This window comes from Sphaerodactylus townsendi, linkage group LG13, assembly GCF_021028975.2.
Source record: "Sphaerodactylus townsendi isolate TG3544 linkage group LG13, MPM_Stown_v2.3, whole genome shotgun sequence".
Classification (NCBI taxonomy): domain Eukaryota; kingdom Metazoa; phylum Chordata; class Lepidosauria; order Squamata; family Sphaerodactylidae; genus Sphaerodactylus; species Sphaerodactylus townsendi.
Genome location: NC_059437.1, coordinates 48,583,485 through 48,847,600, shown reverse-complemented (window position 1 = coordinate 48,847,600; position 264,116 = coordinate 48,583,485). Strand labels below are relative to the sequence as shown.

Sequence of the window (264,116 nt, the reverse complement as noted above, 5' to 3'; positions counted from 1 at the left end):
TCCCAATGTTTACAATAGCTATGCCCCCCAAATTACAATATCCCCATCTCAAATTACAATATCCCCATCCCTGTGAGATGCAAACAACTGACTTTTTAACATTTTCAGGCCGGTTTCTCTTTCCTTGTGCTAAACAATTCTTTTCCCCTTCCAATTAACACATTTGCCCGACTTATTTTTGCACCGGTTGCAATATAAATGGTGTATATAGAACTTAAAAATGGGATGTACGTATGTATAAATAACGCAACAGAATCATTGACCTTAACAAAAACGAGGCAAACAAGGACGATGAATGCATACTCAAATTAGATAGGAACTGGTTGAATTCATCTGGGATTAACTGCTGGCTGGAAACTTGCTTCTGATGCGGAGTCTGAAGCCGCTCTCCTGTCAGATTTTTTCCTTTTCACTCCTCCACCCTTTCCACATCTGATTGTGAACTGGGGAACGGAGCCTGTTATCTTTCTAGTCACTTAGTCACAACTATTTAAAGAGCTCGGCTAATTGCCCTGCTCTAAAAATAAGACCAAAATGGCACCCGGATAGCGTGGATTTATAAATTGCACATTAATGCACCATCAAAAAGACATAAAAACGGCAGAACAGAAGCACAGGAAGCAAAGAAAACGAGGCTAATAAAAGCCAATAACAACATCTAAAATAAAGAAGAGATTGCAACGGTCATATCTGTGTTTGAAGAGGACCGGCGCCACTTCCTGAAGGTAAATTTTCTTCAGACTTCAGAAGGTGGAATTTAAGTTCCTGGTAACAATACATCAAAAAATATCCTGTGCCACTGGCTAACTGTATGATAAATGATACCCAGTGGGCATTCTCTGGGAAGCTGTGATGTATTTGCAACAGAAAGAAGATGGGTTGGTATTTTCTATGAATGCAGATTGGGCTCAGCAGTCACATAGCTATTTTTATTATTTATTTATTATTTATATTTATATACCGCCCTCCCCGAAGGCTCAGGGCGGTGTCCATCAACACTAAAACAATTAAAACATCAAATACATAATTTACAATAAAATAATATATAAAATACTAAAACTACAGATGGCTTCAGCCCCTCCTTCCCCCTTTATGTACCCACGGGAGGCCAGATGTTCTTATGGCGGAGTTGACATCATCCCGGCTGGCCAAACGCCTGGCGGAACAGGTCCGTTTTACAGGCCCTGCGGAAACTTTGTAAGTCCCGCAGGGCCCTGATCTCACCTGGAAGCCTGTTCCACCAGGTAGGGGGCAGAGCCGTAAAAGTCCTGGCCCTTGTAGAGGCCAGCCGGATTGCCTTGGGGCCAGGGATCACCAGTAGGTCCGCCTCCAACAAGCAGAGGGGCCTATAATGGGGACATCTGGGAACAAATGCCCTGGGCGCCCCCGGTGAGTCAAGGAGGGGGCGGGAGTGGGTGCGAGGGGGCACAGCTACCATCAGAGCATGGGGGCGGGGAGGGGAGGGGCTGCGTAGCTACCATGGGATACGCGGGGAGGGATGTAGCTACTGGAGGCACAGGGGTGCCATTTTGCCCCACTACACCTCCGGCTCCGTGCTAGTGATTTTGTGTCTTAAGACTCAAGTGGAATGAGTAACCTCTGAGATCACGGCTCATTCTCTTAGCTGCTATGCTGCCGTAGAGATCTCAGTGACATGCACTAATTCTGTAAAGGGAAACATAGGTGGATTCTGCACTGGCAAATCTAACAGGTGCAGGATGCAGTACAAACCATTGAGGGAGGGAGAAATTTGCACAGGTCCTGTCCCCAAAATGAGTCTGTCCCATTTTATTTCCCTCAACCTGGAATTTTCGAAAATCGCTAAACCAGCTACCCTTTAGCAAAATCCCGAGTTGGAGCCGCTCCCATGCGAACGGCCAGGAAGGAGGCACTTTATTTCCTTCCCTTCCACCGTGCCATCCACAGTTAGGGAGAATTTTTGCTGTTCCACACAGCAAAATCCAGCTGCAAAGTACATTGAAAGTGGATTGAAAGTGCATTATTCTGCATGTGCAAAAGTGCCTCCAGAGAATTAGCTCTGGGCGAAACAAACCAGTAGTTGACTCTGTATCAGGTAACATTTGTCCATAAGCTATACTCTAGCCATAGAGTTAGTTTAATGGTCCTAAAATCTTGCAAAATTAATCCATTAAAAGTGCATTTGAACTCACATTACGAATTTATCCAACACTCCTCCAGTGGGTAGCAAAACATTTCGATCCAGTCTTTGTGAATTCTGTTTCTGCCCCAGATGTACTCATTAAATCCTTTCCCACTGGGCCCCCTCCTGTTTCGACCTGCAATCATTTGAAGATAAACAGTGGTGCTTAGTCAAAGGGCACTTGGGGGAAAAAATAAATACCTGGACTCTCCAAAGAAACTCCAAATTCTTTTCTCCCAGCGAGGTCAAAAGTGTAAGAAACGGATCTAATTAAGAGGTGCAGGGGAGTCGAGCAGATTTCCTGGGTCTCTTCATGCAAACAATTACAGATGGAATTATTCAGAAGGTTAATTTCATGGCAGGAACGGTGCATTCCATTGGTGTCAGCGTGGTGTAGTGGTTAAGAGCAGGTGGGTTCTAATCTGGAGAACCGGGTTTGATTCCCCACTCCTCCACCTGAACGGCAGAGGCTTATCTGGTGAATCAGATGTGTTTCCACGCTCCTACATTCCTGCTGGTTGACCTTGGGCTAGTCACAGCTTCTCGGAGCTCTCTCAGCTCCACCTACCTCACAAGGTGTCTGTTGTGGGGGAGTGGAAGGGAAAGGAGCTCCCATGCTATTTAGCTCTGCAGAATAGCCTGGAGGGTTTTTTTTTCAGTAAATAAAAACGTGAGGTTTTTTCAGGTGATTCGGGTTTACCGAATTGCCACCCCTAGCTCTGACATGGGAAATTCCTAGACATTTGGGAGTAGACTATCAGGGGGACAGGGACCCCAGTAGGGTATAATGTCGTGGAGTGTATCTTTCAAAGCAACCATTTCCTGAAAGGGAACCAATCTATGTAGTTTGGAGATCAGCTGTAATTCTCGGATATCTCCAGTTTCCACCCAGATGTTAGCAAGACTACCTAGCAGCAGTGTACATTTAAATACCACCTCAGGGGAGGGAGAAGTAACCGGAAGATGTGTGAGCGTCTGTGCTTTGCCTTTCACCTTCCTGAAGCTACCTCATTGGCCCACGGCTGCGGGTCTAGAAAGATCTTTGATCCAACCCATTAGGGCTGCTCTGATATCTTCTTTTCCTATAGTTCAATAATTGCACAATTTCTCAGGCGTTCCGTTTATCACAACTGCGCCGAGCAGCTACTTAGTTGCTTCTCAGAGTTCGTATATGTGACTCATGCCTGTTTTTTTTTCAGTCCTCTGGTGCATCTTTAGCAAAACACGCCGGAGTATTAGCTCCGAGATAATGTCACATTTAACTGCATTTTCACACCACGTTCTTGGAGGCTGGCGCGTGGTGTTTACATTCCCAGAGGAGGCTGTTTTTCCACCCTCTTCCCACCCCCCCTCCTAAAAGCCTTGCTTTGAACATTCCAAAAGATATGTTTAATGGCACCATTTTTCAAAAAGTGTTCCTTTTAGGGGAAAAAAGGGGGGGATGCTGGCAATGTCGTTATTATTATTTTTTTAACTTTCATTGCAGACATTTTACAGTATTTGACACGTACTAAATGCTTTAGGGAAAAAAAAGAACTGCGGAATGCTGCTTTTGTGCCTCTGGCGTTCGTAAGCTGATTTCCGAACTTTTTTTTTACGTTACTAGGAGCTTGCTTATAGAAATGTTTTCCAGGCAAACAAGCTGTTCGTCAAGGAATGCATGATATATAAATGAAGTTTGCTGAATTTTGGCGGGTTCTAATCACTAGCACTGCTGGATCGAATTAATGGTCAAATTCCAGAGGCCTCCAAAAGGCTACCGTAAGCAGGGAGTGCGGGCCAAAGCCTCCCACCAACTGGTTTTTAAAACCCAGTCACTGGGAGCCAACTTGGTGTAGTGGTTGAGAGCAGTGGAGTCTAATGTGGAGCACCGGGTTTGATTCCCCGCTCCTCCACATGAAAGGCAGGATCTTATCTGGTGAACCAGATTTGTTTCTCCCACTCCTATATTCCTGCTGGGTGACCTTGCTCTCAGAACTCTCTCTGCCCCACGTACAGTGGTGGGATTCAGCAGGTTCGCACCACTTCGGCAGAACCGGTTGTTAAAATGGTGCTTGTAAACAACCAGTTGTTACATTATTTGAATCCCACCACCGGAACCGGTTGTTAAATTATTTGAATCCCACCACTGCCCACGCACCTCATAAGGTGTCTGTTGTGGGGCGAGGGAGGGAAGGTGATTGTTAGCTGCTTTGAGACTTCTTAAAGGTAGAAAAATGAGGTAGAAAAATGGGGTAGAAAAAGGTAGAAAAATGGGGTAGAAAAAGGTAGAAAAACTCTTCTTCTTTGGGAAATAGTTCAGCCACAGTTCTGACACCCATGACTTTAGGCATGGCCCAAGCTGTTTTGATCCTCGGTACATTCCCAAGAACTAGTAACTCGTGTTTTCAAAAACTAGGCACACTGTGCCCTTAGGAATTGCAGTTTACCCAAAGCTTTGGTGAACAGGCAAGTCTGACACTCCTTCCGCACATGCAGAATAATACACTTTCAATCCACTTTGCAGCTGTGCAGAATAACAAAATCCACTTTCAAACCATTGTGAAAGTGGATTGAAAGTGCATTATTCTGCTTGTGTGGAAGGGCTGGAGAGAAGCACCAGAAGGTTACTGACTCCTCGAATTTGTGACTTCGGTTTTAACTTCATGCTTCGCACTCTGGCCTTGAGGATTGCAAACTGAATCCTGGAAGTTTTCACCTGGGATTTAAATACCAACCTGTTGCTGTTCTGCTTAGCTCTGGCTGTCCTCTTCCTGTTAATGGCTGCCTGCAATCTCTTGCCATTACGTACAACTTTGTCCTTTGCTCTTGCGAATCAACCTTCCCTGCTTCACTTTGCGTGAAATGGAAGAGCTTTGCCCCCCCGCCCGCCCCCCCCCCCCAAACCTCGGCTCCTTGGCAGGCTCCATTTACTTTCCGGCATTGTCGGCTTTCCGCATTGTCGGTATCACCTTGTCATAAAACTGGCAATCAGAGCTCCATAACAAAAGAAAAGCCACATGGGGCCAAAAGAAATGCCTTGTTCATTTTGGCCTCAATTGGGCCGATGAAAGGATGCCCTGGTATAGTACAGGGGGGGTCACCCCTTTGACCTCCAGATTACATCTTGTTCTGCTTTTTAAAAAAGCAATTGAACCTCTTTCAGAATTTGGACTCTGCCTAGTTTCATATCCACAAAGATTTGGGATCTGACTTTTTGTCTGTTTTCAGTCTAAGGTCGACACTGTGTGGTAGTTAGAGCACCAGACTAAGATCTGGGAGGCTGGCGTTCGAATTATCCAAGCGTGGTGTAATGGTCAAGACTCAAGAGCAAGTGCACTCTAATCTGGAGAACCGGGTTTGATTCCCTGCTCTGCCACTTCAGCTGTGGAGACTTAACTGGTGAACCAGATTAGCTTGTGCACTCCAGCACATGCCAGCTGGGTGACTTTGGGCTAGTCACAGTACTTCAGAGCTCTCTCAGCCCCACTCACCTCACAGGGTGTTTGTTGGGGAAAGGGGGAGGGAAGGGAGATTGTAAGCCCCTTTGAGTCTCCTTACAGGAGATGAGAAAGGATATAAATCCAAACTCCTCCTCCTCCTCCTCCTCCTCCTCCTCTTCTTCTTCTTCTTCTTCTTCTTCTTCTTCTTCTTCTTCTTTAGTGGTTTGCTAAGTAAGATAGCCAACCTCCAGGTGGGGCCTGGAAATTTCCAGGAATCACAACTGATTTCCAGACACAGAGGAAATGTCTCCCCTTCCCAAACCCTACCTTACCCAGGATACATCCTACATCTCCCAGAATTTTCCAACCTGGACTTATCAAAACTCTTCCCAAGTGACCTGGGGCCAGTCACACACACTCAGCATAACCAACTCACACGGATGGTTTGAGGAGAATATGGAGGAGAGAGGAGTAAGACGGAACTGTTCCGCCGGGCCTTTGGTGGTACCGGCCGCTGATGGTGCCCCCCCTTTTTTGGCCCCTACATTTGGGCCGTTTGTCACCTAATGGGACTCGCCATTCCTCCCTCTTGGGGAGAGGACTTTGAAAATGGAGCTGCCGGACACCACTTATATTTCTATTTGTATTTATTATATCTATCATGTTTAGCTCTTATTGCTTTTATCGCTGCTTTTAAAGGTTTTTAGCCATCTTATGATTGTACCATGTTTACATGTTGTACACCGCCCGGAGCCCCTTGGAGATAGGGCGGTATAATTTTTTTAAAAAAAAATAATGTAAACCACTATGGGTCCCTGTCAGAGGCGTATCTAGGGGAAATGTAGCCTGGTGCAAAATCTGAGTCTCCCTCCCCTCGTATGGGTGGCTGCCCTCCCCCAAAATGACCAACAATGTATTTTTGCACCAGGTCTTGAAATCCGTGTATGGACCAGGGTGGGAGGAGGAGGGGAATGGGGGCGATTTTCCACCCACCATGTGACTAAATGGCCGCAGCCCAGGGACATTTCACTCCATATGTTCCCCTGGGCGTTACACCCCTGGTCCCCGCTGGGGAGAAAGGGGGGAGAGTATAAGCAAAGTAAAAAAAAACCACAGAGACATGCTATTTCTCTCTTTCCCTCTCAACCTTTTATTCCTTGAACAATCTTGCAGATCCCCCATCACCCTTGCTATTTGGGTACAGAGTTCCCAGACCCATCATAGTTTTCTAATTGGTAGATTCATTTGGTTGGTGGTCCCACTTAGAGTCTCAAAGTGGGACAGCCAACCAAATGAATCTACCAATTAGAAAACTATGATGGAGTGAGGCTTCACTTTTGGTATGCTTTCTCCCGAAGAGAAAATCCTTTGCCTTCATTTAGAAAAGAAGTTCTGCAAGGAAACAGCCATGGTAGAATTTATTCTCTCTGTTATTCTTTTCCCATCCCTAGTTTGGAATGGAAGAATCTCAAAGTGCTATTACAGGCCTGCTGTTACTGAATATCTAACTCAGCTTGGGATTAAAAGAAAGGTGTTTTAAAGTTTTTAAAGGTCTCCGGATTCCTAGCGATAATCAGACAAAGGGGGAAATTGTGGCAGGATTCCAACTCGTTTCCTGCAATGCCAGGCAACGCCTGATCTCTGGGAGTTGATTCACACAAACATTTAAATGGTTGCAGAGTTTGTTCTTGTGTGCAGTTGGACACACGTTGTGAAGCATTGAAAAATCATGGTGCATTGTGTGAAGTCAGTTTTTGTAGAGTTGGCACATTGGATTGAAAAGGAGCAAAGTTGTTCCTGAGAAAACAAACAGATAAGGGAACAAAAAGACAAAAACAGAAAATGAAGATCAATACTGTAATTTTCCTCTCCCGTTCTCTGCCATTTTCCATCTCACTTTCCTTCCTATCTCTTGTCAGTGTTGGTCAATGGAATCTAGTCACACATTCATATGACACCCCCATTAAGAGCTGGCAAACATCTTACTAATTTATTTACTTCATTTGTACCCTGCCGCTCTCCCTTGTGGGATCTTGGTGTGGCTCACACAGTTCCCCTCACCTCTATTTTCTCTTCACAGCAGGAAGCAGATTAAGCTGAGATCGTGACTGGCCTTCAGTCACCCTTTGTGGGGGAGATGGGATTAGAACCTGGGTCTCCTAGTGTGATAAATGAAAAACGTGTTTTCTACTAGGAATGAGGGAATTAATCATAGGGAAGAACGCTTGTGGCTAGACAAGATAAGACTGCTGAGACCAGTTGAACTGAGTGACTAGGCTAAAGGGGAGACTTGCATCAGATTGCACATATTAAGCATGCTTAATAGGCTAATGCATATTAACTTCTTCTCCTGCTCTGACGACAAAATGTATTATAATGAACATACAGGAAGAATATGGGAGAGGGCAACATATTAAGGAGTGACATGTAAATAGGTGGACCAGAAAGCTGTGACTCTAAGTACCCTTAGCCAATGGGGAAATAGAGAGGGTGTGGCGAATTCAGGAGAAGGGAATAAACATGCTGTGGATATGCTGTTTTGGTGGGGTCTACCCAAGCATGATGTCTCCCCTTTCTTAGCAAATAAAGCTACTTAGAACTCTCTTCTGCTGTATTGTCAAAGGCTTTCACAGCCGGATTCAACTGGTTCTGGTGGGTTTTCTGGGCTGTGTGGCTGTGGTCTGGTGGGTATTGTTCCTAACTTGTTCTCTTCTGTTGGTTTGATATTTGGTAAATAAATATTGGGCACCACACTAGAGCCTAGTCCCAACCACACAATCATGCTTGCATTATGGATGTAACTCTCTGACTCATGATATAGCCATGGTCACTGGCTTAGATGACTATCAAAGAGTAACTCATGCATCCTATATAGATCAAGTATCCCATATAGATAATTAATATAGATCATGTATCCTATATGGATCATTAATTGGTATCCTATATAGATCATGTATCCTATATTGATCATTAACTGGTCTGCTTTGCAGGACAGTTTTTTGTGAACTGACTGGGATTGTTGATGCTGTGCTACATTTTAACCTACTGTAATTTATTATTGTGATTTGGTAAGCTGCTGTGATGCGGAGGGTAATTTTTTTTAAAAAGAGAGCAAGCGGCAATGAACTACACACTTAGCAAGGAAGAACATTTTTTATCCTGTCTTCAGGGAGGTTAAATATATGCTCCTGTCCACTGGTTCAGTTCAAACCATGCTATTTCTCTCTCCCATGTTGCCTTTCTTCCTTGCACCAACAAACTTTCTTGCCACATGTTGCAACGTCTCCTGGCAATACAATGTCCATCAAAGGAGCACCACTAACTCATCGTGACGCTAAAAAAGAACTCTCAAGAAGAGTTCTGGCAGATGTTGTTCTGGATTTTCATCTTTGCAGGCACTGATCATAATTCCCCATCAATTGTCCCATCGTAGAATGTAATAGGATTTCTTAGCTGCTGGTTATATGGATCTATACTTTCTGCCGCTATGTTATGAATCCATGGAGGATTTCATGCCATTCTTTTGCACTCAGTTCATAAAGAAGTCAGCACAAATAATTTCTTTATTATCTGATATATTTATTGCTTTTGGAAGGGTCTTTTGAGGGAGATTTTGGGAGGCTTCCATTTGGTGGATCTTATATGACTACCTTTTGGGGGCGGGGGATTAACCTGCATTGTTTGCGATTTTAAAAATGTGATATCTTTCCTTTGGTGAAATTTTGCATGTCTACAAATGTCAACAACCAATCCAATCCAAGGCCTTTATTGGCATCTAAGCTATAAAGTATTACATAATATACAAATATTTAAAACTAGCAGGCCCGGCCACGTGTTTCTGTGGCAATTGTCCTTATCGCAGTCCGCAACCCACACAGATGTCCATGCAGGTCCAATGATCCCCAGCATAGCCTTTTGGGGTGGTCAAATGGAATCCCTCTTTCCCTTTTCAATGCACATCATTATACGGTGCTGTCTTGTTTTTTTAGTATAAGGTAATCCTTTCCATTCCACAACGGAACTGTCCAGAGTGCGAATCCCGCTGTCCATGAGGCTGGTTGACACGCACAGACCTGGCTTGGGTAAGGCAGAACTGGGGCAAGGAGGCTATCCCAGTCAGGCAGCAGAGGCAGGGTGGTGAGGCGCTCAGATCGAGGCCAGCTCCCTGGGTTCTTAAAGGTCCACGTGCAAAAGAAGTGGAGCCGATAGTGTTGGTTCGCCCCCACCCCACGGATTTTCTTAGAAGAAAAAGGCAAACTCCAGCGCGCTTTTAGCAAAAGAGAGCTGTGGCGAATAAGGGCGAGGAAGTGGGTAAGTGGTGGTTGGATGTGAGGGAGGGAAGAGTGAGGTGTGTGAGGATGAGCTGGATGTCTGTTGTGTGGTAGCAGTAGGTGAGGCACAGAGAGTGAAAGTTACCTGCGTGTGAGGGGGGGGGAACCCCACCTGACGTCTCACACAGCAAAGTGTGTATGTGTTTCACTTCCACTCATATTACCTACCAGTATTACCTATTTACTGTTTCCACTGCTCATCTCTGCCCATCTGCACGAACATTCTAAGCCCTCAGGCCACAGACAGACAGGCTGCATGAACACTCTAAGGGTGACAGTTAAACACAGCCAGCTTCATGGCCTGGTGCGCCAGGAAAAAGACGTTTTACCTGGCTCAGGTATGGAGGGACATCATGTGAAAATTTGGGAGTGATCCGTCCAGCCGTTTTGGCGTTAGGGCAAGACCAACAAACGAATGGTTGGCTTTTCATATATATAGATATGCAGAGATTTAAAATAGATAAAAAGACATCATACAATACAACACTGCATAGAGTTAAGAAGAAAAGAGTTAATACAATCGTAAAAAGAACCAGAATAAAAATTAGCACCCTTTTCTTTGGAAAACGGAGTTTAATGGCTACAGAAATCTAGCTACACACTCACGCATTTCTAAGATGGAGCTATTTAGTAGGAGGATTAGCTTGGAACTATCAGAAGCCTGCTGTCTTAAAATGGGATTTATATAGTTCGCTCGAATTTCATCGTAGAACGGGCAATAGAAGAAAGTGTGCTGTACAGTTTTGGGGCAACCGAGCTTACAGGGGCCGAGTCTTTCTACATACGCAACGTTTTGGAATCTTCCACAGAGTGGAGCAGATGGCAAAGCATTGAATCTGGCTAGGGAAAAGGCCCTTCGGTGATTTGGATTTTAAAGAAAGTAAAGATAATCAGCCGTTTGACCAAGTTTAATTGGGATCCCCAAGCCCAACGGAAACAGGTTTTGAAAGCCGCAGTATAAAGATTTTGTGCTTCCACGTCCAAGAATCTAAATTTGATTGCTTTAAAGGTCTCGGGAGCAGAAAGTTCATCTGATGAATCTACGTGTAAACCTGGAGCTAATTTTTCTTTCAGTGGAGGCTCACCAGTTAGAAAGGGTGCATTCAGAAAGCCATATCTTCACCTTAAAACCATCTCAAAGTTTACTGAGAAGCATTGTCCATGAAATGTGCTGTCTTGGTCACACATGCTTCACTTCCAAAGCCCGAAGCAGAAGAGTTTGGATTTATATCCCATCTTTCTCTTCTATAAGGAGACTCAAGGTGGCTTGGAAGCTCCTTCCCCTTTCCCCGCCCCCCATTACAGACACCTTGTGAGGTAGGTGGGGCTGAGAGAGTTCCAAAGAACTGTGACTGGCCCAAGGTCACCCAGCAGAAATGTAGGAGCGCGGAAACACATCTGGTTCACTAGATAAGCCTCCGCCACTCAGGTGGAGGAGTGAGGAGTCAAACACGGTTGTCCAGATTAGAATCCACCTGCTCTTTACCACTATACCATGCTGGTTCTCAGAGATGGGCATCCGAAAAAGAATGTAATTTTGAATTCTTCATCTCTGCTGTTTTGATATGAAAATCTCTTCCAAGTTTGCTTCCCGTAGTGTTAACTGAATCTAGTGTTAACGGGCTTCTGTGTTTGTGCCATATGTTGTTTCCTTGGACCTAATTTCCTTGTACAGTGTATACCATTTTTCAACATTATTTGTACAGTAGGTACACAACACAACTTCTTTATAGAGTTCCTCAACGTGGGCATAATTCTTCCAATGAAACAAGCAAATAGAAGAGCTTAATTCTGCATTGCTTTCAGCCAATGAGAGCAGAGTAGTCTGGCAAATATTCTGGACATAAATAAAATTGTCTCGCTCATTAAAAACTAGCTCTCCATTAATACACTGATATTGACCATAGCCCAATGAACCCCTTGTATATCCGATGTAAGAAATAATGATACTGTGAATAGAATCCCATTAAAACAGTGTTATAAATACCTCCTGTAGCACTGTTTTTACACAGTGCTCTGTTTTCAAAATCATTTTTACATTACTATAGGACGAATTGTTGCTAAAAAAAATTCATTCTGTGTATGAATGCTGTGTCAGCGGCAACCAACATGCATACAGAATACAAACCAATAACAAACACTGAAAAACCATACCTAGTGACAAAACTATTAACCAATATAGAAAAGAAAGCAGTTGAGACTCTTTACTCATACCTAATAGGAAGAGGCGGCCGTCATGCAACCAGTAATACTGATCACCTGATTCTCCAGAAATGTCCCTACTTGGTATTTGCAATTTGCCCCAACCTGTCACTGTCTTAAGCATGACTGATGGCATAGTGCGGGACTGAAATTAAAAATGTTCTTCAGACAGATGTGACCCACTTGGTTTTTATCTGGGTACCTTCTGCTTGCCCATGGAACTAACAAACTGAAAATTGAGTCTATGGGGGCCCATCATAAGCCCAGGAGCACATGTGTTTCTCAGAATTATTTTCTGCTGGAAATAATTCTAGCTTTTATTCAGTGTTGGCCATCACCAACACATGAGAAGAAAACCGGAGGAGCGATGAAAATGAGCTGAACACACAGTCGGAATAAATGGCTCTCCTCGGCTGTGAGTAGCAACGCTATCATCTTCTTAAGCTTGTTGAGGAGATGGTAATGATTATGTGATGGTGTCAGCGAGCGGGTGGTCGTTCCTGATCTGGGGACAACAAATGAAAAGTTTCTGCTGCATCAGTCCATCCCACATTTAAGAAGAGCCTTAGTGGATTGGACCAGTGGTCCATCTAGTCCAGCATCCTCTCTCATACAGAGACCAACCAGTTCCTCTGGAGGGTCCAGGAAACAGGGTTTAGAGGCTGAGGTATTCATAAGAACATAAGAAGAGCCCTGCTGGATCAGACTAGTGGTCCATCTAATCCAGCATCCTTTCTCATCCAGTGACCAACCAGTTCCTCTGGAGAACCAGCAAACAGGGCATCAAGGTCAAGGCCTTCATAGGAACATAAGAAGAGCTCTGTTGGATTAGACCAATGTTCCATCTAGTCTAGCATCCTGTCTCACACAGTGGCCAACCAATTCCTCTCGAAATCCAACAACAGGACACAGAGATTAAGGCCTTCATAGGAGCATAAGAAGAGCCCTGCTGGATTAGACCAATGTTCCATCTAGTCCGGCATCCTGTCTCACACAGTGGCCAACCAATTCCTCTAGAAATCCAACAACAGAACACAGAGGTTGAGGCTTCATAGGAACATAAGAAGAATCCTATTGGATCAGACCAGGGGTAGGGAACCTGCGGCTCTCCAGATGTTCAGGAACTACAATTCCCATCAGCCTCTGTCAGCATGGCCAATTGGCCATGCTGGTAGGGGCTGATGGGAATTGTAGTTCCTGAACATCTGGAGAGCCGCAGGTTCCCTACCCCTGGATCAGACCAATGTTCCATCTAGGCCAGCATCCTGTCTCACACAGTGGCCAACCAATTTCTTTAGAGATCCAACAACAGGTCACAGAGGTCAAGGCCTTTCCTGGATGTTGCCTTCTGGCACTGGACTCCAAAAGTGTATTGCCTCTGAATGTGGAGATTCCCTTTATTCACCAGGGCTAGTAATCTTAATAGACCCCTCCTCCATGAATCTATCTAATACCCCTCTAAAGCCATCCATGTCTGGGACTATCATAGCATCATCCGGCAGCAAATTCCTCATTTTAATCACTCCTTGTGTAAAGAAATATTTCCTTTTGTCTGTCCTGAATCTACTACCCATTAGCTTCCTTGAGTGCCCTCAAGTTTTAGTATTTTGAGAAAGAGAGAAGTTATAAACCTGCACTGTGTCCACCCCGCCCCCCTTTATCCAGATTCAGAAATAAACATCTTCTACCTGTGAAATTCTCCAACAACCATGGGCCATTCCCTCTGCTAGAAGCCGACGCCTCCAATTTCCCTTTTGAGGATCTCACGCTGCCCCCATCCTTAAAGTATTTTCTCATCTCTGCACGAATCCTACAAAAACAGGAACTGAAAAGTCTTATTTATTTCCGAGAATTGGAAGCAGCTTAAAAGTGAGGTTTGGGGTTTTTTTTTTATTTCCATGTCTCGGCTGCTTTTTGGACTTTCTAGTCCTTGAAGTGGCTTTGGCTGTTTTGTGAGAACGTTATGTCCCACAGCCCAGCACCAGTAGCAAACCTCAGATCTTGGCCAGGTTCATAGCAGTGGGGTATCTGCCAGGGGAACATGGGGAGTCAGTTGACCACAGGCACCCCTTTAGATCACATGGGAGTGCCTGGAAGGCAGCAGCAAGGACCGAGGTGCTGTGGAGCCTCTGTGAGGGCACACCTGACCCGTCCATATGAGCTGCTCTTTTATAGGGATGGGCAGTTCATAGGGATCGGCAGTTCTTCAAACACTTTAGATCAAAGCCATGTAGACATTTAAAGATAGCTAACTACCACTTTCAATTGAGCCCAGAAACTGAGAACCCTGAGGTGATAAAGCACTGAACTTGAATGTTTATCATTGGGTCAAAATAAGACCCCTGCCATAGTTTGTACCAATGTCATTTATACCGCCCTTAGCGAGGAAGGTGGCAGAGCCCGAAGAGCTTGTGTATCTAATCTGGAGGAACCGGGTTTGATTCCCAGCTCTGCCGCCCTGAAACTTCAATGAGGCTTATCACAAGAATTCAGGTTAGCCTGTACCTCCCTGCCTCCAACTGGGTGACCTTAGATAGTCACAGCTTCTCGAACTCTCTCAGCCCACCACCTCACAGGTGACTTTGTTGTGAGAGGAAGGATTGTAAGCCCGCTGAGGTCTCCTGCAGGAGAGAAAGGGGGGGTATAAATCCAAACTCCTCCTCCTCCTCCTCCTCCTCCTCCTCTTTTTCTTCTTCTTCTTCCTCCTCACTGAGACTCAATGGAGGTTATGAAATATTAAAAATGATTCAGTCAGACAGCCAAAGACATTTAGCAGAAGCGGAAGTTTCTAGTGAGGATCTTCAAGGCCTTCACTTATGGGGCAATGCAGTGAATTTAGTCTGGATGTCAACACGTCACACAAGACAGTGGCCAGATCTGCTTGCTCCAGAAGCAGGCACAGCTGACAACCTGCCCAAGCTGGTAAAGCCCAAAGGCGTCATCTTCACCCTTTGGGGGGAAAAAACCAAAATAAAACATCACAATGGAGCAAAATGCTACTTCTTTCAGAAAACTCAACCAGCTGAAAAATAGAATTTATAAATACCCATCAAATTATGCATGTTCTTTTACTGTGTCAGCCACCAATGTAACAAAACCAAAAGATGCTGAAGAATTATCAAGCAGGGCATACAGCACTATTACAAAGAAATCAAAATATCGGGCAGTTGAGCTGTTAACAGTGCATCAACAATCTATGCAGAATCAAGTGGAAGGCAACTGGTGAATGCATACACGGTTCATTTCTAATGAGCCAGTTTGCCTTTCCTACATGCTAAAGAGTATCTCTCTGTTCGCTATGAAATATTTGTCCTGTTGGTTTGTGAAGCTGCAGCTGATGGAAAATAGCAGGGATTGTGAAACTGAAATAAAGACGGTTATCTCTACTAGATCTGGAAGGCAGCAAAGAAAAAAGAAATCTATGCATCAGTCACTTTTATGCGCGCCAGAATGCAACAACTGGAAACACTTCAGCGTGGAAAAAGATTTCTTTCTTGCAGACAGTGCTCAGTTTCCATATGAAAGGCAGCCGCAAAAAAATCAGAATTGGTCTTTCATGCAACACATACAAAGGGATTCAGACTTTGAGCTATCGAATGTTTAGAACCGGGACAGAAATGTTGCATTTTCAAAGACCCTCGAGATCGCTTTTTGGACTACAAAACTCCTGGACAGCAACTCTTAGAAGTCAAACTAGCTGCTTGTTCCAAGCCCAGCCCTTTGAGCTATTGGCTAAGCCACTTGGCTGTCACAGAATGGCCCCGAAGATAAGACCCCTGGCCATCTGCAATTGCAAATAGTACAGTCTGAGAAAGGCAATATTGTATTTTTTTCCCTGCGTGTATAGATTTGGCTCAAAGAGAGTGGTTGGATTTCCCTGGTATTTCCGTGGCATGAGAGCCAGTGTGGTGTAGTGGTTAAGAGCCGGTGGACTCTAATCTGGAGAACAGGGTTTGATTCCCCACTCCTCCACCTGAACGGCAGAGGCTTATCTGGTGAACCAGATGTGTTTCCGCACTCCTACATTCCTGCTGGGTGATCTTGGGCTAGTCACAGTTCACTCTGAACAATCTCAGCCCCATTTGTCTGTTGTGGGGAGAGGAAGGGAAAGGAGCTTGTAAGCCACCTTGAGTCTCCTTACAGGAGAGAAAGGTGGGATATAAATACCAATTCTTCTTCTTCATTTGATTTTTTCCCCCCTGTAAGTCCAATTCTAAATCCACAACCCCATGCATGTCTTCTCCCACCCAGACCTCCTGGGACACATTTGCGTCTGCCCCAGAGATTACAATCTTCAGTTCCTTCGCTTTAAATCCATTACAGTGAGACTTATTTCTATGTACCCCCCATCAAATAATTGGTTTTCAGGGTTGGGAGAGATTTAATAGAGCCCTTTGGGGGAGGGCGGTTTATAAATACAATTAATAATAATAATAATAATAATAATAATAATAATAATAATAATAATAATAATAATAATAATAATAATAATAATAGTAATAGTAGTAATAGTAGTAATAGTAGTAATAGTAGTAATAGTAGTAATAGTAGTAATAGTAGTAATGATAATAGAGAAAAATGGAATCCCAAGCATACCAGGCCATATAACAGAATATCTTTCCGTCTTACAAAATCCCAGGCAGCGCAGAGCTTATGCTCTGGCTCACTGTAATGCTCTGCCATCCACCCTACTCTCTGGAAGACTCCTATGCCTCTCTGAAAACAAATCCAGTTCATCAGATAAGGGTCCGCCGCTCATGTGGAGGCATGGGGAATCAAATCCGGTTCTCCATATTAGAGTTCACTGCTCCTAACCAATATATCACGCTGGCTCTCAGATGAACCTCAATTCCAGGTCCCAAGCTGGCATCCCTACCCAAACATGGTTCACAACGTTCTGCCCTTCATCCTCACCACAACCCTATGAGCAGTGGTGGGATCCAAAAATTTTAGTAACAGGTTCCCATGGTGGTGGGATTCAAACTGTGGCATAGCGCCAATGGGGCTGGGCGGGGGGGCGCGAAGGGGCATGGCGGACACGATGGGGGGCGGGGCATTCCTGGGCAGGGGAGCTGTAGCAGGGATGCAGCCTTTCATGTGGAATCCTTGGTAGGAAGCGAATGCGCATGGCGCCGGAGCTGCCTCACGCCGGTACACCTCCTGCTAGACTGCTTCAAGTTCTGCATGCTACTGCTGAGAGGAGGGGCGTAACTAAGGCAAAAATCACGTGGCAAAATCACCAATTAGTAACCCCCTCTCGGCACACACAAATAATTAGTAACCTACTCTCGGGAACCTGTGAGAACCTGCTGGATCCCACCTCTGCCTATGAGGTAGCCCAGGCTGAGAATGTGTGACTGAGTCAAAATCCCCTAGCAAACCTTCATGGTGAAAGAGCAAGCATTCAAACCGGGGGCTCTCAGATCTTTGGAGCCTTTTGCACATGCAGAATAATGTTCTACAGTTCTACAGTTCTACAGTTCTACAGAGGAATCATTGAGTCTGTCATCTGTACCTCTATAACTGTGTGGTTTTGGTTCTAATAATAATAATAATAATATGTAATAATAATAATAATAATAATAATAAGCCACTCCATGGGCAGTACTTTAAGAACATCAAAGGGAAGGTTCACAGAAAGAAAACATGGGAGTGGCTCAGAAGGGGAACTCTAATGAAGGAAACTGAAGGCCTGATTTTTGCTGCTTAGGAGCAAGCATTACGGACAAATGCAATAAAGACACGAATCGAAAAGTCTTACAATGACCCAAAGTGCCGTCGCTGCAAAGAGGGTGATGAAACTGTGGAGCACATCATCTGCTGTTGTAAGAAAATAGCCCAAACTGACTATCTTGAACGTCACAATAGGCTAGCAGCAATGGTGCACTGGAACCTTTGCAAAAAGTACGGCCTGCCCTGTAGCAAGACCTGGTACGAGCACAAGCCAGAGAAGACCACAGAAAATGAAGAAGCAAAAATACTCTGGGACTTTAGAATACAAACAGACAGACACCTGGCACACAACACCCCAGACATAACAGCGGTAGAGAAAAAAGCATGTTTAGGATGCTGGGTATGTTGCTGTGCCCAGTTGACAACTGGGTAGAGGACAAAAAAGAGCTGGAAAAGATCACAAAATACACGGACCCTGAGGTGGGAGTTATTTTTTATTTTGACTTAATATAACAACCCCAAAAGCTGAAATCGAGGATTGAAAGTGGATTGAAAGTGGATTGAAAGTGCATTATTCTGCATGTGCGGAAAGGGCCTTAGTCCGTAACCACCACAGCAATGTTGACACCCAGAAATCATTTTGTTATCCAAATACATCCATTACATGAATGTATTTGGATAACAAGCGCCGGTTCCTTCGTAGCGTAGGGTAATATTTCTTCTCTTCCCCTTGTCTCCTTTTCGGAAATGTGTTTTTTCCACCTTGCATTTCAAGTGGCTTCACGGAAACCATGACAATAATTTGACCTTGCGCTCATGAGCAGAAAAAACTGGCGGGGAAGAGTTATCTGAAGAACCTCTTGAAAATTCCCAGCACTCTGGGGTTTATTTATTTATTTCACTGGCCCTCTGGCATCTTGAGGATTAGAGACTTCATCCAGCTGATTGGGTTAATATAGGGCATTTGGGGGGCGGAGGAGTGGTTAGATGAAATGAATTTGGTGGCTTCGGAGGAAAAGGACATCAGCAACCCTGATAATTTAATATGAGACCTGAAAATGAAATATGGTGAGAGACCAGCCGGCATTTTCTTTTTCTGCCTTTTCTAGGTATCCAATTTTATTTTCGGCAGTTGCTTAGCTTTTCTTCTTTTCATTCTAAATGAACTGGTTAAAATGCAAAACTAATTCTAAAGAGACAAACGCAAAAAAAAAAGCAGTCATTTTCACAGCCGTTATTAGCGTTCAAAATAATTTCTATCGTTCTGCACCAAAACAAGGAGCAGAAAAACAGAAAACTGTGTAATAAAAGATAAGCTGGAAGTCAACATTCACTTACGTCTGGGCGATCGCGACAGGTAAATACTCTTCCCTATTAGAGTACGAGTCAAAACACTCATTTTACATCCCTCATAAAGCAGCTGTAGGGACCCCCTGCCAAACTTGGATCTGTGCCGTGGTACAGGGGGGCACAACATTAGCGCAATAGAGTTGATTGGATTAGGATGGGGGGGGGTCTGATCAGTGGAGTCTCTACAAAAAATGGAGCCTGGGGCAAGAGCTGATTTGCCCCCCCCCCCGAGCATCCAGCACCCATCTTATTAATAACTTTCCAGGTGTTTTGGGTGGGGACTCCCCCCCCCCCCCACAGGCAGTGCTTGGTGCATTCTTTCAGCTAGTGCAAGGGCTCGCCCAGCTCCGGCCCTCCTAAAGTCCACCCACCAGTCTCTCTCCTTCCTCCCACTGCCCCTCCTCTTCCCCTTTCCAAACACAAGGCGTTCCTTGGTATTCCTTTCCATTGCAGAGGCAGCAAAGGAGAGCGAGGGCACAGGAGAGGTGGGAGGGTGGGATCCCTGATTTTACAAAATACAAATACAAATACAAAACCTTTAATGGCATATAAAGAGTGGTAAAATACAGATTATGTTAAAACCAATTGACTAAAATTTACACAAAGGTTTCACTCTTGATCCAAGTGCCTTTGTTAAAAACCTGGCAACTGATTCAGTAGTGTGGGGATGATGGTCACTAAGCAGGTGTGAAACTATTTCCTTGTCTGATCTCACTGAAAATTTCTTCAAGATGGCCTCGAGAAAAAGCAACCGATAGACTGCCAAATCTTTGCAATGAAGGAGCACGTGTTCAGTTGTTTCGGGTAGGCCCGCTGCACAGGAACAAGTCCTGTTCTCCTGTGGGATAGATCCCTGATTTTGCTGCCACAAACCTGCCTCCCAGAGCTTGCTAGACTCTCATCCCAAAAGTCGCCAGTATATTTTCAGCGGGTGGAGTGGGCTGTGTTTCTCCCTCTTTTTCTGCTCCCCATGTGACTAAGTGGCCTCCATCATAAGAACATAAGAACATAAGAACAAGCCAGCTGGATCAGACCAAAGTCCATCTAATCCAGCTCTCTGCTACTCGCAGTGGCCCACCAGGTGCCTTTGGGAGCTCACATGCAGACTGTGAAAGCTATGGCCTTCTGCGGCTGTTGCTCCCGATCACCTGGTCTGTTAAGGCATTTGCAACCTCAGATCAAAGAGGATCAAGATTGGTAGCCATAAATCGACTTCTCCTCCATAAATCTGTCCAAGCCCCTTTTAAAGCTATCCAGGTTAGTGGCCATCACCACCTCCTGTGGCAGCATATTCCAAACACCAATCACACGTTGCGTGAAGAAGTGTTTCCTTTTATTAGTCCTAATTCTTCCCCCCAGCATTTTCAATGAATGCCCCCTGGTTCTAGTATTGTGAGAAAGAGAGAAAAGTTTCTCTCTGTCAACATTTTCTACCCCATGCATAATTTTGTAGACTTCAATCATATCCCCCCTCAGCCGCCTCCTCTCCAAACTAAAGAGTCCCAAACGCTGCAGCCTCTCCTCATAGGGAAGGTGCTCCAGTCCCTCAATCATCCTTGTTGCCCTTCTCTGCACTTTTTCTATCTCCTCAATATCCTTTTTGAGATGCGGCGACCAGAACTGGACACACAAATTGAAGTTATTTTTTATTTTGACTTAATATACCGCCCAATCCCCGAAGGGGATTGAAAGTGGATTGAAAGTGGATTGAAAGTGCATTATTCTGCATGTAAATGAAAGGGTCTTGGTCCCAGAACTAATTATTACAGCAATGTTGACGACTCCAGAATTGCATTTTGTTATCCAAAATACATCCATTACATGAATGTATTTGGATAACAAGCTCGGGTTCCTGGCTGTTAAACCTCAGATGCAAGTGGTAATATTTCTTCTCTTCCCCTTGTCTCCTTTTCGGGCGACATGTGTTTTTTCCACCTTTGCATTTCAAGTGGGTTTCACGGAAACCATGACAATAATTTGACCTTTTGCGCTTCATGAGCAGAAAAAACTGGAGGGGAAGAAGTTATCTGAAGAACCCTCTTGAAAATTCCCAGCACTCTACATGCTTATTTTATTTATTTCACTGGCCCTCTGGCATCTTGAGAGGATTAGAGACTTCATCCAGCTGATTGCTAATATAGGGCATTTAAAGGGCGGAGGAGTGGTTAGATGAAATGAATTGCGTGGTTTCGGAGGACAAAAAGGACATCAGCAACCCTGATAATTTAATATGAGCCCTGAAAATGAAATATGGTGAGAGACCAGTCCAAGATTTTCTTTTTTCTGCCTCTTTTCTAGGTATCCAATTTTATTTTCAAGCGGGTTGCTTTAGCTTTTCTTCTTTTCATTCTAAATGAACTGGTTAAAATGCAAAACTAATTTCTAAAGAGACAAACGCAAAAAGAAAAGCAGTCATTTTCACAGCCGTTATTAGCGTTCAAAATAATTTCTATCGTTCTGCACCAAAACAAGGAGCAGAAAAACAGAAAACTGTGTAATAAAAGATAAGCTGGAAGTCAACATTTACTTACGTCTATTCACATCACGACAGGTAAATACTTTCCCCTATTAGAGTACGAAATAAAACACTCATTTCCACATCCCCTATAAAGCAGCTGTAGGGACCCCCTACCAAACTTGGATCTGTGCTGCGGTGTTGTGGGGCACAACATTAGCGCAATAGAGTTGATTGGATTAGGATGGGGGGGGGTCTGATCAGTGGAGTCTCTACAAAAAATGGAGCCTGGGGCAAGAGCTGATTTGCACCCCCCCCCCCTTCGAGCATCCAGCACCCATCTTATTAATAACTTTCCAGGTGTTTTGGGTGGGGGCTTCCCCCCCCCCCACAGGCCACACTTGGTGCATTCTTTCAGCTCCTGCAAGGGCTTGCCCAGCTCCGGCCCTCCTAAAGTCCACCCACCTGTCTCTCTCCTCCCTCCCACTGCCCCTCCTCTTCCTCTTTCCAAACACAAGGCGTTCCTTTGTATTCCTTTCCATTGCAGAGGCAGAAAAGGAGAGCGAGGGCACAGGAGAGGCGGGAGGGTGGGATCCCTGCTTTTGCTGCCACAAACCTACCTTCCAGAGCTTGCTAGAATCTCATCCCAAAAGTTGCCAGTATATTTTCAGCGGGGTGGAGCAGGCTGTGTTTCTTCTTCTTTTTCTGCTCCCCATGTGACTAAGTGGCCTCCATCCTCGGACATTTGACCCCATATGTCCCCATGAACGGTATACCCTTGGGTCTGACTCAGTTTTGGATTTGTACTTTGAAATCAAAATCTAGCACAATTTTTCGCACTCGAGTGGGGCAAAAGTTGGCTGTGGGCAATCGGCCATTACAAACTTATTTCATGGAGGCTTCCAGTTTCTTCTGCAACAAATAAGGATTTGGCGGGAGGGGGAATCTGGATTCAAATGTGTGCACTATCATGAACCTTGTTGGGTGATTTTTGGTCAGTCGCTCTCTTTCACACTGTAGCCTACAACGTAGGGCTGTTGTCTGGGGGAAAAATAGGGAAGGGTGAACCTTGAGAAAAGGGGCCCTGGGCCCATGGGAGGAAAGACAAGATTAAAAAGATATAGATGATTCCTTGGTGAGCAATTATTTAAAATACCATCTGCATGTTTTTCTTATTATCTTCATATAGGGCCATGGTGGCAAACCTTTGGCACTCCAGATGTTATGGACTACAATTCCCATCAGCCCTGCCAGCATGGCCAGCATGGGGCTGATGGGAATTGTAGTCCATAACATCTGGAGTGCCAAAGGTTCACCACCACTGATATAGGGCATCTAGCGAAAGAGGGAGGCAAGGACATATGAAGGGTGCCGTTGGTACAATGGCACAATGGCACTTCTGGAGAACAGGGATTGATTCCCCACTCCTCCACCTGAGTGGCAGAGGCTTATCTGGTGAACCAGATGTGTTTCTGCACTCCTACATTCCTGCTGTGTGACCTTGGGCCAGTCAGTTCTCTCAGAACTCTTTCAGCCCCACCTGCCTCAGAAGGTGTCTGTTGTGGGGAGAGGAAGGGAAAGGAGCTTGTAAGCCACCTTGAGTCTCTTTACAGGAGAGAAAGGTGGGGTTTAAATCCAAACTCTTCTTCTTGATGGGATGCCATTTTGTTAATACTGTATTCCACCTCCACCACCATCTCGCAAGGGCTGCCAAGAGCTGGCAACCCAACCACCACCTTAACACACTGCAGGAGATGTAAGAAAAGTCCACCGCCATTCAAAACTTAATTTGCCCCTGTTCAGCCCTGACCTGGATGGGCCAGGCTCGTCCAATCTTGTCGGATCTCAGATGCAAAGGAAGGTCAGCCCTGGAAAGTACTTCGATGGGAGGTCCAGGGTCTGTATATCTTTTGCCTTGAAAGCCCCATGAAAGGTCACCATAACTTGGTGGCAATGCCGGCAACTTGATGGCACCACAATGGCTATTCAAGCCCAAGGCTTGACCTGGGCACCCGCTATAAGAAAATAGAAAATAACAAGTTGAAGTGGCCGTGATCATGGCCCCCTGTTTTATTATTACAGATGAAACATCTGCTTATCACACCGTTTCATTTTACCAGCAATTCTGTTTTGTGTTGACAGCATGAGTAATGTTGTGTGTTCTTAACAAAATTAGATAGCTGCAAATTGAGGGTAATCATCCTGCGTTGTGCTCTGAGGAGGGTGATGACATTAGTGTTAAAGCAGAGGAGAAACACAACACCCGGCGCAGGCAAAGAATCTCTCCGATAATGGCCTCTTGTGCACTTGTGGTCTGTCTTGCATTAAGTGGATATTCCCTTTGGATTGGATTCTCGATTATGCACTCGTTTTTGGTCTCTTTGGAAGTGATTGCGCTCTCAGATCAGAGAAGTTCTGCCATTTCCGAAACTGGTCAAAGTGTGACTTTTCCTTCCCTCTGCAGGGAAGGTGAAGAGGATTAGGATGGGTTACGCTTCCTTCAGGTTTCCCAGCTCCTCCTTGCCTCCCCCCACCCTCACAACAGCTCTTCAGGCCAGGATCAAAAGGGCTTTTAAAAAAATTTTGCATTGTTGGTTTATTGATAATGCAATAGGCCTGTGAAATTGACATGGCCGACTGCATTATCAATAGGTCCAAGCCGGAACCACACAAACGAACAAAAATGTGGCAGAGGAAGGTGGCACAGAGACAAAAAGAAAGCAGCAGGCAGGCAAAATGGCGGATCAGATCGGCACAGCTGGGGACGCTTCACAGCAGGAGACTTCCCTTGCAAACAGAAAACCATAGGAAAACCAGACTGTGAAGCAAACAGCCGCACCATGAATAGTAAGTGCACAAAAGGCCAGGGGACCTGTTCATGCTTCCTGTATTTCCTTCTCTAGAACTGGCTAGTGGCTCTTCTCCAAGGCTGCAGATTTTTGACACAGACAATGGTCTGCATTTCGCAGAAACAGGCCTGATGTTCCACTATGCCTCTGGTAAATCACTGTCCAGATTGGAACCTTATTATAATGAGGAATGCCTCGTTAACATGTTACTATGCGTTTCCAGTGATGTCCTTCTGGGTTGAAATCAGGACTGAAGACTGGTCGGGAAGGGGGGCCTTCAGTCCTGACTTGACCCATTGGACTGTCTTCTGATGACATGCAGGTGAAGGAGCCTGGGGATCCTCCTAGGGAACCCAGTATTGAGTCAGCTGTGCACAGGAGGCAGAAGCAGAGGCAGCTGCTGCAGAAGCAAAGAAGGAGTGCTTCTTTGCCAGCAAGATATGGGAGGATAGAAGTGTACGAATCTGATGACAATTAACTCCTTGCAGAATCCCAGCCCCTTGAACAAGGCTCTCTATATAAGCCTTGCTGTGAGCTTGCTTCTGCCTGGGTGCAACAAGTGTGTTTCCTGTTGCCTCCATGTGCCTGGTCTGCTGCTGATTCCCAGCCTGTTTACCTGATCTCCTGTGCTCTGACCTGTTGAACTGACCCATGACTATGCCTTTGCCTGCCCCCTGCCTTAACCCATTGGACTGTCTTCTGCTCTTGTCTGCCACCTGTTCTGTCCTGCGAGACTGAACCTGGCTACACCTTCACAGCATTCCACACCCTACCTGCCTGCAGCACACCCACCTTCCCCAGGCTTTCTCCTCTAAATCTCCAAGTATTTCCCAACCAAGAGCTGGCAACCATTCAAGTCACCCTATCATCAATTACCATCATCCCAAAATTTCTTGGTTCATTACAGCAGGCAGGACCCTTCAGCTCCAGTCTAGTAACTGCAGCCCTTTCCTCTTGTGCAAAAATTCTTTCATTGGCCCGTCGCACCGGGGAGAGCTCCCAAAAACAGTGCCGCCATTATCTGCATGGATCACCAGGATCCAGCCCTCCGCAACGAGCAAATGTCTAAATATATGGGGACGTACGGTCCGAAAGTGACAGTAGTTTCAAAGAAATGAGCAAAGAAGCCAACTTTCTCCCCAACTTCAGAGGGTTGGTGCTGTTTGCCCTCTCTTGCTTTTTCTAGGGCACCATGCACTACAATATTGCTTTTTAGTTCTTCTGGGAATCTCTGAAACAAATCAAAGGCGAGAGTGCGAGCGGGCACATTCTCTCGTAACAGGGCATGGCTGTCTAAAACTTTTTTAAAGAGAACACCCTCTCCAAATGATTGAGGCTATCTCAGCACCTCCGAGATGACGGGAGAGGAGCTGCTGCTGCTAATTCCTGTCCATATGTAATATTAATAACCACTTAGTTGATCTTTAAATTTACCTAAAGGGGTCTTGCCATAATTGAAGCAGTCCTGGCGGTTTCCCAGTCGGAGCAGCTTCCTTCCCTCTAAGAACCGCTCGTTCTTGGATTGCTGGGAGGCAAATCTCAACGCAGTTCAAAAATGGACCTTCACAAAAGCGGGGCAGATCTTAAGTGTGCTTGCCCTCGTTGAGAGGCAAATCAGACCCTCAACTTGGTCAAAGGACTTCTCAGGTGTTGCTGCTTCCAAAACTTTACTTTGCAAAGATGATCAGCTGACTGGAAAGAGCTAATGATTGGTTGTCTGCTGATATGCTCCTTTCTGTTCCCTGCTTGTTGGTTTTATAAAGGAAAGGTTGCATGTAGCGTTAGACCAGAACCACTAGGTAGGGTTGTCAGGTCCCCTCTGGCCACCAGCAGGGAATTGGTGGGTGGGTTGGTAGAGTTGCTAGATCCAGGAAACTCCGGGAGATTTGGTGATGGGACCTATTTTTTAAAAAAGAGGAAGAAGCCTGCTACCCCTGTAGGTATAGGAACCTGATAATGTTGCCAGCCACCAAGTGGGCCTGGAGATCTTCCAGAATTATAATTGACCTCTAGATGACAGAGATCAGTTTCCCTGAAGAAAATGGCTCCTTTGCAGAGGGACTTTGTGGCATTAGACCAGGAGTGCCCAACTTTGGCCCTTCAGATGTTCATGGACTACAAGTCCCATCAGCCCCTCCCAGGGCAGTGCTGGCAGGGGCTGATGGGACTTGTAGTTCTTGATGGTGTAAGTCTGTGGCGTAGCTCTTGAACATCTGGAGGTCCAAGGTTGGCCATCCCTGCATTAGACTCTCCCCAAACCTTGCCTTCCCTAGGCTCCACTTTCAAACATCCAAGATTTTCCACCCTATCTGGAAAAATAGCTGGTTAGAGGGAGGGTAACTGAGATGAGACCAGGATGGCAGAGAAAAGCAGACAGACCCAGAGGCGCAGCTCCAAGGGGACGGGGGGCCAACGTACCGGGTGTGCACCCCTGTAGGGGCGTGGCGGGGGTGTTCTGGGGCGAGATGGGGGTGGAGGACGCACCAGCGCACCAGGCGCTTCCCCCTCCTTGCTACACCTCTGGACGGACCCCTCCCTATCAACCTTTCTCAGTTCTCAAATAAAGCAGTATCTTTTTCATCCAATAACCCTGAAATCTGCACAATGTATCACTGGAAGTCGGGACGACATAATAGAACTGCCTGCCCATTCATATGTCCATTATTTAAAACCTTTCAATCCAGAACAATTACGCCAGTCCGGAGGTGGCCTCTCATCCGCCAGCTGTTGAACTGTCTTTATATTCCTGCTAGTAAAATCCCACATAATTGGCCAAATGAACCCGGAATGACTCTCCCATTTTAACTCGGGCCTCATGAATAATTGTTACATGCTTTACTTCCAGCTGATGAGAACAGAGCCCTTTCTCCGCCATATGCTTTCACCAGCCAGGGACAGCAGGTATTTAATTCTTTACAGAAGAAGGAGGAGTTTAGATTTATAACCTGCCTTCCTCTCCTGTATGGAGACTTTAAGGGGCTTGCAAACTCCTTTTTCCTTCCCACAAAACAAGAGATGTTCAGAGGTAGTTAGCTATTGCCTGCCTCCACGTCATGACCCTGGTATCCCTCAGGTATTCCCTTGACAGCCAGCATGGTGTGGTGGTTAAGAGCAGCAGACTCTCGTCTTTAAAACCAGGTTCGATTCCACACTCCTCCACTCAAAGCCTGCTGGGGGACCTTGAGCCAGTCACAGTTCTTTCAGAACTCTTTCAGCCCCATTTACCTCACAAAGCACCTGCTGTGGGAGGAGAGGTTAGACAATTGCAAGCCACTAGGAGTCTCCTTAAAGTAGAGAACGGTAAGATATAAACCCCCTGTCCAGATACTTGACCCTGCTTAGTTTTCTGAGATCTGACAAGATAGCCTGGGCTACTCAAGTCAGGGGCTAGCTGGAAGTTGGCAACCCCACATTCAGTGTGGGTATTACTGTCTTCTAGGGTCACCCGCTCCAAGTTGGAAAACTCCTGGAGATATGGAGGTGGGACATTGGAAGGGTGGATTTTGGGGAGAAGGAGGAACCTCAGCATAGATCCAATTTCTTCAAGGGGACTGTAATATTAAATTTAATTTAAACAACAACAACAACAACGATAATGATGATGATGATGATGATGATGATGATGATGATGATGATGATGATGATGATGATGATGATGATGATGATGATAATAATAATAATAATAATAATAATAATAATAATAATAATAATAATAATAATAATAATAATAGCCTGGAGAACTGTTATATTTATGGGAGGTATCCAGGCCTGACCTGTGGGTTGGCAACTCTGTTATCTTCCCAGACTCTAGCACTGCTTATCTAACAGACGAAAATCAGGGGAAATGATTTTCGTCTGTTAGATAAGCAGTTACTAGTTAGCTGTCCCACTTTACTAGTTAAAGTTACTAGTTGGCTGTCCCACTTACCGTGGTTTGCACACTATTTTCCCGCCAAAACTGGGTCTCTGAGATGTGCCCCAGGACTTCAGGTTTGAAGCTGTGAAGCTGGAAAATTTGGTACACAGCTGAGTTGGGTGCCAGAAAAGTTCTGAGATGGGAGGGTGCGTTAAGCCATCCCATAATACACTCTATTGTGTGCAAAAGGGAGAGGAGGATTTTTTCACATTCAAAATGTGCAACGGATCATCCTTCAGAAAGAGCCTGTTTGCCCGCTGGGAGGGACTGAAGTTTTTGGCTGGTCAAGAATAGGAAAAGTGCTCCCAGGCAGAGCTGGGAACTGGACCAGGTAATTTCTGCTTGTCTCGGAGTCAGGTTTTCTGAAGAAATTCGCTGCTGCTTTGGTGACAGAGGATCTTGAAAAGACAAAGATTCCTTTCAGATTAAAAAAAACCCATCGAAGCAGCATGCCTGGGGATTGCTGCCAATTCATCCTCACCAATTGCTCGGCAGGTTAGCTTGAAACAGCCCCGGGAACGCTTTTTTCCTCAGAAAATGGGCCAGTTTTTTATATTTCCTAAGTACCCAAATGTGGCTAATGTAGCTGTTTGTGGACTCAAATAAAATGAAATGGAACCGTTTTTTGGATGTTAAAACAGTGTTTTCAGAGCTTACAGAAAATGCATGGAATTACTTGACAATCATTTTAAAATGACAGTGATTTTTCTACTGGGAAAGACAGGATACTTCTCATTTTCTGCTGCTTTAAAAAAACAGCTTCTAAAGTTGTATTTGGGGCTTCTCTCTCTCTCTGATTATTGTTTGATTGTTTCAATGCTAGACAATGAGACGCTAATTCTAGGAGAGCTGTGACTGGCCCAAGGTCACCCAGCAGGAATGTAGGAGTGTGGAAACACATCTGGTGAACCAGATAAGCCTCTGCCACTCAGGTGGAGGAGGGGAGAATCAAACCTGGTTCTCCAAATTAGAATCTACCTGCTCTTAACCCCCACACCACGCTGGAGGGCTCTGATACATCTGTATGATATAATAGTTAGAATGTCAGACTGGGATCTTGGTATGATGACAAGACTGCCCACCCTATATGTGTTGTTTTCTCACAGCTGCTCATTAGGGACGTGAGGGGAAATGTGGAGGCTGAAACAGCATCTTGCAAGTCATGATGTCACGGGATGCTCCAGGGTCCCCAGCAATTCTCTCATTTTTATCATAGAGTTTGGGGAAAATCTATAGCAGTGGTGGCGAACCTATGGCACGGGTGCCACGCTCAGAGCCCTCTCTGTGGGCATGTGCAAATAGAGTCCCCCCCGCACACACACATCTAGGCTGGCCTGGGTCTCTGGGCTCAAATATTAGCATTAAACCTAAGACCTAGTTTTGGGGAAGCAGTGTAGGTAACCCTGTTAAGTGCTGTTAAACCCCACTGATTTTCATGCGAAGAACTAAAGTGGAATCCTTTACCTGGGAGTAAGCTCAGTTGCTGGCAATGGGGCTCGCTTCTGAGTAAGCCCTCCTAGGGTCGTGATTCACCCATTGGAAGAGTTGCACGGTTGCTTCAAAGCAAAGTCGCCAACTACCACCAAGCTTACTCCCGAGTAACGCATGCCTCGGAGCCAACCATTTTTCTAAACCTCAGTATTCGGGTTACATTGCCGTGTTGGCACTTTGCGGCAAATAAGTGGGTTTTGAGTTGCAATTTGGGCACTCGGTCTCGAAAAGGCTCGCCATCACTGACCTATAGCATCCTTGGTGCTGCCAACCTCTTTGAGGTCTCCTGGATTTACATCTGCTCTTCAGTCTACAGAGATCAGATCCTTTGTAGAAAAATGGCATGGAATTTGGTGAGCTCGGACTGGCCCCTGACACAGATATTTCAAGCGAGGCAAAGATCTTGAGGCAAAGCAGGGTGAAGCCTGGTTAGTACTTGGCTGGGAAACCACCAAGGAAGTCCAGAGTTACTAAGCAGAGGCAGGTCACAGCAAACTATCTCTTTAAAACCCTCCAGGGTCTCTGAAAGTCAGCTGTGACTTGATGGACTTTCCAGCACCACCTGTGCCCAACTGGAAATATGAGCGAATATGTTCCAAAATAGAACCCAGACGCCACGCCGCATTTCCCAGATTCACGCTTTCTGCTCCTCTTTCTTCCTCTCCCGCCCTTTGCTCATGACAATGTGTTGCCAGATGCTTGGTAAATGTATTCAACGCATCCGGCGGGATGGTCTGTTTTCATGCCTGGTTTTTTACTGCTGTGGGAAAAAAGCAATGATCCGTGTTAAGAACAAACAGGAGGTAACCGGTTTCTACATGGTTTACTGTGCAGAAATTACAGCTTTGTGGCTGGGGTAATCGTTTGTTTAGGGGCACAGAGGAGTCGCCAGGCAGACAAAACCGCTAAGGTGATCTCCGCTCCGTTATTTTCAACCACACGGCTCTGAGCGGAAAATCTCGTTCCGTTCCGCAAGGTAAGTCATGGGCACAAATCCATTCCAGCTTTTCAGTATGGGAGCCAGGGTGGTGAACTGGAAAGAGTGATGGAGTAGCCAGAGCCGGATTCACCTAAACGTCAGGGGGTCCACAAGATGGGATGGACTAATAGCAGTGGTGGGATCCAAAAATTTTAGTAACAGGTTCCCATGGTGGTGGGATTCAAACTGTGACGTAGCGCCAATGGGGCTGGGCGGGGCACGACGGGGCGTGGGCCGGCATTCCGGGGGTGGGGCATTCCTGGGCGGGGCTGTGGCAAGGACGCAGCTGCTGCACCAGTCCCTGGGTGGGAAACAAATGCACACAGGCGCAGGCTGCCATGCACACTGGTGCACCTAATAAGAACATAAGAACATAAGAACTAGCCTGCTGGATCAGACCAGAGTCCATCTAGTCCAGCATTCTGCTACTCGCAGTGGCCCACCAGGTGCCTTTGGGAGCTCACATGCAGGATGTGAAAGCAATGGCCTTCTGCTGCTGCTGCTGCTGCTCCTGAGCACCTGGTCTGCTAAGGCATTTGCAATCTGAGATCAAGGAGGATCAAGATTGGTAGCCATAGATCGACTTCTCCTCCATAAATCTGTCCAAGCCCTCCAGGTTAGTGGCCATCACCAGCTCCTGTGGCAGCATATTCCAAACACCAATCACACATTGTGTGAAGAAGTGTTTCCTTTTATTAGTCCTAATTCTTCCCCCCAGCATTTTCAATGAATGCCCCCTGGTTCTAGTATTGTGAGAAAGAGAGAAAAATTTCTCTCTGTCAACATTTTCTACCCCATGCATAATTTTATAGACTTCAATCATATCCCCTCTCAGACGTCTCCTCTCCAAACCTCTTAAGGTTTCTATACCTTCTACTATCCCTTAAAATATGTTCTTATTTAGTAAAGCACCTGCTGGTACCAGAGACTTAAGATTTAAAAATGTGAGAAGCCCCACCCCTTCAGCAGCCTCCACCAATCAGCAGCCCTAGCACAAGGAGAAAAAAAGAGAAACCCCCTGTTTAAAATACACTGTTTAAAAGATGTGGCTTTGAGAAAAGCCCTCTGTAAAGAAAATTCAGAGCTCCTCAGCCCTTTCTGGCCCACTGCTGTTCTCCACTGCTCCTCTTCTCTGCTGGTTCCAGAGACTAACCTCCTGCTAGACTGCTTCAAGTTCTGCGCACTACTGCTGAGAGGAGGGCGTAACTAAGACAAAAATTACGTGGCAAAATCACCAATTAGTAACCCCCTCTCGGCACACACAAATAATTAGTAACCTACTCTCAGGAACCTGTGAGAACCTGCTGGATCCCACCTTTTACTAATAGTTGCCTCAACCAAAGGCCTGGCAAAACATTGTAAGATTCTGTAGGATCTTCCGCACATGCAGAATAATGCACTTTCAATCCACTTTTCAAAGCACTTTGCAGCTGGATTTTACTGTGCAGAATAGCAAAATCCACTTGCAAACAATTGACTGGATTGAAAGTGCATTATTCTGCATGTGCGGAAGGGGCCGAAGTGAAGTATTCAAGCTGCAGTTTGATTGGCTTACCAAAAATCTGATACATGGGACCAACTGTCTAGCCTGGTAGAGATGGAAAAAGGTCATTCTGACTGTACACACAACTTGGGCCTCCATAGATAAAGACTTCAGAGTAACAAATCCTGTAAACAGATGGTCCAAACAAGTTTGATGAAAAATGGGAACTGTATTTCTTATTGGAGGCTGAATGGATCATGCAAGAATAATAACAATAGTAAGACTATTAATTTGTTATTGACTAAGAGGTAAGGTAATTGCTTACTAGACACTTATTGCGATTTTGGAATTAAATGTTAGAAGGTAACGGATTTTAAAAGCATGTAAAGTTCTCTCTGAATGATATTAGTGTTAACATATTGGATCTTAAAATTACAACACTAGTATCATTCAGAGAGAACATTACCTACTTTTAAAATGCCATATAAATAGTTATGTATACAGTTACATATTCTTAAACTGTATTTATAGTTTATTGGCAGCTGTATTTTTAAAAATATGTTCTGTTCTTGAATTATATTTGTGAAAATTATTTTTTTAAAAAGACTTCAAAGTCATACTCAGGGTTTTGACAGAGGAGACAGGTGTTAAAGCCACTCCATCCAATTTTGCCAGAGGTGGGATCCAGCAGGTTCTCACAGGTTCCCGAGAGTAGGTTACTAATTATTTGTGTGTGCCGAGAGGGGGTTACTAATTGGTGATTTTGCCACGTGATTTTTGCCTTAGTTTCGCCCCTCCTCCCAGCAGTAGTGCTCAGAACTTGAAGCAGTCTAGCAGGAGGTACACCGGCGTGCGTGGCAGCCTGTGCCTGTGTGCATTCGTTTCCTGCCCAAGGACCGGCGCAGCAGCTGCGTCCTTGCCACAGCCCCACCCAGGAATGCCCCACCCCCAGAATGCCCAGCCCCGCCCCCATTGTGCCCAGCCCAGCCCCATTGGCGCTACGCCACAGTTTGAATCCCACCACCATGGGAACCTGTTGCTAAAATTTTTGGATCCCACCACTGGGTGTAGCACCCAGGGGACGGGGGCATCTTGCCCCAGGCGCACGCAGGGGCAGGGGTGTAGCTGGGTGTGGGCATTCCGGGGGCATTCTGGGGCAGGACAGAGGCGTGGCAGGGGTGCAGGGCACACCCGTGCCCCGGGGGCAGTTCCCCCTCACAGCAGCTCTGGAATACCCTCTCTGGAATCCCACATCCCAGCCACAGGACCCCCACCTACACTGGATTAAGCTTCAGTATGCTCTTTCATAACCATCCTGCCACAGCCTCCAAACTTTGGGGGGGCGGGGTTGGCCAACCCTCCATCCTCAGTAAAAGCTGGGTGTCATCACCATACGGTAGTAGATTCCTTTGCGAAAGCACAAGGCCCAAGCATAAGCTTTTGATCTTTCTGCACTTCTGTGATATTAAAGAGGGGGAATAGCAGACATCCTATCATTGGGATGTTAATTCCTACCACTAAATCTATATAAATCCTTTTAATTAAAATTACAGCCTGAGTGAATGGGGCTTGTCCATTGCAGCTGTAATCTTCATTGGTGTGATTAGGGAGGCCTTAAAAAATAAATTGGCTTTTTTTGGAGATTCTGGCCGTTGCTCCAGTCGTTTCAAAAAGGGGAGAGTTTTGCTTCTTTCCATGCCAGATAGCCACAGTCTCTCCACTAAAGTGACTTATTCTGTCCCTCATTCTTCCCTCCAAGCAGCTCAGAGTTGAATTTGGCCCTCACCACAACCCTGCAAGGTAGGCTGTTTGGATCTTTGCAAAAGATATAATCTTCTGATTTTTCGCTGTAGATTTGATAGATTTGTTTACATGGTTACGGACTCTTTTTAAAAGCAGCTTATATGGTACTTATATGTAACGATGTACAATGTTTATATAATGTCTAATGATTTATTCATCCATAGCAATGTTAGGGGAATGAAAAAATCCAACCTAGGATGACAAAAAAATGATGCAAGGAACAGAAAATAAATAATAATTGTATGTCCTTGAGTTGCAATCGACCTCTGGTGGCCCTTCATGGGGTTTTGAAGACAAGAGATGGGTAGAGGTGGATTGGCATTGCCTGCCTCTTTGTAGAAACTAGGTTTGCCTGGGTTGGGAAACTTTTATGATATGCACATAGAAATACTAAATTAGCAGAGTTAGGAGATGTTAAGAAAAGAGCCAGACACTTTTGAGTTGCTTTATATAAAAATTTTCTAGCTAAAAGGGTACGGTTACATGGAATAAAAGCAAATAAATGCAGTATTGCTCTGTTACATATTTACAGTACTAACTACAAACTTAAGACTACATCTTGACTGCACATCCTACTTCTCTCTGTCTGTATGCTCTAGTGTATTCGGCTAGAACTTATCTCTGTATGCTCTAGAGTATTTGGCTAGAACTTCTCTCTGTATGCTCTAGAGTATTCGGCTAGAACTTGTATGCTCTAGTGTATTCGGCTAGAACTTCTCTCTGTATGCTCTAGTGTATTCGGCTAGAACAAAGAAAACAAGTTAACTTTATAACTTCTGATACACGTGCCCACTAACATGTAAGCAATGGCTGTCTGACTGACCAATGGCTAAGCAATAGGGCAACTCATTACAATATCACCTCAGCATCCTGTTTACATACAAATAGATGGTAAGCCTGTCATGACTGGTTGTGACAGACACTTGCAAATACCAACAGGTATTGCTAGGTCTCGATCCTTGAAACAATAAACAGGCTCTAGATAGTTGATCAGAAGCACCCAGCTTGCAAGAAGCCAGTTCTGCCAGACTTGGCTTTGACACCTCTTGTTATTAGACACGAAATCCCCCCTCCCATTTCCCGAAAGAATGTGAGAAAGAGTTACATCGGAGCCTGTAAGGCTCCAAGGTCAGAGGCAGACAGAGATAATGCCACCTGGCCATCCACCCCCACACAGCAAGGAAACACTCCTCTTCTCATGGGAGTAGAAGGTGTCAGGGATAAGCCCTGCTTGTCTATCAGACGTGAGAAAGGGTGAAAGTAAGAACAAAGCAGGGATACTTCATTAACAGAGTGGTTACATCTAACAGGCACAATGCGTATATCTCAAAGCAGTTCAATTGACAGGGCTGCTCCTCAGTCGCCTAGATACAACCACAGTTTGCATTTGTACGGCCTTGCTCTGGAAACAGGAATGCATCTCAATCACTAGGTGCCGTTCCTGACAGGTATTTTCCAGCCCAGAGCTGTCTATTTCTTTTCTTCCCAAGTTAGCAGTGCTAATTCTAGCTTGGAAAATACCTGCAGATTTGGATTAGAGTCTAGAAAGGGGCAGTGTTTGCTGAAGGACAGGCTATAATGCCATAGAGTCTACCATCCACAGCAGCCGTTGGCCTGCCCTTCACCAAACACTGCTCTCCCTAGTCTCCGCCTCCAAATCTCTGGGTATTTTGTGGTCTGGAGATCAGTTAGAATGCCAGGAGATCTCCAAATCCCACCTGGGGGTTAGTGACCCTTTTCTGAATGCAACTGCTGCCAGTCATGTCAGTCCTCTGTGAAGAAGAAGAAGAAGAAGAAGAAGAAGAAGAAGAAGAAGAAGAAGAAGAAGAAGAAGAAGAAGAAGAAGAAGAAGAAGAAGAAGAAGAAGAAGAAGAAGAAGAAGAAGAAGACGAAGACGAAGACGAAGACGAGGACGAGGACGAGGACGAGGACGAAGAGGAGGAGGAAGAGGAAGAGGAGGAGGAAGAGGAGGAGGAGGAGGATTGGATTTTTACAAGCTCCTTTCCCTTCCTCTCCCCACAACAGACACTTTGTGAGGTAGGTGGGGCTGAGAGAGTTCTGAAGAACTGGCTAGCCCAAGGTCATCACCCAGCAGGAATGTAGGAGTGCGGAAACACATCTGGTTCACCAGATTAGCCTCTGCCACTCAGGTGGAGAGAGAGGTGTGGCCCGTGTCCTGGAGGCCCATTCCGTGAAGTGTAAACTGAACAGATCGATCTAATAAAAGCCGGATGATTAATCAACCGATGGAATCCGTAAGCACTTTGACAGCCCTTGTCTGAAGTGAGTTACGAGCCTGGCTTTTATAGCCGTTGCCTCAGCAGGGCGGCGATTTTCTGCTAAGTGCTTCCGTCTGGGAAGCCACGAGACTCCGGTGAGGTGGTTGCTTCTTAATGGCGGCTCACTGTACAGATTTGTGCGTCTGTCTGTCTCCCATCTTTAGCGGAGCTCCAAATGGCTTGCGTGACACAGCATGGGTGTAATTAGATCAGACCCAGAAGTAGTTAGACTGAACCCAGAAGTCTGGCTCATGATGACCATTGGTGGCAAGTGATTGCTGGCATGGATGGACAGGCCATCACTGATGAAGGGCCACAGACAGAACTTTCTTCAACTTGTCCCACTTCAAGTTCCTCCCCATTGCTGCATTTCAAGCCCATGTTTCTACCATTGAGCTGTGGCTTGTCTCTCCCTTGTTAGCCTCACCCAACCAGAACAAAACCAAGGAATGAAGACACACTCTGCTAGACTTCTCTCTTGCCGTGCGTTTTGGAGCAAGCCCATGTTCCTTCTCTCTTTCTCCCTCTCTCCCCTCATCATATCACAAACTTAGCTTCATTCAAACCCTAATGCAAAGGCTTTGTCATTAATGTGGGTGTCCCCCCCCCCCCCCCCCCCCCGCAAATATCCAGTTTTGCATTGATCATGCATGTGGTTCTGGATTGATCCAGATTTTGCAGCAATTAAGCGTTATTTCCCACGAGACAGAAGCAAGATACCTTTCAAATGGGCAGAGAGGAAATTTCTGCCCATGAGGCTGTTTATATCTTTGCAAAAGATATAATCCTCTGATTTTTTTGCTGTAGGTTTTATAGATTGGTTTGCATAAGAACCATCAGCTGTAAGAAGGAACTCTTTGTATGTTGTTGGGAATTTCAAGCGTTCGTCACAACCAGTCTTGGAAGGGTTAGCTATCTGTATGTAAACAAGATGTTGAGATCATATACTAATGAGCTGACCTATTGATTAGACATTGGCCAGTTTAGTAGCCATTGATTGCATGCCGGGAGCAGGTACATGTGAGGTTATAAAGTTAACTTGGCTTCTTTGCTCTGGACCAATTAGCACCATGTAGCATTCTCAGTTCCTTGCAAGCGTAGGGAATTTAGATTAGACTTTCTTGTTTTCTTCTCTTTCTACCCTTCCCTTTGCTAGTAAAACTTACAATTAAGCAACTCACTGGTATCCAGTTATTGCTGATTTACTACACTCTGCTTTAACAAAAATTCAACCAACAAATGTTTATTGAAAAAATCACTCTCGAGAGGAGAGGGTAGTGGAACCTGCTCCCCAGTCCCGAAGAAGCGCCTGAAAAGACATGCACATTGTCTTGGGCTATGCATTGCTGTATCAATGGGCTGTGGTCAAAAGCGTGCCAAATTCAGGCCAACCGGACTCAGACATAGCGATGTGTGAGTTCCCTTGGTTTACTTCAGTACGTTCTGTGCTTTTCCAAGCTTTCTCTGAGAATTTTAGGGAAAACTATCCATCCTGCCTAGCTCTGTTCAAGAACAGTAGAATATGACCTCAACATCTTGTTGACAAATGTTGACAAATGTGTATAATTTTTCACAGGGGCAAAAATCCCTCTGGAAAAAAAGGGCATTGCAGAAGAATAACAAATTGTGGGAGTTCAGTTTGCACAAGGAAGGCGTAACACCAAAGTGGTGATTTTTCAGGTCAAAATGACAGGGACTTTCCCAACGGTCCTGAGTTTGGCGAGCCCTACTTTAGAATCATTTGAATGCAAAAATCCACCTGTGCTTTGCTACACCAGCGTGGTGTAGTGGTGCACTCTAAGCTGGAGAACCGGGTTTGATTCCCTGCTCTGCCGCTTGAGCTATGGAGGCTTATCTGGTGAACCAGATTTATTTATTTATTTATTTATACTTTGAGCTTCTATACCGCCCCGTCCCCGAAGGGCTCTTAGCTTGTGCACTCCAACACACGCCAGCTGGGTGACCTTGGGCTAGTCACAGTTCTTTGGAACTCTCTCAGCCCCACCCACCTCACAGGATGTTTGTTGTGGGGGTGGGGAGGTGGGAAGAGAAAGGAGATTTTAGCCTCTTTGAGTCTCCTACAGGAGAGAAAGGGGGGATATAAATACAAACTCTTCTTCTAAAACGGGGGGTGGGTGGGTTATTGTGCTAGGATTTTAAAGTTTTGACTTGATCAAAGAGTCAGCCACCTCCTTTAGTTTCAGTCAGGATGTGGAATATGCTGGGAGGACTACCCACCTTTTAAACACCTATGTTTCCCCCTACCATAAGTAGACTTTTACCTTTACTCTGCCTGCATCTCCTTTGCCCTCTTCATGTTTGTATCACTTCTGCCAGAGACCTTCTCCCTTTTAACATTTCACAAGCTTGAATTAGCAGCGGCCGAGATCAGTGAGAAGGAAGGAAGAAGACTACAGTTTTGAGTGTTTGGGTCAGCGGGGAAACGATTCTTCCCGGGGAAGCAGCCAAGGGCGTTGAGAAATGCAGCCAACAAAAGTTCCTGCTGTACATTTGTCAACAAAAGTGCTCGGCTTTGGGTTGCACCGGCCAAAAGCCACGGCCTCGATCTGGCATGAATGTGTTAATGGTCCCTGAAGTGGAGTGGGTGTTCTTGTTCACATCAACAGATCCTCAAAAAAAACCCATATATATATCATTTTTGCGAAGATTTGGTTTAACAACTCAGCGGCGCCTGTCAAGTCCTTTTTGATAAGGAATGTGCCAATGACGAAGAAGAAGGTACACCTAAAATGATTATTGACAGCTGAACTGCTCCGGTCTTGCCTAGGTTCAGAACTGAGTTTGACCAACCAAACTATTTTTCAAAACACCTGCCTCTGAGCACCGTTTCCATGAACTTTACCTGGTAGCGGTAGCAGCTATTACAGTTGCCTGCCCTGGCTTCAGAAACCCCTGGGAATTTGGTGATGGAAAATGAAGAGAGTAGACTTTGAGGAAGAGAAAGAGCTCCACAGTGAAGTGATATCACTCTAGGACTTCAGTTTCTCCTATACTCTATAGTGCACCATAGAATCTACCCCCTGAGGCTAATGTTTTCTCTAAAGCAGAGCTGGAGCTAGGGGGAACGGCGTCCGGGGCAAGCGTGTGCTGTGCGCCCCTGCCCGCCCCGTCACACCCCAGAACACCTCTGCATCGGTGCACACCCAGCGCATCATCCCCCGCTGTCTCCTTGGCGCTACGCCACTGCTCTAGGGTAACTGATCTTTGTGGTCTGGAAATCAGTCGCCTGGAGACCAGACCCCATTAAGGTTATCAGCTCTGGGTTGGAAAATACTTAGAAATTTTGGAGATGGAGTCTGGGGAGAGAGAGGTTTGGAGAGAGGAGGGAGCTCACCAGGTTATGATGCCATAGAGCCCAATCTCCAAAGCATCCGTTTTCTTCAGGAAAATTGATTTATGTCACCTTGAAATCAGTTATAATTCTGGGAGATGCCCAGGTCACGACCAGCTGATGTCCCCAGCCTCCCCAAACTCCTCTGCCCCAGGATGGATCACCCCACAAATCTCTAGGAATTTCCCATCCCAGAACTGGCATTATTATTCAACACTGACTCTCTTCCCAGACCTCCATTGGCTCAGCCCAGGGACTAATGGCTGCCTTAAAACCTGGAAAGGAGCAGCAGTGGCGTAGTGGTTAAGAGCAGATGCATTTGATTCCCCGCTTTGCCACTTGAGCTGTGGAGGGTTATCTGGGAAGTTCAGATTAGCCTGTCACTCCCACACACGCCAGCTGGGTGACCTTGGGCTAGTCACAGCTTCTCGGAGCTCTCTCAGCCCCACCTACCTCACAGGGTGTTTGCTGTGAGCGGGGAAGGGCAAGGAGATTGCAAGCCTCTTTGAGTCTCCTACAGGAGAGAAAGGGGGGATATAAATCCAAACTCTTCTTCTTCTTCTTAACCCGGCTCTTATATTGCTTGTTGTCTGTTAGCACTCTCTCGACTTTCTGTGCTTCTGTTTCTCACCCATTTCCATGAAAATGAAAGCACACAGAGGCATTGAAAGCAAAGGCGGAACGACGGTTACAAGAGTTCCCGTCTAGGAGCGGCGAGACATTTTTGAGACGTCGTGCTTGAGATGGGATTTAAAACGCTGCCTCCCGCTCAAGGGATCAGTTATGCAGAACATGACCCCAGTGTGGGAACCAGAATTCGAAAACAGCGGACTTGAGTTCCCAAGCCCTAAAAGGAAGCGAGATGCGGCTGGAATAGCAACCGAGTCCTAGGACACCCATCTTGTCGAAAACGACTCCCCCTCCATCTCCGCACAATGCCTTCCTCATGCCTCACATGTTGCCTATATCTGTTAGATGTCTCAGATCACATTAAGCGGAAGATTGAAATTAAGTTCACTGCTGTGATCACATTATCCTTGTAACATCGCACTGTTTAAAAAAGAGAGAGAGAGAAAAAGATCCGTGCCTCTGCGGCCCAAATTACATTGGCACGCACGACCGCATCCTAGAGAGGGATTTTAAGTCGACTTCAGAAGAAACCCGGTTTTCTCCGGGATGAGCTTAATTTCATTGGTGTCGTTCAATTTCCATTCAAAGGAGGCTAATGTATACATGTACACCTCTGATTTTCTGAGGGTGTTTTTTTTTTGTACAGCAGTAAAGAAGCACATCAGCTGTGGTTACATGTACACGATTCTTGAAGGAAAGTTTGCCATCTAGCCGCTTAGATTAAGAATATAAGAACATAAGAACTAGCCTGCTGGATCAGACCAGAGTCCATCTAGTCCAGCTCTCTGCTACTCACAGTGGCCCACCAGGTGCCTTTGAGAGCTCACATGCAAGATGTGAAAGCAATGGCCTTCTGCAGCTGCTGCTCCTGAGCACCTGGTCTGCTAAGGCATTTGCAATCTGAGATCAAGGAGGATCAAGATTGGTAGCCAGAGATCGACTTCTCCTGCCCGGAGATTATCGATCTGGATGTTCTCGCTCTTCACGAGCTCCTGCCAGTATGTTTTTATGACTCCTCTGCTATTTCGCACTGCTGGATCTTTTCCCGTTCATCCATTTAAAATGTTTGTGTCGCACCTTGTCTCCTCGGGTTCAAAGAAGCCAACAAAGAAACGAAACAACTATCTATTGACAAAGATTTTTAAAATACATCAGTTTTTTTTAATGGAGCCACATCAGTTTACCCTCCACCAACCACCATCTGAAATAAAGGCAACTTATGGATCTTCCAAAATGTATGAAACAAAGGAGCCTTTTTCACCGAATCATGTAGGATTCACCGAATCCAAAGATGTGGATATGAAGCCAGAGTTGTAGCTGAGAGGGGTAGTAGTTGAGAGTGTCAGAATAGTATCTGGGAGACCTGAATTCAAATCTCCACTCATGCCACAGAGGCTGGCTGAGTAACCTTGGACTAGTCACACTCCCATAGTTTAAGTTGCGCCCCAAAGGAATGTTGTGAGCAGTGGTGGGATCCAAAAATTTTAGTAACAGGTTCCCATGGTGGTGGGATTCAAACTGTGGCATAGCGCCAGTGGGGATGGGCGGGGCATGATGGAGGCGTGGTCAGGCATTCTGGGGGCAGGGCATTCCTGGGCAGGGCTGTGGCAAGGGCCTTGGCCGCTCGCGTATGGTCCTTGGTAGAGGAAAGCAGATGCACGCAGGCGAAGGCGTGCCTGCGCATGCGCAGTGCGGCACCTCCTGCTAGACTGCTTCCAGTTCTGTGCGCTACTGCTGAGAGGAGGGGCGTAACTAAGGCAAAAATCACGTGGGAAAATCACCCATTAGTAACCCCCTCTCGGCACACACAAATAATTAGTAACCTACTCTCGGGAACCTGTGAGAACCTGCTGGATCCCACCTCTGGTTGTGAGGATAAAATGTAGGAGTGGAGAATGAAGTGAGGAGAAAGATGGGACGCAAATGAGCTAGATACCACAGGAAATCGTAATTGTTGGCTCTGGATATTATTGGCACAAAGTGTTGCTGGTTTTATCATTTGGATTAGCTTTTGCTTTTTGCTTTCATTGATTTAGTGTTTCTGGTTTGGACGGGCTTCCATCATTCCAAATTACGAAAGTTGCCAATTGCCAAGTGGTACCTGGAGATCTCCCACCATTATGGCTGATCCACAGGAGACACAGATCAGTTCCTCTGGAGAAAATGGCTGCTCTGGAAGGTGAACTCTATGGCATTGTACCTCACTGAATTCCCTCTTCCCTCCCCAAACTCACACTCTGCTCCTAAAATCTCTACATGTTTCCCAACCCAGAGTTGTCAGCGCTATGAATGCTTAATAGCACAGACCACAGACCTTTATAATTTATCCAAGTAACTTTGTGAATCATTTCCTTGCACAGTGGTATCCTCTTGCCTGTGGAAAAAAGCCCTCTTGAATAATTCAGTTTTGCATAGTTTTCAGAAAGCCAGGAGGGTGGGAGCCTTCCCGGCCTCCTCGATTGATCCTAACTTTGCCCCCTTCCGCACACGCAAAATAATGCGTTTTCAAACCATTTTCACAACTGTTTGCAAGTAGATTTTGCCATTCCGCACAGCTTCAAAGAGCATTGAAGGCAGTTTGAAAGTGCATTATTCTGCATGTGCGGAATGAGCCCTTGACTCGCAATCCTGGAAGCTCTCTTGTGCCTCTGCCCTGGCCGTCCACAGTCTAGCCCTGATATTAAGTTTCTTTGGGTTTCCGCCGCACAGCAGACTTCACCGGATCAGCTAGTTAATTCTCAAAGTGTTTTGTGCTTTGTGGAAGCGATAGCATCAAGTCTGCAGTCAGAGCTCCAAAGCTGACTGACCTTTTGTGGACATTTTTTTAAAAAAAGAGAACTTCGTATGGCTTGATAAGGGAACATATTTTCCTTTTCAACCTCCGGAGATCAGTCACGGGAATGTCCCCCTAATGACAAGAAGGCTCAGGAAATAACCGTTCAGATCAAGATGAAAAGACTTCATTAATTAACCAAGTTCCTATTACTGGGATACACTGGCGGGCGGGGGGTGGGAGATGGGCCATGCTAGTCTTGAACTGTTGATATTACTGGAGGTCTTGTATTTTGTTTCTTGTCTAGGGTGAATCTGAACACATATGGTAGTCAGGCCTTTTTAAAATCCAGTTTCTTACTTAGGTAGGATTGCCAATCCCGGGTTTGGAAATACCTGGGGATCTGAGAGTAGAACCTGAACCACGGTTTAGGGAGGGGAGAGAACTCCTAGGACAGTGGTGGTGAACCTATGGTACTCCAGATGTTCATGGACTACAATTCCCATCAGCCCCTGCCAGCATGGCAAATTGGCAGGGGCTGATGGGAATTGTAGTCCATGAACGTCTGGAGTACCATAGGTTCGCCACCACTGTTCTATGGTATAATGCCATGCCACCCACCTTCCAAAGCAGCCATTTTCTCTACAACAAGTGAAATAAATGTTTTAAATGATTTTTACAAGATAGCTCACCCAAAGATTATAGAGCCTTCGAATATTACTTATTAGCAGTGAAGGGGAGCTGATTAAAAAGTTTCTTATGGGAGACAATTCCCCAATTGCGGTCCAGGTTGCAAAATATTCTTCAGCATTTTTCAAGGCTTGATGACTTGTCATATCTTCAACAAATTAAGCCTGTAAATTCGCAGTTTTAGTTGCTTTAACTTTATTGTAACCTATTTTATATGGTTAGGCTTTGTTATCTTTTAATTGGTGAAAAGCCATTAATAATAATGTGGGGCTAATCTTCTGTCCCACAATAATGAGGATAACGTAAAAATAAATTAATAAGCTATCTTACATCCAAGCGGTGGCTAAAAATCTATTGCCATTACGCCTGATCTCCAGGCAACAGAGATCTGTTCACCTTGAGAAAATAGCCACTTGGGGGGGGGGGTGGGGGGGGGCTGTATGGTATTATACACCACTGAAGTCCCTCCCTCCCCAAAACCTGATCGCCTCAGACTCTACCCCCAATCTTCCAGGTATTTCCCAACTTTGAGCTGGCTCCCCTAATGTAGGTGTCAAACACAGGTGTCAAACTCACGGCCCTCCAGATGTTCATGAACTACAATTCCCCTCAGCCCTTGCCAGTATGGCCTATGCTCATGTTAGGAGGGACTGAAGGGAATTGTAGTTCATGAACATCTGGAGGGCCGCAAGTTTGACACCCCTGGTCTAGAGGGAAGCTGTCCTTCTGGTAGGTATCCAGCCCTCACCTGGTGACTGGCAACTATAGAGCCCAGAGAGCGAGGCTTAGCATAAAATCTGAATGCTGTTTGCAAAGATGTACATCAGCCAGGTTTTGGCCTCCTGCTTAGCTCAGTGAGCCAGCAGGATTTTCTGGGAAGCCCTATTAGCAGGAGATGAAGACAACAGTGTCTTTTGTCATCCCTCCCACCAACTGGGATTCAGAAGTATATAGCCTCTCTCTTTATCCCTCTAGTAATTGAGTTCTTTCTCTCCCAGCACTTCGGCTGGTTACCTGGCTTTTATTATCCCCCGGATGACGTATTCTCCCTCTGTGTCAGGGATGCGCCTGACTGACTGTTGTGATTGTTACAAAATATATTACTGGTGATTGTATCTGTTTGGTTGAGATGCATTCCTAACTCAATGTAATCGCTACAAGCGATATGTAACTAGCTTGCTATAGGTTACCACTTCTGTAAGGGGGACGTTCTTTCCTTGATCTTCTTTTATGACTTCACGCATTAAGTAGATAACTAGGCTTACCCTGACACTCTTGGTCCCATGGGAAAAAGGGATGTTTCCGTTGTCTTGTGGGGGCAGGAGGCCAGGTAGCTTTATCTCTATCTTCGACCTTGGGGCGCCTAAGCTCCAAAACACTTATTTCTCACATTCTTTGCAAAAACAGGAGGGGGGTTGCCTGCTGGATAAAGCAGGCAGCTAAAGCCAGGTTCGGGTGCTTCGTTGCCTTTCAATAAACACTACTGATCATCAAGATGGAGTCCGTTTGTAGACCTAACATTCTACTCACAATGCCATGAGGAGATTTTCCCCTCCAAAATTCTAATGGTCACTTTCAGGGCTTGCTGACCAGCCACTGTCTGATTTTTAATAATGAGGTAGCAGTAAATATGTTTTCCCACCTTTATAAATAAACTCCAGAAAAAGGGATAATCTTCTACTTAGTATGGACAGAGTAGAAGAGTATGATTTTTTTAAAATTACAAAACCTTTTCCTTTGCTGTTAGAATCCTAAAATTAAAACATCAGAGGCTTGGGTTCTTTAAAAGGTGAACAAATAAGAAGAATTTATAAGAACAATAAAGGTTTCACAAGTTAAAAATATGACAGGAAAACTGAAGTACAGTAGGTAAGTTATGGAGCTAATACAAATTAAGTTGATGCTGTAGCTCACAGCTGTTTGCTACAACATAGTTCATTCACTTGAGTTCTGTCCTTCTCAGTGGATACAATTTCAGAATTCCTCATATGAATGGTTAAAATATAGAGAGAGATGTTTCAAAAACAAGCATACAGCTTTGCTTCTTTTCCTTAAGAAGGACGTGCAGTTAACTTTCAATATACATTCTCCAAGACACTCCTTTTTCAGCAGATATGTCCTGTCCACAGGTTGATTTCCTGAGAAGGATTTTCCTCCTATTTCTGACACCCTTTAAAGAAAATAAAAATCCTCCCCTTTTTTTCTCCATTAAAACTATCACCACTTGTTCTCCTGAGCGGGGAGAAACTTCAATGATCAACCCCTGTGTCACCTTTATGTGAGTGTATTATTGTTTGTGCCAAGGACTAAGTACAGATTTTATCATCTGAGCATCCAGTTCCTCGCATAGAAACTTCTGGTCACTACCTGAGAACGGAGCACTTTACACACACAACCGTTCACCTGCTCTGGCTTCACAGAACTCTTCTTCACTGAGTTTTCAATTTCACTCCCTCTCTAAAAATTCTCCACAATTCAAGCCAGCCAGTCACATGGAGTTCTCCATTCGTGCTCTGCCTTCCAACTGCCCTTATGCACTGAAGTGGTGGAATTCATCACATCCCTCATCAATTTTCTCCTGTGTTGGAAAAAATGAATGTTGCCAACTCCAGCTTGAGAACTTCCTGGATATTTGGGGCAGAGCTTGTGGAAGGCAGGAGTTGGGGGTGGGAAGGATTTCAATGGGGTAGAATACCCTAGGCTCCACCCTCCAAAGCAGCCATTTTCTCTACAGCAATTGATCTTATTTGTCAGTTGTCAGAAATTACAGGAAATGTCCAGGTCCCATCTATTGGTTGGCAACCCTAATTACTGACAGGTGGGGAAAGGAAAAAAGCCCTTGAAACCAGACTTGCCACGTTTCCCCGAAAATAAGACAGTGTCTTATATTAATTTTTGCTCCCAAAGATGTGTTATGTCTTATTTTCAGGGGATGTCTTATTTTTCTGTGTTCTGTTCGTCGGGCATGCTTCCAAACAAAAACTTTGCTACGTCTTACTTTCTGGAGATGCCTTATATTTTGCACTTCAGCAAAACCTCTACTATGTCTTATTTTCAGGGGATGTCTTATATTCGGGGAAACAGGGTACATATTTCATTTTTTTTTAAAAAAAACCTGGTTTTAAAGGCTTGATTTTTTTGGTGTGGTCTGTTTCTATCCGAGGGCTGTTTCATGAATACCGTGTTAAGCCTGCTGAAATGTTTATTTTATGCTGTTTTTATGCCACTGGCTTGTTTTTAATATTGATAAGCTCTGCTGATGTTTTTGTGGTATTCTTTTAGCTCGTGAGCAACCACTAGCTGGTTTCTGGGTGTAGGAAGTGTATATGCCACCCATTCAGAGTACCTGCTGGAGGCAATGTTAAATAAAAAGGACAAATGGGTCAGCAAACGATCCAAAAGAGTCATACCATCCATTACATATTTGATATTATTTGTCATACTTGTGTGTATATTTGAAGGCACTGGAGGCATGCTGGTAAAATATGGGCAGACTTAGCTCATCTGATTTACAGTTAAGATTTCTTCTTCCTAAGCCTGCCTGAGAGCCAGTGTGATCCAGTGGTTAAGAGCAGGTGGATTCTAATCTGGAGAACCAGGTTTGATTCCCCCCTCCACCTGAGTGGCAGAGGCTTATCTGGTGAACCAGGTGTGTTTCCACACTCCTGCATTCCTGCTGGGTGACCTTGGGCTAGTCACAGTTCCTTGGAACTCTCTCAGCCCCATCTACCAGGTGTCTGTTGTGGGGAGATGAAGGGAAAGGAGCTTGTAAGCTACTGAGTCTCCTTACAGGAGAGAAAGGGGGGATATAAATTCAAACTCCTCCACCTCTCCTCCTCCTCCTCCTCCTTATAATTCCAATTTGCAAACTTTTGCATACTGACTTGGAAATAAACGTTGGTTGTATTGTCATGGGGAATTTATGACCTTTCTCTCCCCCCCAACCCCCAATTTTTGACAGTTTAAAATATATACCTATGTAGCTTTCAGCTCAGAACTCTCATTACACATCTGATGAATTACATTCACAAAAATCTCTGCCACATGATATCTATAAGATGCCACAAGACTCTTTGGCTCATTCTGCACCTGCAGAATAATGCACTTTCAAACTGCTTTCAGTGCTCTTTGAAGCTGTGCAAAATGGCAAAATCCACTTGCAAACAGTTGTGAAAGTGGTTTGAAAAAGCATTATTTTGCGTGTGCGGAAGGGGCCTTAGTTACCTCGGCTGAATTCTGAGAAAACACAACTCAGAGGATACTGTCCAACAGACTCAGCATCCTTCATATCGCTTTTCCTAGCTGCGTGATTCCCTACCACTGTTTGATTCCTCCCGCACGCCCCCCCATCCATCCAAAGATCCAACCTCTGCGGTCCTCAAACACTCCACTTAAAAACGGTGTTTAGCATTACCCATTATTCTCTCTTCTCCTAATTTTTGATGGTGGCTGGCACCCTGTTATTTCCTGAGCAGAGTATCTGCTGCATTACAGGTGCCTCTTAGGGAAAATCACATTTCCAGGAATATTTTTGTAGTCCGTTAATTGAAATGTTCTTTCTTCCAAATTGGCTGCAGCCCTCAGCCATGCTAATCTCATCTACCGTTGGTCTGCCAGCTGCCTCCTCTACCATAAATGCAGAATTGTCTTGGTGATATTTTCGGCTATTCCTTTCTATGGGACCAGTTCCTCCTTCCCCTAGGCAAATACAATCCCTGAACTTTCTCCCCAACAAGTGCCCAGGGAATGTCATTCCATCTTCCGTACAGGCACTTAAGAGTGACCTTTGTGTCTTCCTTTGATCTATGGCTACCCTGGGACCTTTTAAACACCCCCAGCTCTTTTGTGATTTCCTGTCCATTGAAAGCCCTGCTATTGCTGGGCAGGGGTAAAAGACAGATAGCTTACAAGATGGTTCTTCTGAGTTTTTCGGTCAAATTCAGGATCATGCAAGAAGTTGGCTTATGCCCTGTGGGTGGATGAACTTGTGATTTTGCTGGTGCTGAATGGCTCATTCTCTGTTGTGTTGGTAGAATGTTGGGAAAGCCTGTCTTTTACCAACTGAGTTATCCGCCCCGCCCCGTATGGGCAGCCGCCCTCCCCCACCACGACCAAACAATGTTTTTTTTGCACCAGGTCTTGCAGTCAGTGTATGGACCCCGGGGGAAGGAGGAGGGGCGTGGGGGCAATTTTCCACCCCCACGTGACTAAATGGCCACAGCCTGGAGACATTTGACCCCATATGTCCCCCTTGGCAGTACGCCCCTGCACTTATCTCTCCTATGGCTTGCCTGACAGCTGACTTCTACAGGACGCTCAATATGCTGGATTTTGTATTACATCACACGTCGGACACTTCCCAAGCATCTAGGACTGTGTGATGTATCGACGAATAATGTGTGCAGAGCCGAGTAGGGTGGCCTTTTGCAACTGACATATGGTGATTTTGTCAGCGCCGATTGTTTTTAAGTGCCGTCCAAGGTCTTTAGGCACTGCACCCAGTGTGCCGATCACCACTGGGACCACCTTTGCTGGTTTGTGCCAGAGTCTTTGTAATTCAATCCTTAAATCCTCGTTATCGTGTAAAGTTTTTCCAGTTGCTTCTCATATCATCATCATCATCATCATCATCATCATCATCATCATCATCATCATCATCATCATCATCATCATCATCATCATCATCATCATCATCAATTAAATTTAGTATACCACCCTATCTCCTGTTGGCAGAATGTTGGGAAAGCCTGTCCTTTACCAACTGAGTTTTCCGCCCCCCCCCCCCCCCGGTATGGGTGGTTGCTCTCCCCCACCATGTCCAAACAATGTTTTTTTGCACCAGGTCTTGAAGTCAGTGTATGGACCCTGGTGGAAGGAGGAGGGGTGTGGGGGCAATTTTCCAACCCCCCCCCCACATGATTAAATGGCCACAGCCTGGGGACATTTGACCCCGTATGTCCCCCTGGGCGGTACGCCCCTGCACTTATCTCTCCTATTGCTTGCCTGACAGCTGACTTCTACAGGACACTCTGCATGGGGTGTCCCTTGAAGCCGGCCAGAAAACGTGACCACAGCGAATCTTCAGTCTCACGGTGAAAATCTTCCTACTATAATGGCAGTGGTTGGTAAAAACAATGCTGGGCAAAAGTTCCATCTGGCCCCACCCATGCGCTAAAGACACTTGGCTTGTTCCAGCAAAAGTTTCGGTGGTGCGTCTTGGTGCCCACGGGCACTGTGGTGGCGATCTCAGACCCACAACATGATCTCTATAGAAACAGGCAAGAGTCTTCTGGTGCTTTCAAGATGGTCACATTTTGATCCAAGGAAAAGCTTTCGTGATCTTTTTGTTGACTATATCAGATGCCTCTGATTTCGTCCGCAAAAGCTCACGCCGGAGTAAAATGCTTGTCGCTCCATAAAGTCCCACAAGGTTCCTATTTATGTTGGAAGTATCTCATAAAGTGAAATAAGGATTGTGTTGAAAAACGGAGTGTAGCGGGTATTAATATGGCCTCTTAAAATAGCTTTCAAAGGAGTCGCAAAAGAAACAAAAGTCTCTTATTGTCTCCGGCCAGGACGAATGGGATTTTTAGATCATTTTCATCGGTTGGCCGTATTTGCCCTTTGATGTTCCCTGCAGTGGACATGCAGCAAAAATGTGTGTTTCTGTGAAGGAATGGCTTTTCCTTTGGGGGCATAAAGAATAACTTTCCTGCTTTCCAATATCACCTTAGGAAAAAGTGTTTTTTTTTATTTCAAGTGTCTCTTTAAGTTATTCTTTTCCACCCGACTCAAGATCCCCAGGGGGGCTAACATCCAAACATGTACAGGGATAGAAAGGGAAGGGGGCTGTCGGGGGGGCAGGGATGATGGACACACCTCTGCCCTGAGGCCCATGAAGATCTGTCACTGACTTGGGACACCTTTCTAAGCCCTGCTGCAGTTTGTACAAAAGTCTGGGCGTGTAATTGCTTTGGGAGGCTCTATGAAGGCTTTCCTCATAAATCTAACCCCCAAAATATCAATTTCGCTGATATTAAAATCTGATATCGTTCGAAAGGCAGCGCAACACAGCACATAAATACATGCACGCACTTTCTCTGTATCTATATGTGTGTGTTCGTGAGAGAGAGACAGAGACAAGATTTGTTTTAACTTTTCCCCCACCAAGAGCAAAATAAACCCTAGAACCACACCAAATGGCCCATAAAGTTCCGCCCGTGAAGTTGCTTGTGAATGTTTCTGTTGATCGCAATATTCGGAGAATGAAAACACATCACACTTCATTAAGGGCTCACTGAAAGCTCCTTGGGTGTACTCAATCACTTCTCCCTTTCGGAGCAGGTGGACTTTCATTCCCAACAGCGTTCTTTCAGATCAGCTTCCCTGCTAGAGGGGAGAAAACGCTGCCCCCAGCTTGTCTCTCCCTGGGTTTTGCTTATTTCAACTGGTCCAAGAATGCTTAGACTCTCTGGAGAGCTCCTGCCGCCAGTCTGAATAACCTGAATTATCTCTGTTAAAACAATGATTGAGGCAGCATCTTGCACTCAGTTATAGATTTCTCTGCCCACCATTTGCGCAGCTTTTGAGAAGGTTGGGTGTACTTCCGGCCCTTTTTGCACAAACCTTTGAAAACGTTTTGAGGCAAGAAATAAAATGTTTCCTCCATGAAGTTAAGAAGTTCTTCTATGCCACTGGGTGGAGCTGGGGGCGAGGGGTAACAGTGCAAAGCTGAAGCCGGTTGGTCCTGCCGTTTAGCTTGATCCTGGCCCTAGTGAGTCTTGGGTCGAGCTTTAAACTGTAGGCTTGAAGCATCCAATTTAAAGCTGGACCCGGTCGAGCTGAGGCCATTATCAAATGAGCCCATTCTACTCCTGAATTCCACGTGGAGTTAGGGGGTGGAGCAAGCCTTGCTGGTCAGCATTCAACTGTGCCCCTGCTCCAAACTCCACGGGCAGTTCAGGGGAAGGGCGCAGTTGCGAGGGGAAGTGACCCCGCAGTGCATCCCAAGCATTACCCTAGGACAGTGGTGGCAAACCTATGGCATGGGTGCCAGAGGTGGCACTCAGAGCCCTCTCTGTGGGCACACGCAAACAGAGTGCCCCCCCCCATCTAGGCTGGCCTGGGCTGCTGGGCTCGATTATTAGCATTAAACCTAAGACCTAGTTTGGGGGAAGCAGTGTAGGTAACCCTGTTAAGTGCTGTTAAACCCCACTGATTTTCATGCGAAGAACTAAAGCGCGATCCTTTACCTGAGTAAGCTTGGTTGCTGGCAATGGGGTTTACTTCTGAACAAACCCTCCTAGGGTCGTGATTCCCCCATTGGAAGAGTTGCATGGTTGCTTCAAAGCAAAGCCACTGACTACCACCAAGCTTACTCCTGAGTAACGCATGCCTTGGAGCCAACCATTTTTTCTAAACTAAAACTTTAGTATTCAGGTTAAATTGCCATGTTGGCACTTTGCGATAAATAAGTGAGTTTTGGGTTGCAATTTGGGCACTTGGTCTCAAAAAGGTTCGCTATCACTGCCCTAGGAAGTGATACCCAGGGTTCTAGCCTATACCACTGGGCTCAAGGTTGACTCAGCCTTCCATCTTCCCGAGGTTAGTTACAGAAGTGCCTAGCTTGCTGTGGGTAAGTTGTAGACGTCTCAGGAAGGCAGTGGCAAACCACCCTGTAAATATAGTCTGCCTAGTAAATGGCATCATGTGACCCCATGGGTCAGTAATGACCCGGTGCTCGCATAGAGGACTACCTTCACCTTTAGCAGTTGTTCCGAAGGGCAATCGGCTGCCTCGGGAAGTGGGGAGTTTATTTATTTTATTATTTTATTTATTTTATTTATTAGATTTTTATACCGCCCTATCCCCGAGGGGCTCCGGGCGGTGTACAACAATAAACATAATATAACATAAAATGGCTAAATCTTTAAAAGCAGTGATAAAACAGTAAAAGCTAAATCTTATAGATACAATAAAATACAATACAATAAAAATACAATAATAAATATAAATGGCATCCAGAGTTGCTCCTGACTGGCAGCCTCCTGGCAGCAGCTGGATAAACACCTGTCAGGGATGCTTTAGGCTGATCCTGCTTGAGCAGGGGGTTGGACTAGATGGCCTTTATGGCCCCTTCCAACTCTATGATTCTATACAAGAGCCTGGAGAGCCACAGTTGGTCTAACAGTCCAGAACTGGGTGGACCCATTATATAATTCTGCATAAGCCGCTTTGGGTGTTAAGGGTCATGGTTCAGGGGCAGAGCATATGTGCTATTTACAGAGGGTCCCTGTAAATCCCTGGACAAGTCCCGTTCTGAGACCTCACAAGGACAGGAAAGGCCCTTGAAGGTGTGCTGACCATCAGAAGAGTCGGTGTTGAGTTTGACTGGCCAGTGGTCTAACTCAGTATGAAGCATCCTCTTTATGTTCGACATCAATGTGCCCTGAATGATGCTCCCTCCCTTCGTCTCCTCTCAATTACCCCAGCCGAAGAAACACTTAAAGAGATGTCGACGAATGTGAATCTGTCCCCTTTGGCATAACCCTTCGTGGCTGTCATTTCCACACAATGACCTGGTGGATCTGACGATTAAATTGGCTGCTGTCTCTCTCCTCACATCTCTCTGCACAGCACATAATTTGCTGTCTCTCTTCCCCCACCCACCCCCCATCGATGTGAAATGCAAAACATGTGTTAAGGCACCATAATCAAGGGGGCATGAGTTCAGCCGTAGCTTCATGCTAAAGACAATGGCTTCATGTCTAGGGCTGACACTGAAATAATGCGCACGCCGAATTCGTTCAGCGAGTGGATTAAAAATGTTGTTTTCCCTTCAGATTATCAGTCCTCGGGTTCCTTTGGGTTTCGGGGCCTGGTTTGCTGTTGACTACGGCTGCTTCCCGAATCCTCCTGCAAAATCTCTCCCCCGGATTCGGCAGGAGGAAATCAAACCAGTTCATGTTTAAATTTCGTACAGCGGCTCTTGCCTTTCTGATCTATCTCAGTTTCTTCAGGCTGGAAAAAGGGATTTGGGGAGGGGGATTTTATTTTGGAACAAAACCATCAACTTCTTGAAGATTTGGGGCAGAGCAGGAAAAAGGCTGGGTTTGGGGAGAGGAGGCACCTCAGCTGAATCTGCCTTCCAGTGCAGTCATTTTCTCCAGGGAATCTGAACCTTGTAGTGTGAACCTAATGGTCGCAGCACCAGAGGTCGCAGCACCAGTGGTGGGATCCAGCAGGTTCTCACAGGTTCCCAAGAGTAGGTTACTAATTATCTGTGTGTGCCGAGAGGGGGTTACTAATTGGTGATTTTGCCATGTGATTTTTGCCTTAGTTACGCCCCTCCTCTCAGCAGTAGCGCGCAGAACTTGAAGCAGTCTAGCAGGAGGTGCACCGGCGTGCGTGGCAGCCTGCGCCTGCGTGCATTCGTTTCCTGCCCAAGGACCGGCACAGTGGCTGCGTCCTTGCCACAGCCCCTCCCAGGAATGCCCCGCCCCGGAATGCCTGGCCACGCCCCTGTTGTGCCCCGCCCAACCCCATTGGTGCTACACCACAGTTTGAATCCCACCACCATGGGAACCTGTTACTAAAATTTTTGGATCCCACCACTGCGCAGCACTCTACTGAGGAAGAGCTCACAAAAATGTCACATTGCGAATGGCCTCATTCTGGATATTTTTTGTACTCCTAAGAAGGTGTACAGCAGTGGTGGGATTCAAATAATTTAACAATTGGCCGTTTACCATTTTAACAACCGGTTCTGCTGAATCCCACCACTGGTGTCCAGCGATTATAACCACTAACTAAAGTCCCTTGTGTGGTTGGCAGTTACTATCTACAGCAAAGGACTGTATCTGTAGATTGAATCTGTGTTTTATTACACAGTTGAAACTAAAAGAAGTCCTAGACCCTTATTGGTCTTATTTATACAGCTGTGTTTCCTGTACATGTACATTGTTAGTGGTTTTGTGTATTCATGAATGTTCATAGCTGTTTTAGATCGTGTTGCACTGATATTCACCTATCACTTCATTTAGTAAATTAGTATAAGTATAGATGTTTGTGTGTGTCTTTGTTCTTAAGCAGCGAGACTGGCAGTGTTTCCTTGTAAATTGTTATTCAGTACACTGAAGTCCTGTTTATAGTAGAGAACTGTGACTGGCCCAAGGTCACCTAGCAGGCTTCATGCGGAGGAGCAGGGAATTGAACCCCCTTCACTGGATTAGACTCCACCACTCTGAACCACTACAACACCCATGCTCTACTATACCACACAGACTGAACGTCTTTTGCCCTGGCTCAGAACGGCCCAGCCGCCGGCTCCTGGATTGCCAGGCCAGCTCTGAGAGAGAGACGGCATCTTTCCTGGATGTTGCTAGACCTAGATTTCCCCGCAGGCTGATTTGTACAACTCTGCAGGCGGGGGAACGCGGGCAAGGGAGGAACCGTTCCCTTGGCTTGATGGAGGAGCTGATTAGCCTCATCAGCGAGTGAACAAGAGGCAGAACTGATCACAGAGCAGAGATGAATACAGAATCTAACAAATATGTCCAAGGCATGGGACTAATTGGAAAATTAAAGTGTCTAACTATTGTGGCATCCGTTAAACCTGCCAACGGCATCGGAGTGGATCTTCGGCTTCGCTCGGGCAGATGAGATGCCCGCAAAATAATTCACATGTTTTGTATCTGTGGCCCGAGGTTTCCTTTTCCCAAAATGTGAGGTCTTTTTGAGCAGCGTCGTGCCAAAGCGTGCATAGAAAGCAGATGTGTAGAATGTGGCTGTTTCTTGCTGGGGCTGGGAGTGAGGTGAGCGGACGTATTCGGAAATCGGTAACGCTTCTACTTACTCACTTTTGCGAGAGGACTTCTGGAAATCGAGACATCCCAGAGCCCCATCATGAAAGGCCGTTTCTTCATTTCCCAAGTGGGTAGGACGAAACCTGCTCTCTGGAAAAAAAAAGGCACTCCATATATGCAACACATGTTTTCTTGATAGAGCCAGTGTGGCGTAGTGGTTAAGAGCAGGTGGATTCTAATCTGGAGAACAGGGTTTGATTTTTCACCCCTCCACCTGGGTGGCTGAGGCTTATCTGGTGAACCAGAGGTGTTTCCGGCACACTCCTACATTCCTGCTGGGTGTCCTTGGGCTAGTCACAGTTCTCTCAGCCCCACCGACCTCGCAAGGGGTCTGTTGTGGGGAGAGGAAGGGAAAGGAGCTTGTAAGCCATCTTGTGTTTCCTTACAGGAGAGAAAAGCGGGGTATAAATCCAAACTCCTCCTCCTCCTCCTCTTCTTCTTCTTGATATACTGGTGCTGCATCAGATAGTCTCGGTTATCTGTTTTGGGTCTGCGTCTAGGGCTGCTGACTCCACATAGTGACATTCCTGGAGATTTGGAGTGAAACCTGCTGAAGGGAAAGTTTGGGGAAAGACGTATAACTCAGCAGGGATGTGGTGCCATACAGTCTACCCCTGAAGTTGCCTTTTCCTCCAGGGAAGCTGTAAATCTGAAGATCTCTCCTAATTCCAAGAGAAGATCCCATCTGACGAACCTGGCTTTTGCTATCCCCTTTATTTGGAAACTGTCCCCCCTCCCGTTTTCCCAAAGAATGTGAGAAAGAGTTGTTTCAGAACCGAGACGCCCCAGGGTCAGTGACAGATAAAGCCACCGGGCCTCCTTCCCCCACAGACCAATGGAAACATTCCATTTCCCATGGAAGCAAGAGTGTCAGGGGTAAGCCTGGTTATCTATTGAGCATGTGAAGCCATAAAGAAAAGATCAAGGGAAGAATGCCCCATTACAGCAATGGTAACATATAGCAGGCTGGTTCCATATATCTTGTTGTGATTTCATTGAGATAGGGATGCATCTCAATCAACTAGATACAATCGCCGGTAATATATCTTGTAACAACTACATGGAGCTAGGAATGCATCTCTGTCAACTAGGTGCAGTCCCTGACCGTTTTCCTTGATGGTCTTCCACCCAAGTACCAACCCAGCTTAGCTTCGGAGCGCTGACAAGATCGGGCTATATATACCATACCATTCCACATCCCAAATTCTTTCTTAGATAAGTGCAAATGTTACTCTTTATTTGTCTAATTCATTTAAGTGGGGTGACAAGAGACAGCTTGCATTTCTATTCTATTCTTTTTGGACCCCGTCCCCACACTCTTCTTACATAAAACCTCGATCCAGTTTTAAAGTCTAAAATAACTTCAGGAAATTGTGACAGTGAAATGTACCCATCTGCCCCCTAGTGGTGACTTGGTGGAAAAAACACAGATTACTGCAGCTTTTCCATTCTCTGACCAGAGATACTGGCTGCGGGTCTCAGCCATGAAGGAAGGAACTATAGTTGGAGCAAAACCAAAACAGAAGGGGGAAGGGAAAGGGGGAAAACCTTCAATGCAGAAAAATCAGGTAACCATGAGGGCTGACAAAAACCCTTATAACAGAATGAATACCAATGATTCCTGTATGTGGATATAGAAACTGTAAAGCTACAATTCACTCTAACAGAATGAATACCAATGATTCCTGTATGTGGATATAGAAACTGTAAAGCTACAATTCACTCTAACAGAATGAATACCAATGATTCCTGTATGTGGATATAGAAACTGTAAAGCTACAATTCACTCTAACTGTAAAGCTACAATTCACTCTAGCAGAATGAATACCAATGATTTCTGTATGTGGATATAGAAACTGTAAAGCTACAATTCACTCTAACACTAAAACTGAGATATTTGGACCAGGCACAACAATAGAGTCCACCTTCTCTTAACCACTACACCAGGCTGGCTAATGTGGCATAGTGGTGAAGAGAGGTGGGCTTATCTGGAGAAGTGGCCATGTGTGTTTTTCCGCTCTTCCGCATGAAACCTGCTCGGTGAACTTGGACCAGTCACAGTTCTCTCAGAACTCTCTCAGCCCCCCCCCCCCCCCCGGCCCCTTCCACATGGGACAATAAACACAGGTTAACGACAGTATAAAACCCGTTTTGGAGGGGAACTTTGCACGGATCCCGCTCCTAACGCAAATCCACCCCGTACCCCCCTTTTGAGTCTCCTAAAAGGTAGAGAAAAAAATGGGGTATAAAAACCAACTCTTATAATTTCAAGATGAGGTTTCATGAGTCACGGCTGACTTTCCCAGATAGACATAGGAAGGAAACTCAAAGTCTTCAGTGTGATGTTGATACCTAATAGCTTTGAAGCCAGATGGGTGCCAATAAAAACATTCTGGTGTGTCGAAAACCATGTTGCCCACCAGTAACGCTTCTCCAAGTAATTAGTCTGTATCCCATTCGGTTCCATGCAGATCTATTGCGGAAATCTTTATAACACCCCTGAAAATTAGACCCAGATTATTATGGCCCCTCTATTGCAGATTTGCGAGCGGCTTCCCCCAGGTCATCTGGAGTACACGACCGAGGAAAGATCTGAAGCTTATTGCTGATGACTCTTACCACTGCGCTACACTTGCTAAGTTAACACATTTCAAGAGGGGGCCATTTGCACTGGAGACAAGAGGGGCTGTCATTTCCTTTCCCCAGCCATTCCTCTCTCAGCTGCCTGCCCCCCCTTCTTTCCTGCAGTGATCCTGTCGCTTTTTTGTGCATGCACCAGGTCCCTTAGCCAGAGCAGGGCGCAATACAATATCAACATTGTAGGAAGCAATCGTCCTTTCCCATTCTTGCTGGGGCCGTTTTCGCTCACGCGTCTTTATATTGACTCTGAGTCCCTCGGCAGGGTAATTTCTGATCTGCCTCGAGTCGTGTCAACTGCCAAGTGATGTGACTCTTAATAAGAAAGAGATTCTGAAGCTACTTAGTTGAAAAATCACTGTACATGGTGTTGCTAAGCAATGCCAGTCTGTCACCAAATACTCGGAGATAATACTTTTCCCGCAATTGGAACACAGCGGGAGGGGATGGTGTTGAAGGGAGCAATAGTTTGGGTTTATTTATTTATTTGTTTGTTTGTTTATTCAGCTAATGGGGGAAGATGTAGGAGCCTGGCCAATCGTGACTGTGTATTGCAGTGATGAAAATGGGGAAGACATTCCTGGGGAAGAGAAATCAAGTCTTGCTGTGGGAGAAGATCTGGGGACTTTTGGCTAAGGAGGTGAGGAAGAGAGACAAACGCCAGCAGGGCAGGGATAAGGGGGGAGTCGAATTGGTGGAAAGGAAGAGAAAAAGAACGGTGTCGGAGAAGGCTGTGGGGAAAAGAAGATCAGGGCAAGAAACGAAAGGAAGAGAATTTTTAGGAATGTGTCCAGTATAGTTATTGAGAGAAGGAAGAGACATTATCACTCTAGGAATAGAACAGAAGCAGGCCCTCTTCCACACATGCAGAATAATATACATTCATTTCAGTCCACTTTCAGTCCATCACAGAAAGAAGTCTGCTACATACTGTGTCCAGACTTCTCTTAAAACAGAGTTCTCTCTGTGATGCACCTCTGAAGATGCCAGTCACAGATTCAGGCGAAACATTAGGAACAAGATCTACCAGACCACAGCCGCACAGCCCGGAAAACCTACCACAGCCAGTTACCCCTGGATGTTGCTGTCCTTGGTTGATGAATGCATATTTCTATAGTTGGCCCTCAGGCTCAGCAACAAACACGTTTCAAGTTTTCAACTGAGAACTTTTGATGACACTTTAATGTACTTTTTAAAATCTCCAGCTATTGCATTTTTATCCCTTCTTCTAGGGACCTCTGAAGAACACAGAATGGTTCTTGCTTCCCTATCTTACCTTCAGAACAACCCTGTCAGGTAGGATAAGTTGACAGCACAATTGGACCAGGGCCATCCAGGAAGTTTTATGGCAAAGTGGGGATTTGAACCCAGATCTCTCAGATTCTAGTTAACATTTAAAGGTGTTTTTTTTTAATCTCTGTGGTCTTGGGGGCAACTTTTTTGTCTTTGGATGATTTTGGTTTTTAACTTTTGGTGCTTTTCAAGGCTTGTTTTTCTATTGATTTGTCAGTCCTTTTAGGTATATTTTATATGGAGTGTTCTAGACAGGGGTGGGATCCAAAAATTTTAGTAACAGGTTCCCATGGTGGTGGGATTCAAACTGTGGCGTAGCGCCAATGGGGCTGGGCGGGGCGCGACAGGGACATGGCCGGGCATTCCTGGGGCGGGGCATTCCTGGGCGGGGCTGTGGCAAGGACGCAGCTGCTGTGCCGGTCCTTGGGCAGGAAACGAATGCATGCAGGCGCAGGCTGCCACGCACGCCGGTGCACCTCCTGCTAGACTGCTTCAAGTTCTGCACACTACTGCTGAGAGGAGGGGCGTAACTAAGGCAAAAATCATGTGGCAAAATCACCAATTAGTAACCCTCTCTCGGCACACACAAATAATTAGTAACCTACTCTCGGGAACCTTTGAGAATCTGCTGGATCCCACTTCTGGTTCTAGACATTTGCTAACTAATATACAAATAATGCAGATCCTTGGAATGTTGCGAATTCATATTATATTCTTGCTCCTCAGCCTAAAATAGGTTGGCTTTTAATTCACAATTTAATTCACAATTCTGAGAGATCCATGTGGTCTTCCTTTTCCCCACGAAAACGCCTCCAGCGTCCGCCACATCCTAATGTCTCTCAACCAGCGCCTGATGTAACGTTGTCTTAAAAATTATGTTCTCCACGTTCAGGGTGATTCTGTCTGACTTCCACACGCTGCCTCTCGCCTCCCAAGGTACGTTAGCGAGTTAAGCAACGCAGTTATAATGAAAGATTAATAGAGGAAGAGGAGACAGAGATTGAGAGAGCTACTAAACTGAAAATTGCAATGAACCAAAAGCGGGTTGTTTGAGAGAGAGGAAATTAGCGGGTCTAGAGGACATCGGGTACCGCTTGACGGCAGAAAAAGACGGAGGGAACAGCTGGCCATTTTTACCATTTTTTCCCCTAGGGGGCTTTATTTATTAATTTATTATGTGATTTATACGCAGCCGTGGTCTGATGGTCTTTTTGCTCCCAACATCTCCCCTGCATCTATGACTGGCATCTTCAGAGGCAGGTCACAGTGAGATGTTTTCCATGCTACAGTCTGGTCCAGCATTTGGTCATGGCCCACCCACCTTGGGGAGAAAGGAGAAGAAGAGTTTGGATTTATCCCCCACCTTTCTCTCCTGTAAGGAGACTCAAGGTGTCTTACGAGCTCCTTTCCCTTCCTCTCCCCACAACAGACACCTGGTGAGGCAGGTGGGGCTGAGGGAGTTCTGAGAGAACTGTGACTAGCCCAAGGTCACCCAGCAGGAATGTGTGGAAACACATCTGGTTCACTAGATAAGCCTCTGCCACTCAGGTGGAGGAGTGGGGAATCAAACCCGGTTCTCCAGATTAGAATCCACCTGCTCTTAACCACTACACCACTGGGAGGGAGGAGAGAAAGGGGTGTGGCAGCTGGTCATGACCCACACAGGAGGGAGGGGGCAGAGGATTCGATTTAAGATTGAAATCTAATTTTAAAAGATGGCAGTGCACTTCGGTCCCATCTCCATTCAGTAGACCCAACTTCTTGGTCACATTTATAATTAAATTTGGATGGGGGCATCCACAGAACTTCTCAGGAGGGGGAAAGACATAGGGAGGGGGAAAGGAGAGAAAGAGGGGATAAAGGGGGGAAATGGGGCGGAATATAAAAGAGAAAAGGAGGGGGAAGGAAAGGGAAGGGGAAGGAAATAAACCTTCTTTGTAATTGCTTCAGAAAAATCTGTATGGCAACGTGACCCAAAGCTGGAGAACTCATAGGCCTTTTCCGCACATGCAAAATAATGCACTTTCAATCCACTTTGCAGCTGGATTTTACTGTGCGGAATAGCAAAATCCACTTGCAAACAACTGTAAAAGTGAATTGAAAGTGCATTACTCAGCATGTGCGGAAAGAGCCATAGAGAAGACAAAAGAATGTGTGGGGGAAAAGTTCTTACTTGTGGTACCAAACTGAAAAAAACCCCACACATTTAGTTGGTGAGGTTGTGATTCGGGAAGAAGAAAGAATTGCCTCAAGAGATGAGCAAACCCCATCAGGGCTCTGTTCCATCATCATTTCTGTGATTGTGTGTCTGCATTCCATTCTTCTGGTTTTCTGTTCTTCTTTTGACAATTTCTATTTATTTTACGGTGTGTTTATTCCTTTCTTCTCCCAGAGAGTAGCTCAGGACAGTATGCAGGTTTCCCACCAATGCCTGCTTTCCTTTGCAGTCACTCTGTGAGGTAAACTAGGACAGCATGCCCTAAATCACCCAGTGATTTTCACGGCTGAATAGGATCACAACCCCAATCTCTCCAAGCCTACTCCAATACTCAAACCACTAGACAAGGCTGCTGTTTTGGGCTGGAGTTAGATATTTGCTGTTTAATAAGGTATTCTCTCTATAGTTGGCTGAACGAATGCAGCAGTCATTCATCATCCATGAAAATATCTATTCATTATTTAGCAAGAAAATGAGGGGAGTGAAACTAAAACCTTGCTCAGATACCTCTGGATAGGCCGTGCCGGTGACTGGAGAGTTATAATTCAGTGAAGAAAGCTGGCAGTAAAAGATTTTGTGAGCCTCTCTAGAAGAAGAGTAGAAAAAGAGTTTTGGGTTTATACCCCACGTTTCTCAACCATAAGGAGTCTCGAAGTGGCTTCCAAACTCCTTCCTCTCCCCACAACAGACACCTTGTGAGTTGGGTGGGGCTGAGAGAGTTCAGCGAGAACGGCCTCTGGCTTAGGTTCACCTAGCTGACTTCATGGGGAGGAGGGGGGAAACAAATCCAGCTCACCAGATAAGAGTCCGCCACTCATGTGTAGGAGTGGGAAATCAAACCTGGTTTGCCAGATTAGAATCCACCCCTCTTAACCACTACAGTGGCGTAGGAGGTTAAGAGCTCGTGTATCTAATCTGGAGGAACCGGGTTTGATTCCCAGCTCTGCCGCCTGAGCTGTGGAGGCTTATCTGGGGAATTCAGATTAGCCTGTACACTCCCACACACGCCAGCTGGGTGACCTTGGGCTAGTCACAGCTTCTCGGAGCTCTCTCAACCCCACCTACCTCACAGGGTGTTTGTTGTGAGGGGGGAAGGGCAAGGAGATTGTAAGCCCCTTTGAGTCTCCTACAGGAGAGAAAGGGGGGGATATAAATCCAAACTCTTCTTCTTCTTCTTCTACACCACACTGTATAGAAAAGCAGTGAGAGGCAGTATAGAAGTTCTGTACCTGTCCTGGAAGATAAAAATGTGGGAATGAGCCAATGAATCAACATGTGTAGTTAGTCATTACCCAGCTCAGGAGCAGATGGGCCAATAAGACCACTGGAGAAAGTTCTGTTGGGTCGACGGCCAGATCCCAGGACAGCTGCAGGATCTACTGTTGCCACGAGCTGGTGACGCCCACCCTGCAAAATGCAGATGTGTGCCAAGCAGGTCAAAGCCCCCAAGAGCTTGATTCTTCTGTGTGCGCGTGCGCACGCACACATGCACGCACGCACGCACGCACACACACACACACACACCCTGTGACAGGGAGAGAAGGACTTTGGGGGCCCTTTTGTCTCTTCTCCCCTCCCTCCCTGTTTTTGCTTCCCAGTTTGCCCCGTCCTATCTTATCCTCACGCCAGTCCTGCGAGGTAGGCTAAGCTGATAACAGATAGCCTTTAACGGCACAGTACAAAGATTTAAAATAAAATACAAAAATATTAAAAGACAAAATACAAAGCTAAATTAAGATCGTTTGTTTATGACTGTGCGTAAAAACCTGGCCGTTTGCTCTCGAGCATAGGTGTCAAACTCGCGGCCCTCCAGATGTTATGGACTACAGTTCCCATCACCCCCTGCCAGCATGATGCTGGCAGGGGATGATGGGAACTGTAGTCCATAACATCTGGAGGGCTGCGAGTTTGACACCTGTGCTCTAGCGCATCCCTGGATTCGTTGTTTAACAGATACACAGTCTTCTGCTGGTCTCTCTAAGCCCATCAATAAGGTTGAGAGGAACTTTGTTCTGGCCCAGTTATGAAGGGAGGCAAAGGACTCACACGTGTATTCTTTTACGTGCTTCTTTTTGTGACTCATGACTTCGTGAGCGCAAGATTCCACAGTGGCTTTCTATTTTTAACTGGCCTCTCTCCCAGGTAAAGCAAGGGGTGGGCGGCCATCCCCTGGAATGCCCCCGATGAATTAAGAGACCCTTGGAGGTTTGACAATTCACACTCTCCCGAGAGGATTTCCAGTCACCTCGCATCCTCGCCAAGGTGATGCTTTTCGTCGGTGCCTCTCCACAGACTCCCCGGAGACACATGAAATTCTGAGTCATCTCACGAGTAATTGAGTGATAACTGCAGATGTGTGAATCACAGATTACCAGCCAGCATCGATGTGCTTTCAGGCAGTAACAGCCATATAGTGGGATGCGCCACGGCACCGTTGGGGTTTCGCTGTGCTATTGCAACCTGGGGATTTCAGCCGGCGGCAGCAACCTTCATCGACAGCGTGTGCAAGTCTCTGTTTTTGGCCCCGCTGGGATCTGAGGTGCCCCTGCGCCTTTCCTATTCTCGACACCTGGCTCCTATCACAATCTGGCTCTATTCCTCGAGTGCCGATATCCAGAGCTCATTAGGAGCGCCTGTTGCTGGCGTGTGCCGTGTTTGTACCTCTGGCACGGATGCTTCCAGAGCCAAAGCTTATCTGGAGTGGGAAAGCCGCCTGGTAGGTTACACGGGCTCAATGGGATTGAAAGGAGCTTGTCTTTCTCAGCAAGAATGGAGGACCTGAGTGCCGGCAAGGAAAAGAGAGCTTTGCTTTGAAACAGCTGCTGTGAATTTCGCCTGTGGCAAGTGTCTTTTTGCCCTGGAAGTATTTGAATTATTAAAATAAAATGTGCTTTGGCGCAGCTGAAACAAGTGTAGTCTGTTTTTCTCTATGGAGGGAAAGTAAATACTCAAATTGAGAGGGAATGCAGACTCTTTCTACAGAAGAACACCAGCACCACAGCTAGGATGAGACTTGAGCATTTTGCCACCCTGACAGAAAATGCTACAACTTGTGCACCTGTCACACATTTGGTCAACCCCATGTTCCCTAATCTCTTTGGCAGAGGTGGAAGGGAGCAATGCATCATGGGCTTTATAGTCTTTGGTCTGTGTAACTGAGCTGTGTATGTGTTGGGGAGGAATGACCTACATCCCAGAATTTCACATTAGAATTTCAGTAACTGAGCCTGCCCTCTTTACATGCCCCAAGATGCCTTTCTACAGGGTAATGGTCAGCAATGGGAAAGCTATAGGGGTATGGTGTGCCATCTCCCAGGCAGAAGGCCATTAAATCATAGAATCACAGAATCATAGAGTTGGAAGAGACCTCAAAGGCCATCAAGTTCAACCCCCTGCAGTGCAGGAACACATAATCAAAGCTAATTCTCACAAGCGGAATTGTACCCAAGCTCCTCTCTTTAAAACCTCCAAAGAAAGAAGGCTTCCACCCACATTCAAGGTAGTGCACCTCCACTGCTCGAACAACCTGATCTGTCGTGAGGTTTTTTTCTGTTTGGATGTTTACATGGCCAAAGCTCTTTTTCCTTCACCTGTGAATCCCATGACTCCTGCTCCTAGTCTGTGGAGCAGCAGAAAACAGCTTGCTCCTCACCATCATGACATCCCTTCAAATATCTAAACATGGCTATCATGTCACCTCTTAACCTTCTCCTTTCTTACTCAAATTAAAGCATCCCCAGCTCCCTAAGTCTCTCCCTCATGGGGCATATGGATTCCAGACCTTTGACCATTTTGGTTGCCCTCCTCTGGACCTGTTCCAGCTTGTCTATATCCTTCTTGAATTGCCATGCTGCCCGGGCTGCAGCTCATTCTAAGTCCAGAGTCCTAACCAATGCAGAAGATAGGGGCCTGGAGTTACAAATGCAGGGGATATGCCAATGGCTCTAGTCTGGGGGAAAAAATGAGATCCCTCCTCACACCTGAGCTAAAGAGCCACACCTGCAGATCCAGAATTTCAGTGGCTAAAAGGGTAGTCAGTATTATTCATCTTTGAACAGGAAGAGAATGACTCAAAAGGGGGTGGGCAAAAGGAGATTATATATTCCCTGGCCATGAGGAAGAAGCAGCTAGATTCTCTTAGCCATTTTGGCTTAAACCACAAGGGACCATGTATTGCGGGCCAAGGGGAAAAGTCCCATATCTGAGAACTGAGGCAATGAACTGATTTTGAGAAATTGCCACTCTCATAATAAATAGGCTACTTTAAGCTAACATCCTTGAAGGTGTTTAACTGTTAGCTACCTTAGTGGCGCAGGTTGGGCAGAAAGATGGCCTGCAAATCTTGCAAATGAATAAATAAACCTGCCCAAATTTGACCAAACCAGCAGATCTTCCACAGTAAATGGAACTGGAAACAGAACCCTTTCTGTAAATTTTATTACCTGCTAACAATCCCATTTGATTTTTCTTTCTGTCCCATGTTGCTCGGAGCTCGAGGAAAATAATATTTTCTGAGAAATAGGAAGCCCCAGACAGTTGATCGGCCGATTGCTCAACTATTATCATGATTTAATTAACTTCTCCGATACGACGGTTGAGTTTAATTAACTTCTCTTATCCATAGCTGATAGCTAGCATAGACGATAAGGTCGACTCAGAAGGTTTTCTCCCTGATAAGCTGGTTTTCTGCTTACAGGGGCTATTTTCCTTGGAGGGGGAGCATTCACCAATGACATGCCCCCCCCACCTGGGGCTGGAGATAGGACTTCTTGCTTGTTGGATTCTATGTCCTCATTCAGTTGAATGTGTAACCTGTCTGTAGCAACCATGGATTTGGCATTGTAGTTTAATGCTCCTTGTGGCTTTCAAAGGGATACACAGGCTATGTCTGTTAACTTTTCCTTCTATGGACTCTTAGTACAGCCCCACGGAACAGTATACCTCCTTCTGAATTATATTCATTCAGATAATGCAAGCCCACTTTTCTCTTCAATGGAGATCCACAGCAGCATACAGTACTGTTCTCCTAGTTATCTTCACAGCAGCAGCATCCTCACAACAGCCCTGTGAAGTAGGTTAGCCTGAGAGTGTGTGACTGGCCTAAGAGAGCCCCCCATGGCAGAGCAGGCTTTCTCACTGCATCCAGTGGTGGTGAACCTTATAGCTCAGATAAGAGGACTATGGTTTCATGGACTACGCCTCTGCCAGACACACTGGCCATACTGGCAGCCCAGTGTTATACGAGGCTGATGGGAATTGTAGTCCATAACATCTGGAGTGCCAAAGGTTCGCCACCACGGTCTTAGTCTGATGTTCAGCGGTGTATCTAAGAGGGGGAAGAGGACATACATCCTGGACTCTCCTTGAGGGGGGGCACTAGGCAGCCAAGCCCCCCTCCCCCGATAGAGAAGGTGCCCACGGAGTTCGGCGACAGGGTGCATGGTTCAAGGCTGGGCTTGGCTGGGTCCAGCGTTAAACTGTTGGTTCTGTCTTGACACTCGCAGTTTAAAGCTGGATCCTGCCAGGCTGAGGTCAGCCGTGAACTATGGCCTCTGCCCTGGCCGGGCCCAGCTTTATACTGCTGGCTCCGCCTCTGAAGTCCACATGATGTCAGAGGTTCACGGAGTTCAAGGCCAGGCTTGGCACTAGAAATTTGGCTACAGTTTCAGTTATTTCAGCTTCAGGATTGTTGAGCAAAAAAAAATAAATAAATCATTTTTGCATTGGTAGAAAGGTCTGAAAACCTGACCGGGGTTAAGGCAGAGAAGTTGAGCCTAAAGGTGTTGTACTTAGGGCAGAAGAGCAAGATGTGTTCAAGGGAGTCAGTGTAAGAAGGGCAGCAAGAACAGTGTCGATCATGCTGAGGGGTGTTTGAGAACCAGCCTTGAAGTAGTGAGGAGGGAAAGGAATTGCATCTTGCTCTTGAAAATGCCCATCTGAGTTAGCGATTAAAAAGTTGGTGCAGATAATGGGCAACGTAGGTCGATTCGCCACTGACTAAATAGCATGTGATACGTAAAAAACCCAGGTTTAGCGCAGAACTCCGCACTGCGTTCTGGGCAAACACGGTTCGGGTGCTCCTTCTCCCCCTTATCACGTTCTTTTCCCAGACCTGGATGAAACGAGACCTTTTCAAAAACACTGTGATCAATCTGGGATGGAAAGGAGCAGTGAGGAGGATCGGGGGGTCGAATCTCCCACCCTTGCGAGTGACGTGGAGCCTCCCATCCAATCAGGGCGCAGTGGGCTGTGCGCAATGCGCCCGCAGACCTTTTAAAAAAATTCTGTGGAACGAAGATCCACATCTATATGAAGCAACGCGGGGGCGGTTTCGAATGCTTTACTGAGTAAAAGGCGATACAAAGTAGTGCTAAACCTCATATTGACGTGAGTACGAGGGGACAAAGCAGCATGGGAACGAGGCTTGGCTTTAATCGCCCGTTTCCACGGATGGTGGTTCTGCTCATGCAGGTGCAGATATGGATGTGCAAGGTTGAAAAGTTTTTTAAAAATTCCCGCCCCAGCACAACGCAGCAGCCAATCAGGAAAGCCCCTGAGCGGATCACACGACAGATCCGCGGACAGTGGGGAGTTTTGCGTGGCTGCTGCGTCGCCAGGAACGGGAGTCGTTTGGGGGCCACAAGCTGCAGTGGGGACCATGAAACCATGCTCAAAAGGTTCCGGTTCTTTCCAAACCGGTTTGTATCTAGTTTCATTTTTTTTCAGTGGGGAATCGACCATCGAGTTTCTGGGGAATAATCCCAAAGTACAAGGGTTCCTTTATAACCACTGCAACCTGTTATACATATACTGCACAGAATCCACCCCAGTTGAGAAAAGCGGGGTACAAATCCAAACTCTCTCCGCCTTCTTCAATGGGGAATAATGCCCCTTCCAAAGCAGCCATTTTCTCCAGGGGAAACAAACTCCGTCATTTAGAGATCAGCTGTAATCCCAGGAGCTCTCCAGCCACCAACTTGGAGGCCGGTTAAATGCACAAGCAAGAGATCTCCGTCAGGAGGCAGGTAACTCTAAGGTCGAATCCCCACTACCGTCTTAGCCAGGTTTCAGAAGACAAACTAACCAGGTTTGAGGGACGACCTCCCCGGTCCAATCCCCACTACCGTCTTAGCCAGGTTTCAGGACACAAACGATCTCAAACCTGGTTAGTTTGTGTTCTGAAACCTGGCTAAGACGGTAGTGGGGATTGGACCTAACTGAACCAGCAGGGGATTTCCAGGCGCTACCTGGAGGTTGGCAACCCTAGAGGAGGCCGACCCCGCGTGGGATCAGCAGGGCCGGCTGCCCCTCTGGAGGCTCGTTGGGAAGGCGAAGGGGTCTCTGTCGAGGGGTCCCGGGGCGCGCCCCTCTCTCAGGCCGGAGCCCAGTTCCCGGTGCCCGGGGCAGCGTCTCCGCCTTCAGTTCCCGCCTTCCCGGTGGCCCCGCCCCGGCCCCGCCCGCTGCCCGGCTCTTCTCCGCCTCGTGCGAAGGACTATCCGGGCTGGAGCCGCGCGGCGGTCAGAGGCGGCTGCTCGCTGCTGCTGCTGCTGCTGCCGGGCTGAGAGCCGCCGGAGCCGGGCTTGGACCGCGCGTCGGAGCGCCCCCCGGACCTCTCCAAAGGCGCACGCCGCTTGCGCGCAGAGCCAAAGTTGGAGCCTTGGGTTTACATTGTATTTTTGTGTGGGGGTCTTTCTTTCCTCGGATCTGCCTTTGGGGGGCGGGGGGGGGGGTCCGCTTGGATCCGGCGGGAGCTTCAGCCGGAGGACGATGTGAGGCTGGCCCCCTGGCTGCGGGCTGGGGGGCCCTCGGCGAGCGGCCGCAGCAGCAGCAGCAGGAGGAGGAGGAGGAAGAAGAAGAGGAGGCGAAGCGCGGATGTCGCCCTCGGCCGCTCTCCGCCAGCCGATCGCCGGAGCCGGGCGCTCGCCGCTCCCCTCGGAGGCCGGGCGGCTGCGGGCGGCGGAGGACTGACGGAGGGATGCTCTGGATCGGGGCCCCGAGGCAGCCTCCTTCGCCTGCCCTCCGGGAGATGCTGCTCACGCTCGCCTTCTGCTTGGCATCGAGGCAGACCTGGGCAGCGCCCGTGCCCGCCGCCCCACAGATGACGCTGGGAGTTGTAAGTGGCACCGTCGGCGCTCGGCTTCTCCCCCCCCCCCCCTCCACGGGAAAGGGCAAAGGGGGGGGGGTTGAAGGAGGGAGCCAAAGAAAGAGGCGATTCATCCCATTCTCCATCCATCAGCCTGGCTTTCTTTCCCCTCCTTGGGTGCCTGCAAAGGTGGGGGGGGGAGTCAATGCCCCTTTCAGCCGCCGCCCCCCCCCCCCCCGGTGCCATCATCGCTGTTAGGTTGGCAATAGCTTCGCTGTGAGGTTGCTTTTCCTTAGACATTAACCAGACTCCAATATTGATAATGGTCATCTTGATTGGTTTTTATTGGGGGGGGGGAACACAATGAAGCAAAGACGCCTCCCATTTCCTGGAGGGGGGGATGCTTGAATTTATCTTTGGTGGGGGGGATTTGCGGAGATCTGTTGATCACTTTGGGGATCCAGCCGGCTGGAGGTAGCTGAGGAAGTAGAAACAGGTTGCTTTCGGGCGGGAGGGGGGCACCTGCCTGCTTGTGGCGCTCAACGTGGGGAGGTGTGGGTGCCAGGCTGGGAGAGAGGGGGCATTGCGGTTGGTACAGATGCCCGCCCTCTCTCTGGGAACCTCAACTTTCTGCCAGCGTTAAAGCCTTGTTTGGGGAGCGGGGGGGGGGGGGGAATAAATCGCCTTCTGCTTCTTTGGGTCTCCAGTGGATCCAGAAGCCCGTTAATCAGGATGCTCGAAACCCTTGCTGGTAGCTCTGCTTTAAAACCCAAGAGATGTGTGCCGTTCTTGGGAGTTTCCTTGCTGGATTTCTTTCCTTTCCTCCCCTTGTGAGTGGCAAAGATTCCGGTTCTGGCTTTTCGCACTGTGGAAATGGCGCCAGGGTTCCGAAAACACTGATGTGTGGCGAAGGAGGAGAGGAGCCCCGTGGTGGAACAGGAATGGTAATGCGGAGATGGACCCTGCGGGCAAGATGGCTCGGTAGATCCGCTCGGCCACCACCGCTCTGTCCCCCCAAGCTGCCAGCCACTGAATTGCGCTCTGTCCATGTTTGGGCAGTTGTTCCGAGCTTTTCCCTCCTGTGCGGAGACGGCTGTTTAGCTCTGGGCTGGTGGCAGCTCTTGGCAGACCCTGCCGATGTGCGGTCGCCCCTTCTGGAAAGAAAGCGGGGCCGTCGACTTCTTTCTCTGGTTCCCAGGTAGCCCACCTCTACCTGTCCAAGGGCTGCCCTGTTTACCTGGAGCTGGCCTTTCTGGTGCCTGCCAGAGAGCGGATGAGAAAACTCTCCTGGTTGTGGATTGAAAGCCAGGGAGATGTGAAAGAGTAGGATGGGTCTCAATGTTTGGAACCGGAGAGGTGCCTCCTGGTTGAAGCTTCTGGCACATCTGGGGAACTGGGTACCTGACGCGGCCGAGGACGGCTGGATTTAGCTTCTGAGCCACCAGTTGTCCATCCCTGCTCTGGAGGAGGAAGCTTTTGAGAAGGAGGAGAGTCCAATAATAGAGCAGTTGGGTTGTGACTGATTATGATAATCAGGGTAAGAAAAAGGAAGTTCTTTTTCACTTCCAAGAGGGATGGTCTTCTGGAATTCACCACTGATGGATGTGTTGGATGGTCACTTATTTAGGGGACAAGTCTGCTGGTGGATCTTCTGAATACTAGTGCTGGGGGGCAAGAACAGGGGAGGTTTGGGCCTGATGGTGGGCTTCCTGGGATCCTCTGGTTGACCACTGCGTACAACAGGATGCTGGTCCTGATGGGCTCCAGTAGGACCTCTTGTGTTCTCTTAGCTCTGTTCCACATAAATATGATAGTAGAATATTTCTCCACCACAGACAAAGCATGCTGGACTTTCTGTATGTTCCACCTGGGTCCTAGTGCCTACCTAACCATCCCCCCCCCACACACACACACATCCAGTTGAACATCTGAAAGTAAAAATACATTAGTACCGTGTTCAGTAATGCACAAAATAATGGTTTTGACGAAGGCAGTGCATAAAACTGAATGATGATTCTCATATTCGTTCGGGACTATATCCTAATGCGGAAGGAGACAACTTTCTCCACGGCTGCACGGTGCACCTCAACCGACCAAACCATCATCTTTATGTGAAACAGAGCATCTTCTCCATCTTGTTGCCACTAGGAAATAGGACCCAGCAGCTGTGTTGTGGAACTTGATGATCTCTGGTCCCCTGTTTTAGGAATGGGATTGTGATGCTATTTTGCGAGTGAGGGGCCCTTTGGGTGAGCTGCTCGGCCAGTCCATGCTTTGGAGGTGAAGGGGGCCATAGTTTGATAATACAGTCTGTTCATAGTATGAAGCCGGTCCCTCGTTTGGTTCCTGATGACTCTAGCTTGAAAGGCAGCATATAAGGGCACCATCGTTGGTTCGGTTCAGTGTGTTGCTCGATGGGGAAGCAAATTTTTTCTGCCATAGGAGTAAGCCAAGACACAGCAGCGTTGGCTTCTGCTGTCCTCTTGTGCAGGAGGAATCTAGCTTGAACAAGCTTGGATTTCTTCAATATTTGATGGTGTGGCTGTTCCTTAACTGGTGCCAGGCAGAGGTGAGACAACAGGGGGTCTGTGTTGATTGTAGGCAAGATGGACTATTTATTTATTTTTATTTATTATTTAGATTTTTATACCGCCCAATCCGCAGGGGCTCTGGGCGGTGTACAACATAAAACATAATTAAAACACCAATTAAAACAATTTAAGGCAGCGATAATAACAAGAGGCGTCCAGCAACCCCAATTTTAAAAACCCTCCCTAGGAGGGAGGAACGGCGAGACCCATTTGTTGGAACAGGGGGGGGGGGCACCATCAGCGGCTGGTCCCTCCAAAGGCCCGGCGGAACAACTCCGTCTTGCAGGCCCTGCGGAACTCACCAAGGTCCCGCAGGGCCCGGACAGTTGGAGGAAGAGTGTTCCACCAGGCCGGGGCCAGGGCCGTGAAAGCCCTGGCCCGCGTGGAGGCCAGCCGCATCATCGAGGGGCCAGGGACCACCAACAGATTGGCCTCCGCCGAACGGAGGCTGGTCTGATGTAGCAGGACTACTGGTCTGATGTAGCAGGACTCTTATGTGCTGGATGATTAGACACAATATCATTTTTGTTTGTTTACTTCATACCTTTCTCTTTACTGGGGACCTAAAATGGCTTACTTCATTCTGCTGTCCTCCATTTTATTCTCACATGGTTTGTGAGGTAGGTTAGGATGAAGCTCTGAGTCCAGCCTCAGAATACCCAGCAAGCTTCTGTGGCACTGTGGGAATTGGAACCTGGGTCTCCTAGATCAGGGGTGTCCAACTCGGGCCCTCTGGATATTCATGGGCTACGATTCCCATCAGCCCCTGCCAGCATGGCCAAAGGAGACCCCTGTCCTAGATCCTGCGCTGCTGTGCTGTAGTGGTTAAGAGCAGGTGGACTCTAATCTGGAGAACTGGGTTTGATTCCCCACTCCTCCACCTGAGCAGCGGACTCTAATCTGAGGACCTGGATTTGCTTCCCCACTTCTACGTTCCATCTGAGTGACCTTGGACTAGTCACAGTTCTCTTTGAACTCTCTCAGCCCCACCTGCCTCCAAGGTGTCTGTTATGGGGGGAGGAAGGGAAAAAGAGTTTGTAAACCCCTTTGAGTCTCCTCCAAAATGACGGAATGGCAACAATTTAACGATTCCAGTGTTCCTGCACTGTATTCCAAACTATTAATATATTTACTTGTCTTCCGAGTCTAGTGGGGGCAGCTTTTCTTGGGATCCCTGGTTTCAAAGAATCATTTTAATATCCAAATGTCATTGGATTGGATTTAGCTTTTCAACTATTTACACCCAGTTCTTCTGGACAGGACATCAGCTTCAAGCCTTCCAGAGTTCTATCATTTTTCAAGTTAACCACCCCCAGCAGAAAACTGGGTTCCTCCCGAATACTGGCCTGGGAAATTGGTAATAACATAACTTCATCTGAGAAATGGTTTCTAACCCAGCTGCAGAGATTGGCAGCCACCGTGCTTATGAGTTGCATCCGTCAGGAGAAGCCCAAGCGAGACGCGATCCTATGGCAGTCCTGAAAGACTAATGGATCTTCGTGTGATGCTGCAGATCTGTTTGGATTCTGGCACAGCCAATAAAAAAGAAGGAATCAGAATGTGCAGTATTGATTGGCTCTGCAGTGCCCGGAAGGGGAGGGATTAACTGTTTCCTCCCTTTGAAAAATTGTATCAATCCGAAATGGCCTCAAATTTGAAGTTGCTGTGAACCTCAAGAGAAAGGAAAAGGACGGGTGTCATACAGATGCTTCTTTTTCCTCTCCCAAGGGTGTGACCTGTAGTTCTTTCCTCACTTGAACCTCACAACAACCCTTTGAGGTGGGTCCGGCTAAGAAAATGGGGCCTCGATTTATATTGAGCCTACCAGAAGTGAGCACCAGTGGGATACAGAATGAGAATGTTAGAGGGGAATTTGGGAGATCCAGGTTTGAATCTTCACACTACTGTCAAAGGTTGCTGCGTTACTTGGAGCCAGACACACACTCTGAGTCTAGTCTACCTCTCAGGGTTGCTGTGAGGATAAAATGGAGGAGGAGCTAATGAGGCAAACCACATTGAGGAGAAAGTACAGTAAAGTTAGTAAACAAATACAGTAAATGTACTTTTTGGAGCCAGTTCAGACATCTGGGGATCTAAACCCAGATCCTTAGTGTTCTGTGTACTTTGAAGGTCATTGTGATACACTCTGTTGTGAGCCACAATCTTCAGATGTGTGGTATTCCTGCATTGTGCACTGTGGCTTGGGATCCTGGAACTGTACAAGGCAATATATCTGTGTTGGCTTTTAAAGATGCGATAAGATAATTTGCTGTTTGGTTGGATCATTCTGTGGTTTTCTCCTTCCTGCTCAGCCACAACTTGTGTGTGTGTGTGTGTGTGTGTGTGTGTGTGTGTGTGTGTGTGTGTCTTTTTTGTCTGTTTATGACCCCTATTCACTTTGCTGTATCTGTTTTTAAATTTGAAGCAATATTTTAAAGGTCACATTGCTGATCCCCCATCTCTGAACACAGTTACTTGGATTTAAATTCCGGTGCATATTTGGAGTCTACGGAACGCCCCTTGATACTGTTTATTCAGTCCCATTTCTTCTGTTTTTCAAGATGTGTTTCTGATACAGGATCTATCATAATTCTTGATCTGGATTCCGTCAGTCATGGATTATTGATTAATCAGTCAAGATTTACTGATCGTCTATAAGTGGCGGGGGGTTGAACGACTGAGTAAAAAGAAATCCCTGCGGCTATTTTATTAGCAAGGTTATTCCAGGCTCACATGCAGAAATATTCTTCCACATTTTAAGCAAGGAAGTATCACAACAATGCTTTATCTGCCATTCTTGTGTAGAGCAGGTCACTTGCTTATGATCTCTGTTTGTGGCAGTCTGTAACAAAGAAGGTGCGAACATTCACTGATACTGCTGGTTGCCCTTTAAATGAACCATTTGTGAACTCTGCCCTTTTTATGGATCAGTAGTGAGTTTATTTGTTGGGAAACACTGGGAATAGGTGGTTCGTGACTCATCTAGAAACCAACTGTGTTAGAGATAATTCAGTCCTCCAGGCACTCAAGTGGGCCAATCATATCAGGCAAGGACTGTACCATAATAAACAGAAGATGGGTTTCTAATTTTGGAGTTCCACCATGCATGAGAAAATCCCGCTCTGTGTTGCCTTTTTGCTAATGTGTCAACTTCCTGTGTGAAAGAAGATGTGGACGCTTCCGCCGTGTGCCTGCTGAGCTTTGGTATCGTTCTTTCAAGGGACTGTTCCATGTGGTTATGTATACACTTGAATGACATCTGAGAGTTTGGGAGAAAAGCTGCCGAACGAGCTACTGTGTTTTGCTTCTTGGGGCAGGAGTCAATGAAGGCAGGGCTGTGGCTCGGTGGTAGAGCACCTGTGTTGCATGCGCCAGGTCCCAGGGTTCAATCCCCAGCATCTCTCATTTTAAAAAATCCTGGTTGATGATATGGACAGCTGCTGCCAGCCCCAGTGGGCAGTACTGCCTTTCAAAGACTAGTGGCCCAACTTGGACTGTTCAGCCTCATGCATTTGCCCCAAAAGTAGAATCGTGGAATCATACTGTTGAAAGAGACCACCAGGGCCACCAAGTCCAACCCCCTACCATGCAGGGACACACAATCAAAGCACTCCCAACATATGTTCATCTAACCTCTGTTTAAAAACCTCCAAAGAAGGAGACTCCACAACTCTCCGAGGCAGTGAATTCCACTGTCGAACAGCTCTGAAGGTCAGAAAGTTCTTCCTGATGTTTAGGTGGAATCTCTTTTCCTGCACCTTGAATTCATCGCTCCGTGTCCTAGTCTCTGAGGCAGCAGAAAGCAAGCTTGCTCCCTCTTCGACATGGCATCCCTTCAGATATTTAAACATGGCTATCATGTCCCCCCTTAACCTTCTCCATCCAGATTAAACATCCCCAGCTCCCTAAGTCTCTCCTCGTAGGGCATGGATTCCAGACCTTTTACCATTATCATTCATCCTAGTGCTCCTCTGCCAGAGGTGGATGTCTGCTGGGTATGATGCTAGCCTAGAACCTGTGTTCAGTAGTGGTATGTCCCATGCCACCACCCCATTGATCTTCTCATATTGATCAAGCTTCATTCATACAAATCCACTAAATCAGATCTCCAGTAGGCAATCAAGCCCTATTGGGCAGGAGCTTCTTGGCTCGACCCATGTTCTAAAAATAGTTGGTAGATGCCATGGCAACCCCAGGCACCACATAGGGGACCCTCCACCCTACATCTCAACAACTTCAATATAATCATCATGGGCACAAACTTTTCAAAACAGGCCAGTTTTATCTTGGACTCTTAATAATTATGAAACTATTCCAGTTTCTAAAGAAATCGCCCATGTTCCTGGAACTTGAACCAGGCACCACCTGGAGGCAGGTAACTCTGAATGCTTAATACTACAACTGTGTCTGGGTGGGGATTTGAACCAACGGCTTCACCACTCCCACTATATGGCACTGCCTCTGGCCAACATATCAGGAGCCACCTGAGCTCCTTGGAAAGAGAGAGTGGAATAAAAATGGTTGGGCAGATGATGGAGACATCACCAGGTGCAAATTAAACTGAATTTGGACAGCCTACATGTGTGAAGGGGTACCCCATTCTGAACCCACTCATTTCAACAGGCTTTGGTTGGCAGAGATCTCCATTTTTTGGAGCAACGTGCGGAATGTATGAGATCGTTCCACTGGTGGCATATTGGTGAGGAAGACAGACTTTGTAGACTCTCTCTCAAAGACATCCTCTTTGGAATCCTTCCCCGCAAGGCAAATAGAATCCAGGACTGCTGAAGCATTTCCCTCGTCGTATTTGGAAACCAAGAAGCGTGAAACGACAGCGCTCGAAAGTTGCGCTAACCTTTTCAGGAATATTATGTCTCTGAGTACCCTCTGCAGTAAATGCAATGTCAATAGAGCTCTCGGGCTTGGAATGAGATTTCTGTTCTCTCTCTTTCCCCGCTCACCCTCCAGTCCTATTTGCTGACAACTGCTTGAAACTCCAAACCAAATTTCCTGGAGAGGTGAGTTAAAACACCCAGAAGGAGGAGACAGAAGCAGGGAGATGTGGGAGGGATATGTGCCCACCCTCATAGTGATGGGAGGTTGGGTGTGTAGTATTAGTAGTCCCAAAAGGATAAAAAAAAGAAAGGGAATGGGGCCAAAGGTAGTCTTCTTCAGCCAGTTAGAAGACTAAGGTCAAAAGAAGAAGAAGAAGAGTTTGGATTTTTATCCCCCCTTTCTCTCCTGCAGGAGACTCAAAGGGGCTCACAATCTCCTTGCCCTTCCCCCCTCACAACAAACACCCTGTGAGGTAGGTGGGGCTGAGAGAGCTCCGAGAAGCTGTGACTAGCCCAAGGTCACCCAGCTGGCGTGTGTGGGAGCGCACAGGCTAATCTGAATTCCCCAGAGAAGCCTCCACAGCTCAGGCAGCAGAGCTGGGAATCAAACCCGGTTCCTCCAGATTAGATACGCGAGCTCTTGACCTCTTACGCCACTGCTGAAGTATTTAATGTACCCAGGTTAGCAGTGCTGATATCTATTTGATGTTTATGTGTGGCCAGCTTATCTCCTGACACAGAACTTCCGGCAACTGTAGTACTTCCAACATTTGATATTCATCCAATGCCATGCATGACCAGTTTATCTCTTTACCTGGTATCCAGGTGAGATCTGGCAACAGGAGTACTTCAAGCTTCTCTTATTAGAGCAACAAGCAGCCGACTATTTGGATATTCCGATGTTTTGATGACGGACAAACATTCTTTTCATTTCAGCAGACTTGATTACAGGAGGTCTGTTTGATGCTTCACAATTGAATTGCAAGGTTTTCACTGAAGGGATATGATTTATACAGAGAGACTTGTCATCTTTCGTGCATATTTTGGAATCCCTTTCTTGTCTGTGCATGTTGTTCCCGTATGGCATTATTGTTGCCATTGTTGATATTTGGGTTATTGGCTATATGGTTTTTAATCGTTTCTGTTTTTATTGGTTTATGGTTTTATTGCTGTTTATGGTTTTATTGCTGTTTATCGGTTTATTTATTGCTGTTTATTGCTGTTTCTGGTTTTATTGCTGTTCTTTTGAGCCAGACAGAGCTAATTTTCTTCATATCTGTACTGTTTATGGCTCATTCTTTATATTTTGCTTTCTGACATTTGTTGGTGGCCATATTGATGACAGCAAGGGCTTGGAGGGATGAGGGGCTTCTCGGTTGGAGCTGAATCCAGGCATGACAGAGGGATGTCTGGCCACTTCTTGGGATCCTTCTGTCCTCCTTGATGACCCTTTTTCATATGGAGTGCCTCCAGGCATGATGGAGAAGTACCAGGCTGCTTCCTGACATTTGCTAGTGGCACCTCTCTTTCATGCCTGGATCTATTTCTGATGACGCTTCCGGGGGAGGGCGGTATAAAAATACAATAATAAATAAATAAATAAATAAATAAATAAGGTAAAAAGCTAAGTGAAGAAGCAAGGAGATGGGTGGAGGGCTAGCAGTTATGACCACCTAGAGCAGTGAAGGCTTCTTAGCAGGAGCTGGCTCCAGGCATGGTGGAGTTACGCCTGGCTGCTGCTTGCTTCTATGTCCTTATTTAAGAACATAAGAACAAGCCTGCTGGGTCAGACCAGAGTCCATCTAGTCCAGCACTCTGCTACTTGCAGTGGCCCACCAGGTGCCTTTGGGAGCTCACATGCAGGATATGAAAGCAATGGCCTTCTGCTGCTGCTGCTCCTGAGCACCTTTATGGTACCTGGAGGAAGGAGACCATTAGCTGGAGTCCATCCAGGCATGATGGAGAAGTATCTGGCTGCTTCCTGACATTTGCTAATGGCACCTCTCTATCATGCCTGGATATATTTCTGATGACGTTTCCCATAAGGTAAAAAACTGAGTGAAGAATAAAGGAGGTGGGTGAAGGGCTAGCAGTTAGACCAGTGGTTCTCAACCTGCCTAATGCCGTGACCCTTTAATACAGTTCCTCATGTTGTGGTGACCCCCAACCCTAACATTTATCCATTTTACAGATGGAGAACACTGATGCAGAGCGTCTTAGATGACCCCTGTGAAAGAGTCGTTCGACCCCCAAAGGGGTCGCGACCCACAGGTTGAGAACTACTGACCTAGAGCAATGAAGGCTTCTTATGATCACCTAGAGCAATGAAGGATTCTTAGTAGAAGTTGGATTCAGGCATGGTGGAGTTATGCCTGGCTGCTGCTTATGCTTTCTGTGGAGCTTGGTGGAAGGAGACCATCAGCAGGAAGCTATGGATGGTGCTTGGTGGAAGGAGACCATCAGCAGGAGTGCACCCAGACATGATGGAGAAGGGTCTGCCTGCTTCCTGGGCTTCCCTGGGCTTTATCAGTGGTGGTGGACACATGGAGGGACAGGGAGGCCTCAGCTGAAGCTGGGCCTAGATGTGATGAAGTGATGCCTAGTTGCTTCCTGCCTTCCCCTTAATGGTTCCGTCAATAGCAGGGGGGACATAAGAAAGGAGCTGTCAGAGGGAAGCGGATCCAGGCATGATGGAGGGAGAATGATCTTGGCACTGCCTGTGTATTGCTGGTGTAAAGCGACAACTGGTTTATTTAGCATAAACGTTTATGTAGCTCCCTCCAGACATTCAAGGCAGTCTACCAGTGGCGAAGGAACCAATAACTACAAATGACCCATGGATCTCAACAATACAATCTCAGCCCCCAGGAGGCAGGTCTCGGCAGGGAACCTAAAAACAATTCAAAAGTTAATTTTAAAAGAAATATCTGGCACTGCATGCACAGATTTGCAAGAAAATGCTTCTGGAAGATCAGAACTGCGGCAAGAAATTTTTTTCCTGCTAGGATGCTTTGGCCTAACCAGACAGGAAGGTGGAATTAGCTGAAGTATTTATTCCCTGTATCTTAATTGGTGAATGGTCTTTTATGAGATGAGATCATTCTTTGGGTAGGTTGCCATAGGTTTACAAGATTAGGCACCCTGGCTACTCATAAGGGCATGTATCTTCTGTGCCTACAGCAAACATGGTGCAGTGGTTAAGGTGTCAGACTAGGTCAGTGGTGGCGAACCTATGGCACGGGTGCCAGAGGTGGCACTCAGAGCCCTCTCTGTGGGCACGCGCAAACAGAGTCACCCCCCCCCCCCAATCTAGGCTGGCCTGGGCCGCTGGGCTCAATTATTAGCGTTAAACCTAAGATAAGGTGACCAGAATTTTTTTTTAAAAAAGCGGGGTGCGCGCGCAGCAGACTGAACAGCTCGCAGCTCGGGCTGGAGACAGAGCTCCCAAGAAGGGCACCTCGCGGCTGCCTTGCAGTTGCCTTCTGGGCGCCTTCCTGTCTCCAGCCCGGGAGCGCCGACGGCGAAAGGCAGTGCGGTCCACGCTGCCTTTTTGGGCGCCTTTTGCACGGCTCCCGGGCGAGAAGACAGGGAAGCTCCCTTCAGAAGGCACTGGGCGGCTGCGCTGGTGCCTTCTGGGGCGCGTTCACCTGTCTTCTGCCGAGCGCCGACGCAAAAGAGCAGCCAGCGGCTCCTGCAGCCGCCAGGAAGCGCGCTGCTGCTGGCGCATGCTTCAGCGGCTTCCGGGCAGGAGACGGGGAGCGCCCCAGAAGGCACCCAGCGGCTGCCGCGAGTGTCGCTTCTGGGGCGCTTCCCTGTCTCCTGCCCCGGAAGCGCAGGCGCTAGTGATATTCCTGCGGCCGCCCGGTCTGGCGTGCCATAGGAGGCTGATATTTCCCAACCCGGGACATTATTGAAGCCCGGCGGGACGCGGGACACGTCACGCAAAAGCGTGAGTATCCCGCGAGAAGCGTGACGGATGGTCACCTTAACCTAAGACCTAGTTTTGGGGAAGCAGTGTAGGTAACCCTGTTAAGCTCTGTTAAACCCCACTAATTTTCATGCGAAGAACTAAAGCATAATCCTTTACCTGGGATTAAGCTCGGTTGCTAGCAATGGGGCTTGCTTCTGAGTAAACTCTCCTAGGGTCGTGATTCACCCGTTGGAAAGTTGCACAGTTGCTTCAAAGCAAAGCCACCGACTGCCACCAAGCTTACTCCCAAGTAATGCAGAGCCAACCATTTTTTCTAAACTAAAACCTCAGTATTCAGGTTAAATTGCCCCGTTGGCACTTTGCGATAAATAAGTGGGTTTTGAGTTGCAATTTGGGCACTCGGTCTCGAAAAGGTTCGGCATCACTGGACTAGGTCTTGGGGAACCCAAATTCGATCCCCACTTGGCCTTGCAAACTTGCTTGGGGACCTTGGGCAAGTCGCACAGGCGACTTGTATTTGGATGGGAATCATCCAAGGAAAACCAGGGTTGCTACGCAGAGGCAGGCAATGGCAAATCACTTCCCAAAGTCTCCTGCCTTGAAAACCCTTCAGGATCACCATAAGTTGGTTGTGACTTGACGGCAAAGCACCCCAAACCCCTGTGCTATAGAAGCAGTGTCCCAAATCTGCCCACGAGTGAAGCTGAATGTAAGCTTCATTCATTTGTTCCAAGCATGTATTGTTGATTAAATGGGAGCTTGAACGTACCTGCGTGCCCCGCTTTGTAAAGCAAGCTGTTTGCCTAATTTGTTTGCACACCTGGCAAATGGTCGGCAAACCATTTAAAACCCGAGCTAGAGAGCAAGAAGCAAAACACTGCCAGTGTGTGCAAGCCCCCCCTCCCATTTCAGACATTCCAACAAACCGTGGTTAAGTCAAAGGCTTTCCAAGCCAGGAAGTCTGTCTTGGCTTTGTGCATGAAGGAAGGGGAGGGGGCACATACGAACCAAAGTTTGCTAGCTCTGAGTTGATGGTAGACAAACCTGAGTTTGCTTGTGACCTCTGAATACAGGCTAAGTTGTATTGCCAGCAGCTTAGCATCCTCAGGAAAGTGGGAATAGATCCGAACATTCTATGCCCATGATCCAGAACACTGCAAGAAATCAAGATCTTGTTCTGCCTGCAAAGCTTGTACACATCCATTTGCACATGTGTAGAGTTATCTGCGTGGCGGGAAAAGAGAGTAGATTTTCGGTGTGCCTGCGAAGAGCCCAAGAGAAGGACCCAAAAATGTGTAAACGGTGCTGCAAACGGTAGCACCCAACTGTGTGTTTACAAGTAAACGAGGAGGAGGAGGAGGAGTTTGGATTTATATCCCCCCTTTCTCTCCTGTAGGAGACTCAAAGGGGCTTACAATCTCCTTGCCCTCCCCCCTGGGATTATGTAACTGAGGGAGAAAGAGACGTCAGCTCAGAACGGAGCACCAGTGTGACATTACAGTGTACAGATTCCAAGCTGAGTGCTTCTCTACCTGGTTGAAGCCCAAATCTCTAACCACTACAGAAGAAGAAGAAAAAGAAGAAGAGTTTGGATTTATATCCCCCCTTTCTCTCCTGCAGGAGACTCAAAGGGGCTTACAATCTCCTTGCCCTTCCCCCTCACAACAAACACCCTGTGAGGTAGGTGGGGCTGAGAGAGCTCCGAAAAACTGTGACTAGCCCAAGGTCACCCAGCTGGCGTGTGTGGGAGTGTACAGGCTAATCTGAATTCCCCAGATAAGCCTCCGCAACTCAAGTGGCAGAGCTGGGAATCAAACCCGGTTCCTCCAGATCAGAGTGCACCTGCTCTTGTTAAACCTTCATAACTATACTCCAAATAATATCTCATTTTTAGTCTTCCTGTGGTATGTGTGAAAAGTTTGTCGACATGTAACCACTCCTTAATAAGACCTCAATATGGTGGCAGGCAGTTGAATCCTCATCCACAATCTGCGTCAAATTATCGCTGGGAGAATAACCCCAGTAATTGAAGTCATTTGTAAAGTGAGGGTGTTCCGGTGGTGAAATAACAGCAGTGTTCCCTTGGTAGGTTACAGCGTGGCTAACTTGCTAGGGCTGTACTCGTGATTCCTTGCATGGGAGCGGCGCTTCTGGGAGCAGGGAGCTCGGAGAGTTTCCCCCAAAGTATGCAGCACAGTGAAGAGAAGAAGTGTTTGGATTTATACCCCAGCTTTCTCTCCTGTAAGGAGACTCAAGGTGGCGTAGGAGGTTAAGAGCTTGTGTATCTAATCTGGAGGAACCGGGTTTGATTCCCAGCTCTGCCGCCTGAGCTGTGGAGGCTTCTCTGGGGAATTCAGATTAGCCTGTACACTCCCACACATGCCAGCTGGGTGACCTTGGGCTAGTCACAGCTTCTCGGAGCTCTCTCAGCCCCACCTACCTCACAGGGTGTTTGTTGTGAGGGGGGAAGGGCAAGGAGATTGTCAGCCCCTTTGAGTTTCCTGAAGGAGAGAAAGGGGGGATATAAATCCAAACTCTTCTTCTTCTTCTTTCCCTTCCTTTCCCCACAACAGGCATCTTGTGAGGTAGGTGAGGCTGAGAGAGTTCTGAGAGAACTGTGACTAGCCCAAGGTCACCCAGCAGGAATGAAGGAGTGCGGAAACACATCTGGTTCACCAGATAAGCCTCTTCCACTCGGGTGGAGGAGTGGGGAATCAAAACCAGTTCTCCAGATTAGAATCCACCTGCTCTTAACCACTACACCACGCTGGCTCTCAGTGCAGTCTCAGTAGTGTAATAGGTAACCCAGAGGTGCTTGTAGTTATTGAATTAGGTAATTTTTCGGTTCCTTTTCTTTCTGTTTTTAATATGACCAGTGTTCTCTTAACCCAGTGGCCTGCTTCCAGCAGTGAGCAGTTTGATGCCTTTGGTAACCTTATCAAAAGAGCGTAAATCCACCCCTCTGTGGTTTATCCCTAGAATCCGACCATCAGAGATATACTGGCTATAACCACCGAAGCTCCTTTCGCTCCCCAACTGTAGCTGACTTCTACTGACAGACTTCTGTTCTGCAGCTTAAAGAACATGATTCTCCAGAATGTGTGTTTAGAGGGCGATTGACCTTCTTTTTCTCTCCGAAAGGAGTCGCCTCGGATGCAAAATACAGCTTTTAAAATACAGGGCTTTTTTCCTCATTTGCCATGAAGGTAGGCCGATTCTTCACACAGCCAGTCTTCCCGGGGACTTTGCACACCAACCTCAAGGGAACGAAGCGCATCTCTTCAGAGGCGGTTTTATCTTCAAAGCAATGCCAGGTTTCCATTGGAGATTGAAAGATTGGTGTAGCATTGTAATATTAGGCTTGACAGGCGTGGGTCTGGCTCCATAGCTCTCAGAAGTGTGTGTGTGTGTGTTTGTACGGAGAGGTCGCTGACTCTGTATTAAAACTTGTCAATAGATGGGGCGACAGGAGACGGAGATCTTTCAAATTGGACGCGTTGTCCTCCTATCTTCCTTAGGGAGCCGAGGGCAGTAAACCGCCCAGTTTTATCCTCACTGCAACCCTGAGGAGGAAGTTTGACTGGGATTTGGTGATTGGCTCCTCCACCCTGGCAAACTTAACACTGAAATGGGAACTTAAATAAGAATCAGAGTGTTTGGTGAGAAATTACCTTAGAGGTCATCTAGTTCAACCCTCCTGCCCAATAGAAGAAGAAGAAGAGGAAGAAGAGGAAGAAGAGGAAGAAGAAGAGTTTGGATTTATATTCCCCCTTTCTCTCCTGTTGGAGACTCAAAGGGGCTTACAATCTCCTTGCCCTTCCCCCCTCACAACAAACACCCTGTGAGGTAGGTGGGGCTGAGAGAGCTCCAAAAAGCTGTGACTAGCCCAAGGTCACCCAGCTGGCATGTGTTGGAGTGCGCAGGCTAATCTGAATTCCCCAGATAAGCCTCCACAGCTCAGGTGGCAGAGCGGGGAATCAAACCCGGTTCCTCCAGATTAGATACACGAGCTCTTAACCTCCTACACCACTGCTGCTTAGGCCAGCCATGCTTTCTTACCCTAGCCTACTTCTCAGGGTTGTTGTGAGTAGCAAGAGTTCCCAGGAAGAAGGGCATGATTTTTTAAAAACAGAAGATGGATAGATATAAGGTGGCTGCTTTAGAGAAGTGGCGTCAAGCTTGAGGGAAGGAGGAAAAGAAATAGGGAGGAGCTTAATGGGTGGGTTGTTCCCAATGTAGAGAGAACTCCACAGAAAAACTGCCCTCCACAGAGGGCAGGTCAACCCAATGCATTTCAATGGGTGGCAGACCTGTCTCCTGAGCAGCCAAGCGTCTCTTCTGTGTATGTGTGTAGCTATGAAGATAGCTCCTTGAAAATAAAATAAAAAAAAATAAGGAAACTATATATTGCTGGAATCAGCAGGACCAACTGAGTACACCTATGTACTTTTTGGGCTGAAAAGGTGCCCAGGATTGGAGCCTGCAGAGCAAATGTCCCGAGACAACCTTCAACAAATGGAAGTGGTGTTAAGTCTTGGACTAATAATCAATAAGCGGACTCTAGAGACAGGATCACTAATCTTTATTGAGTTGGCATCAAGGATTCAGGCTCCAAAAAGCCACTTCTGGCGATCTTGGCTTTTACAGTCATATTTATCCCCCTTTGACTCTTCTAGATTCTCCCCTCTGATCTTCCCATCGATTGTGAGAAAGGAGGTATGAAAGACTTTTGTTTTCGAATTCAAGTATCCCAAAGCCTCCAATCCTCCCTTCCCCCCATCCGGAGTACCATGCAGGGTCAGCCTAGTTATCTACATTGCTAAGCGCATAGAAACAGAGCAAAAGGCCCATTAAGATAAGACAGGTGTGACCAGTGGTGAGATCCCAAAATTTTTGTAACAGGTTCCCATGGTGGTGGGATTCAAACTGTGGTGTAGCGCCAATGGGGCTGGGCAGGGCACAATGGGGGCATGGCCGGGCATTCTGGGGGCGGGGCGTTCCTGGGCGGGGCTGTGGCAAGGACACAGCTGCTGCGCCGGTTCTTGGGCGGGAAACGAATGCACACAGGCGCAGTCTGCCACGCATGCCGGTGCACCTCCTGCTTCAAGTTCTGCGCGCTACTGCTGAGAGGAGGGGCGTAACTAAGGCAAAAATCATGTGGCTAAATCACCAATTAGTAACCCCCACTTGGCACACACAAATAATTAGTAACCTACTCTCGGGAACCTGTCAGAACCTGCTGGATCCCACCTCTGGGTGTGACTACGTAGAAGGTAAGTGCTTACACCCCCACCCCAGTGGATCCTACTTCCTTAGTCCAGGTGTGCCCCTTGATGCCTCCGTGTCTGAGGGCAGGAGGGGGCAGGCGCCGCTCCTGACAGGTGGGGAGAATGCCTTCCGCAGCAGACGAAATGTTGGGCCCAAGCGGAGGGTGAAACTGACCAGAGAGCAAAACATAAGACATCTCCTGAGTTCTGCATTCCACACAGCCAAGCAGGAGTCATCTTGCAAGAGGCTTAGGGGGGAAAGATGCACTTTGATCTGTTTTTCTTTTTAAAAAGTGTCATCTTGAGTAGAAATAAGGAGTCCTAAGGATGTCTTGGGGAAAAGATTGTGCGGAGTGCCTCCCCCCCCCCCCATCCTCATGATGTCTAATTCCAGCTGTGTTGAACAGACCAGCGTCTCCTCCGGAAAACCCTATGGGGTTGCCATAATCAGCTGCAACCTGACAGCCCTTTCTGCCTCCGCCTCCTGGTTTTTGGTCCCATGTTCTTACCACTTGGGCTTTCATAACAACGAGCTGGTTCCAATAAAAGCGACAAACTCTCCATCCCTGTATAACTTGGCCACGGATTGTGGTTAGGAAGATACACTGCATTGACCTAGAGTGCTCCTCTAATGGCAAAGTAAAGCATTTAAAACAATGTAAGTTATCTAGAATGGCAAACTGAGACAAAGCCATCCCGACGAGAAAAACAGAAATATGGACGAGGAATATATATCCAGAAGGGAGGGAAGCTGGCCCATAAAGTGTTATAAGCTGTTTTTGAAACTTCGGCTGCGTCTCTTGGCTGTTTCTGCTGTATGTTTTAGTTTTAAAATAAGGAGTTCGATTTAAGACCTTGTTGGAAGCCAAATTGTAATGGAGGCTAAATCAAGTTGACAAAGGGCTGGCTGGGAGCTTTGCAAACGGGCCTAGGTTCTGTGAAAGCGTTTTAATCCCAGATTTAAAGGGGAGGGAGGGGACCGAGCTCTGTCTGGTAAAGACGGTGACTTCCTTTTGAGCCCGGAGAATGCCAGACCTTAAGATGCGGCGCTGCAACTTTGTCCTCCGTTCAGTTGCTATTGAGAGCTTAGTCTTTTGCATTTCGGCGGGTAGTTAGGCGAAATTACTCAAAGATAAATGAGCCCTCTTTCATCCAGCCCTCTGAAGCAGCGGGGATGGAAACTTGCTGGCTTTTCTCATGAAAAACACTTCCCTGTTAACACAAAAGACCATATTTTCACACGGCCAAGCATTCGACCCAGCGTGGGGCTAATCTGGTTCCTTGTGAATTTTGGCCATCCATTTGGCAGTCGTGTTAAAGACAAGGTATAACGTCTTTTTCTGTCTCGGTGCTACCAGGAAGCCATCTTAAGGCAGCATGTGCTTTGGCAAACAGTTCAAAATTGACCCTCGTGCAGCCGCCGGATATTTGGCTGATGGGGAGTTGATTTTGGCAGCGGATCGACGCATGATTAATTTGAGGTTCTCGTATGATTATAAGATAAATCCAAGCTGAGCGGCTAATGTGAGTCGAAGCTGCCAGTTAGGCAGGTCCATCTCTGAGAAGTTAAATGGACTCATACCTGTCCATTTTTCCAGTTTGGGCATAAGAAGCCCTTAGAGAGCATTTTTAGCCAGGTAAATAGCACAGGAAAGGAGGAAGAAGAAGAAGAAGAAGAAGAAGAAGAAGAAGAAGAAGAAGAAGAAGAAGAAGAAGAAGAAGAAGAAGAAGAAGAAGAAGAAGAAGAAGAAGAAGAGGAGGGAGGAGGAGGGAGGAGGGAGGAGGGAGGAGGAGGAGGAGTTTGGATTTATATCCCCCTTTCTCTCCTGCAGGAGACTCAAAGGGGCTTACAATCTCCTTGCCCTTCCCCCCTCACAACAAACACCCTGTGAGGTGGGTGGGGCTGAGAGAGCTCCGAGAAGCTGTGACTAGCCCAAGGTCACCCAGCTGGCATGTGTGGGAGTGTACAGGCTAATCTGAATTCCCCAGATAAGCCTCCCCAGCTCAAGCGGCAGAGCTGGGAATCAAACCTGGTTCCTCCAGATTAGATACACAAGCTGTATCTAAGAAAAAGAAGAAGAGTTGGTTTTCATACCCACTTTTCTCTACCTCTGGCAGGATGTTTTTCAAGGAGGACTTGCTGTCAGGGGTCTTGTAGACCGAATAATGGAAGATTAATATCTCCATTGCTGTGGCAGCTAAATCTCCATGTTTAGAGTCAGTGTATCTTTAAATGGCATGGTGCAACAACAGAGCCAGTAAGAAGAAGAGTTTGGATTTGTACCCCACTTTTCTCTACCACAAGGTGTCTCAAAGCAGCTTATAATCTCCTTCCCTTCTTCTCCCTACGAAAGGCACCTTGTGAGGTAGGTGGGGCTGAGAGAAAGACCTGTGACTGGCCCAAGGTTACCCAGCAGGGCTAGAAGGAGAGAGGATTAACCCAAGATGACCAGCAAGATTCATGGCGGGGACCCAATCTCCAGATCCTATCATACATATACATGCAACCATCTTATACCATGCCAGACCCTTAGAAGATCAAGATCAGCTTGGCCTGTTTGGACTGGCAGTAGCTCTCCAAACTCTACACTCTACTATGTATTCCTGATCCTTTTTGAGAGATAAAGATAGAGATAAAGCCACCTGGCATCCTGCCCCCACAGACCAACAGAAACATCTTGTTTCCCATGGGAGTAGAAGTGTCAGGGGTAAGCCTAGTTATCTACATAGCATGTGAAGCCATAAAGAAGAGATCAAGGAAAGAGTGCCCCATTGCAGCAGTGGTAATATATAGCAGGGTGGTTCCATACATCTTGTAGTGATTACATTGAGCTAGGAATGGCATCTCAATCAACTAGATACAATCACCGGCAATATATCTTGTAACAACTATATGGAGCTAAGAATGCATCTCAATCAACTAGGTGCCATCCGTGACACCACTGCAGTAAAGGTCTTGTCTAGTCATCCGCTGCCTATCCTTGTACAACTGGAGGGACCTGGAGTTGGGCATCTGGATACAGGATGGGAACATGGGAACTGGTGAGCCTTCCTCTCTGAAGGTTGACATCTTTCAACCTTGGAGCAGCAGTGGCGTAGGAGGTTAAGAGTTCGTGTATCTAATCTGGAGGAACCGGGTTTGATTCCCAGCTCTGCCTCCTGAGCTGTGGAGGCTTATCTGGGGAATTCAGATTAGCCGGTACATTCCCACACACGCCAGCTGGGTGACCTTGGGCTAGTCACAGCTTCTTGGAGCTCTCTCAGCCCCACCTACCTCACAGGGTGTTTGTTGTGAGGGGGGAAGGGCAAGGAGATTGTAAGCCCCTTTGAGTCTCCTGCAGGAGAGAAAGGGGGGATATAAATCCAAACTCTTCTTCTTCTTTAACTTGGGAACTGGTGAGCCTTCCTCTCTGAAGGTTGACATCTCTCCTATAGCAGGACATCATGATGCAGCAGGGGAGGAGCAGCAGTGGCGTAGGAGGTTAAGAGCTCATGTATCTAATCTGGAGGAACCTGGTTTGATTCCCCGCTCTGCCGCCTGAGCTGTGGAGGCTTATCTGGGGAATTCAGATAAAGGCAAGGAGATTGCAAGCCCCTTTGAGTCTCCTACAGGAGAGAAAGGGGGGATATAAATCCAAACTCTTCTTCTCTTCTTCTTCTTCTCCTGTAGCAGTAAACCATGATGCAGCAGCATCCCTTTGCGGATGGAAAAGTTTGCCCAGAGCAAAATGTTTTCTGTTGATTCCAGTTCCCTTAAGCAGTCAAGCTCCCAAAATCTCTCCTACTTTTCTGTTGGAATTTTGGAACCTGCTGCTTTCCGGTTCTTGGCGAGAGACACTTGCTCTCCGAAACCTGATTTGCTGACTCCAATGCCTGGGATAAGGCTGAGTTCTGCATAGTCCGAAAGAGCCAGCGAAATCACGTGAGTGCTCAATAATTCCTTGGAGAGCGTCTGCAGAAACGCTGACTCGGTTTTCTTAAAAACGCATCTTGACAAATCCAAACTGGCTCTGGGCAAGCTGGAGTCGTGTGTCTCTGCCGTCAAGAATTTTCTTTCCTGGCCCGGAAAGAGGGCCGAGGCTTCAGAATGGACCGTACCGCTTGAGACCACAGGTGAGAGATTGAATTTGGGCTACTTTCGTAATTCCCTGTGACAGGAAAACTAGTTCAGGCCACATTAAAACAGAGCTTTGAAGAAGAATTGTAGGTCTGTATCGAGTTTAAACTTGAATTCTGCAATTTTCCTGTTGCAGTCGTGAACTTCTGAAGGAGACTTGAACAGGACTCGAATTGACTTTGGTGGGTTTTGCAGGATGTGTGGCCGTGGTCTGGTAGTTTTTGCTCCTAATGTTTTGGCAGCATCTATGGCTGGCACCTTCAGAGGCCTGTCACAAAGAGAAACACCTCTTGGGCCCTTTCTGCCCAGGCCAATAAACCCAGCTGAGAGATGGGTTACATGAACTCGTTCTTGCCTTGGGCCCTTCACATGGCTTGCTGTCCTGTGGACAGCCAGCCATGCAAATGGGGCATATGCCTTCACACAGAGGCACATGCCATTTTGGGTCCCTGCCTCCCCGCCCGTTCCCCCTGCGTGGCTGCACAGGCGGGAGCCGAGTGTGTGATTCTCTGGTTTGATTGCGGGCCCAGAACGTGGCTCACTACCGCAGCTGTTTGCTCGGCCGCGACTGTGAGCTGTGTTAAAATAAAAGAATTACTGAAAATGTGATTCTCAAAAAAAAACCACCCTGCAGCCAATAGCGGGGGAGGGTTAGACCAGTATGAGGGGTGGGAACCGTGCAAAGTTCCTGCCCAACACGGGCTTCATCCCACCCTTCACCTACGTTTCTTGGGCCGTGTGGAAAGGGCCTTCCTGTGACATACCTCTGAAGATGCCAGCCATAGATGCAGACGAAACATTAGGAGCAAAATCTGCCAGACTGTGGCTACACAGTCTGGAAAACCCACAACAACCAGTTGATGAAGGCCCTGAAAGCCTTTGACAATACACAGGACTAGAATTCTTCAGTAAATGTAGTAAGATGGGCGGAAGCTTAACAAATCTGACAGTAGTCTTAGTCTCCATAGAACCTGTGTGGTGTTGTGATTGTGGTGTAGAATCGGACCTTGAAGGCCCAGGTTTAAATCTTTCCTCTGCCTTGGAAACTTCCTGGGTGGCCTTGGGCCAGACACCCACTCGTAGCCCAGCCTCCCTCCTAGAGTTATTTTGAGAAGGATAAAGGGAGAGGAACCACATAAGCTGCCGTGAGTTCTCACTAGGAAGAAAGGTTGACTATAATGCTGTACAGTAAAATAGATGTTAAAATTGCTTTGCATCACTAAGTAATCTCTGTTATCGCCAAACGCAGGCGTTGCCAGTGATCACTATGCTTTCTGGGGTTTGTGGAAATATTCCAAACCAGGCCTTTGAACTCACTGTTCACACGTTTCCTTCTGTATGTAAAAATCCGTCTTAATTGAGAATTTGCTTCAGCTGGCTCGGAGGCCAAGGACTCGAGTGCATCTGTGCTACGATACATTTGTTCGCTCTTTGAAATTCCCTGGAACACACTCTCTTTTTATGGCTGAGATGCTGAGCCGTAAGAAGTGTGGTTGCAATAATGAGCACGTTTTGTAATATTGCGGCGCTGCCCTTCTGTAGTGTTTCATTACCGGCTCATGTGGCGTTTCCAGGGATTTCAAGATAGACCTCTGGGGCATCCAGCGAATAGAAGGAATATTTATTTATTTATTCATTGGATTGAATACCCGAGACAGTCTGGAAGGATTGTATTCCAGAGGAATTTGGAAAATCAGGAGCTGCTAATGGGCTTGAACCTCATAAGAGAGAGTTGGGCGGGGGGGAGAGACGGGGGAGAAGAAGAGTTAGATTAATATCCCCCCTTTCTCTCCTGTAGGAGACTCAAAGGGGTTTACAATCTCCTTGCCCTTCCCCCCTCACAACAAACACCCTGTGAGGTGGGTGGGGCTGAGAGAGCTCCGAAAAACTGTGACTAGCCCAAGGTCACCCAGCTGGCATGTGTTTTGGAGTTCACAAGCTAATCTGGTTCACCAGATAAGCCTCCACAGCTCAAGTGGCAGAGTGGGGAATCAAATCCAGTTCTCCAAACTAGAGAGCACCTGCTCTTAACCACTACATCGTGCTGGCTCTTAGGATTTGGACTTGGTTCTTTCAGGTACTAGGATAACCACTACAACACACTGGTGAGAGCCAGCATGGTGTAGTAGTTAAGAGCAGGTGGATTCTAATCTAGAGAACAGGGTTTGATTCCCCACTTCTCCACCTGAGTGGCAGAGGCTTATCTGGTGAACCAGATGTGTTTCCGCACTCCTACATTCCTGCTGTGTGACTGTGGGCTAGTCACAGTGCTCTTAGAAATTTCTCAGCCCCACCTACCTCACAAAGGCTCATTCCGCACACGCAAAATAATGCACTTTCAAGCTGCTTTCACAACTGTTTTTGCCATTCCGCACAGCTTCAAAGAGCCCTGAAAGCAGCTTGAAAGTGTATTATTCTGCGTGTGCGGAATGAGCCAAAGTGTTTGTTGTGGGGAAAGGAAGGGAAAGGAGCTTGTAAGCCACCTTGAGTCTCCTTATAGGAGAGAAAGCTGGGGAATAAATCCAAACTCCTCCTCTTCTTCTCAATGGGTATAATATACGTGCTCTGCTTAGATACTGATAATAACCAAACTTACATTCTGCACCAGCTGAAGTCTTCAGGCTGACTTCAAGGGCAGACCAGATGGAATGTATTGCAGTAGTCCAGTCTCAGTGTTACTGTGGCCTGGATCCAGGTAAGCCAGGTTACAAGCTCCCTGTAGAGGGCTGAATCAGAAAGTGTGAACCCATCAAAAGTGGGAACTAAAATTTCCTTTAAGGCACAGGGGTCAAACTCGCAAACAGCATTATGCTGGCAGAGGATGATGGGAACTGTAGTCCATAGCATCTGGAGGACCGTGAGTTTGACACCTGTGCTTTAAAGCATGAGACCTCCCAACCAGAATTATCTGCATCTTATCAGGATGTGGGGGAAATAATGGCTGACCAGAAAGTGTGCATAAAACTCCTTTATGGATGCTCTGTGGCCAGCGTGAATGTTTTTGCATCCCCAGTGACAGTGACAGGGAAACACAGAACTGGGCGATTCATGTAACCTGAGTTTTTACCATTTAGGGTTTTTTAAATGTCATTTTACTAGTAACTGAGGGATGTCGCTAGCAATGTATGCATCAGTTTCTGCTTTCTGTGTAATGTAAGACAACATCTATTTGGTGATTCATTGGCTGCGCTACGGTGTGAAACGGTGCAATTTTCAGATTCTCCCCCTTAGAATCAAACCATCCTGGACTACATACCCACAAACTTTCAGCTTCCTTTGTCTTGTTGTAGCAACCTGACAGTCTTGATACCCCAGTGAGTGGCAGGATCTGGCCCCTTCCGCAGATGCAGAATACTTTCAATCCACTTTCGCAATTGTTTGCAAGTGGATTTTGCTATTCCACACGGTAAAATTCAGCTGCAAAGTGCATTGGAAGTGGATTGAAAGTGCATTGTTATGCATGTGCGGAAGGGGTCTCAGCGAGTGAGGCATCAGCATCTTCAGATAGAAACTGAAGTGGCAAGGGGGAAAAATCAGTTATTGAGGGGTTGTTTTACGCCGAGAGATGTCCTTGGGTTTGGAGTCCTTCATGTTAATGGACACTGAGAGTACCCTGTTTAGCTCTCAGAGTGGCGTAGACAGACAGATCGTTGCCTGACTCTGTGTTGCAGAGAAACAGCCACCATATGCAAGCATCAAGCTATGTTGTTAACCCTGCGGCTTTGTGGTGGCAGAAAATAAACCAAGATGCAACAGAGTTTGCCTCCAAAGGTTTCCTTTTAATCACAATGGTTTTAAATAGCTAGATTTGGGAGTTCCAGCGGCTGTGGCTCTTGCATCTGTGCCGCACGCAGGGGGTCGGGGTTGTCCTGGATTTTTATGAGATTGTCTGTGATTTCTGGGTCAGAGAATTAAAAGATTTGATGTTATATAAAAAAAACACCCCGCTCTCTCTTTCACAGTCTTAAGCCTTTTGTTTCCACCAAGAAGAGTGTGCGTTTTTAACACACGCGAGGGTGGAAGTGAAAAAGAGAAACGTCCTTTGACCAAACTGCAGTTCTTAGAATTTTGAACTGAACGTACTTGTAAGTACCTGTCATTTTCATGTTGAAGAAGAAGAAATGCAGGCTATAGGACAAGACCAGAGATGCTAAAGTTCACCAAGGAGTAAAGTCCTCAAATGAAGATGCTTAATTAACATTAATGATATAGTAGAAAACGGCTGGCTCGCTGTAGAGGAATTTTCCCAGAATGCAATGGGGGGGAAAAACAAATGTGTGTGTTAGCAGGGTTATTGGCTCTTTCCCTCCCTTTGTGAGTTATTAAGCTATTGAATTGGAACAGGGACCTGTTACGGTTCTGCACAAGTATTCTGATAACAGGGGGAGAATCTGTCATTTTTGAAGGGCAAAATAATAAGTTTCTGGTCTTTATTGTTAGGAAGATGAGCTTGAAAATAGGTGGAGGTTGTCTGAATAGCTATTGTCATTATTCAGCAATACAAGCTTAGAAGAAGACCTCAACAAGAAAGTGCTGGGATGGAATTATCGAGGCGCTTGATGCTATTCAATCAAGGCTCAGACATGACTATGGATTCCTCTTGTAGTATAGACGTTAAGTTAGCTTAGCCAGGCTGTATTTTCCTCTCTCTTTGTGTGCTGATTGAGACGTGTCAAACGTCTGATGAAGAGGATGCTAGTCCATGAAAGCTGATGCTAATCTGTCATTTAATGAAAAGTCTAGGGCAGATCCAGGACCGTTCTAGAACAGCCAAAATTGCCCGGAATATCCAAATCCCAATGGAAGAATACAGTGAAGTATGAATCAAAAGGAAAGTTCAATTTTACCAGATCTGTTTGCAACATCCACTCTTCATATGAACGTGTACAGTGTACTGTATGTGGTGGAAAGTGCGGGCAAGTCGCAGCTGACTTATGGCGACCCTGTAGGGCACAGGTGTCAAACTCATGGCCCTCCAGATGTTTTGGACTACAGTTCCCATCATCCCCTGCTAGCATCATGCTGGCAAGGGATAATGGGAACTGTCGTCTATAACATCTGGAGGGCTGCGAGTTTGACATTTATGCTGTAGGATTTTCAAGGCAAGAGATTTGGGAGGTGGTTTGCCATTGCCTGCCTCTCTATGGCAGAGAGAGTTCTGAAAGAACTGTGACTGGCCCAAGGTCACCCCGCAGGCTGTGTCTAGGAGTGGGGAATCGAATCCGTTTCTCCAGATTAGAGTCATCTCCAAACCATTGCACCGTGCTGTCTAATGGGATTGCTTATATGCAGGATATTGTGACAAGATTCTGGGTACAAACTTACTATGAGATCCTTCTGACACCTTATTCAGTTTCAATGAAGAATAAGAACTGTGTCGATGCAGTCATACAGAAGAAAACAGTAAATTCTTGATAGCTGATTCATAAGAACATAAGAAAGAGCCTGCTGGATCAGACCAGAGTCCATTTACTTTGCTACTCACAGTGGCCCACCAGATGTCTTTGGGAGCTCACATGCAGGATGTGAAAGCAGTGGCCTTCTGCTGCTGCTTCCAATCACCTGGTCTGCTAAGGCATTTGCAATCTCAGATCAAGGAGGATCAAGACTGGTAGCCATAGATTGGTAGCTATGCACTTGTGACAAAAATAACCAAAATCTTAATACTGGTTTGAAGAGAGGTTATGTCCCCATAATCTTATTGACGTAATGTTGGAAAATAACAACTGTCCTGTTGGTGCTTCTGATGTATGGCGACCCGATGAATTAATGATCCCCCCTGCGGGATTGCCGTATATCAGCTGTGACTTGACCGCAAAAAAACGTGCACCCCTCCCTCCAAAAATCAGTTCTAAGATTAACAGCCTTGTTCAAGTCTTGCAAGTCAAAGGCTTTGGCTTCTTGCATTGAGTCAATCTTCCTCATCCTCTCTTCCTGTTCCTTCACCTTTCCGTAGCATGATTGTCTTCTCCAGTGCGTCTCGCTCCTCACGGTGTGACCAAAGTACGATAGCTTCAGTTTAGTCATTTCTAGGGACAATTTAGGCTTGATTTGATCTAAAACCCACTGATTTGTCTTTTGGGAATGGTCCACTAATAATCTCACTATATATAAAAACCTATCAGTGTGTTTTTCTGCTGACAGGTAATCTCCCAAACTACTGGACCGATTGCTTTGAAATTTTCACGCAACGTCGCATTTGTGTGCGGGCAGGTTTCCATACTGTTTCCACACCTCCTGTTGTGCACATGTCACAACTGTGCCAGTTATTGTGTACATGCCACACCTGTGACAGTTGGAACCACAGTCCTGTTCCGTAACAGCGCCATCTGCTGGCCGTCAAAGCAACACCCTCTGATACAAGGGAACCAACCATGCCTTCCTTGAAAACCACTGCCTTATGGAGTGAAAGGGATGGGGCGGGCCATCTGCACATGGCCCACCCACCCTAGCGGAGGAAGGGGAAGGTGAGGGAGCGTCCGGGGGTTTACTGGACCAAACGCTCTGAAATTTGAACATAACGTAGCTCCTGCCTCCCTGTGTGTTTTACGCTAGATAGTTCTCCTGCAAGGGAAGGGAGTGAAAGGGACAGGACCAGCCACCTGCACATGGCCCACCCACCCTAGCAGAGGAAGGGAAATGTTAGGGAGGGACCGGCCGGGTTGCCATGCAAGGGAACAGGAGAGAGGGAGGGGAGCGAGGGGCCCCTTGCCCCTCCCTTCCCTTGCAATCATTGTGCAATGACACATATTCGAACTGTTCGCTTCCCCTTTTCTTTTCTACTTCACCAGACTCAGCCACAGCAACGTGTGGCCGGGCCCGCTGGTAATAACTAAAGCATCAGATTTTTGATATAGGTCCTGTCCTCTGATTAACATAGAAACCTGAGCGCTAAGTCCGCATCAAAACAGGGCTCCTGTCAGCATAAACAAGGCTGAACTTCCTAGCTTATGTGCTTTGAAAGGATTAGTCTGGGTTGAGTCAAAGGGCCTGCAGATTCTGAAAAAGGGAATTCAGCTTCGATTGGGGCAGGAGAGGGGAGCGAAATCCATCTCTCGAGGCCGGCACCAGCAAACCCTGAAGTGGGGCAATTGCCAGGGCCCAGGATTCTGGTGGGGCTCAGAGCTGCTGAAGCCCCCACACACACACACACCTGTGTGAACCCTCACCCAAGGGAAGAAGAAGAGAAGAGTTTGGATTTATATCCCTTTTCTTTCCTGTCAGGAGACTCAAGGTGGCTTACAAGCTCCTTTCCCTCCCTCCCCCAACAACAAACACCCTGTGAGGTGAGTGGGGCTGAGAGAGCTCCAAAGAACTGTGACTAGCCCAAGGTCACCCAGCTGGCATGTGCTGGAGTCCACAAGCTAATCTGATTCACCAGATAAGCCTCCACAGCTCAAGTGGCAGAGTGGGGAATCAAACCAGTTCTCCAGATTAGAGTGCACCTTCTCTTAACCACTACACCGCGCTGGCTCCTGGATGCCAGCAGGAGCTGTGGCCCCTTTCCAATATCTCTCTGTCCTCCTCCTCTGCCTGCGCAGGGCTCTCTAAAACCTAGAAGTGTCCTTTCTATCCCCACCACACCCAGGAAGGGAACAGCTGGATCAATCCTTTGTCAGCAACGTCAGGGCAGATTTTCTTTGTTACTTTTCCTGCTGCCGCTGAGGTTTTATCGCTGAAGACATGAAGTTACCTTCTGCTGAGTTATACCCTGGATCTATCACGGCTGACGTTCTCTACCCTGACTGGTAGTAACTGTCTTCGAGGACTTGAGTGGAGGTCTATCTATTCCTTGATCCTTTTAACTGGAAGTCCTGGGGGTTGAAAACAGCGATGCTCTACTACTAAGCCCCGACTTACATCAGTGAAGCCCTTTGAATCCAGGCGCTGTGGAGAAAGAGGGCGTAAAAGGCTTTTTTTTTTTTCAAAAGCTTGTCTTTGATTTTCCTTAGCTTTTTGCCAAACATCTAAACACCTTTCTTTTAAAAAAAGAGGACAGAAAATCCTGGAACGGGAGCCGGATTCTTCGTAGCTACGTGTCTGTAGCCGTGACCTTGGAATAGCCATAAGAAAGGAACGTGGGGAAATTATTCTCAGGTTCGCAGTGAAGAATCGCAGCGCGAAGCAATCTTGCCAGTGTGACGGGTACCGCTGGAAGGTGATGGAGTTTCCTGGAGGTGTCAACGTGTCATGTAACAAACCCACAGCGATTATTTCCTGGTGTGTGTTCCGTATCCTCTGAGATTCCCTCGACAGCTTGTGATGCATCTGCCTGCTGTAGATCTGTTTTTACAAGACACCCCCCCCCCCTTTGAGTGTTGGAACTGAAAGCAGAAGTCAAGTTTACCGGGTTGAGAAATTCCTGGAGATTTCGGGAATCGAACCTGGAGAGAGCAGGGTTTTGGAAGGGGAGGGGCTGGAAGGGTTTAATGCCATTGTGTCCCCCCTCCTGAGCAGCCATTTTTCCCAGAGGAATTGATTGCTATAGTCTGGAGACCAGAAGTAATTCAGGGAGATCGCCAGCTGCCCCCGGAGGCTGACACCCTTAGGCAGTAAGTAGAACAAAGGCCCCTTCCACACATGCAGAATGATACACTTTCTATCCAGAGGTGGGATCCAGCAGGTTCTCACAGGTTCCCGAGAGTAGGTTATTAATTATTTGTGTGTGCCGAGAGGGGGTTACTAATTGGTGATTTTGCCACTTGATTTTTGCCTTAGTTACGCCCCTCCTCTCAGCAGTAGCGCGCAGAACTTGAAGCAGTTTAGCAGGAGGTGCACCAGCGTGCGTGGCATCCTGCGCCTGCGTGCATTCATTTCCCGCCCAAGGACCGGTGCAGCGGCTGCGTCTTGCCTCAGCCCCGCCCAAGAATGCCCCGCCCCTGTCGTGCCCCGCCCAGCCCCATTGGCGTTACGACACAGTTTGAATCCCACCACCATGGGAACCTGTTACTAAAATTTTTGGATCCCACCACTGTTTCTATCTACTTTCACAACTGTTTGCAAGTGGATTCTGCTATTCTGCACAGTAAAATCCAGCTGCAAAGTGCATTGAAAGTGGATTGAAAGTTCATTATTCTGCATGTGCGGAAGGGGCCAAAGTCTTGCAGCACCTCGAAGACCGATGTCCTTTTTTGTGACAGAAGCGATTGTGTGTCTGAGCTCCCTTCACCAGATGCATCATGCATGGACCGTGCACGCACAATGTGTCTGATCAAGAAAGCTCAAGGGTCCCTTCCGCACGAGCAGAATAATGCACTTTCAATCCACTTTCAATGCATTTTGCAGCTGGATTTGACTGTGTGGAATAGCAAAATCCACTTTCAAGCAATTATGAAAGTGGATTGAATGTGCATTATTCTGCATGTCGGAAGGGGCCAAAGGTTCGGGCATAATAAACGCATTAGGCTTCAAGATGCCCCCAAACCCTTTCGTTGTTTAGCAGCAGAATAAAACCACAGCTACCCCTCTGGAATTGTTTTAATGGAAGCAGTTAATGTGGTTCGTTAAAAGTAGCCATTTGGTGGATCTTAAGAACATAAGAACATAAGAACTAGCCCAATGGACCAGACCAGAGTCCATCTAGTCCAGCACTCTGCTACTCGCAGTGGCCCACCAGGTGCCTTTGGGAGCTCATCGTCCACTTTCTCAAAAACCTGCAAAGCCGTGTTACTGTGTGTGGAGGCAGCGGTGGGGCCAGAGACAAGATAGAGATGTATGCACTGTGGGAAGCGAAGCCTCTCTGAAAACTCTTTCCAGCTCCCTTAGAAACAACTCTTTTTTTCCCGCTATGCTATGTACACTTATGGTAGTAGTAGTAATTTATTGCAAATGGATGGAGGCAGTCGCAGTCTTAGAGGCAAAACCGAGCTTACATAAAATGCGGCGGTTGATAGGAAATACCAATAAAAAGCAGTTGGATAAAAATTGACTAAGCAAAACAGAGATAAAATTTCCTAGCCTCCCCCTCCCCAAAGCAGAACAACAAACACAAATCAAGCTACAGCCACTTTGGTCTCAGGCATGCGTCTAGTGGGAATTTCCTTCGCAGCCCAAACATACAATGAAACCACAAGGATGAAGTGAGGGGCTACATCTGCTAAAAGGGAAATAATTTATTCCATCTCCGAATGTACATTGATGCGTCCATTCTCAGACTGAAATTCAAACACGAGCTGGTATTTGGCAAATTCCACTTGGCTGGATGCGAATGGGTTTAGTATTGGTGAACTCCGTTTGTTTGGGAAAGAATAATCTTCCTGTATTGTCGAAGGCTTTCACGGCCGGAATCACTGGGGTGCTGTGTGGTTTCCGGGCTGTATGGCCGTGTTCTAGCAGCATTCTCTCCTGACGTTTCGCCTGCATCTGTGGCTGGCATCTTCAGAGGAACGTCAGGAGAGAATGCTGCTAGAACACGGCCATACAGCCCGGAAACCACACAGCACCCCAATAATCTTCCTTCTGATTCTGTTCCCATTCATGTGGCTTCTGTGGTTTATCTTGGACTTGGAGTTCTCTGCCCCAAGGAATTCACAGTCTAACAATCTGAGGTGAAGGGAGATGGCAAAGGAAGGGGAGGGGAGATGGGGCCATGCAGGAACAGGAAAAAGACCTTGTATTATTTCTGGTCATCTGTGCCCAGCTTTAGTTTCTGCAGGGGAGGGTTCGTGGAAAAGACTTCATAAACAAGGTGGATTTGGGGAAGGAATTTAAAGAAGGAGAGAGAAATTGCAGCAGTCAGGCATTCTGGCGCCCCTTCCGCACATGCGAGGTAGGTGGGGCTGAGAGAGTTCTGAGAGAACTGTGACTGGCCCAAGGTCGCCCAAGCAGGCTTCATGTGGAGGAGCAGGGAAACAAATTCAGCTCACCAAATAATAAGAGGCCGCCACTCACGCGGAGGAGGGAGGAATCAAACCTGGTTCTCCAGATTAGAGTCCACCGCTCATAACCGATACACCACGGTGGTTTCCGTGCTTGAGATTTTGGCGAGCAGCTGCTAGTCAGAGCAGACGATGCTCACCTTGACAGACCAACGGTCTAACTCAGTATAAGGCAGCTTCATGTGGGTTCATGTGCATCCCTGGGATGGTGACATTTTGGAAAGCAAGGCCTTGGCTTCCGCTTTGATGTGATAGTCTCGTTGCTGCGTTTGCACCTTATTATTTTCAAGATTCTCTATTCCCTTGTTTAGCGGATTAGGTTACGGAACAATGGTAACCGAGGCCACTCGGGAGAGTCTTGGTAGCTTTGATAAATTCCTGACATTAAATTGGCTTTTGTTCCATCTGTCTGTTCTCTGCTTCACCACTTACGGGGGGAAATCCCCCGTCAGCTGCCACTGTGCCTTCCAGCCTGTCCCATTCTTTCACAGATGCAACCAGTTGAATTTAAAGGAACCGAGCAGCGAAACTCTGCTTGCCTGGTTTGTTCTCTTTTCCTTTTGACACCGCTTGTTTACCTCGTTGACTTCACACATCGGTCACGATCCTAGTAACTTGGAGAGACAACTCGCGACCCCAAATCGCTGGTGAAATGGACAAAATGCATTAAGCGTTCGCTCGTCGTTGAGGGGCTGATGTCTCAGAGTTAATCTGAGAGCTCCTTTCTAGTTGACAATGCGGAAAACATCCTTCAGCACACCTGTGGTTCTTTGCAACAAATGCGTTTGGGATATGATTTGACGCTCCGGGGAGTCTCCGCTCTCTGATGCTGAACGCTGGGCTCAGACCTCTCCGCCCACACGGAGGCAGGCAACGGCAAACCACCTCTGAAGGTCTCTTGCCTTGAAACCCCTCCATGGGGAGGCAGTAAACCTGTGAAGATCCTAGCTCCATGGTGGCAAACCTTTGGCGCTCCAGATGTTATGGATTACAATTCCCATCAGCCCCTACCAGCATGTCCATAACATCTGGAGTGCCAAAGGTTTGCCACCACTGTCCTAGCCTAACACTGTAACTGATGCTCTGTGGTGGTACGGGGGAAGAATTCTCCATTTTCCGGTGCCAGAACTCCAGTAATCTCACTCTGCCCCCCAAAACCAGATACCGTTTTTCTCTGGTCGAATCCCCACTACCGTCTTAGCCAGGTTTCAGAACACAAACTAACCAGGTTTGAGGGACGACCTCCCCGGTCGAATCCCCACTACCGTCTTAGCCAGGTTTCAGAACACAAATGACCTCAAACCTGGTTAGTTTGTGTTCTGAAACCTGGCTAAGACGGTAGTGGGGATTCGACCTCTAAATGACATATCAGCCATGCCTGTGGAATTTAGACCTTGGAGAAGTTTCTGATCCAAATCCCTTTCCTGCCACAAACCTAGTCTTGCTAACGCACGCCATGTTTGTTGCTGAAAGATTGTCCGCAGCGTGACCTACCTAGGAAGGTTGCTTGTAAGAAGGATCGAACTAGTGTCGGAGAAGTGCCTTGAGAACTGAAATGTTATATTAATTGTCAGCGACGACACCTGGTTGGTTGAGATGCATTCCTAGCTGAATGTGGTTGCTACAAAATATATGGGCCATGATTGTATCTGGTTGATTGAAATGCATCCCTGCTTCAATGTAGTTGTTACAAGATATATGTATTCAGCCTGTTATATGTTACCAATGTTGTAAGGGGACATCCTTTCCTTGATCTCTGGTCTACAATTTTGCACGCTTTACAGATCATTAGGCTTACCCCTGACACCTTCTGGTCCCTTGGGAAACGGGATGTTTCCGTAGCTCTGTGGGGGTAGGAGACCAGGAGGCCTTATCTCTGACTGTCGCTGACCTTGGGGTGCCTCGGCTCCGGAGTAACTCCTCCTCACGTTCTTTGGGAACACAGGAGGGGGGATCATTTCTGAATATAGGTAGCAAAAGCCAGGTTCGCCAGAACTGGCTTACTACAAGCTGGGTTCTTTGTTGCCTTCCAATAAACGCTACTGATCAACATATCTAGACTTTGCGGTGGGTTTTCTGGGCTGTATGGCTGTGGTCTGGTGGATCTTGTTCCTAACGTTTTGCCTTCATCTGTGGCTGGCATCTTCAGAGATGTATCACAGAGAGAGGTCCAGAGGTGGGATCCAGCAGGTTCTCACAGGTTCCCGAGAGTAGGTTACTAATTATTTGTGTGTGCCGAGAGGGGGTTACTAATTGGCGATTTTGCCACGTGATTTTTGCCTTAGTTACGCCCCTCCTCTCAGCAGTAGCGCGCAGAACTTGAAGCAGTCTAGCAGATGTGTGTGGTAGCCTGTGCCTGCACACATTCGTTTCCCGCCCAACGACCGGCGCAGCGGCTGCGTCCTTGCCACAGCCCCGCCCAGCAATGCCCCATCCCCGGAATGCCCGGCCATGCCCCCATCGTGCCCTGCCCAGCCCCATTGGCACTACGCCACAGTTTGAATCCCGCCACCATGGGAACCTGTTACTGAAATTTTTGGATCCCACCACTGGGGAGGTCTGTTTATTGATTCAAGGTTCGGGACCTAACATTAACATCCTCCTTTTAAAATTATCAGGGCTTAGAAGACATAGATAAGGACTGCTGTTTTTCCTTGGGCACAGCCAAGGTGCCTGATTCTCAGTCCTCTCCTGTGGGTCCAGTTTCCTCCAGCAGGGTTCTGGGGGCTACCTTGAGAACAGGACAGTTAATGGCCACCCCATAGACACCGTGGTCCTGCTCTGCTGGCTTTTCTGTTCTTTGGCTGCATTTCTTTCCATGCGAAATGAGAAACAAACAGAGGAAGGAAGGAAAGCATCTTTAAATGGCCCATCCCCAGAACGGCCATTCAGCATCAGTGGGGGTTCGGAAGCCAGCTGTGTTGCCAACTGAGAAACCAGTGGAGATTTTTTTTAAAGGAAGAGGAAAGAGGGAAAGGTCCTGAGTCAGCACGCAGGGGTGGTCCAGGCAGTCTCCAGTGGTTTCTTGTGTACGACGGATTCGGGAGCATCTGGAGAGAAAGGCAGCTCTGCAGTTCTGCGTTCTGTGCCGCCGCTTCTTTTCCAAATGCCCTTTCTCTGCACAAACGGTTTCACCCACGCGTGTCTCTTTGTAATTTGATTGTTGCATGGAGGGGCGGTGTAATGTTCGAGGGTCAGGCCGGGGGCAGACCCGAGCTGCCAGCGGAGAAACCTGACCCGAGTTCAAATTCCGCCTCATCTAAGAAATGAATTGCTTGACTCTGTGCCAGTTAAACGTTTTTCCAGCCTCGTTTCCTCTGTGGCGGGGGTTGTTTAGCTCAGGAGTGGGGCAATGGATCGTGCAAGGCAGGGGTGCCCAACTCTGGTGCTTCAGTGGCGAGCAGCAGCGGCATAGTGGCTAAGAGCAGTGGCTAAGAGCAGGTGCACTCTGACCTGGAGGAACCGGGTTTGATTCCCAGCTCTGCCGCTTGAGTTGTGGAGGCTTATCTGGGGAATTCAGATTAGCCTATGCACTCCCACAGATGCCAGCTGGGTGACCCTGGGCTAGTCACAGCTTTTCGGAGCTCTCTCAGCCCCACTTACCTCACATGGTGAGGGGGGAAGGGCAAGGAGATTGTAAGCTCCTTTGAGTCTCCTGCAGGAGAGAAAGGGGGGATATAAATCCAAACTCTTCTTCCTCTTCTTCTTCAGATGTTCATGGACTACAATTCCCATCAGCCCTTGCTGGCATGGCCATGGGAATTGTAGTTCATGTACATCTGAAGTGCCAGAGTTGGACACCCCTAATTTAAGTCGACCTTGGCAGGAAGGACAGAAAGGAAGTTAAAAGAAAAATACTGAGGACTGGCACCATGAATGGGTGAAAAACTGTCCACGAGAATTTTTGCATTCCAGGTAATGTGAGGCAGAGAGAAATTTTGGTGATGGTTGCACCTGTAGAAGGAGAGTGGTCTGTAGTGGTTAGAGGGTTGGGCTTCAACCAGGTAGAGAGGCACTCAGCTTGGAATCTGTACACTGTAATGTCACACTGGTGTTCTGTTCTGAGCTGACGTCTCTTTCTCCCTCAGTTACATAATCCCAGGCATCGTCTTACATCGCCTTCTGTCCTCCGGCCACTCTCCGTCATTGCGAGGGCTGTAAATGAAGCTGGCAGAGTTGCCTGGCCTCTCTTTGCTCTCACAAGTCCAGTCTCACAGAGCACTATCAGACACGTCAGTTCACTACGGAGTGAGATATTTCCCTGAAACAAAGCAGCCGGTGTATAACACCTCTTAACCATGTACCAAAACCTCACTTTTTGGGTGGGGCGATACTAATTCCATGAACCTTTCCTGTTCGAATCCCCACTAGCGTCTTAGCCAGGTTTCAGAACACAAACTAACCAGGTTTGAGGGACGACCTCCCCATTGCTTGCGTGGCAGATTCTGTTTCTGGCGCTCGTTCTCCCCGTTAATCCGCGTTCCGGCAGGACCTGGTTGCAAGTGGCATAGACCCCATTAACACGGGTCAGAGCTGATCTGAGGGGAGGGATGAGGGTTGAAAAGCTGACTCGTTTCCCGCCCTGGAGCGTGATGTGGATTTTGGGCAACCAATCAGCGCTGCGATGCACATGCAGCCTTTCCTTGGTTTCGTTCCCACTTTTGCAATCTGCCAGCAGAAGGGGATGCAAACGTTAAACAGTCAAACATGTAACTTTGAATCATTAATGGTTTACACAGGGAACGATTAACTGTTTGCACAGTTAAACAGTTAAATTTTTACACACTGGGTTTTTTTGATCACGCCCCTACAATGTACGTTTCCGCAGTGGGAAAAGGTCCCGCCCCATCAAGGCACGGCAGCCAATCAGGGGAGACCGGCGAAGCGAGCTCGCCTGGTAGTGGGGATTGCTAAGAGTCCTGCAACCGGGTGTGTCTGCTGTGTGCTCACTGCGGTGGGGAGGGAGAAACTCCGATGAAGAGGACACAGTTTCACAACGAGCAGGTTTGGATCTGCGTGCAAATTTCAAGTGGGGATTTGACCTCTCTGTGCCTCCCAACTCCCTAGTAGGAAATGGAACGAGGCCATAAAAATGCAGACAGTTTGCACTGAGCCCTGTTCCCAACAAGAGCCTGCCCCGTTTTATTTTCCCCAACACTGGTTTTTTTAAAAATGGCTAAAATTAGCGATCCTTTGGAAAAAATTCCAGGCGGCAGCTGCTACCATGTGAGCGGCAGGAAGGAGGTGCTTTTCCCCCCTCCCCTTCCTTCCACCCTGCTGTCCACAGTCAAGGAGAATCCACCGGCCAGTGCCCATTGCATTGCATCGCAGGGAGGCCCCTTTCTCTTTTTTCTTTTGCCGGTTGCATCTGGGTAGCTATACAGGCACAACCTGTCCACTGGTGGGATTCAAACAATTTAACAACGCCATTTTAACAACCAGTTCTGCCGAAGTGGTGCAAACCTGCTGAATCCCACCACTGAACCTGTCGTATCGTGGAACGGTCGTCCTGGCTGTGGTGGTTCATTTCAGGATGTGGTGCTGGAATTTTTTTTTTTAAGGAGAAGTGTCTCTATGGCCCCTTCTGCACACGCAAAATAATGCATTTTCAAACCACTTTCGCAACTGTTTGCAAGTGGATTTTTCTATTCCGCACAGCTTCAAAGAGCATTGAAAGCAGTTTGAAAGTTCATGATTCTGCATGTGCTACAGACTTCTTTGTGACTCACATGCCAGGCTACTCTATTCAGATGGCCTCACCTTTTGACCTCACAGTATATATACTCCCCTTGCTTTCCATTCCTACTATCAGATCCTCTGAAGATGCCAGCCACAGATGCAGGCGAAACGTCAGGAGAGAATGCTGCTAGAACACGGCCATACAGCCCGGAAACCACACAGCACCCCAGCAATCCAGATTGTTTCTTTGGGTTCCAGTCACCGCCTCCACAGTACGCGTGTGAACGGGAAACAGGAGAATGGGTTGCTTTATCATGACTGCAACCCACCATACATAAGACCCTGGTTTGGGATTGTATCTGAGGCCCGCACCTGCGAAATAATGCACTTCCAGTCCACTTTCAATGCACTTTGCCGCTGTGCGGAATAGCAAATTCCGCTTGCAAACAATTGTGAAAGTGGATTGAAAGCGCATTATTCTGTATGGGCCTAAGTCAAGCCGGTCGGCTAGTAGCTGTTTGGTATCGCTTCTGAATTGAGCCTGTAGGGATGACAATGATAAACACTGTTTATTTTTAAAAATTAAAAGTGGCGAGCATTTGGATGCATCCATGCACCAAGAACAAAGGCTCTCTTCCAATAACCTGTCCAGTATTCTCGTTAACTGTTCAAGAAAGGGAGTCTTTGATGAGGCGGGGATGCGAGTTTCACAAGGAATCGATTTGTCCACAGATCTCAAGTAAATGGAACCTAAGCTGAACCTGTGAAAAGCGATTATGTGTTTCAGTCTAAAGGATATCTGAAGGATACAGCGTCAGATTGTACCGTTTTTCTTTTAGAGTAAATAATAGGTTCTCGAGGAGAGATACATGAGTCCTTTCGCTTTGTTTAGCAATATATACCATGTGTTATATTAAAAAGTGCTGAACTTCGACAGGCTTTGGCAATACTTGTGACAGAAAATAGAGTTACGGGGGGAGAATAGGGTCTAGCACATAGAACTCCTTAATTTTGCCTTTTCCTCGGAAACATTCCTGAAAGGGTTTTTTAATGCCCCCTCACACAAGGCATTGATAGATTTTGGCCCTGTCCGCACGTGCAGAATAATGCACTTTCGATCCACTTTCAATCCACTTTGCAGCTGTGCAGAATAGCAAAATCCACTTGCAAACAGTTGTGAAAGTGGACTGAAAGTGCATTATTCTGCATGTGTGGAAGGGGCCTTTGCAATTCCAGTTAATTGATTTAAGGCCTTGGAACCCCAACTTAAAATTCAACCTCGGCCTTGTAGTTGTTGGGTGCTGTATACTGCCACTTTTACAGGGGTTTGAAAATAGTTTGTCTAGGCTGCCTCCACCTACCCAGAGAACTTGGGGAACTGTAGTTTTATGAAGGTGCTGAGAATTCAGTGTATGCGTTCCTTAGCCCATGGGCGCAGGCTTCCATGATGAGTTAGCCAGTTAAATTTGTAGCACAGATATAGAAGCCACAGATCTCTCCACTCTCATTATTTGATTAGATGTTTGCACCAGCTTTCCTCTGAGGATTTCAGGGCTGCATCCTCGATCCCCTCCTGCCTGAATTTTATCCTCATTACAACCTTGAATAAACAATGCTTGCTTGTAGGTGAACATTCAGAAATGACAGTTGCTCCCTCGTCTCCTTGAAATAATTATTCCTACATCACATGTTGGGGTAGAACTGCTGGCATGCTTTGAGGAATCAATTGCTTCATTTGAACATTTTTTTTGGGGGGGGGGGGTTAAATTCGCCCACAGGAGGAGGTTGCCCATAGCATCTCTGCATGATGCCCTGCTCTGGCCTTATCTCCTTCTAGTTTGTTGAGAGGTGGTAGATCTCTGCATTTGATATTAATCTCTGCATTTCTCTGCCTCATCTCTGCATTTGATATTAATAATTGGATTGATCTTGCTAGAGATAGAACAGAATTGTCCAACTGGGAAAGAGGCTGCTTGTTGCATCTCTGGGTCCAGGCGCATGTGCACGTGCTCTCTCTCTCTCTTCTGTCAGCCTACCCCATTTCACAGGGGTGTTGCAAGAATAGAAAGGGGAGGTAACTGTGTTTGCTCCCCTCAACTCCTTGGAAGAGCAGTGCAATACAAATATACTAGACAGATATGCTCATCTGGATTTTGGCCCGTTGAAAGGAATTGTGGGGTAAAAGCATGATAAAGAGACGGGAAGGTTTCTCTTCTCAGGATGGGTAATCCTTATATTTGAAAGGGGTTTTAGTGGCTTATTTACTTTTTTACTTACTTAAGGAGCAGCAGTGGTGTAGGAGGTTAAGAGCTCGTGTATCTAATCTGGAGGAACCGGGTTTGATTCTCCACTCTGCCGCCTGAGCTGTGGAGGCTTATCTGGGGAATTCAGATTAGCCCGTACACTCCCACACATACCAACTGGGTGACCTTGGGCTAGTCACAGCTTCTCGGAGACTCTCTCAGCCCCCACCTACCTCACAGGGTGTTTGTTGTGAGGGGGGAAGGGGCAAGGAGATTCATGGCCAGCCCCTTTGGAGTCTCCTGCAGGAGAGAAAGGGGGGATATAAATCCAACTCTCCTCCTCCTCCTCCTCCTCCTCCTCCTCCTCCTCCTCTTGCTTCTTCTTCTTCTTCTTCTTCTTCTTCTTCTTCTTCTTCTTCTTCTTCTTCTTCTTCTTCTTCTTCTTCTTCTTCTTCTTCTTCTTCTTCTTCTTCTTCTTCTTCTTCTTCTTCTTCTTCTTCTTCTGCAGCAGGTTTACCTCTAGAATAGACCCACCTGGCCTCTTGCTTTTCTCTTCCCCCCTGGCCAACTTCATTGCAAGAATTAGTAACCCAAGTTGAAACGAGCCATTTTTATAATCGCTTTCAGAAAGATTAATCACCGTTCTCTCCTCCTTCTCCAGTCTCCCTGGAGCTACTTCTCTAGTAGCTTCCCAAATCTATCTTCACTTTGCCTGTTCCGCTGTGTGCCCCCTTCATCCCCCCCCCCGCCATAAAAATTAAGCTCCGGGGAAGAGTTTAGTGGGAATTCTCCAAGGGAATCTGCAGAGCACCCCCGCATCTGCAGAGGCAACCTCCGCTTTGCTTGACGGCTTGTTGTCAAAGCCGTGTCGTGATTTAGAGCCTGTTGGCTTTTGAGCCAGAGAGGTTTGGATTACAACTCCCATAAATCTTGAAAGGTTTTTTGCATGTGTGTCGAAAACCGGGAGTGAAGGGGGAAAACGGGGGGGGGGGGGAGAGAAGAACCGCTTTTTGTAAGGGACTGGAAGAGCAGCATTTTTGGGTTATGTCATGGTGCCCCCCTGTGGAAGCGAAGAGAGGTCATCTTAGCATGGCAGTGCCTCTTTTGTGGCTGTGTGTGTTATTCCAAAGCAGGGGTCCCCAAACTTTTTAAACAGGGGGCCAGTTCACTGTCCCTCAGACTGTTGGAGGGCCGGACTAAAAAAAACTATGAACAAATTCCTATGCACAAATGATTGTAAAATGTTTGATTTCACCTTTCAGCCTTTCTGTCATGGTCTATTTTTAGAACAGTGACCAAAGTATGTCAAGTACAGAGTGGGTTCCAAATATTGTTGGGGAGGCTGTGGAATACCTTCCCCTGTAAAAAAAAAAAAAAGCAGAACTTTCCCAATGAGGCATTCCATCTAACCCTGGATCAGGTATCTTCCTGGGTTCTTTCCTCCCTAGCAGCCAGCGAGTGATTCACCAGCCTGGCTGATGCCAATGGGAGTGAGGCGGAACAGAAAGCCTGAGAGCAACACATGGAGTAGCCGAGAGGGAAGGGCGGAGCAGACGTTGCCACATGTAAGGTTTCCAACTCTGGGTCAGAAAATGCATGGAGATTTGGGGGTGCCATCATGTAACTGCAATCAACGGCCGTTGGGGCCAGTTCCTCCTCTCCCTCGAGCCCCCACTGCACATGAATGGAGCCATCGCCGCCATGCCTGGCGGGCCGGATAAATGCCTTCAGGGGGCCACATTTGGCCCCCGGGCCGTAGTTTGGGGACCCCTGTTCCAAAGCATCGGATTGCTGGGATAGAGGCAGTTCAGCAAGGAAAGAACCAATGGGAGAGTCCCAGTAGGTTAGATGGAAAATGCCACTCCGGAGGTGGAGCTGGTTGATAGATAGGACCTAAGCCCAAATATGTGATGCCTTGGCCCCTTCCACACATGCAGAATAATGCACTTTCAGTTCACTTTCACAATTGTTTGCAAGTGGATTCTGCGATTCTGCACAGTAAAATCCAGCTGCAAAGTGCATTGAAAGTGGATTGAAAGTGCATGTGCGGAAGGGGCCAAGGAGTTACCAAAAGCGGAATGCAAACTGGCAAGAAGAGAGTGCCCGCCAGCTGTGAGCGTTAAGTGGAACCTCCATGAGCAAATGCAGTTCACCTCAGCGGTCACTGATGGACCGTTGACCATTCGGTGCTCGCTGTGGGCCGTTGTAGGAAACGGGTTGCTAGATAAGAAGGGCCTTTGGCTAATCCAGCAAGCCAGTTTGACTGCCATTAGTAGCGACGGTCGGGAATGAAAGCTGGGAGGATAAAGTTGACCTGAAGTTGCGACCAATTTCCACTGACACCTCACGAGGTTTTCAAGGCAAGGGACAGAGATGGTTTGCCACTGCCTGCCTGCTGCTTAGCAAGCTGAGACCTCAGTGGTCTCCCATCCAAGCTCTAACCAAGGCTGACACTGCTTCCAAGATCTGATGAGCTCCGTCTAGTCTAGGCTGTTCAACAGATCTCTCTCTGTAGAGGCCCACAGAACTTTTCTAAATAAAAGAGAGCCAGTGTAAAGATAATATAAAAGAATATAAAAGATAACATATAATAAAAGAGAGCCAGCGTGGTGTAGTGGTTAAGAGCATGTGCACTCTAATCTGGAGAACTGGGTTCGATTCCCTGCTCTGCCACTTTTGCTGTGCAGGCTTATCTGGTGAACCAGATTAGCCTGTGCACTCCAACACATGCCAGCTGGGTGACCTTGGGCTAGTCACAGTTCTTCGGAGCTCTCTCAGCCCCACCCACTTCACAGGGTGTCTGTTGTGGGGAGAGGAAGGGAAAGGAGATTGTAAGCCCCTTTGAGTCTCCTTACAGAAGAGAAAGGGGGATATAAATCCAAACTCCTCCTCCTCCTCCTCCTCCTCCTCCTCCTCCTCCTCCTCCTCTTCTTCTTCTTCTTCTTCTTCTTCTTCTTCTTCTTCTTCTTCTTCTTCTTCTTCTTCTTCTTCTTCTTCTTCTTCTTCTTCTTCTTCTTCTTCTTCTTCTTCTAAAATAACAAATGACAATTTTATTAGGTGGGCTGTCTCCCCCGCTTCTGTTTCCGCACAGCCCGAATTCCCTGCCTGCCACTCAAGGTCCCGTCAAAGCTGGCTTCCCCCTGCTGTTCTTGCAAATACCATCAAAGGCAACACATTCTCCACGGAGAGACACTGTGAGTTTAGTCATGCTTCCTGCCCACTTAAATGCGCAACGGCGCGCCCTTCTGTTCTTCTCCCCTGCCAGCAGCTGCCCTTTCTGTCCTGTACTGTGTGTGAGCTGTCAGGAAGGAGACCTTCCAAGCATCAAGAGCGGGTCCCAGTCACACCTTCTCCAAGCTGGAAGCATAGATGAAGCTGTCTTCACCTGCGTCGGACCCTTGGTCCATTTAGAAGAGTTTGGATCTATACCCCACTTTTGCCAATTGTAATGAGTCTCAAAGTGTCTTACAAACTCCTCCCCTTCCTCTCCCCACAACGGGTACCATGTGAGGTAGGTGGGGATGAGAGAGTTATGAGAGAACTTTGACTAGGCCAAGGTTGCCAGCAGCCATCTTGTGGAGGACTGGGGAATCAAACCTGGTTCTTGCATTGGAGTCTGCTGCTCACAGACGGGAGTGAGGGATCCAACCCAGTTCTCCAGATTAGAGTCCACTGCTCTTAACCACTGCCCCACACTGTCTTCACATACAATGGATCTCTATTGGAACTCTACTAGAAAATAAAGACTCATGGATTCAGGTTTCCCGAGGGTGAGGCAAAACCAAAACAGGGATTTTCAGGTTGAATCTGCAAAGATGGATAATGATGCCAGCCCTGCAAACGAGCTTGATTAATATCTCCCTGTTATTATTAATCCCGGGATGGTATAGTTTTGTTGGTCTGCAGTAAAAGAGTAAGATTCAAGTCTGGCAACTCCCTAAAGGTCAAAAAAATTTCCAGGGTGTAAGCTTTCAACAGTCCTTCAAAATAGCTTTGATTATGGAATGGTTACCAGTAAACAGCGTGGTGCAGTGGTTAAGACCAGGTGGATTCTAATCTGGAGAACTGGGTTTGATCCCTCACCCCTCCACTTGAGTGGCAGAGGCGTATCTGGTGAACCAGATGCAGAGGTGGGATCCAGCAGGTTCTCACAGGTTTCCGAGAGTAGGTTACTAATTATTTGTGTGTGCCGAGAGGGGGTTACTAATTGGTGATTTTGCCACGTGATTTTTGCCTTAGTTACGCCCCTCCTCCGCTCCTCAGCAGTAGCGTGCAGAACTCGAAGAAGTCTAGCAGGAGGTGCACCGGTGTGCATGGCAACCTGCGCCTGAGTGCATTCGTTTCCCACCCAAGGACTGGTACAGCGGCTGCGTCCTTGCCACAGCCCTACCCAGCAATGCCCCGCCCCTGGAATGCCTGGCCCCTCCCCCATCGTGCCCCGCCCAGCCCCATTGGCACTACGCCACTGTTTGAATCCCACCACCATGGGAACCTGTTACTAAAATTTTTGGATCCCACCATTGACCAGATGTGTTTCCGCACTCCTACGTTCCTGCTGGGTGACCTTGGGCTAGTCACAGTTCTCTCAGGACTCTCTCAGCTCTGCCTACATCACAAGGTGTCTTTTTGTGGGGAGAGGAAGGGAAAGGAGCTTGTAGGCCACCTTGAGTCTCCTTACAGGAGAGAATGGTGGAATATAGATCCAAACTCCTCCTCCTCTTCTCCTCCTCCTCTTCTTCTTCACACTGCTGACATTGTAGGTTTTTAAGGCACTATTGGACTCAGATCTAGCTCCTGAAAATAACTGCTACTGAAACTCCCTTTGAGGCAAAGGCTAGGCCCAAAGGTCCAGTCAGAATAATTTCCGGCAAAGTTAAGGTTGCCTCCAGCAGCCCTGTGCCACAACAGTGACAGATCTCCCTCTTGAACCTGAAGCTTTGGAAAGGAGGGGAGAGAAATGCAGGAGAGAAACCCCTCTTGTTCCTCTGCCTGGCGGGAGCCATCACCTAAAAAGAAAACTAATTTTTCACCAGTTACCAGGGGGAGGCTAGAAGCTCTGCTGATGGCAGAGGAGGTGTTGCCGGATGCCGTCGCCTCCTGTGTAGGCGGGCGAAGTGTCACCTCCGGACCAGCAAGCCATCTGGGCAACGTTGAGAAGGCTAATCCATCATCTGTAGGTGACGCTCCGGCTCACGGGCTCCGTTGGCAGCCGAGGGACTTGGTGCATGTCAAGAGAGGGAGCGGGAAGAGAGATCTGTGGCATCACAGGAACTGGGTGGCAACCGTCGACAATCAAGAAAAGTGGCCCTCTGTACAAATGAATGTGTGCTTTCAAACCTGTTAATAGGAGGGGGGAAGCTTCAGGAGGGAACCCATGCCACAAGCCCCTTTAAACGCTCCGTGGGGGATGAATGGCTCAGATGGGAAGTAAAGGCGAGTCCAGGTTTGTTTGATTAGTGCGTTAATTGGAACATTGGTAGCAGTGAAAAGAGGTCTCCGGCACCTTGAATGCAAGAGCCCCGGTGGATCGGGCACGCGTCTAATCCAGCATCCTGTTCTCTGGCCAGGCCAAATATATACCTTCCAGAAATACCTAAACAGAGCAAAACACTGTATTGTCGAAGGCTTTCATGGCTGGATTCAACTGGTTGTGGTGGGTTTTCCGGGCTGTGTGGTTGTGGTCTGGTGGATCTTGTTCCTAATGTTTCACCTGCAACTGTGGCTGGCATCTTCAGAGGTGTATCCAGTGGTGGGATCCAAAAATTTTAGTAACAGGTTCCCATTGTGGTGGGATTCAAACACCGGTGTAGCGCCAATGAGGCTGGACGGGGCACGATGGGGGCGTGGCCGGGCATTATGGGGGCAGGGCATTGCTGGGCAGGGCTGTGGCAAGGACGCAGCCGCTGCGCTGGTCCTTGGGCGGGAAATGAATGCACGCAGGTGCAGGCTGCCACGCACGCCGGTACACCTCCTGCTAGACTGCTTCAAGTTCTGCACGCTACTGCTGAGGAGCGGAGGAGGGGCATAATTAAGGCAAAAAACACGTGGCAAAATCACCAATTAGTAACCCCCTCTCGGCACACACAAATAATTAGTAACCTACTCTTGGAAACCTGTGAGAACCTGCTGGATCCCACCTCTGGGTGTATCACAGTGTGTTTCCTCTGTGATACACCTCTGAAGATGCCAGCCACAGATGCAGGCGAAACGTTAAGAACAGGATCCACCAGACCATGGCCACACAGTCCGGAAAACCCACCAGAACCAGATAAATGTGATTGGTTGGAATTTACTTGTCACTGCCCCCAAATTCAGCTCTGTTTTCGGGCTGCTGCATAACAGGCACCAATTCTCTAACTGGAGTGCATCGCTGCAATCAGATTTATTATATATTTTTTCCGCTTTTCAGCACAAACAAATAGTTTCCCTGTGTGTCTTACAGAAATGGGTGTGGGGCTGCCAATGTCCATTAAAATGCGATTGGAAACAGTTGCTCCGGTTTATCAGCCAGAATTCATCACAGCCTGACAGTCGGGGGTCCCGGTTCCTGCTTCTTCTTCCACTGATGCCAGTTGCTGGCTGGGTGGAGAAGAGCTCTGCTGGAGAGGAGTGCAGTCATGCTGGAAAGTTGCCTGGTTGGTGTCTTCTGCGTCTGGCCTTGAAGATAGTTGCTGGAAGGGAGGGGGCCTCTGGCTAGGATTACCGTCTCCAGGTGGACCCTGGAGATCGCTGGGAATTACAACTAATTGCCCAGAATTACAGCTACAGGGATGAGTTCCCCTGTAGGACAAGGCTGCTTTGTAGAATGGGCTCTATGCAGTGGTGGGATTCAGCCAGTTCACACCACACCACACAATGGTGGGATTCAGCCGGCAGAACCGGTTGTTAAAGTGGTGCTTGTAAACAACCAGTTGTTAAATTATTAGAATCCCACCACTGGCTCTATGGCATTATACCCCATGGAGCAGGGGTGTAACGAGGCAAACTGTAGCCCTGGGCAAAACCTGAGTTGGATGCCCCCGCCATGGGCGGCCACTCTACCACAACCAATTTTTTTGCACCAGGACATTGTTGCATGCAGGGGGTGCATTTTTAGACATATCAGCACCAAAATTTCAGCGTATCATCAGGAGACTGTCCTTATGCTACCCCCCAGTTTGGTGAGGTTTGGTTCAAGGAGTCCAAAGTTATGGACTCCCAAAGGGGGTGCCCCATCCCCTATTGTTTCCAATGGGAGCTAATAGGAGATGGGGCTACAGTTTTGAGGGTCCGTAACTTTGCCCCCCCCCCCAACCAAACTGTACCACTTGGGGGGTAGCATAAGTCTCCTGATGATACTCTGAAATTTTGGTGCCACTAGCCTAAAAACTGCACCCCCTGCAGGCCAAAAATGGAAAACCACTAAAATACCCAAAAACGAACCCTGCATTTTGATGCTCCCCACAAGGTGGTGCCCTGGGCAGCTGCCCACCTTGCTCAATGGGCATTACGCCCATGCCGTGGAGCTGTCTCCCCAAATCCTGCCTCTTCCTAGGTTCCAACCCCAAACCTCCTGGAATTTCCCAGCCCACTGTTGGCAACTCCGTTTCGGCCAGAGCAGGACCCAGACCTCCTGGAGGAAACTCTGGCTGTTTCCTGCTTTCCACGTTGACATTCAAGGGGAATGATGGCTTTCACCTGGAGACTGTTGCATGCAAAGGATGTCTAGATGGAAGGATGTAATTGTACCTCTCTGTTCTGCATTGGTTAGACCTCACCCGGAATACTGCGTACAGTTCTGGGCACCGCAATTCAGGAAGGATATTGACAAGCTGGAATCAGGTCCAGAGGAGGGACACCAAAATGGTGAAGAGTTCCTTGGTTTTTCCTACAACTGCTGCATTCACCCCTCCTATTGTCCTTTATTGGAAGAGTGAAGAAGGAGAGTTTGGATTTATATCCCCCTTTCGCTCCTGCAGGAGACCCAAAGGGGCTTACAATCTCCTTGCCCTTCCCCCCTCACAACAAACACCCTGTGAGGTGGGTGGGGCTGAGAGAGCTCCGAGAAGCTGTGACTAGTCCAAGGTCACCCAGCTGGCGTGTGTGGGAGTGCACAGGCTAATCTGAATTCCCCAGAGAAGCCTCCACAGCTCAGGCGGCAGAGCTGGGAATCAAACCCGGTTCCTCCAGATTAGATACACGAGCTATTAACCTCCTATGCCACTTCTCTCGCTTGCCTTGCTGATGGAAAGTGGCAGCTTACAAGTAGGGGGTGCTCTTAGCTGGAGCTGCATCCAGGCCTGCTGGAGGGAGTGCCCAGCGGCTGTATTTTCTCCCTCTGCAGTGATTTGGAAGCAAAAGGGAAGGGCACAATAGAGGGAACTGGGTCCAGGTAGGTTGGCAAGATGCCCGGCTACTTCCTGGCCACCTCCCGATTGGAAGGGGTGGGGTGGGGCTCTTAGCTGAGCTGGATTTTGGCATGACAGAAGGGTATCTGGCTGCTGCCGCTTCCTCTGGGTGATAGAACAATGCCTGGCTGCTGGCTCTTCTCCCCCTGGATCCAGACATGGTGAAAGGATTCCTTGATGCTGCCTGTCGTCCCTTGAGAGCCAGCGTGGTATAGTGGTTAAAAGCAGGTGGATTCTAATCTGGAGAACCAGATTTGATTCCCCACTCCTCCACCTGAGTGGCAGAGGCTTGTCTGGTGAACCAGATGCGTTCCGCACTCCTACATTCCTGTTGAGTGACCTTGAGCTAGTCACAGTTCTTTGGAACTCCCTCAGCCCCACCCACCTCACAGGGTGTCTGTTGTGGGGGTAAGAAGGGAAAGGAGCTTGTGGGCCACCTTGAGTCTCCTTACAGGAGAGAAAGGTGGGGTATAAATCCAAACTCCTCCTCCTCCTCCTCGAATCCACCCATGACAGAATGAGTCCCGGCTGCTACCTCTTCTCCCTCTGGATCCAGGCATGGGGGAACAATATCTAGCCCCTGCCTCTTCTCCTTCTGGTTTTGCTGGTGGCAATTAGGAAGCTAGGAGGTCAAATCTGTCATCTAGAGTTGAGTCCAGGCACAATGGATACATTTCCCCTTCCTGAATCAGAACCTGGTGGGTAAGCATGAATCCATCTGCTGCCTTCCACAGATTGCCTGGAAACGCACCGATAATATTGTGAGCATTTTTACTCTTAGCTGGTTGAAAGGTGTATCGCATTAACCGAAACTGAATAACTTGGACGTGCACCAAACCTTAGATTCCCTGAAAGCATCAGCTAATGCATTCAGTAGGAAGAGGTAACGGGAAGCCACGGCGGGCTCCAAACAAGGTTAGTAAAGGTGACAGGCTAATAAACAATGGAGTGGTGGAGTGCTCGAAATCAGATTTCAGATTGTAATAGCTTTCCCTGGGTTGTTGCCGGTGAACAGAATAAATGTACACGGAATGTAGAGGAGGGGAGGTAGGTAGTGTGGTTACATTTGTGGGATGTGACTCTCATTTTAGACTTGATGAATAATGTGCTGTAGGCCTAGAAACAAGCTCAAGAAAGAACGGGGCCACCAGCCAACCTGCCTCCACAAATAAACATTAAGCCTTCTACTCACTGTCGCAGTGGTAAAGCTATATCAGGGTTGTAGCACTTCAGTCTGCCAATGAAGCCTGTGTGTTGAATGCTCCTTTATAGGGAAATTCATCTCGTTGTGTTGCAGAGAAAGATTCTCTCCTTAATTTTTCCCTGATACGCTTATTTTCTGGTTTGGTACACTGGCATCCAAGGGTGGAGACCCAAAGCAGGAGAAGGCTGCAGAGCTCATTTAGTTTGGAGGAGACAAGGCTACCAGACTCGGGCCTTGATTTCTGTAAGCCCTTAACATCTTGTTAAGGGTTCTTTTGTGTTTGTAATGGGTGAGAGTTCTCCTGGAAACCTTCATCATGTTGAATCCTGTTCATCAAGCCCTTGGAGTCTTCAGGAGCCAACCCACTTGCAAAGAAGAATTGGACCTGGCAGTATCAGTAGACTGTAAATATAAGAACTTGAAAATGCAACCTGAACAGAGCCTTGGAGTGTGATGTTAAATGTTGATGTTTGATGCTATAGGTTAAGAAAGTAAACCATTTTGTTTTTAAAAAGTGTTGTTGCAAACTCATTCCAAGTTCTGCCCCACAGAACCCACAAGCTGAGGTTACATATTCATCACCCTATCTGCTGTTTGTGAGATATTGACCCAGTACAGGTGATTGAAAAGAAACAAAACACCACTGTCATGATGTATTGTCAAAGGCTTTCACATCCAGAATCCACTGCTGTTGTGGTCTGAAAACCCAGATAAAGCAGCAAAGATTTATTAATTAAAATCTTGGTTCCAGCCTGAGATTTAGGGAGACACTGTGGTGTAGTGGTTAAGAGCAGATGGACTGTAATCTGGAATTCTGAGTTTGATTCCCCGCTCTTCCACCTGAGTGGCGGACTCTAATTTGTTGAAGCACATTTGTTTCCCTACTCCTACACATGAAGCCTGCTGAGTGAGCTTGGGCCAGTCACAATTCTTTGGAACTCTCTCAGTTCCACCTGCCTCACAATATGCCTGCTGTGAGGAAGGGAAGGAGTTTTAAGCCACTTTGAAACTCCTTAAGGCACAAAAAAGTGGGTTATAAATCCAAACCCCCTCCTCTTCCACCTCCTCCTCCTCCTTCTTCTTCTTCTTCCTCCTCCCTGGATTCAAATCCTCATTCTTCTGGGTAACCTTGTTCTAGTTCCGGGGTCTGCAACCTGTGGCTCTCCAGATGTTCATGGACTACAATTTCCGTCAGTCCATGGACATCTGGAGAGCCACAGGTTGCAGACCCCTGTTCTAGTTGTTTTGGGGGCTTCCTTTGATCGGTCACTGTTGAGTGTTGGAATAGTCAAAGTTTTGGGGAAAGGGTTATGAACCTCCTGTAGCTGTTTTCTGTTTGCTTAAAAAATACTACAAGGCTTTGAGTGTGTATGCAAATATACACCCATCCAAAGTCACATTACAAAATGCACAATTAACGTAGTTAACTTTTTTAAAAAAAAAAATCCCCGTAATGGCTCATCTCTTATTCTTCAGCTGATGGCGTGCTCGTCATAGGCTTCGACCGGAGTTTAATATAGCTTGCTAGTTGGGTTGACAAGGATTTTAACTTTGAAGTGCGTCTGGACTCTAAAAATGGACTGCTGCGTGCTGCACAAAAGGACGCTGGTTTTGCTTGGCTTCTTGCCAGGCCAGGCCAAAATAGTTCCAGAGTTTGTTTGGAGCTTTTTAACATCGCAGACTTCTAAATATGGTGCCAAAAGAGCTTCTCTGCTGGGCTGCTATTGTTCCACCAGCAGCCACTCGCATGTGTGAGATTAGATCTTTGTTTTCTGGGAATACCCCCAGCATAGCTAGTTGGAGCGTTACAAATATAATTTGTGTTTGTGTGTGTCTGTTTGTTTGGAGAGCCTGTATAAAGTAGTAGTCTGCTGTGGCGATCATCTATCCAAGTGCTGGTTCTTATCTTCAAAGGCCTAATTGCCTTGGACAAGTGTCCTTGAAGGAGCGTCTCCTCCAATATTGTCTAGACTGCCAGTTAAGATGTACCCTCTCTGTCAGAGGTAATGCAGCTGGCAACCGGAGACAGGGCTCTTTCAGTAGTGCTACCTCATTTAGGCAATGCCCTTCTGCTTGAGAAGAGCCAGCATGGTGTAGTGGTTAAGAGTGATGGACTCTTGATTGGTTCGATTCCCTGCTCCTCCATGTGAGCAGTGAATGCTTATCTGGTGAACCAGATTGGTTTCCCCACTCCTACACATGAAGCCTGCTGGGTGACCTTGGGCCAGTCAAAGTTCTCTCTAACTCTCTGCTTCACCTACCTCACAAGGTGTCTGTTATGGGGAGAGGAAGGGAAAGGAGTTTGTAAGGAGTGTTGAGTCTCCAAACTCCTCTTCTTCCTCCACCTCCACCTTCATTTCCACTTCCTCCTCCTCTTCCTCCGTCGATGATCAGTTCTGTGGTCTGTTTTTCTGTAGGGTTAGGTCACTGATGCTGGATTTTAATTATCATCTATATATTGTTAAGTTGTTTTAAATTATGTGATTGCTGCTGGTTTTAAGAGTGTTAAATTGTGTTGTTGAGTTTGCTGTCGGAGAACAGCCATGTTGGAAGCCGCCTCGAGCCCCTTGGGGAAGAGGCGGCCTACAAGTTCGAAATATAAATAAATATAAATAAATAAATAAATCTTTAAAAAGTTTTTTAAAATTATTTTTATTTTGTAAGCTGCCTCGAGGAGGTCCTTGAAGAGGTGGTATTCTAAAAAAACTAGCTTGTGGCCTAGTTCTTGCACAGAACAGATAAGGTGGTAGAATCATTTGTGAAGACATACCTCTTCTTCTTAAGAGACAGTGTGGTGTAGAGCTTAGAGAGATGGACTTTGCTTTGAGATATCTGGGTTTACGCAGAGCGATCCTAGGCCAGCCATGATCTCAGCTTCGCCTCTCTCACAGGGTTGTTGTGAGAATGAAGCAGGGGGTGGGAGAAATGTGTGCATTGCCCTGAGCTTCTCAGACATAGGATGAGGTAAAAGTGGGACTGTGGGATACATTCTAATCCCTTTCATTTCATTCCCCCTTTGCTGTCATCTCTTTTCGGAAGGGGTCAGAATATGAACTTGTGGTTGAAGTTTGTGCTTTGTAATGCTATTATTCTTTATAGCATTAGTACTGTACGACTCTTAGCTTCTGGTGTGTTTTCTAAATATAACATCTATCTACCCATCCATCCTATTTCAATCTTTTTCCATCTTGGTTCATTCTATTTTTTGGGTCACACTGTTGTGATCTCAGGATTTATTTTGTCGCCATCTGGGATTGTTTGTAGATTGCTTTATATATTTTATATTTTAAATGGATTAGGTTTCATTGTACAACCATTATTATTGGACACAGCTCCAAGCTTGTTAGGGGAAGAGCGGCATATAAATTTTAATTAACAGTAATTAATTGCAATCAGCATTACCAGCTTTGGGTACTTTCTCTTTCTCCTTGTTCTTTGGAGCAGCAGATAAGTAGCTTCTTGTGCACCAGGAAGGGGGAATTGCGCATTTGCAAGCATTGATGGGTCTCTTAAACGAGGCTCACAAAATGTTCCTTTTTTAGGTGCCACTGGACTTCTGTCTGTCTGTCTGTCTGTCTGTCTGTCTGTCTGTCTGTCTGTCTGTCTGTCTGTCTGGCTAGCTAGCTATCATTATTTGATTTAATATACTGCCCTATCCCTGAAGGGCTCAGGGCGGTGAACAATATAATATCATGTATAAAAACATAAATATAAGTTTAAAAAATACATTCTAAAACAGTATCCCACGAAACCCATATGCAACCCTCCCAAAAGAGAATAATGGGTCCCGATGATGTTAGGGACCCTATACAGCGGGGAGGGCGGGGGGAGGGCAGGGCAGGGCACTGTATGTATTTTCCTAGACCACGACATTCTGTTCAATCTCTCTTTAGAGCAGGGACCTCCTCCAATAGGTAGATCATGAGCTACCAGTAGCTCACCAGCTGCAGCACAGTTTCTCAGGTGTCCCTTAGGGAGACCTGGGAAGAGATCACAGAAAGGTCTGCCCTAGGCTTTTAAAAAGATTATTTGGTAGGATTATTCTCTGTGCTGTTTAGCTGATAGCTTCGTTCCTGATGCTTTTCCTCATCAACATTCTGTTTCTAGGAAACACCAAAACCTGGCACTATGCCAGCAGGAGGATGGTTGTAGCCGGGGATGCTTTCCCATTACTTGGAAGTGCTTCAGATTAAAGAGGCTGGCAATGACCCTGTTGAGAGCCAGCATAGTGTAGTGGTTAAGAGCAGGTGGATACTAATCTGGAGAACTGGGTTTGATTCCCCACTCCTCCACCTGAGTGGCAGAGGCTTATCTGGTGAACCAGATGTGTTTCCACACTCCTACGTTCCTGCTGGGTGACCTTGGGACAGTCACAGTTCTTTGGCGCTCTCTCAGCCCTCACAAGGTGTCTGTTGTGGGGGAAGGAAGGGAAAGGAGCTTACAAGCCACGAGTCTCCTTACTGGAGAGAAAGGTGGGGTATAAATCCAAACTCCTCCTCCTCCTCCTCCTCCTCCTCCTCCTTTCCTCCTCCTCCTCCTCCTCCACAAAGTGTCATGGAAACATGCCTCTAAAGATGGCACCCCTTTGAAGATGCCAGTCATAGATGCGGTCGAAACGTTAGGAGCAAAAACTACCCGACCATGGCCGCACGGCCCCCCAAAAACCACCACGGCCTGTTGATTCCAGCTGTGAAAACCTTCAACAATACATTAAGAAGGAACGTTACAAAAAAACAATTAAAAGAAACACAACTAGGAATCCCGGGTTGTTCTCATCACTGGCTTTACTTTGGCCTTCTCGTCCAAGGAATGGACACAAGCAAACCTGTAACTTTGAAACAGAGGCTGGCCAAGGCAGAATTTGCTCCTTTCCTCCCTGTTCCCCGGCCCTTGACTTGAACACTTCCCCTGTTTCCCTGGTTCCTGCCATAGCCCCTCTGTCCCATCAAATAGCTTCCGTCGCTGGCAGTTAGCCCAGCACTCAGGATTTCTCAAACGCCATCTGTCTTGCTTCTTCCTGACAGGTGGGTAAATGGTTCCAGTGACCTGGCTATTTGTCACCATAAAGGGAACCCGTCTCCTCTCAGCCTGAAATCCCAGGAGTTTGTGACTTCATTCGCAGGGACGGGGGCCAATGGTGCCCTTGCGAATTAATCAAGGTATCCTACATTCTGTTGTTGCAGCGCCACTGTTCTGCAACATACATTTGGACAATGGTGCTAGTGTAACCTCAGCTTGTGGGTTCTGTGGGGCAGTACTTGGAATGAGTTGCAACAACAATTTTTAAACAACAAAATGGTTTACTTTTCTTTACAATTTACACTTTTAAAACATCAACATTTAACTTTACAATTCAAGGTCCTGTTCAGGTTGCATTACAAATCCTTCTATTTACAGTCTACTGATATTGTCAAGTCCAAATTCTTCTTTGCAAGTTGGCTGGCTCCTGAAGACTCCAAGGGCTTGATGAACAGGTTGCAACATGATGAAGGTCTCCAGGAGAACTCTCACCCATTACAACCACAAAAGAAACCCTGAAACAATAAACTCCAACATTTACAACATAGCAAAAACAACAACTACCTTTCAGTAGTTCCCAACAATATTGCAATTACCTTAACAAGGTGTTAAGGGCTTATAGAAATCAAGGTCCGAGTCTGGTAGCCTTGTCTTCTGCAAAGAGCTCTTTCAGCCTTTCTGCTGCTCTGAGTCTCCACCCCCTTACTGGGTCAACCCATTCTGGGCCAATCCATTCTGGGCATGGGGGTTACACTAGCAACAGTGCCTTCTAAGTCAGCTAATGAATTTGGGATTGCTGCTGTTATTGGAGGGCTTTGGCTGCATTTTCCTCTCTGGTAGACACGGGTCACATCTTCAGTAGGGGTTCGACCACCTGCTGCTCTCTTGCACTGTAGGTGGGACCGCTGCCTGTTTTTTTCCTTGGTGGGGGTCCCCTTCCAACTTGTGGGAGGGGGCACAGGCACGGCAAGAAGCCGGCAGGGGAAGGGTTAGCTATTTGGTGTATTTAGAAGTGATACAGCATTCTGGATTGAAGGCTTTTGGAGCCCAAACTGAATGAGACAGAGATAATGGATCACTCCATCCTGGGGGCTTTTAGAGTCCAAATCAAACATTCGTGGAGGGTTTTTGAAGCTCCGAACATTGAAGAAGTAGAGTTGGTTTTTATACCCTACTTTTCTCTACTGTAAGGAGTCTTAAAGTGGCTTACAGTCACTGCCTTTCCCCCCCCCTCCCGGCCCGCCCACAACAGACACCTTGTGAGGCAGGTGGGGCTGAGAGAATTCTGAGAGAACTGTGACTGGCCCAAGGCCACTCAGCAGGCTTCATGTGTAGGAGTAGGGAACAAATCTGGTTCACCAATAAGAGTCCGCTGCTCAGGGGGAAGAGCGGGGAATCAAACCCAGCACTCCAGATTATAGTCCACCTTCTCTTAACCACTACACTACGCTGGCTCCCTAGATCTCAGGCTGGCAGCAAGATTTTTGTTAATAAATCTCTGCTAAGTAGCTGCTTTACCTGGGTTTTCAGACAACAATAACAGTGGATTCTGGCTGTGAAAGCCTTTGACAGTACATCATGGCAGCTGTGCTTTGTTTCTTTTCAATCACCTGCACTGGGCATTCTATGTCTTTTAAAAAGTAAGATCAAGCATATGCAGCCCCAGTTTGTATTGGGGCAATCCAGAAATGGTGTGTGTGTGTGTGGGGGGGGTAATCCTTCTATTTCCCCCCTCCTCCCACCACACACACACACACGCTGTCAGTAGGCCTTCAAAGTAAAAGTCTGGGCATCTCTTTCTTTGCTTGCCTCTTGACTGCAGAGACCACAGAGTCTGTTTGTGTGTATGTGTTGATTACCCTGTTTCCCCGAATATAAGACATCCCCTGAAAATAAGACGTAGTAGAGGTTTTGCTGAAGTGCGAAATATAAGGCATCCCCCGAAAGACGCAGCAAAGTTTTTGTTTGGAAGCATGCCCGACGAACAGAACACAGAAAAATAAGAGATCCCCTGAAAATAAGACATAGTGCATCTTTGGGAGCAAAAATTAATATAAGACACTGTCTTATTTTCAGGGAAACACGGTAGCAAGGCTGTGTAGAAGGGGAAAGGACCCCATGTGCCTGATACTTCTCTTTAAAATTTGTTGGGGAGAGCCTGTCTCCCAGCTCCCCATCTGATTTCACCTCTACTTTGCAGCAGAGATGACCAAGGATGGTTTCCTCCCCTTCCCTTCCGCAATCATGCTAGAACTTGGGATCACACAATGGTATTGACTGCCAGTAGGTCCAGTTAAAGGAAACCTTTCTTCACATGGTTTGTGGTCGATTTGTGGGATTTCGTGCTGCAAGACGTTAGAGCCACCAGCTTAGATATATTTGTGGAAGATGGAACTGCCATTGGCCACTGGCCAAGATGGCTAAGAGAGGCTTCCAGGTTCTTGCTTCTGACCTAGTTGGATGGGATCTTTTGGATTTAATCTAGTTCTGCTTTATATAGTTAGTCAAACAGGCAACAAAGATCAGGGAATTCAGCTCCAGTTTTGGTGAGGCCCCAGAACGGGGGCCTGGCTGGGAACCATTTTCAGTGGTCCAGGATCCAAACATGATGATGGAATTGGCTGAGAAGCTTCATCGTTTTCCCACAAGCTGTGCTTGTCGAATGGCCGTGGCAGTCACTGTAAATTGCTACAGATGGTGGCTGCCCCTTCTCAGCAAGGCATTTATGTGCAGCGGCTAATTGTGTGGATTGGGCGATTTTTCTCCGCACCTGCTGCCTTGCAACCGCAGAACAGTCGGAGGGGGAAAAAACCCTGGGCGGTCTGTGTGGCAAGAAGCTATGCGCTCAAAAGCTTCCTGCCCAGGGATGCTTTCTGTAATCTGTGATAGCAGATCGAAGAGCAGCAGTGGCGTAGTGGCTAAGAGCAGGTGCACTCTGATCTGGAGGAACCGGGTTTGATTCCCAGCTCTGCTGCCTGAGTTGTGGAGGCTTATCTGGGGAATTCAGATTAGCCTATGCACTCCCATACATGCCAGCTGGGTTACCTTGGGCTAGTCACAGCTTTCCGGAGCTCTCTCAGCCCCACTTACCTCACAGGGTGTTTGTTGTGAGGGGGGAAGGGCAAGGAGATTGTCAGCCCCTTTGAGTCTCCTATAGGAGAGAAAGGGGGGATATAAATCCAAACTCTTCTTCTTCATAGGAGGAGGAGGAGTTTGGATTTATATCCCCCCTTTCTCTCTTGTAAGGAAACTCAAAGGGGCTTACAATCTCCTTCCCCCGCCCCCACAACAAATACCCTGTGAGGTGGGTGGGGCTGAGAGAGCTCCAAAGAATTGCGACTAGCCCAAGGCAACCCAGCTGGCATGTGTTGGGGTGCACAGATTAATCTAGTTCCCCGGATAAGCTTCCACAGCTCAAGTGGCAGAGCGGGGAATCAAACCCAGTTCCCCAGAATCGAGTGCATCTGCTCTTAACAACTTCGCCACTGCTGCTCACCATTTATTAGCATTTAAGATGGGCTTATCTGTTGGTGTGAACTTAGTTCAGTAGCTCAGTGGGTGGAGTCCTTCCTTATGAATTGACAGCTCAGAACCTGAAGGGTGGGGCCATCTGATCCAGTTTTTCTGTCTCCCATAGTAATCTTATGCCTCTGTGGAGGGAGTGTTGTTGGCTGTGTAGGCCTGCGGTCCTTTCCCTGATGTGGACTCCTTCCAATTAACCTCACAAAAGCAGTGGAAAAGCAAGTGATTTGTTTTCTGCAGAAAACAAAATATAATTGACCCAAGGAAATGAAGCTCCAACGCTGTTTACATTGTGTTTATATACTTTCCTGCAGGGACCAGCAATCTGCCTCCTTTGACCCATGTGATTCTTCTGGACCGTACCCCAAACCTCCTGTCAGGACTCTATGGCAAACCTAGAGTAATGGGTTCCACCTCTTCATTTCATAAGCAATCCACCCAAGGGTGTGAATTTTATGATGCTAATAATGAAGAGATGACCCCTGTGCTTATAAGATAGAGAACGTCTAAAGAATGTTTTTAGAGCACCATCACAAAGTCGCCAGAGGGTCTAATTAACCTCCTGCTTTTTCTTATCTATTGAAATCTTAGCACATAAACAATTCTGCTAGGTCACAAATTTTGCAGTCTTAATACAACATACTTTCAAAACAGGCAAAGAGAGAAACGTTTTATTCTTTACAGTTTCCATGTCTTCTCCTTGGTTTGCATGTTTGCCTTGGGAGGGGTTAATCTGTGTTGGATTGTCTGCTTTGCTAACAGAAAGGCCCATGTTTAGTCTCAGGTGTTTCCAGTTAAAAGACACCTGGAAGCAGGTGATAGGAAAGGTCCCTCTCTGCTCGAGACCCTGGAGAGATAGGAGGAGGAGGACTCACAGTTACATACTGCGTCACTCACACACACCGTGTCCAGCAACACACTTCTCTCTGTGATACACCTCTGAAGATGCCAGCCACAGATGCAGGTGAAACGTTAGGAACAAGATCTACCAGACCACGGCCACATAACCTGGAAATCCCACAACAACCAGTTCAGTCTGGTCATGAAAGCCTTTGACACTACTTACCCTGTTTCCCTGAATATAAGACATCCCCGGAAAATAAGACGTAGTAGAGGTTTTGCTAAAAGTCTGAGAAATCATAAGGCATCCCCAAAAAAGTAAGTAAATTAAGTGAGCAAAGAGGATTTTTTGTTTGGGAGAGCATGTCCGACAAACAAGAACACAGAAAAATAAAAGACTTATCCCCTGAAAGAAAGAAATAAAAGACATAAAGCGCATCTTTAAGAGGGAGCAAAAATTAATATAAAGATTTTTCTTACTGTCTTATTTTCGGGGAAACACGGTAGTAGAGGTTTTGCTAAAGTGTGAAATATAAGGCATCCCCCAAAAGTAAGACGTAGCAAAGTTTTTGTTTGGAAGCATGTCCGACGAACAGAACACAGAAAAATAAGACATCCCCTGAAAATAAGACATAGCGCACCTTTGGGAGCAAAAATTAATATAAGACACTGTCTTATTTTCAGGGAAACATGGTATTTGTCTTTCTGACAGTCCACAGTATCCATAACACTCTCCTCCAACACCACATTTCCAAGGAATTTCCTTACTGTCCGTTTTCTTCATTATCCTTGCTGAAGGGAATGCATATCGCGCCCTGGATCAAGAAGCTCATGCTCCCCTTCGCTCTCTTTATTCGCTTACATCGGGAAGAATATCAGCTAAATCCATGAGCCTTATTTTTTTCCCTTTCTAAACCTGGCTGCTCAAGAGGGCAGGCAACTGTGCCCCTCTGCGCATCACCCTGGACGGAGCCCTGTTATTCTGCGCCACTGGCTAATTGGTTCCTTGCCTTTGAACGGCTCTTCCTCTTCCTTTTCTCCTTAATGTGAAAGGACAGCCCACCCCTCCCTTGGGATTGATGCTACTCTTGAAAAGGAGATTGTCCTTCAGTGAGACTTCTGAGGTCCTGAGTGGGTTGGCATCTTCCCCAGATTTTCCCTTTCCTGGGCTCCTCCAGACATTTCGCTTGAGTGTTTCTGCTCCCAAAATGACGTGAGCTCTGCCTGTCTGAGAGGGTGGTTTTAAGAGACAGCGGAGCACTTTTAAGCTTTGTGTGGATTTTTTTCCTGAGTGATTCAGCGGAGCAGACGGCCAGATGGTGGAGAGGGAAGCGCGTTTCGGGCAGAAAGCATGCCTCAGAGTTTCTGTGAGAGCCGGTTGCTCCTGGGGTGTCCGTCACAGTGCGAAACTACCGAGCCTGTAGGTGTCCTAAAGGTCTTTTAATTCCTATGTAATTGGCCTTAGTAATTTAGCTTGGGTCTAATGAAGCTTGATTGGATTATAACCTGGTTCTCACTGTGTTTGCTGATTATATTCCCTCTTCCGTAATTGAGAATTTAAAAATCCTATGAGCTGTCTGTTGCATCCTTCTGCCGTGGAGCTAAGAATAGAGTATGAGGTTCTCCAGTTTTCCATTTTATCTCTCACAGTTGACCTCACTACGTTGCATAATGGAAACTTGAACCCAGGTCTCCCCAGTCCTAATCAGTACTCCAATTTCTGCCCCATATTAGATGTCTCTCCCCCTCTCCAGTAATGGTTGACTTAAGATGGGTCATTGCTGCCTGGCCTTCCAGCGTGGTGTAGTGGTTAAGAGCAGGTGGATTCTAATCTAGAGAACTGGGTTTGATTCTTCACTTCTCCACCTGAGTGGCAGAGGCTTATCTGGTGAAATAAATGTGTTTCCCCACTCCCACATTCCTGCTGGGTGACCTTGGGCTAGTCACAGTTCTTTGGAACTTTCTCAGCCCCACCTACCTAACAAGGTGTCTGCTGTGGGGGGAGGAAGGGAAAGGAGCTTGTAAACCACCTTGAGTCTCCTTACAGGAGAGAAAGGTGGGATGTAAATCCATACTACTACTACTCTTCTCCTCCTCCTTCTCTCTTCCTCCTCTTCTTCACACTGCTGATGTTGTAGGTTTTTAAGGCACTATTAAGGCACAGGAGAGAAAGGTGGGATGTAAATCCAAACTGCTACTCCTCCTCCTCCTCCTCCTCCTCCTCCTCCTCCTCCTCCTCCTCCTCTTCTTCTTCTTCTTCTTCTTCTTCTTCTTCTTCTTCTTCTTCTTCTTCTTCTTCTTCTTCTTCTTCTTCTTCTTCTTCTTCTTCTTCTTCTTCTTCTTCTTCTTCTTCTTCTTCTTCTTCTTCTTCTTCTTCTTCTTCTTCTTCTTCTTCTTCTTCTTCTTCTTCTTCTTCTGTGTATGCTATGTCACTGATGGATGCTTGTTCTCTCCAGTACCAGAGGCAGAATGTCTCTTTATTTCAGTTGCTGGGGAACATGGGCAGAAGGACACTGTTATTGTCATCCGGCTGATGGGCTTTCTAGAGGCAGCTAGTTGACTCCTGTGTCCCATCCAGCATGGCCTCTCTTATGTCTTTACCTGCACAACCTGCTCTGGTAGTACAAACACATTGTGAGATACATCTAAGGAAAATAGCATTCAAAAAACCTCCATCCTTTATAGTGCTACTTCAAAGCTAAGAACGTGCAGAGATGACGGAAAAGAAACCCTGACTGGGGGTTTATTCCTCACAAAGCCTGTGTGTATGTGTGACATGCTGGGACAGGGTAAAGTTTAGAACTCAGTCAGAGCTGGTTCTGGTGGGTTTTCCGGGCTGTGTGGTTGATCCACCAGACCACGGCCACACAGCCCGGAAAACCCATCAGAACCAGTTGAATCCGGCCGTGAAAGCCTTCGACAATACATCAGTAAGAGCTTATTAGGTTTATTAGTAAGTACTCTTGAAATCAGAGTGTTTACATGTGTTTATCATCTGTGTGATGACCTGTGGTGTTAGCGGGGAAAGAGTATTTGGGGAAGAGGACCCTACTCTAGCCAAAGAGGGGAATAGACTTCTAGAGAAAGAAGAATTCCTAGCCCAGGGTCTAAAAACAGAGCTAACTTGTCTCCTAAACTTTTCTATAGAACAGAGGGAGCTGGCTGAGTGAGAGAGAGGATGTCAGAGAATTACCAGTCTCTACCCAGGAGAGCAATTTAAACTTCATGTAGGAGAAAAATTCCCATCCCTAGTTCTGAGGTAATTTACTTCAGAATGTCTGAAGTGATCCTATAGTTTTGGGAAATCCGAAGATTTTGGGCACCAGAGCTTACACATGAACCTGTGGGTGCAAATCTGAATCAAAGCTTTATAACGGTTTTATTACTGGCCGCGGTTTTATTACCCCCCATTGAAGCTGCCGTTTTCTATCTGGCCGGGCCCTGGTTTCCATCTTGGGCCCGACCTATCCCCTCCCTCCGCTGGCCTGTAGATCGGACGCTTGATGTTTTAACCGGTATGTAATTGTAACTGTTATTAAGTTTTAAAGTTTTAAGTTAGTTTTAATGAACTAAGCTGCACCCTTGTAATTGATATGTTTTGTTGATTGTTGTGGAACGTGCAGCTACTCTGTGAGCCGCCTCGAGCCCTTCGGGGGTGAGGCGGCTTATAAATCACATAATAAAATAAATAAATAAATAAATAAATAACAACGAGGAAGTCGATCTTGTTTCAAAGAATTTAGAAATCTGTAACAAAGCAAACACTTGTCAAACAGCCAAATGCTCCCTGAGTTGTAATACTAAGAATATCTTAATATTTGTATATAAGTCTGCTTCTTTCCTTCTTGCCAAAATTCTCCCCGCCCTTATCCTTATATCCCTGAGGAGTTTAATAAAATTCTAATGTTTGATGACTGAACTTTGAAAAGCCTCTAGCATGATAATCTCTGAGATCAAACCCAGTAGACAGACAGAAAGGAGGGGCAGATCACCTCAGTTCCTTCAGATGGTTCAGTTATGCATTTACTTTTGTGTGGTATGGGGTGGGGCAATTGAATAAAACCCTCCAGAAGGCTGATAAATGGCTCCCTCTCTTTCTCCTCAGATAGCAATACATGCTGCTGTTTGCTCACCCACCTGAGTGGCTATGCTTGTATCACTCTGCCTTTATTTCTTACCCAATGTCAGCTGTGTCAAGGTCCCCGAAGAAAAAGAGGAACAAAAATAATATATTTTGTAAAAATGAACAGGTAGCAATGCTATCTTAGGGGCACTGGCGTCTTCCCCATAGTGCAAACACTTGATGCTGTCCCCTAAGGCATTAAAATGGGTATATTGGTTCCAGACCTGAGCAAAATGTGGACCTGTTAATATTCTGGTACTTTAGAAGTCAGGCTTAAATTCCCAAACAAATGGCCATGAAATGATACTCTGGTGCTGCAATGGTTTCCCTTCCCCGTTCCTGTGAAAATGAAAACTCATTTGCACAGCCTCGCGATTTGCTGGGAATTGGTCTGAGGCAAAAACTGTGTGGAAAAGGACTCGGCAAAATGCTGAAGTGTAGAAAACTAGAGAGCCATCAGGACACCGTGAACTTTCTTAATCGGAAGGCGACGGGGGAATCTGAGGAGAAGAAATAATCGGCTTTTGTAGGAGTTTGCACTGTGGTAGTACCCTTCTTTCCCTTTGACTTGAGTGGCTCTATCGGGCCTAATTGGCGGGAAAAACCGGTCACCGCTGAGATTCCGGCCGTCATCTCTGAATGGCGACGGCTCACTTTTTCAAAAGTTATGGAGGTTGATGCAGAGAGGAAAGCAGCCCCTGCCTTCGAAAGGACATGGGGGGAGCCATTGTGAACGAGCCGTTTCTCGACTTCTGCCACTTTCCCGGAGCACTCCCTCCCGTGAGGCGATAGCTTCTTCCCTTCAAATGGAGACTTTCCTAGAGGGGAGCCGGGGCTGCGAGACAAGATAATTGAAAGAGATGGTGATTCTTGGCCAAAGCTACGGCCGGCCACGGAAGAGAGAGTGCACTTTCGAGGAGAAACCCGGGAAATAATCTTCTTTTCGCGAAATGTGAGCCGCTGCCAAATTCCAGTCGGCTGCCTTCGCTCTTCGATTCCCCCCCCCCCACCCGCCTCATTCTTCAGCAACTAGATAAATCCTTTGATAAGTCCTCAGTATTTCTTCTGTGAGGAACTGTACTCAACGGTAGCCATGTTGTACATTTCCCTTGAGATGGGAGTTTTACAAATCTCACTTGAGATGGGGATTTTGCCCAGCCCAGTGATGGCTGCTTCTCCATTAAAGAAATCGTAACAAATCTTGCATATCTTAACTGATAGATTAATTTATGGAGACTGCTTAAATTTGCACACGGATGAACCTTTTGTTTGAAGAGGGGGAAACGGTTCTCTCTGTGTCGGTAGATGATAATTGTGTGTCAGTCTGTCTTTATATTGGGATCCCCACGTTTTTTGATCCTTTGGGCACCTTTGGAATTGTGACTCAGTGTGGTGGGCCCAGCTACAAAATGGCTACCGCAAGTGGTAGAAACAGCCACAAAATTACTTTCATTCGTGCAGTGAGAATCCTTGTCTGGTGGTGGCAGCTTCATGAGCTTTTCGGGTGGTGGCACCTGCACAGGCAATCAGAGAACCAGCGTGGTATGGTTCAGAGTTGGTGGTTTGATTCCCTCACCTCCACCTGAGTGATGGTCTCTCATCTGGTGAACCGGATTTGTTTCTCCACTCCTACATTCCTACTGGGTGACCTTGGCCCAGTCACAGTTCTCTCAGAACTTTTTCAGCCCCAGCTATCCCACAAGGTGTCTGTTGTAGGGAGATGAAGAGAAAGGAATTTTTAAGCCCCTTTGAGACTCCTTACAGGACAGAAAGAGGTTGTAGGTGTACTGATCATTCCTCCTTGAAAGCCAGCATGGTGTAGTGCCGTGGTGGCGAACCTTTGGCACTCCAGATGTTATGGACTACAATTGGCCATGCTGGCAGGGGCTGATGGGAATTGTAGTCCAAAACATCTGGAGTGCCAAAAGTTTGCCACCACTGGTGTAGTGGTTAAAAGCAGGTGGGTTGTAATCTGAAGAACGCTGGTTTGATCCCCCACTCCTCCACCTGAACGGCACACTCTTATCTGCTAAATGTGATTTGTTTCCCTGCTCATCCCCATGAAGTTTGCTGGGTGACCTTGGGCTAGTCACAGTTATCTCAGAACTTTCTCAGCCCTACCTAACTCACAAGGTATCTGCTGTGGAAAGAGGAAGAGAAAGTCAGCCCCTTTGAGTTTCCTTACAGGACAGAAAGGAGGTATAAATCCAAATTTTTCTTCTTCTTCAACGGCCAATCAGAAGTTTGGCTTGGCGAACACTGCATCTGGCAATGTCCACTTTCTGAAAACACTTGGAGTGTACCAGAAAAGGTGTTGGTGGGTGCCATGGTGCCCACAGTTATCTTGTTAGGGACTCCTGCTTTAGATCGTGTAGGCTTTGTTTTGGAAGAGGCATTCTGTGGGTGAGAACAAGAGGGATGCCTTTTCCAGAAAGATTGTTTATTTTCCCACCGTGTAGCAAACCATCTCAGAAAAGGCATTCCTTCCTGCAGGTGAATGAAGGAAGGGTGCCTCTTCTGAAGCCACAACTTGATTTTAGATGATTCCTGCCTGGGTCACAGCAGGGCCCAACTCAGAAGAAGTATTCCCACCTTTGTGCGACGGAGCTGGATTTGAATTTGCAGTACTTCAGTTTTGAAAATGATAGATTTAGTGCAGGTGGTTTTTAATCATCTGGAAGAGCTTTAATAGTGGAATTAAAATCCATTAATTGACTGAACCCTGCAGCTCTAGTTATGTATTAGTGCTCAACAAAATGCTTTGCGTGCATTAGCTCAGGAGTGCTTCTAGCAACCTGGGGCTGTCCCTAATTTCTGGTCCCTGGTCGACATACCTCCCCATTTTTCACATGTCGGGGCTGCTTTTACTCCCTCGGAGTGTATAGTACGAGTTCCTAGACATGTCCTTCGTCAAGGTTCAGCTGCCGTCCCCAGGGACTCTGGAAGTGAAACATCAAGCGTGCGGAGCTGATGCATCTTCTCCTGCATCGTCACCGCCTGAGTAGAAGCGCCATGGCACCCCTGCTGTTCTCAACCTGCTCCCTCTCGCTCTCCAGCTGTTGATGTCTATTTTGAACTCCAGATAGCATATTGCAGGACGGTTATGGCATTCCTACTGTGTCTTTAACCCGAAGGGCAAACACCCTTCTGAGTGTTTAAATCAGGGGGAGACAGGCAATGGCGAAATTAACGAATACGCCATGCAGAAGGTCGGGTAGAGTCTTCAGCAACGGGCTTGAGCCACGACCCCATACGAGCAGCGGTACTGACTGAGAGGCAGCAGTATGTAGTGGTTGGGGTGATGATGATGATGATGAAACCTTTAATGGCATATATATAAATTATACAATGGAAATTAAAATTGGCTGGTAAAAAAGTTTTTAAAAAAAACAAGCATCAGGAGAGCTGGAATATTAAGCCCCTGAATTGGGATTGAGTCTACTGAGCATTTGGGAACGTCCAGTGATGACAACACACAAGAATCTAGCAGTTTGTTCGATGGTAGCAGTTGAGTTGCTGTCTAACAAGAACAAAGTTTTGACAGCATCGGTAGCGTTGCCTAGATCAGCTAAGAGAGGATTAAGTAGTCTTTCCCGCTCTACAGCATATAAAGGGCAATATAATAGAACATGATGGATGGTTTCTTCAAGACCAGGATTGCAGGTGCAAGATCTATCAGAGGATGGAAGATGGTGCTCTCTGTTGTATTGTCTGGTAGAAGGAAGAACATTGCATCTGGCTAAGGTGACAGCGCGTCTCAGAGTGGGCTCATGTAGAAGATGTAGATAGTTAGCAGGAGTGGGAAAACGAGGCAAAATATGTAGATGGATTGGAGAGCAGGTTTTATTTGCTTGTGCCATCAGTTTCTGGTAGTCCTGCTCAAAGAGTCTTTGCTTTATGAGACGGTATATCTCATTAGCAGTCATAAGAAGAAGATCATCAAGGGACACAGCTAGGTCTTGCAACTTATTGGTTATATGAATCCACCACTCCGTCGAGACCAAATAAGAGAGCGCGTTTGAGGTAAAGCTAAGCTGGCCGTCGTGAAAACAGATGCGTAGCCAGAACCTAGTGGTTGGGGTGACTGGGAAGACCCAGGTTTAAATCCACACTCAGCCACCAAACTCACTGGGACATGGAAGAGGCTCTCTCTATCAGCCTAACCAACCTGACACGGTCGTGGTAAGAATAAGATAGAAGAGGAGAATTTGTGGAGATTCCGGCTCAACATTGTTTCTGGGCCCCGCAATTCAAGAAGGGAATTGAAGGTAACCTGGTGGGTTCCCGTGACTCAGTGGAGATTTGAAACCAGGATCTCCAAAGCCCGATACACCACGAAGCTGCAGTTCTTTTATGTCACCAGGAATGACGTGTCATGCGCTCCTTGTGAGGCTGACCCAAACGGTCCCTTTCATGGAGGACTGGCCCTGTTTTTCATTGGATTAAACAGATGTCCCGGAGGGGGGGGGGTTGTACTGTCAATCAAGTTGATTTCATAGGAGATTATTGGCTAAGCTCTGTGTACCAAAACAGACCGTAAAAACCACTGTCGCTTCCCTTAGGTATGATGGGTTCCAATATCGACAGCATCCATTGCTTCGGAAAGGACAAACAGTATTGTGTAGTGGTTAGAGTGCCTGACTAGAATCCAGTAGACCGAGGTTCAAACCCCCCATTCTAACACCTTGGACTAGTCACACACTCAGCCTAACCAAAAAGGTAAACTGAAAAAGAAGAGAACCATATAAGCTGCTTTGGGATCCCTCTGGGGAGAAATGCCTGATATAAATGAAGTAGAAGAGAAGAGTTTGGATTTATATCCCCCCTTTCTCTCCTGTAGGAGACTCAAAGGGGCTTACAATCTCCTTGCCCTTCCCCCCTCACAACAAACACCCTGTGAGGTAGGTGAGGCTGAGAGTGCTCCGAAAAGCTGTGACTAGCCCAAGGTCACCCAGCTGGCGTGTGTGGGAGTGCACAGGCTAATTTGAATTCCCCATATAAGCCTCCAGAACTCAAGTGGCAGAGCTGGGAATCAAACCCGGTTCCTCCAGATCAGAGTGCACCTGCTCTTAGCCACTATGCCACTGCTGCTCAGTAGGTAAATATCTGCTGTGTGTGTTGGCTCCGCCTCCGTCAATGCATGGATTTTACTCAGGACGTAATCCTCTAATAGGGCATACACACCCAAGCTTATTTCTTGTGACAGCTTTCCCAGATAATATCCAGGAATCGACTGCCCGTTCTGAGCCTGTGTACACTGGATTTTACATGCGTAGAAAATCCACTAACATCTGTGCTCCCGGCCATGCATAGCAGAGCGCCCAGGAACCTTATCGTCTGCTCCAGCTCTTCTGATTAGGCTTTGAGGATTTTTTTAAAGTGAATTTGTCCAATAGTTTGCTGTTCCCATTTCCCCCAACACTTTTTCTTGTTTACAGTTAAATTGCTCCTGGGTTGAATAATTTACCCAATAGCTGTTGTCTTGCCTCACCACACATAAGCAATACTGGGCGCGAAGGAGGAGGAGAGGGGATGCGTGATTTATTTCTCAGGCCTGTAAGGAGTCAAGGAAATTGAGTAGACTCTGCTTCCCTGTGTCAGTTTCTCATGCCAGGTTGCTGGGTCAGTTCTCAAGGCCACGGCGTTTGCTGTGCTTGCAAGAGGCTGTGTAGAGCTTCGGCTCAGAGTCCTGGTGTTAGTCGTGTGTTAAGTGCTGTCAACTCATTTCTGGCTCACGGTGTCCGTAAGAATCAATGTCCTTCAAAACGTCCTATGGTTAACAGCCTTATTCAGGTCTTGCAAATCGAGGGCTCCCTCGATTCACTCGATCCATCTCATCTGTGGTCTTTTCTTGCTGCCTTCAGCCTTTCCTAACATTATGACCTTTTCCAGCAACTCTCGTTTTCCCAGTACGTGACCAAAGTATGACAACCTTGATTTAGTAATGTTATTTTCTAGGAAGAGTTCAGGGTTGATTCGATCTAGATCCCACTTGCTGTTTGTCATTTTGGTGGTCCACGGAACCAGGCTTAAACTGTGGTTGTGAGTGCTCTGCAGCAATTGGCTGTCTGACTGTGATGTCACAGGGCAGCCCTTAGCAGGCAGCGGTGTCTTCTATTGGCTGAGTTGCTCTGAGGTAACAGGTGCAACGCAGCCTATGACTAGACAGCAAAGTGCCAATGAAGTAATGGATGATCCTGGGACTGAGCTTCGTATTATGCATTGCTTTGTGATCCCCCCCCCCCCGCCCCGAATATTGTTTTAAATATACAATGTATTTTAAAGGTAAGGTAAGATAGGTGAGATGGCCATGTGGAAGTCTGTTTAATCTGTTTCCCATAACATTGCTTTCCTACTGACAATCGCCAGGCCTGCTGTTGTTATTTCCTCGGTTAGTATAACAAACACGTCATCTGGAATATCGCGCTCCGCTTCTGGGTGCTGCATTTTAACAAAGATGTAGACAAATTGACTGTGGTCAGAGGCCTGGAAAGATTGAAGGAACTGGGTATATTTAGCCTGGGGAAGAACAGAGGGGAAATTTGATTACACTTTTCGCAAACTTGATGGATTGCCGCCTGGAAGATTGTGAAGACTTGTTCTCCGCTGCTCCAGAGGGCGAGACTGGATCTAATAGGCTTAAGTTACAAAACAGCCAAGTTGTGTTGAATGTTTATTGGGCACATTCTCAGCCTAACCTACCTCACAGGGGCGTTGTACAGATAAAATGCATTGGGGAGCAGAATGTTGTAAGCTGCTTTGGGTTCCTATGGGGAAGAAAATGAACTTAATGAAGTAAATAACTCTCCAATGTCGGTTTGGCTGAGAAGTTGTGACTGAGAAGTTGTGACTCAGGTTAGAGACAATAAGGAACTTCTTCATGTAACAGTTGATTTAAGAGATTTACTGTCAGAGAGTGTTGTGATAGACACAAGCATAGGTGACTTTAAAAAGCAAATACATGAAGGACAGGTCTACAAAGGCTGTGAGGATTCAGTGGAACCTCCTTGTAGAGGGGCAGTATAGCTGCAAATTCCAGTTTCTAAAGGCCAGCAGCAGAGCAGGGGCTGGGCAGCTGTGGCCTCCTTGTGGTCTTTTAGGGGATGGGACACATTGAACTGACCATTATTGGGGTCTCTTCTGATTCTATGATGCAGGCAAAACATTAGGAGCAAAACCTCCCAGACCATGGCCACGCAGCCCAGCAAACCCACAACAGCTGTATTATTTCTGCCATGAAAGCCTTGGACAATACACTGCATAAAAGAAAACTTCAGGAGGGTGAAGATGGAGTTAGTAGACTGAGGCAGTAAACTGAGGCAGTGGACCTCTGAAAACCAAGGGAAGCAACCTCCGATAAATCCTTAGCCTCTGTGACCTACCTGTATCACTGTAGCTCTCCAGTGGGCCTTGTGGGATTCATCCTATCAGTCCAAAAGGAGACAGACGGCTTCCGAGGACTGCAGCGAAATTACTTCGGGTCATACCGCTCCCTACAGGCATCCTACAGCGAAGATTGATCTCTTGGCACGATTTGCATTCCGTACGTCTTCTTCCTTGGCGTACCCGTAATATGTAAACAGATTAGCTCCTAACCTTTTCCCTGCGTCTCCCCGTAATTGCGAGGGCATCCCTGAGCAAACACATTTCTTACCTCTTGTCACTTCTGTCTTTTCCTGTTATACCTTCATCCTTCCCTCCCTGGCTGGGTGACGCTGTTGCCATGGATTACTGAACACTGCCTTTCTGCCACCACTGCCTTTCCGCCCCCATTAACTTAAAGGGAAGACGGTGGCTCAGGGGTAAAGCGTTCGCTTTGCACGCAGAAGGTCTCAAGTTCAATTCCTGTCCTCTCCGCTTGAAAGGATGTCAGACAGGAGGGTCCGGGAAACCGCTTCCAAGTCCTTTCTCTGCCTGAGACCTGGAGAGTCAATATAACCGTATAAGAAACCATCAGGGAAATAAGTTATCAACAGGAGGAAAATAACCATGCAGGAGAGGCTGAACGTGTTTATATCTTTCTGTATTAGGAGCCGAAAGGAATTCTAGATAATACAATAAAGATGTAATAAACTAGCAGTTTGGGTGCGTTTGGTTCTTTTCCTTTCAGCATATAACATCAAGTTTCTAACAAGCTCCTCCAATATCCAAAGCATTCATTCATGCTACCTATGAGCTTGAACAATCAAGGAAAGTTGCATACATGATCCGATCATAAGGCCTGGAGCAGCAGTGGCGTAGTGGCTAAGAGCAGTGGCTAAAAGCAGGTGCACTCTGATCTGGAGGAACCGGGTTTGATTCCCAGCTCTGCTGCTCGAGTTGTGGAGGCTTATCTGGGGAATTCAGATTAGCCTGTGCACTCCCACACACACCAGCTGGGTGACCTTGGGCTAGTCACAGCTTCTTGGAGCTCTCTCAGCCCCACCTACCTCACAGGGTGTTTGTTGTGAGGGGGGGGGGCAAGGAGATTGTAAGCCCCTTTGAGTCTCCTACAGGAGAGAGTGTGGGATATAAATCCAAACTCCTCCTCCTCCTCCTCCTCCTCTTCTTCTTCTTCTTCTTCTTCTTCTTCTTCTTCTTCTTCTTCTTCTTCTTCTTCTTCTTCTTCTTCTTCTTCTTCTTCTTCTTCTTCTTCTTCTTCTTCTTCTTCGTATGAAGGAACATCTCCTCCTACATAGACCTGCCCAGGTGCTGAGTACAGTGGGGGGCCCCTCCTGGTGGCTCTATCACCTTCTGAGATTTGGGGGGTCGGGGCTGCCTGGCGGGTTTTCTGTATGGTGGTTTCAGTGCTCTGGAACATTCTCCCCACCAGGCGGCGACTCTGCAGGAGTTTAGGCCAAGACGACCCTCTGTGCCTGGGCATACGGGTGATCCCTTCTGGGTGTTGTCTCCCACACTTTATACTCCCTTTTATTCTGGTACTTGCTCTCCAGATAAAGAGCACAAATTATACACCTTCTGAATAATAGTGACTGTGGGATAGCTGGAAAAACTGCTGAATTTTTGTCAGAGGTGATCAAGATAAGGTCATAATGGTAGCAGCAGTGGCATAGGAGGTTAAGAGCAGCAGTGGCGTAGGAGGTTAAGAGCTTGTGTACCTAATCTGGAGGAACCGGGTTTGATTCCCTGCTCTGCCACCTGAGCTGTGGAGGCTTATCTGGGGAATTCAGATTAGCCTGTGCACTCCCACACACGCCAGCTGGGTGACCTTGGGCTAGTCACAGCTTCTTGGAGCTCTCTCAGTCCCACCTACCTCACAGGGTGTTTGTTGTGAGGGGGGAAGGGCAAGGAGATTGTCAGCCCCTTTGAGTCTCCTGCAGGAGAGAAAGGGGGGATATAAATCCAAACTCTTACTCTTCTTCTTCATTGTTCCTGATTCCATCCTAGTTTTATTTATGAACGATGTGGATTTTTGCTCTGCTTTGTACTTTCCCTATGGGTATGCCTAATAAAGGTCAGTTGAAGTTTACCTGCTCTCACCTGTACCATCTCCCTTTTGGTTCAGCCCCCCTAGCCCATTTTCTGAAATGTGTTGGGTTGGGCTCTACGTGGGTTAAACGACTGTGTGTTTTTAGAAGGGTGGGTTAGGGTGGAGGATGGGGAGGCTTTATGAAGGAGTTTTTAGAATCGTTTTATGATCATATATTTCTGGAGTTTTATGATTGTACCCCACCCAGGGCCATTGGCGATAGGTGGGAAATAAATATACAATGAGTAAATAAACAAATAAACACATGTTCAGAATTTGGGACTCTTTAGTTTGGAGAGGAGATGTCTGAGGGGGGATATGATTGAAGTCTATAAAATTATGCATGGGGTAGAAAATGTTGACAAAGAGAATTTTTTCTCTCTCACAATACTAGAACCAGGGGGCATCCATTGAAAATGTTGGGGGGAAGAATTAGGACTAATAAAAGGAAACACTTCTTGACGCAACGTGTGATTGGTGTTTGGAATATGCTGCCACAGGAGGTGGTGATGGCCACTCACCTGGATAGCTTTAAAAAGGGCTTGGACAGATTTATGGAGGAGAAGTCGATCTCTGGCTACCAATCTTGATCCTCCTTGATCTCAGATTGCAAATGCCTTAGCAGACCAGGTGATCGGGAGCAGCAGCAGCAGAAGGCCATTGCTTTCACCTCCTGCATGTGAGCTCCCAAAGGCACCTGGTGGGCCACTGCGGGTAGCAGAGTGCTGGACTAGATGGACTCTGGTCTGATCTAGCAGGCTAGTTCTTATGTTCTTATGTTCTTAATTTCTATGAGACAGTTACCAGAACTTGAGTTTGATACCTGGGGTTATCAACTAACCGGATAAACAAGGAACAAGGGCAGTTTCTCATTCTTACAGGAGAGAAAGGTGGGGTATAAATCCTCCTCCTCCTCCTCCTCCTCCTCCTCCTCCTCCTCCTCCTCCTCCTCCTCCTCCTCCTCCTCCTCCTCCTCCTCCTCCTCCTCTTCTTCTTCTTCTTCTTCTTCTTCTTCTTCTTCTTCTTCTTCTTCTTCTTCTTCTTCTTCTTCTTCTTCTTCTTCTTCTTCTTCAGTGCAGCCATTTCTGGTGTTCTTTGGAATGAGGAGGGTGAACCCTGGTGTCTCAGTGCCAGGTCTTCTGTAGACCGAGCTCTATACCACCGGCTGTGGGAGCTGGGTGATCTTTGAAGCTCCGTTTAAACGCAAACGGCTTCTGTTTTTGCTAAGCTGCCCTCAGTTGGCTCTCCCCAAAACGGCTTTCCAGACTGAGTTCCCAGCGTAGGACAAAACATTATGCAACCATTCTAAAGAAAGGGAACTTTGAAAGGACAGTTCTAAAAAGCCGTTCAAGTTTCCTCACAAAAGCATACTTTCCTCCCTCTTCGCGGTAGCCCAATCAACGGCTATTCTGGGATAGATCAAAGTCAACCGGCTAGACGACTGTTCGGAAGCGCCTCTCTTTTTGTACCTTGCGGATTGAACAGACATCTGGCTGCCAGGTGTAAATGGGGAAAAAATATCCCCGATCCTCCTCGTTTAATGACAGCTGACGGAGCTTTGCTCTAAGCCTACGCCGGCTCTTGGAAGGCAGGCCGATCCCCCCTCCCCCCCCGGAGAGCCCCATTCAATTTTAATAACCTCTCCTTCATGAAAAATGTATAGTTCTATTAAAAACACATAAATACAAACAAGGCAAAAGTGTTCTGTCTCTGCCTTCATTAGGGCACGTGCCTTATAGCAGAGGAGGCGGCCCGCAGAAATTTAGTGGTTGGATCCCACAGATGTTCCACTAGTTGACGGTGTTTTCCCGCAGCCCGGGGAAAATGCATCTATGTCCTGTTTTTTCTTCCCAGTTTGGGACTCAAAGCTTCTTGAGACGTCTCTCCTCTCTTATTTCACAACCACCCTGTGAGGTAGGCCAGGCTGAATGCTTATTACTGGTCCAAGGTCGCCAAGTGAGCTTTCGTGGTAGAGGCGGGGATTTGAACCTGGGCCTCTGAGGATCCTAGTGCAACAGGGGACTATCTCATGAAAGTGCTTGGCAATTTCTCAGGCTTTCGCTCCCTCCTCGAGCATCTAGTGAAATCTCTGAGCACGAGTCAGGTTCCTTAGCATTCGCGCACGTCAATGCACGCCTGCGAACGCTGAGACGCCACCCTGGGCATAGCGGGGCCGTTCACACTCTCCAGCTGCTCAAGTCCGCGTGGAACTCCCAAGAACATATTGTTGGACGTTTTCATTTGTCTTCCGCCTCTTTAACAAAAAGAACAAACGGCATCCTTGCTACTAAATCTGGGCTCTGCAGGCTATTGCAGATGAAATGAGTGCAGGAGGCATTGAAGAGCCTTCAGCAACTGTACAGTAATGTGTGGGAAGCGTGAAAATGGGTAGCGAGGGGGGGATTGTCGTAGACAAGAGTGTTCTTGTTGTTGTCTGGGAAATATTGGAGAGTACAGAGCCAGCGTAATAGCTGAGGCGCTCCATGGTCAATTGGAATCCACACTGGAAGATCCACGAACATCACTTTTTAAGATCCCCGAGCGACACACCACTCTGGGTCGTGGCTGTAGTGCAGGGGAAAGGGGAGCCATTTCTTTCCCAAGAGAAAGGAGGATTAGAAACAGCTCTCAAAAAAGTCACAGGTTTAAAAGACTGCTGCGTCTGTTTTTCTGAAAAGGCCAGTTTAATGTTTCATGCCATTTTCCTCGACCATAGAGACACCACACTCTGCCCTGCGGAACTGTTGTTGGTCTTATTGCAGGAAACATGCCAACAACTTGTGCACAACTGATTGTTTCCTGCAGTGGGGCAGCATCATGGAGAAGAACTTCTGTGTACCGTTTTGGGCACTGCAATTCAAGGAGGATATTGAAAAGCTGGGATGAGTCCAGAGGAGGGCAACCAAAATGATAAAAGGCCTGGAATTCAGGCCCTATGAGGAGAGCTGGGGATGTTTAGTTCGATGAAGAGAAGGTTAAGATAGCCCTGTTTAGATATTTGAAGGGATGTCATGTTGGGGAGGGAGCAAGCTTGTTTTCTGCTGCTCCAGGGACTAGGCCCAGGAGTCATGGGTTCAAGGTGAAGGAAAAGAGATTCCACCTAAATCAGGAAGAACTTCCTGACAGTAAGGGCTGTTCGACAGTGAAATGCACTACCTCCAACCTCTCCTTTGGAGGTTTTTAAAGAGAGGCTGGATGGCCACCTGATAGGAGTGTGTTGATTATGTGTTCCTGCATTGCAGGGGGTTGAACTTGATGGGCCTTGGGGGTCTCTTCCAACTCTATGATTCTGTGATTCTATGACTCTGAGGTTAGGAAACCAGAAGAGTTGCCCCAGTCTGAGTTGCCCCAGTCTGAGTTGCCCCAGTCTGAATACAGGGAAGGCAGTGATTGAGCCAATGGATATGGAATGAAGATCTGTTCATGAACGTGTCAGCATCTCATTGGCTTTAACCCCCAGTGGAGAAGTTCTTCAGGAATAGTCTCACATCAATCCAATTCCCCAACAGTAATTCCCTACTCTCCAGTTTTGTTAACGACATCCCTTTGTTGTGTAGGGCATGATGAAATCTTGAATGCCTGTAAACAAGATGGCGTACGGTGTCAGGCAGTGAAGGCAAGTGAGGAGCAGTTGGGTGTTGCCGAAACAACACTCAAATGGCACGAATATTCGGCAAAGTATTATGTTGATTATTCAGTTGCCTGTGCTAATCTGGATGTGAATAGCACGTAGAGGACATTTAGCATGGGCTTAGCTTGGAGAGAACATTCCCCTCACCCTCAGAGAAGAGTCCAGAAGAAATTCAGACATGAAGTGTGAGCCTCAAGCCTCTTACAAGTACTGTTTCAGACCAGGGCTTGCCTGATTCAAAATACCATTGTACCCAAAACAGAGTAGTTGCTAAATATAGAAAACAAGCATGTTGGAAAGGACACTATTTGTCCTTGATATTCTGGTTTCTATGACCAGGGATTTAAAAAATACCCCAAACACTAACCATATACATCAGAGATCTCCAATTTATGGCCCTCCAGATGTTCATGGACTACGGTTCCCAGCAGCTCTGCCAATTGGCCATGTTGGCAGGGGCTGATGGGAATCAAAGTCCATGAACATCTGGAGGTCCATAGGTTGGAGACCCTTGATCAGGGGTAGGGAACCTGCGGCTCTCCAGATGTTCAGGAACTACAATTCCCATCAGCCTCTGTCAGCATGGCCAATTGGCCATGCTGGTAGGGGCTGATGGGAATTGTAGTTCCCAGAACACTGGAGGTTTCAGGTTCCCTACCCTGCCCTGATATAATGCGATGAAGCTGTTTTCTTTATTAGCAGGTCAGACTAATGTTCCTTTAAGGTCCCGATTGTCAGTCTGGAAATGGCTCTCCAGGGTCTCAGATAGGGGTCTTTTGTGTCTTCCACTGCCTGGTCCTTTTAACTGGAAATTCTGGGGGCTGAACCTGGAAACCATCTTCAAGCCAAGCACTAATATTTAGAGTGAAACGGTGAGTCCAACTATGGTTTTGCCACCTCAGGGAGAACCAGGCTTCAGATGTCTCCTTTTCCGCAGCTCGGCTCTTTTCCCATCAGTGCTTGTTTCCGTAGGAAAGCTGGCTTGGGAAAAGATGATTAACAGGATAAATAATGATTCTTTTTTTTTAAGCAGCGTTGCTTTTCTTTTTGCTGGGAAAGGAAGCCTCGTTCCCCGGGATCTGGCTCTGGGTTTCCTGCCGAAGCCAACGGCTCAGCTGTCACATTCAATCAAGTTCAATCCATTGGCAAATGTGCCATGACAGGCTATTTATTTTCTGCCGGAGTGCTTGGAAAGCTAATTTTCTGTTTAACTGCTGTTCTGCAAATAGGGGCTGGCTTTCTTAATCAAGCCACAGAGATGGATGGCCCAGTAAAGAAAGGTCCGAGCAAGAGCAGGCGCTTTGGCACTCTGCCGTGCTGGAGGGGTGCTTTCCTCCCCCTCCAAAGACCACTGGAGAAGAGCTGTGATTTGAACTGAACGTGGACAGGTGCTGTGCCAAGAGGTGACATTTCCATGGGACCCAAAGCCTTCTTCCACTGGTTGCCAGAGAAGCATTGAGAACGATTAAGGGGTCATCCGCTGGAACTGAGAAACCAATAGTTCCCAACTTAATGCAAAAACAAACAAAAGCCTTTAATGTAGGCTGACCAGGCGATCTCCGCTTTGGCGGGACAGTCCATAACTTTCACCTACAATTTGATCCCCTTGGCGTTCCACGGGTTATTTCCCATTGTCCCGGATTTTGGGAGGCTGCCGCGACAGGGCGGAAGCGGCGCTACTTCCCGAAGGCAGTCGCGGCTCCTGCGAGGCTGCAGGCTCGTGATACTTGCGAGCGATGCTGACAACCCCATCCCAGTTCACAAAGGTGACCATCTGGTCACCTTACTTTAATGGCATATTAAAAACATTACAGTTGTGAAACAAAACGATTGGGTGAAACACGTCCAATGCTAGTCCATATGGATATCAATCCATGTTCACCGGTTCAAGTGAAAAAGAAATTACTCATTCACATACTGCCTAATCTAGCCTATCCAGCAGGGTGCAAATACTATCTCATCAGATTGACCGTAGAAATTCGAGACATTCTGTTGTGCCTCTTAATCAGACGCAGCTTGGATCATTTGGTCACTTCCAATGCAGAGATGCAGCACACCTTCAATGGTGGCAGAACATTGTGTCTCTGTAGGAGTTACTGTTCTGGGCTCACCTCCTTCCAGGGGCTCAGAGTAGAAGTTCTCATTGGAGTTGCAGTCCCTGTGTTGTACAGGTGCTGCATATTCTCCCTCTGGGAGATGACAAGAGGTTTTCATGTATAGCCCATCTTTTCCAGTGGGATGCAAGGTGGATTAAAAGTACGACAGAATAACATTTGAGTCTAGCAACAAAGATTCCTAGCAAAACGACATAATGCAGCGGGGTTGGGGTTGGAAGACTGGAAGAAAAGGCACATTATCCTAAATAGAGGTCATCCCCTGAGCTGATCCGTTACATCACAGCTCACAGCTCAACTCCTGAGCAATTTTTGTTTTGCACAGCTATCCATCCTTAATTGGAGCCAAACCAGTTCTCCGTGGTGTGTGCGAGGGTCCCAAGATGTCTTCCACCCGAGCACTGACAATTGGCAGCCAACTTAGCTTCAATCAAGTTAGTATATCAAGTGCTTTCCAGCCATGCTCTAAGAGGACAAACTCTTTCTTCTTTGTATTTTCACATTTTGTATCTGCTGCTAAATGGAATCATTTTGTCTTTTAACCATCAGTGTTTTGGTTGAGTCCATTATAAGTGGGCAAGAAGCTGGATTTTATTGATATTTTTATGGATTCTAACCAATTGATTGGGGTTTTTTTTAAATTCTTGTGCAGTATACCATGAACCTTCTAGTTGAGATGGATGGTAGCGTGGGTTTGGTGGTCATTCTAGGACCCAGGGGGACCTTCATTCAGATCCCCACTCAGCTGTAAAGCTCCCTGAGCTACCTTTGGCCAGTCATTTCTTTCAGCTTAGCCTACCTCAGAGGGCTGTTGTGAGGATAAAGTGGAGCAGGGAGAGCAGTGTTTGGTGCCCTGAGGCCCTTGGGGGAAAGTCTGGGATAATACTATTCTAGACATGTAGAAGCTGTGTAGAAGCCATTAAAATTAGGGATTTGCCGTCTTTTCAAGCCTGTCGGCAATTTAGAATTTGTACATGGGACAGTGGATGTGTCCACAAAATGGCTGCCGCAGTGGGTGGAGCCAACCAAAAAATGACTGCTTCAGAAAGCAGAGCCACACGTGCAGAGGGAGCCCAAGTGCAGGAGAGAAGGGAAAAATAAGAGTTTGGATTTATACCCCCTTTCTCTCCTGTAAGGAGATTCAAAGGGGCTTACAAACTCCTTTTCCCTTCCTCTCCCCACAACAGACACCTGGTGAGGTAGGTGGGGCTGGGAGTGTTCTGAGAGAACTGTGACTAGGCCATGGTCACCCAGCAATATGTAGGAGTGGAGAAACAAACCTGCTTCACCAGATAAAAGTCTGCCATTCGTATGGAGGAGTGGGGAATCAAACCTGGTTCTCCAGATTAGAGTCCACCTGCTCTTAATCACTACACCACGCTGGGTAAAATTACACTGGGAAAAGAGCATAAAGCAAACACTGTAATGGCAGATGCTACTAAAACAACATTCTTTTAATTTGCATAGGCCCATGGTGGCGAACCTACGGCACTCCAGGTGTTCATGGACTACAATTCCCATCAGCCCCTGCCAGCATGGCCAATTAGCCATGCTGACAGGGGCTGATGGGAATTGTAGTTCATGAACATCTGGAGTGCCATAGGTTCTCCACCACTGGCATAGGCGATCAGATCTTCAGTGGCCGCTTTACTTATTTAAACCTTCATTTATTTAAATATTCATTTATTTATTTAGTGGTCCCCAACTTGTTGTATGTGGACATCACAGCTCTCACCCACACACTATATAAAAACACTTGGTGGGTGCCAGGAAAGGTGACAATGGGTGCTGGCCGTCCACAGTTACCATGTTGGGACCTCTGGTTTAAATAAATAAATCCAGTTGCAGGCACTTTGTAAGTTGATGCATAATCAATAAGAATTATTGATTCAGAGCAAGTTCTACTCCTGCAATCCTGAATCTTTGATGCAGTTTCTCTGCACCATTTCTAAGCATGTCTAGTCCAAAATCAAGAGCAGCCCCAAGTCCGGCTGGCTGATCAGAGAACAATTTTTTGGCTGTGCGAAAATGTACCCCTAGTGATAGATGAATGCAGCCGAGCAGGTGTTTCCTGAATATTTCAGGAGCCAAAGACAGAGAGATTCAAACAGCCTTTCTTCGGCAGAAACCTCTGAGATTTAATCCCTCTCGACATCTTAAAACAAAGCGAAAGCCTTCTCTTGTGCACATATGCATGAGCTGAGATACATATAATTTTTTTGGCGTTCATCTTTGGCGTTCTGTGACCGGATGAGTTGTACAAGCCTGCGATTTGGAGGGGTGGGGTTGGTTGTTACTCACTTGGAAGAGAGAAACAGAATTTTTGATGAAAATTTGCAGAAGAATTTTAAAAAAGTGAAGCTGCAGGAGACTGGAAGAAGTCCAGAATTCTACGAACACCCCCAGTGAAATTGGGAAGGGCTTTGGTATGCAGCTGATGATGCCTGTTTGCAAATGACCGCTGCAAAAATGGCCACCTGGACATATAACCTCTAGAACAGAGGTGGTGAACCTTTGGCACTCCATATGTTATGGACTACAATTGGCCATGCTGGCAGGGGCTGATGGGAATTGTAGTCCATAACATATGGAGTGCCAAAGGTTCGCCCCCACGGCTCTAGAAGAAGAAGAGTTGGTCTTTATATCCTGCTTTTATCTACGTTACGAATTCTCAAGGCGGCTCACAATTGCCTTCCCTTCCTCTCCCCATAACAGACACCTCGTGAGTCAGGTGGGGCTGAGAGAGTTCTGAGAGAACTGTGATTGACCCAAGGTCACTTAGCAGGAATGTAGAAGTGGGAAAACAAATCTGATTCCCCAGATAAGAGTCTGCTGCTCATGTGGAGGAGTGGGGAATCAAATATTTAGCATGTGTTTTACTAGAGATAATCAACAATATCGATGTTAATTTTTATGATAACAAGTGGACATTGACATTCGCCTCTGATTTAGCATCACAGTCCGCTCTGCAACCATATGTGCATGTATGTGTACATACCTCACGCACTACATCACGTAAAAGCGTATATATGAACGTCACTTCAACTCACTTGACAGGTAATAGCAATGATATTGACTATATTTATATGCCATTGGTTATTAGCGATTGAATCTGAGATTCATTAAGAACACTTGTATGGCAAACATGTAGTACGAAGATTACAAAGTTATTGACCATTTACATTTTTATTCCTGTGAGAGGTTGTATAGGTAGGGGCCTAGAGGACCTATCATAGAATCATAGAGTTGGAAGAGACCCCAAGGGCCATCAAGCCCAACCCCCTGCAATGCAGGAACACACAATCAAAGCACTCCTGACAGATGGCCACCCAGCACCTCCAAAGAAGGAGACTCCACCACACTCTGAGGGAGTGCATTCCACTGTCAAACAGCCCTGATGGTCAGAAAGTTTTTCCTAATGTTTAGGTGGAATCTCTTTTCCTTCACCATGAACCCATGACTCCTGGTCCTAGACTCTGGAGCAGCAGAAAACACACCTGCTCCCTCACCAACATGACATCCCTTCAAATACCTAAACATGGCTATCATGTCACCTCTTCACCTTCTCTTCACCAAACTAAACATCCCCAGCTCCCTAAGTCTCTTTTCATAGGGCATGGATTCCCGACCTTTTACCATTTTGGTTGCCCTCCTCTGGACCCGTTCCAGCTTGTCAATATCCTTGAATAGCAGAGCCCAGAACGGTACTATAATGCTGTTAAGATGGCCCTGCTGTTAAGATGGGCCTGTACCATGCTGGCTGTCAAAAAGAAGGCTTGCGTGTTGTTCTGTCCCATCTCAGAAGAATTTTCTGAAAAATGCTATCAGATGTTCTTTTTGCATGGCAGCCATTAATTCCTGGCAACTGCAGTCCCTTGTATTGACCATATCCTTGTTGAGAAGAGGTCGGCAACAGCGCCTTATTTGGGAGCATAACGTTGTTTGGGAGCTATTACTGGAAGACGTTGCAGTAGCTTGTTTGCAGAAAGAGCCAGGAGGAGAGCAGAACCGTGAGTCCATCAGCGAGAAATTACCGGTGCTCAGCATAATGCTGAAAAGCACCGTGACGGCGGGGGACGGAGGCAGAAGAAGCGGTGAGAAAGATGGCCATTTGGTGCTCTTCTGTTGAAATAATGGCCCATTATATGCAATCTGCCATTGTTAACCACTCCCTCTCTGCACTTTATTGTTTAAACAGTAAAAGCAGAGAGAAGTTTCACATGGAGGGGTGTATTTGCCGGAGACTGTTCTGAAGAGAGGCACGGGTTCAGCAGTGCTCTAGGAAGATAGGGCAGACTTTGGTTCTACTTTCTAGATAGGAAGTAGTTCTCTTGGAGGCGGAGACCTTCTCGGTGGGTGATTTCCACCCCCTCTCAGGGAGGCAGGATCAAAAACATCACTTCCTGTTCAGGCTAGGACTCCAATTATCTCCAGTTCTATTTCCTGCCTGATCAGGGAGTGCACGGATCCTTTGGACTCCTTAGCTTGCTACCAAAAAAAGATAGGAAGTAGTTCTCTCTGTGGTGGGTGGAGATATCTTGGGAGGGGATAGAGTGAACCTGCATCCCTTTAGCAAGAGAGATTGTATAATGGCCAGGAAATGGAGCTGTGGTCCAAAAGGCTGCCAGTTCAAGTCTCAGTCTCAACCTCCAACTCATGGGGTTGTCCTAGACCAGTGTTTCCCACCTGGTGGGTTGGAACCCCAAAATCTATGGTGGAGCCTCTGCAAGTGTGTTGTCAGGCAGCCCTTCCTAGTGGCTTTCCTTCCCATTATCCTCTTGCATTTTGGAAACCAAGATCTGACCCTGGAAACATTATTTTCCATTTCATTCTTTAGTGGCTATTGTTTCTTCACTGCATGGATATGTTGATCGAGTAAAAACATGTTCTGATGGATGCTAGAGTGGGTGAGAACCTTGAGGGGGGGAGGGGGTTAAATGAAATATCTAAAAAAATTATAATAGTCTAACAATAGCCATCAATCCAACTATTAGTTCAAGAGGCAAATGCAACAGTCCTATAGGGGTGTAGATAACATATTAATATCCCAACAAGGGGACATAAAAAAACAGGGAAAGTTCCCATTCGGAGTTCCCATTGTCATCTACGGGACCCACTTTCTATTTTGCTTCCCCCTCTTTGGGAGGGTTTAATTGGGGTTATTGCGTGACGCCATCTTTGTTAATCTTATCGCTGTGTTTTAATTTAATTTTAATGGGGTTGTTTGTATGGGTTGTTGTACACCGTGTAGAGGAAGTTATGTTGTACACCACTCAGAGCCCTTCGGGGGTAGAGCAGTATATAAAACCCATGGATGGATGGATGGATGGATGGATGGATGGATGGATGGATGGATGGATGGATGGATGGATGGATGGATGGATGGATGGATGGATGGATGGATGGATGGATGGATGGATGGATGGATGGATGGATGGATGGATGGATGGATGGATGGATGGATGGATGGATGGATGGATGGATGGATGGATGGATGGATGGATGGATGGATGGATGGATGGATGGATGGATGGATGGATGGATGGATGGATGGATGGATGGATGGATGGATGGATGGATGGATGGATGGATGGATGGATGGATGGATGGATGGATGGATGGATGGATGGATGGATGGATGGATGGATGGATGGATGGATGGATGGATGGATGGATGGATGGATGGATGGATGGATGGATGGATGGGAGGAAAGGGGAATAGGAGTGAACCGGCTATAAGGTACCATAGATGCCTCAACCATATGCCTGGTGGAACAGCTCCATCTTACAGTCCTGTGGAACTGCATTAAGTCCTGCAGGGTCCTGGTCTCCTCAGAACAGTGAGTTCCACCAGACTGGAGCCAGAGCTGAAAAAGCCCTGACCCTGGTTGAGGCTAGCCAAACTTCAAGGCTAACCAACAAGTCCTCCACTAGATCCCTCCACTTTTTGGCTGGAAAGTGGGGGCTTCTAGGTGAGGTCTAGAGATGAGGCCTTCTCTGTGGTTGTGCCTCATTACAGAGGGATGATCAGGCCGAACAAGTTAGTTGTCTTTTCAGCCCCAGAAGTATCAGTGTTAGTTTGACATTTCCTCTCTCTTGTTTCTGTGCTGTTATGTTGATGCCAGATGAAATTGCAGCTGGAACGTTGGTCATGGCTGTTGATCTTTTATACTTTTCCTTTGTGTGTGTTGAATTAAATTGTGCCTCCTTTTAATGCTATTTTTGTTTTAAATTGCTGGCTGTTTACGGATTTGGAAGGCACCTTGAATGCTGGCAGGGAGGCTTTTAAAAATAACAAATATGAATAATTATAATTAAATACAAAGTAGACAAATTATTTCTCGCAAACTTAGAACCCCATGGGTTGGGGTCCTTCCAGTTACCTTTTCAGAACTGTCTTTGAAGTCCAGTCCAGCCAGGTGGGCCATTAGTGGTCAATAAGGACCCCTCCCTGGGCAATTAGCAAGCTGTTTGAGAATTCTGAAAGGGGAAGTTTCACCCTTTGTCAAAAATTGCCTGTAAATGTTTCAGTCTGACAGAATTTTCCATCGCTGCCAAGTGTGGAGAGATCTATGTTCAAATCTGTATTCTGCCCTGAAGGGGGCCCCATGCTAATCTATGTATGTTGTGACTTGCTGTCAATAAATAAACACTACACTATACCAAACTATAAATATTTGTTACTGGAAAATGCACATTTAGCGTGTGTTTTACTAAAGATAAGGTACAATGTTAATGCATTGTCGAAGGCTTTCACGGCCGGATTCAACAGGTTGTGGTGGGTTTTCCGGGCTGTGTGGCCGTGGTCTGATGGATCTTGTTCCTAACATTTCGCCTGCATCTGTGGCTGGCATCTTCAGAGATGTATCACAGAGAGAAACACTTCAAGATCTACCAGACCACGCGCACACAGCCCAGAAAACCCACAACAATCAATGTTAATGTGAATTTGTATGATAATAAGTAGACATTGGCATTCACCTCTGATTAAGTATCACAGTCACCTCTGTGTACATATCTTGCATGCTTTTGGGACGGAACCCAAAACTGCTTTGCCCTTTGCCCAGAGTTAAGATAGCCCTGAGGGGCAGAACCATACGAAAGAAATCAGACTGCCAGATATTCCAGTCCCAAGCCATGTAGGGCATTCAAGGTCAAACCCAACGCCTTGAATTCGGTCTAGATGCCGCCTTCTGGTGAGCTTCTTGTACCAAAAATTACCATCCTCTGATTTTGAGGCACATTGGTAGTTACTCCATCCCCAAGGGAATCCTGGGATAGCATCCTGGTGAAGAAACCATATACCAGAGCTCCTATACCTGATGTACATTCTGGGAACAGGAGGAGAACAATAGGAATCTTTCAAATGTGGCTGGAACACCACATCTCTTGCTTGCATAAAGGAGGGAGCACAAGAATCGAGTCACGTCTGAACACAGAAAACGCCTCTTCCAGATAGTTCCTGACCCATAGTACCCGCTCTTTCCATCTCACTCAAACTCAAATGTATCTCGCCATTGGCTATTGGAAAGTTTCCACACACGACGCCACATGTCCACAGCTTCCTTCCTTGCAAAGTATCTCTTTGCTTCCCTCTTTTTTTTAAAAAAAAAAAGGGTGAGCAGGTTTTGTGAGCGCTGATGCAGAGCGTCGACGGAGCCCGACCATCTTTTCAGGAGCACGGCGGTGTGAAATTGGGCCGTATGGCGCAAATTTGTTTCCAGCTCGGATTTGCCACTTCGATAGCAGATGTCACACTCCGTTACGTTTTTGGGTTTTTTTTGCTCAGGAGCAGTTCATAGCTGCGTGGTTTTTTTGAGCAGGTCGTGGTGATTTTGGTTCTTCTTTCCAAATCATGCTTGCTATCGGGGGATTTCTCGTTTTGGTTTCCTCTCGAGTGAGACTCTGTGCTGTTCGACTCTGCTTTTCAGGAGTTGTGGTAGCATTATGGGGAGTGGCACCACGTCTTGAAATCTTGCTGGTGAAAGCATTGCTGCCGGATCCAACTTTGGCATAAAAACCAATGATGATTTTTTGGGGGGGAAAAAAAATAAAGCTTATCATTTATGTAGGCTTCAAAGGGTATACAATAGAATCATAGAATTAGAAGAGACCTCAGAGGCCACTGAGTCCAACCTCTGCCATGCAGGAAGTTTATAAATTATATTACCTTGTAATTTATAACCATAAAGCAACCCTGTAAGGTAGCAGAAGCAGCAGTGGCGTAGGAGGCTAAGAGCTCATGTATCTAATCTGGAGGAACCGGGTTTGATTCCCAGCTCTGCCGCCTGAGCTGTGGAGGCTTATCTGGAGAATTCAGATTAGCCTGTGCACTCCCACACATGCCAGCTGGGTGACCTTGGGCTAGTCACAGCTCTTCTGAGCTCTCTCAGCCCCACCCACCTCACAGGGTGTTTGTTGTGTGGGGGGAAGAGCAAGGAGATTGTAAGCCCCTTTGAGTCTCCTGCAGGAGAGAAAGGGGGATATAAATCCAAACTCTTCTTCTTCTTCTTCTTCTTCTTCTTCTTCTTCTTCTTCTTCTTCTTCTTCTTCTTCTTCTTCTTCTTCTTCTTCTTCTTCTTCTTCTTGGTTAATCTCATTGTTTCTATAGTATCAATTGGGGGAGGGGGTGCTGCAGTTGAGGAAGAATGACCTGCAAAAGTCCTTCGTCCGTGTGTTCACAGCTAAAGCAAGGTTTGAACCGGGGACCTCCTGGATCTGAAACTCTTGCATGTCCATCTGTCTGTAACATGCAAATCACCGGCTCTGGCAGTCCCAATTTGCATCAGGAGCTTGAGAGGAAAGAAAAAGGAGGTTTAACCCTTCAGCTTCCTCTCTGCTCTGCTAATCAAAATGAGACTTCCCCACCACGTTAGTAGTATTTTAAATGGGAAAAGCCGTAATGAATACATGAATCTGCTTTCTACTGAGTCAGAACCTTGGAAAACCAGTGTGGTGTAGTGGTTAAGAGCAGGTGGATAATCTGGAGAACCAGGTTTGATTCCCCAATCCTCCACCTGAGTGACAGAGGCTTATCTGGTGAACCAGATGTCTTTCCTGCTGGGTGACCTTGGGCTAGTCACAGTTCTCTCAACCCTCTCAGCCCCACCTACCTCACAAGGTGTCTGTTGTGGGGAGAGGAAGGGAAAGGAGCTTGTAAGCCCTCTTGAGTCTCCTTTCAGGAGAGAAAGATGGAATATAAATCCAAACTACTCCTCCTCCTCCTCTTCTTCCCACAAACAGCTTGCTAAGAGATCTGTGCAAAGGGCACCTGAGGGCAGGTGTCTTTCACCCAGCTGACAAGGAGGTAAAATCTTCCTTTAGGCAGCAAATTGTTATACTGGTCAATTTTGACTGCTGACTCCATTGTGAGATAGTTTGAACCAAACAGATTCAGCTAAATTCTTCACCTTGCACTGAAGATTTCCCCCAAGTTTGGTTCCTCCTTGGAGATCAAATATCTGAAGATTTTCTTTTGTTCAACTTCTGCTTTTATCTTGGCTGCCCCTCTCGCACGCTCCCCTCTCTGTTTTTCTGTATCAGGACAGATCTTCCCTTTATTGTGCTTGTACCCCTCTTTGGTAAGTTGTTGGCGTCTGCTCTCCTTCAGCTCCGGACTCCCTTTATCCAGCTGCCTGTGATGTTCCTTATGAGCAGCGTGAGAGAGGCTGTCTGTTCCTATTAGCAGTTACTTCCTCTCTTCCCAGCCCCCCCCCCCCCACTGGTTTTGGAGTTCTTGTAAAGGTCTCCTCCAAACCAACGCCTAGTGGGAATAGCCCAAGGGAGGCAGTGAGCATCTCCAAAACCTGAAGAGACTAAAGCCATCTTTTTCCATTTTTCCTCCCTCCTAAAAACATACCCATCCGTAACAAAATAACTCTCAACATGAACCAAGAGGTCCATTAAAATTTATCCTGCTGAGCTAAGTGGGCCGGAGTTACCGTGTGCTTCTTTCCTGCCGGTGCCACTTTTATAATTTTATTCCTTTTAGTCAGTTTGAACTGCACCGAAAGGACATAAACACATTCTCTTTCTTAGGCGTCCCCTAAACACATCCGTCAGAGACAAAAGCAGAGGTGGTTTGCGGTAGATTCATTTTGGGGGGCTAGCTCCTACTTCCAAGATCCCTGAATTAGATCTGACAGCCAGCTCCAAAATCTGGTAACGGGCCCATCCGCTTAGGTTCTACCAAGCCTGATAAAACTCACCAGCCGTCCGTGTTAAAGAAAAGGATGCTGTTTGGCATACAGAGGGTCTCAGCTCCGATTATTGGCATTGCCAATGAAATAATCTCCAGTGGCAGATACCGCACAGTGAAAGTTCAGTTTTAAAACAACTCCGTGGCTTCCATTTGGTTTCAATTCAAAGTACTGTGTTTGACCTGCGGAGCCGTTAGTTAATCTGCAAAGTTTCACCCGTTGGACCCTTATTGAATAGGTACTGGTCACCCTAAGTCAACTAGTACTAATAAATTTAGCCCTTCCACATTGTTGGGGTTAGGGGCCATGACCTTGCCTGGGCCACCCAGGTACTACTAGGGGCTTTCCGCACTGACAGAGTTGTACTGGTTTCTACCTAGGTTCACCTCAGTGTATCCGCACTGCAACTGAGCTCAACGTTGTTTTGTCTCAGTTCTCCCCCCCCCCCCCAGTTATGAACTGCACCTTTCTGCTGGAACAAGGTCGATACCGCTTCGAAGCTTCGAAGTGCGGACGCATCGAAATGACACCTCATCCGTTCAACCAATCAGGAGCCGCTTTTGTGGCATGCGCAGAACGGGAGTCATGGCGGGCATGTAACTGTAAACTGTAAACTGTAAACTGTAAAAAAAAAAAGAACGCTCCCGTTTCCCGTGGTAACACAAGCTCCAATCACGATCGAGGAGTGAAACAGGCACCAAGATGATCCCGCCCACTTAGCTCGGTTCCAGGGGGCCAAGTAAGTTGCTGTGCGGACAGCCTGGAATCGCCCCGCCACTGAAGGGAACCGAGTCGACCTTAGCTCCCTTCTGTAGTGCGGAAAGACTCCTAGTGAAATTATCTCACGTGCCAGGTGTTTGGAAAGACCTGTGCATGCCCGACATCTGCAAAGCTATCAACGAGCAGGAGAGACAGTACATGGACTCAGAGCGTGGGATAAACTGACTTCATGGGTTCCCGCAACAACCCATCAGGGGTTAAACATTTGGGCTTTGCTGCTTGAAGGTAGCTGCAAAGCACGGGCAGTTATCAAACACCCACTCCGGCAGGTCAGAACAGATGGCCACTGTGCTTATGTTCCTCTTGGGGGGTTGAAATGCCAGGCAGATGTACTGGGGAAGGGCCAATTAATTTAGCACTTGCCCATTGATTTGTGCCAGAGCTCTTCAGCAAGACCTCTTGGAACCTAGTGATTGATTTATCTGGTTACTTATTTATAGATAATATTTTATCGGTTGCATTTCTACGCAAGATAGGGGTGCCATGTCTGCAACTGGTTCAGAATGAGGCTGTCACGATATTGATATCCCAAAACCCTTTGCACAGTGTAGAATGTGATGCTCCATCCTTATGATTTCTTTCCCTGCACGGAAGCTTTAAAAGCCAAGAAATGAGTTTTTTAAGGTGTTGTGGGTTTTCAGGTTGTATGGCCGTGTTCCAGTAGCATTCTCTCCTGACGTTTCACCTGCATCTGTGGGCGTTTTCCCACTTACCTTCTGCCCCGCGCTACTGTAGGCAAGTAGTGCGGGGTCCCCCGGCACTCCCCACTACAGGGGCGGCGACAACACAGCCGCCCCGACGCTGCCGCTCTTGCGCCCCCTCAGCACGCGTCAGTCCTGGCGCTCTTCCAAACAGCGCCTTTGGATGCGCGGGGTCATGGGGAAGACCGGGCGCACGCCAGAAATGACGCACGCTGAGAGCAGCATGGCAAGTGGGGAAACGCCAAAAGTCTGGCATCTTTAGAGGATCCTCTGACTGGCCCAAGGTCACCCAGCAGGCTTTATATGGAGGAGTGGAGAAACAAATCTAATTCACCGGGTAAGAGTCCACCACTCATGTGGAGGAGTGGGGAATCAAACCCAGTTCTCCAGATTAGAGTCCACTCCTGCCATTAAAGATATAAGAAGAAGAAGAAGAAGAGGAGTTTGGATTTATATCCCCCCTTTCTCTCCTGCAGGAGACTCAAAGGGGCTTACAATCTCCTTGCCCTTCCCCCCTCACAACAAATGTGTGGGAGTGCACAGGCTAATCTGAATTCCCCAGATAAGCCTCCACAGCTCAGGCGGCAGAGCTGGGAATCAAACCCGGTTCCTCCAGATTAGATACATGAGCTCTTAACCTCCTACGCCACTGCTGCTCCTTATCATTCTGTCCATTAACTCCCAACTGCATAAGTGGTGTCAAATCAGGATTCCCATCAGGGAATTAGCTTACAAGCTGCTTAGCTTCCAAGATCCGATGAAATTCGCACTCGCCTGATCTATCCAGGTCAGGGCTCTCCGGGGTCTTAGGAAGAGGTATTTCCCATCACCTGGTCCTTTGACCTGTAAGTGGTGGGGATGGAACCTGGGACCTTCTGCAAATCAGAAGCTCTTCCCCTGAACCACAACCCCCCCCCCCCCAATGCATTCTGTCACTGAGCTACACTCCCCAGCTATTAAAGCTACCGCCAGCTTGGACTACAGAAAATGTCCTTTCAGGCTGTGACATGTGGCTGATCAGCTTTTATTTTAGCTCAGTGGGTTGTGTGTCGCACAGATCTGTGAATCTTTTCCTGCTTCACGGGAACATTATGCTGCCGGGGGAAAAAATCTACTTCCCACGAAGGATCGATTGGGGAGGGAGGGACATAATAGAGACCCATGAAACAGTTGGAGGTTGAAGAAAATGGGCACAGATAAGGCTTTCTCCCTCCTCTGTGATGCTGATGGGGGAGTAGCTCCAGGACAGACAAAAGGAAGGACTTCTTCACTCCAAGATCAGTAGATTGTGGAATTCTCTGTTTTGGCCTTAGTGATAGTCATTGTTTGGGGGTGGAAAGGGGCCGTCAAGTTGCAGCCAATTCATGACAACCCCTTCAGATTTTCAAGGTAAGGAACATTCACAGGTGGTTTGCCATTACCTTCCTCCCCTAAGTGACTCCCGGCGCCCTAGGTGGTCTCCCATCCAAGTTCTAACCAGGACTGACCCTGCTTAACTTCTGAGATTAGAACATAAGAACATAAGAACAAGCCAGCTGGATCAGACCAGAGTCCATCTAGTCCAGCTCTCTGCTACATGCAGGATGTGAAAGCAATGGCCTTCTGCGGCTGTTGCTCCCGAGCACCTGGACTGTTAAGGCATTTGCAATCTCAATTGTGACAAGATCTGGCTAGCCTGAATCACCCGGGTTGGGGTGGCCACTCTTGGCTGTAAAAGCAGATTCGAGAAATTCATGGAGAGAAGGTCTATCCTTGGCTGTTAGCCACAATAATTAAATGGAGCCTCTGGGGACAGTAGTCGCCTTACTACCAGACAGGGGGCAACAGCGGGGGTCGAAGTTGTCCTCCGTGCCCAACTTCCCAAGGCTATCTGGCTAACCGCTGTTTTGCAAAACCAGCTTTTGGACTTGACGGCCCGTCGATCCGACCCAGCGGCCGCTTTTACCTTAATTAGAAATGGCCCTTTGCATTGTGCTGAGGTTCTTGTTTTTCTGTGACCTGCCTGTTTAGAATTTCGAGTGGCTCTCACCCCTGCCGCCCGCTCTGAGAATCCGCAAGAAGAAGATGCTGAACTCATGGCTATAATCTCCGGCCGACGTGTTTTATTGGATGAGTGAAGGAAGGACTGGAAATAGGACGTACTTGGGTTTCAGCGCGGGGGCCGGACAGCTCTGCCAAACACCCATTCTTCTAAGTGCTCCGCTAAATGCATTGCTAGCTGCATAAATTCACTCTGTCTTAATTGTACTGGGACTGATCAACTATAAATCCATTTGCTGTTCAAAGCACCACCAAGCATACACTTCCCCTTCCATTCCGTTAATGCAGTTGGGAGTTAATGGACAGAATGATAACCAGCATATTTTTTTAAAAAAAGGAAGTCCAGGAAGGATTCATCATTCTACCCTTTGGCTTTAAGGCAGAGATGAAATCCTTTCAGACATAGAGGCTTTATTCTTTCCACCAAACATGAAGCCAGTGCTGTGTAGGGGTTTAGAGTGTTGGACAAGTACTGGAACACCTGGGTCCAGTTTTCCATTTATTTATTTAATGCTGGTAGTACAGCAAGTTGCGAGCACAAGGAAAGGGGTATTTTTTGCAAACCCAGAGTAGATGAGGGGGACGTTGTTGCAGAAAACCACAACTTTGGTCTTTTGGCGATCGATATCCGAGGACCTGTTCAAACAACAATGCGCGAAAGCATTCAGCGGTAGCCTAATTCAAGATCGAGATAGCAGCACGGCATCATCTGTGTAGAACAGTGATAGCGAACCTTTTCGAGACCGAGTGCCCAAACAGCAACCCAAAACCCACTTATTTATCGCAAAGTGCCAACATGGCAATTTAACCTGAATACTGAGGTTTTAGTTTAGGAAAAACCAGTTGGCTCCGAGGCGTGCGTTATTCGGGAGTAAGCTTGGTGGTAGTCGGTGGCTTTGCTTTGAAGCAACCATGCAACTCTTCCAACGGGTGAATCACGACCCTAGGAGGGTTTACTCAGAAGCAAGCCCCATTGCCAGCAACCAAGCTTACTCCCAGGTAAAGGATCACACTTTAGGTCTTTGCATGAAAATCAGTGGGGTTTAACAGCGCTTAACAGGGTTACCTACATTGCTCCCCCAAAACTAGGTCTTAGGTTTAATGCTAATAATAGATCCCAGTGGCCCAGGCCAGCCTATATGTGTGGGGGTGGTGATGGGGGCGACTCTGCCATAGGTTCACCACCACTGGTGTAGAACAATTGTGAGATAGATCTGCCAGATAGATGCAGAAAGGGGAAAGATTCACCCAGAGAGGAATGTCAACGTCATTTAAATAAAGGTGAAAGAGGTTGAGTCTGGATATTCACTTGTGCCGTGGAAGCTCACGGAGTCGGTCACACTCTCTCGGCCGAACCTACCTCGCAGAGTTGTTGTGACGATAAAACAAAGGAAAGAGAATGATACCCCTTGAAGAGAAAGGTGGAGTTTAAATAAGCTAGTCTTTTCTGGATTTCTTGACGATGTCTGCACCGGCATCCCGGTAAGAAATCGGGCTGAGCCACAGAATGGTCAGCACTATGGAAGCTTTCCCAGGGGCGGATTTTTTTTATTTATTTCAAATTTATATTCTGCCCTGTCACCACAGAGTTGAGGGTGGGTCAGAACAAATTAATAGGATTCATTAATACAATACACCGCAACTCAAGAAGGATATTGACAAGCTGGGACGGGCCCAGAGGAGGGCAATCAAAATGGTCAAAGGTCTAGAGTCCATGCCCTACGAAGAGAGGCTTAGGGAGCTGGGGATGTTTAGACTGGAGAAGTGATGTTTAAGTGGGGACATGATATCCGTGTTTAAATATTTGAAAGGATGCCATGTTGAAGAGGGGGCAAGCTTGTTTTCTGATGCCTCAGAGACTAGGACACGGCAATGGATTCAAGGTGCAGGAAAAGAGATTCCACCTAAACATCAGGAAAAACTTTCTGACCATCAGGGCTGTTCGACAGTGGAATTCACTGCCTAGGAGAGTGGTGGAATCTCCTTCTTTGGAAGTTTTTAAACAGAGGCTGGATGAACATATGTCGGGAGTGCTTTGATTGTGTGTTCCTGCATGGCAGGGGGTTGGACTTGATGGCCCTTGGGGTCTCTCCCAACTCTATGATTTTGTGATGAAAACATTTAAAATGGGAACAATACAAAAATTAAAACAACAGTACTAGATGCAAGACCCAACTCGTAAGCAAGGGAGCAGGTGCAAGATCGTGACATCTTCATGAACGGGGGAAACGGTGGGTAACAGGGTGTCACGCTTTCTGTCAACTTTCCAAATCCCTCCATTGTAATCAGCTCATCCCGCCCACCCGTCTCTTCCCACCAATCACGCTTTGCCTCCTACTCATGTCCAATCATTGATTATGCTCCTTTTGGAGTCCTGTCCTGGAACTCCATGACAGCAGGAGATTTTCCCCCACCCTACCCTCATTCCATAAAAAGATGCCAGCAGCCCACCTCTGACTAATCCTGCCCAAGCTTTCTTTCGTGACATTTGCATACACGCCAAGAAGGGGGAGAGAGAGCCTGTGACAAGAATTCGCCTGCAAGGGTTTAATTGACAGGCAATTGGTGAGGGTAATGAGCTAATAAAAGGGGTAAATGGATTGAGGTTTGTAACTAACAGCAGACAGTAGGAGATATTAGATTTCCGGAACATAAAAATGCCTCGTGCTTGGCGCTCGGTTTGTTTTGCAGTGCACAAATACCAGTTGCATAAGCGGCAAGTAATATTGTTCCTTTGGTATTAGGTCCAATTGTTCACTGTGCCACCTGAAATGGAACAAACTCTTCTCGGCCACAGGATGATAGATAAAGAAAATGTATGTTGGTTACTCAAAGGCCCTCTTAAAAAGGGAACTACCTGGTGCATGTCCTGCGGCTGAGGCTGCATTTTCAGGAAGAATAGAAAACAGGGCAGGGAAATTCATTGGTCTAGAAATGAGTCTGTAGGGAGCCTCGGATTTTATTTATTTTCACCCCGCAGGATCCAATTGCCGGCGTGCGTCCCAAAGGTCCCCCAGTTCTTTAAATCTGTTGTTGAAATATCTCATACTTATTCACTTCTGGCTTCCTTTAGGGAGTTGGGTCTTATTTGTAAAGCAGGGGCATACCACCCATGGGGTCAAATGTCCCCGGGGTGTGGCCATTTAGTCATTTGGGGGCGGGAAATCTCCCTTATACCCAGTGGTGGGATCAAAAAAATTTAATAACAGGTTCCGATGGTGGTGGGATTCAAACAGTGGCGCCGCCGCACAAACGCACCTCCAGTCCCTATTGGGCAGGGAGGTTGCTTTAGTAACCCCTTCTCGGCACTCAGAAAAATATTAGTAACCACTTCTAGAGAAGTGGTGAGGACTGGTTGGATCCCACCTCTGCTTACACCCCTCCTCGTTCCTGCAGGGTCCATACACTGACTTCAAGACCTGGTGCAAAAGAACATTGTTAGGTCGTGGTGGGGGAAGGTGGCCACCCATATGGGGGCGGGGGTGTTGCGGAAAACTCAGATTTTGCACTGGGCTACATTTTCCCTAGATACCCCTCTGTAAGGGAGGGAAGGTGGCATGATATAGCCCTAGCTCCGGGGTGGCGAACCTTTGGCACTCCAGATGTTATGGACTACAATTCCCATCAGCCCCTGCCAGCATGGCCAATTGGCAGGGGCTGATGGGAATTGTAGTCAATAACATCTGGAGTGCCAAAGGTTCGCCACCACTGCCCTAGCTTGTCAGATCTCCGAAGGGGGTGCCCTGAAACCGCATTGAAAGTAGCGAAAGGGTTGCTCTGGTGCCCATACCACCAGCACCATGCAAAGTGGCATGGACACCAGTGCAGAGAGACTTACGCTGGTGGCAGGGTGCATGACACAGAAATCAAAAATTGGTCTCCCACACTGTTGTTCCTGCACTACGGGAAGCTGCACTGCTGATTTCAGAGTGTCCCCGGGGCAGAGTTGACTTTACTGATCTCACAAAGGACTTCCAGCCTGGGAATGCCTCCTATGTTGGCAGCCAACTTACGCCACCCAAAAGTGTGGTGTAAGTCAGTCTTCCCTATGGGATGTTTTTAGGCGGTGAGGTTTTTTCTAGTTTCCCCCCCCTTCCTGTCTTGCCTTAGACCTCATTGAAAGGAGCAGCAGTGGCGTAGGAGGTTAAGAGCTCGTGTATCTAATCTGAAGGAACCGGGTTTGATTCCCAGCTCTGCCGCCTGAGCTGTGGAGGCTTATCTGGGGCATTCAGATTAGCCTGTACACTCCCACACACGCCAGCTGGGTGACCATGGGCTAGTCACAGCTTCTCGGAGCTCTCTCAGCCCCACCTACCTCGCAGGGTGTTTGTTGTGAGGGGGGAAGGGCAAGGAGATTGTAAGCCCCTTTGAGTCTCCTGCAAGAGAGAAAGGGGGGATAGAAATCAAAACTCTTCTTCTTCTCTTCAAAGTGATGCAGGTGAGCTTCTGTGGCACCATCCATGGTGGCCACTCTCTCACCACCTTTCCTTGTATTGGGCTATCATACATTCATCTTATTTGTTAAGGCCACTGTGAGCTAGAACATATATGCCAGAGGGACCATGTGTCCCTATGTCAACCGTTATACTATACGCTCTATGATGCATCTGTGTTCTTGCTTCCTTCTTATAGATGTGCAAAATTCTCCTCTGTTCAAGCCAGGGCTTTTGGGAACACTGGAGAAAATATTGACACTTCTGTTATGGCATGCTGATAAGAAGGACCATAAGGCTGTTCCTGAGTCCTTCGACTTGCGGCTACTGTGTTTGAAATTGGCTATTTGGTGACAGTTGGCTCGGAAGGAGTCTCCAAATCTGGCTGTGCTCTCATGGTTAAGTTGTTGATTTGGACAACTGGGGTTTTATTGTATCTTTGATATTGTGTTAGCTGCCTTGAGTCCTTGGAGAATCGTGGGATAAAATATGTATTCCAATAACAAATAAATAAACTTGGCTCTGCAATTCAAGACTCTTTCCCCTTCCATTGCCTATTTATCACTTCTTCCATTTTGTAAAACAGTTTTTTCCTAGTTCCTCTGAGTGTTGTAATACCTCAAGAGAAATGCTAGCTTTCCACACAAGCCATCCCTGATGCTTATATTCCCTTCCCTTATTTCCCCTTCTCTTTTTTCTTTGTTTTCATTGATTGATTTTATATCTTTCTCATAATTGTAAATTCATTCGGTCACTCTGATTAATCTGTTACCTTTCAGATTAAGGCACTAGGATATTAATATTGTAAATTGTGATTTTAATATTGTTTTATTGTGGTTTAATAGGGCTGCTTAATATTTTTGTTCTCTGTAGTTGCAAACCTCCTCCCCCTGAGACCGTCCAATGGGAAAGCGTGGCATATAAATCCAATAAATGAAAATGGAATGGAATGGATTCCTTTAGTGATGAAATAGACTGGCCCAGAAGGGGTTGGCCGTCTTTTCTAGTCAATTTCACCACCCTGCAGACTTATATGGGGTGTTGTAATTAGAATTAATACGGCTTTCAGAGGGGCAGCATCTTCCTCTGGGGCTTGAATCTATGGGGGCAGAGATTGGTTGTGAAGCAGAGCTTGTGAAGCAGGAGCAGCAGTGGCGTAGTGGTTAAGAGCAGGTGCACTCTGATCTGGAGGAACCAGGTTTGATTCCCAGCTCTGCCGCTTGAGTTGTGGAGGCTTATCTGGGGAATTCAGATTAGCCTGTGCACTCCCACACATGCCAGCTGGGTGACCTTGGGCTAGTCACGGTTCTTCGGAGTTCTCTCAGCCCCACCCACCTCACAGGGTGTTTGTTTTGGGAGGGAAGGGAAAGGAGATTGGAAGCCTCCTTGAGTCTCCTTACAGGAGTGAAAGGGGGATATAAATCCAAACTCTTCTTCTTCCTCTGCAGTTATCAGGCAACAACTAATTTTTTTTAAGTCAGAAAGAAAATTCCTCCAGGATGGCCCATTTTGTTGGAGACAGGAGAGGATGCCTGTATGAAATTGTTTCAGGTAAAGGTATTCCCCTGTGCAAGCACTGGATCCTTACTGACCCATGGAATGACATCACACCACAACTTTTACTAGGCGGTGATTCAACCCTGCCTTCCCCAGTCATCTAAACTTTACCCCCAGCAAACTGGGTACTCAGTTGACCAACCTTGGAAGGCTGGGTCGTCCTTGAACCATTTACCTGAAACTGACTTCCGTGAAAATAGAACTCTGGGAACGAACAGAGCTTTGATTGCAGTACGGCAGCCGACCACTCTGCACCGCCAACCGCTCTGCGGATCTGTAAAGCCGAATTGCTGACCTGGAGAATCCTCAAGAGAGTTGCTCATTAAGATGGCCAACACTTCACACTTCCTCACCAGTCTTTCACCCTCTGAAGTATGATCATCGGAGTCGGCTTCCTTCACAATTCCTTTATCTTGACTTGTTTGAAGTAGACCGAGGGGAGAGAGCGAGAGAGTAAGACTGCCTCGATTTCTCCCTCCCCCTCCTCTTAATCAAGATAGATCTTTGGAAGCTGAACTCCCATTAATCAAAAACATTTTTTTTAACAAAAGCCAGCACAGTGTGTGTTTCCACTGCCCTCTCTCATATCTTGCTTTAACCCGATTCTGCCCACGATCCAATTTCCTGTAAGATGCTAGCGGCCTACCTGATTCCGATCAGCATTGCAAATGTGGGTCGAACAAGACTGAACAGCCCTGATCTCTGGGCTGCCGTTAAGATACTGACAGAGCTGTCTTGAGCAGAGGTACATCCTTATAAGTCCGCCGAAGTCAATGGGTTTAGAAGGGCGTAACTCTGCTAGGAAAATATAGCTGGGAGAAGTCAAAAGGAGCAGAAACAGAGGAAGACCCAACAGGAGATGGACTCAGTTTGCAAGACCTGAGCAAGGCTATTAGCGACAGGACATTTTGGAGGACGTTGATATGAGTCGGAAGCAACTTGACAGCATTTAACACACACACACACACGGCTCTGCCTAGGATGGTAGTGTAAGAGCAGAAAAGATTGGACACTTCCTTCAATGTGTAGAAAATACTGCCCGCCCCCAACTGTGCAGCTTCGCCGAACTGATGATTGTAATCTGAACGTGTGAGCGTAAAGCTGCCGGCCAGTTAAGGGCTAGTTCACATCTGCTGGGAGATCACTTGGCCCCCCCGACACCAACAAATGGCGTGCATGCCTCTTATATCTTCCCACATCTTCGCAAGGTGCAAGAAATGTGAATGACTTGTTCACACATGCGAGTCATCAGATAGTAAAGGAATTTTGCAAATCGTTTGCCGGAAATGAAGAAGAAGAAGAAGAAGAAGAAGAAGAAGAAGAAGAAGAAGAAGAAGAAGAAGAAGAAGAAGAAGAAGAAGAAGAAGAAGAAGAAGAGGAGGAGGAGGAGGAGGAGGAGGAGGAGGAGGAGGAGGAGGAGGAGGAGGAGGAAGAGGAAGAGGAAGAGGAAGAGGAAGAGGAAGAGGAAGAGGAAGAGGAAGAGGAAGAGGAAGAGGAAGAGGAAGAGGAAGAGGAAGAGGAAGAGTTGTTGTAGTTGCTGCTGTTGCTGCTGCTGCTGCTGCTGTTGTTGTTGTTGTTGTTGTTGTTGTTGTTGTTGTTGTTTGGATTTATACCCCTCCCGGCCATTTGGATGGGGCTGCCCATCTGCTTGGCTGCACTCCAGGAATATCACCAAAAATGAAAATGCCAGTTTGCCCCAGATCGGTCCTGCTAGCTAAAGAAACTAGCTAAAGAACTTGGCTCCAGCCCAAAGAGTCCTCCAGCCCCAATTGGAGCCTGCTGGGAACAACTTTACCCCATCTTCATAGTGTGTTCTGATTTTCACTGCCTGAGCTGCAAGGGATAACTTTTTGGCCCAGACCTTGACCTTCCTGGTTCAATCACCGTCCCTCTTTATTTTGCTTTTGCTTCATCCGTGTTAACGGAACATGCGATTCTTTCTTTCTACATCTTGTTCTGTTTCATCACACTGCAGTGTAGTCTCTGTGGGGGGGGGGGGTGCAGGGCCATTCTTAGTTGGTGAAGCGATTTGTCTGATTAATTCTGGCATGCTAACTAGTTATGCGACCCCTGAGTGGTCAGCGTCCAACTTCTTAGCAGGACAAGTGGCGTTCAGCCACCCAAGACCGAGCAATAACAGGTCAGCGATGTTCAGGGCTGCACGCGTGCTACACTGACTGCAATGAAGTCACTGGCTGATTTTACAGGTCAGCAATTGGTATTATAGGTTGTCTGTGTGGTGTGTGTAGAAATGACGTATGTGCTGTATAAATCGAACATTAAACCTGCAGGTTATACGCGCCCAATGCAAATGAACCCACAAAAGCAGTCGTAAGTAGGGGCGTTTGTTGGCTTCAAGTCTCCTTTGTGTCCGAGGGAAATGAAAATGAGCTGTTTTCAGAGTCGGTTTTCTCTTTTGTTTGGAAATCGACACGCAGCCTCGATCGATAAAAAGCAATATCCTCACTCTCCTAACTGTGGTCGAGAGGGCCGCCTGCCAAAATACTAAAGAAGCCCTCAACACTTTTCCAATGCACAAAGTCTCCCTTGCCTAATCACCTCTGGAAGGTTCTCGCTCGCCAGTGGAAACCAAGTGAACGCCTTATTTACAAGGCTGCTGTCGGTAATTGTCAGAGGAGCTCCGTTGTTAATAGTATAAATGGTTTTGCAGAAGAAATCTTCTGGGCCGGCTCTGCTGTATGCCTGGGTGAACCAGCGGCGCTGTAGGGTTGTAAATTTTAACAACAAAAACATGGAGATCTTTATATGCTGCCGCCTGAATCAAAGGTTTACGGAGTCTTTCTCTCTTCCTGCCAGTATAAAGGTGTTGACTCTTGCAAAGCTGGTGGAAAAATATATTCACTCCCACAGAAGCCCTGCTCCACAACAGCTTAAATGCAGATATAATACTCTTGTTCCTGCCTCTGACAAAAGCGTGTGCCACAGTAAATGCGATAGTCTAAGGATCCGTCGGACTCTGTTGTCTCGGTTTGCTGCCGGCAGCAAACAGGAAACCTGCAGCTGTCAAACATCAGCATTCGCTCAGCTTTAAACACCAGTCTGCTTGCATCGAGGAAACCTGACCGAACTGGTCGTTTCTCACATTTCTCACAATAGAAGAAGAGAAGAGTTTGGATTTAGACCCTGCCTTTCTCTCTTGTAAGGAGTCTCAAGGTGGCTGCCTTGTGAGGTAGGTGAGGCTAGGAGAGTTTTGAGAGAACTGTGAGTAGCCCAAAGTTGTCCAGCAGGCTTCATGTGGAGGAGCTAAGAAACAAATCCAGTTCACCAGTTAAGAGTCCACCACTCATGAGGAGGTGTAGGGAATCAAACCCAGTCCTCCAGGTTAGAGTCTGCCACTTTTAACCACCCCACCATGTGTGCCTTCAAACAAACTACATGGTGATCTCGTCAGATCTTGGAAGCAAAGCAGGTTTCTACATAGACAGGGGACTACCAAGGAAGTCCAGGATTGCGCCAGAGAGCCAAGCAGTGGCAAACCACCTCTGCTCATCTGCAGCCTTGAAAAACCCCTGATCTTTGAGTTGCCACGTGTTGGTTGTGACCTGATGATGCCCAATCTGTATTATTATTAGTACTAGTATTATTACCGTGTGGCAAATGGGAGGGGTTTGCAGCATTCAAAGCAATATCAGTCCACAAGAGGAGCAAAATAAATGTATGAACTTTTTAAAAAATCATTTTGTGGGGATAAGTGGTGGGTCACTGTGTATAGTTTGCAATTGGGTATCAGTAACCCAAGTTGTGGGGGGGGGGGGGAGGACAGACTGGCATAGCCCCGTCTCGTCAGATCTTTGAAGCTGATTTGTGTGAGAGATCACTTGGATGGGAGACCACCGAGGAAGACTTGCAAAGCAAGGCAGTGGCAAACCACCTGTGCTACTCAGGCCCCTTCCGCCCATGCAGAATAATGCACTTTCAATCCACTTTTCAGCTGGATTTTACTGTGTGGAATAGCAAAATCCACTTGCAAACCATTGTGAAAGTGGATCGAAAGTGCGTTATTCTGCATGTGCGGAAGTGCCTCACTTGCCTTGAAAAGCCCCTTGCTGGGGTCACCATAAGTTGGCTGCACCTGGGCAGCACTTTAAGCATAAACGCCCCACACTGGGGGAGGGGAATGCACCGGCAACCAATCATGGGGTACTGTCTGGTTTCCGGGCTGTATGGCCGTGTTCTAGCAGCATTCTCTCTCTGATCAGATCCTCTGAAGATGCCAGCCACAGATGCAGGCGAAACGTCAGGAGAGAATGCTGCTAGAACACGGCCGTACAGCCCGGAAAACAGACAGCACCCCAGTGATTCCGGCCGTGAAAACCTTCAACAACCAGTTATGGCTCTTCTTAACACGTCTCCTTGCTTGACCCTACATGTTCTGATGCAGTTTTTTTCCTGAAACTCTGCCACAGCTCGCTGTCTCTCTTGTCCTTGACTTTCCCTCCCTGTTTTTTCTGCCGTCGATTTCCCCTGAAGAACAAAGTTCCGGAAGGCCTGTTTTAAAGATACTGCATTCCCATCCCCTGGCTGAGCAACAATTATGTGCCCCTCCACCTGATAGTTTAGCATCATTGATTTCTCTACAGTTTCCCCCCTCCCCACCCTCCTTAATTTAAAGCAGGAAGGTTAGGAACTTAATTATGTTCACGTTGCGTTTTACTTCCTCGATACCTGTTATGTTTTGCGTTAAAGCCGGGAAAACGGCACAGCTCTCTGGTGACCGCCTTATCCAAACCCAGATCGTTGGCCCAATTAGCTTGGTATTTATTATTCCGACTGGTAGCACCTCACCAAAGTGGCGGGGGGGGGGCAGAGAAAGGTCCTCACCGCTTATACCCTACCCGCCCTCTTCTTCTCTGGGTGCCCGCTCCGTGCCTCCCCTCTTTATTCTCGGACATTTGGATTTTCTGGACCGATTTTGTGGGACAGTTTGCTCGAGCATGTTTCAAAGTAGGGTACCCTCTTTTTAGGAACGGTTGCAAATCTGCCCTACTTAAAGAGGTCTCTGATTCTGGGTTGGGGGGGGCAAATAGGACATTTTGGGGCATTTATTTTAAGGCTGGCTTGTGCTTTTAGTGTTCTGCTTTTCTGACTGTGTCATATTCTGCTGTTGGCACTTTGTGAACCAACTTGAATCTCTGTAGATAAGGGGTACGCATATTGCCCCTACATTTGTTCCCCACTGCCAGCTGCGTGAAATTTTTCCTTTACTGGAAATGCCAGAGATTGAACCTGGAACCTGCATACAAAAGTAGGCTGACCAGACGTCCCGCTTTTGGCGGGACAGTTCCGCCTTGAAACAACTTGTCCTGCGTCCCGCGGGTTTTTTCAAATGTCCCAGGTTTTGGAAGGCTGCCACACTGCCTTCTGGGGTGCAAGGCAGTGTGGCAGCCTCCCGCGCAGCCGCAGGAGCGCCCCAGAAGGCATTGCGGTCCTGCGGCTGTGCGCACATGCGCGTGCGCACAGCCGCCCGCCCTGCCCGGTTGGCGAAGGTGGCCATCTGGTCACCTTATACAAAAGAGGTGCGCTGTTTATTGAATTACTTTGCTTGTACCTTGCCATTCTTCACAGCAGGGACTCAAAGCAGCTGAGATCATTCTTCTTTCCTCCATTTTATCCTCACAACACCCCTGCGTGGTAGGCTAGACAGAAGGTTGTGACTGGGTCAAAGTTACCCAAGCAAGCAGAGTAGGGATTTGAACCCAGATCACCCAAGTCATAATCCACTCTACCTCGAGTCTTGTCAGTATGGGGGGTATAATTTTTTAACACATTAAAAATCCCTGTGGTTTAGATGGAGAGGCTGGGCGGGGTGGGGGATATTTAAAGCTGCCAAGGGAGTTTATTGCAGAGGAAAGATTTGAACCCATTACTTCTCCATTCATTGTTTACAGAGCAATCCGTAGCAGCGTTACATTCGTCACAGCAGGGATGCCAAGAGCCAGTAGTGGTTAAGAGCAATTGACTCTTAATCTGGAGAACTGGGTTTGATTCCCCACTCATTCACATGAGCGGCGGACCCTTGTCTGGTGAAGTGAATATGTTTTCTTTCTCCTCCACATGAAGCCTGCTGGGTTAGTCCCAGTTCTCTCAGAACTCTCTCAGCCTCTCCTGCCTCACAAAGTGTCTGTTGTGGGGAAGGGAAGAGAAGGACTTTGTAATCCATTTTGAGACTCCTTACAGTTGAGAAAAGTGGGGTATAAATCCAGACTCTTCTTCTGCTTCTTTAATACCTTGCAGGGTTAGTCCAGTCCAAGTCTATTCATTTCAGCTGGGTGGCCTTGAGCTAGCCACAGTTCTCTCAGAACTCTCTCAGCCTCACCTACCTCGCAAGGGGTCTCTTGTGGGGAAAGGAAGGGAAACGGAGTTTGTAAGCCACCTTGAGTCTCCTTAGAGAGAAAGGCGGGGTGTAAATCCAAGCTCTTCTTCCTCTTCTTTTACGCTCAGTTGACGTAGAAGGATGTAATTTTGTTTAGGATTTTATGGGCAGTCCCTTAGAGAGCAGCCATAAGCAGGTCTACTCAGAAGTTAGGCCCACTGTATTCAGTGAGGGTTGTTCCTAGACAAGGGGCATGCAGCCAATTCACTGCATTACACCCGTGTCTGCAATACACCCATGTGCGCCCATGTAAAAATTCTTCTTGTTTCGGTCATTTCTGATAGTGAGACCTCCAGAGTCCTGCTTAGATTTACGCCTGTTACGAATCTGAGAGCAAAGGAAATAATTTATCTCCCTTTTCTCTACCTCCGCCTCTCCCCTCCCCCCACCCCCGTACCTTTGAATTTTTCCTGAGGCTGAGTTGTCAGTGAATTGATTTAATTGACTTGACTTATAAAACGTTGAAGTTGTACTTAGAACCTCTCTTTTGGTTACATTTCCTGCAAATCATGGACATCTCCACATAAAACATAATGATGTGATTGGAAGTGCGACAGGTTCTTGATTCTTTTTTTTGTCTCCAGCGTATTTAAAACAGAGTAAAAGTGGGCTCGAAATTCTGAGCGCTTCAGTCATCCTCATTATCTCACGCCGAGTCTCTTCCTTGCTGGAGCAAAGGGAATAATTTCTTCACCTTTCTCCGCTGCTTCTCGTTTTGCCCCGGGCTTTCTTGTCAGCAAAAATGTTATTAATTGGAGAAGAGAATATCAGTTTCAATTGTGACAGCTGAGCTTTTGTGACGGAAGATGCTGAAAGGCATACAAAAGAGTTTCAATTTCAAGGAACGCGGCTGGCTTATGTGGATGCCATCTGGGGTCAGCTAGATGTTTTGGTAAATTGTGCTTTTATGAGACGGGCTATAGGTTACTTTTCCCCTACCCTGGCTCCTTTGTGCCAAGTTTCCAATCCTCCGGCATAATTATGCAAAGAAACTCCACATGTTGCTATCAGGCAGAGAACCCCCAGTCTGTACTTGCAAGAGAACAAGATGGCGGATGCTGGCTTTTTTATTGTGGTGTAGTGGTCGCTGCTCCAGTGGCAAGGTTTTTTACAACATTTGCACAGCCAAACCAATCTCTGGCCCCTTCCGCACATGCAGAAGAACGCACTTTCAGCCCACTTTCACAATTGTTTGCAAGTGGACTTTGCTATTCCACACAGGAAAACCCAGCTAAGTGGATTGAGAGTGCATTATTCTGCATGCGCGGAAGGGGCCTCTAAAGTGTAATCCGAAGCCTTGGGAAACAAGAGTCCCACCTGGCCAAACACATTTTTAAAAATCGCTTGGTGGGCACCGTGTCAGAGACCCCTGTTCTAGGGCCTGCTTGCCTCTTGCAGAGATCTCTGGTCTCCCTCTTTAGCCCTTTCCTTGACCGTTGTACCCAGAGGTGGGATCCAGCAGGTTCTCACCAGTTCCCGAGAGTGGGTTACTAATTATTTGTGTGTGCCGAGAGGGGGTTACTAATTGGGTCCGCTTTTCCGTTAGAAATTCCATTAGGTCCAAAAATCATTAAGTCCTGTTGTTTCCTACGTGGCTGGTTAGCGAAGGTAGAAAACGGGATAATTCTCCCTGTTGGGCTGTTTTGAAAACATGTTTTAGAAATATGGTAAAGTTCCTTGTTTAAGGAAAGTATCCTTCTTTTGATTTCTAGAAACAAAATGAAGTATTTGAAAGTATTAAGTATTTGACAGGCAGTCAATTAGAGAAGTAGTTGTTTCTGTTGGCGGTAGACGATAGGACTTGCTATAATGAGTTTAAATTATGGACAGAAAGATACCAGCTGGAAATTAGGAACTTTTTTTTACAGTAAGAGTTTTTTACAGTAACAGAGAAATTATTAATGCCCCGCCCCCGGAATGCCCGGCCACGCCCCATCGTGCCCCGCCCAGCCCCATTGGTGCTACGCCACTGTTTGAATCCCACCACCAAGGGAACCTGTTACTAAAATTTTTGGATCCCACCACTGGTTGTACCCCCTGCCCTGCTTTCTAGCCTTGAACCTTCTGCCCATTTGCCAGAACGGGATGCAAAACGACGCCAGACTACACTGACTCCTCTCCCTCGAATGGCCTCAATCATGGTAAATGGAAAAAAATCCATAGAAGTTGAAACTGAGACCATCATTTAAGTATTTTAAACGTTTTGCTGATTTCTAGCTTTACCTCGGTTTCTGTGCTCTGGTTTTATTGGCAATACAGAATACTGCTAGCCACTCTGAGCCCGACTTGTCTTGGGAATGAGCAGGGTAGAATTTGAATAAAAGAGTAAATTAAATGGCTGTGCAAAGAAATCCATCGAAGTTTCTAGCTAAGAAACAGGGTTTGCTCACCCACCTGCCCACCTGTCACCGGCATGACACATTCCTTGCATAATAACGCCCTGGGAAAAGTGAGTTTCTTCTCGGGCAGGTTGCCCGGAGGCCTTTACCTGCCATCCATCGGCTAGTCAAGTAGAGTTTGCTAGCAAGCGGGTGCCACTCTCCATTCGTCACCCCCATTCCGAAGCATCCCCCGGTTCCTGTCTGGCACGGCAACTGCGCCGCTGTTGGGCTGTCGAGAACGGTGACGGCTGCATGGAAATTTCTACAGGGAACGAAATAAACCAGGCCGCCGCGAAATGAGCAGCTCTCTGGAGCGAAGGTAGTGATTAGCCTATATTGCTAGCAAATTGCCACACAGCTAATTGTGGAGAGGAGAGGAAAAGCCACACCGTTTAAGAGCTACCTGGAAGAAGGCAGGGAGAGGGCAGCAGTTAAATCCATCTGGATTTGCGGGCAGCGGATAAACTGGCCAGTTGGCAGCATTGTTTAATACAGAGGACGTTTGGCTGTGCTCAGTTTTCAGATCTTAGAATCATTGTGTTGGAAGGGGCCAAACAGGTCATCTAGTTGGACACTTTGCTCAATGTAGAATCCGCCTAGAGCAGTGGTGGTGAACCTTTGGCACGCCAGATGTTATGGACTACAATTCCCATCAGCCCCTTCCAGCATGGCCAACACAATGATTCTAAGATCTGAAAACTGAGCACAGCCAAACATCCTCTGTATTAAACAATGCTGCCAACTGGCCAGTTTATCCACTCCCGGCAAATTGGCCATGCTGGAAGGGGCTGATGGGAATTGTAGTCCATAACATCTGGAGTGCCAAAGGTTCTCCACCACAGGCCTAGAGCATCCCTGACCATTATTCATCCAGACTGCCGGTGAGTCCAGCTAAAACGAATCAGGTGCTAATTCAGGCCTTCAAAGGAAGGGACAAACAAAACAAAGGAAAAGAAACTTCTTGACCCTAGTTAGTTACTGGGTGACATCACCGCAATCCCTATCTAGTGAATACCTTTGCAAGTAAATTAGCCCTTGGTTAGTTAGCTATACCTTGTCTTGGAAATGAGCGTGGTAGAAGTTGAATAGACGAGTAAGTTAAACGGCTGTGCAAAGAAATCCGTCGGAGTTTCTAGCTAAGAAACAGGTTTCCTGACCCGCCTGCCCACCTATCACAAGTTTGACACATTTCTTGCATATTAACGTCCTGGGAAAAGGGGGCGGTGAGTTTCTTTTCAGCCAGGTTGCCCAGAGACCTTTACCTGCCATCCATCGGCTAGTCAAATAGCTGTTTATGAGTCTGGAACGACAGGCCAGAACTATCAGCTATTGCGGTAAGATGCCATTACCCCTCCACTTCTGCAATCTGTGATCCACAGCTATTGCTCGCCGAACACACGGATGGCATTTTTAATATGCCTCTCCTCCCATCCCATCATAGGGCCATTACGGATCTATTATTACGAACAGGATGTCTGCATAACATGTGAGTTTTTCCAGCTTAGAATCTCTTTGCCAGAACACTCTTCTTCCTGCTGTTCTGCAGCTGCTGGAGTCTCTGTCCACGGAAGTGGGGGGTGGGGGGAAACCTGGCAACACTTTTTGGAGAGCCGAAGTCTCCGGCACTGTCTTCTCCCAAGGAGTCTCACCTGGCAAAGGCGGTCTTAAACATCCCATCATTAGAGCCATAAGGGGTGGGGAGCGATGTCTTTGCACGCAACCTCTTGGCAACCCGATGCTACACGAATGGGCTCCGGGCAGAAATTAATAAGCAATTACTATAGCAACCGCTGCAGCATCTGCCAAGGGGGAGAAGCTGGCTAAATAGTGGTCATCCAGATGGAGAGAGGACAGTGGGCACCTGTTAAGGGCTCGTAGGCAGGACGGAGCCAGGTCATGACACATGTGACACAGTCTTGCAGCTTCTGGATATGTCGAATGACTTGTCTGGAAACAGTTGTAGCCACGCATCTCTTCCCAGAGCTCAGAGCGACTCGCGGAGGCAGCGAGTAGAGAGCCAACTTGATTTGGTGGTTAAGAACGTTGGATAAGTATCTGAACGACCCAGGTTCGAATGCCATTGGGGAAGCTCTCTGGGTGACCTCAGGCCAGTCACCCAGTCTCGATTTAACCCACCTTGCAGGGTCGTTGTGAAGATTCTATGGCTACCAATCTTGATCCTCCTTGATCTCAGATTGCAAATGCCTTAGCAGACCAGGTGCTCAGGAGCAGCAGCAGCAGAAGGCCATTGCTTTCACCACCTGCATGTGAGCTCCCAAAGGCACCTGGTGGGCCACTGCGAGTAGCAGAGAGCTGGACTAGATGGACTCTGGTCTGATCCAGCAGGCTAGTTCTTATGTTCTTATGTTCTTATAAAACGGAGGACAGCAGACTGATGTAAGCCAGTTTGGATGCCCACCAGGGAGAAAGGAGGATTAAATGAATAAAATCCCACAACGAGCTGAGGAAAGAGCTCTACTTAGCTCTACTTTGCAAGTGAAGGGCTCCTTATCAGAATAGTCAGCAGCTAACTGTCAAAGACTTGCTAACCACCTGTAGCATTCACAAGTCTGAGCTTAGCCTTCCCCCATTGGCAGGAGCCAGGGTAGAGCAACATGTGGCAGCTGGAATTCATTACAGTTTTAAAAAACCGGCCATCAAAACATTAGGAAATGTGCCTGGCCTGGAACGGTGAGTGGGCGCACAGCAGCCTACAGTTGGGAGGGGGCTTCTCGGCCATCTGTTCCAGCCGCTTGCTCATTGTAGGAAACCCACAGATCCCCTGCTAATGTGTATCCAGTCTCTGTTCAGAGATTTCTAGAGCGGGAGAGCCCGTCCTCCCCAGCGAGGCAATGAGTTCCACCGGCAAACGCCGCTTTCCTGTAGCCATTTCTCCAGCAACTGAACTGAAATGTCCCCTCCTGTCATTTGAGCCCGTGGCATCTGACCTTTGACATCCGGAGCAACATTTGGCCTCTTATTGTGCATGCGTGCGCATTAACATTGAAGTCCGTGGCCTGCCATTTCCCATACCGGTTTGGCTCATTTAGACTGGTTGATAAGTTGATAATAGCAGATGGCAGAATATTTTTGGTTTTTTAATCTGGTGTGGTTTGCCAAAGGACAAACATCTTCTGAGATTCATAGAACAACCCGCTGTTGAGAGAAGAGAGTGATGTATGCTGGTGGCCATGGCGGAGGGGATGTTCAGGGAATAACCTATTAATTTAGTTCGTTTGTACCCTGCCTTTCTCCCCAGTGGGGACTCAAAATGACTTACATTGTTCTCCCCTTAATTTTATCCTCACGACAAACCTGTAATGTAGGCTAGGCAGAAAATGTGTGACAGGCCCAAGGCCACCCACCATGTTCCATAAAAAAATGGAGATTTAAACCTGGGTTTCCAAACTATCCCCCTCCAGATGTTCATGGACTACGATTCCCATCAGCTCAGCTAATTGGCCATGCTGGCAGGGGCTGATGGGAATCGTAGTCCATGAACATCCAGAGGGCCATAATTTGGAGATCTCTGTTCTAATCTAAGATTAACTACTACACCACACTGGCTCTCTGTAGTCTAAGGGGGGGGCGGGGGGAAGCATATCCCTATTTCCGTGGTGGTGAACCTATGGCACTCCAAATGTTCATGGACTACAATTCCCATCAGCCCCTGCCAGCATGGCCAATTGGCCATGCTGGCGAAACTGATGAATTATGGAATCCCATGGTATCTGGAGTATAGGTCGCCACCACTGCTCTAATCTGTGAAATGTTGGAAGATACAATGACCCGGAGGACTGGCCATACCCAACGTGGTCCTGGGCCAAAAGCCCCAAGTGCCAGCCTTCCGCTGGACAATGTGTCTTGCACCTTTTGATACTCTTAAGGCAAACTCAAAATCTTTAAGAGCTCCCGGCTGCCAATGGGGTGCTCAGGCCTTCAGAACTCACCCCACCTGGAAACAATGCTAGCAGATTCCCCCCACGCTCCCCAGCTAACAAGCAAGCCGTGCCCTGCGGGTTGTGCCCCCCCCCCCCCGTCAGCAGGTTGTTTCGGGAGCCCTCCACATCTGCCTTGGTGGCATCAAAAGCTGTTCTCTCTGGCCCAGCGGGGACCGGGGGCTGTAGGTTGAGTCCTCGAACATCTCTGCTGTTGTATGTTTTAATTGAGTGCTTTGAAAGAGAGGGAAGGTGTCTGAGGAGGAGAGGTGTTCATTAGCAGCGGCATCTCCATCAAGACCTCATCCTGCTTCTCAAATAGGTTCCTCAAAAATATAAAAGCCTTTTGGTTCCCAGAGAGCTCTTTTGGTTTGAGACTAATGAAGCGGCCCCTTTGGTGTAGGCGACCACAGGCTGGGCCTCTTCCTCGTGTTCCAGCATCTCCACCTAATGAATTAATCAGCCGAGGATCCGCAGGTAGCCACCCGTGGGGAGTGCGTAGCAACCTTTGGATCGAAGCTTCTGTCGGGGGTGGGGCTGGAGACCCACCGGGACGAGTGCCTTCCTTGGAGGAAAGTGGTTCCAAACGCGTTCTTCTAATTAACCGCCATTCTTCTTTGGTGCAGTTTGGAAATAATTGCACAAATTGGTAGAAGGAAGGGAAATTGCCAAAATAATAGAAAAAGCTGCGTGGCTTTTCCTTTTTTTCCCTTGGAATTGAGACGAGGCTTGCTTTCTGTTTACATGCAATGCTTGCTGAAAGGTGTGTGTGTGTGTGTGTGTGTGTGTGTGTGTGTGTGTGAGAGAGAGAGAGAGAGAGAGAGAGAGAGATATTCTACCCTGTTTCCCTGAATATAAAACATCCCCGGAAAATAAGACGTAGTAGAGGTTTTGCTGAAGTGCGAAATATAAGGCATCCCCCAAAAGTAAGACGTAGCAAAGTTTTTGTTTGGAAGCATGTCCGACGAACAGAACACATACAAATAAGACATCCCCTGAAAATAAGACATAGCGCATCTTTGAGAGCAAAAATTAATATAAGACACTGTCTTATTTTCGGGGAAACACGGTAGCTTGGAGACTGGTGCCAGTTTCTGCCTCTCCCTAGGGCGCAATGCGGTGGAGGGGGACAGGGGCTGCCTGCCCTGGCAGGCTTAGAAGGGCAGGCACCAGAGGGCTTGTGGCCCAGAGCCCTTTGCAGTGTGCAGTTAGCCCCACAACACCCCCAAAGGGAACCATAACAAAGCACCTGTTTCAAAGGAAAGGGTCAGAAGAACCCTTAGACAGGTGTGTCCAGCTTCAATGGCATACCTAGGGGGGACCTGAAGGGGCTCAAGACCCAGGCACCACTCACCTGGGTTATGTGGGGGCACATTTGGCTGCCCACGCTGTCCACTTTCCACCTGCCTACCCTTCAGCTCACCCACTCCCCGTCCACTTGCCTTGCTTACCACCTGCCCTGCCCTGCTCGCCCGCCCCGCCCCACTCACTGTCTGCCTGCCCACCTCAATTGGGGGAGCACAATTTTGGTTGGAGGGTGAAACTTGGGGGGGGGGCAATCAGTGCTTGCTCCTGGGCACCCTTGCCTGCAGGCCTGCCACTGTCCTGCTGTGTTGAGACTATGGGCGCCTTTGGAATTTTGACGCACAGCGGTGGGTGCAACCACAAAATGACTGCCACGGAAGGAGGCATCATCCACAAAATGGCTGTCATGAGAGGCAGAGCCAACCAAACAATGGCTGCCATCTGAAATGGAGCCAACCACAAAATGGCTGCCGGGACATTACACCCCACACAGAAGCAGAAATTAAGCCAGGAGAGGGGGTAGTTTAATAAATACACTGGGACAGAGGAGTGAGACAGTATGCAACCAACAGTATGTTAGCAGTTTATTTTAATCCAGCCAATTGCATATCCAGTGGCCAATCAGAAGCTTTGCCACATGTGGGTGCACTAGCTTTCTAAAAGCTTGTAATGGGCTCCGGGAAAGATATCAGAGGGCACCATATTGGGGAACCCTTCCCTTATAAAAACATCTCCCTGTTTTTTTAGTACAGTGGCGTAGGAGGTTAAGAGCTTGTGTATCTAATTGGAGGAACCGGGTTTGATTCTCCGCTCTGTCACCTGAGCTGTGGAGGGTTATCTGGGGAATTCAGATTAGTCTGTACACTCCCACACACGCCAGCTGGGTGATCTTGAGCTAGTCACAGCTTCTCGGAGCTCTCTCAGCCCCACCTACCTCACAGGGTGTTTGTTGTGAGGGGGGAAGGGCAAGGAGATTGTAGGCCCCTTTGAGTCTCCTGCAGGAGAGAAAGGGGGGATATAAATCCAAACTCTTCTTCTCTTCTACTCAAAGCGGGTGCTTGCAATTTGTGATTTGAACAGAACCTACTTTTTTGGTAAACGTCTGAGCTCAGGTCGAGGAGCAGCATTGGCGTAGTGGTTAAGAGCAGGTGCACTCTGATTTGGATAACCGGGTTTGATTCCCCGCTCTGCCACTTGAGCTGTGGAGGCTTATCGGGAGAACTAGATTAGCCTGTGCACTCCAACACATGCCAGCTGGGTGACCTTGGGCTAGTCACAGTTCTTCGGAGCTCTCTAAGCCCCGCCTACCTCACAAGGTGTTTGTTGTGGTTGGGGGGGGAAGGGAAAGGAGATCGTAAGTCCCTTTGAGTCTCCTTACAGGAGAGAAAGGGGGGATATAATCCAAACTCTTCTTCTCTTCTTATTGGTCCTCCTCCCACCTTTTTCTCTGTACAACCCCCATGTGAGGTAGGTTGAGTGGAAAGAGAACGGCTGGCTCATATTCCCCATCGATCTTCATAGCTGAGATAAGATGTGACTCTGTTGTCTCCCCATCTCTTCCTGCATTCTAATTAGTGTAGGCCACAGGCTTTCAAAGTGATTCAGGAGGGGTCTCCGCCACCCCTGGCCGGCTGTGGGTTCCCAACGCAGCGGCTGAAGCCGAAGGAAACGAAACCTTGCTCAAGTCAGTAAAAGAGGTGGCTTTTAACTCTGCCCAGCAGGAGCAGAGATGGAGGGGTCTCGGTTTTTACTTGAGCTTTTGAAGCCAGAGCCATAGTTGAAAGCCATCCCTTTCAAGAGCCTTTTGTATCGGTCGCCAAACGCAGCAGGCAACAGAGAAGGAAAACACATTAAATCAAGCCATTTAAAAATTATAGTATTTGAATCCTCGCTCCCGCCCCCCCCCCCCCCAGAACTGTGTTGAGCCCCGGGCTATCAAAGGGCTTTATTAAGCTGTATTCCCAGTAGGAGATAATATATTTTTTCGAAAGAATCATTTTTGAACTGAAAGACTAAACCGTACGGGTAATGAACTGCTAGATTTTCTAGCAGGCGGTCGGGGTTGGAGCGAAATCCAGGGTAGTTTCACCTTTAAATGAGCAGAGCCTGCCAAATGGTGAGGGGCCGGTTGGAATCGCAGCTTAGGCCCTCTGCTTTAGTTAAATGGATGCTGTTAAATTGATTTTGCAATATAAAGAGCGATGGTGCGATCTTCGCACGTAACATGTTGGAAAATCAAACTTGCTGTTTCCTCTTCTGTTGAGCACCCAATAAGCTCACATTGGTGGGTTTTGTACAGGTCAAATATAACGGGTGAGATACAAACCAGTTGACAGCTTTCATCACTCACAGACCAGGAAAGGGATTTGGGCGTCATAGTGGATAGTTCCATGGGAATGTCAACTCAATGCATGGCAGCTGTGAAAAAGGCAAACTCTCTGCTGGGGATCATTAGGAAAGGAATTGATAATAAAACTGCAAGGATTGTCATGTCCTTATATAAAGCCGTGGTGCGACCGCACTTGGAGTACTGTGTTCAGTTCTGGTCGCCACATCTCAAAAAGGATATCGAAGAGATAGAAAAAGTGCAGAGAAGGGCAACGAGGATGATTGAGGGACTGGAGCACCTTCCTTATGAGGAGAGGCTGCAGCGTTTGGGACTCTTTAGTTTGGAGAGGAGACGTCTGAGGGGGGATATGATTGAAGTCTATAAAATTATGCATGGGGTAGAAAATGTGGACAGAGAAAATTTTCTCTCTTTCTCACAATACTAGAACCAGGGGGCATTCATTGATAATGCTGGGGGGAAGAATTAGGACTAATAAAAGGAAACACTTCTTCACGCAACGTGTGATTGGTGTTTGGAATATGCTGCCACAGGAGGTGGTGATGGCCTGCTAACCTGGATAGCTTGAAAAGGGGCTTGGACAGATTTATGGAGGAGTCGATCTCTGGCTACCAATCTTGATCCTCCTTGATCTCAGATTGCAAATGCCTTAACAGACCAGGTGCTCAGGAGCAACAGCCGCAGAAGGCCATTGCTTTCACATCACATTGCTTTCACATACAAAGGCACCTGGTGGGCCACTGGGAGTAGCAGAGAGCTGGACTAGAAGGACTCTGGTCTGATCCAGCTGGCTTGTTCTTATGTTCTTATGACGTTCATCCTGGTGGTTTTTCTGGAGTGAGGCTTTTCTTCCCCGTTCGGTTTTGGTGTGCTGCCTCCATCCTGTTGGCACATGGGTTGAACTACAGTTCCCAGGGGGCAGTGCAAGAGCAGGCAGAGGATTTGCAGTCTCATTTCGAACACTCGGAGAAGCATGCTCGGCTTTGGAAAACAGGCAGGCAAAATTGGACAAGGGAGGCAATTCATTTGTCTTAATGCAGGTAGGAACCTTCGTCTTGTGGGTATGTTTCCATTTGTGCAAGAGGTCTACTGCAGTTTGGAAATTTGGCTCTGGGTCCAACCCCGTGTTCTGTTTTTATGCCTGCCCAGTTGACAGTTTTCATCACTCAGTGACACTCATCTTGCTAGTTTTTCTGGATTGAGGTTTTTCTTCTCCGTTTGGGTTTGGTGTGCTGCATTCGTCCTGTCGGCCCATGGGTTGAACTACAGTTCCCAGGAGGCTGTGCAAGAGCAGGCAGAGGATTTGCAATCACATTTAGAACACTCGAAGAAGCATGCTTGATGTACTGTCGAAGGCTTTCACAGCCGGATTCAAATGGTTGTTGTGGGTTTTCCGGGCTGTGTGGCCATGGTCTGGTAGATCTAAGTAGACTTCTCTCTGTGATACACCTCTGAAGATGCCAGCCACAGATGCAGGTGAAACATTAGGAACAAGATCTACCAGACCACGGCCGCACAGCCTGGAAAACCCACAACAACCAAGCATGCTTGACTTTGGAAAACAGGCAGGCAAAATTGGACAAGGCCAGCGTACTAGAGAAACAGCCTGAATTGCTCTCCCCCTAACTCCCCCTCCCCATCGCAACAGCCCAGCAAGATCAAGTCACTCAGGGAACCCACACTGTCATAAATCGAACCAGTGGCAAATGGGCACAGGGCATGATGGGAACCCAGGGCGAGGAGGATCTTTGTGCGCAGACTGCTCAATACAGTTTAGAACAGGGGTAGGGAACCTGCGACTCTCCAGATGTTCAGGAACTACAATTCCCATCAGCCTCTGTCAGCATGGCCAATTGGCCAAGCTGGTAGGGGCTGATGGGAATTGTAGTTCCTGAACATCTGGAGAGCCGCAGGTTCCCTACCCTTGGCTTAGAATAGAAGCCTTCAATCTTTGTAGACCTGGGAATGTGCCCTGAGAGGTACATGAGCACTACTGAGTTTAAAGCGTGTAAGCACGTAAAAGGGGATCCCTGCTACAAAAAGAGAATCTTCTCCAGCACAAAGTGACTTTGTCCCGTTATCCTTGTGCAGTACGAGTGCAAAGAGAAAAGACACTGGAATCCTTTATCTCTATGCCAGTATGGTGTAGTGGTTAAGGTGGATTCTAATCTGGAGAACCGGGTTTGATTCCCCACTCCTCCACATGAGCGGTGGACATTTATCTGGTGAACTGGATTTGTTTCTGCACTCCTACATTCCTGCTGAGCGACCTTGGGCTAGCCACAGTCCTTCCGAACTCTCTCAGCCCCACTGTTGTGGGGCAAGGAATGGAAAGGAGCTTGTAGACCACCTTGAGTCTCCTTACAGGAGAGAAAGGTGGGGTATAAATCCAAACTCCTCCTCCTCTTCCTCCTCTTCTTATTCTTCCTCCCCCGCTAAACTGCTTAGACTGAGAGGAAATAATTTCCCGCCAATCCCAAAACTCTTGCGCTCAGAACAATCGCTGCCACCGTGGCGTCTCCTTTCACAACACAGGGTAAGTGACAGCGCGGGGCTTTCTTCGTGAAACTTTCTCTCAAGCAGCTGAAGAACTGGCTTCTAAAAGCCAGATGTTCCTGAATTATTGCTGAACGCCAAAAAAAGTGTGCGGAAAATCTGCCATTGTTCTGACACTTGGTAAAGAATACGTTTTGGGGGAAGAAGTCAGAAGCGCTGCTATGACAGAAACGTTCACACAGAAAGAGAGAGAGAAACACTTGCGCGCTTCTTTGTGCAGTTCTCTGCCATAAACACAGCTGCGGCAAAAATCCTGCCACGTTGGGGTCCTTGGTGCTGAGCAGCAAAGTAGACTGAGATGCGACTGGAATCTTCCGTTTAACTGGAGGTTAAATGTAGGGAGGCATTTCAGTGGGCCTTTCCCCACTTACCTTAAGCCCCGCTTCGCGAGGAAGTAGTAGCCCGGGGTCCCCTCCCCGACAGAGGCTGACAGCGCAGCCGCCCGGCGTTGCGCAGCTGTCAGCGCCCCCCTCAGCGTGCAGCATCCCAGGCGCTCTTCTTAAGGGGATGCCCGGGGATGCCCGGGCGCGCGCCTGGGATGCCAGGGGGGATGGGGGGGATGGAAAGGCCCAGTGATTTCCTGCTTTGAATCAAAGGTACCAATTGCTAAGAGTCATTGATGCATCTAATAAGACTTGTGCTGGTGATGCAGCGGTTTGGGGAAGTCTCCCCCTCCCCCCACCCATTTCCCCTACTGAAAAATGGCAGCTTGGTAGGGGAATGGGGCATGTAGCCCTCCCATCCTAGGCAAGCCCACTGGCTGCTCTTTGCAGGAAAGGCAACCTGTGGCTGGGTACAGATAGAGGAGGGAGGAGGGAGGGAGGAGGTTTGGATTTATGCCACACTTTCTCTCCTGTAAGGAGACTCAAAGTGGGTTACAAGCTCCTTTCCCTTCTTCTCCCCTTGAAGGCACCAGGCACCCTGGTAGCAGGTAGCAGGTGGGGCTGAGGCCCTCAAAAGAAATACTAAGAACCAGGGGGGCATCCCATTGCCATGAGAAATGCTGAGGGGAAGAAGTGCAGGACTAATAGGAAACACTTCTTCCATGAGCGTGTGATTGGTGTTTGGAATATGCTGCCACAGGAGATGGTGGGTATGGCCACTGTAACCTGGATAGTTTTAAAAGGGGCTTGGACAGATTTATGAGAGTCGGTTTATGGCTACCAATCTTGAGTCCTCTTTGATCTAGGTTGCAAATGCAACATCCCCACAGTAGTGATCCAGGTGCTTTCGGGAGCAACAGCACTTGACAGCAGGCACATTGCTTTCACATCCCACTGCATGTGCAGGCTCCCAAAAGGCACCTGGTGGAGCCCACTGCATGCAGTAGCAGGAGAGAGCTGGACTAAGATGGACTCTGGTCTGATCCAGCTGGCTTGTTCTTATGTTCTTATGAGAGAGTTCTGAGAGAACTGTGACTAGCCCAAGGTCACCCAGCAGGAAGGTAGGAGTGCAGAAACAAATACAGGAGGTCACCCCAGCAGGATTGTAAGAGTGTAGAAACACATCTGGTTCACCAGATAAGCCTCTGCCACTCAGGCGGAAGAGTGGGGAATCCAACCTGGTTCTCCAGATTAGAATCAACCTGCTCTTAATCCATTTGTGCATTGATAGGGTTTTCAAGGCGAGGCACATACAGAGGCGATTCACCATTGTCGGCCTCTATATAGCAACCCTGGACTTCATTGGTGGTCTCCCATCCACATTCTAACCAGCGCCGGTCCTTCTTAGCTTCCGAAATTTGACAAGATCAGGTGAGCCACTGTGTAAAGGCTGCAAAGTTCCCTCTTTTTTTTCACCTGGGAGCCAACCGTCTATTCCTGCCATTGCTCAAACATAGTCAAATTAGTAAATTCTGCAGCGTACCGAAGAGATTCCTTAACAATTAGTGGATAAATGACACCGGTGGAAGAAACCAAATTATGCTCCGCGAGGCTTTAGGCAATCGATGAGCCGGCATCGGGTTGCTTGTCAGAGATGATTTCTCCTGAAGCATCAGGAGCAAATTGTGTATCTAATTTCTGCCACAAATGTGGTGTTGTTGTTGTTTTTTTGCTAGGCAAAGGGGACAAATAATTGGAGTTGGAAGAGAGAAACTGATGAGTGTTGAGCCTGGCTTGGTGGCCATACTTGCTGGGAGGCTGATGTGTTTTTAGCTGTGTGATTTTTTCTGGGATAAGCAGGAAAGAAGGGAGGGGAAAGGATGAATGGAAGGAGAGGAAGAGTATGGATTTATACCCCACCATTCTCTCCTGCAAGGAGATTCAAAAGGGCTTACAAACTCCTTTCCCTTCCTCTCCTCACAACAGACACCTTGGGAGGTAGGTGGGGCTGAGAGAGTTCAGAGACAACTGGAATTTAACCCAAGGTCACTCAAGATCACGTGCAGGAGTGGGGAACAAATCTGGTTCACCATATTAGAGTCCACCACTCATGTGGAGAAGTTGAATCAAACCCAGTTCTCCAGATTAGAGTCCGCCGCTCTTAACCACTACACCACGCTGGACAAGGATGCTGGGCTACATGCTCTGGATCCAACCCAGCAGGGAGTTACTTTGTGATCTGCATGCAACTGCGCTACAAGGGAATGGCCCACGGTGGGATTTTTTTAGACAGAGAGACCTGAGATACTAGAGCAAAGGTAAATGGATTGTCAGGGTGGAGAGAGGAGGCCAGCTCATAGCAGTGCTGCAGTCAAAACTCAGGGGTTATCTGCCATCCCTCATCCAGAGCCCCCACCCCCAGGGCATTTCAGAGAGATGAAGCAGTCGAGCCTCACTGTTTTAACCTGACATGGATGCTCCACATGAATCTTTCCAAGAAAGAAGTTAATGGGGTATTGACCAAGTTAAGAGCCCAGATCGATGGCAGCCCTTAGCAACTCGATAATTGATGACCTTATGGATACCCCATAAAACCAGAACTGTGGCTGTCAGGTGACATCACAAGCGAGCCGTAGCCTCTGCTATAGACGGAGGAGAGATGGGGAATATGGGAACATAGCCTCTACTTTAGACATAGCCTCTACTTTAGAGAGATGGGGAAGGAGAGAGGCAGTTTGGATCTTGGAACTATGCAGAGGAATATACTCTACTAGCGGGCCCAATACGCGTTCCATAATAGCTGAGTCTGGCCCGAAGTGGAAAAAGAAAGAAGAGAGCGAAGCAGTTCGAACATGTGTGTCATTGCACAATGATTGCAAAAGGAAGGGGGGGAGGGGCAAGGGGTCCACCAATGCTCCTCCCTCTCTCCCGTTCCCTTGCATGGCAGCCGGCTGAGATCCCTCCCCGCGTTCCCCTTCCTCCAGCTAGAATTGGAGTGGAGCCATGTGCAGATGGCCATACATCCCTTTCCTCCCACATGGCGAGTGGTTTTCAAGGAAGGCATGTATCAGAAAGTGTTGCTTTGACGGCCCAGCAGATGGTGCTGTTGGGGAACAAGAGACTGTGGTTCCAACTGTCACAGGTGTGTGGCATGTACACAATAACTGGCTGACAAGTTGCTTGAGCATATACACAACAGGAGGTGTGAAAGCAGTTATGGAAACCTGGCGCATCACGAGATGCAATGTTAGCGTGATAGAAATTTCAAAGCAATCGGTCCAGTAGTTTGGGAGATTACCTGTCAGCAGGAAAACGCACTGATAGATTTTTATATATATAGATTCCACTGAAAGGTGACAGTAGAATTGTATATTAATCTGCCATTTCCTGGATCTTCTTTGCTGTGGAATGCTCCACTTGGGTCCTATTGCCTACTTAGTTCTGTCCCCAATTGCAAACAGTTGTGAAAGTGGATTGAACATGCATTGTTCTGCATGTGCTGAATGGGCCAGACACTTTGCCCACAAACAAATGTTAAGATAAATAGCCTAATAAAAGCTCGGGGGAATGTGAAAATATAGGGAAGAATCCCTCCCTTTTTTCTGGCATGGTACCACGGCACTTCCTGGTTTCTTTAATCCATTATTCCTTTGTCTAACCATGGAGCATTTACAGTTCTCTAAATAAGCCTGTTATTCGGGCTGGATCCACAACTCTGTTTGGGCTCCACCAGCTTCCCTGCGAAGGAGTCTACTCTAGTGAGAGGTAGAAAGTCAAAGATGGAAGGGATGTCTCATGTTTTATATCACTGCTATCACCTTCATCAGAGGTGTGTTTATAGCTGGTTGGGGAAATTAAATGTCAACACCCGGATGCATGAAGATCATTGGATTCCATTACTTAAAGCAACGTACATAGATCCATTCTGACACATCCATTTGCTAACATGGTCTGGGCTATTGGATGGGAAAACCAAGTGTAAACACGTAAATGAGGAGAATTGAAAGCGGGGAGGACCCTTTGCCCTGTAGGAAATCCTTTGCTCTTCTGTTTCCCTCTTTCGCTTAGGATTGGCTGGCGAGAATTTGGCTACTTGCCCGTCCAGATCCCATCACCAGGACAGCTGGACGCAGAAGGGCTTACCAGAAAGCCATATCATGGCTGTGCAACAGTTGAGGGCCTTGAAACACAGATTGTTCTACAGGTGAGTGAGAGAAGTCTTTGACCAGGAGGCGGTTTTATTTAGTCGAATGAATGGATGAATGAATGAATGAATGAATGAATGAATGAATGAATGAATGAATGAATGAATGAATGAATGAATGAATGAATGAATGAATGAATGAAATCGGATGCTGTCTATTCCACAGGGGGCATGCCGTAGGCAAGCAGGACTCGCCTTGGACAGGATGCTCCCTTAATGCTGACAAAGGCCCTCTCCCTCTACTTCTGTAAGAAGCATTAGAATGCCTTTCAGGAAGTCCTCCTCCTAGAGCCTAATTTTGTTGGCATTGCAGATGCATCTGGCAGGCTACTATGGGAAACAGGATATTGGTTTGATTCAGCATTGCTCAGGTGCATTTTGGGAGTATTTGAACACAGTTTCTGTTGTTGTTGACTCTGAAAGGAAAAATGCTAAAGAACCCTTTGCCATAACCAAAGAGCCCTGAACTGAAGTATTTATTAAAAGGAGCAGGTCTCATTTCAGACACTTAAAGATACAAAAGAGCCCTTTGCCATGATCAAAGAACCCTTTGCTATCATCTTGAACACAAGTGTTCCCGTCTCCGCCTCTTAATTTTCATGACAACGTTGTGACAATAAGTTTAAGCTAAGAGATTGTGACAGGCCCTGGTCACCTAGTGGACTTCTGTGTGGTTGTGGTTGAAACTCAACAGTGGTGAGTGAACCTTTGGCACTCAGCAAGATGTTATGGACTACAATTCCCATCAGCCCTGCTTGACCAATTGACCATGCTGGCAGGAATGCAGATGGGAGTGTAGTCCATAACATATGGAGTGCCAAAAGGTTAACCACCCTTGGAGCTAAGGAGACCCAGGCCCCCCCCCATCATCTGGAGGTTCTAATCCTTGCATACAGAGATGAATCAGCGCAAAACAACCAGAACCTAACTACAGGTCGCTTCTTAGTACCTTGCACGATCTCCTTAATAGCATGTGAATAATATAGACAGTATGAAGACTCTAAACTAGCAGTGATCTCTCCGCAGAATTAAAGCTACTTCTTAGCAAATTCTGCAAATTGAATAAACAATAGACTGAAGGCAAATGTTCAGAGTCAACAGAGCTATTTTATTATTGGGTTGTGCCGTTCTTCCAAGGAGGACAGAGTTAGGGTTAGTATGTATTTATGGTCACAGACCCATACCAATGAGTAAAACAACCAAGTTCCAGCATAATAAAATGGGAGACATTGAAGAGGTACAATAAAAAAAATAAAATTATAAACTTGCTATAAACATATTTAGAGAAATAAAAGGAAAGTATAGATAATCACTAAAACTATTTAAATCCGAGAAAATTCTAAAAGATAACAATGTTAGATTTTAAAAACAAGGCAGCCCAGTTATCCACGAGGTTTAATTACGTAGGCACGAAAATTTGTCACCTGCCTCAAGTTATTTGGCTTTTCATTGGCTTGCAGTTTTCCTAAAAGAATCTTATCCTAACAGGTTGGAAATTTGTTTGTAGGGAGGACCCATGAAATCTTTGCTCAAAGTATCTCATATAAAAGGAGCGAAAGCAGAGTTAGGGTTTACATTTTGTCTTTCGATTTTCTACACAAGGTAATCTTGTAAAGGTGGAGTCAGGCTGATGACTAGCCCTTGGTCCCTCAGTGAGTGTCTTCGGTGGGAGGTGTTTGAACCCAAAATCTTCTCAGTCCTGAAGTCTGACTTTCCAAACCCCCCCACATCAAGAGTTATCTGTATCCAGTATGAAACGGCTTCATGCTACTCGGCCGTCTATACCTTTTCTTTTGTGGCGGTTGTTTCTGTGCCAGAGGAGCTTCCCACAGCTGTCTTTGGAGGCGGGGTGTCTCTGCCTGCAAAAAACCATAGCCGACTTGCAGTTTCAAAGGAAACCCAATTACATGGCTTAAACCAGGTGTTTTACATTTGCCCTGCGTTTGACAACCCTGAACAGTGGCAGGTGGCCCCAGCCGTACTCGCTCCTGGGGGTGCCACGGTGTCTTGGAGGACTTTGTTCTCCCCTCCCTCTGTGAAATAAGCCATCTAAACAGCTGGTGTGCTTTCTGCTTTCTGGGTTTTTTTCTTTCCTGTTCCCCTACCCCATTTTAATGACTTCCCAAAAACTGTGGAAAACAGCCCTTTCTTTTCACTAACGCCCCGGGGATGGGGCGGTATAAAAATTGAATAATAAATAAAAATAGCAAAGCCGATCTTATGCTGAGCTACAATATTTGGTGAGTTTAGTGGCCAAAGAGAGCAGTTTCTTGAACTTAGTAGCAAAAGGGCGGTATGTAAAAGGACCCCCCATTTGGGAAGCTGAGGCTACTGAAATACAAGTGACGGTCAGAATATTGGTGAGGATTTATACCAGTCTGTAAACACACACACACACACACACACACACACACACACACACACACACACACACACACACACACACACACACACACACACACACGATATCAGGTTTTTCTCTCTCAGCCTTTCTTATTTTTTCCCCTTTTCAATGTTGGTTTGCCCATTTAAAAGGGAAAGGTAGCCACCAGGTCATTACTGATCCATGGGGTGATGTCACATTATGACATTTACTAGGCAGACTTTGTTGATGCCATTGCCTTCCTCAGTCATCTACACTTTACCCCCAGCAAGCTGGGTCCTCATTTTACCAACCTCGGAAGGATGGAAAGCTAAGGCCATTTGTGTACATGCGGTCTCCCCTGCGGCAAGCCTTGATTCTCTTCGGGGAAATCTCCACATAACACACAGATTTTTTTCCCCTCCACTGCACTCACTGTGACTCAAAGAACCGAAGCTCCATGGCTGGGGAAACTCAACTCTTCCCCACCCTACATTTTGCCTTCATGGGTCTTCTTGCTCTTCCACTGAACAGCAGGAACTCCAGCAAGTAGAGAATCAGAAAGTGGGGGGCAGAGCCACATGGCTGCTGAGTGCTTTGCTGCTGGAGAAATCCTGTTTGCCTGGAAAGCAGCGGGGAAACTCCATTTCAAAGCTCACGGCTGTGCCGCAGGAGGTGAGTGGATAAGGGCCCAAGTCAGCCTTGAGCGGCTACCTGCTCTGAAACCAACTTCACTTGGAGGATCGAACTCCCGGGTTGCCCGAGGAGCAGAGCTTGGACTGCAATGCACAGCACCTTGCTCTATTGCACACACAGCTTAAGATTTAGCTTGAACCAAGATACCAGGAGGAAACACAGAAGAATTAATGAGAGTGAAAGCACTTACTAGATAAATCACTGGACTATCAAGGTCAACATTGTCTGTTCAGACTGGCAGTGGCTCTCTGGGATCTCAGGTCGAGCTTTCTTCCATTGCCTGATAATTGGAGATGCCAGGGGGTTGAATCTGGAGCCTTCAACGTACAAGGCTGATGATCTGCCGCTGAGCCAGACCCCCTCCCGATGGGAGATCTGGGGTTAGATCTGCCCAGCATTTTAACAGGAGCCACTGTACCATCCAGAGCTGCCAGATTCAGTTCAGGTGACAGCCCAGATTCAGTTCAGTGTTGCAGCTCAGATTCAGTTCAGTATTGTGTTTTTGCCAATGAAATCTCTCTCCATGCTACCCCAAATACTGCTGCTAGCACAGAAAAGGAACAGAGAAGGGTTAGGTGGTTTTTCTAGAAAGAAACAGACAAGGTTTTTCTTCCTTCACGACTCATGACAGTGTGGAGGGGGCTTCATTTTTGAGAGGTGAAACCTCATGGGATTAGAAGGGTTAACTCCCTTATCTCCCTTTTACACCCAGGTCTTGATGCAAATCACCCTGTTCAGCATGGTTGCTGTTGACTTGAAAGAAAACTGGGAGTCTTCCAGTGTCTCTTCTAGCTAGACCAGGGGTAGGGAACCTGCGGCTCTCCAGATGTTCAGGAACTACAATTCCCATCAGCCTCTGTCAGCATGGCCAATTGGCCATGCTGGTAGTGAAACTGATAGAATTATGAATTCCTAATTTATCTGGAGAGAAACCACAGGGCCTATCCCTGAGCTAGACCCTTATAAACAAGGTTAAGTAAAATCCAATGCACTTGACTTATTTACACATACATAGATATGGAGATCTGAAGGAGGAAAGCAGGAGAGATTAGCTAGAAATTCAAACCGTGGGCTGATGTTGGAGACACTTTAATTCACTAGAAAACAGTGACAAACTGGTGTGCCACGGGTATCTGAGAAACGGCCCTTGGAAGTGGACGTGAAGCCTTCCTCTGTCTTCCTCTTTTCCCCAGCAAGGTACTCCCCTGTATTGCTTTTCCTCTCGTGGTTTCAAGCACTTCATAGGAGACACTGGTTGTATGAGGCTTGATGACAGGCAAGGGAAAGGTTATACACTATGCTTGAGCAATACAAAAAAAAATCAGGAAAATTCGGATTCGGCTTGTTTTGGCTGTGAAATTACCTGCATAGCCGAATCAGCCGAATCCCTGAGCAATATCGAAAAAAATCAGGAAAATTCGGATTCGGCTTGATTTGGCTGTGAAATTACCAGCTTGCCGAATCAGCTGAATCCCTGATTCGGTATACCCTATTATACACCCCTGTCTTTTCATCCTTGCCACATCACTGCAAATCGCAGTCCATCACCTCTTCTTCACAGCTCTGCACGGTCCATTCTATACTCCGGTTTGCCTCCAGATCTCTAGTTTGACCCAGAGACAGTCAAGCCAGTGACTAGAAAAGCTTGTATGCCCAGGAGAGTCCCTCTTTTATTTTCCTTTTTATACACCTGCGTCCTTTTTTGAACAATTGGTATGGGACGCGTGGCTCGGCTATTGATTTTTGCCATCATGCCTTTCTTTCATAATTGGTGATTTGTATGTATCTAGGGCTGTGCCATTGAACGCTGGAAAAATAATAATTTTTTAAGGAAGGACAAACAAGTGGTTGCATTAAAGTCCGTGGCCTGTTTCCTTTAACTTTCGGCATGGTCCGCCTTAAGGCCAAACAAGATGATATAGCAATGCCCAGGATGCTAATGCCATCTGACTGCTGGGATTACCTCATTTTACAAACATTGGGAGGGCCAGATCCTGCTTGGAGCTGCTGCCCAGGGGAGGCCGGCTTGTTCAGCTCTGTCTGGGACAGTCTCCCTGTTGGTTTGCCTGCCAGCCAGCAGCCAAGCAGAAGTCGACCTGTTGAGCTGCCGTCTGCTGCCCATGGGAAGAAGTGAGAGCCCTTCCCCACCCAACCTATTGGAAACACCTGCAGGGGGTGGGGACTGGCAGCTACAACAGGAGTTCCACCAGCAGCCCAAGGCAGCTAGCTTGGGCAGCAGCTGAAGGGTGGCGGCACAAAGGTGCCACCCGTTGTGGGTCAGTTTGGGGAATGTTTAGGGAGGCTTCTGATGTGATGTTATTGCAGAGTGAATAGGAAGTCCTAAATGCCAAATTCTTTCCGTTCTTCAGGAACACTGTGCATGACATGTCTTCCAAAACTTGGGAGATGTCCTTGTTTTCTGTCTCCAACAATCATCAACCAAGTCTCCTGAACTGAGGATCTGCATCCCCTATTTTTTTACTCCATACAGTTATGCTTTCTCCCAGCAAGGAAGTTTCACTGAGCTAGTCTAACAGCTATCAATAATCTTCCTCTCTGTGCTGCCCTTCCCGTAGGCATCCAAGATATTATTAATTCTCTATCTCTTTTATGTTGGCCTTTTGTGACAGCTGATGTCCCTCAACCTTCTCTCTGCTGCAATAAACATGCCCTTTGACTTCAGCCATAAGGGCTAGGAACTTATTGCTTTTTTGCATTGGAGGGCACTGTTCCAGTGACAACAACGTTTGCCTGACATCTCAGATACTGGGTGCTCTGATTGCCATTAACAGAGCGTATAGATGAGCTGGGTGTAGAACTGCCTCTCTGTTTACTAGTGTTCCATCCTGAAAATGCACTGTCCCTGACATTCCACCCTCCTCTCATTTGCCAGAATGTCACCCAGGTTCAAATCCCACTCTGGATGACCCTGGGCCAGTTACACACATTCAGCCTAACCTAGAATAAGAAGAGCAGGTTCTCATACCCCGCTTTTCTCTACCTTTAAGGACTCTCAAAGTGGCTTAAAATCAACTTCCCTTCCTCTCCCCCGCCCCCCCACAGACACCTTGTGAGGCAGCTGGAGCTTAGAGAGTTCTGAGGCAACTGTATCTCACTTAAGATCACCATCAGGTTTATTGTGGAGAAGCAGAGAATCAAACCCAGTTCTCCATATTACAGTCTGCCACTTGTGCGGAGGAGTGGGGAATCAAACTTGGTGGTGGGGGCACACACAGCAGCTTCCTGGTTGGGCACTGAGTAGTTGCGCCCCTCCCCACCACTAGCATAATAGCCCCTCCATCAGCACAGTTGCCCCTTACGGCGACTGAGTGGGCACCTGCATTGGCGCAACCCCGTGCCGCTTCCAAGGCTCCGCTTGGTCCCTCCCTTTAAATTGTATTCTTAAACCAGAACTGATGTAAAAGTGCATAATTAATACTATAGTGGCAGAATTTTGCTTCCCTTTGCACCAAATTTGGATTTTCATGGTGGTGCATTAGAGTGACTCAGACTTTTTGCAGAATTTGCAAATTAGATGAGAAAAAAACATCCTGTTCATAAAGTCTGTCATAATATGGGTTGCTCCTCAAACCATCTCCCCTTCTAGGAGAAAAGCTGCTAATTCTGAGACCCAGCGCCTTTGCCCAATGCAAGAACATCCTTGGCAGTTTTTGGTGACTCAGACGTTGAGCAGCAGGCGCCGAGTTTCTCGATCTGACAGCTTTTACTTTCCTCGCTCCTTCTCCCTCTTGCTGCATCACTTGGGCTCTCCTTCCCGGCTCTTAATTAAATATGTGTAATTATTTTTCTTTCCTATCTTATCGGATGCGCCAAGGTGCCCGGGAGCAAAGGAGTGAGGGTGGTTTGTTTTTATTGGTTTGCCTGCACTGCTGTTGCAGCTTGAAGAGCGTGTCGCTGAAATGTAAATGGCAGCATGTAATCCCTTCCTTCTAAAATACCTCTCGAAACAGAACTTGCTCTAGCAGATGCCTGGATAACGTGAAGATCTTTCCTGCAAACCACACGTGCCACTGGTTTTTTTTTCCTTTAGTTCGGTGGTTCTGCAACTTGGGGATCAGGACTTCAAAGAGAGTCACGATTCCCTTGAAGTGATTTGCAAGGCCAGGAGGAAGAAAGAGGAAGAGAGGGTGCTAGAAAATGAAGGCTGGTCGGCAAATCTGGGTTGGCTGGCTTGCTTACATCATTTCTGCAGCCTTCTTGTCTCCCCAATGAGTACCCAAAATGACTTCCATCATTCTGCTTTTCATTTTATGCTCACAACATGCGGGAGGTTGACTGCACTGGTTAGACCTCACCTGGAATATTGTGTACAGTTCTGGGCACCCAATTCAAGAAGGTTATTGACAAGCTGGAACAGGTCCAGAGGAGGGCAACCTAAATGGTAAAAGGTCTGAAATCCGTGTCCTACGAGGAGAGACTTAGGGAGCTGGGAATGTTTAGTTTGGTGAAGAGAAGGTTTAAGAGGTGACATGGTAGCCCGGTTTAGATATTTGAAGGGATATCGTGTTGATGAGGGAGCAAGCTTGTTTTCTGCTGCCCCAGAGACTAGGACCAGGAGTAATGGGTTCAAGGTGAAGTAAAAGAGATTCCACCTAAACATCAGGTAGAACTTCCTGACAGTCAGGGCTGTTCGACAGTGGAATGCACTACCTTGGAGTGTAGTGGAGTCTCCTTCTTTGGAAGTTTTTAAAGAGAGACTGGATGGCCATCTGTCAGGAGTGCTTTCATTATGTGTTCCTGCATTGCAGGGGGTTGCACTTGATGGCCCTTGGGGTCTCTTCCAACTCTATGATTTTATGATTTTATGACTGGCCTAACACAACCCAGAAAGTTTCTATAGCATAAAGTATAAACTTCTTTGTTGCTAGCTAATGTGGAGTTCTTGTGTTTTATTTTGCAATAGGCTAGTTGCTTAGGCAGCGAGTCCTGAATAATGCAGAGTGGGGAATTTGGACTAAATTCTCCTAAGTCCTAGTTCTTCAATAAGCTACACTGGCCAAAAAAAAATTCCATGCTATTCATGTTTTTTCCCCAAATATTGCATAAAATTATGTGCGTCTATCAGTAACGGCTGTGATAACTGAATACTGTCTGATGGAATCTGACATTAGACGCTTTAATATTTAACAGGCAGATGAGAGAAAAAATACATCTGGAGCTGCAGGCAGTCCTGTTCTGTAACGACAGAAGTCGACGCAGGGATGCCGTCAAAAATGGCATCTCCGGTTGACGTCTGCCCTTTGCCAGCACCTTGTAAGCCTACATGTAATGCCAACCATTGCAAACAGGTCTGACTTCTTGTTCCATTCCAAGGGAATAATCCAGCTTTTTGTGACTTGTGTTTTTTTTTTTTTTGACATGTAGATGAAGCCACACTGAAATTAATGAAGACGCCTCGGTGCTCTTTACCTGATCTTTCCGAATCTGAGGCCAGGAGGAAGCGGCATGCTCAGGCGGTGACCAAATGGAACAAAAGGAACTTATCTTGGAGGTAGGCATGCATCTAAGTGAGTTTTGGGGAGTTTCTCGGGGCTGATTCACACATGCAGGTTCATCGTGTTGTAGATTATCGTGTGTGTCTGCACCATCAGCTGGGTCTTCCTCGGGTAGATAGTGCAGCCTAGAACTCAGAAAGATTCTGAATCTCCCATCTGTTGTTTCCACATGATAGCCCCTGACTCCGGTTCGCTTTGCCTCTGTGTGATTTGCAAACCTGCTCATTTATTCCTGCCATTTCCCGTTTTCTTGTGCTGAGGTTTTCCTGTAAAAATGTATGCCTGTTTGATGTTATTTGCATGTCAATAAATCAGTGTTGAACATGTGTGCTATATGGCTGAATGATAGAAGTCATACATTTAAGTGCTGTTAAGTGACATGTTAAAAAGCTTACAATGTGTACACAGCCTGAATAGACCGTCACTTTTTAAAAAGCAGTGAATTTGAAGTACAGGCGCTTCTGAAACACTTCTTCACGCAACGTGTGATTGGTGTTTGGAATATGCTGCCACAGGAGGTGGTGATGGCCACTAACCTGGATAGCTTCAAAAAGGGCTTGGACAGATTTATGGAGGAGAAGTCGATCTATGGCTAGCAATCTTGATCCTCCTTGATCTCAGATTGCAAATGCCTTAGCAGACCAGGTGCTCAGGAGCAGCAGCAGCAGAAGACCCTTGCTTTCACATCCTGCATGTGAGCTCCCCAAGGCACCTGGTGGGTCACTGCGAGTAGCAGAGTGCTGGACTAGATGGACTCTGGTCTGATCCAGCAGGCTAGTTCTTATGTTCTTATGTTCTTAACATAAAAATATAAAAAGACACTAACAGTACAATCCTAAGCCTGTGTCCAGGGACGAGGCTGCCTCCCATCCCTCTGCAATCTTCCCCACCTCCCTCCCTTATCAAGGACCTCAAGATGCCCCACAACTGACATCCCCGCCCTTGGACTTGCCAGCAAACATTGGAACCTCCTGGAAGTCAGAAGCCAGGAGAAGATGCAGGGAATGGACTGGATTACCTGGGCAGCAGGAGCAGGCCTCAGCTGTTCCACTGAGAAGAGTGGGGTCAGCACAGCCCCAACCCTGCTGCAGTCAACAGGAGTTGGCACTGCCCAGACCGGGCTGCAATCAAGGAGGGCCCAGAGGCTTGAGGGGCAAATCGTGAGCCAGGAGGGCTTGACAGACAACCTGCCAACCGTTAGTAGGCTGGAATCCCTAAGGGGAAGGAACCCTTTTCAGAGGGATAAAAGGAACCCAGGGGAGGAGGCCAGGGAGGAATGAAAGGAAGGAGAGAGTTGAGTAGTGTACAAGAGTGCTGTTAACTGCTTGCCATTAAAGTCAGCCTGCTAGAAACATCTACCCTCAGTGTGTTTCTTTGCTCTGTGACTAGTTGGCCAGTGTGTTGGCCTACCTTGCAAGGATGGTGGGGAAGGGGAGACGCTCACAGCATGTCTGCTCAGAACCCTACATAAGTCTACTCAGTGGGGTTCACTCCTAGGAAAGGATTCTTAGTGGGAATCGAAAAGTTGAGCAACACTTGCTCATCTGTAGTCCAAATAAATGCAGTATGATCGTTGCCGTGGGACATGATTTGCAACGGGGCGCCTGTGGACAGCTTCACGCTCTCCGCCACCTTCCACCAAGCACACAGCCGGTCCTTGCTTCCTCCAGAAAATGTTTCCGAAGAGCCTTGCAGGCTTCGTGTCTGCAGGGAGCATCCATTCAGAAATCACTGCCTCCGTCCTGGGAGGCAGCTTGGCCTGCAAATGAGCCAAGGATGAAATTCATAACAAAAAAGGTTTATGGGTCAAAATTTACCATCAGATGCTGACAAATCAGTTTTTCTGCTAGTGGATGTTAACCCCGTAATCGCCTGTTGCATTTCTCTGTTTGTTCTGGCTGCAAAAAAAAAAAACTGCTCCAAATTTATCTCTGCCATAAATTAATGTATAAACTTGTTTAGTAACTGAGCCCCCGGATGATACAGCTCAGTAGGTTTTATAGCTTTTTTTACTGCTTTTGTGTATTGTTTTATTGTTGTATATGGTTCTATATTTCTATGTTTTGATTGATGAGGTCCTATATTATAATGGACTTTGGCTAGGAGGTTAAGAGCTCGTGTATCTAATCTGGAAGAACCGGGTTTGATTCCCAGCTCTGCCGCCTGAGCTGTGGAGGCTTATCTGGGGAATTCAGATTAGCCTGTACACTCCCACACACGCCAGCTGGGTGACCTTGGGCTAGTCACAGCTTCTCGGAGCTCTCTCAGCCCCACCTACCTCACAGGGTGTTTGTTGTGAGGCGGGAAGGGCAAGGAGATTGTCAACCCCTTTGAGTCTCCTGCAGGAGACTCAAAATCCAAACTCTTCTTCTTCTTCTAAACTACATGAATGTGTGGCTGTATGGCCACTATATTGGGGTAGTGCAGATAAGGGACCTCCCAGCAAGGGGGATCTCTCCTGGATAGCTCAGTTCTATGCAGCATTTTCGCGCAACACCGGGGAACATTTGAAGGGACTATTGGCTACAAACAATAAAACATGTTGTAGTGTTTGGCTTGAGACCTCTCAACAGCTTGTGATTAGCCGCAGCATAACATAGCAGCCATTTTGTAACTGGCTGCTGTGGCGTGGCGGCCATTTTGTTGGAGCATCCACTTCCTGTCCTCAACTTCAGATTACACCCATAAATTTCCTGAGATTGGGGACTGCTGATGCAGGACTTGGGCCCCTTCCGCACATGCAGAATAATGCAGTTTCAATCCACTTTCAATGCACTTCGAAGCTGTGCGGAATAGCAAAAACTGTAGATTGGCTTCAAGTGGCTCTGTTTATGGCCAGCCCAGAACACTGACCCCTAGCCTCTTGAAGACGGTTTGAGAATTTCCTCAGTTTTGGCTGTCTGTGAAGGGGTGATAAAGGATGCTGAAAATACAAATCATATTTTGCTTGCTGATCAGAAAAAGAGAAATCAGGAAACCAAACAGAGGGTACTGAAATGGTGTCAGCTGCTGGTAGCAAAGTAATCTCTTGTGTCGGGACTCTCTAGTTGCAAAGGGCTGAAATCAGCGTATAAAGTTTCACCGCCATCTTGGTCACATCCACTATTCTGTGCCCTTCTTGTCACTGATAACTTCTGCATGCACACACTGCAACATTTGGTCACTGGCATCTCTGAATAAACAATCATCGAGAACAAATGTTGAGACAGCTGGAGCCAGCCAAAATGGGCGACTCTGATTTCGATCTGGCCCCAAATAAGGCAGCTTCACACAGCAAAGTTATTTCTGAAGGCCAGGGAAGGATAAATAGTGGACCACCTGAGTTTATTTGCTGGCCGCTCTGCAGGAAGGGCTCACGGCTGAGTGGCAGGACATATGTTTTCCATGCAGCAGATTACGGATCCCATCCCTGGCATGTCAAGAAAGGTGTCTCTCCTTGAGAACTTCTGTCAGTGGCAGCTGAATGTGCTGGTGTCAGATAGATTCAAGTCCCTGAGCACCTCAGTCGAAATGGAGATCTCGGAATCCTTCCATCCCAGTCGGGAGGTGAGAAGGAAGAATACCTCGAAGCATTTCCCCTTTCTCCAATCAAGCTGTTGACATTTTGCATTGAACCTTTGCATCCTGATTCCGCCACATCCCTTTCACCGTGGTGTAGTGGTTAAGAGCAGGCAGATTCTAATCTGGAGAACCGGGTTTGATTCCCCTCTCCTCCACCTGAGTGGCAGAGGCTTATCTGGTGAACCAGATGTGTTTCCGCACTCCTACATTCCTGCTGGGTGACCATAAACTCGTCACAGTTCTTCTGAACTCTTTCAGTCCCACCTGCCTCACAAGCTGAACTCTCTCAGCCCCACCTGCCTCACAAGGTGGGGAGAGGAAGGGAAAAGAACTTGTAAAGCCACCTTGAGCCTCCTTACAGGAGAGAAAGGTAGGGCATGAATCCAAACTCCTACTCCTACTCTTCTTCCCCACTTGGAAGGTGAGAAGGTAGAGTACCGCTAAGCATTTCCCCTTTCTCCAATCAAGCTGATGACATTTTGCATTGTACCTTTATGTCCTGACTCTTTGCCATATCGCTCCCATGGTCTAACAGGGATATCAGGGTCCAGGAATCCCCATTCCTGTTTGTATCTGACCAAGGGAGTGTCAGCTCTTGAAAGCTCATACCCTGGGAATCTTGTTGATCTTGAAAGTGCTTCCGGGCTTGAATCCGGCAGTGGTGTAGGAGGTTAAGAGCTCGTGTATTTAATCTGGAGGAACCGGGTTTGATTCCCAGCTCTGCTGCCTGAGCTGTGGGGGCTTATCTGGGGAATTCAGATTAGTCTGTGCACTCCCACACACGCCAGCTAGGTGACCTTGGGCTAGTCACAGCTTCTCGGAGCTCTCTCAGCCCCACCCACCTCACAGGGTGTTTGTTGTGAGGGGGGAAGGGCAAGGAGATTGTAAGCCCCTTTGAGTCTCCTACAGGAGAGAAAGTGGGGATATAAATCCAAAACTCTTCTTCTTCTTCTTCTTCTTCTTCTTCTTCTTCTTCTTCTTCTTCTTCTTCTTCTTCTTCTTCTTCTTCTTCTTCTTCTTCTTCTTCTTCTTCTTCTTCTTCTTCTTCTTCTTCTTCTTCTTCTTCTTCTTCTTCTTCTTCTTCTTCTTCTTCTGTTGGCCAACTCAGCTATCCTTTGAGACGATTGTCTTGGATGTCAGAGGAGCCAAGTGAGGCGGAAAGCAGCCCGGAGAAACTGGTGGGGGACCAAGTCCGAGGCTGTTTTGAACACTCAGCAGAATGAAGACAGCGGGCGGAGGAAAGCCTTGAATCACAGCGCTTGCGACAAGCCTGGCAGGTTACAAGGAGCTCTCTATTTTTGTCTGCTCGACATCGGAGGTTACTGCCTAATTTGTTTCTAGAAGAACTTTTAAAGCTATCTTTAGCAGCCGAACTGCACAGAAGAATAGAGTCACCGGCGCACCACCGGTTGACCGGAGAACAAGCGCACAAGAGAAGCAGTGGAGGTTTGCAGCGGATTTATTCTGTCCTGTGGTCTGCTAAGAAAGATGGGAGCTCTGCAGACCAGGCGCTTGCTTTTTGGGAAGTCATTTGCATGGCAACAGCGCCCCCTGCTGCAGCATTGCCTAATATCACTTTTCGTTGTTGCTAGGATAGGGATATCTCATTTTTCTTCTGCCCTGCAAGAGAGCTGTGTATCCTAATTCGTGCCAGGAACGGACCTGAGTAACTGCTGACCTCTACCTTTTCCAAGGGAGAGCAGGTTCCCCCCTTTTCTATCTCAGTAGCTTTTGACATATCTTATTCATTCATTCATTCATTCATTCATTCATTCATTCATTCATTCATTCATTCATTCATTCATTCATTCATTCATTCATATACGGCCCTTCCCAGTCAGTTCAGGGTGGTTTCCAATAAATTGGGTTTTGGGACGCCTGATATTTTTGCACTGACCGCTGTTTTTAATGGATTTTATTGGATTTTAGCAAACGTAATGATTGTTATGTGGTCACTATTGTGAACCTTATGATATATTGTATATATGTGGATATTGTTGTGCACCGCCCAGAGCCCCTCGGGGATGGGGCGGTCTACAAATCCAAACAATAAATAAATAAATAAATAAACTTCTACTACCCAAAGCAGTACAATATAAATAAATTAACAGCCCCGTCCTGATATGGGGCCCAATCCTTCTCTGGAGCCAGTGCACCTGTGCCCTGGTGGAAATGCCCTATCTGCCGGCACAAGGGGCAAATGCACTGCCAGAGGAGCCACTTACCCTGGTGGGCAGGCACCGTGTGGCTCTGTGCCACCCAAGCCAGAAGCCATCTGATCTCCCCAGGCCTGCCGGCACAAAGCATTGCACCAGCCGGGGGCAGGCCGGGGGGCAGAGCCTACCTTAGTTGGCTTCTAGATTTCTGTCTAGGCTGCTTGCGCGGACGGGCCTGGCTTGGAGATACGCCAGACTTTCCATGGCATATCTCTGATTTCCCCTACGGGGGATTTTCCGATGGATTCTTTTTAAAAAAACTTTTGGGGCTTCCTGTGCTGTGGGAAAGCCCTTTGAAGGGGGCCGGGCCCCCATCCACCAACCCAGTCCAGCAGACATCACGTAGAAGTGCAAGGAAACAAATCCAGTTCACCAGATAAGAGTCCACTGCTCGTGTTGAGATCAAACCTGGCTCTCCAGATTAGAGTCACTGCTCTTACTTACTACCCCACATCTGACACACTCCAGTCTGGTACTCTAACCATTACGTCACACTACTCTCATGTGCAGACTTGCCAATGGTGGGCAAATTCTTGGCAAGGGGTGGGCAAATTCTTGGCAAGGGGTGGGCAAATTCTTGGCAAGGGGTGGGCAAATTCAAGGGGGCAAGGGGGTGCGCGACACACCGGGTGCGCGTCAGTGAGGGGACGGGGGCATTCCAGGGCAGGGCGGGCAGGGGCGCAGGGCGCACATTCAGTCCCCCCTCGCTCCAGCCCTGCCACCATTCAGCTGATTAGCAAGTGGAAGTCAGCTGGCCAAAGCGGGGGAGGGAATATCAACTTTGCTGTGTGATGACAGCACGTCCAGCCCAACCCGAAAGCTTCAGAATGGTTTCATAGAGTTTTGGAGTGAGTGCTAGAGCGTCGCCCCAGCGTGATACTGATGCCTCCAGATCACATAAGATCGACACAGAGGAAGTGGCATCATCACCCGGCAACAATGATGCTTCCCCCCCACAGTAAATGTCCACATCCTCCTATCCCCCACTGGTGACCTCAGCCATCATGAAAACAGCTGCCCAGAAATCACACCGTCTCACCCGTTTCCTACAGTTAAACAAGAGAAAAGCAGTCTGGACCAGTTTACAGATTCTCAGCATCCTGGAATCTCTGAATCATCCTATTTTGAAGCCAAAACAACCCGGTGCGAATAACTCTCAGCTTGCTTGAAAATGTCAGTTCGGCGGTAGCAAGGTGGGTGGGCCACATCCCAGCGAGAGGTGGCGAACACCCCCACAGCGAACGCAAATTAGAGGCCAGCAAAACTCCCTCGGAAGAACAGGTTTCTCTGCCTTGGCGTTCTTATGCAAGAACAGGCAGAACAATTTCTGATGTCATTCCTCCCCTGCGAAGAAATGGGCTTTCTCCCTTGAGGTTTGAAAGGAACTTTTAACCATTCCGTTTTCAAATCTCCTAAAAGATATATTGCAAAAAGCAGTATACCATAAGTTTCTCCAAAGGGGGAAATAGCACCTCAGTGCTGTTTTAGGTTGGGAAAAGGTAGAAGGAAGGAAGAAGAAATCCCCTCTACCAGAGCCAGCGTAGTGCAATAGTTAAGAGCAGGTGGGTTCTAATCTGGAGAACCGGGTTTGATTCCCCACTCCTCCACCTGAGTGGCAGAGGCTTATCTGGTGAACCGGATGTGATTCTGCACTCCTACGTTCCTGCTGGGTGACCTTGGGCAAGCCACAGTTCTCTAACTCTCTCAGCCCCACCTGCCTCACAAGGTGCCTGTTGTGGGAAGAGGAAGAGAAAGGAGCTTGTAGGACACCTTGAGTCTCCTTACAGGAGAGAAAGGCAGGGTATGAATCCACACTCTTCTTCTTCTTCTACTATGGTCCTGATCCAAATTGGAGCCTGCATCTCTGCCTGGGAATCATATTCTGGGCACGCATCTGTTGGGCAGACCCGAGGACATCCCCTGAGAAAGTGTGGATGCATGGGAGAATGCCGCAGGTGTGACAGCGTCCCCACACAAAAATCCAGAGAGAGTTCTTGGGGCCTTTTCTGAGTGGATGGTGACCATCAAAGGCCTGTTTCAATCACGTCTGGTAGGAAAGCAAGCCCTATGCCCTGGAGACACTGCGGCTTCCAGGCAGACGCTGGCTTTTTGCAGAGAGACCGGTCAGCGGCTACAGCTGAAGAGCTTCAAAACGCTTTTCGGTCTGTGAGTAGGCCAGCAACGAAAACAAGCCAAAGGGATTGGCGACGACGGCCGTAGCAGAAGCCACGAGCACCAGGCTGTCTAAAGGTTTGCTGTTGTCGTGCTCAGAGGTCAAGCTATCGTCTGCAGCTCGGCTTCCTTGTTGCGCTGCTCCCCACTTTGACTCCCTAGGCCATCCAGCAGGCAATTAAGTTGGTCATTTTAAATTTCCCATCAGCACGGCTGTCGTGTCCTCTAACCTTTTTTGAAAAAGCTTAATTAAGGGAGCTAAGTTAGCTCTGGCTCGGAGTGCCTAGAAGAGCTGAATCAGGCAGCTGATATACATTTATGTAAATTAAGAGGACGGACATCGTTTTAGTTTCTCTGCGTAACAGGATCCGCTTGGCTGACCAACACCGGAACAAGGTGCGCTCAGAGCTCTGACGGGCAGACTCCTTTGAGAGCAAGCGGCGACGCTATGTTTTTGCCTTAGGCATGATTCCTTCCACATACAGTACACATTCACACACACACACACGCTTCGGTCATTCCCATTGCAGTCACATTATTAGAATTTTCTAAAAAGAATTTCTAATCTAGAATTTTCTAATAAGAGGAGGCAAAGTGACAGGAAGACATCAACAGCGGGAACTCAAACAGAGGCTCAACGGCACCCGTTTCTGCAGTGGAATACTTTGGGGTTTATGGGAGCCTTGGAGTAATTTAGCCAATGAAGTCCTCACAGCATAATAGCCATTCTTTCTTGCTGCCCTTGTTGGGGAAATTCTGAGTTGGACACTGGAATATTGTAAAGATTTGTCGAAGGCTTTCACGGCCGGAATCACTGGGGTGCTGAGTGGTTTCCGGGCTGTATGGCCGTGTTCTAGCAGCATTCTCTCCTGACGTTTCGCCTGCATCTGTGGCTGGCATCTTCAGATGCCATCAGATCCTCTGAAGATGCCAGCCACAGATGCAGAAGCCCGAGAAACGTCCAGGAAAATACTGCTAGAACACGGGCTTGCAGCCCTTCTTCGAAGCTTTCCCTAACACCATTACAAGATTGTTGTGATACTGAACTTGGGGGCAGATTAGCAAAGTCTTCCAGAATAGCAAAAATATCTTCCAGGTTGTCAGTTTGGCATTGAGGCTTCTGGAAGCATAAATCTTATTCATTTATTCTCCTGGGGCCAAGCAGCTTCTGTTGATTTTTTTTTTTTAAAAAAAACCACCCTCTCTTATGGAAGGTGCAGGTGAGATGTCTTTGGGCGTTTTCCCACTTATCTCCCCTCCGCTTTGCTGTGCGCTTCTCTCGGCGCGTGTCATTCCAGGTGCGCGCCCCGGCTTCCCCACGACCCCGTGCTCAGCGCGGGGTCATCAAAAGGCGCCGTTGCAATGAGCGCCTGGAATGATGCGCGCTGAGGGGGCATGACAGCAGCAGGGTCGGGGCGGCTGCATAGTGTCCGCCCCTGTAGTGGGGAGGCGAGGGGGACCCCGCGCTACTTGCACGCAACAAAAGGTAAGTGGGAAAACGCCCATAAAAATGGAAATGTATGTCCTAAGAGAAATAAGACTTATTTGGATACCTGGGGACTATTTGGATACCTGGGCATGGTGAAAAGATAAGGTAAATCAAAGCTTATTCCTGCTTTTGACCTGAGTGGAGAAGGAAGAAAGGTTGTTTTTCCTTCCCATGTGATGCTGAACTTGGGGCAGAACAGCAAACTCCCTGTTTACTTGCCCTGAACCATGCAGATCCCACAAGCCTTCATTGTTTGAGATTTCCTTTTGTCTCAGGACAGGACTAGGTTAAAGTATGAAATTGGATGGGGGGGGCTGTTGATGGTTTGAAAGAGCTGCCGATTGGAGTGAGCGTTATGCCCACTTATAGCCACGGCCGTGGCCCCTTCTTGTCTGTTTGTTCCAGGCAGCCTCAACTATGACACTTCCTTTGCTGCCGGGCGCCATTTTGGTTTCTATTTATAGCCAGATCCCAGAGGGAGGCCAAGAAACCCCTCTGATGCAACTTCCTGACAGCCATATAGAACCCATGGTTACAGCATAGCTGAAAGGAGAACATAAAAGGTCCAGATCAGTTGCTAAGAGTTTTAAAAAAATAGGTAAATGCAGTGGTGGGATCCAAAAATTTTAGTAACAGGTTCCCATGGTGGTGGGATTCAAACTGTGGCGTAGCGCCAATGGGGCTGGGCGGGGCACGACGGGGCTGTGGCGGGGCATTCTGGGGCGGGGCATTCCTGGGCGGGGCTGTGGCAAGGACGCAGCCACTGCGCCGGTCCTTGGTCGGGAAACAAATGCACACAGGCTCAGGCTGCCACGCACGCCTGTGCACCTCCTGCTAGACTGCTTCCAGTTCTGCGCGCTACTGCTGAGAGGAGGGGCGTAACTAAGGCAAAAATCACGTGGCAAAATCACCCATTAGTAACCCCCTCTTGGCACACACAAATAATTAGTAACCTACTCTCGGGAACCTGTGAGAACCTGCTGGATCCCACCTCTGGGTAAAGGGCAATGGTGCAAGTAAAAGAAACATTATATTGTATGACTCAGCTAAAAATTTCTCAATGTGTTAACTCCAACAGGCTTTTTCGGGAGAATCTGTTAGTCATTTGAACAGCTACGCAGATTACTTTGAAGAACTCTATTGGCACAATACATTGGGACTTTTAGCTGAGGGCCCAGCTAGCCTGATCTTGGCAGGTCTTGGAAGCCAACAAGGATTTGTATGGGAGATCCTCGAGGAATGCCAGGGTGCTACCAAGAGGCAGGCGATGGCAAACCCACCTCCAAAATCTCTTGCCTTGAAAATCTTATAGGGTTATCCAAACTATTATCTCATAATCGTGTTCTCAGTTTTGCCATTTCCGAGTATTCTGTAACTTTCAGAATCCTGCCCTCTTTTGTTGGTATCTTATTATTGCTCCATTTTTTGTGCATATAAAATCCTTGCTGCAATTGCCATGCACTTAAACAGAGTTCGATGTTGCTTTTAGAAATCTTGCTTTTAGAAAACTGGATATCTTTTGAAAACCCATTCAAATAGAGAAGTGGTGGCAAGGTCTAAAGAAAATAGTAGGTTGTAAACACTAGAATGCACTTAAGAAACGACGATTGAACGAATGCCTTAATTGTATGCATGTACCAAGAGTTAACTTGTAATCTATGATGGAAGTCGATATACATGATGTGTAATGGATTGTGGTTTTTTATGTATGTATATTTTGGTGTTTGTGTGAGAAGACAGGCAGGCAGGCCAATAGATAGACAGGCAGGCAGGCAGGCAGGCAGGCAGGCAGGCAGGCAGGCAGGCAGGCAGGCAGGCAGGCAGGCAGGCCAATAGATAGAGGCAGGCAGGCAGGCAGGCAGGCAGGCAGGCAGGCAGGCCAATAGATAGAGGCAGGCAGGCAGGCCAATAGATAGAGGCAGGCAGGCAGGCCAATAGATAGAGGCAGGCAGGCAGGCAGGCAGGCCAATAGATAGAGGCAGGCAGGCAGGCAGGCCAATTGATAGGCAGGCAGGCAGGCAGGCAGGGTTGTCATAAGTCAGCTGCCACTTGTTGACAAATTTCCACCATCGACCTTGACCTATTTTTTATCTCTGCATAACAGCTGCAGCCACACAACACTGTGAGAGCAGGAAGTGATGTTTCCTTACCCTCATCCCAGGGCCTTAAGGGTAAAGAAAACGGCTTCCAGTGAGGAGAGGAGGGACTCTGTGTCCACCACTGCCACCAGAACCACATGAAAAAGCGGGAGAAAGGATAAGGAGGGAGCAACTCTTTTCACCCCCACCGCTTTTCCAGCTTCACTCCGAGCAACTGAATAAAGAACGTTTTGAGTTCTCTTCCAGACATTCTGGTGATTTACCTTGAAGAATTCAAGGAAGGTCTGTTGAGCACAGTGGGGGAAAGGACGGACGCCCGTGCCTCACCTGCCGCTCAGAGATAAACATGCTTTCGCTGCCCTTTCCCAGCTCCAGTGGGGATTCGTTAATTAATGCTGCCACAAATGGCTTTTCTCAATTGGGCCCTTGAGACTTGCATGAGTCAACTATTAACCAGCCTCCAACCTGTGGTGTCAAAAGATAACTGGAGTGGTCTCTGCTGCCCAAACCAAATTAAAGGCAATTTCTAGAAAGGGTCCCTGGCTTCATGGCCTTGAGCCTAAACAAGAAGTGTTGACCGATGCGTGTTTGTGCGTACGGTGGTGGTGGGGAGCTAGTCGCCATTCTTGGCAGCCAACAGCTACTGTTTGCTCCTGGGGTGCCTGCCCCCCAAATCCCTCCAGTGTCCTGTGATGATTGTCGGCTGGCTCATTTTGCCATCAAATACTGCCAGTCCCTCTCCCTGCTTGTAATCAGAGGGCTCAGCGTGAAGCTGTTCCTGGTAGATAACCAGCAGAGACAGAGAGAGACGGGAGGGGGGGAAGCTACATTTCCAGCAAGCAAAGATGCTTCTTAAGACCAAATGAGACATGATGTGTTTTATGTGTTTCCTGCCTTTGAAAGAGAGAGAGAGACAGAGAGAGAGAGAGAGAGAGAGAGAGAGAGATGGGGGGGGGGGAGAATGAAACGAACGCAACACTGAAAGTTTCCTGATTTAATCTGAGGGGTTGCACAGGGGAGAGAAGTATAGGGTGCATGTTGGAAGGCAGTTTTGCGGTCATCTAGTTCAACCTGACTCTCTGATCACCGCTGGAAACACAGCTATGGCATCTTCAGTGGATGCTTCAAGAAGAGAAGAAGAAGAGTTTGGATTTATACCCCACCTTTCCTGTAAGGAGACTACAGGTGGCTTACAAGCTCCTATCTCTTCCTTTCCCCACAACAGACACCTTGTGAGGCAGGTGGGGCTGAGAGAGTTCAGAGAGAACTGTGAAATGCCCAAGGTCACCCAGCAGGAATGCAGAAGAGCGGAAACACATCTGGTTCACCAGATAAGCCTCCGCCACTCAGGTGGAGGAGTGGGGAATCAAACCCGGTTCTCCAGATTAGAATCTACCTGCTCTTAACCGCTACACCATCTCTAGTGAAGGACAACCCATCATCTTCCGAGGCAGCTTTTATTCTTAGGTTACTGTTACTTTAATATTTAACCGGAATATTTAGCCCAAAATATTACGTTCCTGTTTAACCCGGTATCCACTTCTGTGTAATATATGCACAGAGGGAGTAGTGGAGTCTCTGTTGCATATTCTCCTGGACCGTGAACTCTGCTCTGAGATTGGAAGGTTTGCTATTGATCCTTGAACACCTCACTTCAGCTACTTCAATCACTCTGTTGCCAATGAAAGCTTATAAATTAAATTACATCGGAAGATGCAAGGCCTACCGTTTCTTATGCTGTAGCGAAATTCTGCTTTGAAGCCTCAAAGAAAAGGAGCACTTTGTTGAATTAAGGTCATGTTAATAGCTATGGATTTGATGTACGATGTTAGGGAACATAGCATTGGGTATTTTCCTATGCTAAACGTTGGGATGACGCTGTATAGTATTCCTTTTTAATACTGAGTACAGTTATATTCCTATGTTTATGTTTTTGGATGTTGGTCAAGAAAAGTAAAATAAAAGTGAAGCAAAGCAATATATACCCTTTCCCTATGGCACACTTTCCTTAATATATAACATGTTTATCCTACCATTCCTCTAAAGACAGTGTAGGTGAGTCTCCTCTGCTCTGTTTTATCCTTACAGCAACCTTGTGAAGTAGGGCAGGTGGAAAAGGCTGGCCTAGGGTAACCCAGTGAGATGTTATCGACCAAATGATGTTATTTACCTCCACGGTGTGAAAAGGTTCAGCCGCTTATTTCCATAAGAACATAAGAACAAGCCAGCTGGATCAGACCAGAGTCCATCTAGTCCAGCTCTCTGCTGCTCGCAGTGGCCCACCAGGTGCCTTTGGGAGCTCACATGCAGGAGGTGAAAACAATGGCCTTCTGCGGCTGTTGCTCCCGAGCACCTGGACTGTTAAGGCATTTGCAATCTCAGATCAAAGAGGATCAAGATTGGTAGCCATATATCAACTTCTCCTCCATAAATCTGTCCAAGCCCTTTTTAAAGCTATCCAGGTTAGTGGCCATCACCACCTCCTGTGGCAGCATATTCCAAACACCAATCACACGTTGTGTGAAGAAGTGTTTCCTTTTATTAGTCCATATATTAAGCCTCTCTTAAAGAGGTAAAATGTTTTTCCCCTTCCAGTGTGTTGTCGACTCGATGCCTAGGGCAAACCTGTTGAAGCTCCTTTATCCTGAATACTTTGGTCTATCAAGGTCAATTTGGTCTACTCCAACGGCCAGCACCTCTCCAGAGTCTCAGGTTGTGGTCTTCCACATCACCTACCTGGTCCTTATAACTGGAGATGCAGGAAGACCTTGAGGCCAAGCCACAGTCTCTTCCCAAAGAGGGGAAGTTCCTGTCAATGAACATGGGCACCGATTTCCCATTACCTCTCGCATCTTAACAAGCATTCTATTATTTGAGCCATTTTCTTCCTCTCAAATCGTTGCTCTCCTTCTATTCCAGAGTCCGCACCTTTCCCAAGGAATCTCACCTGGGCCATGACACCGTCCGGGCCCTCATGTACTACGCCCTGAAGGTGTGGAGTGACATCACGCCGCTGAATTTCCATGAAGTGGCAGGCAGCAATGCCGACATACAAATAGACTTCTCCAAATCGGATCATAATGATGGATACCCCTTTGACGGCCCGGGTGGCACAGTGGCTCATGCCTTCTTCCCGGGGGAGCATCACACCGCTGGAGACACCCACTTTGACGATGACGAATATTGGACTTTCCGATCAGCAGGTATGTCAGGGTAAGAAAGCAGCAGAGAAATTAGAGGGTTCCCTCTTTTCTACCACTGGTGGCGCTGAAGATGAAGCAGAAAAGAAGATTAACCTCTGTGGAAGTCAGGAATTTCTGTGGGCTTCTTGGCTCACCTCAGGAGTTTTCTTGGTTTAGGACAGATTACCAGGCCTCTGTCATCCAGACAAAAGCTACAAAATGATGTCACCACATTGCAGGACACTCTAGGGCAGGGGTCGGGAACCCGCGGCTCGCGAGCCGCATGCGGCTCTTCCGCCGCTGTTCTGCGGCTCCATGAGGGGAGCTGCCAGCCCCCTCTTCGCCCGCCCTGCAGGAAGCAGGGCGGGCACATCTCCAGCCCGCGGCCAGCGAGGCCGCGCGCGGGGGCTTTGGCTCCTGCCCGCCCCGCTGCTTGCGGGGCGGGCACTCTCCCGGCGGCCGGGCAGGCCGAGCCGCCGGGCCCCTCTTTGCCCGCCCTGCACGAAGCAGGGCGGGCACATCTCCAGCCCGCGGCCGGCTTTGGCTCCTGCCCGCCCCGTTGCTTGCGGGGCGGGCGCTCTCCCGGCGGCCGGGCAGGAAGCAGGGCGGGCACATCTCCAGCCCGTGGGGGGGGGGGGTGAGCGGGCGGGGGGAGGGAGGGCGAGCGAGCGAGCGAGCAAGTCACCGGTGGAGCGGACGGGGGGGCGAGCGAGTGGGTGGGGGGGGGTGAGCCAAATGGCTCTTTGGTGGTGAGCCAAATTTGGTGGTGAGCCAAATGGCTCTTTGAGGGGAAAAGGTTCCCGACCCCTGTTCTAGGGTTTCCCAAAAGCACTCTTGGATAAACCATAGAGTTTTGGGAGATTCCTAGAGTGTCACATGATGCAGTGCCCACACTTGCATTTTTTGAGGGGATGGAAATGGCATTACGTGATGCTGTTTAACCCACCTTTTCCTCATGCCATTGAGTGACAGTAGAGGTTGGGAAGCACTGGATTATCATCTTTATTCTTGGCAAAGTTTCTATGACAGCCTTTATCACAGTCAGAAATTCAGCAGGGGCACCATTTCTCACTGAATCTCTGTGCTGAAACGTATACTAACTGCTAGATTTCTGCTGGTCAAACCACCCAGGAAATAGGCAGTGGTGGGATCCAAAAATTTTAGTAACAAGTTCCCATGGTGGTGGGATTCAAACTGTGGCGTAGCACCAATGGGGCTGGGCGGGGCACGACGGAGGCATGGCCGGGCATTCCAGGGGCAGGGCATTCCTGGGCGGGGCTGTGGCAAGGACGCAGCCGCTGCGCCGGTCCTTGGGCGGGAAACGAATGCATGCAGGTGCAGGCTGCCATGCACACCGGTGCACCTCCTGCTAGACTGCTTCAAGTTCTGCGCACTACTGCTGAGAGGAGGGGCGTAACTAAGGCAAAAATCACATGGCAAAATCACCAATCAGTAACCCCCTCTCGGCACACACAAATAATTAGTAACCTACTCTCCGGAACCTGTGAGAACCTGCTGGATCCCACCTCTGGAAATAGGAAAGATAGAGTAGTAACATTCTCTAGTTTTGTCTCCTAGGGTCTTGTGGAGTTGAACAACAGTTTTTCTGCTCTTCCCGAACCTTGCAGAACCCTGGGCAATTGTGTCTGCATTTCATGACACTGAAAATAACTTCTCTGTCACGTTTTGACCCCATGTTTCCTCCATTTTTTTCCTCACAACCACCCCGTAAGGTAGTTGAGGTTTTAATTTATTTCTCCAGATTTATTTCTTTGGATATTTGAAACCCGCTTTTCCTTTCAATGAGGTCCCAAAGCAGCTTATTTTATTTTATTCTCCCTCCTCCATTTTAGCCTCGTGTCCACACCCTGTGAGGTAGACTTGGCTGAGAGAAAGTCCCAAGGTCACGCAGCAAGCTTTGTGCCCAAATGGGAATTTGAACCCGGGTCCTCCCGTTTTTAGTCCAGCACTCTAACCACTGCACTACATTCCTCCCGCCCCCAGCATTAGACCCTCATTAAGGAGAGCCACAGCTCAGTGAATGAAGGAATGAATAAAATGCCTGTATTATTGTTTAGCCCTCAGCTAGTAAAACTTGCTGATGAATGATTATTGTGTCTGTAGCCAAACGTGATAGACATAAACTATAAATGGGGGAGTGAGGTTAATATTGCCCCATCTGTTCTGCCATAATATTAAAAGAAAAGTAAAAACATCAAGAAATATATAAATTGCGCAGTTTAAAATATAAATGACACAAAATATAAATGTGCATTAAATAAGGGGCAATGTTTTGTGAACCTTGTATTATCAACCGTGCAGAATTTGTGGCTTTGAGCTGTTTTCACCCAGATTTGAAATTGCTGTAAGAATTCTGACCCCTGCAGAGCTCAGTGGTACAAAAAGGGCCTTTAATTCAGTTCTTTGACAGCTGAATGGCATTGGAAAGGCCCTTGCCTGACTCTTGAACACGGTCTGCAGAAGTAGATGGATCATTGGTCAGTCTGTCAATCACATTTTTATCCCAGCCTTCCTCCAAGGGACAAATATGGTTTTCCCGTCTTCCATGTAATCCTGACCACAGCCATACACCGTGCATTAGTCTGAAACTGGGCCTGAGTTACCTACTAAGCTAACTGGGGATTTGAACTATGTCAAGCCCAACACTTGAATCACTGTGGCACACAGACACCACAGACTGATGCTTCCAATATTTATATTTTTAATTAGAGTTACAATATCTGTTTCAGGTGCTCAGCCATGAAGTTCTCCAATAGAAGAGTAGCACCTTACATGAGTAGCACCTTAAAGGCAACAGGAGTAGCACCTTACAGACAACATGAGTAGCACCTTAAAGACAACAGGATTTCCAGGGTGTAAGCTTTTGAGAGTCCTACTCTATCTGGCAGTGGGAACTTTGGTTCTCAAAATATTATAATTTAGACATCTTGTTGATGTTTAACTGGATAATAAAATATAGCAAACTTGCAACTCAGATGAGAGTCAGATCGGTGTTTATAAACCTCCAAGTAGAGCATTTTAGGAGGAGAAGCTGGGCCCATTATGCATGGAATGCTTTCCTTGGGGGTCTTTTGACATGCAAGGAAGCACCGCACTGCCTGCTGTGCAGCTTTCCTGTTGAACTTTCCCAGGTTTTAGTTCCTGGTTCTCTTAACTCCACCCACCAACTCCTTAAAGGCACACATCTCATCACACTCGGTAATCGCAAGATTGCTGGCTTTATTAAAGCCCTTTAAATCGCTGTTGTATCAATATTGCTGTTATATTGTAGCCCCTTACCAAAATAATCCCCCCAAATGTAAGAGGCAAAGCAAGTTCTTGAACTCTGCGGAAGAAGGGGATCTTGTCCCAGAATTGATATTTTCTCTCCCCTGCCGCTCCACAAACCCACATAATTCCTGCCACTGCTCCTGCCACAGGAGGAGGGAAAGTATATTGTTATTTCAGTATTCCTTGGTATTTCATTATTTGGATAGATCTGATATGGTACAAATGCTTGGAGTTGAAATAAAGTTTTAAAAACTCTCCAGATCATTGGGAAGGGTGGAAGCCGAGCAGGGAGGCAGGGTGGAACAAAGGAGTCCAAAGCAAGGAATAACACAGGGCTGTTTGTTTCACCTTCCCTGCGAAGCAGGGGGAAAGGTTGCTCTTTGCCTGTTCTCACAAGCAGCAGAGATTATGGGATCTGCCGAAGAAGCTCTGCTCCAAAAGAGAATCTCCTTTCAGTACAAGTCAGAGCACCAGTGTATAATTGGCTCTTGTGTGATTTCCAAAAGTTTGTTCTTCATTCAAGCATCTTGACTAATGCATGCTTACTATTGTTCTACATATTTGCATTATCATACCTCTGCCCCTGAGATAGGAATTGTAGTCCCATTTACCAGCCTACTCTCAGGATCATGGGATGGTTTTAGATTTGACTGTGGGACAAACAATTAAAATACAGAGCAATCCTGCCCAGATTTATTCCAAGCAAAGCCTATTCAAATGAATCCAGCAGGTTCTCACAGCAGGTTCTCACAGGTTCCCGAGAGTAGGTTACTAATTATTTATGTGTTCCGAGAGGGGGTTACTAATTGGTGATCTTGCCACGTGATTTTTGCCTTAGTTACGCCCCTCCTCTCAGCAGTAGTGTGCAGAACTTGAAGCAGTCTAGCAGGAGGTGCACCGGAGTGCGTGGCAGCCTGCGCCTGCATGCATTCGTTTCCCGCCCAAGGACCGGCGCAGCGGCTGCGTCCTTGCCACAGCCCCGCCCAGCAATGCCCCGCCCCTGGAATGCCTGGCCACACCCCCGTCGTGCCCCGCCCATTGGCGCTACGCCACAGTTTGAATCCCACCACCATGGGAACCTGTTACTAAAATTTTTGGATCCCACCACTGGGCATAAGTTGGAGTAACTTTCCCTAGGATTGCGCTGTTTGGCACTCTGGTCCTATATCAATGAACGAGAGCATTGTCACAAACCGGATGTTGATGTTAAAGAACATATTAATTAAAATATCCTCACCACTTTGGAACAGCCTTAGAATATGTATATATTTATCAATGCCTAAAATCAAAATCAAGTGCTGGAAATAAAGTCAAAACAGTGGGAAAGCAGGCAGAAGTATCTCAACTGAAAACGACCCAGAGTTATCATAGGCAAATACCCGCGGGGATGTCACGTCTTTCACCTTCTGCAGAAGTTCTCAGGAGAGGTGTGGTTTTCCATTCGCCCTTCAAATGATAACTTCAGAGGGTGAGAGCCATCAGAGGTTATGAGCCATAACCCTCCATCACCCACACCAAACAAGGAGTCAGCGACAAGCAGGGCTTGCTGACCCAACCTCAGTTGGCAAGGGAATTCAGAGGGAAAGCACTATTCATGTATTTCCGTCCTAGGCCATGAAAGACTTCAAAGGTCCTTGAACTGATCTTGGAAACAAACCGACAAACCATGGCGTTAACGGACAAAAGGTCGCGCCTCCCAGTAGTTCTGTCGCAGGTGCCCACAGAAACCTGCCTTTGTGGTTCACAGCGAGAGCTTCATCGAGGTGAAGAGGTGAATGTTGAAAGGCTTGCTGCATCTGCACTGTTAACATTTCAACCTGGAGAGGAATAACTCGAGGAAATGGTGCTCAATTCATAATTCAGTCTGTCATTATGAGCTGGAACCATGTCCCTTTCTGAATGGGGGAATTATGAATTTCATCATCATGCCCAGTCTTCTGAATGGCTGATCACACAAGTGCATTTAACATTCTGGAAACAACATTTAACATCTCATGGAAATAGCGCTCGATTCCTAATACAGCTATGGCGAACATCCCCTTCACCTTCTATAATTCTTCAGACAGGGAAATCATTCACTCAGGTTTTTCCCGCCTTTTCACTTCAGGAGCTGAGGTGCCTCTAATAATGGCAGCATGAGGTAGAAGCACTTTCCCTCAGCCCCGTTCACACCCAGAAGGGCGAAGGATGTCTGTTGACTTTTATTTCTCTTTTCCATAGGCACCCCCCTCACAAAGGCACAAATAAAACAAATATTTGAGGTAGATAAAAACTTAAACAGGATAACGTTTTATTAAATAGACAGGAGATGGTAAAAGGAGAACAACAACTTGGAGATGGATGTGGATGAGTTAAACTAGGCAGGAGACAAGAGGTATGTATTGGTGGGGTAAAATGCAATCAATCAATCAATACACACACACTAATTACAAGAGTGCTTGGCAGACACGTATAGTTTTTGGTTTCTTCAGCACAGCACTTACGGTTATTAGTTCAGTTAGCATAGAGGTTAGTTTCATAGATGGTTCACAGTTTGTACAGTTCCTTTGCTTAGATGTTCTGGCTTATGGCTATTCACATTCAGTCCATCACAAAAGTCCAATTATTACAATCCGAACAGATTCTCATAGGGAGCCTGGGTAATTATGACTTTTGATGGTGTCCATAGCTATGTGTCCAGAGAGACACCAAAGCCACAGTTGTGTCTCCAGAGAGACCCAGATGCGAAAGTGCTAGATGACAAGGGGATAATGCATTCACTTAACCAAGATCAGGAGTTGTCTGAAGCCTTACCTTTAATTGATTCGGTTCTTTCGAATCTCTGCAAATGGCATAAAAATATCTTCCAGGTTGTCAGCTTGGCATTATGGATTCTGGAAGCAGGCATCTTATTCATTTATTCTCCTGGGGCCAAGTAACTCCTGTTGATTTTTTTTAAAAAACCCTCTCTGTATGGAAGTTGCAAATGAGCTGTCATAATAAAGGAAATTTATGTCCTAAGAGAAATAAGAATTATTTGAATACCTGGGGACTATTTGGATACCTGGGCATGGTGAAAAGGTAAGGTAAATCAAAGCTTATTCCTGCTTTTGACTTGAGTGGAGAAGGAAGAAAGGTTGTTTTTTTTCTTCCCATGTGCTTTGTCTAACTCCCAAGTGGTTTCTTCTGGCCTCCAGGTAGCATTCAAGTAACTTCCTTCTAACTTTTTCTAATAAAAAGAAACTGAACTTGGAGTTGTCAATCATAACATGAAATCGGGGAAGGAAACGGGAAGGAAATGAAAAGAAACTAAGCTTAGAGATGTCAATCGAAACTTGAAATAGGAGAAGGAAACAGTCTTTGGAGGCAGACTGAACAGTTCCACCTTTCCACTCAGCTGTCTTATCATGGTCCATCTAACTCAGCATTGTGTTCTTTGGTTGGTTGTCATTCTCCAAGGTCTCAGATGGAGAAAGGTGTTCCTAACATCTGCTGCTGGTGATGGAGACTGAATCTTGGAACCTTTTCCCCACACCATCTGATTTACTTCTGAGGTCTCTCCTGATTAAAGTAGACATATTTTTGAGTGCAGGCAGCCACCTGAGTCGGAGAGGTGCTCCGGGGTCTTGTCCATAGAATGTTAAGGGTTTGGAGAATGTGAAATTTTAAAATAAATAGATACATAAATCTGATGCTAGCAAGAGCTGGGAGCAATTCTGAGTTATGCATTTATAATATTGTACCAGTCAAATCTCAGAAAGTCAGCTAAGTTAGCCTTGGTTAGTCCTTAGATGGGAGATCTCTAAGGGCAATAGCAAACCACATCTGCAGAGTCAGCGTGGTTAGCGGTTAAGAGCAGATGGACTCTAATCTGGAGAACTGGGTTTGATTCCCTGTGCCTCCACATGAACAGTGGAGTCTTATCCAGTGAACCAGGTTTGTTTCCCCACTCTTCCGCAGGAAGCCTGCTGGGTGATCTTGGGCTAGTCACCGTTCTCTCAGAACTGATAATAAAACTGCAAAGATTGTCATGCCCTTATATAAAGCAGTGGTGCGACCGCACTTGGAGTCCTGTGTCCAGTTCTGGTCGCCGCATCTCAAAAAGGATATTGAGGAGATAGAAAAAGTGCAGAGAAGGGCAACAAGGATGATTGAGGGACTGGAGCACCTTCCCTATGAGGAGAGGCTGCAGCGTTTGGGACTCTTTAGTTTGGAGAGGAGACGTCTGAGGGGGGATATGATTGAAGTCTATAAAATTATGCATGGGGTAGAAAATGTTGACAGAGAGAAATTTTTCTCTCTTTCTCACAATACTAGAACCAGGGGGCATTCATTGAAAATGCTGGGGGGAAGAATTAGGACTAATAAAAGGAAACACTTCTTCACGCAACGTGTGATTGGTGTTTGGAATATGCTGCCACATGAGGTGGTGATGGCCACTAACCTGGATAGCTTTAAAAGGGGCTTGGACAGATTTATGGAGGAGAAGTCAATTTATGGCTACCAATCTTGATGCTCTTTGATCTGAGATTGCAAATGCCTTAGCAGACCAGGTGATCGGGAGCAACAGCCGCAGAAGGCCATTGCGTTCACATCCTACATGTGAGCTCCCAAAGGCACCTGGTGGGCCACTGCGAGTAGCAGAGAGCTGGACTAGATGGACTTTGGTCTGATCCAGCTGGCTTGTTCTTATGTTCTTATGTTCTTATGTTCTAACTCTCTCAGCCCCTGCCCCCCCGCTCACAAGGTGTCTGTTGTGGGGAGAGGAAGGGAAAGGAGTTTGTAAGCCACTTTGAGTCTCCTTACAGTTGAGAAAAGTGGGGTATAAATCCAAACTCCTCTTCTCTTCGTCACTGCTCTTCTCTTGCCTTGAAAACCCTGTGGGATCTCCATAAGTTGGTTGTGACTTAACAGCACTTTCCACCCTTGTGATGTTGAACCAGCTAACTGAGTGAGTTATGATCTGAGAGGTTACCCTTGATCTGTCGCAGTCACCCCGACTCAATGGCTTTAGAAGCCTCTCAGCCTCATTTCCTGTCCCCCCACAATATAGGGTTGAATAGTTCAGGCCCATTTTACAGGGCCAATGTAAGTATCATAACACGGTGAAATGCTTTGAACACTGAAAGCTTATCTGTATTATTACACATGATTTTCAGATACCAACGGAATGGACCTATTTGCTGTCGCAGTCCATGAATTCGGCCATGCCATTGGCTTAAGCCACATCTCTGCCATAGAGTCCATTATGAGGCCATATTACCAGGGGCCTGTGGGGGATCCCTTGAAATACGACCTGCCTTATGAAGACAAAGTTCGGATCTGGCAACTGTATGGTGAGTTGATGGCCCTGAGTCATGCCCACGTTGGGTTGTGTTTTGTAGAGGATCGGTTGAGTAGCTCGTAGATTTCATCTAGTTCTCTAATACAGTGGGTCCGGGTCTAAGATGCAAGTTTTGGGAAAGTAGACATACTGATTGGCTAACTGCAGCCTACCGGATGAAAGGCAGTAGTTGGCACGTCAGTCTATTTCAAGTAAGAAGATCCTTTTGGCTTCCCACATTGATGAGTTGCCAGATGGTTAACTGGTAGCCTCTGGACAATAATACTCCTATTGTATTGTCGAAGGCTTTCACGGCCGGAATCACTGGAGTGCTGTGTGGTTTCCGGGCTGTATGGCCATGTTCTAGCAGCATTCTCTCCTGATGTTTCGCCTGCATCTGTTGCTGGCATCTTCAGATCCTCTGAAGATGCCAGCCACAGATGCAGGCGAAACGTCAGGAGAGAATGCTGCTAGAACACGGCCATACAGCCCGGAAACCACACAGCACTCCAATACTCCTATTCTTTTTATGCTAGATAGCATCAGCCCCTTTTACAGCCAAAGGGGCTGGATCCTATCCAACCAAACTCATGTTTGAGGAGGATCTCCATCCCTCAAGGAAATTGGATGGGTTGAAGCTACCACCCATGGGGTGAAGAAGCTGTCTATCAAGCTTGAATTGATCCCTCTTGTTGTTCTCAGGGGTCCGGGAGTCTGTGTCTCCAACAGCCAAACCCGAAGCCACAAAAGAGGACGACCACCCGTTCCTGCCTGACTTGCCGGAGAATCGGTCCTCCACCCCGTAAGTGAGATCCAGGCATTACTAACCGATACCCATTGCGTGATGGAATGCGGGCAGAATTCAATAGAAAACAATGCGCTGGAATTCTTGGATCGAAGACCTTGAGGCTGAAGTATAGAATTTAAATTTCTGTGTCAGTTCTGCAGAATCCACCGTTTGAACACTGGACGAATGTTCATTTTCTAGTTCTTTTGATGAAAGAGGCGTCTGAGTGATTTCGGCAGCCGAACTTTGAAAAAAAAACGGACGGCTGCTACATTATGAATAGGCAGAACATTTTAATTTGACAGAAATGTTGATCACTTTCTAATTGGAGCAAAGGGTGCGAGGGCCAAACCCACCCAGAGTCCTCGCTCTAAATGTCAGTCTCAAAAGAACAGGCAGTGCAAATGGAATTGCCTGGATTTGAATGTGATGCGCGATTGGTTGGTCAGCGCTGGGGGAAATGGATTTGATCATTTCATCCTTCTTGCAAGTTTGTCACAAAGTTGCCAGAATCTCCAGTGGAACAACGGGGAAAACTTAGGTTAAAAGAAAGTCATTTGCTCACGAGTCACCCTGGAAGTTCTTAACTGAGCAAGGATTTGAGTCCAGTTCATTCTGGCAGTTGAAACCTTCCTAGCTCAGGAATTAAGAGAGAATTAAATTAATGGGGCTCAGAAGGAATTAGGTTCATGGGGATCAGCTATTAATGGCTATTAGCAGTGATATCTAAACGAAACCTCCATGTTTAGAAGCAAAGTACCTGATAGCCTGTTTGGGGGAAGGATAACAACAAGGATCAGTTGATGCCTTCATGGCCTCCTTGGGGAAACACTGAAAGGATTTGGTTAGCCATTGTGGATAACAGGATGTAGGGCAAGATGGACCTTTGGTCTGATACCACTGAGGATCCCCCCCCTCTTCTGGTGGCTAATTTCTGCACTCAGCAGGGTCCATTCATTCTCTGGGAGCTGGCTTGGAAGGGACCAGGACGTATACACTGTTGCCAGCCCATCTCCACTTAGTTCCTAGCCACTACTTCCAGAGGAACGGTCCGTGCTTGCAATAACAAAGAAGCAAAGTTTCCCTCTAGCTGGGTTTGCCGAAGATTCGTCCTTGAAGGGACATTAAATGAGTTCAGCGTCCTCTGTTTGCCCTGAAGCCCCCTTGCTTCGTGGCTGCAGCGAGGAACGCTCCTTCACAGTCACCCTCAGGCAAACTTGGCCTCCATGAATTTTTCATCAGGCCGGCTTCTTCCTCTCTGGCAATTGCACGATCTCGCTCTTTCCGTTCTCTACAGCTTCTCCGGAGGCTGGCAGTTTTCTCGAGCGTTTTCAAAAACAAATGTTTACACCTGGTTCTAAAGGCCAAAACCCACCTGGGGATGGAATTTCGTGCCTAGAACTCCTGGCGTTTGTTCCAGCCCCGAGGAGCAGAGAAGGGGAAGAAGAGTTTGGATTCATATCCCACCTTTCTCTCCTGTAAGGAGACTCAAGATGGCTTGCAAGCTCCTTTCCCTTCCTCTCCCCACAACAGCCTCCTTGTGAGGTAGGTGGGTCAGACAGCTGAGAAAAGGGCGAACTCTGCTCCAGCATTATTGCCTGAGTGAAAATGGCTGTTGTGTGGTGTAGTGGCCAAGATGGTCAAACTCGGGTCTGAGAGACCCAGATTCAAATCCCTGCTCACGCCGTGGAACCTCTTTGGGTGACTTTGAGCCAGTCACAAGCTTTCAACTTAGCCCACTCTGCAGGGTTTTTGTAATGACAAAACAGAGGTGAGTTATGTAAGCTGCGTTGGGTCCCCATTAAGGAGAAAGTTGGGGTACAAATGAATTAAATAAATACATTGTTTAAAAGGGTAGCGGCAGCAAAATGTGCACCCAGTTTCCATTTATAAAAAATTCTCCATGTTCTGGCTATTGGAACATTGTTTGTTTGTTGCTTTTTATCCCTGCTCTCAATCAAAAATTGGCTCCCAATGCAGCATATCAGTTAAGCAGTCACAGAAACATCAGTTCAATCTTATTTAGAAGATTGGGGTTTCTCCGTGATGTCTTTGCTCAGCCCAGAGATGCCTTTTGACTTGGCTGTTGGCAGCTCGGAGCTGATTGTTGGCAGGAAGGAAGGGCGCCTGGCTGCCCCTTCAGACCAGGGGTGCCTCGTTGCATCCAGACATGGCAGAAGAATGCCCGGCTGCTGCGTCCTCTACTCTGGCCTCCGTTGCAGCATTCGGTCGCTAGGAGGTTTGGGGGGGGTTCTGCCTGGTTGGCATCCAACGGCATCACTCACGATTAGCAACACGATTTGGTTTTCTTTCCACCAGGCTCCGAAGAGACGTGCCCAACAGATGCAGCACGCATTTTGATGCAGTGGCTCAGATCAGAGGAGAGGCCTTCTTTTTCAAAGGTGAACGTGTGCATCTTCTTTCTTCCTGTCCCCGTTCAGGTTTGTTCAGGGAAAAATCTCTCACCTCCCACTGCCAAGCAAGGCCTGTTCTGTCCCCCAAAGTCCCCCCAGTCACCCAATCAACCTGTCGAATACACAACTAAGAATCTCAAAAACAGGAGCTGGCAGGGTTTCAGGGATGAAAACAGGCATGGGAGAGATTTACTGCCTGCTCCCCGTTCTCCATTCCTCCTTTGCAAATCATTGCCTCACCCTTAGCTTGCAATGGAGCATCAACAGCTAGGCTTCCCGGGTGTTTGTTTACCTCCCAACATTTAGATTTTCTCACATTTCTACAAGTCCTTTCAGCTCTGTAAGCTTTGCTATGATCTGCTGCGCACAGCATTAGATGGAAGCTGCATTAGATGGAATATTGGTCTGACCTAGCATAGCTACTCTTATATTGGGGTGCTGTGTGGTTTCCGGGCTGTATGGCCATGTTCTAGCAACATTCTCTCCTGACGTTTCACCTGCATCTGTGGCTGGCATCGTCAGAAGATCTTCAGAGGATCCTCTGAAGATGCCAGCCACAGATGCAGGCAAAACGTCAGGAGAGAATGCTGCTAGAACACGACCATACAGCCCGGAAACCACACAGCACCCCTGTGATTCTGACCATGAAAGCCTTCGACAATACTCTTATATTATTTGTTTGTTTGTTTGTTTGTTTAATCAAATTTATATACTTCCCTCCCTCGAAGGTGTCCAACATTAACCATAAAAACAATTAAAACAATTAACAACCAACATTCGATTAATAAGAACCATTATAACTTTCAGATGGCTTCAGCCCCACCCCCCTTACTTTTACCCACGGGAGGCCAGATGTTCATTATATGGCGAAAAGTCGATATTACCCCAGCTGGCCAAATGCCTGGCGGAACAGGTCCGTTTTGTAGGCCCTGCGGAAACTCTGTAAGTCCCTCAGGGCCCTGATCTCAGGTGACACCAGGCTGTTGTTGAAAACGGACTTCCCAGTGGCCTGTCCTTGGTAATGTGAAACAGCATTCCATGTTGTGATAGCATCATATTATGCTTCCTCCCAACAGCGGCTGATAACATGCACAGGGAGAATAGTGTCATGACACACAGCACTGGGGATGTGAAGTTACGCATAATGTGGAAGAAGGGGAGAATTTGACACGAGGATGCCATTTTCAGCAGTATCCCTGAGGTGTCCCTAAGAATCAACCATGCCCCACTTTGCCTTGTTCCAGTGAACGAAATGGCGTTGAGAAAACTGACAAGCTCCCCAACCATTTGGGACTTTTAAAGTTAGGTTTTCGAAATGTCACTACCTAAGCATTTTATTGTCATTGTGCACGCACAACGAAATTTACAGCAGCATTCCTCGATGCACACAATTTCAGACTCATACCCCATCCTCACTTTCCCCTTCCTCCACCCATCCCTACTCAGCCCCAAACACATCAACACGAAGCCACGGAGTTCAGCATAGCCACAGCTCTAGAGTAGAAGCTGTCTCTAAGCCTCTTTGTCCTAGTTTTGATAGACCTGTATCGTCAGTTTGATAGACCTGCAGTCAGACCTCCAGTTTATTTGATAGACCTGCAGTCAGACCTCCTGTATAGTTTTGATAGACCTGCAGTCAGACCTCCAGTTTATTTCTTCCATTGAGGTGTTGGTTTTTTGTGTGACCCGATTGGCCATGCTGGCAGGGGCTGATTGGAATTGTAGTCCATAACATCTGGAGTGCCAAAGGTTTGCCACCACGGCCCTGTAATGACCCCTACAGTGGTCCTTTGACGCCCTCAGCCACACGATTCCCGGCTGTCAGACTGTTCCTTCTCGAAAATGCTGTTTTTTTCCCCCAAGGGGAAAATCTGTGCATGTCGTCTCATTCCAAGTGTCACAAGTATGCGCCGTAATTACACGGCCCAGCTGTCTTCGCACTTCCCAAGCATCTGCTGGATGAACGTCTCCGGGAGCAAAACTGCAGCCCTGAAGAACCCTTTAGCTACCTCTTCAATCCAGACGTCGTCTCGTCTCTGTTTGCTCTCCCGTGAGAATGTCCAAAAATGTCTCAGCCCAGATCTTGAATTTAGTTGCTGTATTATTTTATTGAGTGTTTTCACTGATGCCCCACCTTTCTCCATGGCAGTCACCAAAAGCAGCTTACATCATTTTCCTTTCCTCCCTTTTATGCCCACAACCACCCTGTGGAGCAGGTAAGACTTAGAGAGTAAGACGAGCCCAAGGTCACCTGACAAGTTACCTTAGCAGAGTAGAGATTTGAAGCTAGGTCTAGGAACTGAAAAAGTTGAGAAGTATAATAGAAATCTATTGAAATGTATTAAATATGGCCCCTTCCGCACACGCAAAATAATGCGTTTTCAAACCACTTTCACAACTGTTTGCAAGTGGATTTTGCCATTCCGCACAGCTTCAAAGAGCACTGAAAGCAGTTTGAAAGTGCATTATTCTGCATGTGCGGAATGAGCCTGTATGTTTTATTGAACTGTGCTTTACTGTTTAAAAACCTGTACATAAACATCTCAATAGAAAATATACATCCATATCTAAAAACACATACAATATCACAAAATATATCACAAATAACCACAAAGCCTCAGTTGTTAGGAACATATGTAAAATACCCCAGAAAGTAACACAAAAAAAGCCCTGATACATTTTGATCCACTGGATCTTCTCCAGAGATCAATAAACAACCACCCACCCACCCACCCCACACACATACATAAAACTAGTATCAATTAAGATAATTTTATTTACAGCCCAGTATGTTTGACACAGGCCAAAAAAACAAATGGTGTTCCTGTAAATATCTAAGGTTTATATTGTGGATCTTGCAACGTTCCTATTTACCAGGTCGCTTTATCACAGAACAGCACTTGGCTGACCTGCCCCAGACTATAATGGAATCACCTGCGTGTGGCCAAACATGTATCAAAGATGCACAACACCAGAGCCCTACTTAGCATTTAAGTGACTTTTCAGGGTTTAAAGCACTTCGCATATGTTATCATGTGACTCCCCTTGTAAGAAGATCAGTACTTGACTTAACTTTCCGCCCTTTTATTTTTAGCTAAACCTCTGCTTATCCTCTGTAAAAAAAATGTTCAGAGGGACTCTGGGTCAGTCCATCTAGCTCAGTGACCCACAGGCAGCTGCTGTCCAGGATTTTAGGCAGATTTTAACCTACTTGAGGTCCTCAAAATTCTAGGAATGAAACCTGGTGCCTTTCAGGGTACAGTGGGGTACAGAAAAGGGGGAGATAGAAGTATGTTCTTTATAGGAATATATAAGGGGCTGTTCTTAGCTGCGAGAAGAAATGAGAGAAACGGTGGCATTTAAGAACATCAGAACATCAGAAGAGCACTGCTGCATCTGACCAGTGGTCCAGCTAGTCCATTGTATGGCCTCACACAGTGATTAACTGGTTCATCTGGAGATCCAACAGGATAAAGGCTGAGGCTAAGAACATAAGAAGAGCCCTATTGGATCAGACCAATGGTCCATCTAGGCCAGCATCCTGTCTCACACAGTGGCCAACCAGTTCCTCTGGAGGTCCAACAACAGGGCATAGAGGCTGAGGCCTTCAGAAGAACATAAGAAGAGCCCTGCTAGACCAAACCAATGGTCTGTCTAGTCCAGCATCCTGTCTCACACAGTGGCCAGTCAGTTCTTTTGGAGGTCCAACAATAGAGCATAGAGGCTGAGGCCTTCCCTGGACCTTTCTGGTACTGGATTTCAGAGACTGCTTTTGAACATGAACATTAGTCACCATGTCTAATAGCCATTGATGGACTCCTCCTCCAAGAATCTGTCTAGCCCCCTTTTAAAGCTGCCCATGCCTGTGGAAGAATGAAGGAGGGAATTAGTATTTTTGACTCCCTTCATAATCAAATACAGTCACAATTTGATTTGAGATCTGGTGGGTAAAGAAACAATACCTCCCTATTGTCTTTCCCAAAATTCCATATCCATTGAACTCACACTGAGTCACACCATTGCTCTGTGGCTTAAAATTGTCTACTCTGACCAGAAACCTGAGGCAGAGAAGAGTCTTCCGTCAGAAAGTCAGCATGGCGTAGTGTTTAAGAGCAGGTGGACTCTAACCTGGAGAACCGGGTTTGATTCCCTGCTTCGCCACATGAAGCCTGTAATTTGTAATTTGCTTTGAGACTCCTTACGGTTGAGAAAAGCAGGGTATAAATCTAAACTTATCTCCTTCTGCTTCTTCGGTCCTTTGCAAGGTTAGTCCAGTCTAAGCCCATTCATTTCTGCTGGGTGACCTTGGAACTAATCACAGATCTCTCAGAACTCTCTCAGCCTCACCTACCTCACAAGGTGTCTGTTGCGGAGAAGAGAAGGGAAGGTGATTGTAAGCCGCTTTGAGACTCCTTAAAAGTAGAGAAAAGCATGGTATAAAAACCAGATTTTTTTACTGAGAGATTCCAGGGACTGAAGCTTTCACTTCACCAATCTGTTTTATCTTGAGATGTCAGGACTTGAACCTGGGGCCGTCCTCATGCCAAGCAGTGGCTCTGTGACTGAGCCACACCCCACCCAACCCTGTATGAAGAGCAAAACGTTCCTGTGTACCTCTGGCCTTTTTCCGCACAACCAAAATAAAACATTTTGAGGCAGGAAATAAAATGTTTCCTCTGAAGAGTTCCGCATCGTTTTTAGCCCCAAACGTTTTATTTCCAGCCTTAAACAATTTCCTATGTATCCTGGATTTTAGCTAAATTTTTTTGTGTGAAAACGTTTTCAAAACCTTTTCAGAAAGTTTTCCCTCGCTGTGCGGAGGTCTTCAAAGTATTTCCTTCTGCTCTCTGCAATCCCTAGACCCGTGGTGGCGAACCTTTGGCACTCCAGATGTTATGGACTACAATTCCCATCAGCCCCTGCCAGCATGGCCAATTGGAATTGTAGTCCATAACATCTGGAGTGCCAAAGGTTCGCCACCACTGCCCTAGACTTTCTCCTTGGTGCCATTTATTTTAGGTCATTCCCTCATCTCACCTATTTGCTTTCATCATTTTTTAAAAAAAACGGGGGGGGGGGATGATATCTTTGAAGCTATGACGATGCACCCACAAAGCATGAGGCTTTGAGGCATCAAACCTTTGAATCCACGGAGACATTAAAATAAAATGGGAGAATCACAAAACGACGGCCAGGAAGCATTTTCGAGGGAGTGAGTGCAGACAAACAGGACGGACTGAAAACATGTGTGCAGAAATGGCCTCTGGTAGACATATACACCAGGGTTGCCTTACCCCATCCTCAAGAGTGAAAACAACTCCAAAACGTTGCACGTCGCCCACTCTTCCCGCAATTGTTAAATGAGCTTTGGAGTGCTCTGAACTTTGAACACGCAATACCTTTCGAGGGGGAAGAAACTGATGTAGCCGAATGATGATTTCTTCCCGAAATGTTGGGTGTCTGCCCTTTCCTAGCGCAAGTGTCGCTAGGGATGCAAAGGGCCGCCATATTTAATTGTGCGTGCTTTCCATAAATATGCAGAGGCCGTCGAAACGGTAGCTCGGGTTTTAAAAAAAATCCTTTTTTCCTTTTCCCTTTCAAAAGCCATTTGTCAAAGAAGGAGTAATCGCTGCCGCCCGGATGCCCTCCCATGTATTATTTATGCGTCCGTGGGTGTCACAGAGAGCAAATATGCAAAGTGGGGCATAATTACCGGTGTCTGATATAAATCCTTGCAATTGTAATTTTGCAAATAAAAAGAGAGAGGCGAGCTGGGCTGCCCTGCAGATGCCGAAGGGCTGGACATTTTGCCTCCTGCGTTATTAGACTGGGAGCCAATTTCCACCAAGTCCAGAAAGACAATCTCGCCAGCTGTTAAAAGAGGCCGGCTGTCACAACTACACATTTTGAATTGGGGCTCTCTCTCCCACCCCCGGCCCAGGCTAGATTTCAACATAAAGAAGAGGAGGGGCTGTGGTTCCATGGTAGAGCCACTGCTTGGCATACAAAAGTTTCCAGGTTCAAGCCCTGCCATCTCCAGTAAGCCCAATTTATTAATTGGGTTTATAGCAGTGGTGGCGAACCTATGGCACGGGTGCCAGAGGTGGCACTCAGAGCCCACTCTGTAGGCACGCGCAAACAGAGTGCCCCCCCCCCCACATCTAGGCTGGCCTGGGCTGCTGGGCTCGATTATTAGCATTAAACCTAAGACCTAGTTTTGGGGGAGCAGTGTAGGTAACCCTGTTAAGCGCTGTTAAACCCCACTGATTTTCATGGGGAGAACTAAAGCGCAATCCTTTACCTGGCAGTAAGCTCGGTTGCTTGCTTCTGAGTAAACCCTCCTAGGGTCGTGAATCACCCGTGGAAGAGTTACATGGTTGTTTCAAAGCAAAGCCACTGACTACCACCAAGCTTACTCCTGAGTAATGTGTGCCTCGGAGCCAATCGTTTTTTCTAAACTAAAACCTCAGTATTCAGGTTAAATTGCCATGTGGGCACTTTGCGATAAATAAGTGGGTTTTGGGTTGCAGTTTGGACACTCGGTCTCGAAAAGGTTCGCCATCACTTGTTTATAGGCTACCCTTCCCCACAGAGTGGGCTCAGGGTGGTTTACTACAATACTAAAATCAGCAATTTCAATGCAATGCCCCAGAACTTTAGAGGAATCATTCTCTGTCTCTCTCACCCCCGCTCCAAAAAGGTACTCTGGAATCACCGAAAAGGGATGGGAGACAGGTAAAGAGCTGAAGACGTGATGAACTTAAATAAGGAGGACATGTTAATCAGGGGGATGCTGGTTGTGTCACGGTTCAGCTATTAAACTCTTGCAAGTGCCTGTGCGCAGACCAGAACTGTCAGGCTTGTGTCTGATTCGATAACAATCTCCTATTTACCCCTACCCCTTCTTTACTCCTGCCTGATTTTTTGCTATCATTTCACTTTAATGGCGCGAGGAAAACCAGCTGAGTCAAGAAAGCCAGTTTCAAAGTTGCAAATGGAAGCAAAGGATAAATCTCTCCGCTAAAAGGATCGTTTCCCCACTTACCTGCTGCTGTGCGCTACTCTCCCCAAGTAGTGCGGGGTCCCCCGGCACTCCCCACTACAGGGGTGGCAACAACGCAGCCGCCCCGACACTGACGCTGTCGCGCCCCCTCAGCGCGCGTCATTCCTGGCGCTCCTCAAAACAGTGCCTTTTGATGACTCCGCACAGAGCGCAGGGTCGTGGGGAAGCCCGGGAGCGCGCCAGAAATGACGCACGGTGGGAGTAGCGCGCAGCAACCTTTGGTCGAGGTAAGTGGGGAAAAGACCCTCGTTTTTCCTGATCTGGGGCTAGCCTGGGTCATCCAGGTCAGGGTAGATCCCTCCTTAGGGATCACTGTTTTTTCCAACCAGCCGTAGTTGGCAAATCCCAGACAAGCCAGCACAGTAGATTGTTCAAGCTTGAACTCAGCCCACGCCTGTCCTAACCCATGTTTCTTTGTGCAGGCAAATACTTCTGGAGACTGACCCGCAACAAGCATTTGGTCTCCCTCCAGCCAGCCCAGATCCACCGTTTCTGGCGGGGCTTGCCTCTAAACCTGGACAGCGTGGACGCTGTTTACGAAAGGACCAACGACCATAAGATCGTGTTCTTCAAAGGTAAGCAAGCATTCACCATGACGGAAGACAGACTGCTTATTGCATGCCACAAACTCTGTATGTCCTCATTTGTTAAAGCAAGTTTAAGCAGCGCCTCTGAGGTTTAATGCCCTTCCTGCTTTGAGGAAGAAGAAGAAGAAGAGGAGTTTGGATTTATGCCCCACGTTTCTGGGCTGACAATCTCCTTGCCCTTCCCCCCTCACAACAAACACCCTGTGTGGTAGGTGGGGCTGAGAGAGCTCCGAGAAGCTGTGACTAGCCCAAGGTCACCCAGCTGGCGTGTGTGGGAGTGCACAGGCTAATCTGAATTCCCCAGATAAGCCTCCACAGCTCAGGCGGCAGAGCTGGGAATCAAACCCGGTTCCTCCAGATTAGAGTACACCAGATTAGAATACACCTACTCTTAACCTCCTACGCCACTGCTGCTTACAAGCTCCTTTCCCTCCCTCTCCCCACAACAGACACCTTGTGAGGTAGGTGAGGCTGAGAGAGTTCTGAGAGAGACACCACTAGCCCAGTGGTGGGATTCAAATAATTTAACAACCGGTTGTTTACAAGCACCGTTTTAACAACCGGTTCTGCCAAAGTGGTGTGAACCTGCTGAATCCCACCACTGGCCCTTGGGGTCTCTTCCAACTCTATGATTCTATGGCTGTGGCCCACCCTGCTCCTTGGCAGCTGCGAAGACAGACAGGCGATCTTCCCCTCCCCTTCTTTTGTTGCTCTCCTGCAATGCCCTCCACCACCCTGTGCATTTCACCACTGGAACACAATTCAGCATATCTCCCCAAAATAGATCACGGGCCATGCACTTTTATTGCCTAGATGCATAATGCATCTCATGCACTAATGATCTGCATGTGTTTTTTCTTCCCCTCATTGCTTTCTTCCTCAAGACACATTTATTAGGGTGCGTAAGTCTCCTTTCAGACGGATGATTTCCGGGCTGGGCAGAACGTGCAGCAACGTGTCCAATAGTTTGTTAGGAAGGCTCAAAGCGTTTCGTTGACTAAGCAATGCTGCCCTCTTCTGGCTCACCTGAGCAAGGACTCCTGGTGGCAGCATTTGCTGACCAACAGCGTCCCTTGGTGGAAGGAAGTTTTAAAACAATCCCGCAAAGGATTCCAATGTTGGGGTTTAAGGCATCACCTTCCCACACACCTTTGTGAAGCTCCCATAGTCATTTGTGGGCCCTCATCAAAAGCCAAAATCCTGCACTAGCAATATGACCAGCTGTCACCGGCGCTGAGTGGTTAAAATGTCAGGGTTGGTTTGCTGGATAAAACCGATCTAGTCCTGCCTCCTGTCGCCAGCCAGATTCTCTGGGCAGTTCACAAGTGCCCACAATGCCTTTCTCTGCTGCTTTCCAGCAGCACCGTTCAACTCTCCTATATTATTCAATGAAGAGATTTCTGTTTTCCTACTCATGCCCAATTGCTCTTCTCCAGCCACTTCAGGGGCAAGACCAAGGAGCTATCCAGCAGGATAAAGGAGCATAGGTCAAGGTCAAAACCAAGGGCTTGGATGCCGAACCCACAAAGGAGTGGATCTCAAGAGAACTCAGGTTGTCGAAGGCGTTCATGCCCGGATACAACTGGTTGTTGTGGTTTTTCCGGGCTGTGTGTCCGTGGTCTGGTAGATCTTGTTTCTAACGTTTTACATGCAACTGTGGCTGGCATCTTCTGAAGATGCCAGCCACAGGTGCAGGTGAAGCATTAGGAACAAGATCTACCGGACCACGGCCACACAGCCCGGAAAAACCACAACAACCAGAACTCAGGTTGTTTACACACAAATTGTTTTCTTTGGCCATGATGCTATTGGAAATTGGTTTGTTTTTTCCTGCTTCCCCACAGTACCGTGGAGCATCTGTCGATTTTCCCACATCTTTCTTGTGATTATCCCCAAACCAACTTTGCTGCTGTATTTTCAGGAAGATCCCAGCCAAATCTTGTCCATGTGGATAAGAAAGTCTGGATCTTTACACAACAGGACCATTTTCCCTGCCCTAGTCCCCCCCCCAGCATCCGTTTTCCCATCCGCAACCGCCATGGAGCTTTTCTAATAGGCCCATATGTAATGGGTCTTGCTGTTGTTTCTCTGGATCTAGAAACTGTTCAGCCTTGATACCAGAATGCTGTCAACGTGACTGTCTGTCATAGGTAAAAACCAGTCTAATAAAATCAACAAAAGAAGGCAGTGACGGACTGGAACAAAGCCAAGAGCCCGCCCAAAAGGCCCTACAGTAACAGTGAATAAACAACCGGCACTTGGAACCCAGTTCAGTAGCAGGATCGGTTTAGCCTCAGATGTCCTCAGAAAAGGAATCACGTGCAAGCCAGTTCCACGCCCTTTAGATCCAGTTCCGGTTAATGTTTCATTTCCCCTGGGTCCTAGATTCCTGTGGTCTCCCAGCTCTTGCAGAGTGGCCGTGGCTTTCGGCCCGCTGACCGGCAGGCCTTGCTTTGTTATCTTTCAGCATCAGAAAGCAGAACAGAGTCAAGTTGGCCCAAAGCAAAGCAAGAACCAGGCATTTGAAGCCTAAGAAGAAGAAGAAGAAGAAGAGAAGAGTTTGGATTTATATCCCCCCTTTCTCTCCTGTAGGAGACTCAAAGGGGCATACAATCTCCTTGCCCTTTCCCCTCTCACACCCTGTGAGGTAGGTGGGGCTGAGAGAGCTCCAAGAAGCTGTTACTCGCCCAAGGTCACTCAGCTGGCGTGTGTGGGAGTGCACAGGCTAATCTGAACTCCCCAGATAAGCCTCCACAGCTCAGGCGGCAGAGCGGGGAATCAAACCCGGACCCTCCAGATTAGAGACTCTTAACCTCCTACGCCACTGTTGCGAAGAGTAAAGCGATGCACTGTGTGGATTAGTAGCTTCTCTTGTGGCATCCTGATCAGCAGGGCTCAGGAACTAAGCAGGGGTGGCCATGGTCATCCTTGGGAGGCCACCAAGGAAGGCTGGGGTCACTATTTGCTGGATGGCAGTGACAAACTACCTCTGCCCATCTCTTGCCTGCACTGTCCTGTAGATAAGGTTGCCGTGAGTCAGTTGCAACTCAACGGCACATTCTTCTGGTTGGTTGTGTTTTTATTAATTATATTTTAGCCCAGTTTTCTTTCTAGGAGCTCAGGGTAGCAGGCAGGGTTCTCCTTTCCTCTGCTGTATCCTCTCTGCAGCCCTGTGAGGTAGGCTGACTCAAGATTGGAGGACTGGCCTTACGTCACCTCCTGGCGAGTGAGGATTTGGTCTTACACCTCCCAAGCTCATGACCGAGATGCTATCCTCTGCAACACACCGGGCCTGAGCCAACAAGAGGGGAATTGTGTGCTATTGTCCTGTCAAAAAGCATTGGGGTATCTGGGTCGGGTGCAAATGAATCCTCCTTTAGCAGAGTATCTCTTCCTGTCTCTTTTATACTTGTGTTTGGAATAAGCCCATGAAAACCACTTTCTCGGGAATTTGTGATTTCTTCTCATCCCCCCCCCCCGGTGTGGCACATTCCGCTCAAACAGTTGCCACAGCGACCGGCAGTACGGCATAACCTTGCCTGCGCGGGAAGCCGGCTCTCTGCTGTGCAACAGAAATGATGTTGCTACCTACCTGCCTATTTCTTCTCCCCAGGAGACAGATACTGGGTGTTCAAAGACAATAACGTGGAGGAAGGCTACCCTCGGCCAATCTCGGATTTTGGCTTGCCGCTGGGAGGCATCGACGCCGCGTTTTCCTGGGCCCACAATGACAAGGCTTATTTCTTTAAGGATAATCTGTACTGGAGCTACAGTGACCGCGAGCGGCGAATGGACCCCGGCTATCCTTCAGAGGACATCCTGTGGAAAGGGATTCCCAGCAACTTGGATGATGCCACGCGGTGGTCAGACGGTGAGTGGGTAGGTTTAGAGGGTCTGTGTGGTGTAGTGATTAGAGCAAAGGAACTGGAACAGGAACTCACACCCCCACTCCACCATGCAAACTTAGGTCAATTCCGCACCTGGGTTATTGACCTAAGTTCGAGCTGGGTTCAACCTAAGTGCTCCGCACAACCACTGGGATTGACATAGTTTTGTACCAGCTTCGCCCCATGTAACGGTCAAATTTCCGACTCCAGTTGGGAACTACTACTTTTTCAGGGAACCACGCTCGAACTCAGCTCGATTCCAGTAAAGTGCGGAATCTCTGGTGCCAAGAGTCCCCCATTCAGCCAATCACAGCTGAGTGTTTCGGACATGCGTACAGCTGGCCAATCAAAAAACGCCACCTTCGTCCCTCCATTCCTGTGGCAGTTTTTTTTATAACATGTGTGGGGATAGACGGAACATGGCCGTAGAACAGTAGCCAATCGGAACGGAGCGGCGAAGAGGCACAGGATGATTCCGCCCTCCGAGCTGGGATCAAGCTGGTTGCAGTGGGGAACAACAATGGCTTCGACCTAGGTCAGTACCCTTCTCAGGGAACTGGGTTGAACCTATTTTACTCGTGTGCGGAATCGACAGTGGATTGGAACATGTCGATCAGTTCCGCTAACAGTGCTGCTTTGCCCCGGCATGAGACAGGGAAACACTCCACTTGCTGAGAAAAAAGGGCCACTGTTAGTGGGCCAGATATCTGGGGTCCAACCCTTTGGGCTAGTCCTACCTCTTAGCCTAACCTACCTCGCAGGAATGTTGTGACTATGAAACAGAGAAGGGAGAACCTTGGACGACTCGCCGAGCTTCTTGGAGCAAGGAAAGGAAAACTTGCACACAACAGAGAAGGGACAGCACTAAACGGAACGCGTTAATTGCTCGGGCCAAAGGTCCAAACCTCCCTGGATGTCCTATCCTGAAGCACTCTCCATTGCTTCCTCTGGTTCTGGTGTTGGTTCTGATCTGCAGTCCTGCAGGCACTAGATCAGCTCCTGGAACCTGCAGGTCTGTTCAGCAAGATCCACGGGTAAAGCTTTTCCTAACTTCGACCCCCTCCCGCACATGCAGAATAATGCACATTCAGTCCACTTCCACAATTGTTTGAAAGTGAATTGTGCTGTATCGTACAGTGAAATCCAGCTTCAGCGTGCATCGGAAGTGGATTGAAAGTGCATTATTCTGCATGTGCGGGAGGGGCCCTCGCCTTCCTCAGTGGTCTCCCATCTAGCTGCCAACCCAGATTAGCTTCCAAGGAACAATGAGATCAGGCTAAGCCAGGCTGTCTTTCCTCATCTGTTTTTTACTGAGAGAGCAGCTCTTGTATCTAATCTGGAGGAACCGGGTTTGATTCCCAGCTCTGCCGCCTGAGCTGTGGAGGCTTATCTGGGGAATTCAGATTAGCCTGTACACTCCCACACACGCCAGCTGGGTGACCTTGGGCTAGTCACAGCTTCTCGGAGCTCTCTCAGCCCCACCTACCTCACAGGGTGTTTGTTGTGAGGGGGGAAGGGCAAGGAGATTGTAAGCCCCTTTGAGTCTCCTGCAGGAGAGAAAGGGGGGATATACATCCAAACTCCTCCTCCTCTTCTTCTTCTTCCCTGTCAGGGCTAAAAACAACCTGGGGGAGGCACATTTTTGATGGGAGAAGTTACCCAAGCCAGAAGATCCTCTTTCCCAGTGCCACTACCTTGATCCGTCATCTCCCACTCTGATCCACACATCACGCATACACACACACCTGTTTGTTAGAGCCACAAAACACACCACAAGTCCCCGCTTAGCAGGTCTGTTCCTCTCACTCCCACTGTTCCTCCCCCGCTGCAATTAACACCTGAGGGCTGATAACGTTTTCCTGTTGTTTCCGAGACAAATGAAATGAATCGTAGCTTGTGGGTGACGATAGGGCTGCCACGTTGGGTTGCGTAATCTGTTAGGGCAGATTGATCCGAAAGCCTTTAGACTGCCTGAAAGCAGGCCAGCCATTTAATTGTTCAGCCAGTTGAAAATAGTCCGATGGATTTTACTATAAGTTCTTTTAAAAATACTGCAGGGAACAGAGGCCATCTCAGAAGAGTCATTCCTGCTTGTTTGAGCCATGAGAGGCATTCCTTCCTGGAGGTGGAGACTTAGAAGAAGCATTATCTCCTGTGTGCAAGAAACAGGGAATGCCTCTTCACAAATGGAGGAATTCTAAAATTCCTGCCTGTTGGAGACAGGAGAGGCCTTCCCTCCGGTATGCAAGAGATGGAGAATGCCTCTTCCAAGATAGAGCCTTAGAAGAGGCATTCCTGTCTGTTGGAGACAAAAGGGGCATTCCCTCCTGTGTTCAAGAGGTGAGGAATACCTCTTCTAAGATGGAACCTTTCACAAGCTCATGATCTCAAAGCTAAGCATGTATTTTTTATCTTTAGTCCCCTTGTGTTTTCTTCCTAGGCAAATGTATTATGATGAACTTGATTAAAGTCAGTAGGTTAGTTTGACCCATTTTTGTTTAATTAAGTGACTCCACTCCATGCAGACATCATAGAAATGAAGAAGAAGAGTTTGGATTTATACCACACCTTTCTCTCCTGTAAGGAGACTCAAGGTGGTTTTATGCCAATAAAGGCTTTGAAATTGACTCAAGGTGGCTTACAAGCTCCTTTCCCTTCCTCTCCCCACAACAGACATCTTGAGGTAGGTGGGGCTTACAGAGTTCTGAGAGAACTGTGACCAGCCCAAGGTCACCCAGCAGGAATGTAGCAGTGCAGAAACACATCTGGTTCACCAGATAAGCCTCAGCCACAGGTGGAGGAGTGGGGAATCAAACCCAGTTCTCCAGATTAGAATCCACCTGCTGTTAACCACTACAGCACGCTGGCTCACCACTACACCACACTGCTAAGTGTTCTCATAAAAATTGATGCTCATCCTGACCGCTTTGCTTTCCCCATGCAGGGTCTATCTACTTTTTCAAGGGCAAGGAATACTGGAAAATATTGGACAGCAGCCTTCAAGCGGAGCCCGGTTACCCACAATCCATTGCGAGGGACTGGCTGGTGTGCGGTGACATGCAATCGGATGCGCCTGAGCCGGCCGAGAGCACCAGGACTGGGGTGCGTTCCAAGCAAGGGCACCACGACGAGAGTCGTTCCGAGAGCGAGGTGTGCTCATGCACCTCCTCCTCCTCCGGCCCGCTCTGGTCGTGCTCAGTGCTCGGACTCTCCACAGGCCTCGTCTTTGCTAGCCTTTGGACAGCGGTTTTGGCCACTGGGCCACTATGACAGCTAGCAGAACAAGGACTGGACAATACTGCAGCGATTCAGGGATGCAAAGGGGAGGGGGGGATTAAAAAAAACCACAGGATGCCGCACTGTTAAAACAAGCAACACACAACATTCCTAGGAACGTGTTGGGAACGGTTTCAGATTCTCCATGAGAAGCGAACTTTGCTTTTTTCTTTTCTTTTTTTGGTCTTTCTGTCCGATTTTGTTCTTTATTTTTTTAATTTAATGAGCTTTAACAGCAGACGCTGGGGGGGAGGGGTTCACTTTCTTGTCACCCCACTCCCTTACCCCAGACAGTGGAAAGAATAAAGATCCCGACTCGTCTTGGAGTCAGGAATATTGCCTAGCCGTATCGTGCTCCAGGTCTTGGAAATAAACACCCCCGAGACCAAAAGAGGAGGTGGGGGGAGAATTTGCTTGTCTGGTCATTGCACAGTGGTTTTATTGCAAACAAGGCAATCGAGAGTCCGGATGTAAAAGCAAAAAGAGGCACTCAGCTTTGGCACGGTTGTTTTCAAAAGAGGTAAGTAGCCCGCTGGGCCAGGTCATGTCACACTAGACAGGTCGCGATGTGCCTGGGAGAGGTCGTCCTCAAAATGATTCTGGCTGCAGAGAGATTTCCAAATCCAAATCCAAAACCTTTATTAGGCATAAAACCGGTGTGTGTCAAGAATTCCAAATACAACAAGAAGGTCATTATTGCACCACTTGCAGTACGCAGAGTAAAAATATAGCAACAGCTTCAGAGATTTCAACATTAGAGTTATTTAGAAGCTTAGCCATTTTTATTTTATCAGAAAGGAGCATCAATCCTGTTGGTAATACAGTTCTCAAATCAGTTCTGATGTTGTTGTATTTTGGACAGTGAAGCAGAATATGAGAAAGTGTATCAGTTGTATCAGGACAAAATCGACAGCAACGCTCATTTTGTGGAATGCTAGAGAAGCGACCTTGAAGATGTACTGACGGCAAAGAGTTACGCCTTGCTCTAGTCATGACCCATCTGCAATTGTAATTAACAAGTTGTTCCAGGTGTATAGCAGGGCTAGATTTCTGAGGGATAATCCCAAAGAAAATTGGAGAGCAAGAGCTTTGCGCTTTGCTCAGGAGAAATTGATATTCTTGGTAATACAAGGGGTGCCCCTTGGTTCGACAAAGAATGTCTGGAACTGAATAAACAAATCCGTTTACTTTATCAACAGTTTAAGGAATTTAGGAATCCGACAGTGTGGAGCCAGTTAACTCAACATAAAACCATGTTAAATGCCTTAATGAAAGAGAAACAGATCCAGTACGCAAATCAGGAATGGGATCATCTTTACCAAGCCATAATATCTAACGACTTTAGACGGTTCTGGATTATGACTAATCGGTTAAATCCTACAAAATCAGAGACGTTCCCTTCTGTTCCACCAGAGGTTTGGACAGAGTATTATCTTGAGATTATTTCAAAGGGAGGAGACCACCTTTAGCTTTCAATTCTTTCCAAAGTTGGATACTCCTAAATGGCCACCTGTCGCAACACAGGAAGTTGTGAACTTAATATCCGGAATGAAATCCCGTAAAGCCTCTGGTCCAGACTTAATTTCCCCTGAGATGTTAAAGTCACATGTTGACTGGTGGGCTCCCCTATTGGCAAAATTATTCTCTCAAATTAATGACTCAGGCCACATTCCTAAATCTTGGCTGTCTGCAGTCATTGTGCCTATCCACAAGAAAGGCGATCCGTCAGATCCTGCCAACTATCGCCCAATTAGTTTAATCTCAGTTGTGGGGAAACTGTATGCCAAAACACTATAAAGGATATTCTTGATCAAATAACCTAGTCTTTAAGCAATGGTAAATCTCCGGAGCGGTGAGCATTTGTAGGACCTCCCAAGAGAAGCCCAAGGAAAAGATCTTTTGTTCTTTAGGAGTCGAAATAGGAGTCAGCAGGCCGTGTGACACAATTCCCACTACTGCCTAGCCCAGGGGTAGGGAACCTTTAACACTCAAAGAGCCATTTGGACCCGTTTTCCATGGGAAAAGAAAACACTTGGAGCCGCAAATAATTTTTGACATTTAAAATAAAGATAACACTGTATATATTGGGTTTTTTTTACCTTTTACTCCGCTCATTCTGAGAAGCGCATGGATGCATCCGCCCTGCTGCCTGCAGAATTGGAGCAAGGATAGAATAGCTGCTCGGCCTCATTTGGCAGCCGAGAAAGCGCCCACCACGCTCCAATAGGGCAGGCGAGAGGGAAAACCAGCGCCGCAGCCCAGCCGGCTGCAGGCAGTTGGTGCACCTGCCCTGCTGCCTGCAGGGCGGGCAAGGATGGGACCAGCGGCACCGGCACCATTGATGCAGCCACAGTGCAAGGGCAGAAGAGCCGCATGCGGCTCTCGAGCCGCAGGTTCCCTACCCCTGACCTAGCCCAAGGTGGTGGTCCGTAGGTGAGACGTCACAGCCCAAGGAGAAGAATAGCTCTTTCCTGTGTTACAGACTTGAATGAGTGGGGGCTAAATTCCTGTTAGAAACATGACATTGTGGGGGCTAAATTCTCTTTTATCCAACTGGGCAACCAGAATCAATTTCAATCTCATGCTGCACAGTCGTTTGTGTCGAGGATTCGGAACAAAATTCCATCTGTTGCCAGAGGGAGGCAGCAAAGACAACCACATGTAGTCAAAAGTGTACTGTGCCCTAACAGATGGTCAAATGTACCGTGGAGATTTTAGGAAGAAAAGAAGCTGAGCTATCAGGATGTCTGGTTTCCGTGTATGTCAGGTAACAGCAGAACGAGGCATGACCCTGCCGCGGAGCAGAAGAATCAAGCTCATTCTTTGATTCCCCTCCATCCCCACAACAACCCTGAAAAAGTCAGGCTGACCGCAGATTTCTTGGCCCCCTCTTTTATCCATTTTAATGAGCTAGCTAATGTTTCGGGTCTCAACATCGGTCTGTCACAGGCCCTTTCAGCACAAACCTTTAAAAACGTATTCAGGCGGAAAATAAAACGTTTTCTCCATAGATTTCTGCATTGTTTCCCCCACCTTATGTTCCAAAAATGTTTTATTTCCAGCCTGAAAACTTTTCATATGAAACCCCTTTTACAACAATCCTTTTCTCTGAAACGTTTTCAAAACGTTGTCCCTTGCTGGGCAGTCAAACATGCAACATTTAATTTCTCCTGCTGCGTTTTCTATGCCTCTGTGCAGTCCCAAAACGTTCCCTTCAGCACTACACTATCACGCCCCTGAACTCACTTCGTTCCCCCCCCCCACCTCTTTATTTGCATCAGTTCTGTTGGTTTTTAAACATTACTTTTGGTTAAATCTTCAAAGAATCGATTACACGGAGCAACAGAGAAACCACACACTGAGTCTTGAAAGCACTGATTCTACAAATAGCCTTAGGCTCCTTCCGCACATGCAGAATAATGCACTTTCAAACTGCTTTCAATGCTCTTTGAAGCTGTGCGGAATAGCAAAATCCACTTGCAAACCATTGTGAAAGTGGTTTGAAAATGCATTATTCTGCGTGTGCGGAAAGGGCCATAGAGTGAGTGCGAACAAAACTGGAAGAGGAATCAAAAATATTTTACAAACTGCAAAAGTTTTTGGTGTCTTGTGGGGAAAGGGCCATATTCTAAGAAAACCCGCACTGGCTCTTCACCTGGGGGAAGAAGGAAGGAAGCAGGAACAAGTAAAAACACATCTATCTGTCTATATATCTAATTCCCAACTGTGTCACCTATCTGTAAATACCTAAAGCCACAGATAAGGGGCACACTTACTCCAAATAGATTTTTATTTTCAAACTTGGTGAACTTCCCTTGTTCGCAGAAAAATCTGAAAACTAAAAAATAAACAAACAAACAGGGGGGTTAATTCTTGGTTCTCTGGGCCTGGCATTGGCAGAGCCCGGTAGCTACTGGCACAACTGTCTGTGGCGGGGCATCCAGAAGCCGATTCTGGTAAATCCGTGGCAGTGGAACTCTGCAGCAACCGGGCTGGAAGGTGAGTGGGGAGGGAGGTGCTAGGAGATATGGCACCCCATTCCTCTTTTTACAAAATAGTTCTAGGAAGTTTGTTTCCATTTTCAAGAAAAGTGGGGAAAGGAATCCCATCTCCAAGACACTGGTGGTTGTGAGTTCTCTGATGGCTTTTCTTAACATTTCACCTGAGTATGATAAAAATATGCATGAACGGTTTTATTTTGACGAAGGGATTAGCCCACTCTGTTGCATGGGCTCACCGCTGCTTACAAAAGCTTTTTCAAATGCATTTCCATTCCCAAAGAGTTTACACTCTATATTATTAAATATCACTTTGTGTGCGCGCGCCAGTGACTTATGGTTTTCAAGGCAAGAATCGTTCAGATACGGTTTGATATGGCTTTCCTCTGTGTGGACTGTGAGACTTCTGAGAGAACTTTGACAGGCCCAAGGTCACCAACAACATCAACAACCTTTATTTGGAATTTAAAAATAGGTTCTAGAGTGTTGCCAGACATTTTTGAAATACAAATCAAGAGTACATTCAAAGCGCAGACAGGAAGACTGTATATAGCAGTATACATTACTTAGAAAGTTCTGTCACTTGTAAAAGAAATTTTGCTACTTTTTCCAAGAGCACGACATCTGTGTTGTTTAACAGAAGCTTCACAACAGAACACTCAGAGTCACTTTCAGATTTGTCTAGGACCAGCCTGGGAGAGAAATTCCTGATGCCCACATATCTCGGATAGTCAAGAATAATGTGAGCAAGAGTCTCCACTTGGTTTTTACAGTGTGGACAAACCCGATCCTGGAGAGGGATGGATAAGTAACGACCCTTTGTAATGGCAGATGGGAAGGTATTGGATCTGGCCCTTGTGATAATCCATCTCTGTTGGGGTTCAGTTAATAATTCAAGATATTTGGCTATGTGCCCAAGGTCACCCAGCTCTCCAGATTGGAGTCCCACCTCCCTTAACCACTACACCATGCTGCCTCCCTAAAAATGCTGTATTTCTGAGGACCAGAATCAGTCCCCAGTATGGCAGCTCACCAGGAGGTAGTTGGATCTTTACTCGCAGGTTTAAGATTGGCCCTGCTTCCGTGAATGCATGAATGCTATTTCAAGCCTTTATTGGCATAATAAACACCAAAGAAAAATACAGCAAGAGAAAGACTGGTAAAACCATAGATTCACAAAGCAAAGAATAAATAGTTCTGTAAAGAGTTGCTGCTGGCTTTTGATAATTTCCAAAAGGATATCTGCCACCTTCACACAAAAGGAATGATCTGGATTACCCAGCAAGCAAAGTTATCTAAATAAGTCAGGGAGATCAATTAAAAATATAGGAGTAAGACTCACATACTTGGATCTGATTTTTTTGAATCTAGAACAATACAGTAACTGGTGGGCTGAAGATCATTCAACTAAGCCCTCATTACACGGGCACAATCTATTTGACTTTTCTTGATTGTTAAATCTACTGTGTAACAAGTTGGAGGGCATAACATTAAACCTGGCGAGCATTATAGCCAGAGCCCTCCGGGGATGGGGCGGTATAAAAGCTTAATTAATTAATAAATAAATAAACAAACAAACAAATAAATAAATAAATAAATAAATACAAAAATCGATAGATAGATAGATAGATAGATAGATAGATAGATAGATAGATAGATAGATAGATAGATAGATAGATAGATAGATAGATAGATAGATAGATAGATAGATAGATAAACAGATGCTATTTTTAAAATGTTTCTTTTAAAGCTTGGGCATGAAGTAACAAGCTCAGAATTCAAACTCGATTCGATTTCGAATACCTTTAATGGCATATAAACCGCATAAACATCACAAATCTAAAACAAGTTTTACAATTTCAAGCGCATTGAAATAACACCGTTTAAAAATTTAGCCACCGCTTCCAACAGATCAAGGTTTGAATTCCAACCTTGATCTGTTGGAATTCAAACTCAAGCTTTCTTGCGGCGCCTGCTTCCTCCCAGGTTGAGCGCCCAATATGCTCACCATTTAAAACAAGCAGTGCTTTGAGTGTCTTCGCATCTGTATGGTTGGCAGGCTATGTCACTGCGTAGGCAGTCAGCCGGTAGCAGCTTCTGGCACCTGCTCAGAACTTAATGGATTACTGGGGTCAAAGAGAATGCTATTGGCCTTGCAGCTCAGTTCTGGACATCTCAAAAGCTACGGTTCCCATCAGCTCTAGTAAAAAATAATGCTCCGGAAAGATGGGAAGATGGATCTGTCCCCCCAATGGCAGGATTCTTGTTCCCACTTCAGAAAAGTTAAGCGTTATTGCTACAAGAGTGGGGGGGGGGTACATCCTGGAGAATCACATTGACAAATCTTGCACCGAAGTCTTGCAAATGTCTGTCGAGTGTTTGATCAGAATGCTTGCAAAAACACAAGTGGTTTCCGAGGGTGCCTGCCAGCTGCTTAAGACTGGGAATGGAAGAAGCCTTTGACTTGCTAGCATGTGTGTACATCAGCTGGTGTAGCCAGGACTGAGAGCCAGCGTGGTGCAGTGGTTAAGAGCAGGTGGAATCTAATGTGGAGAACCAGGTTTGATTCCACACTCTTCCACCTGAGTGGCAGAGGCTTTCCGCACTCCTGCATTCCGGCTGGGTGACCTTGGGCTAGTCACAGTTCTTCAGAACTCCCTCAGCCCACCTATCTCACAAGGTGTCTGTTGTGGGGAGAGAAAGGGACAGGAGCTTATAAGCCGCCCTAAGTCTCCTTACAAGAAGAAGAGTAGAGAAGAGTTTGGACTTATATTCCCCCCTTTCTCTCCTGTAGGAAACTCAAAGGGGCTTACAATCTCCTTGCCCTTCCCCCCTCACAACAAACACCCTGTGAGGTAGGTGGGGCTGAGAGAGTTCCGAAGAACTGTGACCAGCCCAAGGTCACCCAGCTGGCATGTGTGGGAGTGTACAGGTTAATCTGAATTCCCCAGATAAGCCTCCATAGCTCAGGCGACAGAGCTGGGAATCAAACCCGGTTCTTCCAGATTAGATACACGAGCTCTTAACCTCCTACGCCACTGCTACAGGAGAGAAAGATGGGGTACACATCCAAACTACTACTACTACTACTCCTTCTCCTCTCCTCCTCCTCCTCTCCTCCTCCTCCTCTTCCTCTTCTTCTTCTAGGAAAGGATTTGCCATGGTGAACATTCCAGTGTTAAAATTTTACTTTTGCTCAGTTAGTGAACCAGCTTTGAAATTCTAGACAATTCCGTGTTTCGTGGGGATTGTCAGCTCCTGGCCTCTCTTTAACCTTATGCTCTTGCAAGCACAAAAAGGCCATGCACGCTGCACATGCTAAGCATCTAGGGAAGTCTCGGCTAGCGCTCAGCTGCCACTTGTAAGAAAAAAAAAACCCAGAATTGAAGTTGATTGCAGATCAAGAGATCACTCCTGCAACTTGCCTTGTTGATAGCCGCTATCAGTGTCAACTGAATCCAAGAAAACCGCCCCAGGCAAACCCCAGAGCAGCAAACGGAAATTGATTCAGGGCACCAAGGCCTTAAATTTGTCTATCAGTAAAAAGGAGTTCCTGGTTCTGGGGCAGTTGGGTAGAAAGGGAAGAATTGCTGCACAAAGCTTGTCAGGGAAGGGTGGATTTCTAGCTCCAATTCCCCCTTTAATACAAGTTTTAAAAGAACAGACTTTCCAGCCATTGGGAGGCATTAGTTCGATTTCAAAGCCTTTATTGGCATAATAAATCAGTTAAATTAACAAAAAGCAGCAAATAGTGTGACAACAACCCCACCAACCATCGAACACTTAGGGTACTTATTCCCAATGCATTATCTCTTGCAGAAAATTTGCTATTGTTTCATTGAACATGGCATCGGAGTGATTCAGTAATAGTGGGATTTTGAATAGGTCAGCTGTTTTGTCTTGCAATCATGGAATACAGACAGAATTATTTGGCTCTAATCTCTGCAAATTTGGGACAGAGTATGAGAGGATGATATGCGGTTTCCACCTGAACTAAAGAGCAGGAACAAAGTCTTTTTGATTTTTCGATCCCCTTATATCTGCCGCTCAGTAATGCTGAGGGCATAATGTTGAATCTTGCTAAGGCAAGAGCTCTTCTCTGCGCAGGAATAAATAGTTGGAGCAAGTATCTAGCCATACGAAGGCGGGGCATTAGTTGAGTAGCCAATCAACAGGCAAAGATGGTGTTCTGTTACTGGGTCTCCAATCGGGCTCTCTGTCTGTAAAAAGCTGCCATGATGTGGGGAGGGAATTTACAAATGATGGAGGCTGTATTGTCCAATGGTTGGAGTGCTGGGCTAGGATCAAGGAGGCCCAGATTCCTATCCCTGCTTGTCATGGAAGCTCAGTGGGTGACCTTATGCCAGCTGTTCTTTTTGAGCCTCACCTACCTCGCAGGGTCGTTGTGATGATAAAAAGGGTCAAGAGAGAACTGGGTGCACTTCCCTGGGCTCATTGGAGGAAAGGCAGGCCAGCCTGATCTCATCAGATCTCAGAAGCTAAGCAGGGCTGATCCTGGAAGATATTTGGATGGGAGACCTCCAAGGAATCTTCATCTAAATTGGTGGTTCTCAACCTTCCTAGTGCCGCGACCCTTTAATGTTGTGGTGTTGTTCCTTATGTTGTGGTGATCCCCAACCCTAGCATTTATCCATTTTACAGATGGAGAACACTGATGCAGAGAGTCTTAGGCGACCCCTGTGAAAGGGTCATTCGACCCCCAAAGGGGTCGCAACCAGTGGTGGGATCCAAAAATTTTAGTAACAGGTTCCCATGGTGGTGGGATTCAAACAGTAGCGTAGTGCCAATGGGGCTGGGCGGGGCACGACGGGGGCGTGGCCGGGCATTCCGGGGCAGGGCATTGCTGGGCGGGGCTGTGGCAAGGACGCAGCCGCTGCGCCGGTCCTTGCGCGGGAAACGAATGCACACAGGCGCAGGCTGGCACGCATGCCGGTGCACCTCCTGCTAGACTGCTTCAAGTTCTGCGCGCTACTGCTGAGAGGAGGGGCATAACTAAGGCAAAAATCATGTGGCAAAATCACCAATTAGTAACCCCCTCTCGGCACACACAAATAATTAGTAACCTACTCTCGGGAACTTGTGAGAACCTGCTGGATCCCACCTCTGGTCGCAACCTACAGGTTGAGAACCGCTGATCTAAATCCTGCACTGGCCAGACGTTTTTTTCCCTGACCTGCTAGTTTTCTTGGTGGAAGGATTACTTTGACCAGAGGAGCCTCCTTCAGTGCTACGAGCCCCAGCCCGCTACAGAAAGGAATCCCAGCCAGACGATGACTCTCGCTGCTGGCCCAAAATGTCCTGCTGAAAAGCTTCTTGGAAAATGTGCATGTCTGTCATCCAGAGCCATTGTAAGGAACCGAGGGGCGGCTGTCATCGTATAAACAGCACAGAGCGGCTGGCAATCTAGGTTAAGAAGGACTCCCAGGAGGTCCTGCGTAAGTCCGTACAGAAGAAGGATCGTTGGATTTATATTCCTCTTTTCAGTACCGCATGGAGTCTCAAAGCAGTTTGCGAACCCCTTCCCCTTCCTTTCCCCACAATAGACCCTTGCAAGGTAGGTGAGGCTGAGAGAGTCCTGAGAGAACTGAGACTTGCCCAAGGCCAACCAGCAGGCTTTTTGCGGAAGAGCGGGGAAATAAATCTAGTTCACCAGACCGCTGCTCATCTCGAGGAGTGGGGAATCAAACCAGGTTCTTTAGATTAGAGTCCACCTGCTCTTAACCACTACTCCACAATGGACTGTCTTTGCACTGGATGAACAGACAGAAAGTAATGATGGGGGGGCCTTGGCATCTAAGTGATATGTAGAACAGAGGATTTGGAGAACTGATGGCTTTCCCACTTGAGAATCTGCGCTTAGCTGAAATTCTCTTTTTTTTCCATTGATATAAAAAGCACATGTGTAACCTCAGCTTGTGGGTTCTGTGGGGCAGAACTTGGAATGAGTTTGCAACAACAATTTTTAAAAACAAAATGGTTTACTTTCTTAACATATAACATCAACATCAACATTTAACATCACACTTCAAGGTCCTGTTCAGGTTGCATTTTCAAGTCCTTATATTTACAGTCTACTGATACTGCCAAGTCCATTTCTTCTTTGCAAGTGGGTTGGCTCCTGAAGACTCCAAGGGCTTGGTGAACAGGATTCAACATGATGAAGGTTTCCAGGAGAACTCTCACCCATGACAACCACAAAAAGAAACCCTGAAACAATAAACTCCAACATTTACAACATAGCAAAAATAAACAACTACCTTCCCAGTAGTTCCCAACAACATTGCAGTTACCTTAACTAGGTGTTAAGGGCTTATACAAACCAAGGTCTGATTCTGGTAGCCTTGTCTCCTCCAAACTACATGAGGTCTGCTGCAGCCTCTTGCTGCTTTGAGTCTCCACCCCTTACTGGGTCAACCCATTCTGAGCATGGGGGTTACACATGCATACACTTATTTTAACTTTTAAGACAGCTCAGGGAGCCTGGTTTCAATTAGTGGAAGAGGAGGGCCTGAAAGGTTTATTGGTGTCTTTCGCAGCATGTCCTTGATAAACAGTTGTGGATGTTCATCAGCTACCTTTGATGGAGACCCTTTTGTGGGGTCCTTGGGCACCACGGATGGTTGAAGATGCAAAGGCTGGCCCGGAGCAAATCCTGTGGTTCAAACCAGCTTTGCAAGGCAAGGAATCTGTTGGCTAAACCTCAGAACTCAGATCAATGAAGTGAAAGGAATCGCCAGGAGAAAAGGGGTTCAAGGGAAAAAATGTCAAGATATTCAAAACAGGGGTGAGTTGCGAGCGATCATCCCAGTCCTCATGCTTGTCACATGAATGATTTGCTGTGCTTCCTGTTCACAGTTCACACGTCAGCCTCGGACAAGCTAAGTCATGTTATGTTCCGGACACTTTTACTAATGAGTTACATCAGGCATGCAAATTCCAATCCCATTGAGAAAAATACAGAAGACAACCAAAAGGAAATGGAAGATTGATGTTCAAGCCTTTGACTGCAACTGGCTTTTTGGATCAAGGCCAACTTTGCCAGAGGGGACAAATGAAAACGGTTCCTTGACAAGGTAAAGACTTCTTGCGTGAGAAATGGAAATAATGGCGTGGCGGCCTGTGCAGAATTTCAGATGTGGCACGGTGGACTGTAGAAAAGCGCGGAATGCAACGGAACGGAATTGTCCATTTCTTTTTAATGTCATCATTTAATACTCTTGTAGTCGACCCACGTGGTCAGCGCAAGAACGAGACGAGACGCGGAGATAACATCTGGTGGAGATCGCCATGGCAAGCGGGAGTGAGGAAGGTCCACGGTGGTTCCTAGCGAGTCTCAGCGTGCTGGTTCACCAGCACCTTTGGCCAATGTCATTTAACCGAGAGTGTAGGAGGAGGGAACAGAGGGAGTTCACGGAGCGGGGAGGTCGAGGGAGAGATCATCGTATGATGCATGATCTCACTACCCTGGCCTAAATCTTTGAAGGCGTAAAGCGTCTGAGCCTAATCCTCACCTGGGGCAAGACCATTGTCCATTGACTGAGCCAGACAGTTCATGACCATTGACTCGCCGAAGTTGAGAGGTAGAGTGCGTCGACCAGAGAGCGTAGGAAGCGTAGGTGTTCAAAGCATTTCGACCCGCGGTGCTACTGGGTCAGCGGTACACTACCATCTCCTCCTTTTACATTTTAGAAGGGCCGAAATGCTGAGATTTGAGGGCGAAAGCATACCCTCCGCTATTTAGTGGAGACTGACCGAGCTAGCGTACTTTAACGATAGGAGAACTTAGTTTAGCGGAAGGGCAGAAGTCGAGGGCTTCTTACCGTTACAGGCAATATTAGATACGACGAGCGGTACAGACCCGGCGATGAGGCGTACAATCAAACCAATGTCGAGCTGTATGATAGCACTCAACCATCCTCCGGCAGCCAGCTCAGAGGGCTGACCACCAATTGGACGGCATACTTTAAACTGGATACAACTTTTGCAATTCGCGCTTTCATATGAATCAATTGGGAGTTATCAGAAGATTAAGAACAACACATATTATGTACATTCTCACAACCTTGGTGATATGGCAATAGAAAGTAATCAATGAAGCGGCCGCGATTATCTGGGAATTAGAAGCGGCGAAGTTCACTAACCTTTCGGAGGCCAGAGCGTCAGAGCAATGGAGGTAGAAGTTGATGGACGCAAGAACAGGCCAATGACCCGTGGTCTTAAAGCGTTGTAAGCGAGTCGGGGACTCCCCGCAAAGTTGCGAGGAGAGCGAACTCCGGCGGAGGAGCAACGCATCATCGGCAAAAGAGTCGAAGGGCAGGAAGCGGGCGGCGCCAGACTCCTAGATTTAAGGCCTGAGGCAGAGACTGATGGTGAAATGACTAAGGCAACAAAGAGTCCGGCAGAGAGCGAGCAGGGATGTAGTTAGTTCTCTTATGAAGTCAGAACCAACCCAGCGCTGGAGCAAAGATGTTCCGTGCGGAATGTCCTCATGGTATTACGGTTCAGTTAAGCGAACCGGTGAATGGGCCGGGTCAGTTCCTGCATCTCATCAGCGCGCCCGGAGATCTGGTAAGGTGTTGGACTTCGTGATTAGCGGCAGTCTTCCGTGACAAAGAGAAGCGCCGGGAGGTTTGGGCAGCCAGTCCCCGATCAGCCTCATAAAGTACTTGATGGATGAAGCATTCATAAAGGGGCTTAAGCCAGACTCCGCTAGGAAGTCTTCAGGGGAGCTTTGAAATGGGGAGACAGGCAGGAGCTTAGCGGGCTCCGACTCCTAGGTACTGGCCAGGCAGAGAAAGATGAGGCGTTGGCAGCAGCGGCAAACTGCCAGATGTTGGTCTGGTGGCTTCGTCCAGAGGGTGGCCGATGCATGCATCGGCGGGGAGGGAGGGCAGCAGAGCAGGCAAAGGATGGTGGCTGCAGTGCGGTGATGTCGCAAAGAAGGCGGCACAGAAGGTTCTCGGGTGTCTCGAGGGGTGGCCTTTAGGCGCAGCAGCTCTTGAGCTTGGCTGGTGGTGCTGATGTTTCCCAGGTCATCAGGTCTTTGGACCGTCACAGAAACGTCGGCGTCGGCGTTCCGTTAAAGGGCAGCTAGGCGGGAGATCCTCAGAGAGATGTGTTCCATCTCTGGGATGAGGTTGGTCCTCCTGGCGCCATTCCATGGAGCTGGCCAAATCATGGCGAAGAATCCGAATCCACAGAGCCTGTAGGAATAGGGACTGAAAACACACCTTCCCAGGTTATAGGAGGGCGAGGTCCCGCCAGGTTCAGTTCTAAGCGAATTGGCGGGGGTAAAGGTCAGTTTTTTATTGAGTTAAGAGTTTAATGTGTGAAGGCTATTTTGCAGACTGCGTGTAGGTGCAATTCTGCTGGGGAGCGCCTATCCCTCTTTCTTAAAATTATACTGACAGAGAAGGGCAGGGTGGGACCCTGGGGAATTGTGGGTAGCCATATGTAATCAGTATACGAAGGAGGCTTTGAGGCTTCTTTTAAGGGGATAGGTGCTTCCAGGGAACTAAAGGCATTCGAAGCGGTTGAGGGGCAGAGGACTCCACATGCAGAGGTTTTCTTATGAAATGTACTACGTGATCTTGGTAGTAGCATGGGGGGGGCTGGATGGTGCTAAAATTTGTGTCCGAAGATTATCTTGGGGAGAAAAGCAGCCTTGAAACCACTCCTTAAAGCGGTTTAAATACAAAATCTGCTAGAAGTGATGATAATTGCTGAAATTACCATCACCCACTGCTGGAAGCCAAGCTGGTTTGTAAGTGAATTTGGTCGCGACGGCCTTCTTTTAAACTGGAGGCCTGTCACCAGCGGTGCTCGCGGTATCAGGGCCAGACCCCGAATTTTAATCAGGAGGAGCCAGTCAACCAATTGGCCCTCCACGCCCTATAGTTGAAGAATAGAGGAATGGGAGGATGCGGCTTCCTTGCGGGAAGTTAGAAGGCAATTCGGAGTACAATCAGGATTAGTAACCTGCGTGATGGATTTATCCATCCCAGACTAAGAGTCATTTTGACCTGGCTCATGAGGAATCTCTTCCCCAGAGATTAACGCGGATATTCAAGATGATGGGGCGATACCGTGGAACATCGCTCCAGTCCTACTGGATATGGACGTGGCCGGTAGTGCTCCGTCTACGGTTTGTTTCCCCACCCACAGATGTCTTGGGCAAACTTCGATGCGACCACTGGTGGGCACTTTCGGCTGCCCTGATAGCGGTCACATCGGCGCGGTGTCCACCAAGGCCATAAGCATACATCCCTCTATAGCGAGCTCCAGGTATGGGGCGGGGAGCTTCGATAGATGTTTCCACGCTCGCGATGGTGGTGCTGGCACCAAGCCATGTTGGCTGCGAGACTATGCGCCCAACTGTTAAGGTGCGAAGCGGGAGCGCATGGAACAGGAAGGATCAGCTGTCGCGCCAACTGGTTCCGGTAAACATCCTGCGGGATGTTCGTCCAGATCTGGAGAATTGGATAAGGTCCCTGAATTAGTGGGTACGATTACTCGGGAATGATGTAAGACACTCCTGCTCAGCGAGGAGGCCTTAGGCAGCACCAGCCCAATAGTCCCGGCAAGGATAGGGTCGCCATACTGGACAAGGACCGCAAATGGGAACGAAGGAGATGGGCTGGGTACTTGCGTGGCGGATGCCACGAGGTGGGGCGGTTGGAAACGTGGGCCTTGAGTGTCTGGGTCTGCTCTAATATTCTCCTCCTTGGTCTGGGCTGGGGGGGAGGCGTACGGCGGTTTCAATGAACGTCGGCTTTCAATGGAAGCCTCTGGCATCGTGGGCACGGGTCTTGAAATGACCTTCTCCTCTAGAGGATATCCTCCATGCTCGGGGTTATAGGCTACCGGCTGCCCTACATTCCCTTCCGGAAGTGTCGGGTCTGCACTTGATTAAAACAATCATCCTGGGGCGGCTGTCACAAAGCGGTGGTGAAGTGCTCTTGGCGGGGCTAGCTTAGTGGCGGAAGATCCGATATCCTGGCGCTACCGGAGACTACGGTCCTTTAAAACGTCGTAAAGGCACTCCATTAGGCGTTCTCCTTAGCGAAGGCATGAGCTTCGTTTGGGCCTCGTCGCTATCTACCTGCCTCTTGGCTTCCTGGAGCCTGTTCTATAAACTTCGGCACTTAGAATGCTTAGGGCTTTGCCGTATGGCGAAACTCTGTGGAGCTGGCAAATTAGGGACCTTGACAACGCCTTGTAAGCGCCTCAAGAAGCGACGTAAGAAGTGGCCTCAGGCAGGACAATCTGATTGTTGGGAGTTTTAGAAGGCATGGCGAAGCCGTAAAGCTGCAATACTTGGCGGTGTAAAAGCGCCGGCTGCCTGCTAAAGCATTGCTGGCGGAACGCTCTCCCAGATCACAAATTGTGCAGAGACTCCGGAGCATCGCGGAATGTGGTCTTCAGTAAAATCGAACCATTAAGTGATTCCTCGCGATTGCCTCTAGCATACCCTCTCCGCGTAGAGCTTCAAAGTGATTCCTACGTCCGCGCCAGCTTCGCGGGCTCAGTGAGGATGTTATAGCTTAAAAGAGGGTGCTAAAACCTTCGCCCGAACAATGCCATCCTCGGTATCTGTGAAATGGGCCGAAGGGCACAATGCGAGAATATGGAGTCTTCCGTCAGGGTTTCTTTCTATTTTGCAGATGGAAATTGGCTATGCGGCTCACGGTTTTGGAAACCGCCATTCGTGCGGCTGTGAGGTGCAGTGGCTTAGGAAAATGAAGGCGAGAACAAGGGAGGCAGGCAGCGGGAGAGTAAGAATGGGCGGAGGAGCAAGGGGCAGAAGGAGGACGAAGTCAATTTAAGCCGGATAGAAAATTCGGGGTTGAAGGAAATTGAAGGTGAAAGATCGAAGGAGGCTGACCTATGGCAAGGGCCATAGGTCTGCAGGCTGATATGGCGACATAGCATTTGTCTCCCGTCAGTAGCGAGATGACATCGGTAGGGCTGTCGCGAAAGAGTCGCGATGTTTTCTACAGTCATAGATTCCAAGTAATACCTCTGGGTACCATGGACGTTGAGGCACCACATCCCTCAACCAGAATTTTAACAGCTCCCCTCTTCACGGGGACTGCATTTATTCGCGCTTTCAGTTAAGTTAGCGTGCTTGTCGCAAAGCACACTACTTTTACCAGCTCCACATACTCACCGGTGTTCCGTCGGATGAGTATCCTAGAATGGCGTGTCTCTGGATCGCGATCGAAGGACGAAGCGATACCGAAATGGGTAGTCCTGAATCGCCGATCAGTGGTCGCCGGTATTGCGGCCCTTCCCAGGCGGTAGGCAGGTGGAGGTTGAGATTCCGGGTTTTGACACCAACATGAAATCGACCCGTGATTATAGAGCGAGGCAGGCAACATCTGGTTAAGGAGATCGCCAGCGGGAAGCGAGGAGGTCCCGTGGTTCTAAGCGAGTCTCCAGCGATGCTGGTTCCTAGCACGCTTTTATTGTCATTCTATAGGCGTGTAGGAGGAGAGAACGGAGGAGGTTCCGAGCTGGAGATCGGTGATCACTGCGTGATGCCGATCCCACCTGGCAATAATCTTGTGAGAGGAGGCGTTAAAGCTGTCTGGAGCCTAATCCTCACCTGGAGAGGCAAGACCATTGTCCCTCGCATGTTTCCGGTGACTGGAGCCAGACAGTTCATGACCTGCGGGATCATTAGGTGGGGGATGAGGATTGGGAGTGCGATGCGCACCAGAAGGTCAGAGGAGCTGGGTAGGTGTTCCAGCGCTTTCCGACCACGGTGCTGCTGGTCAGCGGTGCACTACTCACTATCTCTCCTTTTTACATTTTAGAAGGGAGGCCAAATGCTGAGGGCTACCGAATTTTGTCCTCCGCTTATTTGGTCGAGTTGACTGAAGCTGCTTTGCGCAATAACATTAGAACTTGGTCATGGGCAGGGGAAAGTCGAGGGCTTCTACACACGCTACAGGCAATGCCAGATACACATTTGAACGCATACAAGATCTCAATTTATGAGGCATACAATCAAACTAATGCAGAGCTTTCGTATGATAGCATCTAACCATCCTCCCGACAGCCAGCTCCAGAGGGGCTGGGACTACCAATTGGGCAATACATCATACTCTCTTTAAACTGGATAATAACTTTTGCAATTCACGACTTTCATAAGGAATCCACCCGGTGGAGTTATCAGAAAAGATTAAAACAAATTACATACATTATAGCCGCATTCTGCACAACCTTTGGTGACGTGTAATAGCAATAGAAGTAATCCAATAGCGCACGATTATCTATAGGGTAAAGCTTTGATCGGAAGTTCCCTGCCTGCCTTCGGAGGCCAGAGCATCCAGAGCAATGGAGGTAGACATTGATTGACCCATCGGCGCGTTGCAGGCCAGCCGCCACGGTGCTTAGCGTTGTAAGAAGCTGAACCGGGGACTCCTACTCGAGAAGCTGGCGAGGGAGACGACCTCAGCTTCGAGAGGGCAACCGCCATCGCCCGCAAGAGGGGTCGAGGGCAGAGCTGAGCCCAGGCCAGCGTTCGGGCTCCTGGGGTATTCGAGGCTAGGGCTGGAGGCGATGGTAGAGGCTGCCTAAGGCAAATAAAGAGTCCCCGACAGAGAGCCCGAGCAGGGAATGTAGTTGAAGTTCTCCCCGCGAAGTCCAGAACCAACCCTTTTGGGAGCAAGATGTTCCCGCGACGCTGTAGAAAGTTCGTCCCCTCTCGTATGCAGTGTACAGTTCCAGCTGGCCAACCGTGAATGTCGGACCTCGGCCCCACGTCTCGTCACCGGAGATGCGGGCGAGGTGTTGGACTCCGGTGGATTAGCTGGCAGTCTTGGTGATAAGGAAGAGAGCCCGGCCGGGAGGGTTTGGACGCACGGTCCCCAGTCCAAGCCCCGCTCAGAGCAATTACTTGATGGATGAAGCTATCTTACAAGGGAGCTTTGGCCAGACTCCGCTTAGAAGTCTTTCAGGGCTTTGCAATGGGGAGCAGAGTATGAGCTTAGCAGAGCTCCCCCGATTCCCACAGAGGTACCGGCCCAGGCAGAAAGATGAGACGGAAGCAGCAGCAGCAGCAAACTGCCCCTAGATGCTGGTCTGGTGAAAAGCTCATTCAGGGTGGCCGATCGCATACATCGGACAGGAGGCAGCAGGAGCAGGCAAAGGATGAGTGGCTTTCGCCGAATTGGCCCGGTGATGACGAAGAGAGCCGACACAGAGGTTCTCGGTATCCGGGTGGCCTTACTGGCGCAGCAGCTCTTGGCCATTTCATTGCGGGTAGTTTGCTTTGATGTTTCCCCAGGTCATCCAGGTCTTTGACCGCCTTAAGGCCAAGGCCGCATGCGTCCCAAGAGGCTACCGCCAAGTGGGAGATCCTCCAGAGATGTCTTCCATCTCTGGATGGGGAGTTGGTTTTCCTGGCTTAGCCATTCCATGGGCTGGCCCACATGGCTAATCAGGAATCTACAGGAGCCTGCAGGAATAGGGACTAGAAACATACCTTCCCCAGGTTATAGGAGGGGCCGGTCCCGCCCAGGTTCGGCTCCTAGAGCCGGGTGGCGGAGATCAAAGATCGATGCCTTTATTCGAAAGCAGAGTTTACCGTGTGAGGCTATTTTGCAGATCTAAGTGCGCAGTGCACTTCTGCTAGGGCCGCCTATCCCTCTTTCTTAAAATTATATGACAGAGAGGGCAGGGGCATGACCCTGGGGAATTGTGTGGTATGCATGCTTAATCAGCATACGCAATGCTGGCCTTCGGAGCTCTTTGTGGGATGGGTGCTCTAGGGGAACAAAGGCATCTAGGCTACGGTTGAGGGCAGAGGACTCTACACGCAGAGGGGGGGCTCTTGTAAGGGAAATGTACTTACCGGATCTGTGGCTAAACGCTTGAGGGGGGGGCTTGATGCTTAAAATTTGCATCGAATTATCTTGTGGTAAAGCGTCAAAGCCCGCCCGAAACGCACTCCTTAAGGAGGCGGCTCGCTTCGCCAAAGCCTCTAGAAGGGATGATGGTGCTGCGATGGCCCATCACCACTGGAAGCTCTGCTTCGGTTTGTAAGAAATTGAATTTGGTGCTGCAGCGCCTTCTTTTAACCGGGGCCTGGTCCTGGCAGTGCTAAGCGGTATCAGACGGCAGACCCAGATTTTAATCATCAGGGAGGGCTAGCCAGCTAATTGGTGACCTCCCTCGCTGGCCTGATTGAAGATAGAGGAGAGGAACGGGAGAGTACAGCTGCTTCCCGGCGGAAGTTCAAGGCAATTCGGAGGTACACCAGGGATTAGTAACTCATGCAGATGGATTTATCCATCCCAGACTGTTGTCGCTTTGACCTGGCTCTGCGGAGGTCTCTTCCCAAGAGATTACCATGGATGTCTGGCGATGATGGGACGCACTGCAGTGAGTTGTCGCCTCCAGTCCCTGGAAAACATGCGGACCGAGCGGCCAGTGGTGCCCGCCTCATGGGTTTGTTTCCCCACCCCAGATGTGCTGGCAGCCTCGGTCGGCCACCGGTCAGGCCACAATTTCGCCTGCCCTTGATGACGGGTCCAGCCATCAGCGCCCAGGTGTCCACCAGGCCTCCTAAACATGCATCCCCTCTATAGCTTAGCTCCAGGTATGGGCCGGGGAGCTTCCGATGGGTGTCGCACCGCTGGCGATGGTGGTGCTGGCTGCGCTACGTTGGCTGCCGGGCTTGTATGTCGCCTTTATTGGCCGGCAGCCCGGGCAGCGATGGGGCAGGAGGGATCAGCTGTGCGCGAGCTGGTTCCGTAAGCAACTCCTATGGGATGTTCATTCAGATCTGGAGGTGGGATGGGTCCCTGGCGCGCGGAGCTTCCATTACCCGTGGAATGATGAACACTCCCTGCTCAGCGTGCAGCGGAGGCCCAGGCAGCACCAGCCCAATAGTCCTGTAGGGATGGGGTCGCTCCATACTGCCAGCGACAAGGCGACCTCGCGGTGGGGAATCCTGAAGGAAGATGGGCTGGGTGCCACGCGGAGCCGCAGATGCCAGTTTATGGGGCGGTTTAAAGCCTTCCGGTGTCTGGGTCTGCTCCTAATATTCTCCTCCCCTTGGTCCTGGGCTGCTGGGAGAGCGCCTCTGGCGCTGAAGTTTCGCATCGGGCAGTCGCCTTCAATACCGGAAGCCTCTCTCTGGCATCGTGGGCACCGGTCTGGGCGCCTTCTCCTCCTGGGGAGGACCTCCTCCATCGAGGGTTATAGGCTCCCCCACTGGGCCTGCCTGGCATCTTCCTTGGAAATGTCCGGTCTGCCGTGAAAGTTAAAGCAACTCATCCTAGGGGCTGTCTCCTAAGGCGGTGGTGAGAGTGCTGCGCGCAGGAGGTGTTAGCTTGGTGGGCCCGGAAGATCCGGAGCATCCTGGCTTGAGCCTTAAGCATGTGCGGCCAGTCTCAGGAGTCTCTTGCTCTAGCCCGTGATAGCTCTATGCGGTAATTCGCGGAGGCTGCTCTCCTCTTAGCGAGGCGATGAGGAGCCTGCTTTGGAGCCTCTCGCCATCTAATTCGCACCTCTTGAGCGCCTCCTGAGCTCTGTTCTAGGCAAACTCCCTGCATAGGAGCTCTTGGGGCTTCGTGGCCGCATGGCTGGAGAAGTTCTGTGTGGAGCTGGCCAGAATTGGGGACCTTTGACAAACGCCTTGTGTAAGCACTCCAGAGGCTTTTACCGTATAGGGTGGCCATTCCCAGAGCAGGATACAATCTGGATTGTTGGGGTTACTGAGAGGCATCGGGCTGCGAAGCTGTGCGGCGGCGTAGCGCCAAATTTCGGAGGAAGGTGGCTGCCCTGCTAAAAAACATTGCCATGGCGGAACTCCGCTCTCCCAGATCCTACAAATTGTGCAGGAGCTCAGGAGCATGCGGAATGTGGTCTTCCAGTCGGCCCGGAACCATTAAGTGATTCCTTCGGCTGATTGCCTCTAGCATGCCTCCACGTGAGGGGAGCTAGTATTGATTCCCTACTGCCCGCGTGACGCTTTGGCGGGAGCTCCAGTGAGGATGTTATAGCTTAAAGGGCGGTAATTACTCGGCCAACCCGGCCGTACAATGTCGCCATCCTCCCCTGGCCATTTATCTGTAGAAATGGACGGGGTACCAATGCGAGAATATCAGTATCGTCGTCTTCCGCTGAAATTTCTTTCTTTTGCAGATCAGTGGCTAATACGCCTCTGCGAGAGTTTTTGAAAACCTGCCACGCCATTACGCGGGCGCTTCGACGGAGGTGCACAGTGGCTTCCGAGGAAAATGAAGGCGGAGCAGGAGAGGCGGCTGAGCCGCAGGAGAATTGAAATGGTTACGGGCTGAGGAGCAAGTAAGCAGAAGGAGGACAGGCATGCCCAATTTGAATGGATAGAGAAATTCTGGGTTTGAAATTGAAGGTGAAAGATGCGAAAGGGAGGGCGGCATGGCAAGGGAGCCATAGGTCTGCAGGCTGATGGCTACATAACATTGTCTCCACGCCAGTAGCAGTTGATTTAATCGGGCGCTACGCAGGCTCCAGCGAAGAGTCGCTACCGGATGTTTCCCAGTCCTTAAGATTCACCGTCCCCCCCCTCTGGGTACCATGGACATTGAGCTTCAATCCTCAACTAATTTGGCAGCATTCCTCCTCTGCTACGCCGGGGACCTTCTGCACGCGATTTCGCTTAATCGCTTTCAGTTCGCTAACGCGTTTGTCATAAGCCCTGCTTTTGCAAGCTCCCATACTCACCGGTTGTTCCGGCCGGACGCAGAGGGTGTCCTTAGGACGCTGTATCTCTGGATCGCTCGATCCAGAGGGACAGGGCGATACCGAATGGTGGTCCCTGGATGCTACCGGATCCAGTGGTCTTCTGTATTAAGACGGCCCTTCCCCAGGTATGCACGGTGAGCAGGGGTGGAGGTTCGAGGATTCCTGGCTTTCGCACCAGCTTCAGGCTTCCACTCCACGCGGTCAGCGCAAGGAACGAAGATCGAGACAGCTGGGAGATAACATCTGGGTGGAGATCGCCATGGCAAGCTGGAGCTGTAGGAAGGTCCCGTGGTTCCTAGCGAAGTCTCCCAGCTGCGGCTGGTTCCCTGGCACCTTTATTGTCATTCTACCGGGGCGCAGGAGGAGGAACGGGAGGCGGAGTTCCCGGGAAGAGCGGAGGAGGTCGGGAGATCATCATGTGATGCATGATCTCACCCTGGCCTACCGCGGTCTGCGGAGAGGAGTCGTAAGCTGCGTCTGAGCCTAATCCCCTCAAACCTGGAGGCAAGCACCATTGTCCCTTTAAGCAGCCCGGGTGAAAGCTAAGAGCCAGACAGTTCATGACCCGTGACTTATAGGGCGAGGAGGAAAATTGGGCGCGAAGTCGCGACCAGAAGGTCAGTAGGAGCCGTAGGGTGTTCCATACCACCACGTGTGCTGCTGGAGTCATGCGTAGCACTACTACAACTCTACCATATGATATTTTATAACGCCAGATATGGGACCAATAAAATTACCTTGGTTGTAGTTGATCCTAAAAGACTGACAATACTGTTTGATCAAATAATATATTGGGCGGGAGCAACTTAGATTACTGATTCCACTAACTTCATAAATGTCTACAATATCCAAAAAGGGGCAACTCTGTATAAACCAATTATGCCTTTTCCAAAAAGTCCCCATGTTAGTGTTTTAATGGGTTTGTGTGTGAGAAAAAAAAGGGCCCTGAAAATATGTGATTGGCCCAAATTCACATGAAAAACTTCCATGCCAGAGTGGGGGTTTGAACATTATTCTCCTAGGCTCATTCCGCACATGCAGAATAATGCACTTTCAAACTGCTTTCAGTGCTCTTTGAAGCTGTGCGGAATGGCAAAATCCACTTGCAAACAGTTGTGAAAGTGGTTTGAAAACACATTATTTTGCGTGTGCGGAAGGGGCCCTAGATCCTGGTCTGACACTTTATCCTGGCTCTCGCATACTGATGTCTGATTAAAAGTCCCCAATGTAAACTCTAATATATAGTTAAGCTTTATATTGTGTGTTGGAAAATACCTATAAATCAAAATCACGCCCTGTAGAAAATGTGCCATTTTTCCATTCTCACCCTGTTCTTTACAACGCTTTCCTCATGATCCGTTCCACAGAAGTATCATAAAATGAAATATCTCTAGATGATGCAACTCCTGTTATATTTTGCCCAGCGCAGCTGGGACAATGGCTTCTTCGGCTATCTCGTTTTGCACATATTCCACTGAAATCTGCATGACGTAATAGCGACCGAAAAGTGGTTTATC

At 47.4% G+C, this 264,116-nt stretch overlaps 1 protein-coding gene across 1 annotated transcript; it reads left to right on the top strand.

Moving 5' to 3' along the window:
• Positions 1 to 69,347: 69,347 nt before the first annotated feature.
• MMP17 (matrix metallopeptidase 17) lies at positions 69,348 to 241,184 on the top strand. Its single transcript, XM_048515015.1, has 11 exons — positions 69,348 to 69,964; positions 190,806 to 190,924; positions 195,123 to 195,132; positions 199,380 to 199,511; positions 213,972 to 214,255; positions 222,664 to 222,840; positions 223,530 to 223,629; positions 225,934 to 226,016; positions 233,514 to 233,666; positions 237,292 to 237,549; positions 240,510 to 241,184. The coding sequence occupies exons 4-11, from the start codon at positions 199,405 to 199,407 to the stop codon at positions 240,833 to 240,835; spliced, it is 1,488 nt and encodes a 495-aa protein (XP_048370972.1). The 5' UTR covers positions 69,348 to 69,964; positions 190,806 to 190,924; positions 195,123 to 195,132; positions 199,380 to 199,404; the 3' UTR covers positions 240,836 to 241,184.
• The last annotated feature ends 22,932 nt before the right edge of the window (positions 241,185 to 264,116 follow it).

Bases quoted from the DNA above. Each gene is read 5' to 3' on its own strand.
- MMP17 (XM_048515015.1), top strand. From the start codon at position 199,405: ATGAAGACGCCTCGGTGCTCTTTACCTGATCTTTCCGAATCTGAGGCC. The intron at 214,256-222,663 runs GTATGTCAGGGT...CATGATTTTCAG, and splicing joins TTGGACTTTCCGATCAGCAG to ATACCAACGGAATGGACCTA. The intron at 237,550-240,509 runs GTGAGTGGGTAG...TTCCCCATGCAG, and splicing joins TGCCACGCGGTGGTCAGACG to GGTCTATCTACTTTTTCAAG.